Below are 228,287 nucleotides of genomic sequence, written 5' to 3' on the forward strand. Positions count from 1 at the left end.
GCCTCAAGAAGAGCTAGGATTATAGGCTTGTGCCACTGCACCTGGCTCTCTCAGTATTTTGGTAGTGGGAATTGAACCCAGGGACACTTTATCACTGTGCTCTGTCCCCAGTTCCCTGGTTTTTCACTGTACCAGGGATTGAACCCTGGGGTGCTTAATCATTGAGACATACCCCCATTCCCTCCTTATTTTTTTATTTTGAGGCAGAGTCTCACTAAGTTACTGAGGGTCTTGCTAAGTGGCTGAGGCTGGCCTTGAACTTGCAATCCTCCAGCCTCAGCCTCCCAAGTTGCTACAATTACAGGCATGCACCACAGTACCCAGCTATATTTGAGACTCCATCATACCATTTTCTGGTTCAGCTTCCTTCTGGGTTAGTGTCTTTCTCTACCAAGTTCTTTCAGTAGGATATAATTTCTGTCCTCAACCACACCTTGTCTTCCTGACTTCAAGATCAGAATAAAGAGGACTTCTCTTGCTTCAAAAACCTAAGCTTTGTGCTCACTGGCTCCACAGAGCCTAATTTTGGTGAATTACTTTTTTTTTTTTTTTTAATTAACTAGCCTCACACATGCTAGGCAAGCATTCTACCACTGAGCTGCAACTCCAGCCCCTAATGAATTACTCTTAAGCAAAAAATATGTTTGGGCCACTGGGCCTAGTTTTGGAGTCCGGCAGGAGGATCTCCCATTTGAACTACAGATTAAGCAAGGAAGAGAAATGGTTCTCCAAAGCACTGTGGCATTCATCTAAATTCATCTAATGAGATGAAGGAAGGCAGCAGCAGGGGGTAGCTTTCAAGGGGAGTTCTGGGTGTGATCAGGAGAGTGTCTGTGATCCTTAAGGATTGAGGAAGGCAATGGATGGAGAAGGGTGTTGTTAATGAAGATACTAAGATCTGTGAGGTCCACAGCACCTGTGACAGAAGACAGCAAGAGCAAGGGCTGAACCTCATTCTTAAACTAATGAGGGTGAGGGTGGGAAAAGCAGAAGGGGAAACAACTAGATGACAGGGGTATCTGTAAAGCAAGATGGTGATGGAAAAGGGAACTGTTAACCCTGGGATGGGAGAAATCAAGGACAATGGTAGGAGGCTGGAGGATGGCAGGGATGCAGGGAGGAGAGAGGATAGATGGCATCCTGCATCTTCTATGTTTTATGGTGGCTAAGGAGTAAGATGGACAAGGAGCAATGCTGGATGTGGCTCATCAGGTTGGGCTGAAAACCTCTTACCCACCTGCACCTGGGGGTAGGGTATGGTTGGGCCCAGAAAAACTACACTTTCTTGGGGGGGTAGTATGGGGGAATCCAATCCATGGGTGTTTAAGGGCTGAGTCACCTACCCAATCACCTTCCCGCCCCCCTTTTTTTGAGACAGGGTCTCACTAAGTTGCTTAGGTCTTGCTAAGTTGCTGAGGATGGCTTTAAACTTGGATTCTTCTGCCTCAGTCTCCTGAGTTGCTGGGATTACAGGCATATGCCACCGTGCTCAGCAAGTCTGCACTTCTAAGGGAATTCTGGTTTTCTTGATTTTTTTTTTTTTTTGCATTGCACTTTTACCCCTGAGTTGCTTCCCCAGCGGCCCCTCCCCTTTAATTTTGATACAGGCTCTTGCTAAGTTGCTGAGGTTGGCTTTGAATTTACCATCCTCCTGCGTCTCTGAGATTATAGGTGTGTACAACCTTGCCTGGCCTTTTCTTGACATTTCTAATCCAGCCCAGTGGACCTTATAAAAAAGTGCAAATTGGCCTGGCATAGTGGTGCAGGCCTGTAATCCCCACTCTTCTGGAGGCTAAAGCAGGAGGATAACAACTTCGAGGACAGCCTCAGCAACTTAGTGAAACCCTGTCTTGAAGTAAGATATAAAGTCCTGGAATGTAACTCAGTGGTAAAGTACTTACCTAGCATGTATGAGGCCTTGGGTTCAAACTAAAGAAAAAAATCCCAGGATGGATGGGATGCCAGTCAATAGGTATCATTGTAAGCATGACTGATTTTTTAAGGACTTGCTCCATGCCAGGTACTTGCATGTACAGCAATTTGAGGTTTAAATAACTACAAATTAGCCCTGGGTTCCTCGTGGAGGAGGTTGTGGTTTGAGCCAAGACCTGTGCTTAAAACTGTGATCTCCCTGTCCTTAAATGGGTTTGCATGCCTTATAGGAATGAGAGCTCCAGAAGTAAGTGAAGGAAGGAAGGAAGGAAGGAAGGGAGGGAGGGAGGGAGGAAGGACAACAAAAGTATTTTCTTCAGAAAAGTAACATGAAGTCCTCTCAAGAAAGACCTATGGGCTTGGAAGTCAAAAAACTAGAAACCATTCTTGTTCTGCCACTCGGTGGCGCTGTTAGTTTAGGCAAATCCCCTGGGACACCTCCAGTGTCAAAGAGGTGCTGTTGGTCTTTCTTCAAATATCATGTTAAAAACAATTTAGGTTGTTATTACCATTCATTCAGAGAATTTTATCTGAATACAAGACCCATTCAGGTTACCGAATTTTCTTTTAATCTGAACTCTATTTGAGTGAGCTGATCTCTGAAACCTATCAAATGAATTAAAAATGTCAGAGGCACTCATTATCTATTTTTGTGTGAAATAAATCAATAATTCCTGTAGAGACAAAACTTTTACAATTGCTGCCAAGAGGGAGGAGTCCTGGGTGCCTGAGGGAGTACTCTCATTTTTTCGCACATTTGACACTTCATATCATGTGAATATGAGAGTTCCTAAAAACTCCTTAAATAGTTGGATGCAGGGCTGGGGAGATAGCTCAGTTGGTAAAGTGCTTGCCTTACAAGTACAGGGCCCTGGGTTCCATCCCCAGCACCAAAAAAAAAAAAAAAGTTGGCCACCAGTGGTGTGTGCCTGTAATCCCAGCTATGTGGGGACAAGGCAAGACCCCGTCTGAGGAAATCAAAACCCCAAAACCCTAAGTAAAGTGCAAAAACAAAAAAAAAAAAGCAGGGGCTGGGGCTATAGCTCAGTTGGTAGGGTGCTTGTCTTGCATGCACAATGCCCTGGGTCCAGTCCCCAGCACCACAAAACAAACAAAACAAAACAAAAAACAGTAGGCACAGCAGGTATCAGGTATCAATTTGTATAATCGTGTTTTTACACCATATATATATATATATATATTTTTTTTTTTTTTTTTTTTCTTTCTTTCTTTCTTTTGCGGTACTGGGGATCGAACTCAGGGCCTTGATGCTTGCGAGGCAAGCACTCTACCAGCTGAGCTATCTCCCCAGCCCAACACCTTATATTCTTAATAAAACCTATGATTTTTGGGGATTCCTTTCGCACAAATATCTGTACCGATGCTTTATTTTAACAAGACAGGGAGGCGCAGTGTCCTTGGTCACAATGGGTGACTCAAACCCAGGACAAAAACTTGATTCTCCATCTTTAAATATGCTGCAATATACCTGAGCTTTTGCAAGAAAGATCAGATATTAAATCGTCTTTTTTCGTTCATTTCCCTAGGTCCCCGTCTTTTCACCTCCTTCAGAAAGTATTTTTTAAAAATATTTTTAGTTGCAGTTGGACACAATACCCCTATTTTTACGCGGTGCTGAGGATGGAACTCAGTGCCTCACACGTGCAAGCTGAGCGATCTACCACTAGTCGCAACCTCAGCCCCCTCAGCAACTATCTACCCCGAATCCTGGCAACGTCTGACCCGAAAAGCACCGCATTTGTCAACCTGCCTAGCAACTACGCCTGTTGAGCTCCACCGCACCCTGGACTTATGTTTACGTACATTCGGTTCTTCACAAGGCGCCTGTGAAGACCCAGGTAAACAACGCTAGGACGGTACGTGGTCACCAGTGCCTTTACTTGTAAGCCCACGCGCACCCTAGCTAAACGTCCCGAGTCAGCCCGCCTCTTCCAAGAACCGGAGTGGAGCCCTGGAGTGCGGTCTTTATCTGTGTGGGCCTGTTTCTCCAACTGCGAAAGGAGTGGGGAGCGCTGGAGGATCCCGACTCAACTAATCTCCGGTATTTGGCGGCTCCAGGCGGGGAAGACCAATGGGCTCTACACCGAGGAAGGTTTTTGGGACTAAAGAACTGGGGCGCTATGCAGCGCTGGTCCCCGGCTTGATTTACAAGTCTTCTCGTCTTCGCTTGTAGTGGAAGAAGAGTGTGGCCCCCCTCCACCGGAAGCCGAATCCGGCAGGACAGCATTCCCAGCGCAGAAGACAAACACGTGCCAGACTTTCAGGGTAGTTTCCGCCAACATACTCCTGGGGATCCACTTAGATGGAGGCCGCGCAGACCTACGAACTCTCAGAGGCTGTAAGGCCCGGTCCTTTCCGAGCATCAAGTGGCAACAACTGCACCAAAACCGCCATTGGGGGAAGAAAAAAAAAAAAGTCGATCTCGTCACGTGACGCTGGCCTAACCAATGCAGAAAAAAGAAGCCGCGAAAGGCCTTGTCACGTGGAAAAGACGGCTTTGCATTTGAGTGTCACGTGACAAAGCAAATACGTCGAGGGGAGGGACAAGGACTGGAGACACGTGACAGACCACACAGATATGCTCGTGTCACGTGACAAGAACACGCCTTCTCCTCTTTCCGCCCCTCCCTCATATTCCGGCTGGGCTTGCGTCGAGTGAAAACGCGAGGAAAGGGCGGGGCTTCGGTCGGTCACGTGCTCCCGCACCTCCCCGGCGCGCGCCCGCCCGCCCGCTCGCCCCCGGCCCCGGCTCCTCCTCCCTCCTCTTCTCGCCATTGCAGTTGGACTCAGCCGCCCGGCGCGTACCGCGTGGCTTTTGGGGGGAGACCCCGGTGGGCTGTGGCAGGAGGGCGGCGGCGGAGGCTCCGAAAGGGGAAGGGGACGCCGACAAGGTAAGCGTCAGTGTGGCGGCTGCCCGGCCCGCTCCCGCCTCTGCCCCTCCCCCCCGTCCGTTCTCCCTCTCAGCACGGTCCCAGTTGAGGGGTTGCGGTGACAATGCTGGTGGCGCCCGGTGCCTCTTGCTTGCACTTGACCCGCTGGTCCGGATGCCTGATTCCTTTCTCCCTCGCCGGCCTCGCTCCCGCGCTCGGCCGTTACTCTCCCCCATTGTGCCGAAGAAACAAAATGGCGGCGGCGGCGGCGAGGGCCCAGTGCGCGCGCATCCTCCCCCCCCCCCCCGTCGTGGCCCCTCGGCCCGCGTCGGCGCCTCTTGCGGGGGGTGCGCGCGCACCGGACCCTCGGCTGCCGCCTCTCCCGGGCAGGGCTTTGTCTGTTGCTGCACCCGGCGCACGCGCGCACGTGCTTAGAGCACACACCCCCTCCAGCCTGGAGCATCCTGGCAGGAGCGACTCTCCCCTCCACTCTCTCCTCTTTGTTCGGGTGTGTTCCTGGGTTCCTGGAGGGTCACAGGTTTCTAAGGCGGGAAACCTCCCCTCCTTTGTCCTCACGAGGCGAGGAGAGACGGATTCCCCCTTACTGTAAACCTTTTCTCCGGGTGTATTACAGTGGAAGCTTTTGTGGGTTCATCGGGTCCCCAAATCTCTGGTCCAGAGACCTCCCGGGGGTAGTGGCCAAACCTGGGAGGATTTAAGCTGGCTTGTTCTTTAGATCAGGTGGATTGCATTGGTGTTGAATGTTTTCCTGGGCATTTAGGAGTAGCATCCTACCCCCACACGAAGATGTAGTGCCATACTTGGGGAATGTAATCTGCAAAATTGGGACCCAAACGTGCTTAAGCCCTTTTCTACCTTTATTAAGTTGAACAGTTGAGATTCTTGAGGTTAACCATGAGGTTCTAACCCAATTAATCTCCCTGGCTGGATTATTTGTGCTGTATGATGACCTGCATGTACTTCCCCTGTTCATTGACTATTTGGGGAGAGTAAGCTTACTTCTCTCAATATTTCAAAAATTGCTTGCAAGTTGCTGCTTAGGGATATGATGGATCAGCAAGAAGGCAGCATTTTCGGTGATAAACCTCCCTTTTCTGGATTCTGAATCTTTCTGGTTGTTCAAGATTCTGCCGTCTGAACATAGGGTTTAAATTTAGACTTTACATTCTCTTTTCCTCAGGTATTTGTGGTTGAGAACCTCCATGGATTGCTCACAGAGTTGCGACTATGCTTTGTATGTGGTGCTTTGTGTGTGGTCTCTTGGGATGTGTTCACCAGCAGCCACTTAGACTGTGAATGAAGTGTGTAGACCAGAGCCTCATTTCCAGTTGGAAAGGGGAAGGGAAAAGGCCTAGGATGCTGACAGGTGTTACTGAACCTGCCCAGTAGTACTGGAGTCTTGCCTCTAAGCTGTATCTTGGATATTTGGGTAGCTCCTGTACCCTGAGATTTGTGAATGGAATCCGCAAGCTCTAGTGTTGTCTGCAGTATTCTATAGCTCAGATTGGAGGCTAGTGATTACTACCGAGGCTTGGCCTTGCCAACACTGAATGCTGATTTATCAGTCTCCCTATCTTCTAGGAGCATGGACATCACTTACTTTCTGCAGCTGAAAGGTGCGGGATTATTTACAGTTAGTTTCTCCTGATGGAAATTGTTTAGTACCTATAAGCAAGAATTCCTTTAGCTTGTTCTAGTGTTCTTAGAGTTTCGCAAGTTTATATTCCTGAGAGTGAAGAATCTAAATTTGTTACCTTGTTGTTTTTCTTCTTTTTTGTTTTTAATCCTGTCCTGGGGTTTGAACCCAGGGTCTTTTGAAGGGTAACTCTCCACTGAGGTTCTGATTTTTCTTAAATTCTTCCTGTCCAATTACACACTGACAAGAGCAGCTGCCAAGACTTTGATCTCACAGATGTACTCTTTTTTTAGGATCCCTGGATAAGGCCTTCAGGTAGGACCAGGTGGAGCCAGTGCTGGGGAGAGGGCCTTCTGTGTAAGTTAACCTCTTTCCTTTGGGTAAATCCTAGGCAGCATCTTTTCTGTCTTTGGGCTTTAGCAAGATGTGGGATTTAGAAATGCTTTTTCTGTAAAAGATGTTAGATGTTTTTGTTTAGTATGGGACAGCTCTCTCTCACTTCTTTCACCCTCATTTGCTGTGTCTTCCAGTCACCCTTCATGGCCCCATGGGAGTGATTTCTTTCCCCAAGAAACTTGAATTTGGTGTGCTGCTACATTTTGTCAACAAGTTAAATCCACCTTTTGCCATTGTGAAAGGTGGATAGTGTCACCATCTGGTGTTAGCATGAAAGACTCAGGAACATAGGCCCCTTTATTTCAATCTTGATTTGATTGAAACTTTGCAGCAATTAGAATTTTCTAGGTTTTTGGGTGCTTTTTATTTCAGTAAAGTCCTAGGAGAGAGAGATTTGGTTACCGTTAACAATGATTTGGAGTTGGAGCAAACACAGTGGATTAGTGAAATGTGGTTGGGTCTCTGCAAGGGTGATGTGGACTAGTTTTCTGCTGTAGCATTTGGCAGTTTTATCTGAAACAAGTAGGTTATATCTCTGCTTTATTATTTAGAATAAGTCAGTGCTGAAATGGTAGTGAAGGCAGGTGTGTGTGAGGGAACATTCTGTTTTTGAAAATTGTTTGTGGTAGTTATCTTTTTTCCTAAGACAACACACAGATGATCCCCTTATAAATAACAATTGGAAATTTAAACATTTTAAGTATCTGCTGTTTTTCAGATGTCTTGAGAAATACCAGTTGAAATTTTTTTTTCCTCCTTCTCATGTGTAACAAAGACTGAAAATGTAACTGTGTATGTTGATGGGGATGGAATCCTAAACCTTTTGAATCTGAGGCAAGTGCTCTGCCACTGAGCCACACTCAGAGGGCTCAAAAATGTAATTAGTTTTTTCGGTTTTTGGTCAGGGATTGAACCCAGGGTCTCTTAACCACTGAGCCACATCCCCAGCCCAGTAGAGACAGGGTCTCAGAGTTGTTTAGAGCCTTGCTGAGTTGCTGAGGCTGACTTTTGAGCTTGAGATCCTCCTGCCTCAGTCTCTTTAGCCTCTGGGATTGCAGGCGGGCCCCGCAAGATTTAACTAGGTTTTTTTTTTTTTTTTTTTTTTTTTTTTAATATTTTTAGTTGTGTATGGGCACAAACTTTATTCAGTTTATTTTATTTATTTATTTATTTATTTATTTTTTTGGGTGCTGGGGATCGAACCCAGGGCCTTGTGCTTGCAAGGCAAGCACTCTACCTACTGAGCTATCTCCCCAGCCCCTATTCAGTTTATTTTTATGTGGTGCTGAGGATTGAACCCAGTGCCTCACAGTTGCTAGGCAAGTGCTGTACCACAGAGCCACAACCCCAGGCACCATATAACTAGTTTTAAAATCAAAATGTGTTTACTACCTAAGGCCATTTATGATCACCAGGGATCATTAAGTTACAGAGTTGAATGTGTGTATCTTTTTTATTAAAGTGCATAAACTTGCTTCAGATTATAATTTTAGTGATTAGTGAGAAGTGGCTCTGCTGGCAATTTGACATCCGTAGTTTTTCTTGAACTTGCCAAACAACTCTCTTTCTTTTCTCTCTTGCTCCATTGGGAATTGAACCCACTACTCTTCTATCTCTGAGCCACATCCCCTGCTTTTTTTAATTATATTTTGATTCAGGTCTTGCTAATTGCTCATGGTTGTCTTGAACTCTTGGGCTAAAGTGATCATGCTGCCTCAGCTTCCCAAGTTCATAATTTATTTTAAAAAATCTAACCCATGAACTTCTGTAGTCCCAGCTACTTTGGATGCTGAGGCAGGAGGATCAGGAACCCAGGAGCTCAGGGCCAGCCTGGGTAATGTAGACTCAATATTAAAAAAAAAAAAAAAAAAAAGGGCTAAATGTCAACAACATGGAAATAAACAGCTCAGGTTCATAGAACTTAATAATCACTTGATCCATAGGTGCAGTGCAGTATCGCTACAGGAGGGAATAATCATTGACCAGTAAATGTGGAGGTTCTGTGAACTGCCTGGTCACTGCTCACCTGGTGGGTGGTGACTACAGTTTCACAAAGCAGATGTATAAACTGGCAGGAGGGGAGAGTGGAAATTAAATGAATTTGATGAAGTTACTTGAGTCTTTTTTTTTTTTTTTTTTTTTTAATACTGGGAATTGAACCCAGAGGGTGCTATACCACTGAGCCACATTCCCATCCCTTTTTATATTTTATTTTAAGACAGGTCTCACTAAATTGTTTAGGACCTCTCTGAGTTGCTGGGATTACAGGCGTCTTCCTCCACACGCTGCACTTTAGTCTTTTTTACCACCCAAAATTATTTTTTTTGCAGTGCTAGTGATAGAACCCAGAGCCACAAACTTGCTAATAAGCTACATCCTTAAGTCTCAGGTCTGTTTTTTAAAATCCAAGGTAGCAACTTGGAAAACAGTTTTAACAGTTTTTTATACAACTGAACTGGCAACTGGACTGAGAGAGTAACTCAGTGGTAGATAACTTGCTTAGCATGTGCGAGACTCTGGGTTGATCTCCAGCACCCCCAAAAACTAAACTGGTTACTCTCGTGTCCCAAAAAAGTGAAGGTTTATGTTCACCTGTAAACTTATACATGTTCATAGTGACTTTCCGTCTTTAAGAGATCTGGAAACAACCCAGGTGTCCTTCAGTCTATGAATAGTTAAACAGTAGCACATGCATCCTAATAATATTCAGCAACCAAAGAAAACTGCTGAGGGAAACAAGGAAATCATGAAAGGTTACATATTCTGCAATACCATTTCTATGACAGTCTCTGTGTGTGTGCTGAGGATTGAATCCAGGGCCTTGTGCATGGTAAGCACTTGCTTTACTACTGAGATAATATCCTCAGTTTTCTGACTTTTTTTTATTTTTATATTTTTGGTGCCTGGGATTGAACCCAAGGGTGCTTAACCACTGAGCCACATCCCAGCTCTTCTTTTTTTTTTTTTTTTTAATATTTTTATCTTTTATTTAAAAAAATATTTTGTTTTTAGTTATAGATGGGCACAGTACCTTTATGTTATTTTTATGTGATGTTGAGGATTGAACCCAGTGCCTCATACATGCTGGGCCGGCACTCTACCACTGAGCCACAACCCCAGTCCCCCAACTTTTATTTTTATTTTGATACAGTCTTACTAAGTTGCTGAGGGTTTTGCTAAATTGCTGAAGCTGATGGCTAATTTGCTGTCCTCCTGCCTCAGCCTCCTGAGTTGCTGGGATTATAGGTCTGCACAGCCATGCTCAGCTAAATGGTCGATTGGATTAGTGGTTGCTAGGGACTAGGGAGTAGAGAAGGTTGAAAAGTAGATTTAAGCATAAGAGCAGCAGAAGAATCTTTGTGTCAAGGGAGCATTCTATACTTTGTTTCAGTGTCCTTTGGTGGTTAAGATATCTTGCTGTGATATTTTTTGCAAGACATTACCACTGGAGGAAAAGAGTCCAGTGGATTTTTTTTTTTTTTTGGTTCTAGAGATTGGGGGCCTGGACCACTAAACTACATTCTTAGCCCTTTAAATTTTTGTTATTTATGGGCACCAGTGAGTAAACCAAGGGGTGCTTTAGAACTGAGCTATCTCTTCAGTCCTTTTTTATTTTTTATTTTGAGATGGGGTCTTACTAAGTTGCTGAGACTGACCTCTTGGTTCAGCTTCCCTGTCACTGGAATTATAGGTGCGTGCCACCACCTTGCCTGGCCCCAAATATTTTTGACACTAAAAATGAAGGAAAAAAAATAAACTCGAAGGTGATAGTCCTTTAAATAGAAAATATTAAAAGCAATGTATTCCTAACTTTTGACCTGTTGATGAGGGGAAACGTTGTTGCACACAGAACCAAGGACAATTGAACTAGACTTTTAGATTTGTGGTGGACTATTCAATTTCTCAGAGTAGCATAGAATTTAGATTGACATCATCTGGCTAGGTTGCTTTCCATATGTCCTTGAAGATATGAATCTATAAAAAGTTTAAGGAGTCACTAAGAGTAGCTCATTTGTATTGTTTTACTTCACAGCCCAGGATGGGCTAGCTTTTAGAGACATCCAGAAGCTGTCTTCAGTCCATGCAAATTTCAAAGCCTCATTCAGTCTTTTTAAGGTGGACATCCACTTCAAGACCATCCCCCAGAGTTGCTGGGAAGGCTTTTAAGATTTTGTGAAACACTGGCAAACAGGTGGGCCATACCTGTTTATTCATTCTCCAAACATTTATTGATAAGTGTACCAACTTGGGCATGCTCTTTTCCATCTGCAAGTTCCTTGAACTTCATATTATAGTCAGTGAGGTCAGGAAGAAGGCCATCGCACCACAGGCTTAAAGGTTTTGTGGTTTTACCTCTTACTCTGCATGTTGTGGGTGGGCTGGTTTCGAGAACAAAAGAAAGAAACCAATATGTGCATGTTAGACTATCCAAACCACACACAAAACATGTTTCAAGTCTTGGTGCTTTACTTACCACTTTTTCCTGCCTTGGGTTTCTTTCTTTCCCCATGAGGCTGGTCTTGCCAGTGCCAGGCTGAGTCATGACCATGGTTGCAGGAGCAACTTTTGTACAGGGAGATTGCAAGGGGGCAGTGAAGGCTTGTGTGTAGGTGGGTGCTGTGGGCTTGTCACCATTATTGTTCATTCCCTAAAAATCTCTTGGAAAGAGGTTGGTGCTCACCTTAAAGACTCTGTAGTCAGTTTATGAGATGGAATCCCTGGTGTTCAAGGCCAGGTCAGCTGTCTTGACAGATAGATCTGGACTGGAGGAGACATTTATTTGATGCTAGTTTTGTTGCCTTGCAAAGAAAGCATAGCTCGAGCTTGTTTTTTTTTTTTTTTTAATTTTAAATTTTAACTGCGTTTTGATTCATTGTACACAAGTAGGGTACAACTTTTCATTTCTATGGTTGTACACAATGTAGATTCACACCATTCATGTAATCATATATATGCATAGAGTAATACTGTTTTGATTCTACTATCTTTCTGTCCCCCATCCCTTCCCAACCTTTTCCTCTACACCATCGTAAGTTCCTTCATTCTCTTTCCCCTGCCACCCCCCTCATTATATATTGTCATGCACTTATCAGAGAAAGCATTCAGCCTTTGATTTTTTGGGTTTGACCTATTTCACTTAGCATATTTTCCAACTTCATCCATTTACCAGCAGATGCTATAATTTTATTCTTTTTTATGGCTGAGTAATATTCCATTGTGTATATATACCACAGTTTCTTTATCCATTTGTCAGTTGAAGTGCATCTAGGTTGGTTCCACAATCTACATAGCTTGAGTTTTTAAATGTGGAGTTTTAGTTCAGCTAATTAGCACTCTTACCTGCTTGCTTTGTCTGATTCAGGAGGCATTGCCACAGTGACCTGGTCTAAAGGAGGAGGGCCCAGGGATGAATGGGACTTTAGGCAAGCCAGTCAAATGGAACCCAGTGAGTCACTTCAAGGGTTGTGTGGTGGGCTTGCCTACTAGAGGAGAGGATGAAGTGAAGCAGCCCCCTGTAGCCAAGACTTACTTACATTTTTCTTCAACAGTGAACACAGCAGATAGAAAACCTATATATGCAGGCTTCTTTTTTTTTTTTTTTTTTTTTTTTTTTGCGATACTGGGGATCGAACTCAGGGCCTTGTGCTTGCAAGGTACCAGCTGAGCTATCTCCCCAACCCTGGGTTATTTTTTGAGACAGAGTCTCACTATACTTTTTCCAGGCTGGCTTCAAACTTGTGATCCTCCTGCCTCAGCCTCCTGAGTAACTGGAATTACAGGTGTGCATACCTTCCTGGCTAGGCCTCTTATGTGAAGATGTGTATTTGGGGGTGTGGGCTGTGCTTGAGGCATGTTAGTAGATGGTGGGGGCTCTTTTTTTTCTTTTTTGTTCTCTATTTGGAATTGAACCCTGGGGTGCTTTGCCACTGAGCTACATCTCCAGCTCTTTTTCATATTTTATTTTGAGACGAAGTCTTGCTGAGTTCCTTGCCCAGGCAGGCCTCAAACTTGTGATTTTCCTGCCTCAACCTCCCCAGTAGCTGGGTTTACAGATGAGTGGCATTGCACCTGGCTGTAGGGTGATATGTTGACTTGGTGAATATCATTTCTACTGTTGGAAGGGTGGTTTTCTATTCAGGATCCCTGCTACCTGTCAAATGGTGTTTTTCAGTTTTGCATCAGCTAAGGGTAATGTTTCCTCTTGCAGTTAACAATATTCAGAATACAATGTAGTATGTTTTTTAAAAAGTATAGATTAATGGATTTGTATAAATTTAATGTGTTGAAACATTTTAATCATATTCTTGTTACTATTATGAAATGTTTAAACACAAAGAGAAAGGTGACAAAAGTGAGCACCTATCTTTATACACAGCTTCGGCTGTGCCTTTGACGTTTGATTAAACCTGTGCTTCACACACTGTCCTTCAGTCACTTTACTTTTTATGGTGTATTTCAATCTAAGTATCAGCAGAAAGTTGAAATTTTCCCTCTGTTCGTTAACTGGAGTTATTTTTTTGTGGGGGCGACTGGAGATTGAAACCAGGGCTGCTTTACCACTGAGCTACAATCCCCATCTGTTAAATTTTCTATTGAGACACCACCAAGTTGCCCAGCTTTCAACTTGAGTCTCCTACCTCAGTCTCCCAAGTACCTGGGATTATGGGTATGCAGCATCATGCTGGCAGTGTCAGTAGTTTTTGTAGAGAATTATTGTTCTTTTTTTCCCCTTCCTTTCTTCCTTCTTCCATACCTCACCCCAATAATGGGGAATGAATTCAGGGGTGTGCTTTGCCACCAAGCCACATCCCTAGCACTTTCTTCTTCTTTTTTTTTTTTTTTTTTTTTTTTATGGGGAGTACTGGGGATTACATTCAGGGGCACTCAACTACTGAGCCACATCCCCAGACCTTTTTTGCGTTTGATTTAGATAACAGGGTCTCACTGAGTTGCTTAGCACCTTGCTAAATTACTGAGGCTGGCTTTAACTTGAGATCATCCTGCCTTAGCCTCCTGAATCACTGGGATTATAGGTGTGCGCCACTACACCAACTCTATTTTTTGTTCTGAGACAGGGTTTTCCTTACTTGCCTGGGGTGACCTCCAACTTGGCAATCTTCCTGAGTCATGGGGATTACAGGTATATGCCTCTATGGCTGTCTCCTCACCCCACCCCCTTTTTTAAAAGTCACATACAGATCTTGAATGTGCTATTTAGTGAGTTTTGACCAGTGCATCATCCTTTTGCCCCCTTAGGCCCCTTCCCAAAGTAATGGTCCCTGTCACCATCCCCAAGCATGACTCTGAATTTTTTTGCAGTGTTCATTAGTTTTGCCTGTTCTAAAACTACTTGAAGAGTTTGACCCCAAGGGTGTTTAGTCACTGAGCCACATCTCCAGCACTTTTTTGTACTTTATTTAGAGACAGGTTCTCACTGAATTGCTTAGGGCCTCACTGTGTTGCTGAGGCTGACTTTGAACTCATGATTCTCCTGCCTCAGCCTCCTGAGCTGTTAGGATTACAGGCGTGTGCCACCATGCCTGACCCCTAGAGCTTATTAGAGATGGAAATATTACTCATTTTGGTTCTCAGTTGTCCAAAACAGTTATTAGAATCCCTCACAAATCCGTTCCTACATCTTCTGGGAGCCTGTATTAGTTTCCAACACGTCTGTACCTTTTGACAGTGCAGTGTGACCCTGGTATATGTCCTGTTTCAGTCAACTACTTTTCCAAGGAGCTTGTTGTAAGCTATCAGTCCTATGAACCCATTAATAAAATGGTCTTATCCTTAACCTTGCTGTAAAATCTATTCAGTATTTGTAGTGGAGGCAGACTTTGAGATGAAGAGGTGGTACATGTGTCATGAACCTTTGGTGTGTGGCACCATGTTGCACCTGGAAGGAAGGAATGATTTTTCTCCTTTAGGATATGCAAGATGGTCAAGTCCCTAGGAATGGACCAGTTGGCCTTGCCCATCACTGTCCCAACATCCAGCCCAGGGTCTGACTCAAAAGAGATGCTAAATACTTTTTGAATAAATAAATATATAGTTTTAAAATATTTTTTAGTTGTTAGTGGACCTTTATTTTATTTATATGTGGTGCTGAGACTCAGATCTAGTGCCTCACACGTGCTAGGCAAGTGCTCTCTACCATTGAGCCATAACCCCAACCCAAATAAATACTGTTTTAAACTGTACTCTCCGTGATCATATTGATGAGATTTAGCATAAATAAGACCAAATTTGGTGACCATGTGACACAGGACTTGGGGTTTTGCCATGTAGCTCAGGTGTCTCCTTTGCCTGTCAGAAAACAGGCTGTGGTTATTTCAATTTTTAGTTTTTCTGTCATGTCCGTACCTTTGTAGAAGTTTTTTAAGTTTACTATGCATTAAAAATAAAACTGTCATGGAACTTTTCAAACACACATAATGAACCCCAGTATATCTGTCTCCCAACTTCAGCAGCTGTCAACGCTGATAACCGTTGAACCCAAGACACTTGACCATTGAGCTACAATATCCAGTCCTTGTATTTTTATTTGATTGGTACTGGGGATTGAACCCGGGGGGCACTTTACCACTGAGCCATATCCCTAGCCATTTTTTATTGTGAGACAGTCTCTCTAAATTGTTTAGGGCCTTGTGAAGTTGCTGAGGCTGACCTCGAATTTGTGATCCTCCTATCTCAGCCTCCTGAGCCATTGAGCACTGCACCCAGCTCAGACTTTTTATTGTTTTGGTACTAGGGATTAAACCCAAGGGTGCTTTAACATTGAGCTATATTTCCATTTATTTTAATTTCTTTCATTTTGAGACAGGATCTCACAAAGTTGTTGAGACTGGTCTCAAACTTAGGATTTTCCTTCCGCAGTCTTCTGAGTAGCTAGGACTATAGGCGTGTGCCTCCTTGCCTGATAGGGTCAGAATTTTTTTTTTTTTTTTTTTTTTTTTTAATAATCCCCCCACTGCCCCCAGCCCTTGATTCTTTCCTTCCTCTGTTGGGGATTGAATTCAGGGGCATTCTATCACTGAGCCACATCACCAACCCTTTTCATTCTGAGAATGACGGTCTTCCTCAGTTGCCCAGGCTGACCTGGTATTTCATCCTGCTCCCTACTTCTCCTTTTTGTAATATTTTATGGTAAATACCAGGCATGTAATTTCAGTCATTGATGTATCTGAAATACGTATCAAATAAGTAATGATGTTCTTTCTAAACATGACTACAGTTTCGTACGTTCCTAGTTGGAAGATAATTCTTCAATACAGGACACACTGGGTGTGCAACTTGCTTATCACTTAGCCCTCATCAGTCTGGTAATGTTGATCTTTCAGGAATACAAGTTGGTGCTATTTTTGAGGCTCCCTGGGATTTGTGCCATACACTTTCTGTAGGTTAACTCCTGCAATTTTCATAGCCCCCTGCATAGAGTAGAGGGACTGCCATGCCGCAGGTGTAAGGGGGACGCTGCCCTGAAACTGTCACATGACTGAGCACACAGGGTTTCAGGCCCAGGTCTGTGTGGAAACTCCCACTTGATGGAACATTGAGTGGCTCACTGGGGATCCAGGTGCAGGGGTCAGCTAAGCCTTGGACTTGGTCTCCCACTTTTCCTACCCCTTTCTCCCTCATGTTCCTTTATCCCTCTCCTCTCATGAAGACTTTAACCTTCCAAGACCCTGTTGCCTGGCTCCGTGAGAGTGAAACCCACGGTTCTTCCCTAGGTGTTAAGGTTTAACTTTGGAACCTTCAAGTTGCACTTCAAATTGCTAGGTGAGAAATTCTTGATTTGACCAATTATGTTAGAATTTATTCACAAAACTTGTACCTTTCCAGAGTTTGAGCATGCTAACTAAATTGAAGGGACTTGCTGTTTGTGTGTTTGAAAGGGAAGGTGGAGTCATCTGGTATGTGGATGACTTTTGTTGTTGTTTACTCCTTTGGAAGATTTCAGTATGGGCAGACTGTTTGCAAAGAGTGGGAATTGAGTAGGTTGTAATCGGCATGTTATTTAGAGACCAGAATTGTAATTATAGCCACTTTTATTGTGAAGACTTCCATTATCTGTTTTCGTTTCTCTCAACCTCTCTAGAGTTGAGCCCAAAGGGGTGCGAACTTGATATAGTTGTCATATGTTCCTGTTCATTTTTCAGGTTTTTGCCATTTCATAAAACAAGCCTTTTGGCGCACTCTCATGCCTTTCTTCCATCTCTTTAGCACATTTAAGTCCTAGAGTTCCTCCAAACTTTTTTTTCCTTCTCTAAGATTTTGATGAACATTTCTGCCCCCCCCCCCGCCCCCCCCGCTTGTTAGTATTTTTATGTTACGTATTTTTTGGTTTTTGGTCCTGTTGATAGAACTCAGGGCTTCATGCATACTAAGCATGTGCTCTACCACTGAGCTATACTCCCAACCTTATTTTGTATTTATAAAAATTGGCAGACTGGGGATGGGGGTGAGACGCAGGGATAGAACATTTTGCCTGGCATGTGCAAGGCACTGCAAGAAAGGCAAAAAGAATGCTTACTATATATGAAGAGATGATGAAGGAAGATAGAGACGAGAGTTAAAACTGTCTTGAGCGTGGGCTTGAAGTCAGACCTGGCTTCTAGAAAGTAGCTGTTTTCATTTTAAGGGAATGTATAGTTCAGTGCCTTGGCTTAGTGGTGGTTACTTGGAAACAAAGATGTATCCTCCTGTGTTAATAGACCTGTTTGTGAGGTAGCACCCATGTTCTTACTGCCAGATATCTGACTGCTAAAATGAATCTATGAAATATTTGCAACTAATAAGATTTTCTGGTCTTATAGATAGTTGAAGTATTGATAACACCAAGGAAATCTGTGACAGTTTGAAAAGATAAGCAAAAGTTTGATTTCCAGACACTACAGAAAAAGAAGTAAAAATGGTAAGAAAGTTGTATTTTTGTTTTTGGTCACAGATATGTCTTCATTTATGAGCAAAGATGTTCGTAGTATTTCCCTAAAGCATTTGACTGTTACATTTTGTATTAGACATTTTGATTTATAAAGTAATGAGTCATAATAATTCAAATACAGTAGTCCCCCCTTATCCGCGTTTTTGCTTGCCATGGTTTTAGTTACCTGTGGTCCACCGTGGTCTGAACATACTAAATTGAAAATTCCAGAAATAAACAATACATAGGTTTTAAATTGTGCACCGTCACAATGCCTGCGTCATTCACCTCACTTCATCTCATCACGTAGGCATTGTATCATCATCACTTCATCACAAGAAGAAGAAGGGTGAGTACAGTGCAATAAGATATTTTGAGAGAGTCCACAGTCACAGAACTTATTACATTTTTTGTTGTAATTGTTAAAATCTGTTACTTGCCTAATTTACCAGTTAAACTTTATTATACTTACGTATGTAGAGGAAAAACATAAGATTATATTGGGTTTGACACTTGACGGTTTTAGGCATCCACTGGGGGTCTTCCAAAGTATCCCCCGCGGATAAGGGGGGACTACTGTAGTATAGAGGTGTATGATGCCCCCTTCCTTCTGCCTGGCGAGAACAGCTTAATTTGGTTGTCCAAATTCCCAGTCCTTCAGTTGTATTCATACAGTCATCTTTTATGTGACTGTTTGGAAATGTGCAACTCAAATGAGAAGTGGTGGGTTGCCTGGTCTCTTTACATCATTTTTAGCTTAGTTTTCACATTTCCAGCGTCCTATGCGAATTTTTGTGAATGATGATCGCCACGTGATGGCCAAGCATTCTTCGGTTTATCCAACTCAAGAGGAACTGGAGGCAGTGCAGAACATGGTGTCCCATACTGAGCGGGCCCTCAAAGCTGTGTCCGATTGGATTGATGAGCAGGAGAAGGGCAGTGGCGAGCATGCTGAGTCTGACAACATGGATGTGCCCCCAGACGATGAAAGCAAAGAAGGGGCAGGGTAAGTTTGAGACTTCGTGTTGTGAAACCAGCCAGTGTAGAGGTCAGCATCTCTTTTTCCTAAGAAACTCCACTTCTCTGGTCCTGGCTAGACCCATTCCCCACTGAGCCAGACTTTGGTCTGTCCCTCAGGGAACAGAAGGCAGAACACATGACCAGGACTCTGCGGGGTGTGATGCGGGTTGGCCTTGTGGCAAAGGGCCTTCTCCTGAAGGGAGACTTGGATCTGGAGCTGGTGCTGCTATGTAAGGAGAAGCCCACAACTGCCCTCCTGGACAAAGTGGCTGACAACTTGGCCATCCAGCTCGCTGTGAGTGTTAATAACACCAGAGGCCTGGGGTGGGGGCAGGCAGGAGGGTGTTGTGGAGGATGTGAGGCAAAGGAAAAGGATCACACAGGCTCCCTCTTATACCTGCATGTGGACCCCTTCTCTGTAGGTAATAGGAAGAACACCACAGAGCAACTGAGGGTCTGTATGAAGTTACCTGCTGGTGATAATGGCATCTAGACATTGCCAGCTAGGACCTAGTGGTTGTTATATACTAGGCTGCACAAGACCAAGGCCATTGGGTTGGAAACATGGCCAGGCTCTGTTGGATGGGTGGATAGATGATATAAGAATTAATGTTTCCCCCCTGAGCCAGACCTGGTTACACACAGACATAGTTTTTTAAACATTTATTTGTTCCATTAAAAAAGCATTATAGCTGTTTGTGGGGTGCACACCTATAATCTCAGCAATTTGGGAGGCTAAAGGCAGGAGAATCACAAGTTCAGGTCCAATCTAGGCTATTTATTGAGACCCTGTCTCAAAAAATAAAAAAGATTTGGGGATGTAGCTCCAAGATAAAGAATGCCCCTGGGGTCAATCCCCAGTGCAAGAAAGAAAGGCAGGCAGGCACAAAGTTAATGTGGTGGCACTCCCCTATAATTCCCTGCTTCGTAGTAGGCCGAGGCAGGAAATTCTTAGAGTCCAGCCTGTACATCACTGCTACACGCTGCCTCTTCAGGATGATCTCTCTGGATTTAGCTACAAGGTAAGGAAAAAAAGAAATGAAAAATGAGCCTTAAATCTTGTTCCACTGAAAAAAATATTTTCACTTGTAACCATTTGTTCTTGCACATGGGGTTGCTGGTTTTCGGGGGACAGGGTCTTACTAAATGGCTGAAGCTGGCCTTGAACTTGCAGTCCTCCTGTGTCGGCCTCCAAAGTTGGGATTTTAGGTGTGGTGATACCTGCCTATAATTCCCCCACCACCACCAAACTCAGGAATCTGAGGCAAGAGGATCACAAGTTAAAGGCCAGCCTCAGCAACTTGGCAAGACCCTGCCTTAAAATAAAAAAATAAAAAGGATTGGGGATCTTGCTTTAGTGGTGAAGCACCTCTTTAAAAATAAATAAAAAAAATTGGTAGGAAACTGGTAGTATAGTTGAGTGACAGAGTTTATTTATCATATGCCAGGCCCTAAGTTCAATGCCCAGCTCAAAAAAGAGTGATCTTGATCATTTGAGTTTTATCCCCCTCCCCCCCCAGGATGATCCCTACTTCCAGGATATTTGGTTGTATCTGGAGACACAGGTGGAGTGGATACACTTCCCACACCTAGTAGTTAGAAGACAGGGATGTTGCTGAACATCCTATAATGCACAGAGCAGCTTCCCCCTCAACTGAGTTATACAGCCCAAACTGAACACAATGGCACATGCCTGTAATCCTAGCAATTTAAGAAGCTCAGACAGGATGATGTCAAGTTCGAGACCAGGCTTGGCAATTTAGCAAGGTCCTGTCTCAAAATACCAAGGTCTAGGGATGTAACTCATTGGATTTATTCCCAGTACCACCACCACCAAACAAAACAAAACAAAACAAAAACCAACCCAGAAGGTTGACTGTGCCTAGGTGGAGATTTTTTTTTTTTTTTCTTTTCTTTTCTTTTTTTGGTACTGGGTACCCTAGAGGCACTTTACCACTGAGCTACATCCCCATCCCTTTTTTTTTTTAATGTTTTTATTTTGAGGTAGGATCTCACCAAATTGATCAGGGTCTTGCTAAGATGCTGAGGCTTGTTGCCAACTTGTGAACTTCCTTTCCTCTGAATGACAGGGATTATAGGTTGACACCGAGAAAGAAATCTTAATTTAGATTTTCTGGTCCCTTTATCTTTTCCACAGCACATTTACTTTGTTTCTTTTAACAGTAAAAGCTGAGTTTTTGTCATGAAGGACTATAAACCGCAGTAAAGAAAGGAAAGGTCAGATTGTTGTAAACATTTCAATAGATTTGCATTTGTAGCAAGTACATTCTTATATACATGTAAATAGGATATACACTTTGGTGTGTGTGTGTGTGTGTGTGTGTGTGTGTATCAGGGATTGAACCCAGCGTTTCTTAACCAGAGAGCTACATCCTCAACCTTAGTTTTTTATTTTGAGAAATAGTCCAAGTTGCTGAGGCTGGCTTTGAACTTGAAATCCTCCTGCCTCAGCCTCCCAAGTGATTATAGGATTATAGGCATGTGCCACCATGTCCAGTTCAGAAACCTCAGTCTTAAGAAAATTGATTAATCGAAAGTTATCAATTACTAAGTAACAAAAGGAAGATTCACACTCTGTTATCCTTCAATAATTTTTCTTTTTTTAGATCTTTAGTGGAGCAGGGGATTCAAACCAGGGCTTAGTACATACTAGGCAAATGCTACATCCCCAACCCCACATTGTTCTCTACCTGATCTTAAGCTGTTACGTGTTGCATTTTTTGTTTCATGAGGGTCTCACTGACTTTGAACTCTGGGCCCATGTGATCCTCTTGCCTCAGCCTCCAGAGTAGTTGGGACTGCTGCCCACTGTTCTTGGCTCTCATTGCTTTTTCCTTTTTGGTACCGGCAGTTGAATCCCGGGTAGTTTACCACTGAGCTATATCCTCAGCCCTTTTTATTTTAAGACAGGGTTTCACTGAGTCCCCGAGGCTGACCTCCAACCGGGGATCTTCCTGTCTCATCTTCCCAAGTCACTGGGAGTACAGGTGTGTGCCACTGTGCCTGGCACCCATTGCATCATAAAGCTAGTGGAAATGATTTTTCTTGCCTATGAAATTAGTGACTCCTCCTCTGGAATGGCAAGGAAAAAACTCTAGGACAAGCCAGCCAAAGGGACAGGCTAGATGGAGGCTCCTGGTGGTAAATCACACTCTGAAAAGTTGGCCTCTGCCACAGGAACTGTTCAGGTCAACCAGAACTTTCAGTTGCCCTGGGGGGAGAGTTTTGAAAGTTGCATTTTCTATTTCAGGCTGTAACAGAAGACAAGTACGAAATACTTCAGTCTGTGGATGATGCTGCAATTGTGATAAAAAACACAAAAGAACCTCCATTGTCCCTGACCATCCACCTGACATCCCCTGTTGTCAGAGAAGAAATGGAAAAAGTATTAGCTGGAGGTAGGGAAGCTGAAGCAAGCTGGCAGGACATTGAAAACTTGGTGTTCCCTCACTGTTCAAATGTGCTATTCAGTTTTAGACTGCTTTGATTAGAGGGTATAGGTGTAGATTTGTCCACCTTTACTCTTGAGATCACATCTCCCATTGGGTTTGATCAGTGGGAGTTTGTCCAATTGGTGGCACTAAAAGTGAGTAGCACTTTTCATAGGGAATTGCACCATTGTTTTTCGTAATTCTTGAATATTCTTGAATATAAGCATTAAACTTGTCTCCCTGTCGAGCCATTCTCTGGCCTTGGAAAAATGGGTCCCCGGTAATCTTACAATTTTGCAGTTGTTAATGACAAACAGATGGTTTGTGCATGAATGTCACATTGGAGTTAGGTCAGTTTGTGTTGCAGCAGAACTGAGGGCTGCTTCCTTTGTCCTCTGCCATTGGTGCTTCTCTCGGGTCAAATGTCTGAGACACCAAGGGCCCATGCAGAGTGTCAGATAACATTTTTAAACTGTTGCAAGCTTTTCCAATTGAACATTTGCACATAGGACACTGATTCTGTGTCCACAATTCATTGTCCACCCCGAGCCCCTCCCATGACTGTCTCAGACTTTATCAAAGTCCCGGATAGATGGCAGAACAGATAACACACTCCAGCTCTGCTGCAGCATAGAGTGACATGGCACCCTTTTTGCAGTAATGTTGATTACCTTTGGCTCTCATATCTGATGCTGAAAGCAAAGCCCTTCTAGCTTATCCATTTAGGGACGCTGGACCTTTGACCAACAGGACTCTCTCTGTCAAGGGCTGGGGCTAGGGCAGTCCCGCCTAGTGGGCGGAGGTGGTCCCCTTTGCTGCAGATGGCCTTGGGATGGCTATTGTGGGAAGCCGAGAGGGAGTTTATTTCCCCTCCGCCACCTTTTTTGTAATTTTTTTTCTATTGAAAATTCTAGTCTAGCTAATTTATGGGGAGGAAGCAAGGGAATAGTCTCTTAGAAGATAGGATCCACCTATCTTTTCTCCCTTCCCCATGGATTATTCCTTTTAGAATAACTTCCTACTTTTAATTTTGTTTTTTGTTTTTGTGGGTTTTTTTGTTTTTTTTGTTGTTTTTTTGGTTTTTTTTTTTTCTTTTTTCTTTTTTCTTTTTCTTTTTCTTTTTCTTTTTCTTTTTTTTTTTTTTTTTTTTTTTTTTTTTTTTTTTTTTTTTTTTTTGGAGGGGGCCTCCGATTTTTCTGATTTCCTCTCAGGGCAGAGTTCATTGCACTCTAGCTTCTCCTTCCCTGGTCCAGGGTGGAGATGAATTCAGATTCTGGGAGACTCAGCTGCCCTTTAGGAAGCTGCCATATCCCCTTTCCACCTGACAGAAACCCCTTGGTCAAACTGTACCTTGTCTTCTTATTCCATCCATGAATAGAAACGCTATCAGTCAACGATCCCCCGGATGTTCTGGACAGGCAGAAATGCCTTGCTGCCTTGGCGTCCCTCCGACACGCCAAATGGTTCCAGGTTTGCATTTTGTTCTTCTCTTTGTCTTTTGGTAGAGAATTCCTAAGTTTTAACTTGGCTAACTTTACCATAAAGTTTCTGTAACATTGACGATAGCCGTGCTGATCTTAGCACCTGTGACCGTGCAGCTGCTAACAGAGAGCACGTAAACAAATTTGACACCCCTCAGGAGCCTTGTGACCAAGCAGGTGGGCTGCTGCTGCTTTGTGTTAAGAGTAACAGCAGTGTCATACACCCGGTGAAGTTACTGCTGACCGCACGCTTGGTGGTTGCGCACACTCACCGTTTACCCTTGGCAAAGCAGCACCGTGAAACTTGTGTTGTCCATGTTGGCCTTGTTTCTAGGGAAGTACTTTCATGTAAAGAGTCTGTCCTTTCTTCTTTAGGCCAGAGCCAACGGGCTGAAGTCATGTGTCATTGTCATCCGAGTACTGAGGGATCTATGTACCCGTGTACCCACCTGGGGCCCCCTCAGAGGATGGGTAAGGCACCTGTAGCCATGACCAGCAGGGTGGTATGTGCAGAGGCTGTCTCCTATCTCAGGAATACTGGGCGATAGGGCTTGTGTGGCCCTTCGAGGTGTGGCTATCATCTACCTTTGCTGATAATTGTCGGGCAGTTACTGTGGTCCATATTCTGGGTGGCCTAAGAGCTAGAAAAGGACCCTCCATGGGGGAACGTACAGACTTAGCCCAGGAAAGAAGGCAGGCGAGCCTGAACTGTGTGACTTGCTTCATAGGAAACATTTGCAGATGCTCTTGGATAGTCCGCAAACTAGAGCCTATCAACTATTCCTGGCCAGCTGCCTGTTTCCTTATAGCCCACAGTTAAGAATGGTGTGGGTATTTTATGTACCTATTTGTATCCTCAATATTGTGTCTTGGTACACACAGCCTAAAAGATTTCTTTTCTGGCACTTCTTAAAGTTGGGCAGGGCTATGGTGTGGCTCAGTGATAGAGTACTTGTTAGGCATGTGCAAGGGCCCTGGGTTCCATTCCCAGAATCTCTCCAAAAGAGAGAAAAGAGAGGCTGTGTCTTTGGAGGTACCCTGCATTCTCCCTTGAAAATATATTCCTTGGTTTATTTTAAAAGGTTCTTACTCTCATCTCAAGATGGCTCACATTCTTCCTTGAACATCTCTGCTTTCCTAAAGAAACTTTTATATCTGTGTGAAAAAAAAAAAAGAAAGAAAAATTGTTTACTGGCTCCTGCCCATGGCTCACCTTTGGCTTTGACATAGCAAGATGGCTATGATTCTCCCTATTCCTTACCCCATCCCACTCACCCAGTAATATTGCCTTGCTTTGGAGTTAGCTGGCCCCTTCCCAAAACCAGTGGCTCATTTTCACTCTTTTCTTTCAGCCCCTGGAGCTCCTGTGTGAGAAGTCCATTGGAACAGCCAATAGGCCGATGGGTGCCGGCGAGGCTCTGAGGAGAGTGCTGGAGTGCTTGGCGTCCGGCATCGTGATGCCAGGTTGGGGCCTTGTGCTTTGCAAGTTGCAGGGAAAGACAGGATCAAGGCCCTTTGGCCACCTCCTCGCTGGTCCACTGACTGGGTTAGGGCAGCAGCAACAGCAGCAGCAGCTCCGTGTCCCCCCCCTTAGGGCTGAAGCATGTGACTACCCTCTTGCACCATCATATCCAGCCCTGTGCCGGGTCCGCAGCTATGATTCAGAGGGCGGATCCGGGGGCAGTGGTGACCCACTCCCACGTGACTTTCTTGCTCTGAGACATATGTGGATTATTTCTGTCAAGGGCTGGATGCCGAGTGGGTCACCGAGCTCGGCATGTTTTCCAGAGCTGGGTGTGGATGGGGCGCGGGGGAGTAATGCACCTGGTCCCCTCAGCCAGCACAACTCTTCTGAGATGCTAAAAGATAATCCTCTGCATATCTTCCTTGTTTCCTGCCTTCAGATGGTTCTGGCATTTATGACCCTTGTGAAAAAGAAGCCACTGATGCTATTGGGCATCTAGACAGACAGCAACGGGAAGATATCACACAGAGTGCGCAGGTATAGTTGTCGCCATTGCCAACGTGAGCCCGTACCCAGTTTGCACTCACTGGCTTCCAGTTCCATTACTGGGTATTCACAGGGCAGCCCCTTGATCATAGGTTTAGGTCGGGGACTGAAGGCAAGGCATGGATTTTGATACAGGGTGCCCCAATCTGGGAATCTTCTTTCCCCCTGGTGCCATGCGTGGTTGTTGTCTGCCCTCAGTCTGCCTGAGTGCCCTGTTGGCACATTGAGTGCAGTGGGGAGATGTGTTTGCTAAAGACCGCTCCAGGGGTCCTTCCCTTGTGCAGGCCCACCACCTGGCTCCGTGTGGCAACCAGTCCCCAGGTTGGGGTCTCCTGTATTCTTCTTTAAGGGGGGTGGTCACTGGCTGGCCTTCCCCCACAGCAAGGCTGGGCTAAAGCAGTCAGGCAGGCCCTGCCCTGGCTGTCGGGGGACCCCTCGTTGATTTAGGGGAGATCATTAGCAGTTACCAGCTCCCGCTCCATCTCAGAAGGCATTAGTGAGCACACACACTGTAGTCTTGAGCACAGGCAGCCAGATCAGACTCTTCTTCCCCTTCTCCAGCATGCACTTCGACTTGCTGCATTTGGCCAGCTCCATAAAGTACTGGGAATGGACCCCCTGCCTTCCAAGATGCCCAAGAAACCAAAGAATGAGAACCCAGTGGATTATACCGGTAAGCATACAAAGACACTGGGTTACTAGGCCCTCCAGAATGGCCACCTATAGCCCTTCCACCCTGTTTTCCTCTTTCAGTACAAATCCCTCCCAGCACTACCTATGCCATTACGCCCATGAAACGCCCAATGGAAGAGGATGGAGAAGAGAAGTCTCCCAGCAAGAAGAAGAAGAAGATTCAAAAGAAAGGTATAGGCATATATTCATATTTTGTTAGGGGTATTGTTTATTTAGTCCTTTATGTGTTTCAATTAAGGTTGACCCTAATGGGGTGATCACAACACCTCTAATTTTGCTTGGGGCTTTTTTTTTTTTTTTTTTTTTTTGCTGGGGATTGAACCCAGGGGCACTTAACCACTGAGACACATCCCCAGGCCCTTTTTTTTTTTTTTTTTTTTTTTTTTTAAATTTTGATTCATTGTACACAAATGGGGTACAACTGTTGTTTCTCTGGTTGTACACAAAGTTGCACCATTTGTGTAATCATACATGTACATAGGGTAATGATGTTTGTCTCATTCTGTTATTTCCCCTCTGCCCCCACCAAGCCTTTTTTCTTTTGAGACAGGGTCTCCCTGAGTTGCTGAGGGCCAGCCTTGAACTTGCTGTCCTCCTGCCTCAGCCTCCCAACTTGCTGGGATTACAGGTGTGTACCACCACACCTGGCATCTTGATTTTTCTTTTTTTCCTTTTTCTTTCTTTAGTTTTGTTTTAGTATGGGGGATTGAACCCAGGGGCTCTCAACTACTGAACCACATCCCCAACCCTTTTTTATATTTTAATGACACAGGGTCTCACTAAATTAGTGAGTCCTTGGTAAGTTCCTGAGGCTGGCTTTGAACTGGCAATCCTCCTGCCTTGGCCTCCCGAGCAGCTGAGATTACAGTTATGCACCACTGTGCCAGCCTTTGTTTTTCTTGAATGTGGTTTTTAAATGCTTTTAAAAATTAGATTGGGGTTATATTTTAGTGGAGAGCCCTTGCCTAGCCATGTTTGAGGCTCTAGTTTGATACCTAACACTAAGTAATTAATAACTCAGGTGTCTGGAACAGGTTGCTGTGGAGAAAGCGCAGGCCAAAATGCCTGACACTGCTGCACACACAGCAGTCACTGAGAATTTAGTGTCACTTGGGCTTTCTGTGATGGAGGCATTTTGATGTCTCATTCCAGTCTGTCTTGGTGTTCTGTTCTCTTCTCAGAGGAGAAGGCTGAGCCTCCCCAAGCTATGAATGCTTTGATGAGGTTGAACCAGCTGAAGCCAGGGTTGCAGTATAAGCTGGTTTCCCAGACGGGCCCTGTTCATGCCCCTATCTTCACTATGTCTGTGGAGGTAGATGGAAGTTCATTTGAGGCCTCTGGGCCATCCAAAAAGACTGCCAAGCTGCACGTGGCCGTTAAGGTAAGAGTGGCTGATGTCTTCTGAATGGCAAAACCAGTTTCCTTCTGGGCTCCTGTAGAGCCTTCACTCCATGGGTGTATCATGCATCTTGGGAGGGCATGGAAACACTGAGGTGGTTAGATTTTCAAACATTTGCAGAGTACCACATGGCAAGAGTGCCTTTAGAGGGTCCTCAAAAGTAGCTGTAAGTTGTCAGGTAGACCATCTGATCCAGGATGCCCCAGGCAACTCTGAGGTGCAGGAAGGACCTGCAGGGATGGCTCCGTGCTGAGCCTCTCCTCACCAGGGATCTGAATCTGGCCTCCTTGCAGGTGTTACAGGACATGGGCCTGCCAACAGGCGCTGAAGGCAGGGACTCCAGCAAGGGGGAAGACTCTGCTGAGGAGACCGACGCAAAGCCTGCGGTGGTGGCCCCACCTCCCGTGGTGGAAGCTGTCTCAACGCCCAGTGCTGCTTTTCCCTCAGATGCAACTGCCGAGGTGAGCGTGTGGTGGATGCTGGGAGTGAAGTTGCCAGGTCAGAGCAGGCAGGCACTGTGATCCCTTTCCCTCCCCCTCCCCCTAGACTGTAGCCGTAGCATACAGGGGATGATTCAGTTCACCAGAGTGGGGACTAGTGCGGTTGGTTGTATTACTTGGTATTCATTTGTGAGTTGGCAGAGATACTCAGATGGGGATGGCAGCGAATGTGAAGCAGAGGGCCTCAGTTCTGATTGTTACATCCCCCACCCACCATGTGTTTGGATAGCCCGTAGCTGAGTTTGTTGGTTTTCTTTTGTGTTTTCCCTGAGAACGTAAAACAGCAGGGGCCGATCCTAACTAAACATGGCAAGAACCCAGTTATGGAGCTTAATGAGAAGAGGCGCGGCCTCAAGTATGAGCTCATCTCAGAGACTGGGGGCAGCCACGACAAGCGCTTTGTCATGGAGGTGAGTGACCAAGGGTCAGTCCCGAGCTTCCTGGATTGGGTTCTCTGGAGGCTGGGGTCTCTGCAGAAGGTCTCTGATTTGGGACTTCTCCCCTAGAGGAAAGCACTATGTCATCTCCATGCCCATCCATTCTCTTCAGGTCGAGGTGGATGGACAGAAGTTTCAAGGTGCTGGTTCAAACAAAAGGTGGCAAAGGCATATGCTGCCCTTGCTGCTCTGGAAAAGCTTTTCCCCGATGCGCCCCTTGCCCTTGAAGCCAACAAAAAAAAGAGAGCTCCAGTCCCTGTCAGAGGCGGACCTAAATTTGCTGCCAAGGTAGGCACATACCCTTGAACCCTTCAGCCTCAGCAGAAATTCTTTCATAATGTGATGGGGAGGTGACCCTCACTTGTCTGGTCTCTCTTACAGCCACACAATCCTGGCTTTGGCATGGGAGGTCCCATGCACAATGAAGTGCCTCCGCCTCCGAACCTCCGAGGTCGGGGAAGAGGAGGCAACATCCGTGGGCGAGGGAGAGGTAGAGGATTTGGTGGCGCCAATCATGGAGGCTACATGAATGCAGGTGAGGGCCCTTATCCTGTGCTGTCTCCATCTAGCCAATTTATATGTTCTGGGTGCGTCCATGTGTTTTCTGGGGTGCCGGCTCTTGGGTGGGGCTGAAATGCAGGGAGGTGGGTAGGGGAGGGCAGGACAGACACACGTCTACCTCATTACCCTGTCTGCTGTCTTCCAGGCGCTGGGTACGGGAGTTATGGTTACGGAGGCAACTCAGCGACAGCAGGCTACAGTAAGTGTCTTCTCTCTGTGTCCGCGTGGGAGGAAGCTGCAGCTTAGTCGTGGGCCTGAGTTAGCGCAGGGCGGCCCAGCCGCAGCCTTCCTGAGGCTGAAGAGCGACCCGCACTTTTTTGCGGGTATTAGGTCAGACAGCCCTCAGGTCTCCCCCACCCCACAAGTGTGTCCTTGACTCTTAAGTGTTAACACACCAACTTGTGTGACTTCCAGTCTCCTTAGAAGTCAGAATTTTAAATTTCTCTGCTTTAAGCCATGCGAAGCACCCATCTTGCAAATGCACCTTTCCTGCCAGTGCACCGCTCTTGTCTTGAGAAGGAGCCTTCATTGGGGGTCACAGGAGCAGAGAAATCTAAAACATGAATTTCATATGTGGCGCTCTGTGCCATTTTTCAAAAGAATTCTAATTTCTTCTCTCTGCTCTGTCTCCCCCTTTTGTAGGTGACTTTTTCACAGACTGCTACGGCTATCATGATTTTGGGTCTTCCTAGAGCGTCTAAAAGTATTGCACACAAAATCAACTTTTTACTCCAATTTTCTCCAACTCCAAAACCCAAAGTGTCCGTGCTGTGTCCCTGTGCTTCACTGGGTTTCTCAACCGTGGCTTTCCACCGCAGCTTGTCTGAAACTCTTAGCCTGCAGAATTTAAGACAATGGCAGTTTTTATCGTGATTTGCCTTTGAACTTGGTCATATTGAAGTTCACAATAAGTGGAAAACAATTTTCTCAGAGAATGTATTTTTGTGCAGACTTGCACAGAATTCTAGAGCCAGCGTTGTTCAGCATCAAGGCAAAAGCCCACCTTTGCTTTTTATGGAAAGCATTACTTTATTTAAAGAGACAGATACTGATGCATTTTAATCTACCTTTGTCTTAATTTACAGCAGGTTTTGTATGAATTTTTAACCTTTTAACAAATTCCCACATCTGGTTGATGCCTTTGACAGTGATGAAAATAATTTCACCACATCTGAATCCAGAGCAACTGAGATTTTTTTTTTTTTTATTCCTTAAACAAGCATGTAAAATGTTGGGAACATGGGGAATTGTACACTGTGCTAAGTTACCTCCTCCCGCCTTTGTAAATGCTCTGGTGGGTTCTTGTTTGGGGTGCGGTATTTTGTGGCTGGTTTAGCTAGAGAGTGAACTCTCAAAGGTATCAAAACTGTGCTTCCATTACCTGTGCAAGAAACAGACAGGCTTTAAGGGGTAGAAAACATGAAATTTTGCAAGTCTTGGTCACAGTTGCAAATGCATGGGATTCTGAATTTTTTTTTCTTTCTTATTTTGGATGGGGCTTGAAAAATACCTAGTAGAGCTAGGCGTGGTGGCACACATTTATAGTCTCAGCTACTCCGGAGACTGAGCCTGGAAGATCACAAGATTGAGGCCAGTCTGGGCAACTTACCAAGACACTGTCTTAGAAAAAAGTATAATAATAAAAAGGTTGGGGATGTGGTTCAGTGGTAAATTGCCCCTGGGGTCATTCCCCAGTACCATTAAAATAAAAATACACACTGAGACTCAGTGGTAGAGTGCATGCTCATAATGCGAAGCCCTGGGTTCAATCCCCAACACTGCAAAAATAAGAAAAAGAGCCTAGCACATTCCCGGATTTCTGCTGAGCACACAGCTGCAGCCTCCAGAGGCCTGGATATTTTCCTCTGTGCGCAAAGGCACATAGTCTCTTTTGGCTCTTCACTGAGACCCCCATTTTTTGGTGGGATCCATCCTTGAGTACTGGGGTTTGGGATCTGTTTGGCAGTTCTTTTTGCAGGAAAGCCTGCTTCTGTGCTGACTTGCAAGATTTTGCGTTTGTTCAGGCAAAAACTGGTCAAAACGGTTAATATGTGATTTGTTCCCCAAGGTTTGAAACATTCAGTGAAACTTTTTAAAACTTTGATTGCATGATGTATTATTATTTTTTTTTAGAAAGTTATTGTTTGGGAATAATGTCTTTTTATACCAGGAAATAGTTATCCTGAATGACGTTGAAAACTTCCCCTTCCCTTTATTTTTTTTTAATCAATACATGTTAAAGTAACGAGCCCTCGGTACTTGCGTCTTCATTCATTCCCGGCTTCAGGCGGGGCAAGGTGGGGTGCTCAGTGCAGGACACTGGGGAAGCTGGGATTTGGGGTGGTGGGGGCAATGCTCCAAGGGAGCATTCTGAAGCTCTCATCCTCCCAGTCTCCTCACTGAGCCTCCACGTGTTTGCTTTCTTGCTTTGTGGGACACATCCTCCTCCTCGGTGTTGTGGCTTTGTGATGGAGGGAGGGGAAAGGAGGCCTGCCTGAAGAAACAAACTCAAGTTTGCAGACCAGTTCTCTCTCCAAGTGCTTGTGCCAGTAGCCCATGGCACATCAACACGGGCTACACATCTGCTGAGGATGGAAGGCATGTGAGAACTCCAAATGTCCCCATCCAGAAGGCATGGAATTCTCATGCTTGATATAGGAAGAAAGGACAGGCTGTGTGGGAGCATCCCTTCCCATTCCCATCCACCCTGGGACCTAGCAGGGCAGACGCCTTTGATGTCAGTGGGCAAAGGTGTCTGCATGCTCAGTTCTACCTTCTCCAGGAGCCCGGGAACACTGCAGCCCCTGTTGAAGTGCTGGTGAACCCCTAACTGGGCTGGAGAGCTGCCTGCACAGCCTGGCCTCCCAAGCCTCTCATCTAGTATATTCTGGGACTTCCCACAGCCAAGCCTGAACCTTCTGATACAGGACTCCTTTGTAAAACTGGGGATGAAGTGTTCCTTAGCTCAGCCCCTGTTGTACCTCTTAGAGCTACAGTAATGTGTTGAAAACCTAGTGATCAGAAGCCAGGTCCTCACTAACATCCTGTTTCAGGACTGAGCATGTGGCAGCCACAGTGCAAATTTGTCATTTCTCCTGCTCTCTCTCACTTGTGCCCCAGCAGCTATATTGGGAATAAGGAAGGGACCTTGGGGAGGCCAGTGAGGCTATCATTTAAGGCTCTGCCTGACACCCCAATCCCATCCTCACCCTGAGCTGGTCTTCCCAAGAGGCTGGAAACTTGAATTGCTTCCTAGTCATGTTTTTCTACAAGTAGTAACCAAGAAGCCCACATCATTTGAGTCCCAATTTGCTTTTCTAAGAACTAACTCTATACCAGTTGGTCTTCCAGGGTGGTTTTTAGGGGCCTCATTACAGGACACTTCTGGGGTCCCCAGGCCTCTGCCTGCTGAACCTGTTCCCAGCACAGAGGGGAGGAGGTAGGGGTGGCTTGCTGCTTCTCTGGGGCTTTGCTTTTCCTGTCACCGTTGGGGGACATCTGGGTACCCGTCAGATAGTCCTGAATGTCATCTGCGCTGGGAGCCCATCTCATTGTAATGTTGACATCTGCTGCAAAAGCTGCTGTCGTGCCGCTGCTTGGCAAAGATCCTTTGTTGTCGTCAGCTGATGGGTGAGTGGAGCTGAAGGCTGGGCCGGTCCAAGCCAGGCGCCTTACCAGCAGAGCCAGGCCTCTCCTTCCTCCTTGATACCTCTGGGCAGCCCGCTTATGGGTCAGCCTTCAGGGCCCACGGCTGCCATCTCCCTCTCCCTCCCCGCCCCCGTGCCTTTCCTTTTTGTCCACCTGACCCACTGCCTCCCTGTTTAGGTCAATTCTACAGCAACGGAGGGCATTCTGGGAATGCTGGTGGTGGCGGCGGCGGGGGCGGTGGTGGCTCCTCCGGCTACGGCTCCTATTACCAAGGGGACAACTACAACTCACCAGTACCCCCAAAACATGCTGGGAAGAAACCACCACATGGGGGCCAGCAGAAGCCCTCCTACAGCTCGGGCTACCAGTCCCACCAAGGCCAGCAGCAGTCGTACAACCAGAGCCAGTACAGCAACTACGGTCCCCCTCAGGGCAAACAGAAAGGCTATAACCATGGACAAGGCAACTACTCCTCCTACTCCAACTCCTACAACTCTCCCGGAGGCGGGGGCGGGTCAGACTACAACTACGAGAGCAAATTCAGTGAGTTGGCTTCCAGCGTCTCTGGGTTGGCCTGGCAGAGTTCTGTGGAGTATCAGAAGCCTAAAAGTGCCCTGGCCTCTGGCTGAGGGACTAGGAGGAAAACACATGGTGTTGGCTCAAGGCAGAGTTAGGAAGGATTTCATGGCCCAGGCCTCTGCTCTTTCCTCTGCTTTTCCCCATGGACAGGTGTAGCTGAGGCCTCCCTCCTGAGGGTTGACTAGGCACAAGGGTACAGGCTGAGAGGCGGTCTCTCAGGATATATTAATATCCAACCCCCAAAACCAAATTCTTTGCCTATACCTCATGCACGGACCCAGCAGGCAGTGGCTGTATTGTTGGTCCAGTTGACAGGGTAGGTATGCAGTTATCCTTGATACAGAATAGTGGTCTCCAGTAAGGCTGGAGACTTGAAAGAGGGAGCACCATGTCCCTGAATTCCATTTGGAAAGCTTGGGAATGCTGGAAAGATCATGGCTTCAGAGCCTAGAGGCCACCTTAACCACAGGTGGAGTGACCTTGAAGGGCTTTGGTTGACCTTTTTACTTCTTTATTGGCTTGATGTGCCAAATTTAAGACGACAAACATCTGCCAAAGCCAGAGGTGAGGCTGTGTTTAGGGGAGCCTCACCAGGGCCCTGGCCCATGTCAACCATGTAGTCCTCAGGCCCCCTAATATCCTAATCACACTGTCTTCTCTCCCTTAGACTACAGTGGTAGCGGAGGCCGAAGCGGCGGGAACAGCTATGGCTCAGGCGGGTCATCCTACAACCCAGGGTCACACGGGGGCTACGGTGGAGGCTCTGGGGGCGGCGGCTCATATCAAGGCAAACAAGGTGGGCCTGGGGCAGCAGGTGGCACAGCAGGGTGGCCCTGGGCCTGGCAGGAACAGCACTGCGTGGGCAGGGCAGTGGTGGCAGCTGCACCACTGCTTCCTTGTGGGGCGTTTGGGGCCCTACAAAAGTTGGGGCTCTGGCCACACCGGCTGCTTGGGCTTTTTTGAAGCTGGAGACCAGGAGTTGCCCAACTCCTCAGTATTGGCACCTCTTGAAGAGATATTGACAACACTGAGGGCCATACTGAGTCATGGTCTTGGATGCCACCTTTGGTTCAGGGTGGTGAGTTCAGGCAAACCCCAGTTCTATAACCAGGAAAATTACCATTTGCCATCACCCTCCTAGAAACCAGGGTCACAGTGGTTCCACCTCTTAGTGTGCTGGGTCCTAATTAGAAGTGAAAAGGCACTTAGAGCACAGAAGGGTCCTGTGAGGCTCCCCACCTGGGGACACAACTCAGGTACAGCTGAGGTCCTGAGCCCTGAGGTGGCCAAGCAGGTCCTTGTCCCCCACCTCTAACCTACCCTCTCTCTTGTAGGAGGCTACTCGTCACAGTCGAACTACAACTCCCCAGGGTCTGGCCAGAACTACAGCGGCCCTCCCGGCTCCTACCAGTCCTCACAGGGTGGCTATGGCAGAAACGCAGACCACAGCATGAACTACCAGTACAGATAAAGGCCCTGGGGCTGCCCATTTGTACCTTCTGCATTTATACCGTTGGAAGATTCAGTTTTACGTATCACAGTTACCATGTCGGCCGGCCCTCCAGGCGCCCCCACCCGTCCACGTTGCTGTGTTGTGAGGTGCAGCGGTTCCTCATGGGACCTGTGCTGTGACCCATATTTAGCCGTGTTTGGGACTCCGTGTCTTCAATGGTTTGTTAGTTGCCATTACAACCTTGTCTGGGTAGAGTTTTGCGTTCTTGCCGTTCAGTATCCCTCTGTCTATTTACACTTGGTGTTAGTGTTGACTCAGTTTGTCTTTAAATAGTTACAGAAGGGATACGTCATCTGTTAATGCTTTTGTGAAGTGAGTTAAATGAGCTTTCTGTATTTTAATGCTTTAGTGTTTCAGTTTTATAAGTGAAGATTTTATTTTAAAAAACAATGGGAAAGAGTGGGGTTTTTGTATGTCTGGCTCATTCAGGCACTACATCTGAATACAGCTGACTGTAGACAATAAAGAAAAAGAAAACTGCGCCTGCCTCAGGCCTGGGTGTCTGACCCTCCAGCAGGGCAATGGGCAGGTTCCTCCACTCTGTTCCCGCTCTTGGGAAGCAGGCTGGGGATGATAGGACAGTGCCTGGTCAGCATAGAGGGTTCAACTCCAAGCCTCCAGACATTACTCACTGCTTGGCTAGGGTCACCAACCTGCTTACCTGAGACCTTGCCAACCCAGCGCACAGTGGGTTACAGAGCTCTAATTCCTGGCACTGTGCTGTGGGCCCTCAAGGTTGGATCAAAAAATGGAAGCACATTCTTTGCTGCTCCACAAATTCTGGTGGTCGTAAGTGCAATTTTAGATCATCATGGAATAAAATGTCCCTGTAGAGTTCACAGTTACAGTGGTACATGTACCCCCAGTTGGGAAAGGGCAGCTGTGACCCGGCTGATGTAACCCAGCCACAGGGAGACTCACATGGAGTGTTTGCTCTTTTTAGTTGTCCAGGCTTATTCCAGCAAACTTCTCTGGAGCAGTGATTTTCACACCCAAGGGAGATTGTGCAACATTTGAGGGACTTTTTTCATAGCTGGAGAGAGGCTCCTGCATCTCGTGGGTAGACACTAAGTATGCTTCCAAACATCCTGCACTGCATGGAACAGTGCCCACTGCAGAGAACTGTGTTTCAAAAGTGTCAGCAGTGGAAGTGGAGAAAACCCACCCTAAGGTTGCCCTGCCCATGGGAGGGGTGGGGGTGGGGGTGGTGGAGCAGCAGTCCAGGCTCCAGTTCAGCCTGTTTGGGAAGAAACTGCACACCTCTCAACAGAGTTCCTCAGCCTTTCAGCTGCGCGCCGCCTCTCTCATCTTCTGAGACCTGGTGCTGTTGACAGTCTGAACTCCAGGTGCCCCTTGACCTCCCCCATGTGTGTAATTGGCCACTGGGAGAAGCAAGAAATATTCTACACTGGAAATCCCTCAGCCGACACAGCAAATCAAGTACATTTTTGAAGGAGTGAAAGTTGGCTTTCTTGGATTGGTGAAAGAAAGGAATCCTGTATCAAAGGAGAAAATATTGGAGCAGTTCTTCTTTATGCTGATGTAGAGGATGCCCATATACAGTGTGAATCCAACCCAGGAAGAGGCAGGAAGGAGGACGTGACTACTCTACATGAAGCCAAGAGGTGATCCACAATTGGAGCTTTCAAGTTAAGTGTCCCAGGATCCCACCAAGGCACACAGTATTAGAGAGATGGACCCTACCATGACACTGATGGGATGTGTCCATAATCTGCTTCTCCCAGCCATGTCCAGGGGCTGGGACAAGAAGAAACTGATTGGCACTTTGAGAGAGAACATGGAGTGGAGGAAGCCGCATTGCTCAGAAATCCCTGGGAGAGACTGACCCCAGCCCTACCTGCCAGGCACCACTAAGCCAGTCAAGCATCTATAACCTCAACCCAAGGGTTTTCTTTCCCATTGATTTTAAGTCAGCAACAACCACCACGTTCAAGTTTCTGAATACAGACCCACCAAGAGGGAAGGAATCACCCACCCACACCCCAGGAATGTGGCAGTCTGTCCCAAAGACAGTTGGAGAGCACAATACCCTTGGTAGCCTACCTGGAGCTGATGAGCCTTCCAGCTGGTGACCCTGTGATTCCAGGAATCCAGTCTGGGGGATTTTTGTTGGGCCCAGCAAAAGATAGGCAAGAACTACCTTAAGATGGAGAGACTCCTTGTGCATCATGACTCAGGTGGATGGTGTCCAGCATTTTGAATCACCAGCAGTGGTTACCAAGAGATTGAGTAGGTTTACTACTGCTGTTCATGGATCTGATCAGGATGAGGTACTTGGTGTGAGCTGGTGTCAGGGATGGGGCATGAGGCACACCACCCTGATCGGCTCTGGATGCTGCTGGTGGTGGGGAAGGAAACGAAAAGGATCACACAAAGACAGAAGTGGTTGACAGTTGACATTTGGGAGAGGGGCAGGGCCTTAGGGAATTTGGACTTGTCCTTGAGTTCTGGAGGAATATTAGGAATTGATGACTAGGAAGGAAGGAAGATCAGCCACAATGAAGGACCCAGCATTTCTACTTCCTTGGTTAATCAGTGCCACCAGGCCCTGTTTTTTCTGTTCTGGGAGTTATCACCCCGCTGCCTGATCACCCTCTACTGTGGCAGGAAAGTGTACTCCTTGACTGCTTGCTGCACATTCTTGTGTAGTTCATAAAGGCTCATCCCTGAAGCTCTATGTGTACCTGGTTACTGCGACCTGGCTCTCTGCAGCTGGGGTGTTCATCTGCACATTCAGTCTTGGTGTTAGCTCCACACTGGCCATGCATTTTACATAACCTGAGACTTCTGGATAAAGTTTTGGGCAACAACCTTATCGGAGGCTCAGATACTCTAATCGGTCCCAGAATAAAGAGAGACTTCATGTGTTTGTTGCTTCTTTCACTTACCATGTGTCTGTTGGGTGGCATTTATACATTAGGTCCTGTGCTGGGAATAAAATAGCCTAGTCCCTGCCCATTGGAGCTTGGAGGAGCCAGGAGGGCCCTGTCCCCGCTGGGCAGGAAGTGTGAGGGGGTGGTAGAAGGGTATGCCACCAGAGGGAGCAGCATGCACAAAAACAGCAGGGAGTGAGGATTAACTTAAAGGAACTGCAGTGCAGTAGGTGAAGGATTTTGAATTCAAGAGGAAGGGAAAGTGAGAAGTGACAAGATCAGTGGAGGAGGGGGTGTTGGTGTTACCAGATGCAGGTGTTCTGACTGCTAGGCAGAGGATTCAAACCCTTATAGGATTTCTGAAGCACAAGGATTCTGAGCCTGGAAAAAAATGCTTTATTTTTGCTTCAGAACAATCCTTTGGGCTAGGCTTTGTGGCACACCTGTAATCTCAGCTGCTCAAGAGATGCAAGGGGGATGAGAAGCTTGAGGCCATCCTAGGCAACATTTCAAGACCCTGTCTCAAAAAGGAGTAGTGATGTAGCTCAGTGGTACAGTACCTGAATTCAATTCCCACTTCTGAGAAATGAACTCTACAGTCATCCAGTTACAGTGTAGGTGAGGTGAGAAAGGAGGTCAGGAGGCCAGCAGAAGCTTGGGTTCTAGCTCAAGTTCGAAGTGGGTTTTGTTTTATTTTGCTTTTTTGTGGTGGGGGGCAGTGCTGAGAATTAAACTGAAGGGTACCCTGCACTAGGTGAGGGTATTACTCAGACCCAATTATTTAAAAACTGCATGTCCAGCAGTACCCGGAAGGACATTTGGAGAGTGACCCAGGTGTCAGGACCCTTCCCTCTGCCATGAGAGACAAGCAGGATTGTCAACAGTGGTCACCATGATCACAAGTCCAAGCCCCAGGGTCTTCCCAAGGGCTGAGCCTGTGTGACACCTGGACTTTGTAGGCTAACTTTTTTGTTGACTGAACTTTGTGTAGTACACCTCAATCTAGATAAACCAGAGTAAATAAATGTTAGGTGTGTTCAAAACAACCAAATCCCCACCAGAAATTCCCCATTCTCCCACTATGCACAGAAATACAGCTCTTGCCTATCTTGGTTCCAGATTACGGCGCCAACGCTCCCTAATGCCAATTACCTAGTCCACAGATCGGGAGCTTTCCTTCGACATCCAAAAAATGTAAAGTTGGGCTGAGAGTCCCAAATATTTTCCCAGCTCACCAGGTGGTGATGCACAGGCCTCTTGGCAAATACGCAAAACCTCAGGTTCAAATGTGAACACTCCCATTCTAAACCTCCAGCGTGCCCCGAAGTCGCCCCACACTTATTGCCCTTTCCTTACCCAATCAATAAGCTCCGCTCCGAAAAGAATTTCGCAGACAACGCCCCCTGGGTTGTCAACCCAGTGAATTCAGCCAGTTTCGTAGAAGACCCATCAAATTATTTTACTGTAAATTTAAAACTCCGTCCTCATACGGTGGGCTCTGTACTTAAACCCTTTTCTAATAGGACACTTCTGAGGGTCCAGCCCAACAGGATGGGCTCCGTTCAGTTAGAGCGCCGCGTCTAATCAGGCATTTGAAGGCCCGACTCTGTGGAGTGCTCTGTGCACAAAGCACGCCACACGGAATAGGCCACTTGTGGAACCCCCTCCATAACGTGTGCCTGGTTCAGGGAGCTCGCTGGTTCCAGTAGGACGGTTTCATAGGCTCCGCCCCTGGGACGACCGCTTTCCGGGTCTCAGGGCCAAGAGCGCGGCGCTGTCCGTTGTGCTGAAGCCGCGTTCTCAGTGCCTCAAGGGAGCGCTCAAGGTGCCTCCAGCCCTCCCAGCAGAGCGGCGCCAATACCCTAAGGCAGGATGCCACTGAGCCTTCACTTGCCCTTCCTACTCTTTGTTTACCTCTTTGTGATAAGGCTCATTACCCTCCTTTATCCATTAAGAACGCTCCACCCTCCCATAAGCCCAAGTCCTTGCTCCAGAATAACCACCCGTGGTCACCTCTCTGCCTTCTCCCCTCAATCTTTCCAACCACAATGACTCCCGCCCCGCACTGCAAACAATCTTGGCACATTCTTATCTCTGGGGTTGACTGTTTTTCTGCTGCCTGCAAAGATTTCTCAGGTCTTGGAATAATAACTCCTGCCCCTTCCATTCAGGCATTAATTCAAATCCATAACTTCTCAATTATCTAGGCTCTGGCCAACTTATTTAAAATAGACCTCTCAAGCAGGGTGCAGTGGCATAACTCTGTAAGCCCAACTACTTGGGAGGTTGAGGTATAGGAATGTAGTTATATGTCTGTGTCCGAATTTATGGATATTTCATATTGGATTAGGTCCAACCCTAACAACTTTATTTCTTATTATCCTTCTCTTTCATTGTATTTTCATTATTTATTTATTTATTGTGTCTTAATGGTTCTGTGGATCAAACCCAGGGCTGAATGCATGCTAAGTAAGTGCTCCACCATTGAGTACCCCAGCCCCTTAACTTAATATTTCAGATGGAAAATAAATTGAAATTGGGCTTGTTCAAACATCAAAAAGTATAAAGATTAATTTTTGTATGATAATGCAAGGTGCTTCAGGGACCCACTCCATGAAACTAATGAAAAGCATTAAAAGATAACCATTTAGGGGCTAGGGTGTTTGCTCAGTGATGTGTGCTTAACATGCACTAGATCCTTGCTCTAATCCCCTGCATTGAAAAAGAAAAAAATTTTTTTAAATTAATCAATACTGGATGAACAAGTCTGAGTTGAGTTAAATTGTTTAGGAGATTTATGTTGTTTGGGATCATGGTAAAGGTATTGGCTAACTATTTGTTACATACCACTTCAAATTGATAGAGCATGAACAAAAATACAAAAATGAACAAAGTAAAAACAAGCACAGAGTGCAAAAGTTTCATGATACTGAAGGAAAACATGAATTAAGAACTGAGTGTGCTAGCACATACGCAACCCCAGAGGCTCAGGCAGGAGGATTGCCCAGCCTAGGCAACTTAGCAAAACCTTACATTTCCAATAATAATGATTATTATTATAATATAATGTGATATTATTATTATTATTACTATTAGAGTACAATAAGCACATAGTAAGTCCATGACTCAACATCCCTCACTCCCGAGCACCATGGAGGATGGCTATATACATACACGTATATGTATACATGTATAGATAGATGTGTGTGTGTGTGTGTGTGTGTGTGTGTGTCAAAAAATAAAGGGTTATGGATATACTTTTATGGTAGAGCACTCCTGGATTCTACCACCAGTACTGCCAAAATAAATAAATAAATAAAAATTGGGCATTGCTAATGTGTAGAGATCTTACAAAGCATATCAGTTATAAATGATGTGAAATACAGTGATGGAAGATGGACTGTTTATTTATTTACTTCTTTTTGGTACTGGAAATTGAACCGAGGGGCACTTTACCACTGAGCTACATCCCAGCCACCCTCCCTCCCTTTTTGAGGTACTGGGAATTGAATTCAGGGGCACTTGGCCACCGAGCCACATCCCCAGCACTATTTTGCATTTTATTTACAGACAGGGTCTCACTGAGGCGCTTACAGCCTTGCTCTAGCTGAGGCTTTTTTTTTTCACTTGTCAATGGACCTTTACTTTATTTGTTTATATATGGTACTGAGAATTGAACCCAGTGCCTGGCACATGCTAGGCAAGTGCTCTACCACTGAGCTACAATCCCAGGCCCTGAGGCTGGTTTTGAACTCTCAATTCTCCTGTCTCAGTCTCCCAAGCCACTGGGATTACAGGCATGCACCACTATGCCTGGCTGGAGTAGAGTGGTCTTGAGATTGTGTAGTGGTTTTAGAATTTTCCTAGGAAGAACAAACAGTGAAAAATACAAGCCATAGATACATGGGGAATTCAGAAGGAATGAACTGTCAAAGGCAACAGCTAGTGTAAAGGTCATGAACTGAACCACCTTGATGGGTATTCTTCAGGTGTGATCTCACTGATGTCTCTCCACTGCCTTGAGAACCTGGCATCACTAGGCTTTATTACAATATAAGAGGCCTGAGACTTCCAGAGAGGTAGTCTTGCCCAGAGCAGTCCAGTTTAGGACACTTGCCATCTCAGAGAAAGTGTTTTAGATCAATGGCGCTCCCTGCTGGCCACATAATATCACCTCCATTTCCAACAGTAAGGATTATTATATATTATGTAATATTATATTATTATTAATAGAGAACAACCAGTGCACAGTAAATCTGTGACTCAGCCCCCCTCACTCCTGAACTGCATGGAGGAAGAGGATATACATATATGCGTGTGTGTTTGCATGCATACATATATGTAAACGCGTGTATGCATTGAATGAATGAACCAATATATGTGGACAGTTTACTGGCCTTAGTAGACTCCCCTACCTTAAATCTAGGATTCTTCCGCTGGGAGCAGTGGCACACGCTAATAATCCCAGCGACTCGGGAGGCTGAGGCAGGAGATCCTGAGTTCAAAGGTAAGCTCAGCAACCCTAAGCAACTCAGCGAGACCCTGTCTCTAAATGAAATATAAAAAAGGGCTGGGGATGTGGCTCAGTGTAAGTGCCCCTGGGTTTAATCCCCAGTACCCCTGATCCCCTTAAAAACTCCAACAAACTAGGATTCTTCCTTCATTGAATGAACTAATGTTTACTGAGCACTTACTGTGTCTAGGCCTGGATCTAAGCTATTGGGACAAAGGAGTGAACGAGATAACACAAAAACTGGAGCCAGACACTGGGTAAAAAGAGTATAACTATCCTTCTCATTATATGTGTGTGTGTGCCCTCCCCCCACTGTTTTTTTTTTTTTTTTTTTCCCCACTGGGTTTTGAAGCGAAGGGCACTTTACCACTGAACTACATCTCCAGCATTTAAATATTTTACACAGCACACACACTTTTTTTTTTTTTTCTTTGCGGGGGGGGGTGTTATTGGGTATTGAAATCAGGGGTGCTTTCCCACTGAGAAATAACCCCATCCTATTTATTATTTATTTATTTACCTGCCTATTTTAAGATAGGGTCTTGCTATTGCTGAGGTTTCACCAAATTGCTGAGGGCCTAGCTGTTGTTTTACCCAGGGTTCGAACTCGTAACCCTCCTGCCTCATCCTCCGGAGTTGCTGGGATTAGAATTGTACATCACATGACCGAATTCTCAATCTGTATAACGTTCTTATGCCGAATTGGCTACATTTCATGCAGGTGAAAATTACGGCTCTTAGAGGCTTTGACTGTAGAGCTAAAAGTCTCCCGAGTGGAATTTGAAGCTAGAAAATTTTTGATTCTTTACATTAGAGCGCTGCGGGAGAGAATTTACAGGGCATCCAGCTAAGAGCACGCACGCGTCGGTTGCCATGGTCCCCAGACACTCCTGGCTTCTCCCGCTCTGAGCGTCACGTGATTGTAGAAAATATGGCGCCGCCCACCGAGGGGTTCTACGTCTCACGTGGTTCCGGCAGTCAAGATGGCGGGAGCAGCCAGCCCGGTTTCCCTGGAGTCAGCCCCGCGGATCATGCGTCTGGTGGCCGAGTGCAGTCGCTCCAGGGCTCGGGCGGGCGAACTGCGGCTGCCTCACGGACCGGTGGCCACTCCAGTGTTCATGCCAGTGGGCACTCAGGCCACCATGAAGGGTATCACAGCCGAGCAGCTGGACGCCCTGGGCTGCCGCATCTGCTTGGGCAACACCTATCATCTGGGTTTGAGACCGGTGGGTGTGCTCTGCTCTGGGAGGGCTGAGGGGAGCGTTGTGGGGCTCAAGCACCTTCCAGGTCCAGGCACGGCTCCAAAAGTCAATCGATAAATGTGTATTGAGTGCCTCTGGTTGCTCAGGCTTTGTGCTGGGCATGGGAGAGCTCCGGGGGTTCTAGCTGGCAGCTCTGTCCCCAATACGGGCCCCCAGAATTGCGCTCACCAGTAACCCGATACTTTCTTACCCTCAATACAGGGCCCTGAGCTGATCCAAAAAGCCGACGGTCTCCATGGCTTCATGAATTGGCCCCACAATTTGCTGACAGTGAGTGAAGTGGGGATGGGGTTGGGAGCCCACTAAATCCCTTAGCTTCTCTGGGATGAGGAGTCTGCTTTCTCCATACCGTGACAGCTCTGTGGTGGGGTGTCCTCCAGGACAGCGGTGGTTTCCAGATGGTGTCCCTAGTATCCCTGTCCGAGGTGACGGAGGAGGGCGTCCGCTTTCGCTCCCCCTATGACGGCGATGAGACCCTTTTGAGCCCAGAGAGGTCTGTGGAAATCCAGAATGCACTGGGTGAGTGGAACCTTCAGAATTGCCCATTAAAGTCTAGGGGATGAACATTAGGAGGGTCATTCCCCTTAGGCTTGCGTGGTTTTGGGGAAGTCACTCCCCTTCCCTGAGCTTCACTTAGTGCAACTCAAATGTGATAGCACATCCTCGGTCCTTAGGATCATTGACAAAAATAAATGAAGTAATGCCGGTAAACCTCTTAGCACAGTGCCTGATATGTAATAACTTTTATTATCATTATTGCTATTATTTCTCTTAACAAATTTTCCGGACAAAATCCTGGTGGCAACAAGAGGAGATAGGGAAGGCTTCTGGCCCCTTGATTCCATCAATATCCCCTATTCCTTCATAAGGACAATTAGTATTTGTCAATCTTTGTATTTTTCTGTTCTTCTTTTCTTTTTGTGGTGCTGGGGTGGAATCCAGGGCTTTGGACATGGTAGGCATGTGCTGTATCACAGAACTACACTCCCAACCCCAAATCATGTGTATTTTATGCTGGGTTTGATGATGAAGTGATAGTTATGAAGAAGTATTGTGACTGGAGAAGAGGGGTCTCTGAAGAAGGGACCCAGGAGTCCCTGAGAGAAGGGAGAACTGCATTCAGGACAGTGGGGTTCTTGGCTTACCTGATGGAGAAGAATTTCCACATATACCAGTCAGAGACATAGAGGTTTATTTAGGAAAGAAGATACACATTCAAGGGGGGAAGGCTGGCAATCTCAAGAGAGAGGCATTTGGGGTAAAGCAAGGAATACATATTCAAAGTAGAATGTGGGCCATCTTGAGAGTGAGAGATGTGTTTTGGGGGTTCCCAGTTCTTCTTTGAAGGTAAACTTGGTGAGGGGTGGGTATAGGAAGGTATGTAGGAATATCAATATGGTTACCTCAAGATGATTTATTATAGTGTGGTTAATCTCAGAAACCTCAGGCTGATGTGATCAGTAGATAACACTGAAAAGTCCCCTAAATGGTAGGTTCTCAAAATATCATCTCTCTTTACTTAATTATTTTATGGTGGGAGGTTAATTACCAATACACAGGTAGATTTACAGATTCCTAGGAATTTGGGAGTAATAGGCCTAAGAAAGAGAATGATTTAGGGCTACAGAAGTAGGCAGATTTTTTTTCTTTGCTTTGCTTTTGGTACTGAGGATTGAACCCACTGCCACTTAACCACCGAGCCTCATCTCAGTCCTTTTTATTGTTTATTTTGAGACAGGGTTTCACTGAGTTGCTTAGGGCTTCGCTAAGTTGCTGAGGCTGGCCTCAAACTTTGTTCCCACCCTACACACACTTTTTATTGGTACATTATAATTGTACTGGTCTCGAACTTTCAATCCTTGTGCCTCAGCTTCCTGAGTCACTGGGATTATAGTCATGCACTATAAATTCAAATTTTATCTCATTGTCCTTTATGTCTCCTTTCTACTTATTTCTTTTTCTCTCTTTTTATTTTTGTATTGAGGATTGAGCCTAGTGGCACTCTACTACTGAGCTCCATACCGTTTTCTTAATTTTTTATTTTGAGATAAGGTCTCACTAAGTTGCTCAGGCTGCCCTCCAACTTGGCAATCCTCCTGCCTCAGCCTTCTGGGTTGCTGGGACTACAACTGTACACCACTGTGCCTGGTTTCCTTTCTACATATTTCTTATTCCTTTTATTTTACCTCAGTATGATTGGACAAATGGTGTGTCATCTAATTATAATAAGCTGAGGTGAACTTGGCAAAACCTTTTGGATTCTTCTTGATCTTCAGAGGGAAGGACACGCCTTTCCTTCAGGTATAGGGCAGGCCCAGTGACTTGCCCTGTCTTATGTCAGGCTCAGATATCATCATGCAGCTGGACGATGTGGTCAGCAGCACTGTGACAGGTCCACGTGTGGAAGAAGCCATGTACAGGTGCGTGTGCATGTGTGTGTTGGAGGGGGCCTGGGTACTACAGCCCTGCCTTGCTACCCTTTTTCAGGCCCCTAGGGCTTGTGACCAGAGCCCTCTTACAGGTCAATCCGCTGGCTGGACCGGTGCATTGCAGCCCATCAGCAACCGGACAAGCAGAACCTGTTCGCCATCATCCAGGGTGGGCTGGATGCGGATCTGCGGGCCACCTGCCTTGAAGGTAGAACCACATGCCAGCAGGACCAGGGCTTGTCCATTGCTGAGGCCCTCCCACAGACCTGGCATACAGTGCTGTTCCTGTAGTGGTTGTTATTATGTTTCAGGTGGAAGGAGCAAGGCAAAGACCCTGAGGCAGCATGCAATAGAACGTATTTGAGAATGGGAGTAATTCCAGTAGCTAATGGTTTTTGGGTATTCACCAGGTACCATGCTAAATACTGGTCACAGATTGATGCTTTGAGTCTTTATAACCATCCTGTAAGGTAGAGACTGCCAGACTTCCAAGGTTACAGATGGGAAAACTGAGGCAGAGACCTATTAAGTATGTTACTTATCCCAGGCCTCACAGCTTGGATGTTTTAGAGCTGGAATTTAGACCCAGGCTTTGCGTACAGAACTTACAGCATTAACTGCTGTAGTGTGTTTTTGCTGCCTAGTATAGTAGGATACACGGGGTCAGGAGTGAGAGGCTGGGCTTGGGGTATTGCTCAATGGTGGAGACCCTGGGACACTGAGGTAGACCCAAGGGACATCACAGACAAGTTTATGGGGGGAACAGAAATTGGACACCCATTGGATGGCTGGAGTACTTGCTCACGGAAAAAATGACAAGGTTGTGGCCATGGAGTTAAGTTGCGGGCAGAGAGGAAGGCAGTCAAAGTCAGTGAGACATTCTGAGCAACTTGTGGGCATCAGGTCTGTCCATCTGAATCCCTTGATCTTTTGCTTTGTGGCTGTGTGTTCTTGGGCCAGCATCTTCACCTCTCTGAGCCTCTTTTCCTCTGTAAAATGGAAACTGACTCCCAATATCTTGGGGTGGAGGTGAGGATTAAATGGAAGAATCTGTTCAAATTGTCCTACCAGTTCCTGCCATTAGTAGGCACTGAAGAGGTCACTGTTGTCCTCAGACCTTCTCTTTCCCCATTTCTGGTCCAGTAAGTCTTTTGAACAGAGACCCACAGTCAGAGATTCAGTTAATGTCTTGGTTCATTGAGTATGGATGTTTATGAAAGTTGAAACCAAACCTTTGTGAAGCATTACTTTTATACATCTGACACTTTCTGATATTTTCTGTTCTCTTTCATTAAAAAACAAAAAACAAAAAACAGGGCTGATATCACTTGAGCAAATTCATTTCTTGGCCATCTGTAACTTGATAAGCACCAAAGTGCTCAAAATATGGCTCCAAGGTTTACCTGCAGCAGAACAGTCTACTGGGTCTTCTAGTAATATGCAGCCCTTTGGGCTCCTCTCCCATTCCTGGGTCAGAATCAGGACTGGGGAAGGCCTTGGTTCTTGCATTGAGCAGTCAGTTCTACTGCTTACCCTCACATCCAGCCAGGCACAGTGATACATGCCTGTAATCCCAGCAACTCAGGAGGCTGAGGCAGGAGGATAGCTAGTTTGAAGTTAACCTCAGCAATTTAGTGAGGACCTCAGTAACTTAGCAAGACCCTGTCTCAAAATATAAAAAAGATTGGGGATGTAGCTCAGTGGTAAAGTGCCCCTGGGTTCAAACCCCAGTACCAAAAAAAAAAAAAAAAAAAGAAACCTGGTAGGTTGGGGGTATAGAACACTTGCCTAGCACATATGAGGCACTGGGTTCCATCCTCAGCACTGCGTAAAAGAATAAATTGAATAAAGGTATTGTGTCCATCTACAACAACAAAAACAAGTTTTTTTAGTTAAAAAGAAAAGAAAAGAAAAGAAAGAAAGAAACATGCCCCCAGACAGCACCTGCTTTATCCACAATGTGGCCTCACTAGGTTGAACTGGGTAGTTGGGGTCTGAGACATGCGTGTGCTTAGAGGCCAGGCTGGAGTTCCAGTTCAGCTTCTGGCATATAAGGCCTGGGCTAATGGTTTAAGCTGTGAAGCCTTAGTGTCCTCATCTGTCCAGTGAGTTGAATGACAGTACATTTGCACCTCTTTTACCGTGAGTTCTACAACTGTAGACTCAACCGATCACAGACTGAAAATATGTGGGAAAAAAAGTGCTGAGTCAGATGCAGTAGTGCACACCTATAACCCCAGCAACACTTAGGAGGTGAGACAGGAAAATCACAAGCCTCAGCAATTTAGTGAGACCCTCAGGAACCTAGCAACTCTTTCTCAAAAAAAAAAAAAAGGAATAGAATAGAATAGAAAAACTGGGTACAAAGCTCCATGGGTTTTCCTGGGTTCAGTTCCCAGTACCCCAAGCCTCAAATAACAACAATGTACATGGCATTTATGTTGTATGGCATTATAAGTCATCCAGAGATGATTTAAATTCTATAAGAGGACTGGGCATGGTGGTGCATGCCTATAATCCCAGCAGCTTGGGAGACTGAGGTAGGAGGATCACTAGTTCAAAGGCAGCCTGAGGAACTTAGAGAGGTCTGAAGTAACTTAGTGAGACGCTGTCTCAAACAATAAAAAGGGCTGGGGATGTGGCTCAGTGGTTAAGCCTCTCTGGGTTTAATCCCTGACACCAAAATAAATAAAGTCTATAAAAGGATGTGTGTAGGGTTTGTACCATTTGGTAAAAGGGACTTAAGCATCCTTAGGTTTTGGTATTCACAGGGGTCCTGGAACCAATCCCTGTAGATTGGTTAGGGATAACTTTACAGGTCTCTAACCACCTTAGTCATTTTAGAGCTTCAAGACCCAATTCTAAAATCCAGCACACTTCGGAATTTGCCATTCATTTAGTGGCTTACCAGAATTCACATATTAAATTACAGAAATGTTACAAGATTTGATGCCAGGATTTTACTCAGCATATGCAATGTTTACATATTCTCAAATCTGGAAAATTCTGAACTCCTAAACTCATTTGACTCCAAAGGTTTCAGCAGTGGAAGTGTGGGTCACAGGCTTCTCCTGAGAATTAAGTAGAGGGTCTTACATGTAGCAGGCACTAAGCGAGAGTCAAAATCATCAGCAGCATCCACAGACAGACAGATTCTTCTCTCCTCTCTGTTTCTCTGTCCCCTTTCCTCTCTCTGTCCTGTGGATATCTGCTGGACAAGGTCTTTCTTGGGGACAAGGATATGAGGTACATTTCCTTTTTGTCTGGTCAACCCTCACCTTACGCTCTTCTTCAACTCAATGATGAGGTCATCCAGATAAACCCATCATAAGTTGAAAATATTGTAAGTTGAATTCATTTAATACATTTATTCTACTGAACATCCTAGCCTAGCTTAGGCAATCTTAAATGTGCTCAGGACATGTACATTAGCCTGTGGTTGGGCAAAATCATTTAACAGAAAGCCCGTCTCATAAGAAAATGCTGATGTTCTCATGTAATTTATTGAATATACTCCTGAATGTAAAATACAGAATGGTTGTATGGGTATGCTTTTGCATCTTCTTAAAGTTGAAAAATTAGAAATCATTGTAAGTTGAGGACCATCTGTACCCTCAGAGATGACCAAGAGGGATGTGCCAGGCTTCGCCATCGGAGGCCTGAGTGGGGGCGAAAGCAAGGCCCAGTTTTGGAAGATGGTGGCGCTGAGCACCTCCAGGCTACCTAAGGACAAGCCTCGCTACCTGATGGGGGTTGGGTATGTTGGGGTGCGGGGAAACAGAGCCCTGCCTATCAGGAGCACATTCCTGAGCACCCTTTACCTTGCTTGCAGAAGATACGGGGAAAAGGATATAGCCTTTCTGTGGGGGGACTGAGGAGGACATGGCTGCCCCCTGGGGATGGTTTTGAGACAATATGGCCCAGCCAGGGGTGAAATAGGGACCTGGGAAGCCCATGTAAAGGCTTCAGGCTCTCTCTTACTCCCTCCATGGCTGCCCCCTCACCCCTAGCTATGCTACCGATTTGGTGGTCTGCGTGGCTCTTGGATGTGACATGTTCGACTGTGTGTATCCCACAAGGACAGCGGTGAGGCCCTGGGCAGGGAGCTGATGGATGGGCAGGGTGCTGGCAGGGAGGGAGGATGGGGGAAGAGGGAATCAAGAGAGGGACTAGGAAGGATGTAGACCTCATGACCTGCCCTTCACTGCCATTCTTGATCCCTAGCGCTTTGGCTCTGCCCTGGTGCCCACAGGCAACCTGCAGTTGAAGAAGAAGCAGTATGAGAAGGACTTTGGCCCCATAGACCCTGAGTGCACCTGCCCCACTTGCAAGAAGTAGGTGATATAGTGGGGGGCTGGAGGTGGGGAGGGCCGGGCTCTGCTCAGCCACCCCCTGCTGACCTACAGGCACAGTCGGGCCTTCCTGCACGCTCTGCTCCACAGTGACAACACAGCCGCCCTGCACCACCTCACTGTCCACAACATCGCCTACCAGGTAGGCTTGTAACTCGGGGTGGGTGAGGGCAGGGGTAGGTCTCCTGGTGCCTCTGACCCATGCTGATGCCCCCTTCCTGCAGCTGCAGCTGATGAGTGCAATGCGCACTAGTATCGTGGAGAAGCGTTTCCCTGACTTCGTGAGGAACTTCATGGGCACCATGTATGGGGACCACACCCTTTGTCCCACCTGGGCCACTGAAGCCCTGGCTTCAGTGGGAATAACACTGGGCTGACCTGGCCCAGGGAAAGGGAGGTTGGGGCTGGAAGATACTGAAGGATTTTTTTAAGCTTTTAAAAATTCTAATGTAGTGTGTGTCTGTTTTCTTTTGGGGACATGCCTGTCCGCATTACCTTCTCACTGTAAGCATGTGTGACCCTCCCACTAAGAGTAAGACTTGACCCCATGGCTCAGTGGTAGCCAAAGTACTTAAGCATCTAGGAATCCTTGGGTTCCATCCCCAGCACTGCAGTGGAAGAACCATGGCAGCAGCTGGTAACTGGAAACCATTTGGCATAGCCCAGCATGTAGGATGTGGCCTCAGGGTAGGAGCTAAATCCTTTTTCTTGCGGCTCGGGCTCCCCAACCACTCTGGAGGTGAGCATTCTTATTCATTGACAGGTGAAGAAACAGGCCCGGGGAGAGGAAATAGCCTACCAAAGGTCACCATCAAGCAAGTGGCAGTTTGTCTCTGGTGCTCTTGCTTTCAGTCTTTTTTTATTTTGGGTACTGGGGATTGAATTCAGGGGTACTAGAACACTCAGCCACATCCCCAGACCTATTTTGTATTTTTATTTAGAGACAGGGGCTCACTGAGTTGCTTCATGCCTTGCTTTTGCTGAGACTGGCTTTGAACTCAAGATCTCCTGCCTCAGCCTCCTGAGCCTCTAGGATTACCGGTGGGCGCCACCAAGCCCAACTAGTCTTGACTCTTAATTGAATAGGGCCTCACCTATGTTAGGCAAGTGCTCCAATCCTAAGCTATGTCCCCACAAGTGCTGCTCTTTTAAATTTTATTTTGAGACAGGGTATCACTAAGTTGCCCAGACTACTTGGAACTTGTGGTTCTCCTGCCTCAGCCTTCCAAGTAGCTAGGATTACAGGCATGTGCCACCATGCCTGGCATTTAGTCTCAACTCTGTAGTCATGTGGCACAGTGTAGCTCTTGGTAAATGCAATGAATATACATATGATGTAACAGATTCTTAAACTATGGCACTGTTTTTTCTTTTCTGGGGATGGTCCTGGGGATGGAACCCAGAGCCTCTGGCAAGCTAGGCACACACTCTGCCACTGAGCTGCCCTGTCATTCCCTGTGCTTTAAAGGATTGTCATGTGTATTTAATTCTTGCAAAGTTATGATGCAAGATTAGGTATGTTCCCATTTTACAGATGAGGAAACAAGTTCAGAGCTATGAAGCTACTTGGGCACAATATCAGTGTCTGCCTGTTCAGGCTGTTATAACAAAATGCTATGAACTAGGTGGCTTAGGAACATCACTGTTTTGAAGGCTGCAAAGCCTAAGATCATGGTGCTAGCAGATTTGGTGTTTGGTGAGGATTTGCCTCCTGGTTCATAGATGGGTGTCTTTTCACTGTGTTCTCACATGGTATAAGGGACAAGGCAGCTTCCTTGGGTCTCTTATATGGCACTAATTACATTTAAAAGGTCTTTGCCCTTATGACCTAATCAGTTCCCTCCTCCAAATACCATCACATTGTGGGGTTAGATTTCAACATTCAAGTTTTGTGGAAATCAGAAACATTTAGGTCATAGGATCACACAGTAAACAAAATGGCCCATGATCTAACCCAGATTTGAGCTGTTACAGAGCTGGTGTTTTTAAATTAGGTTTTTGAAACTGAAAAAGTTGTGAGGAACCACAACTCAGTAGTGCAACTATTTGTATTAATTTATGTATTCCACAAAATTTCCATATATGTATATTTTTTCATGAATGTCAGCATCCTTACAATGCAGTTCTGAATTTTATTTCGCCTCCCCTTAGTATATCTCAAATTGTACACAGGCCAATACATAAAGAGCTTTTTAAACATTTTTTTTTTTTTTTTACAGTTTCTGCATATTATTATTCAACCAACTCCTTGAATGGACAGGGTGTCTCTAGGTTTCTGCAATTGAGATCAAGTCTGCAATATCAAACTTGTTTGTGCCCTCTCCCACAATTTTCAGTTTGGGAGAGTAAAAAGCTCTTTATTATCACAAAAGAAAAAAAGTTAGATTTTTTTTTCCAGTGTGTAAATAATTTATTTGCCCGTTTTTTGAGACCTGTCATGGAGCAACGCATATACCACTGGGCCACTCTGCTATCCTTCTTCCCACTGTTTCTGCGTAATCACCGTACCCAATCGTGTCAACCCCTTCCGCATTCTATGTTACTCCTACTAACTCACCGAGTTCCCTGTTCTCTGGCACATGTATGCCCAGGGGGTCAAAAGTTCGTTTCTAGAACACCCAACTTTTCTGAAAAATAACGCGTTTGCATTAGTGAAAGGATCCGTTTTCACTGGGTTCTTATATCCATGATGTGCTAAAATTAAAGAGGCTGGGAAACAACGTTGGAGCGTTTCCCACATTAAGACGGGACACCAGCAAATGGGGGCACCATATTTGCAAAGGCACCGTGACTTTATGACCTGTCCCTAGGAAGCAACAGTGTCGTCTGACTCACCTTCAAAGCGTGCAGGGACCCTGCTCCTGGCTTGCGGGCTGGGAGCCAAGATGCATTCTGGGACTCGTAGTTTTCTCGAGACCCCGGAAACAAGTGACAATCACCGACTACCACCACGAGGTGTCACCCATCGTCAAGTACGATGGATCCTACCCTTCACTTCAGAAGACTGTAACAGGAACATCACTAGTAAGAACGGAGTTACTTTAACTGGCAGATACAGTCTTCAATCGAAGTTAAGATTCGGACTTTAAAGCCCACCCTCTTTTCCTTATTGGCACGAAGTTACGAAGTGGTATTTATATAAGCCAATAGGAAATTTATAGGGAAGTAGGTAGCGTCAGGAGACAAATCAGTGTTTAGGATCGGTTCCTAACATCATTGGTCAGGTTTCCCGACTGGCGTGTCTGCCCTACCAATAACACGGTAGATTTCTCTACTGGGCAGATCCAACGTGTATTTTCCCGAGACACCGCCTTGCCCCTTTGACAACTCGGTTTCCGCTCCTATTGGCCTTTGAACACCAGCGACAGTTCATTCATCCAATGAACTTGCGGGATGTTCCCTAAGGGGCGGGTTTACTTAACCCTAGGTCCGTGCCTCACTTTCACTGGCTTCTGTTCAGGAGTGACAGCAGGTCCGGCCAATTGGCTGCGACACAAGTGATTTGGGAGCAGCCCACAGGCCGGGGCGGGAGGTCGCTCAGGTCGGATGTCGGCTGAGAACCGGATGAGGCGGCGACCGTGAGGCCGAGCCGGGAGCGGGCGTCGCGCCGAGGCCCGGGCGGGCGGGGAGCAACGGCCACAGACGCCGCGGGGCCGGGTCGTTAAGGGTCGGGGGCGGGCGGGGAGCGCCGGGCGCTCGGGCCGGGGCCGCCGGCGCCATGGGCAACCGCGGAATGGAAGAGCTGATTCCGCTGGTCAACAAGCTGCAGGACGCTTTCAGCTCCATCGGCCAGAGTTGCCACCTGGACCTGCCGCAGATCGCTGTGGTGGGCGGCCAGAGCGCCGGCAAGAGCTCAGTGCTCGAGAACTTCGTGGGTCGGTGAGCGAGCGCGGCTGGGACTGCGGGAGGGCGGCGGCCTAGGGCGCGGAGGGCGTACCGGGAATGGCGCTCCCTGCGCAGCCGGCGTAACTGCGGCGTTTGCGTGCCCGCGACTGGGACAGGGAGGCGGGCCCTCTGGGACGCCTGGGCAGAGGGTTCTCTGCATCGGCTGGGTCGCAGACCCGGGGGTGGTCGCAAGGGCTGGGTGGCATGCGGTAGATCCGGGGTGTATCTGGTCCCATTTTGCGTAGGTCACCTCTGCCACCTGGTTGCCTGTGTGTCAGGGATAGATCAGATCCTCCTGTTCTTTCTGCCCTTCTTCAGGGATGAAACCTGCCACCTAGATGTTTTTTGGGGGAGACCCCTGCAGTCTGACTGGCGGTTCATTTATCTGGGGCAGCCCCCGTTGTTTGGTTGGCTGTCTTTCGTTCTGGACATGCCTCCCTAATACCACCATATTCAGCTGTCCATCTGTCCAGACTCACCCAGCAGCACACCCCTCATTCTCCCTGCGTCCGCCCGCTGTCTGGCCTGCTATCCCGGGTGATCGCTGCCGTCCGTCTGCCCATCTGTGTCCTTTGCAGACTAATACTTATTTCCTCCGATTACCCTAGCTGTCTTACTGACTGAATTCTCCAGGGCCGACTTTTCAACTTTGTGTCTGCTGACTCCTCTCTTGCCATTTAATCCTGTTTGCCCTGGTGACCGCTCGTTACTGTCTTGACTCTCTGGCCTGACCCCTCTAGCCGGGGCTGACAGGAGGGTGAGACTTGAACCCCTTCCTCTTTCAAATGGAAACAGGACCTTGGAGGGGTATTTTTCTGGTCTACCTCAGGGCATTCTGGGGCCTACCCCTGCACACAGGGCTAGCCCCCAAGCTAAAGCTTGTAAATGGGGTCCCTCTGGGAATGGGCTACTTGCCTAGTCCGGCCAAAGAAGTAGTAACTGGGATGTAACTTTCCTTGGGCAGCCCTGAGAAGCCTGCTTTTCCCAGCAAATTTCACTCTTGGGATTTGGGAAGTGAATGAATGAGAAAAGTCCTTGCCGCCACCAAGGATGTTGATTTACCCCTTCCCCCTTTCTTCTTGTCCTTCTGCTTCCCACATGGGCGTCCTCTGCTGCATTCCAGGAAGTACTCCATTTGTGATGTTGTGCCTGCCAAGTGATAACATCCTCATCATGACTGTCATCGTCATCATAATTATTGTTATTATTGTTGTTATCAGTCTTAAGGGATAGCATTCATCCAGCAGGTCTCAGGCTAAGCTCCTTCTTGGTTCTGTGTTTTGAATCCCAACAGTGAGCAAGTGGCAAGGTTTTTTTTTTTTTTTTTTTTTTTTGGTCACCTCCACCTTAGAGATGAGCTGGGAGGTTCCGGAAGGATTTGCCACCCATACAAGGCCACCAGGCTGGTACACAGCAGAGCCTGACAGCTCTCAGGCCTGCCCTGCCTTCTCAGAGCCCTGGGATTTTTCTCATATTAGCTGGAATTTTCTCCTTTGCTGCTTTGTCTCTGGTACATCATCTGCTGTCTACTGTGGCAGAAAGGTGTGGAGTTGGGGGCAGTTGGGCCTGGTCTGAAACTAAGTCCAGGCTGTGGGTCCTTCTGAATAGATGTCTTCCTTCCTGCCCAGGCTTCCAATGGGCATCTACAGAACTCTTTTTCATTTGTCTTGTGACCTTGCACAAGTGTTTTGATTGAGCTCCGCGCCCCCCCCCCCAAAAAAAAATTGGACTGTGGTTCCTCAAAAAGAATGTGGCAAGGATATAGTGATATAGTCCTTTGAAAGTGCTTGCTTTAAGGGCTGGGGATATGGCCCCGTAGTAGAGTGCTTGCTCAGTGTGTATGAGACCCTGGGTTTGATCCATAGCACTGGCGGATTAAAAAGAACTTGTTTTAGCTGGCCGGTAGGTGTGCATCTGTAGTCCTGGCTAATTGGGAGACTGCAGCAGGAAGATGCCTTGAGCTTGGGAGCTCAGTCCAGGCTGGGCAACATAGTGAGACTCTATCTCCAAAAAAAAAAAAAAAAGTGTTTACTTAGTGCAATGCCTGGTACACAGTAGATCTCCTTGGATGGAGCTATTACTTTTCTAGCTGATTCCTTTTATATCAGTGGCAAAATTGAACCAGAATTAAAATGCTTTCAAGTTATGAATTAGACTTTTTTTTTTTTTTTCTTTAATTTTGAGACAGGGTCTTGCTAAGTTGCTTAGGCCTTGCTAAATTGCCAGGGCTGTTGTGTACAACCATAGAAATGAAAAGTTGTACCCCATTTGTGTACAATGAATCAAAATGCAGTGTGTAAAAATTTAAAAAAAATTAAAGTGCAAAAAAATTAAATAAATTGCTGAGGCTGACTTTGAACTTGAGATTCTCCTACTACTGGGATTACAGGTGTTCACCACTGTGCCTGACTGAACTTTATTTTATTTTATTTTATTTTTTTGCGGTGCTGGGGATCGAACCCAGGACCTTGTGCTTGCAAGGCAAGCACTCTACCGACTGAGCTATCTCCCCAGCCCTGAACTTTATTTTTTAAAATTAATTTTTAGATTGAACTTTATCTAAGTCTTATGAGGGTGGCACTGCAGTGGTCCCCATTTTACAGAGCAGGAAACTGAGACTTGGAGAGCTGAGCCAAACACTCTTGCTTGAGGCTGTTCAATGAGGAATTGGGATTTTGGATTGGGGACTCAAGTCTCTGACCCTTCCCCACCTCCATCAGTCCCTCTGCCCCTTGCCTTGCCTCCTCACACCCACCACTCCCTGTCCCTTCAACCTGGTGCCAGCCAGTGACTACTGAGGTGGCTCCGGAGCATGGCATTGTCTCCTAGAATCCTATAATGCAGACATCAGTAGTTAAGATCATTAATTCAGTGCCTGAAAATTGAAGTTGTAAAAAGATCTTAGGTACAGGGTACTCAAAGAGAGCTTAAATTCTTTTATTTCTGGAATGTGGGTAAGGCATCTCAGCTACAAAGCCCTGCTAGGGAGGGGACCACAGGTGGGCCTCACTCTGAATTACACTCCCCATTTCCTTCTGAATTTGGCCCAACTGATCTATAGCTGAGAACCTGTTTCTTCCTGGCGTGTGTTGGGCATATACAGTGGGCATCTGGTGGGCTTAAGTAGTGAGTGAAAGTGAGTCACTATGGCTGGGCAAGTGCCTAGGGGTCAGCACAGGTTACTTTGTTTCATTGCTTCCTCCTGGTGGATTTTCTAAGAATGGTAGTCCAAGTGGGAATGGCCTAGTTACTTCAGCCCTATACCAGGGGTTGTAGATCACTGGCCCTTGGAACTGAGAGGTGCCAACATTTAAAATGTAGATTTCACATTAAATCTAGATTCCTGTGGTGCTAGAAGAAAACCCACATCTTTAGAGGTGCTTAGACCTTGGGATCCACCATGTTTGTGTGACTTTGCCAAATGGATTTGTCTTTCTGGGCCTTAGGTTCCTTTGTTGTAAATTGGGGGTGATAGGGCTGAGGTGTAGCTGTGGTACAGTGTGTGCTTAGCCTGTGTAAGGTCCTGGATTCCCTCCCAGTATTCAAAAAAAAAAAAAAAAAAAAAAAGAAAAAAGAAAAAAAAGAAAAGAAAGAAAGAAAGAAAAGGAAAGAAAAAAAATAGGGACAATAACTGGATTCTCCCCCAGAACTGGATAAGTTAATGATTAATTCCTTTAGTTCTCTACCTATGACTGCAGTCATTCTCATTACTACCTCACTCTGCTGGGCCTGCATCTGGTGTAGCACTAGCTCTTTGAATTTCAGAACCAGCAGCTCCTGCTCCATCAGGCTAGGAGTGACCACTTCCCCACTGTACCCTAGCTCTCACCAGGCTCATTTCACATTTGCCAGGATCTTTCTGGCATTGGAGACATTGGAGTTTGAGACCCCTGGTTTTCTGCTCTGCGCTAGCAGATAGATCTGTACACCTAAGGGGAGGGGAAGGCCTTCTCCTTGTTTTTTTTTTTTTTTTTTTTTTTTTTTTTAATGCTGAGGATTAAACCCAGGGCCTTGCCAGGAATTGGCAAGTGGGAGGAGCTGGGGAATTTTTTTCTTTTTTTCTTTTTTCTCTTTTTGGTAGTGGGGATTGAACCCAGGGACTTTCTACCACTGAGCTACATCCCCAGCTCTTTCATTTTTTGAGACAGGGTCTCACCAAATTGCTGAGGCTGGCCTCAAACTTGGGAATCCTCCCTCTTTAGCCTCCTGAGTAGCTGGGATTACAGGTGTGCACCATCGTGCCCAACAGAATTTTTTTTTTCTAGTGAGGAGCAGGAGGAGACTGAGGAATCTAGTTTGGATGGCCTTGAGCTTGATATCATGAGTTTATTACCTCTCTGAGCCTCTGTTCACTCAGTGAGGAAATGGAACTGTTAATACACCAGGTGGGTCTGTTTCACCTCATAGGGTGGCACCTCTCACTGCATGCTTGTGAGTCCTTAGGCAAGGAACTTAACTCCTTTTTAAAATGGGAGTTATAATAAGACAAAAATTTTGGGGGTTGATGGGGATTAGATGAGACCATTTAGAGTGCTTGGAGTTAGCACAGAGAAAGAGCTTAAAACAAAAGGTATTCATTGAAAAATGTTTTTAACACAGCGATTTTGCTATGTGCCTGGGGACATGGCCCTGATATAGATACCAAAACTCCTGGCTTGGGGAGCTGACCTTCCAGCGAGGAGCAGATAAAGGAGAAACTGTGGTTCAAGGTGATAACACTTACAGAAAAAAGGATAAAGGAGAGATCATAATGTGTGGGGGGATTATATTTTAAATAGGGGAGTCAAGTGACATTTGAGTAGGGACTGGGAGGTGAGGAATCAAGCTTGTGGAGACTGAGGGAAGAGCATCCCAGGTTGTGGAAACAGCCAGTGCAAAGGCCCTGAGGTAAGATTAGGTACCTGGAGGCCAGTGTAGTGAGATACAAGGTCAAAGAGGAGTTGGGGTGGGATTGCTGGCCATCCTAGTCTTGGGAGCAGGGAGGGATCTGAACAGAGGAAAAGTGGCCCTTGACACTGTTCCTATCTCTCTGAACCTGGTCCCAAGCAAGCTTGAGGGTGCTCTCCTCTGATTTTCAGCTTTCCCTCGATTTTATTAGAGTAGATTCTTCTGTATGTAGTGGCCTTCTGCCCTTTTTCTTTTAACAAGAAGCTGCTGTCAATGGGACTCCACCGTCTCCAGCTACATTAACATTTGATCATGGTGATGTGTCCTTCCAGAGAGATGTAGATGTTGATGAGGGCTGCTGCCTCTGCCTCGATGAGTGCTGGACAGATGTATTCCAGATGGCCATTGGCTCTCAGTCCTGCCATACTGAAAGGCACATGACCCACCTCTTGGACTGGTTTGTACCTTAGTGGATCTTAGGTGTTCAAAGCCACTTAGAAATGATGGCTGTTTTTTCCATTAACCTTTCTTTTGGTGAAAACCATATTGCATCTTGAAAATGCCATACAGTCCCCTTGCTCAGGTGGTCTCTAGTACCTGGACCATCCTAAATGGGTAGAGTCCAGAGGTGTCTGGGAGTGTGACTCTTTTGGTGACCTCATTTGTCTGGGCTGCAGTTTCTTCATCTGAGAAATAGGATCATGATGCTTTCTGTCTTCTGTTGACTGAGAATCAAATGAGCTAATCCTTGAGAAACAGACCTTTTGCCATCTTGCTATTGAGTGCTATCTGCCTTTAGCCTGGATCAGGACTTTGATGATCAGTGTTCTTTTTCCTTAAAGAGAAGGAACTCATCGTTACTTTGTTAATATCAGTAACTCCTCATTGATAGCACATACTTGAATTGAGTGCCCATTAGTCCAAGTAGTGTCATAGCTCTTAGGGGTACAGCTGTGACCAGGACCTGTGAGATGCTCACACTCACAGAAGAATGCACATCCTGTTCCTCAGATCCTGAAAATGCCAGCTGGAGGCTGTTGCTGGTTTGTTTCTAAGTGGGCATCATGGCTGCAAACAAATATTTGGCTGCGAGTGTTATTTACACCCATTTTGTGTCTGGTGGTGGGAATTTGGGAGCAAAAACACCCAACAATAGAGGATTTGGCCAAATGTGTCCAGACAACTGACTATGAAATGCACTGAGAATGATCTAGAAGAAGAGTTAATGACCCAGAAAGCGTTAGAAGACTTGTTATATACCAGACTGAATGGCAGCATGGTCCCATCTTATTCATTTATGTATGTGTGTATATGCGCCTACATTTTAGCGGTACTAGAGATTGAACCTAGGGGTGCTGTGACACTGAGCTGCATCCCCAGCCCTTTTCATTTTTTATTTTGAGACAGAGTCTTGCTAAGTTGCTGAGGCTGGCTTTGGACTTGTGATCCTCCAGCCTCAGGCTCCCCGGTGGCTGGGATTACAGATATGTGCCATTGTGCCCAGCACCAGTCTTGTTTTAAAACAGTTGTGTTTTTTAAATTAAAAAGCCTGGAAAGTTGTACATCACCCTGACCTCCACCGTGGTTTACCTCCCATGATGGTTTGATTTGCTTTTGCTCATTTGGGGTTTATGTTTATAACTAGAAAGACAAATCTCTCTAAAGTTCAGCCCTGGGCTGTCCCAAGTGTAGGTGTTTTTCAGAGCTATTTGTCCAGAAATAGCCCTCCCTATGTACAGGATATAGAAATTCCCTGGTAACAAGCTGGATCATTTTGAGTGAGGGTAGAAGGTGGCCTTGTAGATAGTTCTAGACCTTTCAGAACTGGGAAAGAAGGAATTGGTCACCAAATGGAACCCCACATTTCTTTCTGCATTTGCATTTGTCTGAGAGCAGCAGCTGCCAACTTTTGCCCGATTTAAATGTGAATGCTGAAATTATAGGTTCCCCAACTACTGAAAAAAATGGGAGTGCCCGCTAAACCCTAATTTACTGGGGTAAAGCCAACTGCATGCTGTAATTAGACCCTTATTGTGTCAAAGCTTTGGAGAAATGCAAGCCAGTAATGAGATATTTATAGGGCATTAACTGTAATCTGAATGAAAGAAAAAAATTGCCAAGCCTCCACACGAGATGGCACAGGAGAGAAAAGACTCCTGCTTCCGGTTACATTTTAGGTTCCTGTTAGTATTTGGCAACTAGGGTCTCGTTGAGTGATGGGGAATTTCCCCTGTGGAGACATCCTCAGCTGGAACCAGGGACTGGTTGACCATTTTAGTTTCATCTACTGTTGAGTAGTTGTGACATGATAGCTGACATTTGTAGAGATGTCCTTCCTGGAGACTTATGTGTAAAATCTGATTATATGGTCCCAGCACCCCTGGCAAGACACTGCATTACAGGAAGGGAAATAGAAGCCAGAGCGAAAGGACTGGGCTGAAGTTCCACAAGGAGGAGCATAGAGGTTAGAGTGTGACCAAGTCTGTGTCCTCCTGGACCCTTATTGGGGGCAGTGGGGATGGGCAGGTGTGGGCCTGTCTTGGGAGTGGGACTGAGTGGTAGGCATGGCACTTGTGACTAAAGATGGGGCCAGGATCACATAATGGAGCAGTTTCTGGCTCTCAGGATCCTTCCCCCCCCAGCCCCCCCAACCCACCCCACTGAGCTATACTCCTTTTTATTTTTGAGACAACTTATTTTACTAAGTTGCCCAGGATGACCTTGAGTTTGTTTTCCTCCTGCCTCGGCCTCCTGAGTAACTGCAGTTATGGACATGTGCCACTGCACCCAGCTTCTCTGGATCTGTTAAGGTCATCCAGTGTGTATGCAACTGGCAGGCTTAAGTACCTACTCTGAGCCAGGTGCTGGGGACCCAAGAGGGACTAAGATGGATAGAAAAACAGGGGACAAGGTAAATGAAGAACAGTTTGAAGGATGAGAAGTGCAGTGAAATGGGTAATCAGAGTGAGAAAGGGGCTGCAGTGGCCGCTTCAGATGGGGCTCTTAGGTGGGTGTTCTGCAGTTGAATCAGCTCTTGAAAGACTTGGAAACAGCACCTCATGCAGAGGAAACAGCAGGCACTGAGGTCCCTGCACACTCTTGGCCTGCTGCTTGCCCACTGTGACTTGAAGGAACCAGTGGGCACATGAGAAAACTAACCATCAGATGCCTGCTTTGCCTAAATTTAATTATGCAAGGTGAGCATGAAGACAGCTTTCTTGTAAAATGCAAAACCATCACAGATGAGGAAGAGCACCTACCCTGTCCCTTCCTCTCAGCTTCATGTAGGAAAACCATTGTCAGTTCCGAGTCTATCCTGCCAGACCCCTCTGGTTGGTTGGTTGATCTATTTATCTATTTATTTTGGTACCAGGGTACATGCCGATAGGCATGTGCCACAGGGCCCAGTCCCTCTGGTCTATTTATGTATGTGCTGATACCAGTAGAAAATATGCAGGATTGTTAGGGATTGGGTCTGTTTTGGCTTGTTTTCTTGAACTGGGATCATCCTGCTTATATTATTCAGCAACTAGGTTTCCAAACAAAGGACACTCTGTAGAGATCTTTCTGTATTGGTATGTTTGCAACTGCAACTTGGAGCAATTCTGAGTACCCCAAGGGGTAAGGAATAGAGTCAGGGAGGGGACAGCATTGGGGATTCATCTTGTCTGTCCCACTGAGAGACATCAGCACCCTCAATGTACTGTGATCTACTCTGGGCCCTGCTACAAGGTGCCTTGCCCAGTTTGGGACTGGTGCTTGATCCCACAATTATCAATGAGGAAACTGAGTTTGTCCATGGATACTGTTGTTTTAGTGTACAGACTTGAACCCAGAGCCTTGGCCTTCATGGGTGGCCTTACCCCCTAACTTGGTTGCCTATAATTTATCCCTGGCTTCATTGGATTTTCCAGCCTTCCTTTTCCTCTGGTCTAGGTTCATGTCTTTGGCACACTTTCCATGTGCCAGACACTATTTTCGGTCACGTGGTCCCAGGATTTAGAATGCACTTGGACATGTAGGAGAGTGCTAGCTTTGTGACCCTCACCCTGGCTGTGGCAGCCTCACTGCTGGTATTAGATGAGTGGATCCCAACCAGTTAGAGAGTCCTCCACAGTGTCCCCATATCCTATGTCAGTGCCCACACTACATTCCTCCTCTGCTCAGAACCCTCCATGGCTCCCACCTCACTCAAAGCAAACCCAAGATCTCCCATAACCCACCGGGCCCTGTTGCCTCCCTGCCTTCAACTCTCCTCTCCTCTTGCTCACTCTCCACCCACATGTCCCGCCTGCCTTAGGACCCCCAGGCACACTCTGTTCCCATCATCTGCATTTCCTTTGTCTGTATTTCCCTGTGACTTGCTGTGCCCTCATCAGTCCCTAGCAGATCTCATGTCCCAGAGGCACCCCCTTTCCCTGGTCAGTGAAAAGCCCCTGCCATTCTCAGGTGGGCTGCCGGGTGGGTTTTCTTTAGAGAGTTTTGCAGTCCTGCAGCTATTTAGTGCAGGTTCGGTTGCTCTCCCAGATCTCCCAGAACATCAGCTTCTCAAGGACAGGGATTTTGGTCTGCTTGTTCCTTGCTACCCTGGCATGTTGTAGGAGCTTATATGTATACTGTTGAACAAATGTGCCTAGAAACTAGAATTGAATGAATAAATGCATATTTATTGAGCAGGGGAGCCAGACAACAGCCCTGAGACTTGCCTTTTGGGGCTCACAATCTGCCTGGGGTGTGGGTAGACCCTGAAGCAAGGACATCTTCCTTCCGGGAAGGACTAAGCCTTGCCCCTTTTGATACAAAGAATAAGAACAATAGTTGGGCTAAGGGAAAAATATGGCTCCGATCCTATTGGCTTCTCTGGCTATAAGATGGGGTGAGCAGGGTCCCATACAGCTACCAGTGGGCCATCCCCTCTGACTCCTGCTTCCTGTATGGGGGCCAGGTGGCCATGGAAGGTGTGGGCCCCCTGCTGTCTTTGTAACAGAGACCTCCTTCATGTCAACCTGAATGCACAGAGTGTGGACCCATGGGTGTGGACAAGAGCCCAGGAGTTGTTCAGGACCCTAGTGACACCCCCACGCCCAGATGATTGGGAGGCACCCTAAAGATCCAGACCTATGACACATTTTTCCAGTGATAAGAGTCTTTCAGGGCTGCAAGGCTGGCGGGTGAGCTGAGTAGGCAGCAGCAGTTCCTGCTGGGGTGACACCCACCCACTGGGTGATACACCCTGGCACAGTCCCAGAGGAAGCGCCCAAGTGGACTGGGGACACAGCCCCATCTGTGCTGACCCTGGGGCCCAGTCTTCTGTGCTGAGAGAGGGTAGCAGCTTCCTGACCTCAGAGGCCCCCAACTGACCCCGGGGCCACAAACCTGCACACTACTGAATGGTGCCTTTGGATTGTTCTTTTCTACCTGAGGGCAGTGGAGTACTAGGGACCCATAAATCAAAATCAGGGAACTGTGGCTGGACACCACGAGCTACCAGCTCAGCTTGAGGGAGTCTTCCTGTGGTTTGGGTTGGTACGTCTTTTGGTTTTGCAACACTGAGTTCCCTGTCGTCTGGGCGGAAGCCAGTCAGACAGAAGCCCAGCTTCTATAGCATCTGCCTTGGTGGCATCGCTTGGTGGCACTGACTGGCACAGGCTGCCAGGGAGCTCTGGACAGGCTTTCTTTTTTTTATTTTAATTTAATTAATTAATTTACTTTTATTATTCTTTATTTGTTTTAATTACTTAAGGCTTTCTTTATTTCTGTTTTTGTGGTAATAGAGATTAAATCCTAGAGAATGTTACCACTGAGTTCCATCCCTCACCCTTTTTATTTTTTGAAACAGGGTCTTGCTAAATTGCTGAGGCTGATCTAGAGCTGTGATCCTCTAACTTTAGCCTCCAGAGCAGCTGTACGTGTGCAACACTGCTTTTGTCTCTGAGTGATTTTGTTTGTTTTTGTGGTGGTGCTGGGGATGGAAACCTGAACCTCATGCATGCTCAGCAAGTATTCTATCGCTGAGCCACATCCCCAGCCCCTGAGTTAATTTTTGTATGAGTTATGAGGTGTTGGTTGAAATTTTATTTTGGTTTGGTTTTATTTTGCATAGGAATGTCCAATTCTTCTAGTACTATTTATTAAAAAAGACCATCCTTTCTCCATTGAACTGCCTCAGTCAGAAATCAGTTGGCCAGATTTATGTGGGTCCTTTCTGGGCATTCATCTCTAACATAGATCTGTGCCTTTGTCCATTTGTCAAAACCACGTTTCTTTATTACTATAGCTTTATGGTTAGTCCTGAAATCAGGCCGTGTGAATCTTCTGTTCTCTGAGTTGCTTTGGCTAGTCTAGTTCCTTTAAATACACATTTTAGCATTTATTTATTTATTTATTTGATACCAGGGATTGAACTCAGCAGCACTCAACCTCAAACATGTCAGGCTCCATCCCACTTCAGGGCCTTTGCATGTGCTCTTCCTCCACCTAGACTGCTCTTCTCCTCAGGTAGCCCTAGGCTCATTTTGTCAGCAGTAGGAGGCTTGTGCTTAAATGTCTCCTTTCCAAGAGGCCTTCCCTGGCCACTCTGCCCAAATGTCCTACCCTGTCACTCTGTCCCCTTGCCCTCTAAATTTTTTTTTTAAACACTTATCATATTTCTACTCTACCTGTTTGTTTGGTACATTGTTCCTCTCCACCCATGAGAAGGAGGTTGAGTGACTAATGGTGGGGCCTTCTTCCTGTCTGTGCCCTAGTCTCTCACTGTGCCCAACCTGTGATAGGTAATCAGGAAACCCATCTCTCTTTCTGTGTACTCTTATGATTGGTGTATGCATCAATCACTAAGTAAGACTTGCTCAGCAAAGGTGGCCTACTTAGCTAAACTCTGACCTGGGCCACCACCCAGCTGGGACCAAACTGACCCAATACCCACTTCATCCAGCTAGGCCAGGTGGGGGAGACACACATCACAAAGAAGTGGAAGCTCTAAGATAAGGGCCACAGAGGAGGGGAGGCTCTGGGAGTATAGAATGATGAGAGGTTATAATCAGGGCCTTCCTTGGAGTGTTTGTGTAGGTCAGCAGTGAGTTTTGATCTTAAAGAAGATTTTGCTGGCACATGGGGAGTCCCAATGCTTATTTTTGCCTTTTCTCTTATCATTCTTTTCTCCCCCCCCCATCCCCTCTTCTTTCTTTATTTCTCAAAGGTGCATTACAGGTATGTGCCACCGTGCATAGCTGTTACATGTTTTTATTGAAATATAAGTCACATACCATAAAATTCATCTTTTCACAGTATGCTCTTCTGTGGTTTTGAGTTTATTCACAGAATTGTGCTCCCACCACCACTATCTAGTTTCAGAACATTTCCATCTCCCCAGAATCCGATACCCATTAAGCAACCAGTCACTACTAGCCCTGGCTCCTGGCAACCTCTAATATGTTTTCTGCCTCTGAATTGGCCTATTCTGGTATTTCATGTAAGTGGAATCATATAACATGTGACTTTTAGTGTCTGGCTTCTTTCACGTAAAATGTTTTAAAGATTCTAACATGCTGTAGTAAGTATCAGAGCTTCATTACTTTCTTGGGTCCTAATAATATTCCATTGTATGGCTGTGACCCATTTTTTTATCCATTCATCCCTTGTAGACATTTGGATTGTTTCTACCTTTTGCCTATTAAGACTAATGCTATTATGAATATTTGTGTACAAATATTTTGTACATATTTCTCTTGGGCACAAACCTAGGAGCAGAATTGCTATATCATCTAGTAACTCATGTTCAACTTTTTAAGAAATGGCCATACTATTTTCCCATGTGGATGCATCAGTTTACATTCTCACCAGCAGTGTCACGGTTCCAGTTTCTCCATATCCCTGCCAGCGCTTGGGTTTGTCTTTGCATTTAGCCTCTTAGTAGGTGTGAAGTGGTATTCCTCTCATTCCTTAATGACTAATGATGAGTTTCTCATATGCTTTAGTTATTGTGTATCTTCTTTGGAGAAATATCTTTTCAAACTCTTTTAAAAATCTTTTTTTTTTTGCAGTACTTGGGATTGAACTCAGGGCCTTGTGCTTGTGAGGCAAGCACTCTACCAGCTGAACTATCTCCCCAGCCCTAAAAATCTATTTTTTAAAAAATATTTTTTTGATGTAGGTGGACACAATACCTTTATATTATTTATTTATTTATTTTATGTGGTGCTGAGGATTGAACCCAGGGCCTCACACGTGCTAGGCACGTGCTCTACCACTGAGCCACAACCCCAACCCTTAAAAATCCATTTTAAGGCATTTGTTAAAGCTCTTTATATAGCTTTTCTGTTCTTTTCTTTCTTTCTTTTTTTCTTTTTTAATGGTATAGGGGTGCTGTTACCACTGAGCTACACCCCTAAGGCTTTATTTTTTATTTTGAGATGGGGTTTTACTAAGTTGCATCGGGCTTCACTAAGTTGCTGAGATGGGTTGGGAACTTGGTGTTCTCCTGACTCTGCCTCTCAGTCACTGGGATTGCAGTCGTGTGCCACCAGATGCTCCTATAGTTTTGTTTTAAAATATATATATGTTTTTGTTTTTTTTTTTTGCTTGGTACCGGGGGTTGAACTTAGGGGCACTGGGCCACTGAGCCACAGCCCCAGTCCTCCTATTTTGTATTTTATTTAGAGACAGAGTCTCACTGAGTTGCCTCCTGCCCCAACCTCCTGAGCTGCTGGGATTACAGGCATGTGCCACCACGCCTGGCTCTGATCCATTTTGAAATACTTTGTGTATATAATGTGGGGTAAGAGAACAGCTTTTTCATTTTTTTGAATGGATATCCAATTATCCAATGCTGTTTGTTGAAAAGACTGTTCTTTCTTTATTGAATGATCCTAACACCTTTGGTTGAAAATCATTTGGCCATAAGTGCAAGAATGTATTTCCAAACTGACTGTCAATTCTGTTCCTTTGATCTGTGTATCTTTCCTTGTGCCAGTACCACACTGTCTTGATTACTGTAGATTTGTAGTAAGTTTTCAAATTAGAAAGTGTGAATTCTCTTACTTTGTCTTTTTCAAGACAGTTTTGGATGTTTTAGGTTACTTGCATTCCATATGAATCTTAGGATCAACTTATCCATTATTGTAGATGTCATTGGTATTTTGGTGGGGATTTCATTGATTCAATTTGGGGAGTATTACTACCTTAATAATGTGAAATCTCAAGATTTGGCTCAGTGGTAGAGCACTTGCCTAGCATGTGTGAGGCCCTCGGTTTGATTCCTAGCACCACATAGGCATCGTATGAAATTTTCCAGCCCATGAATGCAAGGGTTTTGTTTTGTTTTTTTCTATTTATTTAGGTGTTTAATTTCTGTTTTTTAATAAACAACAGAAATTTATTTTCTCATCATTATAAGTAGGTCTTTAATTTCTTTCAACATATTTTGGTTTTAGTTTTTCTCATAAAACTTTTGTGCTTCTTTTGTTAAATTTATTACTATTTGGTTTGGGGCTGTAGGTTAGTGGTGGACCACTTGCCTCGCATGTATGAGGCACTGGGTTTGATCTTTAGCACCTCACAAAAATAGACAAATAAAATAAAGGTATTGTGTTCAGCTACAACTAAAATATATTTTTTAAAAAGTGTGAAGTATTACTATTTTATTTTTTCTTTGTGTATGTTTGTTTCCTTTAAAAATTTTTTGTTCTCACTTTATTTTAGTGGATAAATTTTGAATAGGTATGAGTATGAGATTCAGTTACTATCTGAGCCAGATTTTCTTTTTTTTCCCCTTTAGGTTATACACATGCTAGACAAGTGCTGTACCACTGAGCTACACTCAGCCCTTTTTACTTTATTTTGAGACAGGTTTTTGCTAAGTTGCTCAGGCTGTCCTTGAACTTGTGTTTCCCCTGCCTCAGCCTCCTATGTAGCTGGGACTCAAGTATTTTATTCTTTGTGGAATTTTATTTATTTATTTATTTGTTTGTTTGTTTGTTTTTGGTGCCAGGATTGAACCCAGGGGTGCTTAACCACTGAGCCACATCCCCAGCCCTTTTTATTGTTTATTTTAAGAAAGATTCTCACTAAGTTGCTTGGGGCCTCACTGAGTTGCTCAGGCTGGCTTTGGACTTGTGATCCTCCTGCCTCAACCTTTTGAGTTGCTGGAATTACAGGCATGCACCACCACACCTGGCTTTTTATGGTGTTATTTTAAGTGAAATTATTTTCTTGGTTTCATTTCCAGATTATTCATTGCTAGTGTAAAAATAACAGCTGAGTTTTTGTTTATTGATCTTATATTTGGCAACCTTGCTGAACTCATTATTTCTAACAGTTGTTAATTTCTTTTTTTTGTCCCCCTATAATTCCTTAGGATTTTATGTAGACATAATAATTTTATCCATAAATTGTTTTCCTTCTCATTTCCAAACTGGCTGCTTGTTTTTTCTTTTTTTCAGGTAATTGCTCTGCCTAGAACCTCCAGTACAGTGTTGAATAGAAGTAACAGAATAATGCCAGGAGTGGTGGCACATGTCTATAACCCCAGTGATTTGGGATGCTGAGGCAGGAGGATTGCAAGTTCAAGGGCAGTCTTGGCAATTTAGGGAGACCCTGTCTAAAACTAAAAAAATAAAAAGCTGAGCATTTGCTGGAGACTATCTTGCTAGTGAAATAAGCCAGTCCCCAAAAAACAAAGGCCAGATATCCTCTTTGTTATGTGGATGCTAACACACAATGAGGTGGGGGAGTGAAGAATAGAAGCTCACTGGATTAGACAAAGGGGAATGAAGGGAGGGGAGGAGAGATGGGAATAGGAGAGAGTAGGATGAATGGGACATAACTTTCATGTGTTCATATATGAATACACGATCAGTGAAACTCCATATCGTGTACAATCACAAGACTGGGATCCTTATTAGAATAAGTTATACTCCATGTAGTAAAAAGAACAAATAAAATATAATTTAAAAAAAGAACTGAGATGTATCTCAGTGGTATAGCATCCCTGGGTTCAATCCCTGGTACTGCCAAAAAAAAAAAAAAAAAAAAAGTAACTAGAGTGGATAGAGGAAATCTTTCATGATTTCACCCTCAAGCATGACAGAGCTGTGGGCTTATGTTGAAGTTTGTATTGAAGAAGTTCACTTCTGTATCTAGTTCGTTGATTTTTTTTTTTTTTGCGGTGCTGGGGATTTGAACCCAGGGCCTTGTGCTTGTGAGGCAAACACTCTACCAACTGAGCTATATCCCCAGCCCTCGTTGATTGTTTTTAATCATGAAAGGATTTTGGATTTTGTCTACTGCTTTTTCTGCATCTATTGAGATGATCAGATAGCTTTTTTCATCGACTCTGTTAGTGTGGTATATTGTTCATTGATTAAAATATTTTGAACCACCATTTTATTCCTTGGACAAATCCTGCTTTGGCCATGATGTGTAATCCTTTTTATATGTTACTGAATTTGGTTAGTACTTTGTTAAGGTATTTTTTTGTGTGTAGTACATCCTTAAAAGATATTAGTCTGTCATTTTCTTGAAATGTTTTTGGCTGATCTTGGTATCAGGGTAATGCTGGCCTCACAGAATGAAGCAGGAAGCGCTTCCTCCCCTTCCTCTATTTGGAAGAGTTTGAGGAATCAGTGATAATTCTTTTTTAAATGTTTGTTAGAATTTACCAGTGAAGTTTGTTGGTCCTGGGCTGTTCTTCTTGGGAAGTTTTTTTGAACACTAGTTTAATTTCTTTGTTCCTTAGTAGTCTATTTCTATTTATTCTTTTTTTTTTTTTTTTTTTGTACTGGGGATTGAATCCAGGGGCACTTTATCATTGAGCTACATTTAGAGCCCATTTTATTTTTTATTTTGAGACAGGGTCTTACTGAGTTACTGAGGCTGACCTCCAACTTGGAATCCTGCTGCCTCAACCTCCCAAGTAGCTGTAATGACAGGCATGCATTGCTGCACCTGGCTTCCTTATTTCTGTTTTGATTAATTGTATATTTCAGCTTATTTGTTGAAATTTCTTTTTGTTATTGATTATGAATTTTATTCTGTTTTAAATAGAGAATATACTTTGATTTCAGTTCTTTCACATTTATTGAGTCTTACTCTGTGGCTTAGCCTAAAATACGGTTCATAGTGGAGAATGTTCCATGTATACTTGATAAGAATATGTGTTTTTCTGTTGTTGATTAGAGTGTACCATGACTATTAGGTCATGTTGGTTTGTGGTCTTATTCATATTTTCTATTTCCTTATTGATCTTTCATTTCGTTTTCTCTATCTGTTATTTATTATATTACTAAGAATTGAACCCAGGGTCTCACACATGCTAAGCAAGCACTCTACCACTGAGCTATTTCCCCAGCCCTTTTTATTTTATTTAGAGGCAGGGCCTTGCTAAGTTGCCCATGCTGACCTTGAACTTCTGATCCTTCTACCTCAGCCTTCCCAGTAGCTAGGATTATAGGTGTGTGCCTGACATCCCATTCTTTTTTTTTTTTCCTTATGTTGTATTTTTTTATACCATTTATTTATTTATTTATTTATTTATGTGGTGTTGAGGATCGAACGCAGTGCCTCACATAAGCTAGGCAAGCGCTGTACCACTGAGCCATAACCACCACCCCCCTTCTTTTTAATGGTTGGATAGTAGTCCTTTGTCCCAAGTAGTGTGCTAAATTCATTCACTTTCCTACAGGCCAAGGTCGCCTAACTGGCATGTGGGAGGGCTGATCATGGGACTCAGGCCATCTGCTGAATGTAGAGTAGTTAGGACACATCAAAGGGACCTCCAGGAAGCAGAGTTGAGAACCCAGGATTCCAAAATGCCAGCAGTTTACTTGTCACTTGCAAATACTGCCTGGTTAACAAGTTGCTTTGAGAATTCTCAGTCCAATGGGCAAGTTACAAGTTAAATATTTGCCTGTTATAAAAATTATAAAAAGTTATAAAAGAGTCATAAAAGACTGAAATTCAAGTCACAATGTAGACTATATGAAACAGATACTTTTATCATTCCCATTTCACAGATGACCTCCATCAAGCCTCCACAAGCAAGGAATATGGTTGTGCCCCAGAGCCCCCAGATGGCAGGATAGCTTCCGGCATATTGAAGCCAGTCTGCACTTCACACTTTGCTTTTAGCACTGCAGTCTGGATTGCTTCCCAGACTAGTTCCCAAGATTGATTTAGCCAGTTCCCTGCTGCTGGACATTTAGGTCGTGAATGGTTTTCCCTCTGAAAAGTACTGCCCCAGGCAGTTGGCCGACCTTGTAGTCCCAGGCAGACAGGCTCTCCGTGTGGGGCACCTGCTTTGCGCCAGCGTTGTCATGGGTGCTGGGCCTGGAGTAGGGGAGTACATCTCGCAACCCTTCCATCAAGGTGCTGACCGTTAGTTGGGGCCAGTCAATAAGTAGGTAAACCAGAAAAGTTCTGCCTCCTGAAGGGTGCCATGTAGAGAACTAAGCAGAGTTGGCTAGGTGTGGTGGTGCACACCCATAATCCCAAGCGACTCAGGAGGTTGAGGCGGGAGGACACCAAGTTTGAGACCAGTTTTGGCAACCTAGTGAGATCTTGTCTCCAAAACAAAAACAGGGTGACATGGGATAAGGGTCAGTAGGGTCAACCAGGCCTTTTTGGGGAGGTGACATCTTTGCTGAGCCCTGAATGACCAGAGGAAGTTGGGGTTGTCAAGTGTAGGGTTGTCCTTCCCGGTGATGCGAAGGTCATTCAGCATGTGCAGAGGCCCTGAGGCAGGAGTGTGTTTGACCTTCCTGCTGTTCTTTGACCACCAGTGTGCTGGAGGGAGTGGGCAGAGGGGAGGGTGGGGGAGGGCAGGGAGATGATGCTCTCAGACACCTTGAGGAAGCCCTCAGGTTGAGCAGAGAATCATGATCTTGCTTTGTATTGAGTTTTACTTTGATCTTAGAGACAATTGCTCTCTGTTGGGCACCATTGGTAAGAGCTTGGCAAGCTTCCAACATCCCTCTGAGGCAGGTGCCATCCCCATGTAACCAAAGAGGAAACCACATCTTTGAGGCCCATCCTGCCCAGATTATCCAAAGGACATGATAGTTCCTGGATTCTAGTGGTAGCTTGAAGAGTCACAGATCCATGGCCACAAATCACAGTGGACTTCTTCTTGCTTTTTGCTGCCAGCCTGGCTTGTCCTTCAAATGAGACCACAGCAGGTGACAATAAGGCCTGAGTGCCAAGGGTGGGGCTCTGGAAGCTGCAGGATTCCTGAGCAGGGAGGAGCTGCTGGGTTGGGAATGTGGTCCTGGAGCAGTGCCAGGAGTGAGCTCAGGGCCAAGTAGGCAGTGGGCTGTACCACTGTCTGAGCCTCAGTCCCCTTCTCTGTGAAATGGCAAATTCGATTCTTCATTCCACCAGCATTTTGCACCTGCTTAGTGCTTGCCTCAGGCCTGTGGGTGCTGGGGAGAGAGTTAAAATCCACCAGGCCACAGAATACCACACCCATGAGGCTGCTGCTGGAATGGGTGGTGGGATGGGGAGACAGGGCTGGACTAGGAATAGGGAGGTGACAGTTGAACTGTGAGTTGCCAGCCTGCTCTGTGAGTGCTGCAGGAAGAAGGTTCCAGTCCAGGAAAGCAACCTGGGCACAGACCCTGAGGTGGCATTGTGCCTAGTGTGTTTGGGGATCATGGAGGAAGCCTCATGGCCTAACAGAGCAAGCAAGCAGGAGAGGAGGAGGAGGGGTGTGCAGGGAGGGGACAGTGCAGGTTGTGCGGGACCTAGTGGCCACAGGGAGAATTTGGACTTTTCCCCGGAAAGAGATGGGAATCCTTGTTGTCGTCCAGGGAGAGATGACCCTGGGAGGTCTTAACGAAGAAGAGATAAATGTGCCCTGACTTCATTTTCACAGGTACCTCATGGCCCCTTGAGGGGTGACAGAATATGGAAGGGAAGGCCCAGGCAAGTGATAATGAGACCAAGCAACCAGTGGCCTTGATGTGGAAGGAACTGAGCATGTTCTGGCTTGATTTGGAGGTGATGCCAGCAGATGTGAGGCGTGAGGGGTGGGAAGAGCCCTGGTCTGACCTGTGTGGGACGCACACTATGGCACCTGCCTGAGAATGCTGAGTGGGCCTGACACCGTGACAGCTGTAGCATCCACATCAAGTGACAATTTGTCATTGTTAGGAGTTCAGAGGGGCCCATTGGGGGCTTGGGTTGTGACTCAGCGGTAGAGCGCTTGCCTAGCACATGTGAGGCACTGGGTTCGATCATCAGCACCACATGAAAATAAATAAAAAGTAAAGATAAAACAAAAAAGAGTAGCACCATGGGCTGGCAGTGGCACTCCACTCTTGCTCTAGTCAAGCCACAAGGAGGCTCCAGGGTGGCTAGAGTGGCCTCATTGATGTCTTACCCGCATTCCTGTCAGGGTTCTCTCCCCTCCTCTTTGTGTGTCCTGGGCAAGAACTAAAATGCTGAGCATCAGTCTGCCCATCTATAAAGTGGAGGTGTTGGTTCATTCCTTTGGGGTTGCCTGAAGATTTACTAAGATGGTGCCTAAGATGGGGTTGGAGCCAGCTCAACGGGCAGCAAATATGGCTCTTATCAGAGTCTTTAGGGGACCAGGTGTGACCAGGGCATTGGAGTGTGATGCACCTGCTGAGGGACTCCTTGTGGCCCTGTGCAGAGGTATGGCTATGGTATTTCTTCTCAGACTCTGAGAAGCGGTGAATCACCCCACAAGTGTATGACCGTGAGGAAGGGATACCAGCCCAGGGCCTTTGCTGAGCACCATGCCAGCACCAGCCTGCTCAGGTGACTCATCCTCTATTGACTTATCTATTTGTTTTCTGTACCCTGAGAAGACCTTGGTTTTCAGTCTCCATTGTTCCTGCACATAGCTGTCCCCACCCTCATGGGGGCTAGAAGTCAAAGGGCTCCTGGTGGGACCTTGTGCTCTGTTCAAGACTATAAATAAATAGTCTGACCTTCTAGTCTGACAGGGGTTCCTCCCTGTCCCTTGCCAAGCATCCTCATCGCCTTCCAGGGAGAGAGAGCCCAGTTGAGAGCTTTGAAACAAGCTTTGGTGGGGTGAAGTGATTTTTTTTTGCCAGGTCCTACAGGTAACTGGTGGAAGTCCTGCCTGCCAACAGGACTAGCTTCTATTGAAGGCTGTGTTAACAAGCATTTGGTGAGGGACAAGTGCAAGTCATACCCTCTGACCATGTCTAGGTTGGAGGGCCTAGGTAGGTTTCCTGGCATGGGAGCAGCCCCTGCAAAGACTTGGAGGCCAGAAATGCCAGAGAGATCCTAGAGGCCAGGAGTGGAGCGGGTGTGACTGGAGGACCTCTGCATTCCTGGAACTGGGCACTTGGCTTCTGCAGGAAAGAGTCTTGAAAGTCTTTGTTATAGAAAGATAATAGGAGCGGGAGGGAGGATGGGCTGGTAGATAAGAGGCCAGGTATAGAAATGATATAATAGAGAACGCTTTATTGAGTATCTGCTGTGTGGCAGCCCTGTCGTAGGCCTGGGGACACAGCATAGGAGATCCTGCCCTGGGGAACTGACATGGGGTGCATGAGCACCTTAAGAAGCAGCCGAATGACATTTAGAATGTTAGCCTATGGACAGAAATGAGGAAGGGAAGGAGAGGGGGGTTAGAGGTATGGATGAGGTGAGAGGAGGTTTCTGATGAGGTGTTCTTGGAGCCAGAGCCCTCAGAGTTTGGCCGAGTTACTCTCTTATATTCTAGGAAACCCAGACCAGAGAGGCAGGAAAGCTGGTGCAAGGTCACGCAGCACAGAGGTAACTAAGCTGGATCTGGAATACAGGGTAGCCTGGGTACACAGGAGCCATTGCAGCAGTAGTGAAGAGAGAGAAGAGGAGAAGGGTAGCTTTCAGTGACCAGGAGGGACTTGGTGACCTGTGGGACGTGGGTGGGATCAGGGAGGAGGAAGCTGATGAAGCTTGAAAGTGATTACCATTTCCAACTAAGTGTACAGTCAGTATTCTGGGTAGAGCTGCTTAGAAAGTGTTTCCAGAATGCCCTGAGAGTGCTCCTGCTACTGTGTCCAGGAAACATTTTGGACTGGGTCCCTTCTCATTGAACCCCTGGGAGATTTCGTGGGGGCTGTCCAGGCTAAGGGTGGGTTTTGCTGCCCTAGCACTCAGCAGTTTGGGAGCTTCCAGCAGCACTATTGGATGAGTTCCAGGACTTCTGGCGTTCCCAACCTATCATGTGATATGCCTGGCAGCCTCATCCTTAGCCTCTTCCTCCCTTGAGCTCTTCACTCGGGCTGTGCCCTCCCCTTGTCTTTCCTGCTGGCCACCAAGATCTCAGTCCCAGAAAGCTGCCTTTTCCTGTGAGGTCAAGAGCATCTCTTGGATATCACGCCCAACTCCTGTTCTTCTGAGGCTCTGATTGTCCCTTGTCTATGATGAATGCTGGTGGCTTCTGGGGTGTCACCATTGTCTTCATGGTACCTGGTGTCTCAGACATGCCCAAAGCACAGCCACAGGACAGGATACAAGCAGACACCAATGGTTTGAAGTCTTGTCCTAGCTAAGGAGTTGTGTGGCTTCTGCATCCTGTGTTCACATTGAGAGACTGCTGGCTGGTGGTCAGAGGGTTCCATGTACATTCCCACCATTCCTGCATGCTGTGTGACCTTGCCAGGCGCCCAACTCCTAGACTTAAGTTGCTTTTCAAGATGGAGCCAGCAGGATATGAGTGCGATCTGGCTGCCAGGTGTCCCTTTCCTCCTTGACCACTCCATGTGTATTGCTCCTGAAGCTACATGCTCAGACGAAGAGGACTACCTTCCTAGATAGAGGAGTCTGTTCTTTAGTCAAAGGTGTATCTACATAGTAGAGTATAGAGAGAGCAGCTGTGCTTCCCTGCTGGAACTGCCAGGCAAGCTCTCAAGATGGAGCCTGCAGACCCCGTCACTGTGTCTTGCCATAATCCAGTTGGCTAATCCATTGCAAAATTCTCGACTCCCTGCTTGGCGTACAGTGAGAACTCAACTGTTAGTTCCTCTTATTTTTTTTTTAGGTAATTTTTTTAGCTGTGTGCAGTGGCACATGCATTATAATCCCAGTGACTGGGGAGGCCGAAGCAGAAGGATCATAAGTTCAAGGCCATCTTAGCAACTTAGTAAGACCCTATCTCTAAATAAAAAAAAAAAAAAAAAAAAGAAAGGCTGAGGATGTAGCTCAGTGGTAAAGCACCTCTGGGTTCAATCCCTGGTACAAAAAAATTTTTAAATCTTTTTTTTTTTTTTTTTTTGCAGTGCTGGGAATTGAACCCAGGGCCTCATCTATGCTAGGCAAGCACTCTACCACTGAACCACATCCCCAGTTCTTAAAAATTTTAAAGTTGTTTTTGGAAGCAGTAATGCATGCGTATGATGTATAGTTCAAAGACATTTGAGAACACACAGTGCCTCTCCTGACAGCCCCTACTCCCGGGGCTCTATTGTGTTTTGTTTTGTTTTCTTTAGTCACAAAGCGCAGACATTCTTCCGCACCTTTTTACCCTACTCACTTGGTATATCCAGAAGGAAGTTCCATGTCAGAAGATAAAAGATTTTTTCTTTTTATGTGTGTGACTGCACAGTGACATGGATGGGCTGTCATTATTTAACTAGTGCTCCCTACCCCCACTGGGCTTTAGAGTTACTCAGATGCAAGCTTTTCTTCTAATTGTGAAACTAACAAGAGTACAAGGATGCGGCACATTTTCCTGCAGTGATGTCTCTCTGCTTTCATTCTTAAATCTTCTTAAGCTGTGCCCTCCTGCATTTTATATTTGTGACTTTTTTATGTTCTTTTTTGTTGTTATTGGTGCTAAGGATGGAACCCAGGGCCTTGAGTATGCAAGGGAAGAATCCTAACAATGAACCAACCCCCAGTCCCACCGTCTTCTTTATATGTATATGTATATGTATGTATATCTATCTATCTATCTATATGTATGTATGTATATGGGGTTTTTTTAGCTGTACATGGACACAATGCCTTTATTTTATTTACTTATTTTTATGTGGTGCTGAGAATCAAACCCAGGGCCTCACATGTGCTGGGCAAGAGCTCTACCACTGAGCTGCAGCCCCAGCCAGCCCTTCTTGTTTTTTGATGCTGGGAATGGAACCTTGGGCCTCCTCGGCTGAGCACATCTCCAGGCCAGTGTGCCCATTTTTTGAGATTTAACTTAGAGTAAACCACACAAATCTTAAGTGTACACCTTGATTATTTTTATAACTGCATGGAACCCTGGTGACCACTGAATAGATCAAGATTTAAAAGGTTTTTATCACACCAGCCAGTTCCCTTATGTCCCTTACATCCAGTCCCCCTAAAGGAAACCCTCCAGTGCTCTGATTCCTATCACCAAAGACTTGTTTTGCCTGTTTCAGTTCAAGTCCACCCTATGACTCAGCTGGAGAAACAAGGGCGTATGTCTTCAAAGATGTGTATAGGGATATCCAGAGCAGCTTTATCTGTTACAACCTCAAACTGTAAAGACCCCAGTCATCTCTGTCAGCTGATGAAAGGGTGACCAGACTGTGCTCCATCCATGTATCCATGTAACAGGATACAGTTTGGCAATAAGAAGGGACAGAGGCACTGCACCAGTGTTGGTGACTCCACTTACATGCTGCTCTGGTGTTGTCTAGCCATTGAGCCTTCCTCTTCTGTGATTAGAAAATAGTTATCAAAGAGTGTAGTGGAACAGGCGACTCTTGTGAAGATGGCACACTGTCATTGCTACTGCTGGTGACTCTGTTAGCACCCATGGTTTCTGAGATGCCTCCTACATATAAGATGCCTGTCATCTCTGTCTCTTAGGTCCCTGCATGTGAGTCAGTGTGGGGTCCCAGGAGGACCTGGATCAGGACTACCTGTAATATCCTAAAGGTTAAGGCTCAGCAGACCCACTATGTCCTTCAAAGAGCCTGCTATCACTGTGTCCGCCATGCAGGGGAGTCTGTGGGATGCCCCTTCTGGATGCAGTGATGAAGAGCCAGCATTGGGATCCGATGACCCACATGTGGTTTCCTTGCTCTTTCTCTCACGCTGCCCACTCCACCAGGGCTGCATGTGGCTCACACCGTTGTTCTTCCTTCTCAGAGTCCTCTTTGATCAGACTAGCCCCCAGCCCGTTTACCCCCACAGCCTATCTTCTTGACACCCACCCCACCAGAATTAGAGTCACCCTTGAGCAGGGGACCTTCCTGCCTCAGTCTCCTCATTGGCCAAATGAGAGACTAGTGGTGTAGAGGACTACTCGGTGTGTCAGCATGAAGTGGGGCATGGAGTGTGAAGTGGGCAGGGCAGCACAGGGCAGGCAGGGTCTTTGGGCTCTGTTATCCTCTGGAATGTGACACCAGAGCCCTTAGCACCCACAGTGTGTAAAGTTGACTTTGCTACCCTAAGGCTGCAGGAGACAAGGTATGGAGCTGGCACATTCCCTTGGGGTGTTTTCCTCTCCTTGCAACGGGTATTTTAAAAAGCTGACATTTGGCCTAGGTATGGTGGTGCCTTTCCAGTGACCTAGACAGCTGAGGCAGGAGAAACAAATTTGAGGGCAGCCTGAACAACTTGGTGAGACCCTGTCTTGAAATAAAACTAAAGGGGTTGGGGGTATAGCCCAGTGGCAGAGCACTTGCCTAGCATGTACGAGACTCTGGGTTTAATCCCTACTGCCACAAAACCAAAAAAAATCCCCCAAACATGAACATCTGTTATTATCGAAACCCCACCAGGTGACTTTGCTCTAAGAATGATGAGCAGCTTCTTCATTGTTACCCCCACCCTCTCCCTCAACATCACCCCTGCTGGGTCTGTCTACTGAAGGACTATTCTGGAACTTCAGTGCCTGACTCTACTGCTAGTTAGCAGTGTCCTCATGGGTGCTCTGATGCCTGTGGAGATCCCTATAAGGTTGCAGGTCACGTGGTCACTGCCATGTCCCTGCACCCAGGTAGAAGAGGTACGCATAGCATGGTGGGATGGCCCTCAGGCTGACGGATCCACACCTCATCATGCACCTTGCTTCCCTGGTGTGCCTCTCCACCTGCCTTCCTTACACTGGCTTAGGATTCTGACCCCTGTCCAGACTGAGAGCCAGCACTCTCCTTTGGGACCCTGCAGTACCCCAATTGAGTTCCCAATGTGGGGAGGGCACCCCCTGCTACAGAGGACGTTAGTGCTAGTGGCAATTGGTCTGCATATTGTTGAGAACTGGGATCTGCTGTCTGTCTTGCCATGTATGGAATATACATGCCCAGCACTGTTATCCTGTGTCCTGTGTGAATTTTGGACAATCCTAATAGTTATCTAGGTGCAACCCTTGTTTAAAATTCCCTGTACCTAGAACCTTTATCTCATTTAGAACAAGAGACCTTCACGCGGCTTTACTATCCTCTAAATATGTGAGTGCTTCCTAAGGGACCACCTGAGCATTCTCACTTTTCTTTCTTTTAATTTTACTTAATTTTATCTTGAGACAGGGTCTTGTTAAGTTACCCAGACTGGCCTCTAACTTGCAATCTCAGGTCTTTGGAGTTACAGACATACAGCACTGTGCTTGGCTTAGGTTTAATTTTTCTGGACATGAACCACATCATAATTTGCTGTCAGCTACTTTTATTTTGCCTTTATATCATATATGTGTCTCTATAGTAACTTCAAATAGGTAGGAAGTATATCGGTAGAGGTTGTCCAATTACTTTTTTAAAAGTTTTTCTTTTATAGATTGCATTTTGGTTCATCGTTCACAAATGGGGTACAACTTTTCATTTCTATGGTTGTACACAAAGTAGATTCATACCATTCATGTAATCATACATGTACATAAGGTAATAATGTCTAACTCAGTCTACTCTTTCTCCTTCCCCCATCCCCTCCTGCCCCATTTTCCTCTATACCATCCAAAGTTCCTCCATTCTTCTCTTGCCCCCACCTGCCATCACCCCCCTTGTTATGTGTCATCATCCACTTATCAGAGAAAACATTCAGCCTATGGGTTTTTGGGCTTGGCTTATTTCATTTAGCATGATATTTTCCTACTCCATCCATTTACCAGCAGATGCCATAATTTTATTCTTCTTTATGGCTGAGTAATATTCCATTGTGTATATATACCACAGTCTCTTTATCCATTCATCAATTAAAGGGCATCTGGATTGGTTCTACAGTCTAGCTATTGTGAATTGAGCAGCTGTGAACATTGATGTATCTATATCACTGTAGTATGCTAATCTTAAATTCTTTGGGTATAAACCAAGGAGTGGGATTACTGGGTCAAATGGTGGGTTCATTCCAAGTTTTCTGAGGAATCTCCATGCTGCTTTCCAGAGTGACTACACCAATTTGCAACTCCACCAGCAACATTTTTATTGTTGTACAATAAAAATAAGGGTTGCATCCACACCAACACTTATTATTGCTTGTGTTCTTGATAATAACCATTCTAATTGGAGTTAAGTGAAATCTTAGGTTGGTTTTATTTTGCCTTTCTCTAATTACTAGAGATGATGAGCAGTTTTTCATATATTTGTTGATCACCTGTATATCTTCTGTGAAGTGTCTGCCCCATTCCTTAGCCCATTTATTTATTTTTAATTTTTTTTTTTTTTTTTTTTGCGGTGCTGGGGATCGAACCCAGGGCCTTGTGCTTGCAAGGCAAGCACTCTACCGACTGAGCTATCTCCCCAGCCCCTTAGCCCATTTATTGATTGGGTTCTTTGTATTTGGTGTAAAATTTTTTAAGTTCTTTATAAATTTTGGAGATTAGTGCTCTGTCTGAAGTGTGTGTGGAAAAGATTTTCTCCCACTCCGTAGGCTCTCTTTTCACATTATTGTTTCCTTTGCTGAGAAAAAGCTTTTTAGTTTGAATCCATCCCATTTATTGATTCTTGCCTTTATTTCTTACACTATGGGGGTCTTGTTAAGGAAGTCTGGTCCTAAACTAATGTGATGGAGATTCAGGCCTACTTTTTTCTTCTATTTGGTGAAGGGTCTCAGGTCTAATTCCTAGATCCTTGATCCATTTTGAGTTGAGTTTTGGACAGCGGGAGAAATAGGGGTTTCATTTCATTTTCCTGCATATGGATGTCCAGTTTTGTTAGCACCATTTGTGGAAGAGGCTACCTTTTCTTTTTTTTTTTTTAATTTTTTTTAGTTGTCAGTGGACCTTTATTTTATGTATTTATTTTTATGCGGTTCTGAGAATCGAACCCAGCGCCTCACACGTTCTAGGCAAGTGCTCTGTCACTGAGCCACAACCCCAGCCCAAAGAGGCTGTCTTTTCTCATTGTATGTTTTTGACTCCTTTGTCTAGTATGAGGTAACTCTATTTATGTGGGTTTGTCTCTGTGTCTTCTATCCTGTGCCATTGGTCTACCTGTATGTTTTGGTGCCAATACCATGCCGTTTTTGTTACTATTGCTCTATAGTAGAGTTTAAGGTCTAGTCTTGTGATACCTCCTGCATCACTCTTCTGCCCAGGATTGCTTTGGCTATTCTGCGTCTTTTTTTCTTCCATATGAATTTCATGGTTGCTTTTTTTATTTCTATGAGGAATGTCTTTGGAATTTTAACTGGAATTGTGTTAAATTTGTATAGCGCCTTTGAAAGTGTGCCATTTTGATAATATTAATTCTGCCTACCCAAGAACACAGGAGATCTTTCCATCTTCTAAGGTTTTCTTTAATTTCTTTCTTTAGAGTTCCGTTGTCCAATTACTTTTTAAGGAGAGGATCCCCCTGAAAATGTCTGTTTTGGAACACAGCCTGCCAGAGGGAAAGAATCTGTCCCCATGACCTTTGGTCCTTCCTCAGCCCCTTGGGCCTTAGGACCCTTCAAGACGAGAGTGTTCTTTGCTAAGCTTTGCAGAAGCGAGTTGATCCACCATTTGTGGTCATGCTTCCTGCCCCTCCAGCCCAACATGTGAGTAATTTCTGTTCCTTTGTTCTCTCACAGAGACTTCCTTCCCCGTGGATCAGGAATCGTCACTCGGCGGCCTCTCATTCTGCAGCTCATCTTCTCCAAAACAGGTATGGTGTGGCTCCCACAGTTTCAGCAGGAAGTAAACTTGGACATGGTGCCCAGGAAGAGCTGGGGCTTAGGGTGGAATCCTGAGTTCTGGGCTATCATTTGGGTTTTAATTTACACATCCCACTTGTGTAAGGAAGTTGAAAAACAGCCCAGTGAATACCCACACCCCCAGAGTCCTCAACGGTAACCACGCCACCCGGTGCCATAGTTGCTTTCTAACATGTTTGTGCTGAATCCTTTCAAAATCAGTAACATACTTCAGCCGGAAATGCCTCAGCACACTTCTGTGCAATGAGGACACTTTCCTGTGTCGTCACAGAAGCTGGCCCAAGAAAAGCAATCATTGCTGCATGTTGTCTGAGGTGCAGTGCATACTCACATGTTGCCAGTGGGCCCCAGAGGTCTTCTGTAGTTGGTTTTTACCAACAGGGAGACTGAGACTTAGCCAGTTTACCTGCCTTTCTAGTGAGTGGCAGATCAGGGATTCTCACTTAGGCGTACCCAAATCCCCACCTGAGACCCAACTCTTGACTGACCTTCTCACTTTCATCCTTTGATTCTGCTCCGCCCCGTGTGGGGTGTGTTGCTCCGATGGGCAGTGGCAGTGGATTGGCCCAGCTCTTCCTCTTTGTGAGTCTCACCCTGTGATATAGGTCACAGGTGGGCCAGTGGACTACTGCCTCTGGATTAGGCATCCAGACAGCTATGCTAGTCCAGTGCAGTGGCAGAGCTGCTGGTTTCAGATGTCAGCAAGTCACTAGGAGGCTCGTCCTACGTTGGGTTTCTGTTTCCCATTCAACAAGTTGGGGTGCAGGTGTGAGCATTTTTCACGTGTTCCCAGGGTATGCTTCTGCTGCTGGCTCCTGGCGGCACTGTAAAGCCTGCACTGGTGGATGGGGACTGGGAGCCAAGACTTTCCAGGTTCCCTTCCTGGCTCCTGGGGTGAGACTCCTGTTCAGGGCCTTGTTTCCTGTCTCTACAATGAGGATAATGCCAAGGAGGTCATGGCATTCAGTACATATGCCTGGCACACACTAGGTGCTGCTTCCCTGATGACTGTGGTTTTGTGCTTGTCACCAGCATGTCTTGGGATAGCCTGAGAAAGCGGGTCAGCTTCCTGCATCGCAAGGTTACTCCTGGTCTTCATGGCAGGCTGAAGGGTGCTTCCTTATCACTTACAGAGTCCATCACCCAACAGTGGTTTATTGGGCACTTCTGGTGTGTCACAGGCTGGTCCAGGGACTAGGGCATACCACCATGTGCCACCTGCCATCCTGGTGCTCCCTTCAGTCCCTGGAGACAGGTAGGGGAGGCTCAAGAGGAAGATGCACATGCCTGGCCCTCACTGGATGGGAGTGTGGTCATGGTGGAGGAAGACTGCAACTCTGACTGGGAGGGCACAGCGTCCCAAGATTCTCTGAGGAAGTGACTTTGCAGCTGAGGCTGACAGGAACTGTGTGTGTCATGAATGAGGAGCTTTCTTTCCTAGCAGAACATGGTGCGTATGAAGACTCTGGGGCAGTAATAGGTTGTTGGAGAATTGAAATCCCTTCTGAGGGGTGAGAGGAGAGAAGCATACGAAGGGCCTCAGCTGACCAGAGCACCACAGACAGGAACGTGTGCCAAGTGCCTGATGGGAGCTTCCTTAATATATTCCCAACGGTCCCATGTTAGGGAGGAAGAAGCCAAGGCTTCCTGACCTCTTTCATGAAGGCACAGGGAGGGTTATCTTCAAAGTCTGACCTGAGACCTACTCTTGGGGAAGGTGGCCTTAGGCCAAGTTGTGGACTAACCATATCCCTATGGCTGCTGGTAGGAAGGGACCTGGGGTTGGGGGGTTCTGAGATGGGGCCACTGGGGGAGGGTGGCAGTCATGAAGATGTAGGTGTAATTGAATCCTATTGGGCTGCAGGGGTGGTTGGAATGAAAGGGAACCCCAGGGGTGCCTCACATGAGAGTGACCTAGCTTATCTCTCACCTTGAATACCCTCTGCCCCTGCCTGATCATGGAATTTCTAGTCTCATTACTCCAAATTGTGCCTTGATGGTACATTAGGGAGGTAGCCTGAGTTCTCCAACATGGTCCCCACCCCAGCCCCAGCCTGGTGGGGACAGCAGGCATGGAGTCATTATGTTCAGCCTGAGGGGACCATTCAGGGTGCTGTGGGAGAGTACCTTGGGATTTGGATCTACTTTGGGTCCAGGGATCCTGGGAGAACTTTCTAGGAGGGACAGCAGCATGTACAAAGCTGGGATGGGAGATTGTGAGGTGAAGGTGGGTCCAGGAGGCAGGCGGGACAGGACCAGGAAGGCATGGAGAGGGATTTAGGCAGCAGGAGCCGGAGTGGCAGTGGGATGGAAAGAGAATGGCTCTTTCCACTTGGGGAAGGACAGGTAAGGACAGTAGTGCAGTGGGGGGTGCCTGTCCATCTGGCCTTGGTTTCTCCTACTACAGAGGTAAAGGTAACAGCATGGCCCTGGGTAAGGGGTGACCCAGGAGTGCTTTAGTGGTGAGGGGCAGTCTAGAGGGCCCCCAGGCCAGGCATCAAGTGGCAGAGGAGTCTGGGCTGGGGGAGGCAGGGCACTAATAACAGGAAGGAGGCAGATGAGCACCCTATGGGACTCTGTGGGGTGCTGAGGGGGCTCCACAGGGCTGTGTTACTCCTAGAGATGCAAGTTCTGGGGACTGAACTCCAGAGCCAAGCTATTAACTACTTACTAGCCAGGGACTTCAGCAGGCAGTTTTCCTTTCTGTATCTTGGTTTCCTCAACTATAAGTGGGGGTGACAATGTGCCTCCATCATGTCCCTATTAGACTATGTCCTGGCTGTATCCTTCTGTGGGGTCTAAAATGCAAGGATATGGCCCCTAAAGTTGGCTCTGGGTCCTCCTGTGTGTCTCCTGAGACTCCCAGAGTTTCAGTCTTCTTGTTCAGACTGGTCTCGGTGAACCATTTCTTTTAACCAGGGTGGTTTAAAAATTACCTAAGACTGCATCCAGCAGGAACTTTAGTGACCCATGGGTGAACCTGCCTTCTCTGGGACTCACCCTTGGCCTTGTAAACTCTGTGCTAGGGACTTTTCTGTGTGGAATGTGGATAACATGGCCTGCTGAGCCCCCTACCCCCAACCTTGACTTTGACTTTGCTCAGTTCTCACAGAAGCCAGAGAAGAGATGTCAGGATTTGACTCCCAAGCTTCCCATTGGCCTCAGGATAAAATCCAGCCTCTTCCTCAAGGCTTTGTGGCCTTGGCCAGTCCCTGCTAGGTCTTACGGCCCCTCCTGGTATGTGGCTCCTCACTCTCAGACTCATTTGTTCCCTACCTCCAGGCCTTTGTGCTCACCGTGCTCTCTCCCTGGAATACCCTGCGTAGCTCTTCCCCTCTGCTAGATGACCCTCACCCCTCTGCCATTCTGTGCATCCTGTGGCACCGTCCTGTTCTTGTTTCTGCCTTGGTTTCTCCTACTACAGTGGCTGTGCCCCAAGTCATTCATACTGATGCACTTTGTGCCCTGCTCTTCCCTGGTGCCCAGCACAGGGCCCAGGCCAGGTACCAGGCATGGGCTTAGTGTCTGAGGGTACTACAAGGGCCTCTGTGTGCCCCTTCTCTTCTGTGGAAAGTGCTTTAAGCCAGGCATGGTTACACCTGTAGCCCCAGCTATTAGGTAGGCTGAGACAGGAAAATCTCTTGAGGCCAGGAGTTTAAGACCCTATCTTAAAAAAAAAAAAAAAAAGGGGGAGGGGGGGACTGGGATTATCAGCCACTCTTTATCCAGCACTTTCTTCCTGGACCATGCACTCCCCCAGTATCCCAGCATTTTTTTTTTTTTTTTTTTTTTCCACGTTCTTGTCCCCATAATACTTTTCCTGACCATGGTAACCTGCCTGTCCATCTGTCCTTCCATCCTTCCTTTTCTTCCTTCCATATTGGGGATCAAACCCAGGGGAGCTCTACCACTGAGCTACACCCTCAACCCTTTTTACTTTTTCTTTTGAGACAGGATCTTGCTAAGTTGCCAGGGTTAACCTCAAACTTGATCGATCCTTTTGCTTTGGCCTCCCAGTTTCTGGGATTACAGGTGTGTGCCACTATCCCTGGAACAGCAGTCTCTTTCTTTAAACCTGACAGTAGGGGTCAGGTTGAAGACTGGGTGCTGGCTGGGTCTTCAACAACAGACTAAGTATGCTGGTCTCTGGGTTGCTCTGTCTCTAAGAGGAAACTAACCCTGGAGGCTGGTTGGGATGCCAGCTTACATTTGTCACCTTCCCATTTACAGTGTGTCCTCAACTGGGAGATGTTGACCACTTAGATCAGATGGAGTTTGAGGACCACGTTGGAATGGAAATGCTGTGTGCTGTACACTGTCTGGGTGGCTGAAGGCTCTGGAAAGTCCTGCATGAATGGATCCTGTTTGTAGGGTAGTCAGGATCTCCTAAGTGTGTCTGAACCCTGAGTCACTCATGCGCAGGCAAGCCTGTCAAAATGCCAGGTCAAAGGAAGGCAGATCTCGTCTTTCTGCTGTCAGGAGTCAGCCTGGTGGTTTTGTTCTTTGCTGGGTTGGAGTTGGGGAGGACAGCAAGCTCCCCTCTCTGTGCAAAGTGCTCAGAACACGAAACAGACGGACACCTAAGCTGCCGGGGGCTCCCTGTGCACCCACATTGGGATTTGTTTGCATTCTCATGGCACTAGGTTGGGGTTCTGTGCTGGCCCTTTGCCTTCTGGGAAACTGAGGCACTGAATGAAGCCTGGGTTGGGTGCAGTTGCCCTGAGGAGCTTATATTGCCAAAGCACTTCCACCTCTCTCTTTTCTTTCTGTTACTTCCCCAGATCCTGAGTCAGCCTCCCCAAACCTGAGGACCCAGGCTAAATGCAGATTTCTCAGCAGAACTTTGACTTTGTTATGACTTATAGGAAATGCCGGTGGGCATGTGCCCAGGTGTGTCTTTGGGGTAGGGAGGCCATCTTCTGATCATATGTGGACTGCTTCTAGATCTCAGGAGGGCCCCAGTGGAAATCCTTGCAGGACCTTGATCTCAATCAAAGGGCTACTGCCTTATATCCCAGGTGGGGATGGACTGTTTCAAACAATGGGAACCTATTGGGGGTCACAGGGATGATATCCTCCTAGGCCAGAGCATCTAATGCTTTGTAATAAATAGATTGGTTCATGCATGTTTATTAAGCAGCTGTTATGTACCAGTTTCTGGGGAAAGCAGTTACCCAAACCAAGCCCCTGCTCTTGCAGTTCCAGCTTCTGTGGAAACAGATGAGCCTGGAAGGAGAGCAGAACCTCACTCTAGAAAAAATTCATGAGTGCATCCACCAAGCCCACCATCTGGCCACTGTTGGAAACCCCACAGTGGATGAGGATGGTTGGCTTGCTACAGTTGGCAGCCCAGCTGCTGAGCCAGGGCCTAGTTTCTTCCTTTATTCCTGCTGTGTGCTGTGGCTTAGAGCACAGGGGGCAGAGAGGAGAAGACACTGCTGCCAGGGATATGTATGTGTGTGTGTGTGTGTGTGTGTGTGTGTGTTGCTGTCAAAATGCCACACCATTGGCCCAGGGACCAGAGGAACCGGCTTTGTCACCTGGAAGTGATGGGACGAGGGAGTGAGGAGTGCAGCCCACCAGTAAGGACTAGGCTGGGCAGTGCTGGCAGTGGTAGGTGGCTTGACTTGGCAGCAGAGACGGGCCTCTGAGTTCTTTTTTCCTATCTACCTACCTATCTGTCTACCTATCCAGCCATCCCTCCATCCCTCCATCCATCCCACTCCTATCCAGGACTCCCACCCCAGGCCTCACACGTGCTAGACAAGTGCTTTACCACTGAGCTCCACCCCCGGCTCCTTTTTGTTTGTATTTATTTATTTATTTATTTATTTTTATTTTTATTTTTATTTTTTTGCGGTGCTAGGGATTGAACTCAGGGCCTTGTGCTTGCAAGGCAAGCACTCTACCAACTTGAGCTATATCCCAAGACCTTGTATTTTTATTTTTATTTTGAAACAGGGTCTTGCTAAATTGCCCAGGCTGGTCTAAAACTTGTAAGCAATCCTCTTTCCTCAGCCTCCCCAGTAGCTAGGACTGTAGGCATGCATCACCGCACCTAGCGCCTCTGACATAGTCTTTGAGTCAGTGGGTCAGTAACAAAATCATTGCCAGCATTTGACCACATACAGGAAGGGGGACATTTGTATCAGGACCTGCAGGAGCAGATGGAGTGCCGTTTGACTTGTGAGACTCACTTGCTCTTTTGATTCCCTTTGTTTAGGTTAGGGAAATGCAGAGCCCTCGGCCCCCATCACTGTTCTTGTCATATTATGTATGCCATGGGGTCCTTTGCCCACTCAGATGGCAGCAGTGCTGACTGCCTGTGTTCCTATGCAGACATTGATTCCTCAAGACTTCGTAGAAGTCCTGTGGTGATGCCCATTTTACAAACCAGAAGACTGAGACAGGGGTGGCCCTCCACTGCAGACTAAGCTAATAACTTAACAGTGCATACTGATCCCTGAGGTGCCGCAGCTGGTGGGCCTGGCCCCATAAACACAATGCAGATTGAACTCAGATAGGGAAGGAAGCCAAGGTGCAGACTGCAGGGAAGTCTGCCTGGAAGAAACAGGAAGACAGGCAGGTAGGCCCTGGAGGAGGAGGAAGTGAGGCCAGGCCCTCCAGACACCAGGGGAGAGGACTTGTGTCCTACTCCTCAACTTCTTTTGTGTCCCTCATCCTTTTGCACTCCTTGAAGGCGAGTGGCCTCTCTTGGGGGCCAAACCAGGGCCCAGAACTGGAAGAGAAGTGAGGTTCTGTGGGGGAGGGGCTATTCCATTTTTAGTGGCTGCTACAGGAAGAGTAGCGGAGTGTTTCCTCTTGTCCCTGTGTAGGGCCAGAGTGTGACTGTCCTTGGGAACTGGGTCAGCTGATAGCCTGGGTGGGGTGGGGGAAGGGATCCTGAATCCTCTAGCCTGTGTCCTTATTGCCCTGCTTCTGGGTGGCCTGTGCTTGTGCTGGACATGGCTCTGAGCCCACTGAGGCCCACTTACCCTGCAGCAGAAACTCAGAGAAGTGAAGATCCTTCCAGTGGCTTCATGGCCCTCTGGCTTAAGAGTCACTAACTCCACCAGTCTGTCTGGGTACCAAATCCTGTCCCCCACCCCCCGAGCTTTGTCCAAGACATTTCACCTCTCTGAGCCTTAGCTTTCCAATCTTTGAAATGGGGGTCATGGAGATACCTACCTGCTTAGGGACTCAGGGAGAGCATGGGACCACAGACAAGGCCTGGCTAAAGTGAAGGAGGGTTGAAGGTTGGCCGTAGTCCTTTAGGTTATGGTGATGGAAAGACACTCACTTCTTTTGGCCTCCTTGTTCCTCTGGATAGAGATACTCCACCAGCCCAGGCTTTCTGCATCTCTGGGCTCCCTCTTGGTCTTTTCTGTTGAGGCAGCTTCTTGATAGCTATGCTATTCATGCAACCAGGTCTCCTCCTGGTGGACATCTTGGACATTTCCAGTTTTTCACTCAGAAATGCCATGTCAGTGCGCATCTTTGCATCTCTGCCCTGGGCTGGTTCTCCAGCCTCTTGGCCAGCGTGACTTGCTTCCCTTGTCTTTTCAGCATCACTGCAGGAGCCGTGATCTCTAAACCTTGATGGTCCCTCCTTCCTAGCATTTTACTGTGAAGATTCAAAGATCTGGAGAAGTGCGGAAATTGCACAATAAACACCTTTGTGTTCAGCACCCACATTCCACCATGAATGTGTTTCATTATTATTATTATTTTATGTGGTACTGGGGGTTGAACCCAGGGGTGATCTACCACTGAGCCTCATCTCCAGCCCTTTTTATTTTTTATTTTTATCTTTATTATTTTGGCACTAGAGACTAAGCCCAAGGGCACTTTTACCACTCAGCTACATCCCCAGTCCATTTTTATTTTTTATTTGGAGGTAGGGTCTCCCTAAGTTGCCAGGGCTGAACTTGAACTTGGTATCCTCCTGCCTCAGCCTCCCAAGTTGCTGGGATTACAGATGTACGCCATTACAACTGATTGAACATTTTTTCTATTTGCTTATTCCATCTCTGTGCTTTAGGACTGGATTCCCTAGTTCAGGAGCCACACTGCCATGTTAGTCACTTATTTGTTCCCTTTGTTCTCATTCCCAATGTGGCTCTCAGACACCCCGAGCTCCTACATCTGCTTGAGGTCCTGCCAGGAAAGCAATTCTCTTAGTTGTTTATATCCAGGTGGGATTCCCATCAAATATATAGGAGGGGAAGGAGGAACATCAAGATGACTTTGGCAAGGCCAGCAGAGGTACTATGTTCTCAATTCCTTGGGGAAGGACAAAATACTTTGGGAGCTGGGTGGCGTACGCCTGTTATCTCAGTGACTTGAGAGACTTGAGACAGGAGGATCACAAATTCAAGACCAGCTTCAGCAACTTAGTGATACCCTAAGCAACTTAATGAGACTCTGTCTCAAAATAAAAAATAAAATGGGCTGGGGATGTGGCTTAGGGGTAAAAGCACCCCTGGTTTCAGTCCCCTGCCCCCCAAAACATGCTATGTGAGAATGTCTGTTACATACTAAGTCTGCCAATACAGTTTGAGCATCCCTGATTCAAAATCCAAAACTTTTTGAGTACCAACATGACACCCCAAATGTTAAATTTTACACTTGACTGCATGGATGGTTGCAGTCAGTACATAGGGATACTAAAAATATTGCATAAAATCACCGTTAGGCTGTGTGTCTTGGGTTTACAAGAAATAAATAAGTTTCATATTTAGACTTAGGTCCATCCCCAAGGTGTACGCACAAATATTCCAGAATCTGAAAAATACCCAAATCTGAAACACTTCCAGCCTTGGTATTTTGGAAAAGAGCTACTCTGCTTATCATTTCTTTTCGAATCTCCAGATCTGAAAAGGGGCTCTCTCTATAGGAGCCCCCCTCAGTACTAGTCACCAGAATGAATCTCTTGTTCCCAAAATCCTAGAGTGATTGTAGCTATTTCTGCTCTTCCCCTGCTTGACAAAGCACTTATTCCAGAAGTCTGTCTATTCTCCACACTTGACAAGACTACTTCCCTTTCTTATATTGAGCATCTCTCTTCCCTTTTCAGAATACGCGGAGTTTTTGCACTGCAAGTCCAAAAAGTTTACAGACTTTGATGAAGTCCGGCAGGAGATCGAAGCAGAGACTGACAGGGTCACGGGAACCAACAAAGGCATCTCCCCAGTGCCCATCAACCTGCGCGTCTACTCGCCACATGGTAGGCAGCTCAAAATGAGACCTGTCACACATGGGAGGCAGAGGAATGCTGACTGTCTCTGCCAGTCATGGGAAGATCTGCCTACTCACAAAGACTATTCTTCCTCTTTTCTTCACATACACAAAGCTCTGAGAAAAACCACATGCCAAGAAGGCTGCTGGGAGTGGTAGGGACTGGGACAAATTGCAGCTCTCTACTTATAATCAGGGCATCATCCTTGCTGCCTGTCCTGTTCCTCAAGGGAAACCAGAAACCAGACTTATTTGCAAATGTCCTCTTTTCTTTTTTTTTTTCTTTTTTTTTTTTTTTTTTTGCGGTGCTGGGGATTGAACCCAGGGCCTTGTGTTTGCAGGGCAAGCACTCTACCAACTGAGCTATCTCCCAGCCCTGCAAATGTCCTCATTTAAAAACTCTGAATTATAACATCAGCCTGCTGTCATATGTTGCTGATGGCTCAGAGGCCTGGATTGTGACATGAGATGGCATTTGGGGACCATCTCAACATATTTTTCTTTAGATGGGTTCTTAAAATATTTTTTAAATATAAAATATATTTATGTTTGAATCAATGATGGCTATGTATGACTCAGAATTTGAAAATTACCTGAGAGGCTAGGAATATTGCTCAGCAGTAGAGCACTTGCTTAGCGTACGTAAGGCCCTGGGTTCCATGCCCAGTACCCAAAAAAAAAAAAGTTATCCAACAGTATGTGGCAAAAACCTACCTTGCTTTGTCACCAGTGTTACAAATATATTTCATGTTTGTCAAATGACTTTGCACATGCAGTTATGAATATGTACATGTATATATCATGTATGTGCATATCACCAATTCTCCTGAAATCGTAGCATACCATAGAAATCATTTGTGCCTCTTTTTTGGTGCGAATCCATCTCAGAGTATGTTTCTTCTCAGAGTATTGTCTTTTTGTTTCTTATGATTCCTTGGTATTGGCTGAATGGGTGGACAGATGGGCTGGAATATATTTAGCTATTTATGAATTCCACTCTATAGCTACAGACATCCTGGTTTAAACATCTATATCTCTGAAATGAAGTAGGTAGAGGGTGGAGGGTGTCTGTTGAGTGGGATCCTAGGAAAGTTACTGGATCAAAGGTATAGTTAGGGTTGGAGGTGTGGCTCAGTGGTAGAGCTTGACTAGGATGCATGAAGCCCTGGGTTCCATCCCTGGCACCATATTTAAAAAGGAGGGTGTGGTCCAATTGCAGTGTCTAGGAGTCATCCTGAAATCAGACCCCCTCCAGGAAATTAGGGATGTCAGCTGAATCTGTGTATTAGGGCTGTGTATGCTTTGCCTTTCGCAGGTTCTGACCACTTTTACCTCTGATTTCCTTTCCAGTGTTGAACTTGACCCTCATTGACCTTCCAGGCATCACCAAGGTGCCTGTGGGGGACCAGCCCCCAGACATTGAGTACCAGATCAAAGACATGATCCTGCAGTTCATCAGTCGGGAGAGCAGCCTGATCCTTGCTGTCACACCTGCCAACATGGACTTGGCCAACTCAGATGCTCTTAAGCTGGCCAAGGAGGTTGACCCTCAAGGTAACCAGGCAGCAGCTGCTCATCTAGTCCCAGTATTGGACTTGCCCAGAACTCTTGATTCTAAGTTGTGGCATTCTCTTTGGCACATGGCCCTTTAGGAAAAGGCCTCTGTGACCCACATTCCCTGAGAGGACTTGCCATGGTGGTGGATGTCCCCTGGGAGCCCACTGTGGGGCAGTTGTGTGTCCCTCCTTGGATCTAAAGGTGCCCACTTTGCCAGTGCAGGAGGGTTGCCTAGGGAAGTAGGAATAGTACAACTATGTTGTCATCTTTCTGTTACTTTAGCAAATACTGGAGATAATCAGCTTATAAAGAGAAAATGTTTATTTTGGCTCACAGTCTGATCAGTTGGCCCCATTGCTTTGGGACCTGTGGAAAGGCAGCACGTGACAGCACATTCATGGAGTAAAACCACTTACCTCATAGTCAGGGAGTGGAAAAGAAAGGGACCAGAATCCCATAATTTCCTGCAAGGTCATACCCCACAAAACCTAAAGACCTCCTTAAAGTCTCACCTCTTTTAGATTCCACCACCTCCCATTGTTGCCACTATGGGGAACAATCCTTTAACATTGTCCTTTGGAGGGCCTTTAAAATTCAAACTATAGCACCTGCCCTCACAGGGCACAGACTCAATTCCAAATCCCACCTTTAGAAGGTACTTATGCTCCCAAGGTTTGGTTCCACTCTGTCAAAACTAGAACATCAATCTGAACCGGTAGAGTGACTTTAAGAACTGTAGATAATCTCCATGAACTGCTTCAGAGCCAGGAAGGTAAAGGAAAAGAGTAACAAGTTACTAAAGAAAGTTGGGGTAATAGAGAGTAGTCGAGACTGTGGTATTCCTGGCCAGAGGCTTACAAAACCAAACATTTCAAATGGACATATATCCACTGAGTGTTTGTTAAGCACCTGATACGTGTCAGGCTCAGGAATGCAGGCTTGGGAATGGAGCAGGGAACAAAATCAACAGGTGGGCTGGGGATATAGCTCAGTTGGTAGCATACTTGCCTTGCAGGCACAGGGTCCTGGGTTCAATCCCCAGTACCGCAAAAAAAAAAAAAAAATCAACAGATTCCTTAGATGCTGACGTTCCATTGAGAGTACAGAATAATAACCAGGGAACAAGCAAGTGAGGTCCTTGCAGGTAATGACAAGTGTTGGGGAGAACATAGCTGGGAGAATGGTCAGGGACCTCTGTGGAGGTAAGGTTTGAACAAGACCAGAATGATAAAAAGATGAAAAGAGAAAAAAAAAATCCAGAAAATTTCACAGTGGGTACTAATAAATGGGGTGGGGAAGGGAGCAATTTGAGACTGGGGTATTCAAGATATAGTGAGGAGACTTTGTGTGACTTAGGCAGAGTAAACTAAAAGGGTGAGGGGTGGGAGGGGACACACTATGGGGAACAATCCTTTAACATTGTCCTTTGCAAAGGACCTTGCGAGCTGCTGCAGGGAGCAGTGGTTTATTCTGAGAGTGTTGGGGGTTTTAGCCACGTACAACACAAATGGAAATGCACTTTGTGTGATGCCCTCTGACTTCCAGTGTTATTAGTAGTTTGGAGGAAGTTGGGTACCAGTAAGGAGCTGGGGGGAATTGTTGAGGCCAGGCAGTCTTATAGCTCATGCTTCCAAGTCAACAGTCAGACCCAGGGGTTGGTTAGTCTTGTATATGACTGAAAGCTCCTCAGAGTCCAGGGCTGGGGGTGTGGCTTGGTGGGAGAGCACTTGCCTATCATGCTGGAGGCCCTGGGTTCCACCCCAGCACTGCAAAATAAATAAAAACAAGTCCAGGGCTATTCACTGAGCACTTCAGTGCTGCTAATGAAGAGACTGTGCCTGCTCCTCCTGAGTCTTCCAGGGCACAGGTGCACACTTTCTTGGGAGAGGCTGCACCTGCCTCCCTGTCAACGCCAGTCTTGTCCTCTGCTGTCTTCACCTGAAATTGGGTATGGCTATGACAAAGGTTTAATCAGGTGGTGCAAAAATGGGCATCAGTACAGTTAAGTGCCATTTGTGAACCTGATGCTGGCCTTAACATTTTTTTCTGTCTTCGAAAGCATTCGTGATTATTACCCAAAAATAAAAGTCACCATGGAAAAATAGAGAACTCAGAAAGTGACAGCTCCCCTCCCCCTGCAGAGATACGGCTGGCTACATTTGGTAAATATCTTTCCAGAGTCGTTTTTACCCATAAACGTGCGTTTTTAAAAGTAGGACTGTCGGCCAGGTGCAGTGGTATGCGCCTGCAGTCCCAGCCACTTGGGAGGCAGAGGCAGGAGGCTTGTGAATTTGAGGCCAGCCTGGGCAACAGAGTGAGAACTTGTTTTGAAAGGAAGGAAGGAAGGAAGGAAGGAAGGAAGGAAGGAAGAAACGAACGAACGAACGAGGGGAAGAGGGAGGGAAGGAAACATGGCTTTCACCCCTTCCATGCCCAGTGATTCCCCTGGGCTTCTGTCTGTCTCCTGTGTGTCTTACACATGTGACACACATTAGCATGCACACCTAGTTAGCACAGAGCCCTGAACTCAGGCCCTGCAGGGGCATTTGATGTGCAGGTTTAAAGCTATGCTATGAGGATTTCCTTGATTTTGACTGAGTAGGGGAGAGGAGGAATTCAGTGGGGTGGGCCCCAGAGTGGCACTTTGCCATTCAGGTGAGAGAAAACAATGGAAACAGTTGCTGCAGGTACAAGTGTGGTGCTGGGACTTATATGCAACTCAGAGCACAGCTTGGAAACCGCATAGAAACTGACCGGGGATAACTGGAGTTTCCGTGAGGTTCCACTGGGCCCTGAAGCAGCAGGTGCTATTGCTAATACAAGTGATAAAAATGATGGTGGCCACTGTTTATTTATTGAGCATTTGAATGTGCCAGGCTTATCCTGTGGATTACCCTCTAAGATCCGAGCTTGTAACTGTCTTCATTTGATACTTGAGATACTGGGGTCCAGACAGTTAACATGTTTTGTCACCACATGACCTGACAGTGGCAGGGCGAATTGAACCTCCTGTGGCCCGGGGCCACCTGCCTGTATTCCTTCCTCATGGTGCCCTCTGACATCTGGGCTTTTTCAGGCCTGCGGACTATTGGTGTTATCACTAAACTCGACCTGATGGACGAAGGCACAGATGCCAGGGATGTCCTGGAGAACAAGCTGCTGCCCCTGAGAAGAGGTGGGGCTGGGGACAGGGGCTGGGGACTATAGGGTGGGGAGTATGGACTTGGGAAGTCATTGGGTGATGGCGGGGTAGGGAGAATGGGCTGGGTCAGGTTTGTGTCTTTTTCTTCTGACTTTTATACTTTGACTTTTTCAGTTACACAGTGAACACCTGCCCCTTTTTGGAACATTAGTAAACAAGTATACAGAAAGAGGAAACCAAACTCACCCACAGCCCTACTTCCCCCAGAGTGCCAGTAGTTAATACTTTGTGGCTAACCTTCCAAATTGTTCACCAAAGTTTGAAACTTTTTTTTTGGTGCTAGCAGGCAAGGGCTGTGTGTATACTAAGCCCAAATTCTACTAGTGAGCTATGCCCCTAGCTCTTTGTACTGTTACCAATTTATTTTACTTTTATTTTTTTATGTATTTGTTTGTTTATTCTTTTTTTTTTTTTTTTTTTTTTAATTTGCTGGGGATAGAAGCAGGACCCAGCATATGCTAGACAAGCATTCTACCACTGAGCTACATCCCCCCCTTTTATTAATTTTTTTAAAATTACTTTCTAATATAAACATTTCCAAATATCAGGAAGTAGGAAAGCTTGAACAGCCCCTGTGGGCCTGTTGCTCAGCTTCAGTGGGTATCATACACAGCTAATTTTGAATCTCCTGAATGTCCTTGTCAACTATTGTTATTTTTTTCTTAGGGGATTTTTTTAAGCAAATCCTAGGCATTATATCATTTTATACATAAATATGTACATTTCTTTTCCCTTTGCTTCTCATCCCTTTGCTTTTTCTCTACCATTTATTTGTGGAAAAAACTAGATCATATCCCACATTTGGAATTTGCCCAATTGTCATTCCCTGTCAACTGGTAATTAGATGCAGATGGAAGCCTGATTATCTTTAGGCTTCAAGTTCAGGGTCAGGTATTCTCATAGGAGTAGCCTCTCAGCATCTTTTTTTTTTTTTTTTTTTTTAATCTGTACTTGGAAATTTTACTCTTTTTTTTCCTTTTATTTATTTATTTGTTTTTTATTATTGTAAACAAATGGGATACATGTTGTTTCTCTATTTGTACATGGAGTCAAGGCATACCATTTGTGTAATCATAAATTTACATAGGGCAATGTTGTTTGATTCATTCTGTTATTTTTTTTCCTTTCCCCCCCACACCTCCCACCCCTCTTTTCCCTCTATACAGTCCTTCCTTCCTCTATTCTTATCACCCTCTTTATCCCTAACCCTAAACCTAACCCTAACCTTAACGCTAACCCTTCCCACCCCCCATTATATGTCCTCATCCGCTTATCAGCGAGATCATTCGTCCTTTAGTTTTTTGAGATTGGCTTATCTCACTTAGCATGATATTCTCCAATTTCATCCATTTGCCTGCAAATGCCATAATTCTCTCAGCATCTTAATATATTTTGTTTTTCAATTTTTAAGATTTAAAAAGTTTTTTGGTTGTAGATGGACACGATACCTTTATTTTGTTTGTTTATTTATTTTTATTTGGTGCTGAGAATGGAACCCAGTGCCTCACATGTGCTAGGCAAGAGCTCTACCACTGAGCTACAACCCCAGCCCCAAGATTCCTTTTTCTCGTGAGGTGGGGACTTGCTATGTGCCAGCCTTGAACTCCTGGACTCAAGGAATCCTCCTGCCTCAGCCTCCTAAGAAACTGAGATTATAGATGTGTACCACACCTAAGACTTTTTTTAAAGCAGCAGTGTTAGATTCACAGCCAAGCTGAGAGGGAAGTACAGAGATTTTCCCATAGTTTCCATGTGCCCCCACTATCAACATCCTGCCCCAGAGAGGTGCATTCAGTATAATTCATGAACTTCCATTGACACATCTTCATCACCTCAAATCCATAGTTTACAGTAAGGTTCACTCTTGGTATTATAAATATTTTTGTTTTCAAAACATGAGAATAGCAAACATTTATTGAGTATCTGTATGTACCAGACACTATTCTAAGCTCAATGTGTAAGAACTCATTTAATCCTGATAGCAGTTCAACCAGATGGTTCATTCTATTCTCATCCGCATTTTATAAAAGAAAAATCTGAGGGACTAGATCCCTTTTTCCAGCTCTTAGAACTAGGGAGTAGCAAAACTAGTTTTTTGAGCCCTAGCCCTTTGGCATCATGCTACTTGTGACCCTCTTTTACATTTCAAACGTTTCACCATGACAGGTAAATAGTCTTCTTTAATGTGACTCCAGGATGTCTCAGGGAATTCCTTACATGGGGCCCAGAGGCCATCATGTCATCCCCATTTGTTGGACACTGAGGCCGCTTCCTGATTTTCACCATGGCACAATGTTGGCTATCCATCTGGCTGTTTGATTTTTAAGACCATCCTTCTTTCTAGGATGTGCTCTCAGCTGTGGTCGTCGTCTGGTCTCCACCTGTGCTGGCATGATACACCTTTTCTTTTGCTCTTGAAGTTCCTGCCTTGATGACTAGGATGGACCTGGGAAAAACATTCAGGCTTTGGTTGTCACTTCAGTTGTCCCCCCACACTGCTGAGACACTGAGTAATGAGGTGGTCCCAAATCAGAAGGGAGCATGGTCAGAGGCCAAACCTAAAAACACTTGGTTGTAAGGATCAGGGTCTGAGAAGGGAATCAACTGCCAGCCAGCGTTGAGGGAGTACGTGCTAGGGCTGAATAGGAAACCATCCTCACACCCTTCACCAGCCACTCTACCCTGAGCTCCCTTGAATACTCTTGAACCTCCTGCTTAGGCTCCCAGGGGGCTCAGCATCTCTGGGCACTAGCGGAGCAGAGTCCGATGACATGGACCTCATCTACCTCCTTCCTCACTGATACCCACATCACCCCTTCCTCTATTGTTTGTCAAGGAAGACAGCTGTTGTGGGCCTGCTCCCATGTTGTCTTCTGACATCAGGCTCTCTCTTTCTCAGTTTTCCTCTCTCTCCATGTGGCTTCAGAACTCTTCGCACTGGGATCTGAAGGTGTTGCTCAGTGGTGTGCTTAGCATGCGGGAGACCCTGGATTCCATCCTTAGTACCACAAAATAAACAAAAGAATCCTTTCCATTGGATCCTTAGTCCTGGCTTACAAGATGTTTAGAACTCTAGCACCTTTATAGGAACCCAAATCCAAGCCAGATGACCTCTGTCTGCTCCACACTATCTCCCTCTGCACCCTGTTACATGTACATTAGTCAGTATAGCTTAACACAGTTCTAGTTTCAGAGTTTGGTTCACCTACTATGACCTCATCTTGTCATGCCTCAGTTTCCCCATCTGTAAAGTGGACATGACAGCTTATGAATGAGCCATCTTGTCTGCACAAGTCTTGGCAGTGTAAATGCCAGGCACTACTCCGCTTCCCAAGAGAGACTTGTGCAACCCCCACCACTGGTGGTGTTGTATACCACATGGAGTACAAGTACATGTGTTTGTCACTTTAGACCTTTTGCCACTACCTTCCCAGTTTATGTTGATAGCAACAGCCATATCTCCATATCTGTTTATCAAGTACCTACCCTGCGTCTGCTACTAGGGTTTTTGTTTTGGTGATACTGAGAATTGAGCCCAGGGGTGCTCACTTCCATTGAACTATATCCCCAACCTTTTTTTTTTTTTTTTTGCGGTGCTGGGGATTTAACCCAGGGCCTTGTGCTTGCAGACCAAGCCCTTTACCAACTGAGCTATCTCCCCAGCCTCTTTTAGCTTGCTTGCTTAATTATTTATTTATTTGTTTGTTTATTTATTTTTGCAATACTGGGGATTGAACCCAGGGCTTTGTGCTTGCAAGGCAAGCACTCTACCAGTTGATCTATATCCCCAGCCGTAGTTTTTTTTTTTTTTTTTTTTTTTTGCGGTACTGGGGATTGAACTCAGAGCCTTGTGCTTGCGAGACAAGCACTCTACCAGCTGAGCTATCTCCCCAGCCCTCGTAGTTTATTTTTGAGACAGGTCTTGCTAAGATGCTGAGGCTGCCTCAAACTTGTGATCTTCCTGCCTCAGCCTCCCGAGTAGCTAGGTAAAATTCTTTATTTCCCATGATTCTCATCTGTACACACTTATTGCTGAGTGCCTCATGCCTATATTCAGGGGTCCTGGCTCTTTTGGCTTTTTTTTTTTCCTTCCCTCTTTCTCTTTCTCTCTCTCCCTCTCCCCCCCACCCCCCTGTTTCTTTTTTTGTTGGGGGTGGAGGGTTATGCTGGGATTGAACCCAGGGCCTTCTGCATGCCAGACAAGTGCTCTACCACTGAGCTTTTTCCCCAGTCATTTTTTTTTTGTTTTTTATATATTCCTTTTTGCTTTATTATTATTATTATTTTCATCAGTTTGTTCATTCTTTCATTAAAAAGACAGGGTTCCCATACTAGACCCAATGTCCATACTGGGCTCAATCCATCCTCCCATGTTCTAAGTTTTTGTTTATTTGTTTGCAGTACTAGGGATTGAACCCAGGGCACTCTACCACTGAGCTACATCTCCGGCCCTTTTTATTTTTTATTTTGAAACAGGGTCTGGTTAAGTTGCCCAGGCTGGCCTTGAACTTGCCATCCTGCCTCAGACTCCCGAGTCGCTGGGATTACAGGTGTGTGCCCCTGCACCAGCCCATGTTCTTCCTTTTTGAATGCCATGCCTTGCCCTTCTTCTTTCTGGGTTTTTTTATTTTCAAATACTGTACATCTTTTCTCCAAACTATCATTTTTATTCTAAGTGTTTTTTCCCACTAGAAAAGTTAAAAATGATACCAAAAGCATCAAATTGAGGAGATTATCTCCTGATTCCCCTAAGTTACACTGAGCCACACCTCCAGCCCTCTTCTTTGATTACTTTTAACTGTTTCTTGTTAAACTGTTTCTTGTGTTTCATTCCAGAAAATTTTACCACAAATGCATTCATTTAAAAAAAATCATTCATATTTTCTGCAAGTTCTTTTCTGATTTTGTTTTCTGTTTAGATCTGTGATCCCTTAAGAATTTATTTTGGTAGGCACCCAATGTTGATTCTTTGCCAGCAGAACCCAGATTTTTTTCTTTACCAAATAACCCAGCGTTTATGCTGCCAATTTTGAAATCTCGACCTTCAGTTCCCACCTGCTTCTAGTGATGTTTTTGGACTTTTAATTTGGTGCCATTCAAATATCTGTGCTTAAGGTCCCCAGTATGTCAGCTATTGAAAATACAGTAGCTTTGTAGTGTTGTTATTGTTGCTTGTTTGTTTTTGTCTTTGTGTTTCTTTGCTTTGTTTTTCAGGGGGCCAGGGATGGAACCCAGGGCTTTTTGCATGCAATAATGATCTACCCCTGTGCCATATTATCCCAGCCCTGTAGTGGCTTTTAATGTCTGGCAAGATTTAGCTGCCTTCTGATTCCCTCCTTTCAAATATGTATTTTTTTTTTTTTACCTGTCTTGAAACTTTTTCTGGTGTCTGCCACACAGACTGGATATGAGTTATCTTTCCTCCAAACTTTTATGTTGCTTTTCCTAACTGCTTTCTGCTGGGTTTGCACCCTCAGTTGTTTCTTAGTGTTGTTTGTTGACCTGTATGTGCATATCTCTGCAGGTCCATCTCTACACCTAAACCTGGTCCTGCCCATTCCATGTCCATAGTAGATACCCAGGCATCTTAGTTCTCCTGACCAAGGTCTTATCCTTCCTCTGTCTTCCCACAGGCTACATCGGTGTGGTGAACCGCAGCCAAAAGGACATCGAGGGCAAAAAGGACATCCGTGCGGCACTGGCAGCAGAGAGGAAGTTCTTCCTCTCCCACCCGGCCTACCGGCACATGGCTGATCGCATGGGTACCCCACACCTGCAGAAGACCCTGAATCAGGTACAGTGGGGATTTGAGGTCTCTGTGTGTGGTGGGACAGGCTGTACACTGCACAACAGCTACTGTCCACACTTGCATCTTCTTCAGTTTAAACCAGCACTTGTTTTAGTAAAATGGGTTTAACCCACATTTATTACTTTTAATTTGGAACCTGATAAAGATTGGGTTAGTTCAATCAGTTGGTAATTTGACTTTTTAATATTGGTGTTATTTTTGTTCTTTTAATTACCATTGTAATTTAGTCAAAGGCTCAGAAGTTCACATATAGTTCTGGAGATGGTGACCTGGATTAAGGTTGCCTAGACTAAAGCAAGGCCAAGTGACCCTCAGCACCTGACTGACTAAGTAGGAAGACTGTGCAGTCTGAGCCTCAACAGTCCAAAACCAGCCCAGTCTCAGAGCGGGTGGTCCTGGCCCACCTTTTCCAAGGTTCCCTCCTCTTGGGTCCACTGATACAGAATCATCACTGTCCCTGCTTCCTAGGGCTGGTGTCCAGAATTAGCAAGGCCATGTGTGTTCAGTGTTCAGCACAGACACCACATGGAATGTAATGATACCTGGTAGCAGCCACACTGGTGCTTGACTGTTTTCCTGTCCCACTTTTTTAGGTAGTGTATCCTTAGGGTTCATAAACAAACATAGTATTGAAAGGTCCTTCCTTCTGTGGGCTCCACCATGGTTACTCTGTATGAATTTCTTTGTCCATAACAGCAGGAGAGCTTTGAAAAGTCCCCTTTTTCCCTTCCTTTCCTTGGATAATGATGTGCCAGGGGTCCCTGCTGCACTTTCTCTTTCTGCTACCCACTTACCATGGGGGAGCTCCATCCCTGTGGTTAGACCCTTCCTTACTACCAGAAGCTGGGCCCTGATCTGCTCAACAGGCTTTTCTTTTTTCTTTTTCTTTTTCTTTTTTCTTTTTTTTTTTTTTTTGCAAGCCCTTGGGATGGTTTCTAATCTTCCCAGTCAATGAACAGCTATAGTTTCTATCATTTTGTAGATGTGCACATTTCCTGGTGGGTAGACGCCCTGCTGTGGAGTTGTGTAGAAACAGGTAATAGGTTGTGCCTGACCTGGCCTTTGCTGTTTTCCTGGTTTACCCAGCCAGGGTTGCCCTCTCAGCTGTCCCTGTGGTTGAGCAGATCAGGGCCCAGCTGTTGGGAACTAAGCACTTACAGCAAAGAGTAAAGAAGAACCCTTTACTATAGGGATAGAACTCCCCGAGACAGTATGGGGCAGAAGACAACAAGCAAGCAGGAATCCCTGACTACAGTCATTGTTTATAAGAAAGGGAGAATGGGAACTTCTCAAAGTGCTTCCTTCTTTCTGGCAACTTTCAGGATGGCAATCTGAAAGTCATACCCTCATGCACAAACTGGAGAGCCAGTGGCATTGTGAGAACAGGATGCTGTCCATAGAGAGGGCTTTCTTTTTCCTTTTTTTTTTGTGTGCATGTGGTACTGGGGCTAAGGGAAGGCTTATTTTTAGTGGTGGGCCAGGAAGCAAGCATTTACCACCAGGTAAATGCATTGTCAAGTGTTAACTTGGGCTGGGGTGGGGGGCCAGAGGTAACAGGAACAGGCAGCTCAGGGGAGGGAAGAGAGAAGTAAGTCCCCCTTGGGAGGGGCCCTCCAGCACCGGAAGCAGGCAGGCCTGGGCAGAAGGGAGGAGGCAGAAAAAAGGAAGGAAAACTCCACTGCAGGTGGCTGAGGCCTCCCAAGGGCCAATGAGTGAGTGACCCAGAGGCCCCTTGGGAGTCAGGAAGGGCTTGGCCCCTTTCAAGTGGTTACCCCTGCTCCTGTGTTTCCCCAAATTAAATACTCTAAGGTGCTATCACAGACCAGAGCAAAGGTCTGCAGAGCCCCAGGCAATCACCCCCACCTTTTGAGATTCACAGCTCCCATAGGGAGGGACCTGTGAGCTGGACCATGGGGGCAGGGACCCCCAGTTACAGAGGACTCCCTGGTGGCCTGTCAGATCTACACCACAGATGAGAGACTCTTTTCTAGCTTGATGGATACTTAGTAAATTTTCCTCTATTAGAGGATAGATGACAGCAGAATTCTTCACTTTTGGGGTAGTAGCTAAGTTTATGGTTTTTGTTTTTTCATTTATGTTTTTCCTGTATTTTATATTAATGAGGGGAAAAACAGTCATCTATCCCCAAACTAGTGACTTTGGCTTCTTCCTGTCCTCCAGTGGATGTTTGTGCCTTCTCCAGAGGTAGCCTTTGTCATCACTTCCTGTTTCCTTCTAGGGCCTGGAGAGAGGGACTTGTCTGTGTACTGCAGAGCCCTCCTTCCCCTCGCCGTCTCCCCTTCTTCCTTCTCTTCTTCTCTTCCTCCCTCCCTTCCTTTTCTCTTTCTTCTTTTACTTTCTAGTTTTCTGCCTTTTTCCCTTCTCTCTCTTTTTTTCGGGGAGGAGGGGTACTGGGGATTGAGTCCAGCTCCCACTGAGCTACATCCCCCACTGCCGCCCCCTTTTGTTTGAGCTAGGATTTTGCTTAACTGCCCAGGCTGGCCTGGGAACTTGTGATCCTCTGGTCTTAGCCCACTGAGTAACAGGTGTGCCACTGCACCCCACCTTCCTTCTCTTCTCTTCCTTCCTTTCCTCTGTCCCTCTTTTCCTCCGTTCCTCCTCCTTTACCCCTCTCTTCCTTACTTTTTTCCCTGTAGGCAGGGAATGGAACCTAGGGCCTCGTGTGCTGGGCAGGCGCTCTGCAGCAGAGCTACATCACTAGCCCTTCCACACCTCTTTCGGCCTCCCCTACACAACAATAGCTTACACACGTTCCATATCTCGTTTTCTGCCAAACAGTACATCTTGTGGGTCATTCCCTTTTTTCTGCAGTGAACCTCCCTTTAAGAGAGGAACAGATTCATACAGTCCAAAAGCAGAATAAAGGGGCTGGGGGTATAGTTCAGTGGTAGATTGCTGGCGTGTTGGAGGTCCTGGGCCCCATCCTAAGCACTGCAAAAAATAAATTAAAGTAGAACAATAGAGCAAAAGGGAGCACTGAGAAGGTTATCCTTCCAGCTGCCCTCTGCTCCATTCTACTTTCTTCCATGGTAGTTTCTTCAGAATCTCTTCTGTTGAGGCAAATGCAGGTGCTCTTTTCCACAGCAGGGAGCCCATCATATGTGCGTTCTATGCTCAGGGTGTCTTTTCCACCTAAGTTTGCAGGATCATCACTGTGCCTGCACTTTACCCAAGCATTGCACGGTCCACATGGCCCGCCACCCAGTTGTCAGTCCTCCAGTCAGTGGGCTCTGCAGGACTGCCTGAACTTCTCACCGAGCAGTGTTGTGGCAGTGTTCTGGGTCAGCAGGCCTCCCTGCCTGATCCTTGCCAACATCTGTGTATCCTCCTTGGTGTAATCACCTCATTGATCATCCAGTGCCCTGGGGGAGGGGGTCCATTGGGCTCTCTGCTGTCTATTACTCCACTGTAGCCCCTCTTAGCCTGGTTGTGAGCATATACCCATTGCTGGATGTTTTTTTTTTATTGCTTTTGCTTGAGGCTGTGGGTTGTGCTGGTCTTAGGTGGCATCAGCCCTCCATGGGGAGAACAGGGCCTCCACTCACCAGGTTGCCAGCCCACAATGACCTCTCTCATGTCTGACCTTTCTCTTGTAGCAACTGACCAACCATATCCGGGAGTCATTGCCAGCCCTGCGCAGTAAGCTGCAAAGCCAACTGCTGTCCCTAGAGAAGGAGGTAGAGGAGTACAAGAACTTCCGTCCCGATGACCCCACACGGAAAACCAAAGCCCTGCTACAGTATGTGCCTCTCCTTCCACTCCTCCCTTCCCACGGCATCCCCATTCTGGGTGCCTATCAACCTTGTCTGTCTGTTTTTTTTTTGTTTGTTTGTTTGTTTGTTTTTTTGGCGGTGCTGGGGATTGAACCCAGGGCCTTGTGCTTGAGAGGCAGTCACTCTACCAACTGAGCCATATCCCCAGCCTGTCTGTCTGTTCTTTTAACAAGTATTTGTTGAGAACCACCTGTGTGCCAGGCCTTATCCTAAGCACTGTGGTGTGGGAGTGAACAGGGCAAATGCCCATCCCTCTCCCCAGGGTGTGCAGGAAGCAGGGATAGGGAAGGAAGGGAACAGAAAGTAAGTAAGAAAACATATGGTGGAAAATTGAGCATGGCAGTGCACACCTGTAATCCCAGCTCAAGAGGCTGAGGCAGGAGGGTGGCCAGTTTGAGATCAGTCTGGGTTACTTAGTACAACCATCTCAAAATTTAAAAAAAAAAAAAAAAAAAAAAAAATTGGCAATGGGAGTTTGAGATGAATTGCTATTAGTTGGCAACATCTTTCTTTTTTGTGGGTACCCAGAATAACTAAGTATTTTAGGGTCAGTGACTCCTTGAAGTTGATAAAATCTAAAAATGCCTTCAGTACTCAACAGTGACATTGTGAGGTAGATATTGTCCCTATGAACCCACTGTGCACATGAAGGAAGTGAGGTGCAGAGGACAGCTTTACCTGTCCAAGGCCTAAAAGCCAGTCAGTGTTACAGACCCCACCTGAACAGACTGGAAAGATGGTGCAAATCTGTGCAGCCACCTGAGTTGTTGGAGGGGCTACCCTTTTACCCCACCATCTGCCAAATCAAGTTGAGCCCCCCGGCAGAGGTTGAGTAGCTATGACGTCAGATCTTTATCTACAAACTAAGAGTAATAATTGACCAACTAAGATTCAGTGAGTGGATAGTTGTAAGAGGCTTTGCACGTGTTTGCCATCAGCAACTATTGCGTTGTGTTTGTTTATTTGTTTTAACATAAGCATATATTTTGCTGCTAAAAATGATAAGTAAGTACACCATGGCTCCACTGGAAACATGATTCCTGAGCCATGCAGACACCTGTGCTTTGACATTTGTGGTTTTTTTTCCTCATAGGATGGTCCAGCAATTTGGAGTGGACTTTGAGAAAAGAATCGAGGGCTCAGGAGACCAAGTGGACACGCTGGAGCTCTCAGGGGGCGCTCGAATCAATCGCATCTTCCATGAGCGCTTTCCCTTTGAGCTGGTGAAGGTAGCACCCCAGGGATGGGCCCCATCTCTAGCCAGGCACCCTCCCGCTTGGTCTTGACTCTGGCCTCCTTTCTGGTCATAATGTCTGTGAGCAGAGCATGGCCTGGAGGAGGCATCCCCGTGGGCTTTCTTCCCGCAATGGGCAGCCTAGGAGTTTGGGGCAAAACTATATTTAAGTTCCAGTTGTTTTCATTGAAAAAAACAATACATGTTCTTTGCAAAATTCCATCAGCCCTCCAAGTTCATGTGTTTCTCATTAATTGCAGATCAAAAATACTAGAAAAGAAAAAATGTATCTGTACTAAACACTACAGACTTTTTTCTTGTCATTATTCCCTTGCAATACAGTGTAGCTATAGCATTTACATTGCGTTAGGTATTATAAGTCATCTAGAAATGATTTAATGTCTATGGAAAGATGTGCATAGGTTCTATTCAAATACTGCCCCATGGCATAGTATATATAAAGGACTTGAGCATCTCTAGATTTGGTCTACTGGGGGAGTATCCTAGAGCCATCCACTGTGGATACCAAGGGACAAGAGAAGACAGAGGTAAACCCATAAAGAAAAATGTCCTCAGCATGTTGTTAAAGGTAGAACCACTTATGGAACCTGCAGGTACATTGTAGTGTTTAGATGACATAGTAACAGCCTTCTGTATGAAATTGTATCCGTATGTCTAGGAGTACGTCTGTGAGAAACGGATCTGCCAGGACGTTCTTGAAAATGTCAACTCTGGGCCTTGAGATTTGGGACTCTCCCTTCCTCTCTCCTTCCCTTCCTTTTTTGCTGATTTGCTTGACATTTTACATTTTTTATAATGAGCATATAACATTGTTACAAAAAAACAGTAAAATGCTTTTCAATAAAAAGAGAGAAACACCCATAATCTTAATAGCCACAGACAAGTCCTATTAACATCTGGCTAGGCATTTTTTCAGAATTATTTCTGTGCAGATGGGTAAGCCTGCCACAAATGCAGCATGTCCTTATCCATAATTTTGTATACGTATCTATTTTGTAATCAAAAATAAATTATGTCTCTTGGTGGGAGGGGTGGGGGGAAGGGAAAAAATAACAGAATCAAACAACATTACCCTATGTAAATTTAAGATTACACAAATGGTATGCCTTTACTCCATGTACAAACAGAGAAACAACATGTATCCCATTTGTTTACAATAAAAAAAAAAAAGAAAAAAAAGAACAGCTTACAGCTGGGGAAAAAAAAAATTATGTCTCTTTGTGACTTGCATTTTTCATGCAGTAAGCATCTTCCCAAACTAGTTATCAACATATAGCAAATCGTTAGTGGCAAAATAGTATGCTGTTTTATGGCCATACAATCATGCACTTAATCTGTCTCCCATTTTTGGATATTTAGGTTGTATTTACATTTTTGGCAGTTACGAATAGTTCTGTGCATGATGCTAAGTCTTTGTTAATTCCTTAATATAAATTCCTAGAGTATTGGAACTAGTGAGTGACACTAGGCATGTTTTGGGGGGATTATTGCTTTACACAGACCATGTGAGAGTTAGTTTTAGAGCATCTTTGCTGAAACTGGGTTATAATTTTTTTTCTTTTTATTCTTGAATTAAATATTCTGCCCTGTGAATACAACTGCACTTGGAGATCACCTTCCCCAAATACATACCTCTCATGGGGTCTCCCAGGAACCTCCCTGCATGCGTTTGGCTTATCTCTTCACAGATGGAGTTTGATGAGAAAGACTTAAGACGAGAGATCAGCTACGCCATTAAGAATATTCACGGAGTCAGGCAAGTTCCCTTCCCCTTCATAGTGATACCTCCAGCCATTTGGGATCCCCAAACCTCTGGGCACCCCAATTGTGAGGCTCTTGGGTGATTTGCAGGAGCTTTATGCCTGTCCTTGTGGGTCTCCAAAGGCGTTGAGGGTGGCCATGTTTCAGTCCTTCCTGAATCTGTTGCAGGCCACCAGGCTGTCCATGGCCCCAGGTTTAGACACAGCTGGTTGCATTGGCATAAGCTTTAGTCACTGGTAAACTAAGAAAGCTTACCACAAATTTGCCTGGGGCAGGGTAGCAGAGCTGATTCAGGTTCATAGAAATCTAGCAATCCTTATCAAAGGTCCCTCGTGATCCTCTTGGGTCCCCTTCTTTGCTATTTCCACAATCCCAGAATGCTGGGGACTCGAACTCGGGTCTTCAGCATGAGAGGCAGGCACTCTATGAGATGGGCTATATGGCCTGCACTGGGTCCCCTTCTTATTCCAACAAAGGTCTTTCCAATTGTCCAGCCTTTATTGCCATGGGGTCCTCAGGTCACCCTGGTTTTTCCCGCTGTGGACTCAGGCATCAGATCCCCAGATTTGATTACCCTTCTTCCTTCTCAGGGACCTGGCCAGTACTTAGGAAATTGCTGATCATGCTTTGTTTCTTTCTGACTTATCTCCCCTGCCCCCGGGTACGGATGGTTTTAGGACTGGGCTCTTCACCCCGGACTTGGCATTCGAGGCCATTGTGAAAAAGCAGGTCGTCAAGCTGAAAGAGCCCTGTCTGAAATGTGTCGACCTGGTTATCCAGGAGCTAATCAATACAGTTAGGCAGTGTACCAGTAAGGTATTGGATTCTTGGCAGGGTGACTCCTGGCCTTGTGGAAACCGGGATATGGGAGTTTGGTATCAGGCCCCCAGTGCTGGTCATCCCCCAAGTTACCTAAATTTCAAAGAACTTGACCTCTGTCCAGAGGAAGGGATGGGATCATGTCAGCTGGGGCCCAATGGGGGGTGTCAGGCCTCCTGAACTGGCCAGACATGTGAACAGGCCTCCCTGGGACCCTGATACCAAGCCTAGCATGTGTCTGGTGGCATTGGGGCTTCACTGGGCTGTTGCTTTGCTGCCTTCTGGGAAGCAGAGAGAGGGACCCCACGTCAGCTGCTGGAGGCCAAGCCCCTGAAATCTCCCCGTCACCCTTTCTTGACAAGTGTCCAGTGTCCTCTGGCTTTTCTGAAGCCAACCCCTTCTGTGTCCCCGTGGTACTGGGAAAGACCCAGATGCCAACCACATAACAAGCGTTTAGTGCCCAGCTTGACAAAGCCACCTGATCTCCCAAGTGCCCCATGCCAACTCCCCTGCACCCCATGCCACACACCCCTGCCCCCCATGCCACACACCCCTGCCCCTGACCCAGCCTGTCCTCAGTCCACCTGATCACAAGTGCATGTGTGCCACTTTTCACAGGTGACTGCCTCCACTCAGCAGGATGTGCTGGGCTCCCCAGAAGGGCCTGTTTCCCAGGGTAGCACGCTTTGGCCAAGCCACTCAAGTGCTTCCCAGTGGGCAGTCTGCTTGTGCGACCATGATGTCCTCAGCGCTCTGGGTTGGCAGGGAATTTCTGCTTGAGCCCTTTGTTCTTAGTCTGGATAAGTCCCCATTTGCTTCTTAAGCTCCTTCAACTGGTAGAGGGGGAAACAAACCTGCTTGGGTTGCGGATTGTCATCCTAGAACCCTTTGTCATGAATGTGACCATTCAAGGCCTCCGTACATCATAGCTGTACATAGATCATGGTGACCCATAGCACTTCCATAATTAATGCTAGACCAGCCCTCCCCTCCCCCTAGGCCTCTGTGATCTGAAGCAGCTTCCGGGGCAAATGTGGGCACAGGCCCTCCATGCACGTACTAACCAGCTGATTCTCGTTTCTTCTCTCTCTCTGTCTCCTGTCTTGTTTGTGGCCTGCACTATCCCTGGGTGTCTTTCTACTTCGTCCCACCCTCCGCATGACCCAGGACGGGGCTCTTCACCCCCGACATGGCCTTTGAAGCCATTGTGAAAAAACAGATTGTAAAACTCAAAGAGCCAAGTTTGAAGTGTGTTGATCTCGTGGTCTCAGAACTGGCCACAGTCATTAAAAAGTGTGCTGAGAAGGTAACAGGTTTTGTTCTTATCGTCTCCGCATTTGTCCCCCATCTTATCCCTTACATTTGTTTGTCTCAACCCGAGCATCTGGAAAATTCTTCCTTGGAGGAATCCCCTTCTGTGGACCAGTTGTCACCTATTGATATCTCACCTTTGCATGGGCAGTAACTGGGTCACACACATACATCCCACCTTTGCAGATTCGGGTACAGTGGCGACTGGAGGCCTTTGACATCATACAGATGCATTGCTTCTACAATGCCTATCCCTGCGACCCCTGGAAAAGGGTAGTTTCCCAGCTGTCAGCAGATCACTGAAATACATTTGTCAACTTGTAGGCCCATACGTTCTTAGGTTGCAGGGCATTTGAGAAGTTTTCAGGAGTAATTTGACCACTCATTCCATTTTCCCCAACTTGTGAATTTAGCCCAAACCATGAAAGATGTAACTCCCACAGGAGTGTGCTTTGGTTCAGTCACTGCTACAGACAAAGGTGAGGGGCACCGGGGTGTTCACCCAGTGGGTGCCAAAAAGTGCAATAATCAGGAATGGTTTCTGGCAAGGGGGTCCCTCCGAAGTGGATGGCCCAGATGCTGCCCACATCATCCTAGAGGAAGTGCTATATACTCACAAACTTGGAAAGCGCCCTCCACGGTCTCTGTCACCTAGCACTGAGCGGGAGGGGCCTGCTGGAACCTTGGGTGGCAAACACAGGCCATTTGCTTTCTCTGCCACCTTTCACCTACCAATCTCTGGCTCGCAAAGCAGCTCCTGGTGTGCATGCATGGGCACCCTCTCTCTTTCCACTCTGCCCCCTACCCACCATCCTGTTCTTGTCTCCCAGCTGGAGCTGCTGTGAGATGGGAGCAGGGTGGGGACTTGGCCCCTCCATATCACTCCCTTGCATTTTCCACTTGTGTGCTTCTCCCTGGACAGGCCACTACGACCCCACCAACTCGAGCCCTATGCTTGTTCCCCAGCTCAGCTCTTACCCGCGTTTGCGAGAGGAGACAGAACGAATTGTCACCACTTACATCCGGGAACGAGAGGGGAGAACCAAGGACCAGGTATTGGCCTTTTGTCTTATTTTTCAGGTATAATTTTTATGCCATCAATTTTGAGTGTAGGTTCTATAAGTTTTGAAAAATGCATAGAGCACTAATCAAGATTTAGTGTGGTGGGCTAAGGATGTGGCTCACTGGTAGAACGCTTGTCTAGTGTACTTTTGATCCCCAGCAACGTTAAAAAAAAAAATCCCCCAAATGTATCTTATGGTTCTGATACCTCCCTCCACATTCCCAGCCTTGTGCCCCTCTGTGGGAGACTCTTCCACCCCCAGGCCCCAGCTCCTGCCAGCTCCTCCCTGTTCCTGCAGGATCTTATATGAGCTCCTATGGTAGCTGTCCTGGTGTTTGGGCTTCCCTGGCCCAGCACCATGCACGTGGGGTTCATGGTGGTGCTTGCTGCACATGTTGGGAGCTCATGGCTGTTGATGCTGAGTGGCAGTCCCTGTGGATAGAGCACAGCACCTGTCATTCACGTGCCCCTCAGAGGGTGGCTGGGGTGCCATGGGGCAGAGTGGAGTATACCCCCATTAGCCACCGTCCTCTGTAGCAGTCTCATCTGTCACCTGCTGAGCCCTGGGCTGTCATTACAACTTCAGATGGCTCCACATGTGGATTGTGTCACTTTTCCGTCGTCCTTTGTGGTCTTATAGCAGCTGTTCAGTCCAGAACCAAATGAGCATATGTGTTGTATTTGCTTATATCTTGCTTTGTTTAGATCAGTCCCCCTGTTCTTGTCATCATTGGGGAAGAAACTGGCTCATTTGTCCTGCAGGGCCTCCCCTAGTTTCTACTGGACTACTCGTTTCCTCTGTGAGCCAGTCCACTGTCACCTCGTTGCTTCGTAGCTTCTGAAGCCTGGAAATTTTATCAGAAGTCTGGAAGATTCCAATTCATTTTGTCATTGTTGGCAGAAATGCTGCTGTCCCTTGCAAATGTAGACAGCCCCTGGTGCCCCACAGTTGACAATGCCAGGCTTGAACCAAGGGCTCTGGGATGATAATTCAGGCTTTACAAAACCAGCCCACAGGAGTTCCCTTGAACAGAGCACCCCTTTGCAGTCTCCAACAACCCCCAAAGTCCCATTTATCCTTGAGGTCTGTGAGGCACAGTGAGGGAAAGTGACTGGCCAGGGATCAGTGGGAGCCTGGTTGGGGGCACCAGAGCTCCTCCTCCCCAGCAGTCTGACCTGGTCTTAATGGGAATTGGGTCAAAGAACTGCCTGAACCTGTGCTTCCCATCAAGCACCTTCATGCTGGGCACACTCGGATAAGAAGCGTGTGGGGGAATTTTCATAGCATGGTGTGTTTGCAGGTGCCTCTTCTGTGTCTGAGTCTGCATCCTTCCTGATGTGTACATCAGGATGTGTATACGTGTGCACACATGTGTGGGTGCCTGTGTGTGTGTGTGTCTCATTTTAATGTTCTCACTTGGCTAGGTTATCTTTGCAGTTTTTGTTGTCATTCTTTTTGGTTTTAACATTTTATTTGGAATTAATTTCATTAGAGGAAAATTTCAAAAAATAGAACAAGAGCCTGTATACTATTTACTTAGAATTAGCTACTGTTACCTTTTTACCCATCTGCTTTTTCATTCATTTGGTGTTTTAGAATATATGCACACTTGCACACATCACACACGTGTGTGTGTGTGTGTGTGTGTAAGCTCTTCAATTTGAAAGTTGCGTTTATAATGTGTCAGGTGCTAAAGATTTGATGCACTGTAAACATGGCTGAGGCAAAGCTGAGTGGTCGAGTGCATGCTGAGCATGTGCCAGGCCAAGGGTTCTATCACTAGCACTGCAGAGGAAAAAGAAGATTGAACCCTGTGCAGTAGAGCCTCCTGTTAATCACAGTCCACAGCTTAGTAATAAAAGATGCGGGGTCACGAGGCTACTTAGAGTCGGAACTGAACCTCTAGCTCTTGTGGTCTACCTGTGCTGCCTGGCACTGTGCTCTTTTAGCTCAGTCTTTTTTTTTTTTTTTTTCCCCAGTACTATGGTTAGAACCCTGAGGACTTTACCACCAACTACAACCCCAGTTCTTTTTTTTTTTTTTTTTTTTTTTTTTTACTTTGAGGCGGGTTCTCACTAAGTTGCTGAGGCTGGCTTTGAGCTTGCAATCCTCCTGCCTCAGCCTCCCAAGTTGCTGGTATTATAGGCATGTCCCACTTGCCCAGTTTAGCCCAGTCTTGCTTGCCGGTGAGGTCCCTACTGTGGAATTACCCTGTCCCCTCTGAGTGCTTGTGAGCCCCCAACCCCACTCCTCCTGGCTCTTGCCTGGGAGGCTAAGTGTTTCTGGGTCCACTGCTGACAGGGTGCATAAAGTGCTCTGGCTGCTGCCCCTCCTGTCCTGGCCGGGCTTTATACCCACAGCAACCCCACTTTCCCCCAGATTCTTCTTCTGATAGACATCGAGCAGTCCTACATCAACACGAACCATGAAGACTTCATTGGATTTGCCAAGTATGTACTTTTGGGGACAGTATCTGGTGGGGTGGCCCCAGTTCCTACCCCCAGTGCCTAAGGGAGGAGTTCCCTCAGAGGGCAGGCGCCAGAGGGTCTCTGTCAGGGGTCCCTGATTGAGGCATAGAGCCATTAGAGAGTTTGTGGCCCCATCCCAGTGTCCCCACCCAACATGCTTTCTGTGGGCATCCCAGTAGTTTATAAAATAAAAAGACGGTCCTTGGTCAGACTCAGTTAGGGGTGGGGCTGGCCAACTGCAGTGTTCTTCTCATCTGGGACCTTTCAGTGTCTCTCATGAACCATTGTGTAGCTTTTTCTAAACTTGGTCCTTTCATAGCCAGAGCCTCCTACAGGCTCTGAGTTTCAGAGGGTCTCTGAGATGTGCTGTTTGGGGTGTGTCTGACTTCTGGGCATATGTTGGAGGTTTAAAACCAGAACCTTGTGGCACCCAGATGTGGGATGGGCTTTGTTTTAGGAAAGTTGTAGACAGAAATGGTAATGGTCTTGGGTGTCACCCACCTGATTCCATTAGCTCTGGGTTCCCTTGACAAGCTTGAGCATCACTTGGATTGTTTGATCCCACCAGGAGCCAGCTTCCTTGTTCTGCTGGTCTGCCTTCCGTGCCAGGCATGGTGATAGAGCAGCATGCAAGCCCCAGCCAGGTTCCCACCCTCAAGGAAGGCCCCTTGCAAGGCTCAGTCTTGCACCCTTGCAGTTAGCATACAGGATGCTCAGGGCCAGGTGGGGGCTGTGAGGGAGTCCCAAGGGTGTCCTTGAGGGCTGGTCTTGGAAGTCCTGGAGCTTCCTTAAAGAGGGCCTGCTGGTGCTAAGACTTGAGCAGCATAGGTCTTTGGGTAGAAAGTGTGCCAATACACTGGACAGTTGATGCAGGGTCTGTTCTATGCTGGGCAGGTGGTAGATGAGTGGAATAAATGAATGAATGAGGGCATGATCAAGGCTCCTCCCCAAGCTGAGGGGGGTGGGCTGGGGAGCCCTGTGGGCTATACTCAGGTGCGGTTCTTAGAGCCTGAGACAGACAGCTATTCAGCCCTGAGATAGCCCCTCCCACCCCTGTTCTCCCTGCCACCAGGTGTGCATGGGTGGAAAACGCTGGTCCCCCTCTTTGGTTTGCTGCTGTTTTCCTCACTTTGATGTCTCTGCTTCTCACACTTCATCCACAGTTCCTTCTCACAATCTCTCCTGTTTTTCCTTTGACCACTCCACTCTTTCCTCTGGATTCCGGGGCCTTCCCACTTACCCCAGCTGTTACTATACTGAGCAGCTGGTCACCGGGTGGGTATTGCCTGCTGTGTGCCTTTTCCCTGGTGTGTGAATGGGGACACCTTGGCTGGGTGGCCCTAAGGCCCGGGGGGACATCCCAGAGGTCCACTGAATAGCAATGGAGCACTGTCTCAGAGATGGGGCCAGTGCAGAGCCTTTGGATAATCAGGGAATGAGGCAATTATAACCCCTGCCCTTTTGGAACTCACAGGCTAGGGAGATGGAGTTATCGATCAAGTCATCACAGAAAGAATAGGCTAGAAATGGAGAATAGGCAAGGGGCTGCAGGAAAGGAGAGTAAGGCGTGAGGACTGGAGAGATGTTCCTGAGGGAGTCATGACAGCAGGTGAGAGGCAGGGAACTCCAGGGAATCAAGACAGAGAAGGAAGTCCAAGAAACAGGAGCAACCAAGGCAAGGTGGAGGTGACACCAGGAGGACCCAGTAGGCTGCAGGGAAGAATTTGGAATTTGGATGCCCTCCAGGTACCTGCAAATCTCTGATTGGGTCCAACAAGGGTGAGGGCCCACCACATGGGCTGCTGTTTGAGGGAGGTTGGAAGCCTTTAAGCAGTGGGATCTCCCTGTCCCCCAACCCTGCTGTGAGTGTGGCTGTGCTTGTTCTCACCTCCTTCAGATGCCATTGATGCCACACTTCTTCCTGTGCTTAGATGTCCTGCAAATGTTACAAACAACTCAGAGTAAATGGCCTATGGTAATCTCATTGAATATTAGGAAATTGTTCAATGACATTCTGTCTTCATTCTTAATATTCCAACCTTTACTGATTGAGAACTAGAAGCTTCCTATACACACACATTCATTCTGCCCTATCCATCGACCAACTGAAGCTGTAAGACAAAACCCCAGAGGCAATCAAAAAGCTGGTTTGCTTTTTGATATTATTTGAAAAGTTCCAGCTGAAGCAATGAGATAAGAAAATGTGATGAAGATGTAAGCTGTTTGCAGGTGGTGGTATGATTATTTCAATAACAAATATATTAGAACTAGTAAGGGGGTCTTCATTTGTACCTACACGAAGTAGCTAGGAAATAAGATGAACAGAGAAGAAAAGAAGCCGAGCATGGTGGCACACACCTATAATCCCAGCTGCTTTGGAGGCTGGGGCAAGAGGATTGCAAGTGGGAGGCCAGCCTGGGTTATTTAGGGAGACTGCCTCAAAGTAAAATAGGAATTGGGTGTGTGGCCCAGTGGTAGAGTCTGGGTTCAGTCCCTAGTACCATTAAAAAGAAGGAGTGTAGGAGGGAACAGGAGAGGGAGGAAAAGAGAAAGGAGATCAGAGACTGTAGACAGATTAGGAACCTTGTAGATGGTTCCCTGTTGAACTTAAATGTCTTCTGACTTGGGTCAGGAGCCATGGCAGACTAGTGCCATTTTCATAGACAGCAGCTATCCCACAGTCTGACCTGCAGGGCTGGATTTCCTCGTGGTTAGAGCTTACAGTCTGGTTGGTGTCAGGGATGGGAAGAGAAAGAACAGGAAGAAGCCTCAAGTGTCTGACCCCCAACCATCCTGGTGCTGTGGTACTCCTGGAGTCACCTCCTGCCTGCCTTCCAGCTACCTGGCACTCCAGCTTCTCCTGTCCCCTCTTTGAAGCTCCAATGTCTTGTGAAAATAACTAATATTTTTGGGGTGTCTGAGATTAGGGTCTGGAAGCCTTAGTTCAACCACATATGCTTTCTTGTTCAGTGGGCCCAAGCTGTTTTTCTTTGGCAGCTCTCTGCATGCAGAGAGCATCTCTCTTCCTCTGTCCATAGCTGGTTAATTGGCCCCCAGGGAAATAACCCCCACCTGGGCCACTGGGGCCTCTTGCTCCTTATCCCTCCTGGCATCTCATCCACATATGCCTTCTCTGTGCTTTGATTTCAGCGCCCAGCAGAGGAGCACACAGCTGAACAAGAAGAGAGCCATCCCCAACCAGGTAGCTTCACCAGGCTGCAGCCACCACTCCACCTGTGGGCGTGGGGGAGGGCGCAAGGGATGACCGAGACTCAGCAGTGGCACTTGGTACATGAACTGCCCTGCCAGGACCCCACCCCTAAACACCAGACTATCCACTCTATTAGCCTCTGAAGTCTACTTAGATATCAGTGTTTCCAGAAAACAATCTTGAGTGCTGATGCCTTGGTAGGGCCACAGGGGCAAATTTCACACGTAGAAGGTCCTGTTCTGTTGGACATCTAAGTCAGGATGGGGTGACACAACCATCACATCAGGGTGTCTGTAAGCAAATTGAATTTCCCATCTCCTACTGCAAGTATTAGGGACTGTAAGTGAGACCCATGGAGACTATATTGTCACTGGCAGCTCAGGGAAGTCTGGGGTGGTTTGAACCCCACACCTGGACAGATCCTGAGCCTTAATTACTTGTCCCAGCTAGAGGCCTTGCAAAATATGGCTTTATAAATGCCAATATTAGGTATGTCTTTTTTTTTTTTTTTTTTTAAGAAAACATTGTCTTTGTAAAGTTTCTGCCATTTGTCCCTGCCTTTCCCACATCAGGCTGGGGTGGGGGTGGGGGTGGGGGCTCTGCTGTTTATCTTGCACGATTATAGTCGGATGAAAAAAAGAATGTAACCTCTGCATGATTATTATTATTATTTTTTTTTTTGCTGCTTGCCATAGGTAATATGTACATTGTTGCTTTTTCATTTTGAGAAATGATAATGAATTAAATATTAACACCATGAATATAATTAATAGCATGTAATTTTTTTTCTTTTGCTGTTTTTTCCCTGCTCCTCTCTTCTCCCATTATTGTGCTTTTTCCTGCTTTTTCTCCGTCCCCCCATGTCCCTTTCGTCTCTTTTCCTCTGCCTGCTCTTCCTTGATTTACCCACAACCCTAACTTTGCATTCTCAAAGGGGGAGATCTTGGTAAGTACCTTCTTAGTGTGGTAGCAATCATAGAGAATCTAGTATGGGTGGAGACCCTGCCCAACCCATAACATTCCCTTCCCCAAAAAATAACCAAAAAAAAACCAAACAAACTAAAAATAGAGCTAACCTGGAAACCCCACATCAAGTTGTTATTGGACTGGGTGTCAGTTGCCCTCACACAAACACTAACCTGACCACCCCCTTTGTCAGAAGCCTGTCCCTCCAGCTGATGCCTGGCAGGTTCACCTGGTGTCTGGCAGGTTCACCTGGTGTCCTATAGATCAGGGATGGCAAATATTCAGCTTCTATACTGCCCCTGCCTCTGTCCCACTTCCCTGGCTATGGAAGATTCTCCTCAAGTCCTGCTGAAATTTGTTCTTGCTGCTGCCACTCCTCTTACTGCCTTCAGTGAAGACATTACTCACTGACCAGAGCATGTTTTTCCATGTGTAGAAATTTCCCCTCCTGTACCCATGGCAGGCATGGCTAATCAATCCAGCTCTTCCCCTTGTGCCTTTCCTTCATCATGTGCCCAGGTGGCAGACATTGTTCATCAATCCTGACATTCTCTTCTAACACATATGCCACCACTCCCCATTCTATGACTGATGTGACTAACTGATCAGGGTTTTAAAATTTCTTCATGTAATACTGCTTTTATATCCGTGACAGGCATGACTAATCATTCAGGATCCTATCCTGGATTGCTGCCACTAGCTTCCTGCCTCCATAGCAGATATGACCATTGATGAAACTGTTCTGTTCCACTTGCCCCTTTCCTTATCCTTTGCCTGGGACAGGCATCAATAATTGATCCTAGCACCTATTCCTGCCATTCTGAGAAGTCTCACCATAGTATTCTGGGCAGGGTGAATTGTATTTGCCATCCCTGCTGTAGGTAACACCTCCTCCCCTTGCTTAAGCCCTTGACTGGCCCAACCCAGCCCCGGAGTGGGAAGAGGCCCTTGCATCTGAGAGCTGAGTCCAGTTCAGGGCACTCACTGCGGGCACCTGGCCTAAGCCCCAGGTTGCACCTCAGAGAGCACTGCCTGATCTCCAGTCCTCAAGAGGTCCCCTTCTCCAGGACTTTCTCTGAGAACTGCCAATCTCTGAGAACTGGGCAGGCCCCACTTACCCCAGGGTCAGTAGCTGAGACAATGCTGTCTCAGGGCTTTGATGTGCCTGGGTTCCTGGAAGATGAAGATAGAGCCAAAGTGAAAGCCTGGACCCGTGGGGAGGGTGTAATGGTGAAGAGATTTGCCTTAGGCCTTTGGTTCCCACTCTCCACACATGACCCTCCTCCCCTCACCAAGTTCCTTTGAACTTGAAATGGTCCTCTCCAAACAGTTCAGGCACATGCCTGCTTCTCTCCTCCCCACACCCCAGGTATTTAGTCATTATTTTCCTCTCAGATTCCATAACCCTGGCCGTAAAAGCCTTGAGTATGGCTGTGGCCTCTGGGTGTCCCAGCCATGGTTTTCATCCCTGCCTGGGACCCTGACTCAGAGAAGGCTGGCCTAGCCTGCCCGCTGACCCCAGCTGCACTGCTGCTTGCCTGCTGCCCCTGGCTGGCCCTACTTCCCTCCCTGCACCTACCTGCCTGTCATTTGTTCACCCCGGACCTCAGGAGCCCTACCTGTCTCTCCTGTCTCCCCACCCTATACTACCCCCCAACCCTATCTTGTAAGCCAGGTCCCCTGGGGATGGACCCCTTGGGTCTCCCCTTTCTTTGGATCACAGTATGAATTTGCCCACCACTCACAGTTCACTAGTGGGGGATTTAGTCTCTGACCATTTCAAGCTCTCATGCAGGTAGTTCTCTAGGTGGCTTGAAGGGAGGGTGCCTCAGGGCTTTTGCCAGGTCTCACCAGCAGCCTGCGCTCCAGCCTCCTGCTCCAAGGCCTGGGTATGTCTTTCCAAGGATGTGCTCTGGGAAGGTCTCAGGCCTCCCCTAGCCTCGGGTAGAAGCAGGCGGACCAGGCCACAGAGGGATGGTTGGAGCACAACTCTCTCCTAGGAGAACAGAGATCACACCACGTGAGATTTCTTCTTTGGGGGAGCAGACAGCCTAGGTCCCTGTTTCATTCCATGACTGAACCTAGGCCTACTATGCTCTTAATCTGTGCCAGGCCCTGGGCTAAAACTGGGTGAGGCAACCCCTCTACCTGCCATGGGTGGATGAAGGAACAGAACAAGGCCATAGAAGGCCATCAGGTCTGGGCCATATTGTTAGAACCAGGGTGTCCTTTCTGGGTCCTGCACAAGTTGACCTTGGCCTTGGTCTGTCTAGAGACGAGCTTTGCTAACAACACAGCAACTATCCCAGTGTGTCTGGGATTGAGGGCATTCCAGGACACTGAGCTAGCTTTTAGTGCTTATATCAGGACATCCTGGAAAAATTAGGATGAGTTGGTCACCATCTTGTCAGGGAGAGTACCATGACCTTGTTTGGGCTGCTGCCCTCTGTTCCGGATGGCTCCAGTGGTCCTGAGATCTCTCTCATCATCCCAGTGAAGGATAAGTCTATGCCCTTGACCTTAACAAAGGGTGCCAGGTGGCAGCTTATGCTGTCCCCAGCATGGACAGGGACTTCAGCATGGCACAGGGTCCCTGGGGCTGTCAATGGCCATTCTGTCTTCCTGGCCTTCTGCAGCTTGAAGCCAACATACAATCACCATGGATAGGCAGGAACCATGGGCTGGTGACCCTGTTAAAATTTGATAGCCTAGGGGGAGATCTGATAGATACAGTGAAACCCATTCTGAGAGCTGCCTGCCAGGAAGGCATCGAGGCCCCAGACTCTCCCTAGAGACACCCTCTCAGGTTCTCCTGCCTAGTGCTGCCCTAGGAGGACCCAATACCAGCTCTTCCCGGCTGTTCATGGCCATGTGCAGCTCACCCTCTAGAGCTTGGCCTGTCTGTTGCTGTCTTGGCCCCAGGCAGCCCTGTCTGTGCCTCCATGTGCTTTCACTGCCCCGGGGTTCCCAGTTCAGTGGAGGGGGTCTCTGGTCCACATGTACCTACCTCCATGTCCCAGGGATCATGGGAGCATAAGAATGTGACCAGCCCCTGGGCTGCTCGCGTTTAGCCATCAGGTAAGTCTCTATGCAGGCCTGGGTTCTTCCCTGCACTTGGAAGACAGCTACAGCCAGACAACCCCCATCTATGGGGTTTCCCAGCCCAGAACCCCGAGGTGCCTTGCAGAGAAAACTGCAATTTATGGGCTTAAAGCCATGCCGGTGCATGATCCTCACCCATGATGGCCCTTTTAGGGTCCCTGAGGAGGTTCCTCTGTGCTCCAGCCTTTGTCCCCAGGCCTCTAGGTAGAAATGTTCCCCCAACTCTAATGACCTGGGCACAGATGAACCAATAGTGAGGGCAGCAGTCAGACTGTACATTTGGAGTGTTTGCTGGTTGGCCCCAAAAGGAAAGTGAGTAAGAGCCATTTCATGGTATGGGCAACTCCTTTAGTTCTCCAGCAGCAGCCACCTGCCAGAAGGTGTCGGGGGCAGCACTGAGGGGACCCTTGTTTACCTTATCTCACCCAAAGAACATGTCACCTTCCACATGCCCCTGCCCTGAACCCAAGCCCCAGACTTCCCTGGGCCTCTTTCCACCTGGTGGGCATGCATTATGCCTCCTATGTTAACCAGATTAACCCCACACACAGAGGGGCTCACAGGGTCCTGGTCCCATCAGCCTTGAGCCAGTGAGTTGCTGTTTGTCTATCTGTCTGCCCACCTGCCTGGGCACCCTGCCTGGTTTCCAACTGAGTGCTTGGGGTGAGATGGAGTTGGGTTCCTGGCTTAGGGCTAGAGGTGTCTCTGCCATGGTTCCCAGCTTCTTGCCTTGCTATGGGATGAGGGTGCTGGCTGCTGTGCTGGGGGGTAGTCAGGGTGGTGGAGCACTGTCCCCTGCTAAGCCATGTCCTCCCCCCCAGGTGATCCGCAGGGGCTGGCTGACCATCAACAACATCAGCCTGATGAAGGGTGGCTCCAAGGAGTACTGGTTTGTGCTGACAGCTGAGTCACTGTCCTGGTACAAAGATGAGGAGGTGAGTGGCTGGTGTCAAGGGCTGGGTGACAGTGAGAATGGGCAGGTGTGCCCCACACATCCCTCTAGGCGGCATCCATCCATCTGTCTGTGTTTGGGTGTATGTGCTCATTCACTTGGTCATTTGGAAAGGTTCTCTTGAGTGCCACTCTGTCGCAGGAGCTCAGCAACTAGGACTAGAGGACAGATTTGGTATGCTGGGCACTTCTAATCATAACCCAGCCCCTCTGTCCCCTGTGGGGTCAGGCCTGATGGTGTCAGTTCCCATAGGGGGAAAGGGGCATACAAGGTGAAGAGCTGCCAGCAGGTTGGAAATGAACCTTAGGCCACAGCACCATAATGAAGGGGGCCTCACTCTCAAGAGAGGGGTCCCAGCAAAGGGTTAGGAACCCCAGTGCACAGCCAGGCTGCTGGAATGTGGGTTTTGTCGCTCATGGACTTGGCCAGGCCCTCTGGGCCTCAGCTTCCTTACCTGTGAAGTGAGGTAGAATGGTCCCTGTCCCCTGTGCAGTGCATACCCACAATGAGTGTCTTTTAAACATCCACATTCGTGTGAGAAGGAGCCACAGAGGCCTCTGGGGACTATGGGGGCAATATTGGACGGAGTTCTAGCAAGGGGCTTATCCATTCAGCCTAAAACTGCCCCAGCACAGCCCCGGGCCAGTGGACACTCTCTGGGCAGTTCAACTGGGCACTGGCAACCCAGGCCACTTCTCCTCTGTGCTGGCCCACCTTCCCCTTCTGACAGACCCATTTCTTGATCCTGTCAGTATAATGACAACCACAGCTTCGCAACTTGGGAGTGAAGCCACTTCTTCTTCTTCTTTTTTTTAAATATATATTTTTAGTTGTAGGTGAACACAATACCTGTATTTTATTTTTATGTGGTGCTGAGGCTCAAACCGAGGGCCTCACGTGTGCTAGGTGGGCATGCTACCACTGAGCTGCAAGGCCAGACCATGAAGCCACTTCTTCACAGTGATGACCTACTGTCACTAGGGCCAACCACAGGGGTGCAATGTTCCTCTCCATAAACTCAGCCAAGATTACATTAAGTGGGTTATCAATTTGGGTCTGCAGCAGAAGTCCCCAGTGAAGGCATGTAGAAATTCAGAAATCTGTTTCTTGTTTATGTGTCTGTGAACTTGGTGTGTCCCTGCTGCCAGACTGTCCAGGGCTTGGGCTCTGTCTTCTCCATCACCACCTTAACACATGGCTCCTCCTTACTTTCCAAGATGGCTGCCCCCATGCCCATCACCACGTGGCTTCCAGTAGCCCCAAGAAGGGAAAGAAGAATTGGGTACAGGGTCTGGGGTTGTGGCTCAATGGTAGAGTGCTTGCCTGACGTGTATGAGGCACTGGGTTCAATCCTCAGCACCACATAAAAATAAATAAGTAAAATTAAAAAAAAAAAAAAAAAGAATTGGTACAGTGGTGCACACTTGTAATCTCAGGGGCTTAGGAGGCTGAGGCAGGAGGATTGCAAGCTCAAAGCAAGCCTCAGCAACTTAGTGAGGCCCTGAGCAACTTAGCAAGACTCCTGTCTCAAAAAATAAAAGCTTCGTGATGTGGCTCATAGTTAAGCACCCCTGGGTTTAATCCCACATACCAGAAAAAAAAAAAAAAAAAAGGAAAAGGGAAAGAAAGGGGCCAGATGAGGTGAATGCTGGCTCCATTTATGGGCCTCTGAGCAGCCATATGTTCACAGGGCCACTCTGTGTGGAAACTGGGCACCCAGCTAACAGTTCTACCATTCTGAGAAGAAAATGGGTGTCAGTGGTTTCTGAGTATGATGACTAGAGTTTGATGCCTAGGGTTTTGCCAGGATCATGGGCAGGTGTCCTCACCTTTATGTCTTGTCTCTCCATCTGTAAAGTCAAGACCATGGCCTGCTTTCTCTGGGGCTGTGGGAGTCAGGGATGTAGCTCAGTGGTAAAGTGACCCTGGGTTTGATCCCCAATACTGCCCCCCCCCAAAAAAAAAAAAAAAACAAATAGAAGAATAAGCAGCTGCAGCAGCCATGGGATCCATTACTCCTCAAAATGGCCGGGGTGAGGGAGTGGCGACAGCCCTTTCCCCTTCCGCCCCCCTCCTCTTTCTGCCACCAGTCTGAAACTCAGTCTGCTTTGTGGAATGTCTGCTGTCCAGGGTGTTTGGTCCCCTAGGGCAGAACCAGGCAGAAGCACCCAAGATGGCAAGGCATTGGATTCCCATCTCTGGCACTGCACAGCAGAAAAAAGAAAACTCAGGACTGGCCCCCTGCCTTTTGTTGTTTCAGGAGTGTGGGGATCTTCTGGGTTCTGTAGAAGGAAAGGCCAGGCCTTGGGCAGGGTGCTACAGAGCTTCTGCTGGACCGAAACCTGGACCCTGCAGGCCACTGTATGACAACCCTGCAAGTTCAATTTTAAGAGCGTCTCTTCTTTTCCTTGAGGAAGTGCCCTTTGATTTTCCCTCATTGGGGGGCATTTTAAGCAGGAGCCCCCTACCCTCTCTTGGGGCCCCAGGCTGGAGGCAGGAGCAGGGTTGGGAGGAGGGTCAGGCGCCGGTGGTAATGAGAACCAGCCAGACGCGTGAAAGGGGCCCTGTGTGTGCTCCAGACACAAAGCAGGCTAAGATCAGAAGGGGCAGGCACAAAATAACTGCCCCCTCCCCATGCAGCACTACCCAAGTTAGGATCCAAGCAGGGACCCTCAACGTCACACACCTAGCAGTCAGCCCCAAAGGCCAGGCCACCTTCGTAAAAAAGATTTGGTGAGAGGCAAGATGTCAGGATTTCTTTATTTCAGAAATTAGCAAGGAGACATTAACTGCGGATAGGGAGGGGGAAGAGTTCAGCTAGAGGCCCCAACCCCAGCGCTCCCTTGGCCTTTATCCGGCACCTCTTCTCCCACCCAAATCTTTCTTCTTTGCTCCAGAATCTTCAGTTAAGTCTCCAACCCAGTGGGCAGCAGGACTTTGGAAGATGACACTTACCTCCAGGTCTGCCTCACTCTGGGGGTGGCACCAAGTTTAGGGGTTTGGCGGGGGCCATCCTGAAGAGCTGCTTGCCCAAGCCCAGCCTAACCAATGTGCAGACTACTGTACACATTCAGAATCTCCTGAACAGGTAGTCTGAACACTGGGATGGCGGAGCCGGCTGTCCATCCCTTGGGCCCCCAGCGCGGCGATGGCAGGGCCACCATGCCAGGCCATGCCCCAGCTCCTCTGAACAGGCGAGAAAGCCACTGCTCCTCCCGCGACAGTCTGCTCTGTCGTGTCTTCTGACGTGGCAAAGCTGCAGCCGGCTCACATCTGGAGAAAGTTGTGGGTTTTCAGGAAATCCAAAGGGGGAGTGGGGGAGGAGGGTGGAGGGAGGGAGGGTTTGGGTCGGTGGCCTGTGCGCAGAAGGAGGTCTCCTGGGGTGGGGGAGGGGCTCAAGCGCTCCTCTGTGTCTGTGTGTCTGTGTTCTGTGTGCGTGTGTGTGTGTGTGTGTGTGTGTGTGTGTGTGTAAGCGCATGTGTTTGTGTGTGCGCATGTGCCGGCAGTTTCAGGAAGGCAGCCACCAAGTTCTGGGCGGAATCACCCTATAAACAGTTCCAGATGTGGTGTCTCGCTAGGAGCCGAGATGGCTTGTGACTCAGTTACTTGGCCTGGCTGGTAGACTGGAAGCTTCCTGCCTTATGACATGATAGGGTGGGGGCCACAGAGGCCCTTCTGCAAACTTCCAGACAGGGGACAGAAGCTTATGCTGAGGCCCCAACCCTGACCCCCCTTCTAAAGCCTCAAGAAGGTGGAGGGCACTGGGCCCTGCATTCCTGTTTTGTCTGTAGCAGCTGTGACAGCCTTTCTTGGATGCCCTCTTTCCCCTGGACTCCCAGGGTGCTCCTATTTCCATGGCCAGTGGGCCCTTCTGCCCGTGTGGTATCCTAACTTCTCCTTGCCCAGAACCCTAGGGGCTGGCCCTGGAGCTAGTCATAAGAGCAACAGTAGAAAACCTCTGGGGCCTCCGTGGGCACCACGCTGGGGCTTTGCCATGTCGTGGCAAGCCTCACTTTCCGTCAGGAGTGTGGAATGTATGTTCTCCATTGACAGATGGGGAAACCAAGACACCGGTGGGGGAAGTGACTTGTCCAAGGGCACACAGCCAGGAAGGGGCAGAGCTGGCACTTAGCCTCAGCTAGGCATCCATGTGTCCAGCCTCCCATAAGTTCTGCTGCCTGCTGGGGACCCCCTGGGCCCTTTCCTTCCATCACTGTGGCTGCTCTTAAATTCAGAGGTGGCAGCAGGGTTAAACATTTCCAACAGTGTGGTGGCAAGACATGTGACATCTGTGTGGTGAAGAAAGAATCACAGAGAGAACCTGGCTTTGCGTCAGGTGGACGTGGCCTATGAAGTCCCACAATGGCTCACACCACCTGCTGTGTGCCCCTGGACAGCCAGCTTTCCTCACTGAGCACAGTGTTGTCCTAAGCAGATTGAAGAAGTTTCCTTGAGCTGATGGATGAGCACATGGCCTTGGTCACTGGAACCTCTGCTGCTGCTGTGGATCACATATGTGTGGGAATTAGGGACTGACTGCTTTGATTCCCTGATATAGAAAATTGGTCATGGGCCAGGGAGCAGCTCAATGGTAGAATGTTTGCCCTACATGCACAAGGCCCTGGGTTCCAACTCCAATACAGCAAAAATAAATAAAAATAAAAGCAAGTTGGGGCTGGGGTTGTAGCTCAGGGGTAGAGAGCGCTTGCCTGGGCTCAATTCTCAGCACCACATATAAATAAATAAAATAAAAAAAGTTGATATTTAAAGAAAAAAAGCAAGTGACACCACTGAAGGGACTCAGCCCCATAATTGGGCACATAGTAACTGCTTAGTCATACTTGGTTAGCACAGGTCTTATGGTACCACCTTCAGCTGTGACTTGCAGGCCTATGCCCTGGGCCAAGGGCCACACCTCTGAGCTTCCTCCCCAGCCACTGATGGAACTGCATGTCCAACACTTGGTGAGCACTCCCTGAAGGGGCCACCCTTGCAAAGCCACTGACAGCGGGGCACGGAAGTGAATGCCTATAATCCCAGGCTCTTGTCAGGCCAAGGCAAGAGATCACAAGTTCGAAGCTAGCCTGGGCAACTTAGGGAGACCCTATCTCAAAATAAAAAGGGCTGGGAATATGGCTCAGAGGTACAGTATCCCTGGCTTCGACCCCATTCAAACAAAACAAAAAACAACAAAGTCACCGATAACTTACATGGCACTGGGGCCTGGTCATCAAATTTCCAGCTCTGGGATCATGTGAAGTGGTCAAGGTATAAAACCCAACTTGCCCCCACTTCTGCCTGCCCCTCTGTGCCTCAGTCTCTCTCCATATATATATAAAATGAGATTTTATATATATATATATATATATATAAAATGAGATCATCATGGTAGCTCACTCCTAGGCCCTTTGGGAAGCTTTAGCCCAGTGAGTGCCACTATTCACTCACTAGAGATAGGGAGGGTTGTGTTCTTATGCCCCCACTGAACAAGATAGATGGGTGTCTGTCCTCCAGGAACTATTGAGCCAGCCCAAGTGACAGGCTGTCACCTGGGTCACTAAAAGCAAGGTCCATCAGGGTGTGGGGTGAGGTCAGTCCATGAGGGTCCCTTCTGCATAAAGCCATGAGGTAGACAAAAGAAATTAATGTAGTTCAAGGCCGTTGGGGTAGGAGCATTCTATGCAAAGGTCCTGGGGTGGGAACCCACTTGGAATGTTCTGAGTGTCAGGAGGACAGAGTAAGGAAGAGAGCTGTGGCAAATGAGTTAATTCACATAAAGTCAGGAGCATGGGAAGTGCCACATGCTGGCAGTGGCCCTGGCCCAGCATTCTGGCTTGAGCTTCTTTGGGTTGCTGGACAGCCCAAAGCAACTCCTCTCCCCTCTGCCCTCAGGAGAAGGAAAAGAAGTACATGTTGCCCCTGGACAACCTCAAAATCCGTGATGTGGAAAAAGGTTTCATGTCCAACAAGCATGTCTTTGCCATCTTCAACACAGAGCAGAGGTAAGGGGTCCGTCCACAGGGCCTGGGAAGGCTTGGGGTGCAGACTAACAGCCTTGTTCCTGGCCCTTGAGCAGCATACACTGAGTGCTGCTCTCAGCAGTTCCTGCCTCATGTTCCAGAGAGGGAGTAGGGTGAGAAACAGAGGAAGGAAAAAAAAAACAAAAAAACACCTGAGGAGTCAGGGCAGAACTCTCTGGGCAGAGATGGGGATGAGGTGAGCCCCAGTGGGGAGGAGGCACAGAGGCTTCTGAGCCCAGGTAGCGCAGGGAACTGACTCTGGTCCTCATAGGCGCCCTCTGGTGGTTGTGGGGCAACACTCGGTGGGTGGGGAAGGAGAGGGCCTGGGGCTGCGCTGGGCCAGGTAGGAGATAATGGAGGCAAGGATACAGAAGAGGAAGGAATGGATTCCAGGTAGATCTAGACAGAGCTGAGGAAATCCTCTTGGACAGGTATGAGAGAGAGGCATTAATGGCAAGCCTGAGGACTTGGGACTGAGCTGCTGCAGAAGGCTGAATGGAGCAACAAGGCAGGGCAGGCTTGGAGTCTGTCAGAAGCTCAGCTGGGACCATGCTGAGGGGAGGAAGCCTGTGAGATACCCACAGAGTTAGTGGGAGGTGGGGGAGATGCAGAACCTGGTGTCCAGAGATGAAACCTAGGCAGAGATATGAACTGGGGAGTTGCTACTACATGGATGGAACTCATAGTCTTAAAATCAAGCAGAGGATGTAGCTCTGTGCCAGAGCGCTTGCCCAGTATGCCATCCTGGGAAAAAGGGAAAAGAGAGAAAGAAAACAGGACTGAAATCAAATGAGTCTCCCTTCAAGGGTAGATAGAAAACAGGGAGGACCCAGGAGCTCTTAGGACCTACCTGAGTCAGGGATCAACTATCAGCAAAGGCCCAGCAGTTCTGTGCGACCAGCCAGTGGGCCTTGGTGTCCTTCTTGCTAGCCTCAGCACCATCATCCCCACTGCTTATCCCACCCATTCCAGATGTCTACTGTTTTCTGTAAGAAAAATTCTGTCCTGGGCTAGCTGACCTGCAACTCTGAGACTCAGTTTGGCCACTAAACAGTTCCCAAAACCTTTCAGTTCTAGATTCAGCTCCCTCCCCCGGAAGCCTTCATGTGAACAGGAGAACCTGAGCTCTCCAGTGGGACATGAAGGCCCTCCTAGCTGCATGACACAAGGCAGCTGTCCCATCTCCAAGCCCTATGCATCCTTGAACAGGGGTGACAGTATTACCAGATATGTCTTTTTTTTGGGGGGGAGGGTACCTGGGATTGAACTCAGGGGTACTCGACCACTGAGCCACATCCCCAGACCTATTTGGCATTTTATTTAGAGATAGGACCTCACTGAGTTGCTTAGCACTTTGCTTTTGCTGAGGCTGGCTTTAAACTCTTGATCCTTCTGCCTCAGCCTCCCAAGCTGCTGGGATTACAGGCGTGCACCACTGAGCCCGGCATATCTTTTAATACTGGGATCAAGGCAATTGGAATAGTAATGGAAACTAGATAAACAATTCCTTGTGTAGTTACGGAAATTAAGTCTAAACTTTACCATCAGGGGAAGGGAGGCAGTTCTAGGTATTGGGGCCCAGACCCTGCTTCTTGTTTCTCAGACTTCCTGAACACATGGCTCCTACCTCTTTGCCCTTGAGGGCTGCCCAAATTCTAGCCATTGTGAAGCAAGGAACAGAAAGGAGAAGAGCAACAAAGGCCTGCCCTTTCCCTTTGACTTCCTCCAGAAGTATTTCAGGGCAACCACTCACTGAGGCTGGTTAGTCAAAGTTCTGTGATGGAGCCCTGCCTAACCTCCTAAGCAGTACTCACTTGAGAACTTTAGGCCAACTTGGCTGTCTTAGCCCCACCTGTGTATGGGATGGGCTGGCATGTGCGCCATTTGACACCACAGGGCCTGACCTGTAGAAACAAACCCCGTCCCTCCTGTCTTACTTCTCATTTCCTTGGTGCTCTGCTTCTACCAACCCACACTGGCACAGCACAGCACAAACCTTGCCAGGAGTCTTGGTCCTATCCTGGGGTTCCCATTCCACCCACTCCTGGGAATCAGCCACATGCTAGACCTCGATGTACTATAGCCACTGGCCACATGTAGTTATTTACATGCAAAGTAGTCAGATGAAGTGAAATTAAAAATGCATTCCTTTGGTTGCTCTGGCCCCATTCCTAGTGTTGAGAAGCCTTCTGTGGTGGGGCAGCAGGAGGGGGTGGAACTCAGTGACACAACACTTACCTAGCATAGGTGAGTTCCCGGATTCAGTCCCCAGCACTGCAAAAAATAAAAATTCAAAGCATTTTATAGAAGCTGCCTGTAGCTTGGGGCTGCCTCATTGAACAGTATGAGTAAGAACATTTCTACCAATGGGCATGGTGGTGTATACCTGTAATCCCAGCAGCTCTGGAGGCTGAGGCAGGAGGATTGCAAGCTCAAAGCCAGCCTCAGCAACTCAGTGCAACCCTGTCTTAAAAAATTAAAAGTGCTGGGGATATGGCTCACCCTGGGTTCAATTCCTAGTACCGAAAAATTAAAAAAGAACATTTCCACTGTCACAGAAAGTTCTGGTGGATGTTATCTCTGTAGGCTTCCTCAATGGGACCTTCCCAACCAAAGGAGGGTGTTATGAATCACATGCCCTCCTTGGGGCTTTCTGACAGCCCTTGTCCCCCTCAATAAGGGGTATAGGCAGTTTCCAGAAAAGAGTTGGCACAGCCAACTAAAACTAAAAGCTGTAGGTGCTACTGTACCAGGCACTCCCTGATCCTAACTCACAGTGACCCCTTAGCATGATGGCGGAAGGTGAAGCCATCCTGGAGTCAAGCTCAGGTTTGAGTCCCTGCTCAGGCAGAAAGAGCCCAGAGCCCACACCTCTTAGAGGTCAGTCAAGTCCACAGGCAGGGTCAAGCACATGCCCCTTCTCTCCTGCCTCAGGAACGTCTACAAGGATTTGCGGCAGATCGAGCTAGCCTGTGACTCCCAGGAGGATGTGGACAGCTGGAAGGCTTCCTTCCTACGAGCCGGGGTCTACCCTGAGAAGGATCAGGTGAGGAGCCGCCCCTCCACCCAGCACACCTGATGCTGAGCTGACCCATCTGGGAGGGAAAGGAGGCAGGTCATGTCTAAGCCTTATTTGCAAGGATTCTCTGAAGGCACGTAGCTGACACCCATGTAAGCGAGCAAAGCAGAAAAGGGATCAACTAGTCATCAGAATCCTAAAAGTTCTTCAACTGAAGCCACGAACAAGGATCTACACGGACTTGGGTCCCATCTGCTTGGTTCTCTCTTCTCCTCCCGTCCTTGAGGTGGAGTGAGCATGGATGCCCTTGGTCTCCAAATATGTTGTTACCACACCTAGGGGAAAGGATCTGGTGGGGGTGGAAGTTATCTACAAGGCTGTCAGAGGCCCTGACAACCAGAGGTGTTTAGTTATTGGTGGTACGGGGCAAGCAATACCCGAAGAAAGGGGACTCACCACAGTCGCCTCGGGCCACAGTCACCCCTCACCACCTCTACTCCCTCTTGCAGGCAGAGAATGAGGATGGGGCTCAGGAGAACACCTTCTCCATGGACCCGCAGCTGGAGCGGCAGGTGGAAACCATTCGCAACCTGGTAGACTCATATGTGGCCATCATCAACAAGTCCATCCGCGACCTCATGCCAAAGACCATCATGCACCTCATGATCAACAATGTGAGTGCAAAATTCAAATTAGAATGAATCACACCTTTTAAACATTGGAACCTGGATTGCAGGCCACACTCGCTCCTGGTTCCATTTAATCAGGTAATTTGAACTAACACTCTGATCTTACCTAAGTTTGTCCTATCCTGGGACAAGGATAAAATTAACAAGCAAAAACTGGTAATATTTAAAGAAAAGCAGTTAAAAAATGTAATGGGAGAAAAGATATCAATAAAGGAATAAGATGCTAGGAATAAGGGCTGGGGATGGAGCTCAGTGGTAGAGCCCTTGCCTAGCATGTCCTTAGTACCACATAAAAATGAACAAATAAAATAAAGGCATACTGTCCATCTGCAACTACAAAAAATTGAAATAAATTTTAAACAATTTTAAAAGACATAATGGGATAAAAGATATCAAGAGAGGGATAAGATACAAGGAATAAGGGCTTGGGGGATGGCTTAGTGGTAGAGCACTTGCCTAGCATGCATGAGGCCCTTGGTTTCATCCCCAGCACTACAAAAAGAAAAAGAAAAAAGATACTAGAAATCGTTTGAATGAGAATCTTGTGAGTGAGAAAAGCATTTTGAATACACCCTGAGGGACTCAGCAGACAGCTGGGTGGAAAGCTTACCAGATACACTTCCAGCTATGCACTCCAATGTAAAGGAAAAACCAGGTCAGGTACATGGCGCATGCCTGTAATCCCAACTGAGCACAGGTTCAAGGCCAGCCTGGACAATTTAGTGAGACCCAATTTAGTGAGATTTTTTTTTTTATCTCAAAATAAAAAGGGCTGGGGATATCGCTCAGTGGTAGAGTGTTTGCCTAGCTTATGTTGGTTTCAATTCCTAAGACTGCAAAAAGTAAAAGGGGATTAAAAAGGTAAAGCCAAAGAAATCTCTGCTTTGGGTAAAGGGTGGTTTTTCAGTCATGGTGGACCACTGAGTTCTTGGCCGGGGTGATTTTTGTCTCCAGACGAAGGCCTTCATCCACCACGAGCTACTGGCCTACCTATACTCGTCAGCAGACCAGAGCAGCCTTATGGAAGAGTCAGCCGACCAGGCCCAGCGGCGGGATGACATGCTGCGCATGTACCATGCACTCAAAGAGGCACTCAACATCATTGGGGACATCAGCACCAGCACTGTGTCCACCCCCGTGCCCCCACCTGTTGACGACACTTGGCTCCAGAGCACCAGCAGCCACAGGTCTGGGAGACTTTCCCTTGCATGCAGTGGAAGCTGCTGCCTGTGGGTGCCCAGCTCCCTCCAAATGTCCTTGAGGGTCCTGGCAGGAAATAGGGCACAACCAAAGGGTAGGCGGGATAAAGGGGCCCAACCCCAGATGGCACAGCACGAAGGGCTGAGCTCCTGTCCTGACTAAAGAAACAAAGGAAGAGGTGGGTTCAAGGTGCCAGTCAGGGCTGGAGGGGTAGAAGCTGCACATATATAACCCCTACTCCTTATTTTCCTACTTTCCTGCTTTCTGTGCTTCCCATTAGTTAAACCCTACTGAGAGCAAGAGGCCTGGGTGATGCTGGCCATAGGGGGTTAGCCTCCTGGAACAGAGAAGGAAAAATAGGGAGGCAAAAGGGGCGCCTAACCAGCATAACCCACCACCCAGAGCCATTAGGTAGAACCTATACCTATTTGCGTGGGATTTGGGAATACCAAGCAGGAACACTAACCAGCGACAAGAAAGGTGGTGGCTCTGCTGAGACCTCAGAGCACCACAGAGTGACCCAATGTCCAGGTCTAGGGAACAGTGGGTGCCCAGGCTCAGCAGGGAACCCATGTCGGGACTTGCTGGCTCTGCAGTGTCTGGAGGCAGTAGGACTGGATTCTGGAAGAGTCTTGGACTGTGAGGGTGAATCAGAGGTCATGGGAAAGTCCAAGTCGGGTCTGCTACGTGGTAAATGTCCCTCGGGGGTGCAGGCATGACATCAGAGAAGCTGGAGCGCTTGGTGGCGTAGGCAAGGCAGTGTCGGGACTTGGCTCCAGCTGTGGGTGGTAATAGTCACTGCTGAGCAGCAGGTCTGGGGAAGGGAAGAGAATCTCACTGCACCTTTGTTGCCTCTGTGGCCAGCAGCCCCCAAATCTGGGCCCCCAGTGCCACCCTGGGGCCAGTGCTAACACCCACCCACTTCACCTCACAGCCTCTCCCGCTTCCTCCACAGCCCCACTCCACAGCGCCGACCGGTGTCAAGCGTGCACCCACCAGGCCGGCCCCCTGCAGTGAGAGGTCCCACACCAGGGCCCCCCCTGATTCCCGTGCCTGTGGGGGTCGCAGGCTCCTTCTCGGCACCCCCCATTCCATCCCGACCTGGACCCCAGAGCGTGTTTGCCAACAATGATCCCTTCTCAGCCCCGCCTCAGATCCCATCTCGGCCAGCACGGATTCCCCCTGGAATACCCCCTGGAGTGCCCAGGTAAGGCTATACCCCCCTGGCTGCCTGTCATCTAGAGCCCCCAGCCTACACCCTGGGGTCTCCTCTTGAATCTGACTCCCTCCCTCCTAAAGATCTCCTACCATGGTCCAAGCAGGGAGTGGAGTTGTCACCTTCCTGGACAAATTGGGGCCCAAAGAGGCAAAGTCCTTTGCCCAAGGTCACAGAATAGTAGAATCAGGGTGACTCCAGAGTTTCTGGCTTGTCCTCTTAGACCTAACTTGTGGGCAGCCATGTAGCTTGGCACCTCTCACCCTGGCGCCGTGCATACCATTTACCTGTTTCCCCACTGAGGACAAACGCCTGTGCCAGCTGTTGCACTTTGCTTGTCCTGTGGGCCAGCTCTGTTCTTTCCACTTCTGTGAAGAACCTGAGATCCAGGGAGGGCAGGGGACTTGCCCAGGGTCATACAGCAAGCCAGTGACTATGACACTACCAGACAAAGCTAGATTTGTCAATTCCTTCCTGGCACCCAAGCAGCCTGTGGTGTACCCAGTACTGGGAACACCTTGGGGTGGGGTGGGCTGGGCTGGACTGGGTCTTGCCCTGCTTCCAGCCTCACTGCCCTCTCCCCCCCCCCATCTGTCTTTATTCTCTTTGCAGCAGAAGACCCCCTGCTGCGCCCAGCCGGCCCACCATTATCCGCCCAGCCGAGCCCTCCCTGCTCGACTAGGCCGCACAGGGGCGTTTCCTCGGGGGGCTTCACGTACCTGCAGTGCAGGAGCTTCGGTGGTCTGGGCCCCTCGGCTGCCCCTGGCCCTCCTGCCCATTCTGGGACCAGGCTCCCTGTGGGCAGCCCCTGCCCCTTCCTCCCTAACCTTGGCCCCAGTCAGGGGCTGGCCTGGCCCCCATTCCTGACTGGACACCAGAGTGAAGGGGCCCCTGGAGCCCCAGGCAGGGGTGGGGGGGTTCCAGGGCACTGCACTTTGCGGGATGGGGTCTCAGGGTGGCAGTGGGAATAACCACCTTGGATACCATCTTGAATGACGGATCCAGGCTGTGGTGGCAGGGACTCTGCCAGGAGCCCCTCCGGCCAGGGAAATTCATATAGGAACAGGCTTTCTGGAAGCTGGGGTGCCAAGGGCATCTGTATCCCCTAGCCCTTGTTGGACAAGGAGTATTTCCACCTCTCTCTGGGAGCTCCCCAGCAGCAAGCCAGGCCCGGTGGGCATAGGACTGCCCACCCCGCCCAAGTTGTACATATTCCTTCTTAGGCCATATTAACCACAGCCTGAGCCCAGCCCAGCCTTGGCTACCGGAGGTGCCTTCACCAGGCCTGGGACCGTCAGCCCGGGCCAGCCTCACTTTCCTCTCTGGGTGCCCTCCTTCTTCTGGGTCCCTCAGGGTGGCCTGGGCTCTGTGTGGGTTGCAGAGGCTTTGGGAGCCTCTCAGCTCCCATCAGGCCTCCTCCACCAGGCGGGCCCCGGGCACCTCTCTCTGAGCAGAACTTCTTGCTCACGCCTTGCTCGGTTTGACCACTGTAAGTGCCTGCACTCTGTATCCTATTAATAAACTAAAATAAAGGGAAGAACCTTCTGGTGGCTGCTGTGTGGGCCTTTTGTGTCAGTGTTCAGGCTGAGGTTGTGGCTGCCAGCCTCCCCCTGGGCTTCTCACCAGACCCCTTTCCCTTCCATGAAACGCCCCACCCCCACCCCCACCTCACTCAGCAAGGGCTCTGCTCTGCTCTGGGGCAGTCATGTTTTCTGAAGGAAGCCTGACTCTAGGGGAGAGCTTTCACCTTCCTCAGCACCCCAGGAATCTGGACAGATGGCTCCCTGCTCACCCCCAACCCCCACCCCCATGCCTGGCTGCTGCAAGTGACCCAGCACTGATGTGGAACAGGAATCCCAGCTGCCACCCAGACCCTGCATGGTCTGACTCCCTCCCCACCTCCAGGTCCCTCTTTTCCCTCTCTTGCTCTCCTGGGGGACCCAGGCCTTTTGGCCCAGCTGGGGACACAGTCAAACTTTGCTTTCTGATTTTTCTTTTGTGCCCAGGCGACCACCTCCATCGGCTCCCGCCCGACCTTTCTTCTGAGCTACTTCGTGGGAGATCCCTCCCGCCTGCCTGGCTGCCCTCTTAGGGGCAGGTCTGTCCCAGCTGGTGTCCCTGAGCCCCAATCACCAGGCTCTGTGATTTTCTGACCATAATTTATTGACTCCAGTATGCAGGCTGGACCACCCTTTGTTCCTTGGGGCTCCTGCACCGGCTTTGGCCAGACCACCCTCAGCCCTGTCAGAGCCCCATGCAGGGGGAGGGGAGGGTGGTCCTGCAGGCCATCTCCTGGAGTTCTGTTACCAGACCTCATACCCAGCAGGCCCCCCGCTGGGCCGAGGGGCCAGGGCCCCTTCCTGTCAAATAAAGTGACTATCCTGGCAAGAATTCTGCAGGCGTGTCTCCTTTTCAACCCCTGGCACGGGCAGGCCACCCCCAGCCTAAAAGAGAAACTAAGGCGTAGGGTCCCACAAGCAGCAGGCACCCTCCCACCATGAGCTGGCTTGGAGGGTCCAGGTGGGGACACAGGGGAAGTCCGCTTCCTGGTCCTGTCCTCCTCCAGGTGGTGCTGGTGCAGGCTAGAAGACTTGAGCTAAGGCACATTTACAGGGGGTGGGGCCAGGAAATCCAAGGGTTGCATTCAAATACTGCAACTCCCACCGTGCACAATTTCCAGGAAAGTAGAAGCAGACGCTGCGCTGCCCCTTTGGAGGGCCCAGGTTTGCAAGCCAGTGGTGCTCTCTGCACAACCCAGGAAAGGAGGAAACGCGTGGGGCCACACTTGTGGTTGTCACTGCATAGTCTCCCCTCCTACAGGAAGCTACATGGGGAGAAACCCCCAATTCACACCCGCACACACCCACTGCCCCTTTTTCCAGTTTTTCCTCCAGTGCAGGGGCTACGTGGGTACTGGGTGCTTGTCCTGGAAGAAGCGCTTGAGCGTGCAGACTTGCAGCACGGCCACCAGCAGCAGCACTGCTACATTGACAGCTGACCAGAAGTTGACCCGCTCCAGGTTGCCTTCCTGCAAGTTGCGGTCCCGAGCCTCGAAGGCCCGCAGCAGTGTGAGCATCTGGATGCTGCGTTCCAGCCGGGTCCTCATGGTCTCAATGGATTCCTGTAGGCAGAGTAAGGGGCAGGGGCAGGCCTCCAATAAAATGAGGAAACAGCAATGCCATGTTGGGCAGGAGAGAGAGAATTGAGAACACAAAATTCAGCCAGGATGCCTAAGTCTGAATCCTCTCTGCCACTCTGGCTTTGTAACTATAAACAAGTTAAATAACCTATTTAGGCCTCAGTTCACTCTCCCCACCACCCCCATATTTGGTACTGGAGACTGCGTCAAGGACACTCTATTTGGAGCTACATCCCCAGCCATTTTTTATTTTGAGGCAGTCTTGCAAAGTTGCTGAGGCTGGTCTCGAACTTGCATACCTACTGCCTCAGCCTCAAGTAGCTAGAATTACAAGCACATGCCGCCACATCCAGCTCTGTTTACTCTTCTGTTGACCTCAGCGTTGCTGTGAAAATTGAATTCCTAGGGTTGTGGATGTAGCTCAGTGGCAGAGTGCCTGCTTAGCATGCGTAAGGTCCTCAGTTGAATTTCCAACACCAAAAAAAGAAAAAGAAAACAGGTTAAATGTCTAGACATAAGTGTACAGAATATATTTACTAGCAATTAACAGAATAATTGGTTGTAGCCAGATACATTGGCACACTCCTGTTATCCCAGAAACTCAGGAGTTTGGGAGACTGAAGGAGGAGGACTGCAAGTTCACCTTGCCAGTCTTGGCAACACAGGGAGACCCTGTCTTAAAATAAAAAATAAAATGGGCTGGGAATGTGGTTCAGTGATAAAGCACCCCTGGGCTCAATCCCCAGTGCCTGGGGGGAAAAAAAAAAAAGATTGTTGAAGTCACACTGCCTGGGTTCAAATACCAGCCCTGATAGTTGGCTAGTTATGTGGCCTTAGTTACTTGACCATGTGCCTCAATTTTACCACCTACAAAATGGGGAGACAGCACAGCCCCTACTTCATGGGGTGCTTATGAAGACTTGTTATATGAGTTATTTATGGCATAACTATGTATTATTTAAGCCCTTAGAACAGCATTTACTCCTAGAAATGAGCTACTGTTTTAACTGACATACTACTATTAAGTTGGGGACAGCACTACGTAGGTGAGGCAGTCAGACCAAGAGGGAGATAGTCAACGAGGAAGAGTAGGATGCCCTGCTAACATGCTAGAAATCTGACAAGCGGCCCAGCTCAGCCTGGTCGCACCTTGATGTCCTCCATTTTGACATCCAGCATCTCCTCTGGCTCCACAGCCTCTGCCCAGCCCTCCACCTCCTCATCATCTTGCAAGCTGTCAAAGATGAGCTCGAAGAACACCAGTTTCTCGGAGATGGTGCTAAAGGAGTTGTCAAAGCACAGCTTGTAGTCCCCGGCCTCTGTAGGCTCCACGCTGGGCAGACAGACACACAGACGTGACCATTAGCGGCCAGCAAGACGGACTCTGGGGCAGGCAGAGGGGTAGTAACCCGAGGCCGCTGCAGAGGGGCAGGGCTGTAACTGAACCCAGGCAGGCAGCAAGACTTAACTCACGTGTGCACCCCGTCAGCCTTGCGGGACTCACTGACCAACAGCACACCCTGAGGGCTCTCCAACGTGAAATCCACGTCCAGACCAGCACCTCCGATCACCTGGGGGACAGGTAAGAATGGGTAGAGGTAGAAGGGCACCTACCACAGAAGTCCGAGCTGAACCAACCTGCCCAGATGCAAAGAGACCACCAAAGGGCTGAGCGCTGACACGTACGCCTACACCTACAACCGGGTCACGCCTCCCAACTGCCCCTCTAGTGGCACCCTTGGCCCTGCCTCCGTCCTCACTGATTTGACAGCCTCAGAGTGAGTTCTTTCATCAGGGCATACCCTGTCAGAAGTCCTTGATCGATGTTTACTTTGCCACGCCACTTTACTTGGCACTGCTCCAACTGAGATGCCAGGGCCTGCTTCCCTTTAAACCAACCTCGGAGAAACCCTCATGTTGACCACTCCCTTTCATTTTAGCCTACATATAAACATGGCCACGCCCACCCGCAAGGCTCCCGCCCTGTCTTTTATTTCCCATTGGCCCCCCCCCCCCCCCCCCCCCCCGACTCTCCACTCTAGCCCTGCCTACACTGCTCCCACCCCTTCCGCTCACACGCGCCGCGCCATCCGGCTAAGCTCTCCCTAGCTCCGCCCCCGCGTTCACTCAATGGCTCCTCCCGCTTCCCGCTTTAATGCACGCCTTGCCTCGGCTGCTTGGCCACGCCCCGCTTCCTCTGGCCCCCACTAGTTCCAGGGTCCAGGACCCTCTACCTGGTACTCGGCCTCGAGGCTTGCGTTGGCCGGCGCGGACTGGTAGAAGCACTGCTTCCTCCCCGCGGGCAACAAGAACGTGAACTCGCCGTCCTGGATCGGCGGAGGCCCTGCCCCTCCCACCCCCACTGGCAGCAGTAGCAGCCACAGGGCCAGGAATAGGGCCGAGCCGGCCGCCATCCTCCGGGTCACCCTCTGGTCTGCAAACTGGTTGCGGCTCCTTTAAGGGTTAGCCCTGCCCACTCTGCTACTCGGCGGAGCTCATTGGTAGCCACTTCTTCGCGTTTACCAGAAACGCTGAGGGAACCGTGAAGGACCCCCTGAGAGGGAAGCTGACCGAGTGAATGCCATATGCGTATGAAAAGACTCAACGGAGAATTTTTTTTTTTTTTTTTTTTAAGTCTCAAGCTTTAGTCTCAGTTTTTGAGGGTGGGGAATAAAAAAACTAAGCGCCATGATGGCACATCTTTTGCAGGCCTAAGTTAAGACAACTAAGGTAGAGGTGGCTGGGTCCTCCTAGAGCGCCTTGCGGAGGTTTTCCCAGAGTACACGGCGCCAGGACCGTTGGTAGATCTAGTCAGAACGGAGCGGACTAGTGATACCTGTTTGATATGGCCCTGCGCGCGACCCGTAGGGCTCGCCTATTAAAAACTCCCAGTTGAGGCCGGGTGGGGATGCTTCATTATGGAGGCTCTAGTGTTATTGTTGGTTACTGAGTGTCGGCCGCCTCCCTCGAGACTCGACGCCCGACCCTCCATTCTCTGCACCTTAAACCATCACTTTGTCAATTTTGTCTGTAAGTTGGGGGCTCTGGGCGCCCAACCCATAGGACGGCTGTGAGAATTCAGTGAGAGGACGTTGGAGGTTTGGTCCATAGTGAGTGCAGTGCTTTCCTTGCATCAAGTCTCCGTGGCCCCAACCTGCATCCCATAGGTCTTAACTAGAGGACCCGCATATAAACCTGAGGCCCTGGGTCAGGAAAATGACAAAAGAGGTGAAAGTGTGGGCCTGGGAGCCAAAGTGCTTAATTCAAACCCACTCCACCCTTTACTTAAGGCGATGGCCCTGCTGGGCCTCAGTTTTCTTGTATGCAAAATGGGGATGATGATAACCCCAACTGTGACTAGCAGCCTCCTTGGGTTGGACTTAGATAATGCTTGCCAAGTGCTTACTCTTGGCACGTTATAGGCTAGTGAGTAATTTTTACTTGGTTCCTGGTATATTGCCCTCTGTTGAGCAACCTGTCACTTAACCATTCCTTCAGCCTGGCTTTAGAAAATCTGGAGGCCACCAAAGAAGTAATTGGGCCAAATGGAATCTACGTCTAAATATAAGAAAAAAAAAAAAAATGTTAGCCAGGCATGGTAACTCACGTCTGTAATCCCAGGGGCTTGGGAGACTGAGGCAGGAAGATTACCAGTTCAAATCCAGCCTACGCAGTTTAGCAAGACCCTGAGCAGTTTAGCGAGATAAAATATTTTTAAATCCGGGCGTGGTGGCACACACCTGTAATCCCAGCGGGAGGATCGTGAGTTTGAAGCCAGCCTCATCAATTTAGGGAGGCCATAAGAAACTTAATGAGACCCCTTCTCAAAATGAAAAGGGTTGGGGATGTAGTTCAGTGGGAAAGTACCCCTGGGTTCAATCCCCAATTTAAGAAAGAAAAAAAAAAAAAAACAATGTTTAGACGGAAATCTTGATAGCCTTCCAGGATAGACTGAATGAGGTTGGTAACTGATAACAGTTACTCTTCAAATAAAGCTAGAGGTTGTCAGTTCTTTCCTGCATTTGGGGAACTTGAGGAAGTAGCATGGATTTGTAATATCAAAGATTATATACACAGTATTTCTTTTCAATGCCAAGATTTTTTTTTCATTTAGATACACTGCTTATACATTTTAAAGTTGCAGCAGAGAATAGGTAATTCCTGTCTTTATTTTATTCAGATTTTTTAAAGATGCAGTAAAATTCACATTATATAAGATTAGCCATTTTAAAGGGAACAGTCAATGGCATTTAATAGATTCACAGTATTGTGCAACCATCATGTAGGAGGCCAACCTCAGCAACTTGGTGAAACTATGTCTCAAAATCAAAACTGAACTGGGAATGTAGCTCAGTGGAAATCACCCCAGGGTCCAATCCCCAGTACCAAAAAATATGTGTATTCCGTCAGAAAGAATCCCATTAAGAGATAATTCCTCATTCCTCCTCATCCCACCTCTGGCAACCACCAATCCACTTTCTGTCTCTATGGATTTACCAACTCTAAGTATTCCATCGAAATTGAATCATATAATATGTGAACATTATGTATCTATCTTCTTTCAGATAGCATGTTTCTTTTATATGCCATTGTATGATTACACCATAATGTGTTTATCCATTCATCCATTAATGGACATTTGGGTTGTTTCCATCTTTTGGCTGTGGTGAACAGTTCTGTTGTGAACATGTGAGCAAGTATTTTTTATTACCTTCTTTCAGTTCTTTTATATATATACCTAGGAGTGGAATTGCTGGATCATATGTTGATTGTATGTTTAACTCTTTGAAGAACTGCCAAAATATCTCAGTAGCTACATTTTCCATTCCTTCCAACCATGCATGTGATTGGAACATGATTGTTTTGTTGAGATAGGGTCTAGCTATGTTGCCGAGGATGCCTTCAAACTCCTGGGCTCTAGTGATCCTCCTACCTTAGCCTCCCCAGTAGCTATCACTTGTCACTGCAGATGCACACCAACACAGCTGGCCTGAAATGTGGTTTGTCTGATTTTTGCAGTATTAAGATAGAACCCAGGGCCTTAAGCACGCTGGGCAAGTGCTCTACCACTGAGCTACATCCCCAGCCCCCTTTATATTTTTTATTTTGAGACAGAGTCTTGCTAAATTGCTGAGACTGGCTTCAAACTTGTGATCCTCCTGCTTCAGCCTCTCAAATTGCTGGGATTACAGGTGTTTGCCACAGTGCACAGTTTGGAACGTGAGTCTTAAAACTTCACAATCCACAATGTTCAGTGAAATAAAGCCATGCCATCCTGGGAATCTAAGGGTTCCAATTTCTCCGCATCCTCATCAATACTTGTTATTTTCTGTTTTTTTTCTTTTTGCAGTGCTGGGGCTTGAACTCAGGGCCTTGGATATGTGAGGCAGGCACTCTACTAACTGAGCTATATCCCCAACCCTGTATCATTTTTATTATATCACCCTTATGGGTGTCAGTGATCTAATTTTGGTTTTGATTTATATTTCCCCAATGAGTAAGGATGTTGAGCATCTGTTCATGTGTTTGTTAGTCATTTGTATATCTTCTTTGGAGAAATATTTATTCAAGTCTTGCCAATCTTATGTTGTTGAGTTGTGAGAGTTTTTTGTTTATTATACAGACAAAAGAAAGAACAAAGAAACTCTCAGTCCTTGTGAATCTGTACTGGGGTACCCTAATAGATTACAAGGGCATTTACAGCTCTACCTTAGCCTTCACCTCTTGCTTATAGTTGGCATAGAGATCAGCCAGAGGTGAACTCATAGGATCCTCTTGGGTTCATTTATTCTTTTCTTCTTTATTTCCTTTTTTTTTTGTTTTTTTTTTTTTTGTGTGTGTGTGCATGTGTGTAGTACCAGGGATTGAACCCAAGGGTGCTCTGCCACTTAAGCTATATCCCCAGACCTTTTAATTTTTTATTCTGAGACAGTGTCTTGCTATGTTGCCCAGGCTGGCCTGGAACTTGAGATTCTCCTGTCTTAGCTTCCTGAGTCTCTAGATTTAGCCTCTTAGGTCTTTTTCTGATCACATGCATGTTCATTGTTTTCCTGTGTGTGTGTGTATTGGGGACTGAACCCAGGGCCTGGCACATGCTAGGCAAGCACTCTACCACTGAGCTACTCTTTCAGTAGCCCCCAAACACTTTAGAACAAACAAACAAAACTTCAAGAATGGGGCTCCTTTCCCCAGTAGGCACCAGGGCCTCATACGGGGAACACAGGATTCTGTCTTCAAGATCTCTGCTACACTGGGGAAGGAAATGGGGTAAAGCTTTCCTGTCATATTCAAGTTGTCTTTTTCTTAATTGAATGTTCACTTGGCTTACCTAAACTTTTGTTTTTCAGAGATCAGACAAAGTTGATTCCAGCCATTTTTGTTGTCTTATTGTTTCTGTGACAGGATGGGCCCTTGGAGATACTCTGCCATTCTTGCTGACCTCTAGGGTCTAGATGGGTGATTCATGTCCCTCCATTAGACAGAAGCAAAGACTTTCCCCCTCCCCAATTAGTCAACCAATATTTGCTGAGCATCTGACACTGAATTAAACCAACACTGTCCATGTCCTCATGATGCTGATGTCTTAGTGCAGAGATGAAACAACAGACAAGCAAGTTCAGCATGAAAACAATTTCAGGTAGCCAAAGGCACCAAGAAGTAAAACTGGGTGGTAGATGATGATGGAGTAAGTAATTTAGCCTTAGTGGAATCAAGTAGGTCTTCCCTGAGGAAGTATCACTTAAGATGACATTTGAAGTGGAAGGGAGAGAACGGCACCCTGAGGTCAGAAGGCACTTGGGAAGTTCAGGGACATGAAGAAGACCAGAAGGCCTAGGGTGAGACAAGTAACCAGATAAGAGATGGAAACAGCTGGTAAGAGCCACGTCAAGGGTTCCTCTTCGCTTTGTAGTGTTGACCTAGGGTCTAGCCGACTGGGTTTCTTAGAACCTCGAATTTACAGACTGCCTTCCGGAGGTCACTGATCTCCTGAGATCACAACCCAAAGATTCTGTGAGTGTGCGGGCAGTTTCTGTTCTCCTTCTACCCTGGACTTCTCTGTACTCCAGGAGGCTGATAGCCACACATAAGGACAACTTGGCTGCCATGCACCCTCACCTGCAGTTGAGTTTGGCTTTGGTAGATTATCTGAGTGCTAGCAGAGAAGGAAGCCTATGTCTGCATTCCTTAGCTCCTGCCTAGTTGTTCTGCATCTCTTTACCAAAACCTGCAACTACAGCACTCTTAAAACAATTTCCACAATTCCTGTTCCACAGGTGGTAACAGCCCCCTGGCCTGAGGCTTCATCACCATCCGTTTTCCCTTCACCCTGCCATGATCCTCAGTGGCTTTCGAGGGCATCATCCAATACAGTATATATGGCTATTTTTCTGAGCAAGGGTCAAATGAATTCAAAATGCCAGGTTGCTGATCCCATGCCATATTAACTGCTCCCAGAATGAAGCCTTTACATGTATCCAGGTCCCTTCCTGCACAGTACTTACTCTACCTGGAATGCCCTTCCCGCCTCCCAGGAACCTCCTCCCAGAAGCCTTCCTTAAACCTCCTGAAGCTGTGGTAAAAGCCCCTCGCCATCACTACCATACCACTTCACCAGCTGAACTCTCCTCGCTTACTCGTCTGACGGACGGACCTCTGAGCTCCTCAAGCAGAAGTTATTTCACTTAACATCTCTGGCACCCTCACAATTCTGGGCTTTTGGTGACCCTTGACAAGTTGCTGGAGGAATAAATAAATGAGGAATCTCTCTTAACTCCATCTTCATACCTAGCATAGAGTCACACACAAAAAAATGGACTGAATGGGTGGTTTTGGAGTTTCAGGTCAGACAATGAAGAAAATTTATGGTTCACTGTGTGCCAAGCATTTGATAGGCTTTAGGGACACTGCAGGTGACATCACAGACTGCAACTCTGCACTCCTGGAGGAAGAAAGCTTTTTAGAGAAATCTGGATGAAGTCAACAAATTCAGAAGTGTTCCTGAATCACAGTGACCTAGTCTAATTGATAATTGCAGAAAATTATTCCAAATTGCTGAGTATATTTTCATTTCTATTATACATTCAAAGTGAATCAAGATAGGGTTGCTAGATCATTAAAAGTGTCAATAAATTTCAAAGGATTGAAATATATGGAGTATATTCTTTGATCACAGAGGAATTAGAAATCACTAACATTCAAGCTACCAAAAAAAGCCTAAATATTTGAAAAGTAAACTGCATACGCCCAAGTAATCTCTGGGTCATAGAAAATTTCACAAGGAAAATACGAATATAACAATGACACTAAAGCATACAGTATATGAAGATGTGTGAGGTGAAGTTAAAGCAGTGCTTTAGAGGGCAAGGTATAACTTTAAATGCTTTAGAACAAAAGTTTTATCTGGGTGCCGTCATGTACGCCTATAATCTCAGTGGCTCTGGAGGCAGAAGCAGGGAGATCACAAGGGGGATCAGAGGCAGCCTCAGCAGTTTAGTGAGACCCTGTCTCAAAAAATAAAAGGGTTAGGGATGTGGCTCAGTGGTTAAGGACCCTGGGGTTCAGTTCCTGGTACCAAAATAAAAAGTGTTAGAAGAAAAGTTTTAAGACAAATAACCTAAGCTTTCATATTAAGCAGCTAAAAAAAGAAGACCCAGTTAAACACAGGGTAACTAAAAGAAAAGAATGAAGACCAAAAAAAGTCATGGAATAGAAAGCAGAAAATAGAGGGAGAAAAAAGCCAAAAGCTAGTTCTTTGAAAAGATGAATAAAACTAACCCCTAGTGCTAGGCGTGGTGGCTCACATCTGTAATCCCAGCAGCTCGGGAGTCTGAGGATCATGAGTTCAAAGCCAACCTCAACAACTCAGTGAGCCCCTGTCTCTAGGTAAAATACAAAAAAAGGGGATGTGACTCAGTGGCTAAGTGCTCCTGAGTTCATCCCTGGTACCAGAAAAAAAAAACTATCCCCTAGCAAGACTAATCAAGAAAAGAGAAGCTGGGCATGGTGATGCACTCCTGTAAGCCAGAAGTTCACAAAGCTGTGAGGCAGGAAGATCACAAGTTCTAAGCCTGCTGCCTGCCTCAGCAATTTAGCAAGGCCCTAAGCAATTTAGTGAGACCCTGTCTCTAAATAAAATTTTAAAAAGTGCTGGGGATAAAATATAAAAAAGTGGGCTGGGGAGATAGCTCAGTCGGTAGAGTGCTTGCTTTGCAAGTACAAAGCTCTGGGTTCAATCCCTAGTACCAAAAAAAAAAAAAAAAAAAGGTTTGGGGTGTAACTCAGTAGTATAGCACCCCTGGTTTTAATCTCCAGTAACACAAACACACACAATGCTAATTGCAACAAAGAGCACAGGGAACTATCCAGCTGGAGGTGTTTGGCTTAGACACAAACAGCATAACCAAAGCAAATCTACTCATAAGACAGAGACTCAGAAGATTCTGGGCTATAAACAGGAGGCAATAAATCCTGCAAACTATACCATTTTCTCAAACTAGACAAGTGCTACATTTTTCCTGACTGGTGAAGCCCCAAGATTCTCCTCCGTGGATACCCATTGGGAGCACTCAGTACCCACTAGGCATTGCCTATTTTTTTTTTTTTTCTTTTGATACCAGGAATTGAACTCAGGGGCACTCGACCACTGAGCCACATCCCCAGTCTTATTTTCTATTTTATTTAGAGGCAGGGTCTCACTGAGTTGCTTAGTGCCTCACTTTTGCTAAGGCTGGCTTTGAACTCGAGATCCTCCTGCCTCAGCCTCCCGAGCCCCTGGGATTACAGGTGTGCGCCACCGCACCTGGCTAGCCATTGCCTTTTATGCCATTAATTTTTTGAATCTTATGTCCACTAATCTTAGCCCCATTCTATAGAGCAGCAAACTGAAGCTTCAGACAAGTCAGGTCTCACTTTCAGTCAGAGGCCAAACCCTAACCACCATGCCCTCCCGTGTTTGGCCCCCTTTGGCATTCCTTGGACCATGGTTTTTGTCTTGGGCATGAGTTTCCCAGACAGCCACTGCTGTCACCCTTCCTTGTGCACAGGAGTCCTCCTAGATGGAGGGAGGGAAAAAACAAACACCATCTCCTTCATTTCCCTCCTAATCTGCAAACTGCACAGGGGCCGGAGCCTCTGTACTGTGCATTTAGGGAAGGGGTGGGGAGAAGAGAGTCTCTTTCAGAGCCCAAGTGTGTGTGCAACTTCCTGCCACTGAGGAAACACTTAGTTCGAATCAGTCCTGGTTCTCCTTTCCCTGCTCTGGCCTCATAGGAGGAGTTGGCGGGGAGCCCTGGACCCTCTGGTCCCAGCCAGATTTCCCGGCCAAACGCAGGAGGAGAGATGCCTTGGACTGTCCTGCTTTTCGCAGCCGGTGAGTCTGACGGCCCCTCCAGCACCCCAGCCTGCTCCCCCGTCTCCTGCATAGGTTGCTGCTCTGAGGACAGCGTCCAGAGGCAGGCTGCTCATCTGAGGGGATGGAGGAGGCGGATCCTGGACTGATTTGCCCAAGAGCCTTAGAAACTTCCCAGCCTTTTCTTCCTAGGCTCCTCCTCACGCCCAAGTCAAGATTTTCAGAAATATCACCCCACTGTAGACAGCTGTGCCTACACCCCTTGCCTCAGCCCCACTTGACCTCCGCAGGCTCCTGCCTTTGAGGACAGGAGTTGGGGCAGTAGGGGCGTCTGCCTCTGGGGGGACTGGCCGCAGAGCCCATGGAAGCTGGATAAGGGAAGGCTTGTGCTGACCATACCTGCCGCTCACTTGAGAGCCTGTGGGCAGCTGGCGAGAAACTCTTCCCGGGAGGAGCGCCCTCTGCAGGAAGCCCCGGTCCAACTCCCCCAGCCACCCTGGCCTCCCCACCTCTCCTGGATTTCCCTCCTTCCTTCCTTTCTTTCACTAAGGATGGAACCCAGAGCCTTGCACATGGTAGGCAAGTGCTCTGCTGCTGGGCGCCGCCCCCAGCTTGACTCACCCCACGACCCATCCATCCTCTGGGCCTTTGCCCCTGCCATTGCCTCGAACTGAAAGGCTGTCACCCAGCTCACACCCAACTCACATTGACACCTCTTCCAGGAAGCCCTCCAGCCCATGCAGCTTTCCTTTTGCCCAGAACTCCTTGCCTCCTTGAGACACCATCAGCTGCCTGTCTCTTCATTTGTCTCCTTCATTACTTTATCCCCAACACCTAGAACAGGGCCTGGTGCACAGCGTTGCTGACTGAAATAGTGTACTTGTGTCACTATATAATAACCATGGCCATCATTCTAAAAGGCTCAACCACCGTGACCCCTAGATGTGCCAGGAACCCAATGCCCTGAATACTGCAGTGGGCAGTGGGGTGGAGATTGCCAGCCTCCTGGTGCACAGAAAAAAACAAAAAAACAAAAACAAACAAACAAAAAAAAAAAACAAGGCCCAGGTACTGGGGGTGTCACTCAGCGGTAGAGCCCCATGCTAAGCAGGCGCAAGGCTTGGGTTTGGTCCCCAGCACCAAAATCAAAATAAAAACAACAGGGTCCAGAGAGGTGATCTGCTTGCCGGGGTCACACGGTGCTCTCTAACCATGCACCCACACTGCCACCTCCCCTTATTCCGCATTGCAGGTTCCTTGGCCATCCCAGCGCCAGCCATCTTCCTGGTGCCCCCCTACCCGAGCAGCCAAGAGGACCCCATCCACATCTCATGCACAGCCCCCAAGGACTTCCTGGGGGTAAATTTCACGCTGTATCGAGAGGGGCAGGTAGTCCAGCTCCTGCAGGCCCCAGCAGACCAGCTCGGAGTCACCTTCAACCTGAGTGGTGGCGGCGAGGCTCCTGGGGGGAAATTCCACTGTCAGTACAGCGTGATAGGCGAGCACAGCCAGACCCAGCTGTCGGACCTCAGCCAGACCGTGCACGTCTCCTTCCCAGGTAAGCCCTCCCCTGGGCTCACCCCAGCTGTGGCACGTGCTGTGCCCTCTCCTGGGAGGTCATTGCAGGAAGGCCAGGCCTAACTGGCCAGAGGCCCCTTGCCTTTCCCTCCTGTCTCCTCAGCTGCCCTGCAAGATGGGCACAGTGATTCTGCTTTTTACAGATAAGAAACGGAAGCACAGATGTGCAAGGACTTGCCCAAGGCACACAGGTAGCAGAGCTGGGATGCCATGAGCCCCTCAAACTCCAGGTCTTGGGTCTCCACACTAGTAGCTCGGGGCAGAGCATCTGCCTTGCACATGTGAGCCCTGTACTCCATACTTAGCACTGAAGAAAAATCTCCACGGTCCACTACACCTTCCCATTTTGGTCACTTAACATTTTTGTACGTCAACTATGTATCAGATTCTGTCCTTATCACTGGAGGTCCAGCAGAGAACAAAATGGTGTTCCTGCCCTCCTGCAACCCATGTTCCCAGGGGGTGGGACAGACGATAAACACAGGGTCCAATAAATAGTGTGCCAGTAAAGTGCAAAGCTGATACACAGGGGAGAGTAGGGTGAACAAGGAAGAGCTCTCTGAAGAGGCCATGTTGGAGAAAAGATCTGAATAAAGTCAGGTGTGATAGGGCTTATCTCTAGTTCCAGCTACTTAGGAAGCTGAAGCAGGAGGATCACTTCAATTCAGGAGTTTGGGGACAACATAGGTGACATAGTGAGACCCCATCTTGGAAAAAAAGAGAAGAAAGATCTGAATGATGAGAAGGAGCTAACCATGTGGATTTCAAGAGCAAGAGTATAGCAAGCAGAGGAAACAGGCTATGCAAAGGCCCTGAGGTTGAAGCATGCTTTGTGTGTTTGAAGAACACTGAGGACCCCAGAATGGCTGAAGTACAGTGAACGAGGAAGAATGTGTGGGGAGACAAGGGAAGGGAGGCTGTGAGGAGGGTCATGCAGGGCCTAGTGGACTGCAGCAGGGACTTTAGCTTTTCATCTGAGTGAGAAGGGAGCCCTGGGAGGGCGGATGTCTTTCTCTGGTCTTTCCAGGAGAAGGGACTGGGCATGGGTTATGGATCAAGAAGCCAAGGGGTGGGGCTAAGGATGTAGCTCAGGGGTAGAGCATTTGCCTGGCATGCGCAAGCCCTAGGCTCAATTCCCAGCACCAGGGGTGTGGGGAGCCGTCACCAGGACTTTTCCACTGCAAAGAGGACCTTGCTACCCGCCAGTCTGCAAGCTGTGATGACAGAGGGGTTTCTGTGTCCTTCCTGGCCTCAAGCTCCTCTGTCAAAGGCTGCCTTCTCTCACCTTGGCCTTGTGGTCTTAGAGTAGGGAGGTCACAACAGCCCTCCTACCACAGGTTAATGAATGGATAAGGCCAGACACTGTGAGAATCTCCCCTGTACGTTTTTTCCTTCCCCTCCTGGCTCCTCAGCTCCTGACCTACAATGGGGTCAGGGGACCTCCCCTCAGGGGCCCTAAAGAGATCCCCTCTCTCTTCCAGGAGGGAAGCTGAGTCCTTTACTTCCATTTCCCTGTGACTGACCTCTGTGAATTCAGGGGTCACTGCGTGGCTTGGGATGGATGTCACTGACACCTTCATAGCCTGGACAAACAGGGCTCTTGAGGTGACAAGTAACTGAGAACCTGGCTCACACTGGCTTCAGAAACCAAGGAAGATTTTGTTGGTTCACTGAAGTCAGTCCATATTAGGACTTCAGGTGCAGCTGAATCCAGAAGCTTGAAGTTTTCAGGAATTATTTGCCACCTCTCAACTTGGCTTTGTTCTATGTCCACGCCCAGAAGCCCCAGATGAATATCCTATCAGGGATACAATACAAGCCAGAGGCCTAATCCTCTTCTCCCAGTGGTCCAGCCAAAGCCCCAGCATTACCTTTCATTGTCCGGGATTGAACCAATCACAGTGACAGTGGGAGGGAATATGCTAATTACAAGACATATGCTAATTGGCTAATTCCCAGGGTCCCACTGCACCCAAATCACAGGGTTCTTTTGGAAGAGGATTGGAGCCTCAAGGTAACCTGGAGACATGACAGAGGTCCCACCCTCCCCCACAGCTCCTTCACCTGCCCACTCGCTCTCTTCCTGTTTCCCTCTAGTGCCCACTTGGATCCTGGCCCTCTGGCTGAGCCTGGCTGGAGCCCTCCTCCTCCTCACTGGGCTGGCGGCTTTTGCTGTGGTGGTCAGGAGAGGTGAGAGAACGGAAAGAAGACAGGGCCATGCGCTACCGACTGGCCACTTCTGAATGTGCCGTGTGCTCACACGCTCACACGCTCACATGCTCACACCCGTGTTTCTAGAAGCACAGAGACAGGCAGTTTGGGGAGGGCTTATTCTACAACTTAGCAGTGAAGAAACCTTCCATAAGGGAGATGGTGGTGAGCAGGGCAAACTCACACATTCTCCAGACAGTTTCCAGGCCCCTCCATGGACACTGAAAACCATGGACCCTCAAGTCCCTTATGTAAAATGACCTTGTACAACTGGCCCTCCCTACCCACAGATTCAGTATCCATGGATTCCATATCTGCAGACTCAACTGATAATGGATTCAGAGATGCTGGGGACACATTTGTGTCTAGGGGCTGCCGTGTAGCCCAGTGGTAGATCACATGCTTCCCATGCACAGGGCCCTGGGTTCCACCCCCAGCACTGTGAAAGGGGAAAAAATTGGTGTCTTTGTGAACACGTGTAGACTTTTTTCTTGTCATTAATTCTCAGTATAACAACTCTTTATATTGTGTATAATTTTATTAGGTATTGTAAGTCATCTACAGCCAGGTGTGGTCATGCATGCCTATAATCCCAGCAACTTGGGAGGCCGAGGCAGGAGCATCACAAGTTCAAGACCAGCCTCAGCATTAGGGAGGCTCTAAGCAACTCAGCGAGACCCTGTCTCAAAATAAAAAAATATAAGGGGCTGGGATGTGTCTCAGTGGTTAAGTGCCCCTGGGTTCAATCCCCAGTACCAAAAAAAAAAAAAAAAAAAAAAAAAAAGCCATCTAGAGATGATTTTGATGATTTTGAAGTCTAGAGGAGAAACAGAAGAGAGACCAGTAGAGTGTGAGAAAGAAGATCGAGGGGGAGGGAGGAAAGGAGGGGAAGCGGAAGTAGAGAGGATGAAATGTACAAATTATGTTACATCTGTGTATGACTATACTACAGTGAATCCTGCTTATATGTATGTAATTCTAATGCACTTATTAAAATAATAATGGTGATAATAATAAAAAGGAGATCAGTATATTAGAGCAAGCAAATGGGGGAGGGAGGAAGAAAGGGAAAGGGAAGGATCTGGGAAGGAGACTGATCAAATAGTTATCTGCATGTACAAATATGGTACAATGACTGCCATCTAATTATAAGGTACCCAGAATAAATAAAAATGTAGAATAAGTCTACAGAGGAGGCAAATCACCAAGTCACATTTTATGTAAGGTACCCGAGCTTCCATGGATTTTGCTATACTTTGGGGGTTCCTGTAACCAATCCCCCACAGATACTGGAACAACTATACCTAGATAGCTAGCTAGATAGATAGATAGATAGAGTGGTACTGGGGATTGACCCCAGGGATGTTCCACTGCCCCAACCCCACTGAGAACTTTGTCTAGAGACAGGGCATCAATAAGTTGCCCAGGCTGGCCTCGAGCATGTGATCCTCCTGCCTCAACCTTCTAAGTTGTTGGGATCACAGGTGTGCACCCACTCGCATAGCCGTAATTCTTTGATTGTGGTAAAATATACATAGCAATTCAGTAGCTTCAGCACATCCACACTATTGTGCATCCATCGCCACCATCCATCTCCAGAACTTTTTCATCAGCTCAAACTGGGAAACCCTGTCCACATTAAGCAATAACTTCCCATTCCCTCCACCCTCAGCTTCAGCTCCTGGCAACAACTGCAACTCAAATATATTTATAGCAACTCAAATATATATATACACACACATATCAGTGACTCAGGAGGCTGAGGCACAAGGATCACAAGTTCAAGGTCAACCTCAGCAACTTAGCGAGGCTCTAAGCAACTCAGCGAGATCCCATTGCTAAATAAAATATAAAAAAGGCTGGGGATATGGGTTAGTGGTTAAACACTTCGGGGTTCAGTTCCCTGCTACCAAATGTGTGTGTGTATGTGTGTGTGTGTGTGTGTGTAAATTTGAGACAGGTTCTTGCTAAGTTGACCAGGCTGACCTCAAACTTGCAATCCTCCTGCCTCAGCCTCCCAAATCTGTGCAATTACAGGCGTGTACCACTACATCCTGTACAACTCATACTTTTTAAGAAAAACGGTGTCATATGTTGTGCCTTGCTTGAAGTTTTGTTTAACATATATTACTACTGTAAGTGAAAAAAAATTTTAAAAGAGAGAGAGAGAGACAGAGAGAGAGAGACAGAGAGAGAGAGACAGAGAGAGAGAGAAGTTCAGGTTTGGTGACACTAGACTGCAGTCCCAGCTACTTAGAAGCCTGAGGCAGGAGAATGGTGAGTTGGAGGTGATTATATGGACAACAGTGAGACTCCATCTGGAAAAAAGAAGAAATAAAAGCATTTGTTAGCAGTAGGTCTCACATTGAGTAGCAAATTTCCACCCAAAGAGGCAAGGTTGGGTTGCAAAGGTAAAAAGGGGGTTTTAGATTTTCTGGGTGTAGAAAAATTGTTTGGTGCAGTCAAAACCATGATCTAACAAATGCTTGTTTATTTCCTATTCCAGTGAAAGTAAAAAAATTACAGAAAAAAAGGTAAGACCATCCCTAGGGCCCTCATAGGGTAGTTTGGGATCAGAAGGGCACTCCTTTGGCTGGGGGGGCAGTCTTCAAACATCCACCTCTGGTGGGAGTGTTGAACAGAACAGGTGGCATTCCTTAAGCACCTACTGCCTTTTGGGCAATGTGCTAGCAGTGATCCCACCTCACAGCCCTGGAAGCAGGAACGATGAATAACCCCATTTTACAGATGAAAGGACAGAGGCTCAGTGCTCAGTCACACAAGGAGAAAGTGTCTTAATCTTTCTCACATCCCCTTACAGCCAGCTGCCAGAAAAGACCACTCTAGATGTCCTCCCTGAACTTTCGTGGATCCACTTGGTTTTAAGTAGAGCTCAAATGACCCTAGAAGTGGGCCTGGTTCCTGATAGCCAAGAACTGTTGCACAGTGTTATAGCTCTGGAAATCAGAGCATTAACTGCTTTTTCACTTTGTGGGGAGGATGTAAGGGTGGGTAGGGGTCAAAGACCCAGAATTGGACTTTCCAGAAGCCTTCTGTCTCATGGGGCAAACTTCTTCTGAATCTCTTTGCAGAGAGCAAGAATCCTGTTGGGCCCAGATAAACTTCACCACCACAGGTGTGTGCTCCCTGCTCCTGACCCCACCAGGGTGAGGTCACTGTCTCAAAATGCTATGGTCACTTGAACCTCTTCTGCAGCTGTTTGCTCCTGGTTAGGGTCAAAACACACCCTCACCCTCCTTTCTCTGGGTTCTCACTTTCCTCCTCCCAGGTTCCTGCCTTTCACTGGCTCTGCCCACTGCCTAGAATACGCTCCCTCTCTTGGGTCTCAGTCACCTTCTCTTGGTCACTTTCTCCAGGAAGCCTCTCCAGGCTCCTTAGACAGGTGGGAGCTTGCTACTCACGTGCCTCCACTGCTTTGTTGTCCTTATCCCTGGTAGGAACACAACGACATAATCTTTGGGATCTGTGTTTCAGTGCTAGAGAGCTTGCCTAGCCTGCGCGAGGCCCTAGGTTCCATTGCCAACACCAAAAAAAAAAAAAGTAATGTTTGGATGCTTGTGTATTTAATAACTCGCTTCCTTCCACCACTGAATGGCCAGCTCCACCTGGGAAGGACTACTTATGTGTGGGTCACGCGAATCGTCGATGAATGGCCTGCTTGCCTTCCGGAACGTGTCATTCTGCCTGCTTCCACTGGGGCGCGAGAGGCAGCTGGTTTGTGATAGGCGATGCTCTCTGAAAGGGACCCAAGCGCAGAAAACTTCATTCTCTATGCTCGATTAACTGCACGACCTGTTTATTGAGCGCCTACTATGTGCTGAGATCTAAGAGGGTCCCATGATGATCAAGATAGGTGTGGTCTCTGCCCACAAGTCCAGATTCCAGTGGGGAAAACAGCAGATGGAGGGTCTGCACCGGCTGGGACCAGGCAGGCAGTCCCTAGAGGAAGCAGTGTTTAAACAGAGACCTGCAAGAGGAGTGTGGTGTATGGGTGAATAGGGGGGCGATCTAGCAATAGGGTGGACTGGGGAGTGGGAGGGGTTGACAGGTGCTCCTTCTGGAAGGTGGGAGTTGACCAGACTGGGGAGGCCCCCTGGAGAGGGCTGTGCACAGGAGAGACTCTGGGTTCAAAGTGTAGTTCAGACTCACCGCTCACCTGCAGAATGGGTGGGAAGGGAGCAGGAGAGGATACTGGGAAATGGTCCCACCCCTTCCTCCAGGTAGACTTTGAACTGGGGGCTGTAAGCCAAGGTGGGAGGATTAGGGTGGAGCACAGGGAAGTGAAAACTGGCCCCCAATCCTGGCTTTCCTTTCTATTTCAGACATGTCCTTCGATAACTCCCTGTTTGCCATCTCCCCGGTGAGTGGCTCCTTTCTTTGGTTCCTGTTTCCTGTTTCCTTCATCCTAACTAGTCCGGTGGAGGTTACCACCAGCCTGGGTATACCCGCTGACTTTGAGCTCTGGGGGCAGGAAAAAACAGAACAGCCGAAGTGGGACTTGTCATTGAGCCCAGGGTGACTTTGATATTCCCAGGGGATTGAAGGGGACAATGTTATCATATGGGGGGTATATACTGTTGTGGTCAGTGCTGCCTGCGAATTTAGGAAAATGCCTCAGAATGGCTACAGTATTCAAGGTAACTTAGTGGTCTCTCTGGGGTCCTTGGTATTGCCTTAGAACAATCTGATGCATTATGTGGTTCGCTCCTGGCTTAGTCTTGTGTTTAATTTCAGGGACTTCACCATAAGTGGGACTGTCCCACTGTGGGTTTCTATGTAGGGGGAGGTCAGAATCCCCTATTTTTAAGACGTGTCGTTCCTTTTGTCATACAGTGCCAGTATTGGGATTTAAAACTGGGTCTATGGGACTCCTCTGCATGGCTGCATTTTGGGGTGGTCTTTGCATTTATATTTTATTATTATTAACTGAATTGAGATATCTGACACATGAACTCCACGGATCAAGGACATGTTCAGTCAGCTCCTCTCCACAGAGGGGGCTCCACGACAGGGGGCCTCAGGTCTCATTCCGACACACGGAATGTTATAGAACTTTGACTTTTCTCAGGTAAAATGGGAGCCCTGGACGGTTCTGAATAGAGGTGAGAGGTGACTGGATTCGGGTGCGCACAGGCGCCCTCTGGTGCTTCCTTTGGGAAAAGAGATTGTAGAAGGCCGAGAGAGGAGGAGGAAGCCTTGGGGAAGGGCAGGCTGAGGTTGGTGGTGCCCGTGAGCAGGTGGAGCCCGAGCCTGGAGGCCAGGAGAGAGGGCAATGCTGGAGATAAGGACTCGTGTCCCGGGGATACAGATGGTGAGAAGGAAGAGGGCTTGGCACTGGCTGAGGTCTCAGTTCCTAGAACAAATCCTGAGCCATTAAGACAAACCCAGCGGTCAGGCAGTCTCTAAAACTCCATGAGAATCTACACCAGGGCTGGGGATATAGCTCAGTTGGTAGAGTGCTTGCCTTGTAAGCACAAGGCCCTGGGTGCAATCCCCAGCACCGCAAAAAAAAAAAAAAAAAATTCTACACCGGCTTCCATACCTGGCTTCCCTCTTTTTTTTTTTTTTTCTTTTTTTTTTGGTACTGCGGATTGAACATGGGTTCACTAAACCACTGAGCCATATCCCTAGCCTTTTTTAAAAAATGTATTTATTTTGAGACAGGGTCTCACTAAATCCTTAGGGCTTTGCTAAGTTGTCTCAAACTTGCAATCCTCCTGCCTCATCTCCTGTGTTATGTGATGAGAGGCGTGTGCCACCCCGCCAAGGAAAAAAAGCCTTTTAAGTGCTGGGGCTGTAGCTTAGTGGCAGAGCTCTTGCCTAGCACGTGTGAAGCACGGGGGCCAATCCTTAGCACCACATACAAATAAACAAATGAAGGCATTCTGTCCATCTACAAGGACCAAAAAAAAAAAAAAAAAAAAAAAAAAAAAAAAAGCCTTTTTAAAAGGCTCCCATCCCCACCCCTGTACTGGGAATTGAACCAGGATTGCTCTACCATTAAGCTATATACACAGCCCTTTTTATTTTGAGACAGGGTCTCTCTAAGTTGCTCAGGCTGGCCTTCAAACTTGTGATCCTCCTGTCTCAAACTCCTGCGTAGCTGAGACTACAGGCTGCATCAGCACAGTCAGTTTTGGTTTCTTTCCTTTTTTTTTTCAAATTAAGACAGGTTTTATTTTTCAGACAAAAGAAATAGCATTAACATATATACAAATGCCAGAGAAAGAGTTTGCTGGGTTTTAGAAAAGAGAAAAGAGAAAATCACACACTGAAGCTTTGTAAAGCTGTGCTGTTGGTTGAAACGACTACGAAGTAGCTGACTCTAGTTTAGTTTTTACTGTTACCTTGCTGAGCGCCTGATATGCAACTTTATAACAGCCTGCTAAGTGGGGTTGACAATTTCTTTTTACAAATAAGTTCCCTGAGGTCAGATGTGGACCTTACTGTAGTCAGCTAGCAAGGGAGAGGCAAGCTTGGAACCCCAGACTACTCTCAACCACTTGGTTTCACTTCTAGTAAGTCCCTTTGTCCTTGACTAGTGTTTCAAGTATTCACGATAGAGAAGAGGGTAGATCTTGAAAGTTTTGAGGGACTCTGAATGGCAATGGATGTGTTCATTTAACAAAGCTTATGAGGTGCCAGCCACTGTTTACTTGTTTTGCTTCTTTAAGTCTCATAGCAACCCTAGAAGGTGGGTTCTAGCATTCTCCCCACTTTTCAAAAGGGGAAACTGAAGCACACGTGGTTAAATCACTCAACCAGCTCACACTGTCAGGAAAGGATAGAACTGGGGTTTGGACTCCTGCTCTCTGGTCCTCTACTAATCAGGCAAGAACCCTGGAGAACAGAAGGCAAGGAACGGAGGAGCAGGGCCCTGAAGCTTGGGGAGTTTGCTGAGGAGACCGGATGGTCTGAGGTAGTCTCAGATTCAGAACACTGGGAAATCTTAGATTCGGATGCCCCAAATCACCCAGTTCTTTCTGATTTTTTTCTTTCATGGACCAAGAAAATGACTTCAGAAGAAGACACAGCAGTAACTGTAGATGCTTGCCCTGGCAACTGTGGACCGCGAAAGAGGCCCACCTCCACGTCATCCTCACCGGAGCCCCCAGAATTCAGCACTTTCCGGGCATGCCAGTGAGGCTGAGGATTGGGAACCCCTTCTATTCAGCTCCACCTGCCTGGGCCTTTCTGGGCCTGAGGTTCCTTTCAGCTACTCCAGAGTCAGCAGGGGTTTATGTTCTGTGGCTGCTGCCTTCTCAGGGAGTTGAACAGAGATGAAGGGGCCCGCTGGCCTTGGGACCACACTCATAGGAGAGTGGGAGAGTGGGTGAAGGCAATTTGCATGGAGGCTGGGCCAAAAGCAGGAAGCCCCTCTGTGGATTCCTCACTTCTCATGACCACCAGGGAAGATGTCAGGATTACTTTTGGCCCCCAGCTGGACATAAGGGGTCCATGCTCTCCACACTCTGCCCCCAGTTCTTCCACTCCCAGGTACATCTGGTTCAGGCACCTGACTCTTCACAACTGGGTTTTTGAGCACAGGGTTGGGGGTGGTGTTCTGTGTGTTCTCCCTGCTGGCATGCCTAAGTTATTAATTATAACACATGTTGAGGTGTTCCTAAGGTCTTTATGGCGTGTAATCCTTCAAACCTGGGACCTCTGGCATCCAACTCTTGGATAGCTGAGGAGTGGGAAGCATGCCTGAATCCACAACCTTTAAGGTACCCCTGAACTGAGTCAAGGTAGTGTGGGAGACCTACGGAGGCGGGGGAATGAAGGGAGGGGGCAGCGGCACACAGGGTCTCTGCTAGGGTCCTTCAACTATGGAGAACAGGACGTAGAATGTTTTTTGTGTAGGGGCAAAGGGATGTTGGGGAAAATGAAGAGAAAATGAGGGTCAGAGAAGGGTGAACGGCAAACGGGGTAATCCCAGGTCCTCTAAAGCCGATGGGACCTGGAACAGTCGAGACAGGACACAGGCAGCCACCGGTGGAGTCACGAGCTACCCACCATTTGGAGGAGGGAGAGACCTTGAGGGAGGGGATGAGGAATGTTTTGTGTAGAAGGAGGGGGTGAAGGGCCAGGGCTGGGGACGGGACATTGGGAAGGGCACAGATAACTGGGAAGAAAGGAGCAGTTGAGAGACGGAGTTCAGGTCAAGGGTAGAGACCCAGGGGGCATCTCAAACTGCTTTTCCAATAGGGAGGCCGGCAAAGGGCCGGAGGATGGGGGCGTGTCCCTAGGCTGTGGCCACGCCCTTCGCTCCGCTCACGCAGAGCCAAAGCCTCACAAAGTCTCAGTGGGAGGGGAGAGGGACAGGTATGGGGGCGGGCCCTGGTGGCAGCTGGACCCCGCCTCCGCGAGACGCTTCACAAAGTCAGGCGGGACCAGGGCTGGAGCCGGGACCGGGAGCGCGCCCGAGCCGTCCGGGCGTCAAACCTGCCCCTGACATCCCCGAGGGAGGGGAGCCGCCTCACAAAGGACGGCGGTTTCTACGGGGCGGGGCCGGGGAGTGTCCGCGCGGCCAAGTGTCGTCCCCGCCCTCGCGGAGCATCAGCACCTCCTTACAAAGCGCGGCCGTTCGTGCGACGAGGGGCGGGGGCGGGGCCCAGGCCTCCTGGGGGCGTGTCCACGTGGCCCGGTGCCGCCCAGGGAAGCACGCTCCGCCCCCTACCCTAGTTACCGCACCGCCTTACAAAGCGCGGCCGTTCGCGCCACGCCGGCCTTGGGGCGGGATCCAGATCTCCTAGGGGCGTGTCCGCGCGGCCGTGCACCGCCTCCTGACGCACGCTCCGGTCCCCGCCGTCCTTGTGCGGCGGAGCCACCTCACAAAGCGGCGACCGTTCGCGCGGGGCGGGGCCGGCCCCGCCCCCGCGTGTATTCTGTCGTTCCCTGCGCCCAAGACCTCCAGCAGGGGGCGCTGTGCCACGGGGCCGGGCCGCGGCGGCGGCGGCGGCGAGGCGTGGCGTGGCCGGCAGGTGGCGCTGCCCGGCTCGGCCTCGGCCTCGGCCTGCGCGGCGGCGGCAGCGGCGGCGGCGGCGGCGGCCTGGGCCCGGGCGCGGCGGCGGTGGCGGCGGCGGCGGCGGCGGGGCCTGGAGCCGGATCTAAGATGGCAGCGGCGGCGGCGGCAGTGGGACCGGGCGCGGGCGGCGCAGGGGCGGCGGGCCCAGGCGGCGCGGGGCCCTGCGCGGCAGTGTCCGTGTTCCCCGGCGCCCGCCTCCTCACCATAGGAGACGCGAACGGCGAGATCCAGCGGCACGCGGAGCAGCAGGCGCTGCGCCTCGAGGTGCGCGCCGGCCCGGACGCGGCGGGCATCGCCCTCTACAGCCGTGAGTGGGGGCCCCGGGCTTGGGCCGAGGGCCGCGCAGCGCGCGGGGGTTGCGCACGAGGCTGGCGGCTCTGGGGGCCCCGGGGAGGCCCCGAGCCTGGGGGGCACCTGGCTGGGGGTCCCGGGGGTTGAGTCGGCGCGGGCAGTGAGGGGGTGTGGAGCGCCGGCGTCAAGGGACAGAGAAAAGAAGGCGTGCGTGGTGGCCAGAGGGGAGAGGTGCCCCGAATAAAGAGGGAAGCGCGAAACGGCGAGTTAGGGGCCTGAGATTTGGGAGGGGGCGGTGGGCAGGAAGTGGGGGGCAGACAGTGGCAGGGGTATTCGGAGGAAGCTGGGCGAGGGGGTGTCGGAAGCGGGTGTGGCCGCCCTGGCTGGGAGGAGGGTGGGGTGTGGGCGGCCTCTGGCCATCTCAGGGGACCCCCTGGACTACTGAGGACAGTTGGAAAGTAATTCCCAGTCCCGGGCGGCCGGGAGGACCGGGTGCCTCCCCTGTGGAGGGCTTGGCTTTCAGGACCTTCCGAGTGGGAAACTTCTAGAGCTGGGGAAAGGGCCCATGTGAGGGTGGTGCGAGCCACCAGAGGGGCTCCGGGTGGAAACGTGGAAGGGGAGGGCCGCTTTCTGATGGCCGGCTTAGAAGTAAGAGGTAACACAGCCACCTCCTTCACCACGCGCCTGCTGTCGCCTTTTTGGGGATGTGAGACTCTAGTTGCATTTTCAGAAGCTGCTTTCAAAACTGACATTTCAGTAGGGGGAAAATCGCAAACGTGCTTGCCAAGACGTCCCCCATCCCTAGTCTTTGTAATTCATCCTTTTTCTTTTTTCTTGTTACTCTTTCTTTTCTCCTCTCTTCTCTCAGATTCCTCGTTCACATTTTGCTATTCTGTTTCATTCGCCTTTGTCTCTCGGGATTTCTTGCTCTGATGCTCTGGAGAGCCACCGAGAAGGCCTTTACTAGCTGTGGCCCCGTGGGAATTTTGCCACTTTGGGAACTGGGTGTTCTCAAGGGAAGTGTGTGGAGCAGTGGGTTCTCCCTTAGTCTTGACTTTGAAAACAGATTAAAGGAGTGTGTCTGTCACCCAAGTGTGACACCTTTTGTCACACTGGAGAAGAACTAGGGTCTTCTTGGACCAGATGAGAGGGAAGAAGGATTGGGAACTCAGGACTGACATCTAAGCTCAGCAGGACCTCAGATCCTAAGCAAGCCCATTCATTTGGCAAGCATTAATAAGCAGTTTCTCAAGCTAGTGTCCCTGGCCTTACACTCAAAAGAGTTCCAGGAGGCTTGGTTTTCTCTCTTTTCTTTGTGTGTGTATTGGGGATTTAACCCTGGGGCACTGTGCCTCTCTGAGCTATACCCCTAACCTTTTTTTAAATTTTGAGACAGGGTCTAGCTAAGTTGTTGAGGCTGGCCTCCTACTTGGAATCTTCCTTCCTTAGCCTCCCGAGTTGCTGGGATTACAGGCATGTGCCACTGTGCCTGCTCAAATAAACTTTAAGCAGAAAATTTAGAACAGTATTAAATTTATAAAATTACTGGGAACAGTGCACACTATTCTCAAATACCTCACACCCAGTTTCCCCTGTTTTTAGTGTTTCATTTTAGAAGAGTTTTATTTTGTTTTGTTGTTGATAATCATGAAAGTGGGCTGGGGGCTCAGCATATGTGAGATCCTGCATTGGAACCCCAGCACCACAGGAAAGAGAGAGAGAGAAGGAACCAAAAAAGAAAAAGATAACCCTGACAGTGTTATAAGTTATATAGTGGCAATTCACAAATGACTTTCAAGAGGAGAAAGTCCACATTTCTCAAACGGAAATCCTCAATCCCAGATAATATTCTCAGGGGTCAGAGAGAATTTCTTCCCCTTTATGCTTTCATAACATTAGTAGAGAGTTAAAAACATGGGCTCTGGAGGCAACCAAAGCTGGGTGTATTAATTCCCCAGGGCTGCCCTAATAAATGAACACAAATTTGGTGGCTTAAAACAACAGAAATGTGTTCTCTCTTAGTTCATGGCCAGAAGTCTGAAATCAACGTGTCATCAGGCCCCGCCCCCTCTGGAGGTTCTAGGGGAGACTCCTTCCTCTACTCTTCCAGCTTCCAGTGACTCCAGGCATAGCTTGCTTATGACAGCAAAACTCCAGTCTCTGCCTCTGACTTCACATAGTTTTTCTCTGTGCTCTCATCTTATGACACTGGGCATTAGAGTAAATGTAGGACAGTGTCATTCTGAGATCCTTAATTATGTGGACACAGACCCCGTCTCCAAATTAAATCACTTTCCTAATTCTGGGGATTAGGACTTGGACTTCTCTTTCTTGGGTCACACTACATGGGCTAATCTTGTGCCCTGCCACTTTACTACTAGCTGTGAGACTTTGTGCCACAGTTTCCTCACGGTTCAGGCTGTTGAAGCCTAATGAATGAAAACCTCCTTTGCAGTGGTACCTTCTACCCATAGGGGCTGGCAATGGCCTTAGAGTTGGTTGGGTTGCTGCTTCAAGAACAAAAGCCTGCGTGGTGGGGATGGTAGGAGCATAGAGAGGACCTGCTCTGGAGCATTCTGTGAGTACAGCCCCCGGCTGGGGTGTGTGGCTGCCGGCACCCCATCCAGAGCAAGGCTTTCTAGACACTGCAGCCACCCTGGGGTATGGGAGGGGAATGTGGCAGTTGGGTGGGCCAAGGGGGAGCTTCCCCTATGCCTCAGGTTTGAAGCAGGCTGCTGGGAGCTTTGGGCCTTCTCTTGGGATGACCTCCCTTCCCTGGCTTCATTCTTTTTCCACCTGGACCCTTCCAGGGCCTAAGTGCTTTGGCCAGAGAGAAAGCATCAGGAGCACTGACGCCTGTCCTCACCTGTCCTCACAGATGCTGTGACCCACTTGTGCTTCCTGACTCCTAGAATTTGCATCTTTGTAGGTAGGGACATAGGAAGACTTGGCCAGGATATGGGCACAAATCTTCCATTTTCTGGAAGATGTGAGGTGGACCAGAGTCTTCTGTGAGTGCTAGGTAGGACCTCGAATGTGGAGTCTGACAGGTGCTGGTCAACTGTGTGGTTCCGAACTAGCTATTTGACCTCCCTGAGCCTGTTTTCTTACCTGTAGCAACACTTACCTGTGTGTGGCCTCTGTTTCCTCTGCAGTGGGAATCATGCCACTTGGGGCCCAGGAAAGTGGGCGAAGTTGATTGGGTGTGTGGAGCAGGGTGTCCAGCGTATAGCAAGCATTCAGTAAACAGTAAGTTTTTCATAGATGTTATTGAGAGCAATGGCATTGTTGTGGATAGGAAGACCTGACTGTTCTAGGATAGAGCCCATCATGCTGCAGGGCTGCACAACTGTCTTGTACCCCTGGTGATGGGACAGAGACTCGTGGGCCCTGTTTCTTGACACCTATACCTTGTCTGTGAGAAGGATGACAACTGCAGAAGGTCCTGTCATCTTCATCCTGCTTCAACCCTGAGGCAACCCTCACTACCCCTTCTAGCCATTTGGTCACCCTGGCTTTTATCCAGGCAGCTACTAAAGCTAGCTTTTGTCCCTGGGCAGAGGCGGAGGCCCTCTGGCGTGGTCCTTCTGAGCCTTGAGGAGTCTGGCACAGCCTTGGGAGTTCTCGGATGCAGCTCTGTTCTCCTGGAGAGGAGGCAGCTTCTTGGGGAAGGCTGAGTGAGGCAGCGGGACAAAAGCAGTCCAGACTCTCAGTTCCTCAGCTTCATGGCATCCTTTCATGAGATGACTGTGTCCTTTTTCTTTCTACATCAGCACAGGTCAGTCTGACCAGTGATCTGGGCTCTCCCTGGCCCTTGTTTAAGAAGAGGCAGGGGAGACAGGCTTTGAAAGGGGCAAAATTTCACTTTATGGAGGGCATGCCAGTATGTGGGAAGCCCAGAGAAAAACCTTTTGTCAAAAGAAGGTAAATAAAGGCTGACTGTCACAGAACCAGGAGCCCTGTGACTTGAGACTCCTCTGACAGCTGGGGTATTTTTTATGTGCCCAGCCTTTTAGACACTTTATTGTCAAACTGGGTTGACAGTTGATAAAGTTGGTAACACCAGAAGGGCATTCAAGTTTCAGTATATCTGTATGTTGCTAATGGCTGCCATCATTTATTGAGCACTTACTGTGTACCAGACTGTGTAAAAACTTGTGTAGACAGACTCAAGTGCTTGACCTTGGGGGCATCTATGCAAAGGACAGTATAAATCCAGGCCTGTGGGCCAAATGGAGCCTGAAGCCTATTTTTATACCGTCAGAGTGGGGAGAGTCTTTTATAGTTTTGAAGCATTGGATTAAAAAAAAAAAAAAGCCAACCCACAAAGAGGAATATTTAATCAAGACCACAGTGTCCTGTAAAACCTAAAATATTTACTTGTTGGGCCTTTTTGACAGAAAAAGCTTGCAAATCCTGAGGTAAAAAATGAGACTGGTAGGAGAAGGGGCCCGTGCGGAAGCCGGCCCCAGTCAACTCTAAGGATTTTGGTTTCAAAAATCCTTTCTTTCTTTTGATTGTGAAGTGTCCTGATGGCTCAACACAAATGGAGTACGCTTTCTGGATTGTGTGGGCCAGTTGGCCTGCGGGTTGTAGCCCTTGCTATATGTTACCACTGGTCCTTAAAAAGTCCAGCGTAGTCAGTGATTCTCATCCCATTTTACTGGTGAAAAAACAGGTGAAAGGGTTTGATGAGCTGAAATGACATGGCGGGCCGGCAGTGGAGTTGGCTTTGAAGTGCAGGGCTGCTAGATGCCACCTTACTGTGTGTGTATGTGGTTTAGAAAGGAAAAATAAGCAGCATTCAGTTTGTGCAGAAGAGAGACCAAAAGTAGCAGTCGCTTAAACAAGATAGTATTTAATTTTTTTGTGCTCTCATGCTTAAATCCAAAGGTTGGCAGGTGCCCAAGTCTCTAGGACTGGATGGTATAGAAATCCCCAGGCCCAGATCCTTCCAGCTGTCCACTTTCCACCACTTCTAAGATGAGGTCTTGTCCTAGTGCAGTCGTGCACACCTGTGATCCTAGTGGCTCAGGAGGCTGAGGTAGGAGGATTGCAAGTTCGAAGGCAGCCTCAGCAACTTAGCAAGACCCTGTCTCAAAAAAAAACAAAAAAACAAAAAACCGGGGCTGTGATTCAGTGGTTAAGTGCCCCTGGGTTCAATCCCTGTTACAAAAAAAAAAAAAAAAAAAAAAAAAGAAAGAAAGAAAGAGAAGAGAGAGAAAAGGAGAAAGAGAGAAAACAAGAAAGATGAGGTCTTGTTTTCATGGTTCACCATGGTTGCTGGCTGCTGGCTGCTGGAGTCCAGTCATCACACCCTGATTTCTGATAGCAGGGTAATAAAGGAAGGGATAAGTGAGGAAGGGTACAAAGAGCACAGACCAAATGTCTGTTAAGAAAGGTTCCTAAAAGATGGCTTAGGGCACTTCTGCTTCCATCCCATGGACTAGAATGTCAGTTTCACGCAAAGGAGACTGGGAAATGTAGCCTTTAGCCCAAGTAGCCATGTGCTAAGCTAGATTCAGGGCTGCTTTCTTCTGTGTGGGAAAGGGAGAACATAACTGGCACAGTTGCCCTGGCTGCAGAGGGAACATGTGGACCCCGCCAGGACATTTCTGTGTTACAGGGAGGTGCTTAAGTACATGGTGTGTAGGGACAGCTCGGAGCAAAGGGTCTCCTTTAAGAAATGGAGTAGCTAAAGGGGGGAAAGGGGTTGCATCAGAATTGCCTTATTTTTTGGTACTGGGGATTGAACCCAGGGGTGTTCTTCCACTTAGCTACATCCCTAGTCTTTTATTTTTTTATTTTGAGACAGTCTTACTCAGTTGTTTAGGCTGATCTTGAACTTTTGATCTTCCTGCATCAGCCTTCAGAGTGGCTGGGATTACAGGCATGCACCACTGCACCTGGCCAGAATTGCCTTTTACAAGCCTTTCACTGCGTGGTCAGGAGATGTACACCCTTCAGGAGATGTGATCAAAATGGTCTTTTCTGAAGATCTGGCAGCAAAACACCAGGTCTACTGGAGCAGGGGGAGAGAAGCTTGTGGGAGCTTCCTAGGCTAGAGAGTGGAACAGGAATGTTGGCGCAGAGTGGCTTCCCCTCAGCCTGCTTCTGAACAGGTCAGAGCTCAGAAACTGTGTTCCGGAACAAAAGGTGAATTCTACCCAGGGCCTCAAAGAGTAGATATTAAAGGTTTAGACCCCTGTTCAGAAGTTGCATGCAACCTGCCTGCAGGGTTCCTAGCAGTTAAAATCCAGGTAGAGGCCAGGCACAGTGCCGCAGGCCTGTAATCCCAGCGACTTGGGAGGCTAAGGCAGAAGGATTGTGAGTTCAAAGCCAGCCTCAGCAACAGCAAGGCACTAAACAACTCAGTGAGACCCTGTCTCTAAATAAAATACAAAATAGGGCTGGGGCCGTGGCTCAGTGGTCAAGTGCTCCTGAGTTCAATTCTTGGTACCAAAAAAAAAAAATCCAGGTAGACTCGTATCCCCGGCCACCCACCCTGCCCCTTTGTACTGGGGATTGAATGCAGGTGTGCTTAACCACTTAGCCCCCACCCCAGCCCTTCTTATTTTTTTAAATTTTGAGTTAGGGTCTCAATAAGTTGCATAGGGCCTCACTAAGTTGTTGAGACTGGGCTTGAACTTGTGATCCTCCTGTCTCAGCCTCCCCACTTGCTGAGATTACAGGCATGTACCACTGCGTCCCACTCACAGCCTTTCTTTTTATTTGGAGACAGGTTCTCACCAAGTTCCCCAGGCTGGTCTTGAATTTACAATCCTTCTGCCTCAGTCTCCTGAGTAGCTGTAATTACAGGCATGTGCCATTCTACCAGGCTAAGAAGCAGTTCTTTGAACCCATCCAGTGTGAATAAATGTTTCTCACCTCACATCTATAATCCCAGTGATTCAGGAGGCTGGGGAAAGCGAATGGCCAGCCTCAGCAACTTAGGGTGACCCTCAACAACTTAGTGAGACCTTGTCTCAAAATAAAAAAGTTCGGGATGTAGCTCAGTGGTAAAGTGCCCCTGTGTTCAATCCCTAGTGAAAAAAAAAAAAGAAAAGAAAAAAGTCTCTTACGTTTTTAGGTTCCCAGCCCCTCTCTCTAAATGTCAGAGTTGGAGTCTGTGCTGGCAGTTCCATTAGGGTGGACCTGGCTTCCTGCCCTGTTTGCAAAGTCCTGGCTTCCTGGCACCTCTCCTTCCACACCCTTATCTGCACAGGCCCACAGCCTGTACGTGGTCATCTTTCTAAACCAGAAAGGTTGTCATTTGAAATAAACTGGGCCCTTCCGGAAGGGAAGGACTGTGGGGTGTACAACCTGTGGGGATTTGGAGGTCCTTATATGAGTTGTGAGTGGAGAGTGGCCAGCACGTGCTGGGCTCCATGCCGGGGTCAGGATGAGGTGGGAAGGCAGGGCCTTCCAAATTCACCAATGACTAGGAGGTACCAGCTCAGACTAGCTCAGGAGACTGCATGACTCCTGTGACTTTTTCCAGGGAAGTCTGCTCTGCCTCTAGGATCTGCTCAAGACCCTGGAGAGGTGGTAAGTTTGCCAGGACATCAGGGAAAACACCACTGAGGAGAGGAGGGCTGTATGGAAGGACAGGCCCCGCTGTCCCAGGTGGGGGTTGTGACTCTGTATGCGCGCCTTTAAACTGGTTTTGGTGCTACTGTGGGTTCTTAGCACATTTTTCTGGGCAGAGCCTCCCTTGGTTTCCATCAGATTCTTAGAGGGATCTGTGACCGGAGAACGAAAGGGTGACATCCCTGTAAGGAGTGATTCAGCTGGCCCTGGTTGGTCAGCTGCAGGTGTGATGAGTGGACAGTGGGACCCTGCATGGGTCTGGGGCATCCTGGTGGAGGTGGGGAAAAGCCATGAAAGCAAGGGGAGGCCAGTGGTTCCAGGTGCTACAGAAGGTCAGAGTGAGCCAGAGCCAAGGGCAGAGCCTGGGTTTCCAATCAGGAGGGCACAGGCAACCTCAGATAGCAGTCCCCACCCCTCAGGACACCGGTGGGGGCTGGACCCAGCAAACTGGCCCCTCTGGGGAGGGACCTATGAAGCTACAGAGTGAGGTGCAAAGCTAACCTTCCCCAGCCCTGGGCCTGGAGACCCGCCCTTTCATTCATTCAGCCAGAAGTAGGCCTGGAGAGCGGCCTCACTGCCTCTAGTGCAGTGGGTACGACTCCTCCAGCTTCAGACAGTCAGCAGAAACTCACTGACAGCTGCTTTCTGCCAGTTGCTGTTTTAGAAGCTGGGGATATGGTGACACCAAGGTAAATACTTGGTCCCTTACTTGCAGTTCTGAGGACATGATGCCACAGGCGCTAAATCAGCTTTCACTCAAAGTTCCTTGTTCCCCAAAGGGTTAGTGACTTGGGGATTTTTGAGGATGCCGAGGGAGGGTCTCTACATAGAGTCTGAAGGGAGGGCTGGCCACAAGCCTCCCTGCTCAGGAGGGGGCATTAAGCTGCCCCAAGAACAAGTGAAGCAGGAGGCACAGTGGGGCTTGTGGCCAGCCGCCAAGTCCTGACTCCACTCGGCACCATCTACATGACCATTCTGCCTGTGCCTCAGGTTCTTTGGCTATAAAGTGGGGATCGGGACAACATCTCTCTTGGAGGGTTGTTGTGAGTGATGAGCTGACAGAAGTCAAGTGCTTAAAATAGCGTCTGGAACGCTGCACTTCCCTGGCATTGGGAAGACCTGCTCTGGGAGTGAACTCTTGGGCCTGGTGTAGCCAAGGGCAGTGGAGCGTGTAGTGGCCTTCATTCCCACAGTGATGGGGAGGGAGGTCCGGCTCAAGCCCAGCTCTGCCCTCCATCCTTTCTGAATGGGGGGTGGTCCTGGACAAGTGCCTCAGCCTCCCCAGGCCTCAGCTTCCTTGTTGCTGGGGAGATGCAGTGAGGGCTAGCCAGTGGGAGGTGGCTTTGGCCAGGGTGGACATCCATGGCTGGACATAGCCCCTCAAAAATCAGACACAGCACCCAGACACAGCACAGTCCAGACTTGGGGAGCAGAGAGAATGTGTAGGAGGACTCCCTCTCCTCCCTGCTGGAACTCAGGGAGCCCCCTATGGAGAATAGCATTGAAGGGCTAGGGGAGAGGCTGTCTGGCAGAGAGTTGACAGGAGGGAACTCCTGGGACAGGGCAGCTGCTGGCACATTAGGTGAGTGGCAGCAGGGCTCTCCAGTGTCTGTTTTCAGTCCCACTGCACTCCCGGGTTCCTGCTGTGGCAGGTCACTTTGGCTCTCCCTGGTTGGTTTGCCTTTACCTCCTCTTTTCTGGGCCAGAGGCTGCTGGTGCTTGAGAACACAGGCTGTGGATCCTACTGTAGGCTCTACCTGTGAAGCCACCCTGCTTCCTTGCCTTCCCGTTTCCTCCAGTATTCTGGAAGAGTGTCTTGAGGTTAGTGAAGAGCTCTGTAGGTAAGCCTACTGTGTGATCTGGAAGAGAAATGTGTGCGACAATCAGCTGTACGGGTGATCATTAAACCTCAAGACAGGGAGAGCTGAGCTGCAAGGGGTGCAGAGGGGCTTTGGAAATCCTCCTGGGAACTGCTTTTTGGGACCTGCCTGGAATGCTCCAGGGTCCAGAGCCCCAGGAACTGGCAGAGGCCTTTCAGCATCCTTCCAGTCCACCCACAGAAGCCCTGGTCCTGCCCTGCGCTTTTGACACTGTCCAGCTTGGACTTTGAGTTGAAGAATTTGGAGGCCCCGACTTCCACCCCTGCCTTTGTTCCCCCATAACCAGTTTTATGAAGGAAATTGAAACCAGACTTAGCCTAAAGGAGTTGGGGCTAGAGATTCCAAGGAGCTCCCAGGCTTCCTCTGGTGTCTCTTCTCTTTTATTACTTCTTTCATTGCTGTTGTGTCAATGCACACACATGCCTGGCCTCAGGTGTCCTGTTTGATGCACTTGACAATTGTGGTCACCTGTGTAACCCATGTACTGCCCATCAAAACCAGCTTGTCCCTCACCCCCTGGGTAATTTTTGTTCATTTGAGCAGTCCCTTCTACCCACGTCTGCTCTTTTCTCTGTGGGCCATTTGTCTTTTGCTGCCAGACTGGCCATTCTCAAAAACAGGTCCAGACTGGTTTGGGGGAACCCTGCCCCCGACCCTGCTTCTTGCACAGAGCCTGAAAGCCCCTTCCCCTTTTATTCCATCTTTTTGTCTGTCTCTTTAAAGCAATTCATTACGCACAGTTTTGGCAAGTGCAGTCTGGGCTGTTTTTCTTTAACATTGTTGGCAGGTCTTTTCTCCTGCTAATTGTGTTCCCGGAGGTGGGGTTCATTTTCGCTGGGTGCATCACACGTGTCAGAGTGTAATGGTTTTATGTGTGGAAACCTGCCTGACAACACAGGTGTGGTTGAGACTTGGGGCCTGCTCAGGGACCCTGGCTGATCAGTGCTCTAATGAAAAAGGGACGCCCGTGTCACATGCATAACTAATCAAAGACAGATTGAGGAGCTCGGGAGGCACATTCCAGAGAATTCAACACATTCTTCCTGAAGCTGTATGGGAAGGTGAAAGGTCCTCCTGACCCATTCTGGAGCTTCCAGATTTCTGACTTGTGTCCTCTGCTTCTGAGCCCTGAGGTGAGAGTGACAGGGCCCCTGGTTCCTACTCCCCCTTTCCCAGGCCTGTGTCCCTGCTTATCAGTGCTTCCAGGCCCTACCATGGCTAATGTTTACTGAGCATGACCAAAGTGCCAGGTGAGCCCTGTTCCAAGTGCTTTTCATTTATTGACTACTCCAACCATAACATGCTTGAAGGTTGGCAGGTCCTTCACTCCTTCATTTTTACAAGTGAGGAAACTGAGGCATTGAAGGTTTCGTGGCAGCGTTTAGGTCAAGGCCTTGTTCAGCCACCTGCCCTGCAACCCCTTATCATTTCTCTCCCAGCCTTTGATTGCTTTTCACTCCAGTGCCATGGAAGTCAAGTTAGCACCTAAAATGGAGGAGGCCTCAACTGAGGCTTGTTCCTTTTTCCCTTCTGGTCCTTATCCTGTGTCACTGGATTGGCCATGGCAGGGTCCTAAGAACTCACCAAACTCCTGGCTTTCCTGTGTGGTGATTCCATTGCTGTGGCAGGCAGCCTCGGCCTCCTCTTGCCTGTGCCACATCTGGAGTCACATCTGGTGAGGCAGCCTGCAGTCCTGGGAGGGACATGGCCCTCCTAACTCAAACATCCTGCTTCTGAGCTGAGGTGGGGCCAGATGGGTTCTGGGAATGCTCAGGGGCCTGGCAGAGGCCCTTCCTGCAACCAGGCAGCCCCAGGACATCATTTCTTCTCTGGGCCCATGGTCAAAATCTTTCTTCCAAGTTGGGCCCTGGACAGGGACTCTGAGGGGACCTCAGCCACTGGCAACTTCTCTCTGCTCATCTACAGTTTCCCCCTTCTTCCCTGCTAAAGCTGCTTCTGTCTGTCCTCTTACTTCTTCTAGTTTGGCCTCCTGGGAGCCAACCCTGGTCCTCAGCTGGAGGCCCCTGAGTGACCTTGAGTGCTGCTAATCTGAGAGCTGGTTTCCCTGTGCTCCCTGGGGTACTCCTGCTGCTCCCCAGTTAGCCTTATTCTATCCTGGCCTTCTGGGCCTCTAAAAATGTCCCCTTTGCTAGAGATCTCACAGAGCACTGCTACCTCAGCCTTGTGTTCCAGACTGTGGAGACTCTAGGAGGCAGACTCAATCACCTCTCTGCAGTGGGGAGGGCAGGGGACTGTGTTGTTGCCAATATCTTGAATATGCTGTCTGTGGCCTTCCCAGCCAGATTCTCCTTTGACTCCAGAGGCTGGGATGGGGTTTGACTGCTCTTGATAGTTACTGGTTCCCCAGGCCTTGCTGCTCTTGAAAATGGGGCTAAGGTGACACAGAGGGTGATTGGGTGCCTGCACTGAGGCTCTGCACAGCTCACGCTCCGCTGCCTGATGTTCCTTAAATCATAGCTTCAAAGTCTCAGTGGAGAAGAAAGGACAGGCCAGCCTGTGGAGTGAGGGAGCTGGGGAGACTGGTTTTGTTGGCTTGCCCCCCTTTTTCATAATTATCCACTAAGCTTCACATTTGCAGGGGCTGCAGAACACCCCCCCCCCCCCCCCCCCCCCGCACATCTGCCATCCCTTTTGTAGCCTACAAAGCAGGGGCCAGTCACAGCAACTGATTAGCATGGACAGGGAGACATTTGCATGTAATTGCCCCAAGTGTTCTTTTCAGAAAAGCCAAGTCCTTTCTTTGTCTTGTCCTATTCTTGGGGTTGCTCTTCGTACACCCTACAATTAGACTCCTGTTCAGGGCCTCACCACCAGACCTGGTGGGCTAGAAGCCTTTACCCCTGAAGGTAGGGCTGGCCTTACCTCCTTTGGACCAGCCCTTTACTGGGAGCCCCCTGCCCAGTGTCCCCTCCAAGACCTCTGACCTCCCAAAGCTGAATTGTGAGGTCTGGATATCCCTAGCACAGGAACCTGTCTCTATCCCGTGGTCACCCCAGAGGCAACTTGACCTTTCTCCACATGCCACCTGCAGCAGTCTCTTGAAATCAGACTTGGTGGTGATGGGGGTGAGGGTAGGTCATCCTGGGGCCATGGAGATGCTATCAGGAACCCTGGAGGAGGATGTCACCATCCCCAATTGGCCACCTCTTGGCCCTGCCCTGTCAGTGGTTTCAAGATTGTTGCAATCCTCCTGGACACCTGTGTTCTTGTGGACTTTCCTAACGTAGATTAAACTCTTTGAGTTGTCAGCCTGGCACTGGCGAGTGGGCTTTTTGGGCTATCAGATCATTTGACATGTTAAAGGCCAACGTGCCTAGGCCCTCTGTGCATCCCATCCCCACTTAAAAGAATTAAAACACACTATGCCTGGTGGTACACATCTGCAATCCCAGCAGCTCAGGAGGCTGAGGCAAGGATCACAAGTTTTAGGGCAGCCTCAGCAACTTAGCAAGGCCACAAGCAACTCAGTGAGACCCTATCTCAAAATAAAAAAGGGACAGGGTTGTGGCTCGGTGGTTAACTGCCCCTGGGTTCAATCCCCAGAACCAAAAATTTTTTAAAAAATAAATTAAAAATAAAGTTAAAACACTGAGTAGAGAATGAAGAATGAAGGAGCCTTTCCAACTCTTCCTCCTGGAGGTAACTTTACACCACTGCGTTAGGATGTTATTTTGTTAGGGGTCAGCATTAGGGTGTATTTTGAAATGGCCTAAAGACTCAAGTTGTTACCTGTGAAACTTAAAATGAAGAATAAAGGGCTGGGAGTATAGTTCACAGTAGAGCACTTGCTTAGTATGCCCAATGCCTCTGGCTTCCATTCCTAGCAACACACACACACAGATTTCAAATGGTGTGGTAAACCGAATTCTCTGTCAGCTACAGCCTCAGCCATGTGTTCAGATGGCCACTCCCTGGCTGTGAAGATTGATCCTTGAGGGGCTGCCAGGCAGCTGTGTCTAGGGGTGGCTACTTGGGGAACAGGGCCAGATGCCTGGTCTGGGCCTGCCATGACCTTGTATTCAGAATTCTCTCTCGGGTTCCTGTTCTGCCTCACCATAGAGCACCTTGGGGACATGGGGGCTGGGACCTGTGTTTTGTGCCAACACCACCCTTCTTTGTGCCTGTGGGCATAGGGTGTGTCCATCCTAACAACAACTTGAGCCATACCTCATTTTATTTTTCTGGACAATAAAGCCGAGGCTTAGTGAGGGGAAGGGCCCTTGTTTGCAGGTGACCAATCCCAGGTTCAGATCTGGGTCTAAGTCTAGAACCAGGCTCTGGTAACTGCACCTGGCCTTGGCCTTCCCAGCAGTAGAGGAGGGTTTTCCCAGGTGACAGCTGCCTGGAATGCAAGCCAGAGCTATGCTGCCCTGGAGCAACCTGATGAGGTCCAGCCTGCTGCCCCATCTCCATCACATTTCCTGGGTGGGGACAGTGGCATGGGTGTGGGGCTTACTCTGGAAGATATCGTGCAGATCCTTCCTCCTTCAGCTGGGGCATAGCAGAGGCCCACACCTGTTCCTACTGCTCTCGCTGCTGAGCAGTTCCCACTGAAAGGGTAGGTTGGAGCCCAGAGTCAGGCCTGCCTACTCTGGAGTAGACTGGAGTAGACCTCAGGCCTCCCCTGCTCTGGCAACTACCTTTTGTCTGGTTATCTTTCATGTATGAAGTAGGAATTCAGCTTACTGGGAGTGACGTGAAAGTCTGCCTGCTCTTCTCTGCATACTGCTGCCAGCTTCCCTTGGGTTTTTTAGGCACACGTGCGTAAATCTTTTTGCTTAAAGTTACACACATTTCAACAATAAGAGGGGAGGGTGCGGTTGGAAGAGTATTCCCTTCCCACAGCTGCTTAAGTCATTTTATTGTTTTTAGACCAGCTTTTCCCGCTCCCTCAGTCCCTGTCTCCTTGTGTTTGCTCATATGATACAAATGGTCACTTTAACATATCAGTGTCTACAGATTGAAACTTCCTTCTTCTAATTTAACATTCAGTGGAGGTTAAGTTTCCTGCTGCCTTGGACTTATTCATATCTAGGTATATCTTTCCTTATGTTTGCAAGTAGCACCTTATAGGATAAAGCACTGCAGATTAATTTTGGGGTCACTCGCCCTTGGAAGAGTTGCCCAGATTTGGTGCTACAGTGCATCAGGGCCAGTGCTGGACCAGGGCCCCCAGGTCTCCATGCCTAAGTGGAGGGGCTTGGATTCACCCAGAGGGTAGGGCCAGGCCAGAGGAGCCCAGGGTGACTTCATGGTCCTTAAATACTACTGGGAAGGGCAGAGTGTGGTAGCAGCTGCTCTGGATCTTCTCTGAGGACAGCGCTAGAGAATGGAGCTTAGGTTATGGCAGGTGAGTGAGGCCAGGCTGGGTTAGGATTCCTGTGGCTGGGATTTTCTGCTGAGACAGGCATTGACCTATGCAGCAGCGACTGATGCCATTTATTGAGCCCTTGCTACAATTACTACTACCTCCATTATCATGGAATCTTAAGCACAGGGAAGGATTTTCATCCTCATTTTATGCCCATTTTTCCAGTGGCACTTCTGAGGTTGGGTAAAGGCAGGCGCTGGGGTGAGGAGGCAGGAGAATCAGAGCCCCACACTGGCATAGTCCTCCAGGCTCTGCTGCCTATCATCTCTGACCTAGAGCAGTTCTAGGATAGTTTATTGGGCTGGCTGCCAGATCCTCCATGTGGGTTATGTCATTGCACCCTCAGGATATGTCAGAATGCCATTGGACAGATGAGGAAACTAAGGCCCAAGGTCACACAGCTAGAGAAAGGGTCCTTTTAGATTCCATAGGCTATGGCTTTAACTCCATCCCTGCTGGATGACCCCAGAGTGATCTCTCCCTCTGGCCACTGAGATGCTAAACCATGTGAGACAGGAAGCTTCTGAAGCCGACTGGTTTGGAATCAAGATTATCACTGCAGGGTTTGCTGGGGGTGGAAGGGGACTTCCAGTGTCTCTCCTCTTTTACTCTATAATGTGAATTGCACCCTGTCTGCATCAGCCTGTTTTCCTTCCTTCCAGCACTTATACCAGCTCCTGCTGTCCTGTTCTCTCACCCTCAGCTCTCAGGATGGGCCTGGCCTTCATGTTGACTACTGGGCCCCCTGTTCCCTTCTTAGCATGGAGCAGGCTGTGCCTCGGTGAGCTTAGGTAGGCACCTGATTTTTCCATGTTTGCAGTTTGGAAAGAGGTGGGAGTCTCTTTCTTTTTCTCACCTACTCTTTTACCCTGGAATGTTTTCCTACAGAAGATACACAGCCTGTTTTTTTGGCAGTAGGAGGCAATTTAATAAAAGACCTAACATTTGGACAAGGCTTTCCACATCTCCCTCCCCCCACAAGTCCGCCAAGATAAATACCCTTAATTATTATTCTGTTTGGTGGCAGTAATAGTTTTCCCCCTAGAGAGGCAAAGGCTTGAGATGTAGCCTTTTTGTTCACCCTGAGCTGGTAACTGCTTTCGGTCTCATCTTCAACCTTCTCTGTCTTGTGCAAGGTTGAAAGGTTCCAGAGGAGGAGAGAGCTTAATTTCAGGCATTGTTCCCTTTCTGCTAGGTCCCTCTGACCCAGGTCTGTCCAGTCTGAGGTGCTGACAACCTTCACTTTTTTACTGCTTTCTAGAAACAAGGAGGAAGGGAAGGGGCTGGGGTTGTGGCTCAGTGGTAGAGTGCTTGCCTGGCGTGCGTGAGGCCCTGGGTTCGATCCTCAGCACCACATAAAAATAAAATAAAGGTGTTGTGTCCACCTACAAATAAAACAAAATATTCTTTAAAAAAAAAAAAAAAAGAGGAAGGGAAGGAGGACAGAAATAGCAGGGAGCATTACTGTGTGCTGCCTGTACTCACCATCTCCTAGTATGGAGGGGCCCCCCACTGAGGCCATACTTATGGGCAGGGGCAGGCTAGCATTGGACTTGGGTCCCTGGGCTTCCACACCGTCTGCCTCCTGTGCTTAGGGAAGAGGCAGGACCTGTGGGGACAACATTCAGGTCAGCATCCTGTGAGTATACCTCCATGTGCCTACCAAGTGCTATACTGGCCATGTCCAGAGCCCTGAGTCCATACTTCACAGGTTGGTTAAGTGGATGAGCAAGGCAGGTGTCAAATGAGGAGTCACCATGCAGTTGGAACTTATCCAGAAAGTGCTCGAGGACCTCTTGGTGGAGGTGACAAGGAGAGGCAGGGAGGGGAGGGTGTTTCCGTCTAAGGAGCCACAGAGGCCAGAAATAACTTCTGCCAGTGGTCTGGAGGGATGAGGGAGTGACAAAACCCACTGTGACTCTGTAAGAGATTCAAGGCGCTACAGGGAGGCTCCAGATACTGGCAGGGAGATTGTGAACCCTGTGTGGAGTTGGAACTTGTTCTGGAATGTTCTGGGAAGCCATGGAGAACTGTTTTGAGTATATTTGTTTGCTTTTCATTTGTTTGTGTGTTTGTTTTGGTATCAAAGATTGAACCCAGGGTGCTCAACCACTGAACCATATTCCCAGTCCTTTTTTATTTTGAGACAGAATCTCGCTAAGTTGCTAAGACCAGATTTGATTGTTGAATTCCTCCTGCATCAGCCTCCCGAGTCATGGGAATTGTAGGCATGTGCCACCACACCCAGCTCATTTTTTATGTACGAGATTGGGTCTCACTGTGTTGCCCAGGCTGGTCTCCTGGGCTCACGTGATCCTCTTGCCTCTGCCTCCCAAGGAGCAGGGGCTATAGGCATGCACTAGTGGGAGGGGTGTTAAACAGAGGAGAGAGCCAAGCAAGATGGACTGTTAGACACTGTGTGACTTGTAGGGTGGCGCACAAGATGACTAGGGCTTGGCATGTCCCCTAGGACAATATGGTCTGAGTGCTCCAAGACAGGTCTCCTTGTTTGTTGAAGGCTTCCTGGGTATCAAGCCCTGGGGCAGGTCCAAGGTATGCCAATGAATGGCATAGGCAGGCCTCCTGTTAGCCACAACCAGTTTTCTCTCTCTCTTTCTGTGTGTGTGTGTGTGTGTGTGTGTATGCATATGCATTTAAAGTTCTTGAAGCCCTGGACCATGGAGCCCCCTGCATCTCAGGGTTCCCTACATTCTCCTGCCCTGAATCCCATGGTGCTGCCCTGGGGAGCCAACAAGGAGAGGGCATGCAGGATAGAGGGAGCAGCAGCCTGAGTCCCACAAGAGCCACCCTCTTGCCAGCCCTCGTCATCTGCTGCCTAGCTGCTTTAGCTTCTCCACCTCTAGCCCCAGCACCTTCCACATGTCTCTCACAGCATGTGGGCACTCCTGGCGCTGCTCATGGCTGTGGAAGCAATTAGGTTCTTGGCCAGAAGTCCTCCAGGACCTCCTGGGACCCTGCAGCAGCCTGCCCATACATCAGCCTGCCCTGCGTGGAAGCCCGTCAGCAGCCTCCCTGGCCAGCCGACTCCTTTTTCCTACCCTCTGTGTGCTCCTTCCTCTCACTGGAGGATTTGTACTCAGTCTGCTCCCCAGGCTGTGTCAGGTGTACCTCTAGGCTCTCATAGTGCCTATGAGCCCCTCACCTGTGGATACTAGTCTCTCTGCCACCTGACTTTCCTTAACTCCCCTGGGATGGGAAGCATGTCTATTGCCCAATGCCTGTTGAAAAAATGAGGAAGTAAACGAAGGAGGAGACTTAGCACCTAACTTCTGCCTCTGTACTTCCAGATAGGATGTCCTTGCATGGTTTTGTAGATAGTTTTACTGGCACATAGCCATGTTCCCTCATTTACTTATTTTCTGCTGCAAGCAGAATTGAGTCACTGTAGCAGAGATCACACTGCCCACAAAGCCAAGAATATTTACTGTCTGGTCCTTTACAGGGAACATTGGCCTAGCCCTGCACCAGGATGGGCAGAGAAGTCATAGGGCACATGGGTTAGGAGTAGGGACCCTTGAGCAATGGCCTCAGTCCCCTCTTGATGTGTGACCTTGAGTAAGAGCCTTAAACTTTCTAAGCACTCTGGTGAGGTGAGGGGGAAAAGGAGGCCCATTTGAAAAGCTAACCAGAGCCTGGCATCTACTAAGTATTGTCACTTGTTCATCAGCCCCAGATCCCAGTCTCAGCAGGGTGTGAAGGGGCTTGAGGCCTCAGGGTAGAAATTGAATGTTTATGACATGAGGCCAGGGGTCTTGCTTCCTGGGGAACAAGACAGGATGCCTCAAAGGCGGGGTGGTTTTTCTTACCCATTAGGGATCTGCTTGATCAGTACTTGCCCTGTGGAGCTGTCTCTTGCCATTTTGGCCCTGGAACGTCAATAGGATGGGCTGCTGTGTGGTAGATGAGCGAGTAGTACCAGGCTGGGCCAAGGAGCAGGACAGCATTCTCCGGGGTTGCAGCATTCTTCATCCTCAGTCTGGTTTGATTCCTCTCGATCCTCGTTCCATCCCTCCCTGGAGAGGCTGCCCAGACAGGGCCTGTTCAGAGCTGTGGCCCACCCCCTCCTTTTACTTATGAGAAGAGAAATTCTAGCTCTGACCCACTTGTGGTGACTGGAACCCAGCACAGCCAGCCACCTGAAAGACCCCGTTGAGTCACCCCTAAATGCTAAAGCCTCTTCTTGTCCCCTACCTCTGTGGCCCATGTGCATACAGTGCCCCCCCCCCAAAAAAAAAAAAAATCAATCCAGCCCACGCGCTGACTGTGGGACCTTCTGAATTGCTTTCTAGAGGCGGACACAGAAGACCTTTCCAAGTCGGGCCCTTGAGGCCCTGCTCCTCCCAGGGTTTACACTGTGTTGACTGAATAGAGAGCCAGTGTGAGGGCGGTTGACAGCCTTGCAGTGGACCAGGAGCTTCCTGACAGGGCCTAGGCTGTGGGGGATATCACAACTCCACTGCCAAATCCAGGCCCCTAAGTCTTCCAGGTCCCAAAGCCTGTGGGGAGAAGTGGGGTTCTTCCAGGATACCTTTGCCCTGGGATTCCACCCAGGAGGCAGGGGGTGCCTTCCCTGGGCACTGGTGTTCCTTGGCCATTGACTTGGCCACCCCTACTAAAATTTTAAAAAGCAGGGAGGGACACATTCTAGCATGTTGGTTTGTCATATATTTTCCTGGTGCCTCTTGTGTGTCAGGGACTGGCTTGAGATAGTTGTGGACTAGGAAATGCTGGCATGGACTTTGGCTGTTGCTACTATGAGGAGACAGGTCCTCTCTCCTTCAGTCCAGGCTTCCCTGGCCTGAGCCCAGCTCCTGTTGCTGGCACAGCCAAGCGTCCTTCAGCCACAGGTGCTGTGGTTGCCTGCCTGGCGCCAGGTTGCAGAGGGGTGCCTAGGATAACCGGTTGGGTTGCCAGGTTGCCTCATAAACAGAGGCCCTCCCTGGGTCTCCTTACTGTCAACTAGGCACAGCTGGAAGATCAGATTTATCTTCAGCCCCAGGAGAGGCGTGGACTCAGGTACCATACCAAGGTCCCTTCCTCGGACCCATTTAGAACTGGATTTGGAAACACCTTGTCTTGGGTCCACTGTAGCTTTAATGGGACTGGAACCGGCAGTGGCTGATCCATACCCTCCTCCCTTCTGCCTATGGGAGGGAATGTGGCAGGGCCCAGGGTGTGGGGAGCCCTCCTCCAGGTCCTGGTCCTTTCCATTGTTTAGGTTACATAGCAGCAACTTCGAGCAGGGTTCTGTGTGTACCTGTAGGCCCTTCACAGATCTAGACTCTTCAGCTGGGAACATTTCTCTTTTTCTATGGAAGTAGAACTCCCATAACCTAAAATAAACCAACTTCCCCTCCTTTCTTTTCTTGCTTGTTTTCTTTCATTCATTTATGTATTGGGGCTTGAACTCTGGGGTACTTTACCGCTGTGCCACATCCCTAGCCCTTCCCTAGCCCTTTTGTTTTTTATTTTGAGACAGTCTTACTAAGTTGCTAAGGATCTTGCTAGGTTGTCCAGGCTGTTTGATCTTGTGATCCTCCTGCCTCAGCCTCTGGAGTCTCGGGGATTACAGGCTTGTGTCACCACACCTGGCTAAAATAAACCATTTTAAAAGTGTACAATTCAGTGGCATTTAGTGTATTCACAGTATTCTGTAACTGTGACCTTTATCTAGCTTCCAAACATTTCATCCCTCCAAAAGGAAACCCCACATCCATTAAGCACTTGCTCCCTTTTCCTGCCTTCTTGTAGCGCCTGACAACTCCAATTTGCTTTCTGTCCTATGAATGTCCTTGTTATGACCTTTGTGTCCATCTTCTTTCACTGACCATAATATTTCTCTAAGATTCTTCCAGGTTGTGTATTATCAAGATTTTGTTCCTTTCTATGGTCAAGTTATAGTTTATTTTATTCTTTAAGTGATTGTGAATAATATGCTTGTTTGTTTTGTAGTGTTGGTGATCAAACCTAGGGCCTTTCACATGGTAGGCAAGGATTCTACCCCTGAACTACAGAACCCAAAAGTTTATAAATTTGATATAGTCCAATTTACGTCTTTTTCTTTCACTGCTTATGCTTTTGATTTATGTGTTAGGTTTTGTTTTGTGACTGTTATACCTGAGAAAAACAACATAAAGGAGGAAAGATTTATTTTGGTTTCTAGTTTCAGAGGTTTCAGTCCATGGTCATCTGGCTGCATAGCTTTGGGCCTGAGGCAAGGCAGAACATCATGGTGATGCAGCGTGATGGAGGAAAGCTGCTCACTTCATGGCAGCCAGGCAGCAAAGAGTATAAGGGGACAAGATATACCCTTCCTGGGCATACCCCCAGTGACCATCTTCCCCCATATAGGCCCGATCCTCTACAGTTTCTACCACCTCTGTAGGATACATTCAATTATGAACCCCTCAATAAACTAATCCATTGATTAGATCAGAGTCCTTGTGACCCAATCACTCCCCAAAAACTCCACCTCTAAATATTACTGCATTAGGGACCAAACCTTCAACACACAATAAGCCTTTGGGCTTCCAGGTCCAAACTAGAGCAGTTTTATACCCAGGAGTTCACTGCCAAATTGAAGGTCATGAAGATTTACCCCTGTGTTTTCTTCTAAGAGTGTTAATAGTTTTAGCTCTTATATTTAGGTTATTGATGCATTTTGAGGTTTGTTTTGTTTTCCTCCAGTGCCAGAAATCAAACTCAGGGCCTTGTACATGCTAGGTAAGTGCTCTGCTCTGATGTATACCCTGAGCCCATTCATTAGTTTTGGGTATGACATGAGGTGAGGATCCAGTTTTGTTCTTTTCCAATTGCATACCCAGTTGTCAGAGCACCCTTTGTTGAAGAAATGTCATTCTCCATTAGATGTTCTTGGCATGCTTATCTAAAATCAACTGGCCATAAGTGGAAGAGTTTAAGTCTATTCCACTGATCTATGTGTTCTTTTGCCAGTAGAACATTGTTTTGATTACTGTACTGTACCTTTGTAGTTTGTTTTGAAATTGGAAAGTGTGAATCCTGCAACTTTGTTGTTTTTCAAGATTGTTTTGGCTACTCAGGGTGATTAGAAACATTTTTTCCCTCAATACTGGGGATGAACCCAAGGCCTCACACGTGCTAGACAAGCACTTTAATTTTGGGCCATACTCCCAGCCCTTTTATTTTAGATAGGGTCTCACAGGGCTGGCTTTGAACTTGTGATCCGCCTGCCTCAGCCTCCCTAGTAGCTGGGATTATAGGTGTGTGCTGCAGCGCCCCATTTGGAAGCATTTTCTTTGACAACACTTGAACTCAAACTTCTCTCTACATATTTAGTTATTTGATGAGCCATTTGAAAGCAAGCTGCAAGATATCACACAAATTCACTCTAAACACTTCTGCATATATCTCCTAAGAATAAGGGCATTCCTCTGAAAACTACAGTGCTGTTGTCATATCCAGATAATCTCAAACTGTTGCACATACGGTCCATTATTGCATTTCCCTATTTGTCGTTTACAGTTTTTTTGGGGGGTAGGGAGGGGGTTGAACTCAGGGCACTGGATCACTGAGCCACAGTCCCAACCTATTTTGTATTTTATTTAGAGACAGGGTCTCACTGAGTTGCTTAGTGCCTGGCTTTTGCTGAGGCTGGCTTTGCTCCTGCCTCACCCTCCCAAGCCACTGGTGCGCCACCAGGCCCAGCTCATTTACAGCTTTTTAAAGACCTTTTTTCTGTCAGACCCCAGTTCAGGACCCATTTGGCATTTGCTGGCCTCCTCTCTTGTGTTGCCTTCACTCTGAAACAGCTCCCAGCAGTTTTTCTCTCTCTTGACATGGGGTTGTTTAGGGGAGACTAGGCTGGTTCTCTTGCAGACTGTCCCACAATCTGACGTTGTCTGTCGTCCTCCTGTGATGAGACTAAGATCAGCCTTTTTGCCAATAGTACTACACAGACACTGGCTGTCCTGCTACTACATGCAGGAGCAGAGTGTCACTGGATCGGTTAGTTCTGTTCCTAAAGACACTAAGTTTCATCCTTTGGCCAAGGTGGGCATATTGCTCATTTGTAGAATGGTATCAGTGGTGATGGGCACAGGATGTAGTGTTTCCTTTGTGCTGCACCCCCTGAGTACACATAATCACCCCACCCCCATCTGCCACATTTGATGGATGAGAAAATTGAGGCTTAGAGAAGCTGAGTGACCTGCCCATATCACTCTAAGAGGTGTGGGTGGGGCATAAACCCAGGAGGTCTGGCTCCACAATGATTCACAATGACTACACACAGCCTGAAAGGGCTCAGCAGGGCACGGTGGGCACAGGCATCTCCAGTCTGATGACTGTAAAGGTGCTGAAAGCCAGTTACCCCTTGTGATCCAGAAGAATTTGAATGAAAGCTCTTCTTATTCTTCTGGGTCCAGGGCACTTTGCCAGGTTTTGGTGACCCCATGACCCTGTCCTGGTTGTGCTTTACTATGTCTCCCCATGGATGAGCCCTACCCAAGTGACCCTGTCTACCTGTCTCAGCCCTCATGGGGCCAGGATGCTTCCCTAGGTGACCAGGCCCTTCCCCTGTGGACACCGCTTCCTCTCCCACTTGACACAGCTCCTGGAGAACACAGGCTGTATTCTGCTGCTGGATTGGGTCCCAGCTCATCCTAAGTGTGGGCTGGACACTCAGGGCACCTGGCAGCACTTCCAGGTTGGGAACACAGAGTGGGAAGGTGGCAGGGACACAGTATCAAACAAAGGCAGCCCACAGGGTGCTGTTGCTCATACCAGCTTCTCTCTCTCACAGATGAAGATGTGTGTGTGTTTAAGTGCTCAGTGTCCCGAGAGACAGAGTGCAGCCGTGTGGGCAAGCAGTCCTTCATCATCACCCTGGGCTGCAACAGTGTTCTCATACAGTTTGCCACACCAAGCGGTATGTGTCAGCCCCATGGTGGGTGGGGGGGCCTGGAGTCCAGGGAAACGGTGACCTGTCCATCCCAGCCAGTGCTCCACCACTGTTAAAAATCGTTCTAACTGGGTGTGGTGGCACACCTGTAGTCCTATCTACTTGGCACGCTGAAGCAGGAGGACCATTTGAGCCCAGGAGTTTGGGACCAGCCTGGGCAACATAGCAAGGTCCCATCTCAGTAAATAAACATGTTCTTGCTGCTTGGAACATATTCTCTGCCCAGACACAAACTCTCTCTCTTTCTTTTTTTTTTTTAGTACCAGGGATTAAACCAAGGGGTGCTTAACCACTGAACCACATCCCTAGTCCCTTTTTTTTCCTATTTTATTAGAGGCAGGGTTTTGTTGAGTTGCTAAGTGTCTCGCTAAATTGTTGAGTCTGGCTTTGGACTCATGATCCTCCTGTCTCAGCCTCCTGAGCTGATGGAATTACAGACGTGAGCCACTGCCTGGCATTTTAACTTTTTTTTTTTTTTTTTTTTTTTTGCGGTGGTGGGGATTGAACTCAGGGCCTTGTGCTTGCGAGGCGAGCACTCTACCAACTGAGCTATCTCCCCAGCCCGCATTTTAACTTTTTAAGAAATGATTTTGTAAACCAAGTATATTGGTGCATGCCTGTCATCCTAGAACTAGGATGGCTAGTTCAAGTGCAGCCTCTACTACTTAAAAAGACCTGTCTCAGAATAAAAAATGTTAGGGATGTGTATAGCTCAGTGGTAAAATGTCCCTGGGTTTAATCCCCAATACCTCCAAAAAAAGATATCTTATAAATATTGTTCTCTGTTCTTGTTGTTTTGTTTTGTTCAATAAAATTTAGTGTCATCCTTCTTCTAAATTAACAATTTTTGTTTGTAAATATATTTATTTATTTAGATGGTACTAGGGCTGGAACCCAGGGCCTCAGGAGCTCCTGGGTGGATGTGGGGTTGCTTGCTGGAGATCTGACATTTAGGTCAGTGGCCTGTTCCTTTGAAAGCTTCGCCAAGCTGCTCTCTTCGGAGGACGTGCCCAGGCCCATTCTCAGTGCAGGCAACCTTGCCATCTCCTCATGGTGGTCACCAAGTGGCATTTTCAGCTTTCTCCTTTTTCTTTTTTCATTGTGTGTGTGGTGCTGGGGATCAAGCCCAGGGCCTCACACATACTAGGCAAGCATTGTACCACTGAGCTCTATCCCCCAGCCATTTTTTTTTTTTTTTTTTTTTTTTTTTTTTTTTTTTGGTGGTGCTGGGGATTGAACCCAGGGTCCTGTGCATGCTAGGCAAGCACTTTACCAACTGAGTTATATCCCCAGTCCCAGCCATTTTTATTTGTTTATTTGTTATTTTGAGACAGGGTCTTCCTCACGCTGACCTTTTAACTTATGATCCTCCTGATTCAGCCTCCAGTAACAGATTTCAGGTGTGTGTGTCTGCACCTGACTCTTCTTTTAAATTTGTACATTATTTGGGGGGAAAAGAAATCACCAAGTCACACAGGTGCAGGTACAAAAGTCAGATGGTGGAGCCAGGTGGAGTGGTGCATGCCTGTGATCCCAGTAACGGGGGAGGCTGATACTGGGAGATTGTAACCAGCCTAGGCAACTTAAGCAAGACCCTGTCTCAGAATTAAAAAGGGTTGGGAAGGTGGCGCAGAGGTAGAACACCCCTGGGTTCAATTCCCAGTACAACAACAACAACAAAAATAGGTCATGCATCCTGACAGAAAGTTAGCCAGGGGCCCTTCCAGAACTCCCCAGATGGCTGAGCGTACTGGCCTTCTGGGATGGGTTGTCTGCGACCACCTGGTGACTTAGTTTCCCCATTCCAGATTTCTGTTCTTTCTACAACATCCTGAAAACCTGCCGGGGGCACACCCTGGAACGGTCAGTGTTCAGCGAGCGGACAGAGGAGTCCTCAGCTGTGCAGTACTTTCAGGTAGGTTGGTGCCTAATCTGGGCCAGGCCACCTCTGCTGAGTGATCTGCCCATCTTCCTGCACCATGGGAAGCAGTGCAGCACAGGGCAGGCCCATGCGGGTTCCCATACTGGCTCTGTCCCCTACTTGCCATGTAATCTTGGACAGGTATCCTGTTTGCTGGGCCTCAGTTTCCTCATCTGTGAAGCCTGAGAGGATTGCTGGAAGGATCTGAGTGTGGGTGAAGTCAAGGTTCCCAGGTGTTTTGAACAATAATAGAATGGTTGCAATGTCATAAACCCTCAGTGTGTGCAAGGCACAGTCTAAGTGTCTTTATATGCCCAGACGCACTCAGATCCTCCCAACAACTAGAGGAGGTAAGTGCTGTTATTGTCCCCATTTTACAGATGAGAAAACTGAGGCTCAAAGAGGTTAAGTGACTTGCTCCAAGTCACACAGCTCTTATGCAACAGAGCCAAGATGAGAAGCCAGGTCTGCCTGATGCCAAAGCCTGAGGCCTTGCCCAGGTACCACGCTGCCTTCCGATTGCCTCCTGGAGGAGGTTTATGCCTGAGAGGGCCTGTCGCTCTGTCATAGGGCTGGCCAGGGCCTTGACCATCTATCATGCTGTGTGCCCTGTGCCATTGGTATATCTCTGTTCCAGTTTTATGGCTACCTGTCCCAGCAGCAGAACATGATGCAGGACTACGTGCGGACAGGCACTTACCAGCGTGCAATCCTGCAAAACCACACTGACTTCAAGGACAAGGTGAGTGACTGCTGATATCTACTTCCTCTGGACTAGGCAGTATGTGAAGCAGAAGGGAAGCCTGTGGGTGCCTGGACACATGTGGGTGGCAGGGGTCTGTCTCCCTCCCCGTAATGTCCCTTTCCTTGGACCCTAGGCCCACCTCCCTATTTCTATTGCCTCTATTTTTTCTTTCTCTTTTTTCTTTTTTGTTCCTTGATTTTATCTTTAATTTTTTCTGATTATAAAAGTAAAATCTTCATGTACAATCATAGAAACAAAATGATGTACCCCATTTGTGTACAATGAATCAAAATGTAGTCTGTAAAAATAAAAAAATAAAAAAAGTAAAATCTAATGTATAAACTCAACACATTATGTACAGTATTGGCATGAAAGGCCTCTATCATCTACCTTCAAAACAATCATTACCAACAGTTTAGGGTCTCTTTTTCCAAGTTGGGCATGGTGGGGCACACCTGTAGTCCCAGTGACTTGGGAGGCTAAAGCAGGAGGATCCCAAGTTGGAGGCGTACCTGGGCAACTTAGACCCTGTCTCAAATTTAAAAAGAAGGGCTGGGATTGTGGCTCAGTGGTAGAGCGCTTGCCTAGCACATGTGAGACACTGGTTTGATCCTCAGCACCACATAAAAATAAATAAAATAAAGGTATTATGTCCATGTACAAAAATTTAAAAATTTTGAATAAAATTTTAAAATAAAAATTAAAAATAAATTTAAAAATTTAAAATAAAAGAAAAAAGAAAAGGGACGGGGGGTATAGCCCCATGGTAGAGTGGCCCCTGGGTTCAATCCCCAGGACCACACACAAAAAAGTTCTTCTAAAATATTCCCTATGCATGTATCAACATGTGTTTTAGAATTATTTCATATTTTTTCTTTTTAATTAAATCAAATCATATTCTGCCTACTCCTGGAAAACTTATACCCCTTAATGATATGGCTTAAGACATTCTTAAACCCCACCCCCACCAACTTTATTCAGATATGATTGACAAATAAGAACTGAATATACTGGGCTGGGGTGTGGCTCAGTGGTAGAGAACTTGCCTAGCATATGTGAGGCTCTGAGTTCATTCTCAGCACTAGGGGGGAAAAAGTCGTATACACTTAAAGTGATTTTTTAAGATACATATCATAGCTGGGTGTGGTGGCACATACCTTAATCCCATTGGCTCCGGAGGCTGAGGCAGGAGGATCTCAGGTTCAAAGCCAGCCTCAGCAATTCAGTGAGACCCTGTCTCTAAATAAAATATTTAAAAAAGACTGGGGATGTAGCTCAATGGTTAAGTGCCCCTGGGTTCAATCCCTGGTACAAAAAAAAGATACCTATCCATTACAAAATGATGACTATAGTTAAGCTAATTAACATTCACCACCTCACCTAGTTACTTTTTAAAAATAGTGATGTATAGGGTAAACAGTGTCCTTTTTTTTTTCTGCTCTCACACTAGTTAACATAAACAACTTCTAAAGCTGGGGATTTCTCCCACCAGCAAGCTACTGCAGCAGATACCAGCTGGGTATCCTCTATACCAGTTATTTGCTTCACTCTTACGTGCAGATAGCATTAGAGCCCATAGGTTGGGGGCTCAGTCCTTAGACCACCCCCCACCTGCACACACATTTAAATGCCAGTTACCAGCCCATGGTGGATTCTCCCATGTTTGTGAGGGACTGGCTCTAAATCAGGCTCCCACTTAATGTTCTGTTAATCTTCTTGAGCGGATCACAGACCTCAGGGAAACACATTTGCAGTATGTTATAAAGGATTACAGAAGATACGAATGAAGAGCTGCATGGTGCAAGGCGTGTAGGAATGAGCACAGAGTGTTTGTGATATCTCTGGGGCACCACCCTCCAGGAAGCTCATAGGTTCAACTGTCTGGAAGCTTGCTTTTTTTTTTTTTTTTTTTTTTTTTTTTTTTGATACTGGGATTGAACTCAGGGGCACTCAACCACGGAGCCACATCCCCAGCCCTGTTTTGTGTTTTTATTTAGAGACAGGGTCTACTGAGTTGCTTAGCACCTTGCCATTGCTGAGGCTGGCTTTGAACTCACTGTCCTCCTGTCTCACCCTCCCTAGCTTCTGGGATTACAGGCATGTGCCACTGTGTCCGGCTTAATTTCTTTTATTAAGACAGGGTCTTTCTAAGTTGCTTAGACTGGCCTTGAACTCGTGATTCTCTTGCTTCAGTCTCCTGGGTAGTTGGGATTACAGGCCTGTGCCTATATATAAAAATATACTTTTATAATTTAAAATTATATTTCAGCTGGGCTTTGTGGTACAAGACTGTAACCCCAGCAACTCAAGAAGCTGAGGCAGGGGAATCACAAGTTCAAAGCCAGCCTGAGCAACTTAGTAAGACCCTGTCTCAAAATAAAAAATAAAATAAGCAGAATGGGAATAGGAAAGACAGTAGAATTAATTGGACATAACTTTTCTATGTTCATTTATGGAGACATGCCCAGTGTAACTCCACATCATGAACACCACAAGAATGGGTAGGTATACTCCATGTGTGTATAATATGTCAAAATACACTCTACTGCCAGGTATAACTAAAAAGAACAAATAAATAAAATAAAAAGGCCTGGGGATGTAGCTCAGTGGTTGAGCGCCTCTGGGTTTAATCCCTGGTACCAAAAAAAATTTTTTTTTTAATTGACACATAGTGATTTCCTATTTGTTGGGTGCAATGTGGCATTCCAATTCATGGCTATAATGCGTGATGATTGGATCAGGGTGACTGGCATGTTCACCACCTCAGTCATGTATCATTTCCTCAGATCGTTCTTGATGTTGGTTGTGGCTCTGGGATCCTGTCATTTTTCGCCGCCCAAGCTGGAGCCAGGAAAATCTATGCAGTAGAGGCGAGCACCATGGCCCAGCATGCTGAGGTCAGTGTCCTGCTAGTGCCCTGGTTATACCCCATGGTTATCCTTCATCTCCGTCTGCTAGGAACCCCCAGGAGACCTGACCCCTAGGTCCAGAGGAGCCTGAGGATATCCCTTCTGTGCCTTTTCCCTAAAACCAAGTGGTTGTGGATGGGAGGGACTGGCTGGGTCTGAGGTAGTCTTTTCTCCATGACTAATCATTCATCCAAAGGCTGGTGTGGGGCCTGCAGAGGCCAGAAGGCCTTATGCTTCTGGGGCTGGGCCACGAAGTCACACAGACCCTGGCGGGATTTCCGAGACATATACCTGGGCCACTCTAGTTGAGCACCAACCTCCATCCACTGGAGGGAAAAATACCTCTACATTCTTGTGGAGCCGTGCTGTGCATATATATGCAAGTGAACATGTATTTCTACCTCTGCTGCCTATCTCTTGTGCAAATGGAGACACACAACTGCCTTGCTCCTTAGTTTACCTTTTACAGTAGATCTGGGATTGTCTTTGTCCTTATGGAAACACCTTCCTCACTCTTTGTATAGCTGCAGAGCATCACTGTGCCTGGCTGACTACTGTATAGGAACCCACATTTGGTCTCTTGTGTTATTGACTCTTCCCCATCTTTACATCATAAATATGGTCTCACTGAGCCCTTTTAAACACACATCACTTCTGTGTATGATTGTGTCCAGAGTACAAATTCCTGGTGCTGTAGTCGCTGGGTTGGGGGATGTCCAATTTCTGCTTTGATTTCTGTTGCAAAGTTGACTCATCCTCAGCTCTACACCCACCAGCAGCTGTGCTTGTAGGGTGTGGGGGAGGACCAGGGATGCTGCAGCCCTGATGGAAGTCTGGGCTGCAGTAAACTCTTAAGGGATCATTGCTGAGGTTAGGATGCCCACAGAGGAGGCAGAGAGGCATTGGGTGACAATGTGTGGACGGAGGCCCTCTCTTGAGAATGTGTCCAGTGAGGGCAGTAGGCAGGCAGCTGCAGGGAACCCCCTGTGACCCCCTCCTGCCTACCTGCCCACAGGTCTTGGTGAAGAGTAACAACCTGACCGACCGTATCATTGTCATACCTGGCAAGGTAGAGGAGGTCTCCCTCCCTGAACAGGTGGACATCATCATCTCGGAGCCCATGGGCTATATGCTCTTCAATGAGCGCATGCTGGAGAGCTACCTCCATGCCAAGAAGTACCTGAAGCCCAGCGGTGAGTGTCCCCTCCTACATGCAGGGAGAGCAAGGCTGGACCGGGTGCCTGCAGCTGCAACGGTGTGGGTAGCTGCCATGCAGGGGGAATTCTGGCCCAGAAACCAGGGTAGTGTCCACAGACCACATATTTTGCCCCCTGTCAAGCTCCCTGGCCACCATACAGTTTGCCCACAGGTGGCTCAGCTCCCTGCTTGCCTGTGTCAGTGGTCTGGGTCTTTGCCCTTCTTCCTACCCAAATCTTGCCCCTGCCGACCGAGGCTTTGGGAGTCCTGTGCCCCAAAGAAGGCCAGGCATCCACCTGTCCACCAACCCAGCTGGGCTCAGAGGGACTCTCCCCTTAGGCTCCCTGAGAGCCTCTGACATGTCTACCCCCTGTGTCTTGTACTGCAGAATCAGTTGTGTCTGGGAGCAAGGGTTGGGACAGGTGCACAGACTGTAACTTGATCCTGTCGTTGATGGTTCTCTGAGGGACTTCAGTACTAGGCCTGGAAACTGATCCCCTGGGCAGATGCCCTGACAAGCCCTGCTCTCCTCAGAGCTTGGGAAACGAACAGACGTGTGTGTACAAGTGAGGATGAGTGGGTACATGTGTACATGCATGATGGCATGTGGGCACCTGCCTGGGGTGAGTGGAGGAGGTGGCTCTCTGATGAGCCTGTCTGTCACCACCTGTGTTCCTGGGTTGGCCTGTCCATGCCTCTGGGTACAAGTGCCTCTGGGTCACTGGGCAGGTCTTTATGTCTACCTGACTGTATTGGGTTTTGTACACTGCCCTGAGTACCTGAAGTGTATGCCCATTTCTCTGCTGGCTTCTGGGTGTGTACCCATGTCTGAATATTTCCATATAGGCAGGGAGTTGTGCCTGAGTATTGGAACACAGGCAAGGGCCCAGGCAGGGCAGCAGCCATGGGTGCAGCATGGAAGGCAGTCACACTGCCTTGTGGGCAGGGCTTGGTGGGTTTGCAGGGGGAAGTTCCTACTTGGGTCCTCTTCCCTGGGGCCTGCCGTGGGCTCTCTAACATGCCCTACAGCTGTGTTCTCTGTCCTAGGTGTGAGTGTGGGACTCCAGGCTGTCCCAGTGACTATCCTGGTCCCACTTTCCTTCCATTCTGCCCTGCTGGTGGCCAAGCTTGCATTGGGTTGGGGGCAGGCCCCAGCAAAGGGAACTCCTCCCCTGCTCGGCATGAGACCAGGGGCCAGCCTATAGAAATGGACCTTCCATCGGGCTGGGGAGATAGCTCAGTTGGTAGAGTGCTTGCCTTGCAAGCACAAAGCCCTGGGTTCAAATCCCCAGCACCGCAAAAAAAAAAAAAAAAAAAAAAAAAAAAAAAAAAGAAATGGACCTTCCATCCACATCAGAAGCTCCTTTGAAGTTGTGTGGGTGCCGTGAGCACATCTGTAATCTCAACTACTTAGGAGGATGAGGCAGGACATTCTAAAGTTCAAGGCTAACCTTGGTAACTTAGTGAGACCCTGTCTGAAAATATAAAAATGGCTGGCGATGTAGCTCAGTGGTATAGCACCCTGGGCTCCAATCCCTTGTGCTGGGGTGAAGTGGGAGGGGAGGGAAACTCCTTTGAGCAATGGATGTGGCTCAGTGATAGCTTCCCTAGCATGGATTCCATCCCTACTGCTGCAACAATAATAACAAAATCTCTTTTGAGGATTATAGGCAACCCTCCCCCAGCCATATGCCTCCTGGCCTGCAGGAACCAGAGGTGCCTTCCGGCTAGGGCACCTTCCCATGATGCTTCAGTTCTCCAGAGCAGCCCATGGCCCCTGAGCTAGAGCTGAGTGCCTCTCTCCCCTGCTGAGCATTGCTAGCCTACCGGAGTCTATGAGGAAGCACCTCAGGGCCTCCCTCCTTCCCCCTGCATGGAAGGGTAAAATGAAGCCCCATCTGGAGGCCAGGTGCTTTCCCAGAGCAGGCACAGCCTCTGGAATCCTAGCTGTCCCTGCCGCTGGCCCTAACTCATCTGTTTGTTGACTCACAGATGAGGACCCTGCCCTACCTCCCCTTTTAGGCCAAGCTAGGATGGCTGAGTGGTTCACCCTGTCTGCCTGGTGTCTGCCAGATCCTGGGCAATCCTGGTAGTGGGGATGCAGCTGAACCCCCACCCAACTTGTGGCCTCACTGAGGCTTTTGGCAGCAGTGTGTAGCCTGGTCCACCCTCATTCTGGCCAGAGTGACCCTGCTTAGCTTTCCCTGTCAGCCGTGCACACTCGGCATGTGTGCATGTGACTGCCTGAGGACCACTGCTGTCTGCATCCCAGCCACTCCTGCTCATTGTGAGGCTCTGGCTGGTCCTTTCCTGTCCTCCAACCCAAGTGATGGAACATAAGGACAGTCCCACCTGCCTCCTGGGGTTCGTGAGGGCCAGTGGCTTTCCCCGCACTCAGCACGCAGCAAGAATTTCAGAAAAGTGAACTGTTAGATTAATTGATCCTTAGTGAGTTGATTTATTGATTTTACTTATTGTGATTTTTGAATTGATACATAGATCCATGGTTCAAAAATCAAGAGTATAAAGGAAAAGAACCTCCCACCCCTCAGTCTGGATGCAGTGAGATGGTACAGGTCAAGCACTCCTCCGTGGCCACTGACAGAGTGGGCACTCTACGCTGTGTGTCACATGAATGCATGAATGAGTGAACAAGAAGCTGGAAAGCCCAGGGTTGGGGTTCTTGGGGCCCTTTGGAAGCTCTGCTTGACCCTGCGGGATGTGCCACCCTGACACCAGCACCCCTCCCTGCCCCCCACTCCCAGGAAACATGTTCCCCACCATTGGTGACGTCCACCTCGCACCCTTCACGGATGAACAGCTCTACATGGAGCAGTTCACCAAGGCCAACTTCTGGTGAGTGCGCCCTGGGTGTCCCGCCCGGGCCCCACGGCCTGCCTGCTCGGGGATAGCCCCCAGCCCCCAGGTGGCCCCACCTCTCCTCTTTTTCTCCTAATCCTCAGTAGGTCCTGAAGAGCTTGGGCTGGACAAGGGCCCGCTGGGAGAGAAGGCAGTACTATGCCACCTGCCTCTCCTGCTGCTGGTGACCTTGCCGGTGGGGGTGGGGGCTTTCCGCAGGTACCAGCCATCATTCCATGGAGTAGACCTGTCGGCTCTGCGAGGCGCTGCTGTGGATGAGTATTTCCGCCAGCCTGTAGTGGTGAGTAGGGGACACAGGATGCTATGGCATTACTACTGGGCATGGCCCACCTCTGGAGTGACAGGAGTGGGGCCTGGGCTTCATCATTAGGCCCTGTCCGGGTTGTTACTACTGCCCCTCTTAGGCTTGCTTCTGCCCAGCACAGAACTATCACAGAGATGTTGAGGCTACAGAGACACACTCAGCACATAGCACACAGAGGACATGATGGCTGGTAAACTGATTCTTGGTGAGCTGATTTGTACTACTGGATTTTACTTGCTGAGATTTTTAAATTGATACATAGATCCATGGTTCAGAAATCGAGAGTAGAACAGAAAAAAGCCTCCCGATCTCTGTTCCCAGCTGCACAGTTCCCCTTCTTGTAGGCAGACTATTTCTTATTGTCCTTCCAAAGGCTAAACACCTAGATGTGCATATGCAAACACATTTTTAAAACATTTTTTCACTCATAAAATATAGCATAATCTGCCTTAATTTCTTTGTGGTCAGAGAACATACACTGTATGATTTCAGTCCTTTGAAATTTGTTGAGACTTGCCCTAAGTCCAGTATGTGATCTTTCATGGTTAATGTTCTGTGTGCACTTGAAAAAAATGTATGCTGATCACTTGCTGAGTAGTGTTATACTCATGCCAGTTAGGTCACATTCGTCAATCATGTTGATCAAATCTCTATGGTTACTTTTGTTAATTTTTTTTAAGTAGCCTTGAACTTGTGATCCTGCTGTCTTAACCTTTCCAGTAGATGGGATTACAGGTGTGCACCACCACACCCAGCTTGTTACTGATTTTTTAAAATCTGCTTTTCTTATCTATAACTGATTGTGAACTTATTTTCACATTTCATTATAGTAGTTTTTGCTTTATATATTTTGACATTGTGTTATCAGGTTCATACCTAATAGTATGAATTAGTGTGAATCCTAGTTTAGGATTATTATCTTCCTGTTGGACTGATCTTTTGTCATTATGAATTGTCTTTTTTATCTCTATTACTGATTCTTTTTTTTTTTTTTTTTTTTTTGCGGTGCTGGAATTGAACCCAGGACCTTGTGCTTGCAAGGCAAGCGCTCTACCAACTGAACTATATCCCCAACCCTCTATTACTGATTCTTAAAGTCTTTTTTTTTTTTTTTTTTTTTTCTGATAGTAGTTCAGATACACATGCTTTCTTTTGGTGATTTTTTTAAAAAATATTTTTAGTCGTAGTTGGACACAATGCCTTTATTTGATTCACTTATTTTTATGTGGTGCTGAGGATCAAACCCAGTGCCTCACACTGCTACTCAAGCACTCTACCACTGAGCCACAACCCCAGCCCCTTGTTTAATCTTTATACAATATATCTTTTTCTGTTCTACTTTAAAACTGTTTGTATCCTTATTACTTAACCTTTGTTTCTAGGAAGTAACATATAGTTGAATTTTTATTTTAAATTAATATGTTTAGACTATTTACATCTAATTTAATGCAAATCTGTGTAAGGTTTATTTTACTATTCTGTCCCCTCCCTTAATGTCTTTCATTTATTTGAGGGAGATTCTTAGACAGCATCTTTTTTTTGACACAGTCTCTGCCCCATTCTTTGTGTCTTTGGGACCCTGATCATATGTACTGTAGATCTCTCTGCCATGTCTCAGATGATTCTGTTATATTACTAAATATATATGCACACATACACATACATATACATATATGCTCATTTTGTGTGTGTGTGTGTGTGTGTGTGTGTGTGTGTGTGTTGTGTGCTACACATTGAACCTAGGGGTGCTCTGCTACTGAGCCCCATCCTCAGCCCTTTTTACTTTTTCAGACAGGATCTCCCTTAAGTTGCCCATGCTGGCCTCAAAATTCCAATCCTCCTGCCTTAGCCTCCTGAGTCTCTGGAATTTCAGGAGTACCCCATTGCACCCTGCTCATTTTTACATATTTAACTGACTTATCTTCCAGCTGCAGTCCTTTCTTCACTGTGGCTAGTCTGCTTTTCTAATTCTTAATTTCAGTTATTATAAATTCACATTCAGGACTAGAATGTGAATTTTTGTTTGTTTTTGTTTTTGCGTTTTCTTGAGATGGGCGTCTGGCTAATGTTGCCCAGGTGGGGCTAAAGTGACCTCCTGCCTGTTCTTCCAAGTAGCTGGGACTATAGGTGTGCACCAGTGCACCCAGTTTGGGATTGTTTTTTATTGTCATCTTAGTTCTCTGTGAAAAAAAATTTTTTTCCCACAGTGCTGGCATTAAATCAAGGGCCTGTACATACTAGACAAATGCTCTACCACTGAGCTGCTGTAATACTCCAACCCTTTTCAGTTTTTTTAAATGTTAGTCATGAGTCTATGATCACTTTCAGTATGTGGAAAGAGGTGTGTTTCTATGTTTATTCCCTTGGTTTTAGGTCCTGTTTCTTTGGTCCAGGGTTTTCGTATGCCTGATCGTTGAATGCCAGAAAGAAAAATAGGTGGCTTTAGATGATGTTTCTCCTTCCAAGTTTCTGTATTTCTCTGGGAAGATAGCTGTATGGGCAGATCACAGTCCTGTCATGAATCTTAGATATTTGAAAATTGCTTTGTAGACTATTTGGTCTCTTCTCTGGCTTCCCTGCCTCAGGACCCCTTAAAGCCATAAAAATTAAAGATCCTCAAGAGCTTTTGTTTGTATATTCTGCCTCAGTACAATAGATCAATGTCTATTAGTATTAAAAAGCAAACTTCAAATTTTAAAATATGTTAACCAATTGACTTAATAATGAACCCATTACATGTTAACATAAATAGTATTTTTATGAAAAAGAAACTTTTCAAAAAAATTTCAGTGAAAATAATGGCATCTTCATTTGCAAATCTATTATCTGACTTAATAGAAGACAGCTGGACTCTGCTTCTGCCTTCAGCCTGTTGTCATCACAGATGGGAAATATTGAGAAAGACAGAAAACATCTTAGCATGATTAGAAAGTAGTTTTGACCCAAAGCTAAAGAGTACCCTGGATGGGACCACACTTTGAGAACCACTGCATTAGGACTAGCCTTCAGTAACCATTTTTGGTTTTGGGGTTGGTTTTTGGTTTTGTGGTGCCAGGGATGGAACCCAGGATCTCACACATGCTAGGCAAGTGTATCTCCCTTTGCTTTATGCTTTCACTTTTTTTTTTTTTTTTGGTGGTGCTGGGGATTGAACCACCCCCAATCACCCCCAAGAACTCTATCAACTGAGCTATATCCCCAGCCTGCTTTATGCCTTCTTGAGTTCTAGCTGTCTTGATTACTCTGAGCTCCTATTTGCTTTCCCCACTCAGACACCTTGTGTTTTCTGCCCTCCCCAAGGGGAAAAAGCATGGGCCTAAATGGGCTCTCCTCAACACATTTCCTTTCTTTCTAGGACCGTGGCCCCAAAGATCTGCCTATCGGGGTTACCCACTGATGCTTTAAAGAACTGATTTTTTTTTCCCTTTGGATTTGATTTAGCTCATATGATTCTTGGTGGAGTATCAGTTTGATCTACATCAGAGCTAGGAGTGAATGTCAGCATCCAGTTCTCTAACATACTGTTTTTGTTCATTGCCTAATGGTTTATCTTGGAGATTTTTCCCATCCAGCCACAAAGACCCTCTTTGTTTATTCTTGTTAGTCATTTATGGATGATCTATTGTTGGTTTACATGGTTTTCAGTGTCACTACTACAAACAGTTACACATGTAACTTGCACATGGACATGTATACCAATAGGTTAAATTTCCAGAAATGCAACTGCCAAGTCTTTAATTTTTATCATTTTGAAAGCTGACACCTAATTGCCCTCCCTGTATTGTGCCAGTACATCTGACCCTAGTATCTCTAAGAAGGGCAGTCATGTTAGCCAAATGGCTTATAGGCTATGGCCAGACTGGGAGAAGCATCAGGGCTCTCCTTTCTCCTTGGTCTGCAATAGAAACCAGGTCATGCCTGTGGTCTCTCCCAGGACACATTTGACATCCGGATCCTGATGGCCAAGTCTGTCAAGTACACAGTGAACTTCTTAGAAGCCAAAGAAGGAGATTTGCACAGGTACCAGCAACCACACCCCATCCCCCTGGGCCTGGCTTATACTGAATGTCAGGGCCACCATTGGCCCTTGCTGACTTTCTGTTGTCCCAGGGCAGATGGGTGGGGGATACTGGCCTCTATACCTGTCTACCTCCTCTTTTTTCCCAGCAGCTCATTTTGACTTCCCAGCAAACCACTGCCCTTTGCCTTCCAGGATAGAAATCCCATTCAAATTCCACATGCTGCATTCAGGGCTGGTCCACGGCCTGGCTTTCTGGTTTGACGTTGCTTTCATCGGCTCTATGTGAGTGCAGCAGGGCAGACCATGCTCTCCCCACCCACTCCCTCGGGCTCCCTACAGCTGTGGCCACACCAGGCCTGGCTGTGCGACTGCACTGGGGGCTGGGAGGGTAAGACACAACTCCTCAGGTTCCTCTGTCCCATCCAAAAGGCTGTGAAAACATGTCTTTGAACAAAAGACCATTGTGGGAAGGGGGTGTGTATCTGCTGTGTTCTGAGTACATGTCCCTTGGGGACTCTTTTGTCTGTCTCACTGCATGTAGATAGCATGGTGAAAAGGCACCCCATGGCTGCAGATCCCTTGTGCACTTGTTTAAGCTCACATTTGCCTAGGCTGTTGGGGTTCCAGCCTGTCTTGGTTATGGGGCCCATGGGACCAATCAGAGGGGACAGGCACTTTTGGAGAGCCCAAGGTATACAGAGCAGTGACCCAGGTGATGGCACCAGCCCAGTCAAGTGAATGCCTGTTCCTGCTTGACAGAATGACCGTATGGCTGTCCACTGCCCCAACGGAACCCCTGACCCACTGGTACCAGGTCCGGTGCCTGTTCCAGTCACCATTGTTTGCCAAGGCGGGGGACACGCTATCAGGAACATGTCTGCTTATTGCCAACAAAAGGTATGACCTGCTGCCCAGGGCTGGGAGTGCAGGTGTCTGTCAGCTTGGCCACCTCACAACCGCCCTCCTCTACCTCTCTACAGACAGAGCTATGATATCAGTATTGTGGCCCAGGTCGACCAGACAGGCTCCAAATCCAGTAACCTCCTGGATCTGAAGAACCCTTTCTTCAGGTAGGAGGGCCTCTGCCCGTGTGGGAGGTACCTGGGGACCCACAGCCCCTCCACCTTGCCCACCAGTCCATTTCTGCCACAGATATACAGGAACAACTCCCTCACCCCCACCTGGCTCGCACTACACCTCTCCCTCTGAGAACATGTGGAACACGGGCAGCACCTACAACCTCAGCAGTGGGATGGCTGTGGCAGGTAAGTCCACCACACCTTTGACATAGCTGCTGACCTTCGGTGGCCTGCCTGGACTCCTTCTGCCCCAAGCCTGCCTCTGGCACTGGCATCCAGGACACTGCCGCCTAGCCCTGACATCTCCCTCTCTGGGCACAGGGATGCCAACTGCCTACGACCTGAGCAGTGTTATTGCCGGCGGCTCCAGTGTGGGCCACAACAACTTGATTCCTTTAGGTGAGTGTCCCCTGGGGTCCAGGGAGTGGCTGGGGGAGGGGGCAAACAGGACTGCCCTGTGGCAGGGAAGGGCTGGTGGCCAGTCTATTGATCATGCTTAGCCTTTTGGCACCACTGTCTCCATTCTTGTCTTTTCCTCCTCCTGGGGTCTCTCTCAGTCCTCTCTGCCTGGCTCTGTCACTGCTGCATCAGCCCTTCCCACGCCCGCTGTGAAAGCGTGAGTGGGCTGGGCAGGCTGGGGGTGGTGACGCTGTCTCCCTTCCTTCCTTCCTTCTTCCCTGTCGCTGCGCAGCCAACACAGGGATTGTCAATCACACCCACTCCCGGATGGGCTCCATAATGAGCACGGGGATTGTCCAAGGTAATGGCGGGTGGAGGGGTCTGGGGTCCTGTGGGCAGGGCTGCGTTAGCATGGGAGTGTGGCCCACCTGCTGCCTCACCTGCGCGCGTGCTCTCACTTCTGGGGGAGCTGGGTAGGCATGGGCGTTGCACTGGCCCCTCAGTGCCCACTGCCTGCCCCACAGGCTCCTCGGGTGCTCAGGGCGGCGGCAGCGGTGGCTCCAGTGCCCACTACGCAGTCAACAGCCAGTTCACCATGGGTGGTCCTGCCATCTCCATGGCCTCGCCCATGTCCATCCCGACCAACACCATGCACTACGGGAGCTAGGCACCTCTGCCCCAACGGACTGACAGCACCAGGAAACCAAATGAAGCCCCCGCCCAGCACCTTCGCCCGGGCGGCTGACCCCCTTGTACTGGAGAAGCCCAAACACCCGGTCACAGCCCTCTTTGCTATGGGAACTTGGACACTTTTTTTACACGATGTTGCCGCAGACCCTACCTGACCCCTGCCCACACCCTGGCCCTGAGCAAGTGTCGCTGCCATGTGTTACACAAGATCATGTCGGGGGGAGCCTTTGTCCCCCTCCAGCCCTCTCCATTCTGACCTGGCTTTGACATCTGCTGTAACAGGCGTGTTGGGGCCAACAGCTGCACCCTGGTTGGGCAGGAGGAGGGAAGCAGCTGCCACAATGGTCCAGGCTGCCCTGCCCCACCAGGCCCCTAGCCCCTGCCCCCATCACCTGTCTCCAGTGGGAAGGCAGCCCAACTGGACAGGACCTCTCCTTCAACTACCAGGCCACCATAGTCACCATGGGCGTGACATGCTGCTTTTTTTAATTTTATTTTTTTACGAAAAGAACCAGTGTCAATCCACAGACCCTCTGAGAAACCCGGCCGGCCGGGCCCAGCCAGCAGCCCCTCTCCCCAAGCTCAGAGGCTCAGTGGTGGGGGCAACCCTGGGCCAGGCCTCAGGCCCCTCCCACCAAAGGGTTCACCTCACACTTGAATGTACAACCCACCCCAGCTGTCTGAAGGCCCTCCGTCCTCTGCCCCTGCCTCTTGCTGCTGTTCTGTCCCTGAGCCCCTGCAGGTCCCCCCCCCCCTCCACCAAAAGCTGGAATTGGCAGCGTAGAGGGAAGGTCACTGTGGGTCGCTTGGACAGACAGAAACCTCAAGGATCTGTCAGAGAAGGCGTCCTTTTCTCTTGTAGCTAACATTAGGCCTGTGTATTTCCCCTCCAGTCCCTACCACCATGATGGCATTTTGGTCCTCCTCCATCCTGGGAAAGGACCTTAAAGGGACTTCTCCCTCCAAAAAAAAAAAAAAAAAACAGAAAAGAAAACAAAACAAAATAAACAAGGAAATGTATGTTTCAGCACAGGCAGTTTTCTTCTACTTCTGCTCCCCTTGTTCCTAGCACCCCCGACCTCAGAAGATGGAGCTCAGGCTAGGCCTCACATCCACTGTGTGCCCCCAGGGAAGGCTGGGACTCCCCATCAGCCAGGCTGCCCTCCTTCCTCCTGTCCTTGGCAGAGCTCTGTCAGGGAAAGCGTAAGGCCCCACGGGCAGGCTGGAGGGCTTGGGAGTCCTGTCCTATCCTGTGCTGTGTAGCCTGAGCCGCACTGGAAGCTCCCTGCTCAACTGCCCCTCCCCCACCTTTATATAAATTCTCTGGATCACCTTTGCATAGAAAATAAAAGTGTTTGCTTTGTAAGAAAAGTCTGGAAAGTAGCAGAGTGGTCTTGAGTGGTTGAGGGAGACTTCAGTCATCATCAGGAACAGGACAGGTATGTCCCCTTAGGTTTTGCCTGAAAAAGAGATACTTTTAGAAGTAGCCCCAGGGAGAAGGGAAGGTGCCCCCTCAGCCAAAGGAGAAATGGTTCTTTACCTATAGGTTGGCCTTCCTAGGAGGTTGCCATGGACCGGGACATTGTGGGTGTCAGCAGTATGTTTGGGGGCAGAGCTGTGGCTTTGGATGGAGGTACAACATGTTCTGGAGGCAGCGGCTGGAAGAAGTACAGCTGAACAGAAATTCCAGGGGTCAGTGGCAAAGGCAGGCAGGCAGGCAGGCCATCCCTACCCTCCAACCTAGCCTGGGGCCACCTGAACCCATACCTTACAGCCCATGGCCAGGAGGGCATGGAGCACCACCACAGCGGACAGTAGCACTGCAGCCACCAGTCTAGTGTCTTCACGGACGACAGGCCAGAGGGTGAACACCAGCCCAGCAGCTGACAGGGCCAAGGCCAATGCCCCAAAGAGCCACTGCAGCCATGGCACAGGGATGAGCCATAGGACCTAGGGTGACAGGGGCAGCTAGTGACTCTGCCAGAGGATCCCCCATGGCTCCAACCACCCACCCATCACCAGGCCATACTCACCACAGTAGGGATAAAGATGAAGAGGGAGTAGCCATAGATGCATACAGTCTCCAGGAAAGTGTAAGGTCCCATGCGCTCCCTGACACCCTTGCGCCACCGCAGGAAGCCCCATAGTGCCAGCGGCACCAGCCACGCATAGCAGTAGATGGTGATGCCTGCCACGGTCACTGGAGGGCAAGGCAGCAGTCACCCCTCATGTTCTGGGGCCCTGTGGCTTCCAGGAGCTGAGTCCACCCACTCTACTTACCCTTGTGAAATTGGGGGCTATAGTGGACAGAGGGATCCCTCCTCTGAGCCAGCACCAGGGTCAGGTTTCCAGTGACTGCCAGGACAAAGGCCAGGGTGGCACAGATCCAGAAGGGGCCTGCGAGGAGGTTACAGTCCAAATCCCGGGCCCAGTGCTCCCAGGGCAGGTGGATGTGTCTTGTCTCTGTTGCTGGGGAGGTGCAGAAGGGGGGACCCCAGCCACTCATCTGACTCTCACTGGTGACCTCCTGGTGGCTGGATTCGATGCTGCCTCTCAGCACATCCCTCTCTGCCTGGGAAGGCTCCATATGGCTTCCAGGATCCCATACTCTAGCTCTTGTCTCATGTCATTGGCAGCAGTTCCTCAACCTTTTCAACTCCCTGATAGAGCCCTGTATCAATGGAGAGCAGCTGGGCCCAGTCCTTGGCCCCATGCCATGTCCCTGTTCACCCCTGGCGTAGTCTTGTCCAGCCTCAGGGTTCCCTGCCATCTCTACACTGATGATTCCTTGATGGCGGAGTGTCCTGAACTGAACACTCATGCATGTTCACATTTCAAGGTGCATGTCTTGAGGTGTCTCTATCTGCACCCCACACTTGCTCCCCACCCCCATACCTGCCCAACTTTTCCCATCCACCTACGCAACTCCATCCTGGTGGTCCAGGTCAAAAGCCTTGGAGCTGCCCTTGGCTTCCTATACCACCCTGACTAGTCTGTCAGCAAATACTTTTGGTTCTCCCTTGATAACACATTCCAGAACCAACCACTCTGTCTACCCACAGCCTCTACTATGAGTTGTCTTCTGTCTGGTCTCCAAGGTTCCATCCTCACCCCCATGTGACCAGAGGGGACCCTAGGAACACTTTTTCATCACAGTATGGGAGCCTGTGCCACTTGTCCCATCACCTCAGTGACCTCCTAACAGCTCACTCCTTTCCAGTGACAGTACAACCTTCCAGTGCAGGGGTGTCTCTACCATGGGGCTTAGTCCCTTTCTGGGACCCTCCTCCCCTAGAGCTTTCTGCCCCTGACTAGTGCCAATAAGGATCATCTCTCTCCACAGAGGCCTTCCCTGACCCACACAAACAGCATCACCATTCACTCTCAACTGCTTCACTTCTCTTCCCAGCCCTGTAACCCGCTCCAGTCTGTTATGTCTCTGTCTCCCTAAGCAGAACACAAGTTTCACTCTGGGTGACTACTTTGTTCTCAGCTGTCCAGTAACACCTGCCACTCAGTCCACACATGCTGAATGAATAACCGATGAACCAAATGCACCACCTTACCGTACAGATCTGGACGGTTTCGCAGATGGTGCCGTACAAAGTTGTAGCCAGGGCGAGGTAAGAGTGAGCCTTTGATCCGGTCCAGGACCTGGAGGACAAGGCCACAGTCCATATGGAAGCCTGCCCAGGTTCCTCCTGCACTCTGGGAGGCTCTTTCTGCACTGACCTCCGCCTCTCCTCTCTCCATGCCCTACCTGAAAGAGCTCAGCTCCCCTCTAAGCCTTTTTGAATTATTTTTTAATTGAACCCTGGAACACTCTTCCATTGAGCTACATTCCCCAGCCAGTACTTTCTTTCTTTCTTTTTTTTTTAATTTTGAAACAGGATCTCACTAAGTTGCCAAGGATAGACTCAAAACTTTTTTTTAAATTTTTTTTTCAGTTGTAGATGCACATAATGCCTTTATTTTATTTATTCATTTTTATGTGGTGCTGAGGATTGACCCCAGTGCCTCACGCATGGCTGGTAAGCTTTCTATCACTGAGCCACAACCCCAGCCCTAGCCTCAAACTTTTAATCCTCCTAGTCAGTCTCCCAAACAGCTGGGATTATAAGCATGTACCATCATGCCCATATTCCCTCTAGGCTTTTGACAAGATGTTCCCATGGCCTAGAGCCTCTTCCCCCTGGCCAGTTCTCACTCAACTTCCCAACACTGAAGGCTGTCTTCCAGGCCTGCCACCTTCCTGTTTGCATCCTCTTAGGCATTCTGGCTGCCTAAACTGCCCTTGTCACTTCCCAGCCCCCAAAAGGACAGCCAATAGGTCCTGGGCAGTCTCCCTACTACATCTCTGTCTAGTAGGTCCCAGACTCTGTGGCCCTGGTATATTCTCATTAAGCCTAGCCTGGAGCTGGGCATGGTGGCACATGTCTGTAAGCCCAGTGACTCAAGAGGTTGAGACAGGAGGATCACAAGTTCAAGGCCAGTCTGGGAACTCAGAAAAGAGCCTCGAAAAATAAAAAGGGCTGGGGATGTAGCTCAGTGGTAGAGCACTCCTGGGTCTAATCCCCAGTAATCATTCCCCCAAAAAACAAAAAGCCTGGCCTAGAGCTTTGATCCATATGCACTTCTGCTCATCTCTCTCATTCCTCTCCTGCTCTGACCCTTCTGACTCCCCAACACCCTCAGAATGAAACCCAAATTCTAACTCCTTAACACAGCTCACAGCACACATGTAGTGCCAGCTACTCAGGAGGCTCAGTTAGGAGACTTGCTTGAGTTAAGAGATTTGATTTTGCCAGGGCCAACCTGGGCAACAAGTCTGCCTTGGTAACCCTCCTTTCTCCTTTAGGTCTCACCAAATTCCTCACTTCCTCCTGGAGGCCTTTCCCTATTCACCAGATCATGTGGGTCCCTGTGTTCCCACAGCCCATCACCAAAATCCTTGGAAAACACCACTATTCCTTTTATTAGCCTGGATAGGAGCTCTTGTTTTCCCATGTAGCTGTCTCAGCCTGGTGCTCAGTGGGTACTGGCTGAACCCCAACCATGATTCTGAGTCTCTCCCATCAGTTTCTCAGGCCTCACCTGTGAGGTGTCCACGTCAAAAAAACTCTGATAGTAGCTGAATGTCCAGAATCCAGGCTGTGGCTTCTCCTCCTGTAAAAGCTGCAGTGTGGAATTTCAGTGTTTGTCCCTTCAGCCTACTTCAGTCAGGGGGTGGACAGAGGCAAGGAATGGCACTTAGGTGACTCACCGCTGTCTTGTCCCCCTCCTCCTCCACCTCCTCCTCGACTCCATAGCTGCCACCAGAGCCCACAGCCACAACCACGTGCCCCTGTGGGGTCAGCTGATCACTTTTGCTGGTGGTGGCTGCATCTGGGGTCTCAGCCAGAAGATTAGTAGCTTCCTCAAATTCTATAGAGAAGGGAAAATGGGGCACAGGCGTGTTGTGAGGGTCGAAATAATTCTGCTTGGTCCACGGCCCACAGCAGGGGCTGAGGTTCCAACAGCAGCAACCCCAATACTCTCTGGAAACAGGACACAACTTCCTCAGTTCCAGGGCATGGGAAGTAAGACTGTTCCTTTAATCCTAACTTGGGAACGCAACTTAGGGTTGGTCCTGAAATAGGCTCAGGGCCTTGGGACATGAGGACTAAGATCAGGATGGGAGCGCTGTTTGAATGCGGATAGGGCTCATTCCTGAGTCAGGTTTCCAGCCTGGGGTCAGTGTTCACAGCCGCTTGGGATTCGGGTTAAATAAGTAAGAGATGGAAGCTGCACGGAGGTTCTGGCCAGGGGCGGGAGTAGAAGTTCCCGCCTCGTAGGGGCCGCACTCACCGTGGAAGGCCAACCCGTCAGCCGCTGCCATGGTTGTTCAGGGGCGTCACCGCATCCCGCTCTGAAGATAGAGGCCGATCAGGCCCGCGCCCCTCTCGGACCCTATCCCTCAGCCCCGAGCCCTGCCTGGTGGCTAGCAACACCCACCTGGGTTTAAGCTCGCCGTCCAAGTCACCAGGGGCACCCCGCCTTCCTCACCTAAAAGCTACCTTAGCCGGCGTGGCCGAGACTCTCTGCGCATGCGTGGGCCGCCTACCGGTCGGAATCAACACAACTTGGATCAGAAAGCAACATCCGGCGCTGGTCCTTTTTCTTTTCTCCTCCGGTGGAAAGCCACGTCCGGCAACTCGCACAAGAGGCCTCCCCCACTCCAACCCCGCCCCGCCCCGGGCCTTTTACTTCAGGTACCTGGCGTTTCTCTTCGGATGAAGGACCCCAGGCCGGAAGAGGATGATCACGGCTGCTCTGAAGAGATTTTGGTCCCGAGGCCGTGAAGAAGCGGGCGTTGAGGCTGGAAATGCGGCCGCGGCAGTGAAGCCAAGCGTGTGGGCGCGGCTGGGTGAGTAGGAGTGGAAGGCAGCGGGGTGGGTCCCCGCAGCGGCTGAACGACTCTGACGGCGTTTCTTTCCCCTCAGGCGACTGGGCCCGCGCGCTGCTCCGGGACTACGCAGAGGCTTGCCGGGACGCTGTGGCTGCGGCGCGGGCTCGGCCCGGGCGCGCGGCAGTGTACGTGGGGCTGCTGGGCGGGGCGGCAGCCTGCTGCGCCTTGGCGCCGAGCGAGGCGGCCTTCGAGGAGGCGCTGCTCGATGCGTCAGGGACTGTCCTACTGCTGGCGCCGGCCACGCGCAACCGCGACTCCGAAGGTTTCGTGCAGCGGCTCCTCTGGCTGCGGGGCCTTGGTCGCCTGCGCCATGTGAATCTGGGGCTCTGCTCGCTCGTGTACGAGGCGCCCTTCGACTCCCAGGCCAGCCTGTACCAGGCCCGCTGCCGCTACCTGCAGCCCCGCTGGGTCGACTTTCCCGGCCGAATCCTGGATGTGGGCTTTGTGGGCCACTGGTGGGTACTGGGCGCCCGAATGCGCGACTGCGACATCAACGATGACGAGTTTCTGCATCTGCCGGCACACTTGCGCGTCGTCGGACCCCACCAGCTGCACTCCGAGGCCAACGAGCGGCTCTTCGATGAGAAGTACAAGCCTGTAGTGCTCACCGACGATCAGGTGGACCAGGCGCTGTGGGAGGAGCAGGTGTTGCAAAAGGAGAAAAAGGACAGACTTGTCCTGAGCCAGGCCGACTCGCTGGTGCAGTCGCAGGTCGCAAGATGAAACCCAGTGAGGCGTGAGGCGTGAGGCCTGACTGGGGTCTGAGCCCTGGCCAGAATGTGCAGTTGATGAGAGTGAGACACAGACAAATTATATGCACTGTTTTCTCGATGCTGCTGTTGAAAACAAGTTTGGGGAGCTAGACTCCCTATCTCTTTGTTCCTTTTAGCGAAGCTAGTTCAGTCTTGTTGGTCTAGGAATTGGATAGAGCAGAGTTGCCTATGTAATGTTTATCACTGCCAGAACTAGTAATGAGCCTTTTACATACGCCTTTTTCTGTCTGGGAGTGCAGTAGTTCAGGCGGTAAAGCACTTACCCCCAGCATGCCTAAAGCCCTGGCTTGGATCCCCTCTATCACAAAAACAAAAGAAAAATACTTCATCCTTTCTCACCGTGAGACACAATCCCCTTGACAGAGGTACTACATTGGTCAGGTGACTCCCAAACTCTCTTCTAAGACCATTCATATTTTCTTTTTTTATTTCTGTGTGTTTCCCTCCTTTTGTTCTTTTTTATGAGTAACGTTTTGTTTTGATTTTTAAAATATTTTGAGTCAGGTGGTGGTACACACCTCTATATGAGCTACTCTGGAGACTAAGGCAGGAGAATTGCTGGTCTGAAACCAGCCTGGGCAGCTTAATGGCACCTCCCAAAATAAAAAGGGCTGGGAATGTTGCTCAGTGGTAGCGCACTGGCAGTGTGAGTGAGGCCCTGGCTTCAAATTCCACAACCACAAAATAAAGTAAAACACTATTTTGAAATAATTATAGCCTCACAGGATGCTGGTAAAATAATTTTGTATACTCTTCATCCAGTTTCCTTAAATGGTATTGTTTTATACAATACAGAACCCAGGATATTGATATTGGTGTAACTGTTTGGTTACGAAAGGGAAATGTTTTTGTAAAAACAACCTGGTTTTACTGTATGTCTGTTGACAGTGATTGGAAAAGACTTGGAAGGAAAAGTAGGTCCTGATCTCAGAATCTGTATCTAATTTTAATCCTTCAGGTACCCTGAAAACAGAATTCTTTGGAAAGGAATAAGTTCAAGTATGTAGTTGGTACTTAGCTAGGTTATGGTAGTCACACCTTTTAAACTAAAGTATTCGGGGAATGAGCTGCCTCCATCACCTTTGTGGCCTGTTGCTAGTTAATAAAACCAGGAGATAAAACAGTGATCTTTGTTGTTATGGGTTTTTTGGTTTTGTTTTGTTTTTGTGGTGCTGGGGATCCAACCACAAGCCTCACACATACTGAACACATACCCTACCACTGAGCTACACCCCCAACCCTTGTGATGTTTGCTTTTGTGTGTTTTGTCACTTTTAAGTTTTTGGCACTTGGACCTTCCATTCAAAATGTAGATACACTGAACACGTGATAGTTCTTAAATTCTTATTTTGGGGCCAGAGGAATATCTCCATCTCCATTTTACAGAGGAAAAGTCAAGATATACAAAGTTACTCTTTCCAAGTATATGATAGGTCCATCATCAGGCCAACTGCACAACTACCAATCCTGTGACTTAGCCTCAGATTTATGGTACAGTAGTATCTTTGATCCTAATAACATCTTGCCAGAATTTGTGTGTATGCTACTGGGGATCAAAAGAGTCTCATGGAGGCTGGGGAGATAGCTCAGTCGGTAAAGTGCTTACCTTGCAAGCACAAGGCCCTGAGTTCGATCCCCAGCACCCCAAAAAAAAAAAAAAAAAAAAAAGAGTCTCATGCATGCTAGGCAGGTACTTGACTACTAAGCTATACCCACAGCCCTCTTTGCCAGAAATTATTGAATTGTGCCATCACTTGCCATAAGTAAAACTTGAACACAGAAATAAATAAATAAGAAAGAAATGCAATGAAAACAAAAGACAAATGATTTGAAGTTCTAATCCTACACTGTTAATTTGCCAGACTCTAGACTCAAATACCTATATTCTTTATTAGATTAGCCAACTTCAAGAGAGGGTTTAAGACACACGGCACACTGATGCTGTGCACAGTGCATACCTGTCAATCCCAGCCACTCAGGATGCTGAGGCAGGAAGATCACAAGCTCAAGGCAACCAGTCAAAGTGAGATGTATTTCTATGATCAGAGATGTGTTTTCTGTGAAAGAGGCTTGTACCCTTTCATTGCTTGAATCAATGATCAAATGCCATTTCTGACTTCTAGGTGTGGGTGTTTCATGCAGGCCTCCAAAATCTGCAGTTTTGAAGGTGAGAGCAGTGGATGGCCACAAACTCAAGAACACTCAAATCTCTGGGTAGGAACTGTGGAGTTTGGTCAGCACAGTCCTTGTGACATGTTTTTGGCCAATGGGTTTGCCTTTGTCATAGGAGGGTCCTGCTGTATTTAGGTCCTTTCACGAGTCATATCAAGGGAGGAGCTGTTAGATGTGGCAGAGGACTAGGTGGACTTGGTGCTGTGCATCTTGGGCCACACGCTGGTCCCTGAGGGTAGATCTAGATCTGTTCAGTGTTGAACTCCTAGCATCCCCTAGTGCTCAACCTAGTGTGGGCCTCTCAAATGTTGAGAAAGTTAATAAAGTACTGCATGTGTTCATTGTCTATACAAGTAGGTATGGTCTCCATGGAGAAGGAAAGCAGATCGAGTGTGAATCTTCATTCTTTAGCTAGCCCAAGGAAAGAGACCCTCTACTCCCAAATCTGAAGTAACAAAATGGACATGCTGTCTGTGTTTCTGTAAGGGAGAAGTGGACTTTAAGGGAGGATTTGACTCATACTGGAGGGTTTGTAGTAAGTGATGTTCTGGAATAACTCAGTCCCAGGATGCTGTCAAGACCAAAGAAAGACGCAGACAAATCCAGGATGAGGGCAGAATAGATGCAGGCCAGCTCAGATACAGAGGCCATGGTGCAGGCTGCTGGGTGTGGTGCTAGTTGCCCGATGAAGTGAGGGCCTCAACCCAACAGTCCCTTTAGAGGGACTGACCACCTGGGTGGCAACTAAGGAAAGAAGTAAACTTGTTTTGGTGATGGGGATTGAACCCAGAGGCCCTTAGCCATGAGCTACATCTCCAACTCTTTTTTATTTATTTTTTTTTTTTGAGAAAGGGTCTCCCTAAGTTGCTTAAGGCCTCACTAAGTTGCTGAGGCTAGTCTCAAACTTGCAATCCTCCTGCCTCAGCCTCCCAGGTCCCTCAGATTACAGGCATGCGCCACTGCCAAATTTATTCATTTATTTATTTATTTTTTGCGGTACTAGGGATCGAACTCAGGGCCTTGTGCTTGTGAGGCAAGGACTCTACCAACTGAGCTATCTCCCCAGCCCCAAATTTATTCTTGATTAGCTTTGATCTTCTCAAGTTTCCAGGCTAGTCCTGGGGTTGTCCTCTAGCATCTTTAGTGTGGAAAATATCCTCCCTGTTGTGATTGGAAACACCAGCAGGGGGCACCAGAGACTCAATCAGAGAACTTGGCTGGCTCTTGCTGGTCTTACTGGTGGAACCTCCTTGCGAATGGCTAACCCCAAATTGCTTTTGTTCCTAAGAAACAGGGAGCAGATGTACTGTAATTGCTATGTGCATCCATTTGCAGCACTTTAAAATTGGTAGATGATTGTGAAGCAGCTACAGGGAGGAGCCACATCTATCTCTAGAACCTGTACCTTTAGTGATGAGCAAAAGAGGCAGGGAGAGGTTCTGTTGGGACAGGTAGTGACCTCCCCGTGAGGAGACACCCCACATAGACCTTTCTTGTCCCCAGATATCTGGGAGGGGCAGGCTCACCTTCTTGGCCCTAAAGCTTGTCCAGTTCCCTAGTTTCCTGAGAGTTGTGTTGAAGTGCCCAACACAATAGAACAGGGATTAGGGTGAAACCAGTCCAGTGTCTAGGGCACAGGATTGAAGGAGGCACTTCTCAGAGTTGTACAAGGACAATCGTGCCCTGGAGAAGGAGATCCTCCTTAGATTCCGTCCCTGAAGCACCTCCCTGGCCCTATCTCAGTGTCAGCCTTGCTTGCTTTGTACCCAGCCAGGTCACCTGAGCATGCATGGCAGGATCATCCAGACCTTCTCTTCACCCATAAACACTTTCTGAACAAGTATTTGAAACCCTCCAGTGATGACTAGATTTATAACTCTCAGCCAGTCATCCTCCAGGTTTGCTCTTATGACAGGTACACGCTGCCCTCTGTATCTGCAGATTGTGCATCTGTGGATTCAGCCAAACTTAGGTCAAAATTATTTGGAAAATTTGGGTCCAGTGGCACATTTCTGTAATTCTAGCTACTCAGGAGGCTGAGGCAGGATTGCAAGTGCAAAGCCAAACTGGGTAACTTGATGGGATCCTCCCTCAAAATAAAAAGGGCTGAGGTTGTAACTCAGTGGTAGAGTGCCCCTAGGCTCAGTCCCCAATATTGGAGGAAAAAAAAAGTCTACAGGAGGGTGTGCATAGATTTTATGCAAAAAATTACACTGTTTTCTATGAGGGACCCTGAGCATCCTCAGAATTTGGTGTCTGCCAGGGTCCTGGAACCAATCCTGTAGATACTGAGGAAGGACTACTTGGGAGCTACAAGAATGAAGAGGCAGGAGCGATAGGACTTTAAGGTTTGAGAGCAACTAACATCTACAACTTTTTGTGTGAAAGATTCCTAACATACAGTGTTTGATCCCCATATACTCATCATCCAATGCAACAGTTATAATTTTGTCACATTTGCTTGTGCTGTCCTTTTTAAAAATTTTTATTTTCTTGACTGGAGTGCTTTAAAGGAAATCTCAGAAATCACATCATTTCACCCCTATAATTTCTTTTTTTCTTTTTCTTGAGTTGGGGGTCCAACTCATGGCTTTACATATCCTGGGGAAGTACTCTGCCACTGAGCTACATCTCTAGCTCCTTAAGTCCCTTTTAATAATCTATAGAAGTTCCCTCACATGTATCTTTGATCTGTAACAGAAAATGGGTCTATCTGGCCTCAAACATGCAGTCCTCCTGTCTTAGCCTCCCAAATCACTGGGATTACATGGGTGCTGCACCATGCCTGATGCCTTTTATACTTTTTAGACAATGAGCAATAAAATTTGTGAATGACAGGACAAATGGATACCCGAACTATGTAGTACATTCTAGGGACATCACTGTGAATATGGGGGAATGAGAAGCAAGTGGAAGATAAAGTTTACTTTTTTTTTTTGGTTTGAGGGTTGAACCAGGAGCACTTAACCACTGAACCACATCCCCAGCCCTTTTCTATATTTTATTTAGAAACTCTCCCTGAGTCACTTAGGACCTCACTAAGTTTCTGAGGCTGCCCTTGAACTCATGATCCTCCTGCCTCAGTCTCCTGAGCCCCTGGGATTAAAGGCATGGGCCACTGGGCCAAGTGATAAGGGTTATACCAACAAGTTTATTCCTGTTCATTGCAACCCCAGTTACCGGTCTAACAGCCCTCCCAGTGGAATCTTTTTTCTTTGTTTTTTTTTTTTTTTTTTTTTAATATATTTTTTTTAGTTGTTGATGGGCCTTTATTTTCTTTATTTATTTATATGCAGTGCTGAGAATCGAACCCAGTGCCTCTCACATGATAGGCAAGCACCCTACCACTGAGCTACAACCCCAGCGCTGTGTTTGTGTGTGTGTGTGGTGCTGGAGATGGAACCCAAGGCCTCACACTTGCTAGGCAAGTGCTCCACCATGGAGCCATACCTTCAGTCCAAACATGTTTCTTAATTAATAGATTTTAGGTTTACAAAACACTGAGAAAACAATACTGAATCCTCATATACCCCCTTCCCTAGTTCCCACAATTTCTCCTATTTCCTTTCTTTCCTCCTCCCTCCCTTCTCCTCCTCCTTCTACTTCTCTCTCTCATTTTGGGTGGTGGTGGTGCTGGGGATTGAATACATGCTAAGCAAGTGAGCTCATGCTACCGCTGAACTATACCCAAACCTAGTTTCCCCAATTAACACCTGTGGAATATTTGTTAAAATTGATGTCAGTATTGATTGACACAGCATCACATCCAAAGTCCAGGGTTTATGTTAGAGTTCACTCTCGTGTTTTATATTATTTGGATTTTGCCAAATGTATAAGTATCCGTGACAGTAGCGTATAAAATAGTTTCACTGCCCTAAGATTCTCTGTGTACCACCTAGTAATACTTCCCTTTTTCCCCTCCAGAAACTACTGATCATTTTATTCTCCCTACAGTTTTGCATTTGCCAGAATGTCAGATAGTTGGAATTACACAGTGCAAAGATTTCAGATTGGCTGTATGCACTTAGCAAAATGGTATTTAAGGTCCTACCATGTCTTTTTGTGACTTTATTGATTATTTATTTTTGTTTTGGAATATATTTCATTGTCTGGATGTTACACAGTTTTGTTTACCCATTCACATGTAAAAGTCCATCTTGGCTACTTTGGAGCTGACTTGGTGGTGTTTGGAGATGGAGGTTAAAGGGCACAGCCAGCTGGGCCTATAGCATGTAGTGACCACCAGAGGGCGACAGAGTTCCCCATTCTCTCTACTCTGATAGATGTAATCCATTTCTTTTTTTTTGTGGTGAGGGGGCGGGGATGGTACCAGGGATTGAATTCATGGGTGCTCAACCACTGACTGAACCACATCCCTAGCCCTATTTTTTATTTTATTTAGAGACAGAGTGGCACTGAATTGCTTAGTGCCTCGCCATTGCTGAGACTGGCTTTAAACTCACGATCCTCTTGCCTCAGCCTCCTGAGCTGGGATTACAGGTGTGCACCACTGTGCCTGGCCACTGTAAGCCATTTCTTACTGAACTAGACTTGATCTGGTATTTGCCCTGAGCTAGCGTTGCCCTGAGCTAGACTTTTGTGGGAAAAAAGATAAGTTGAACTTTCTCTGATGTAAATACCAGGGTTTCATGACTAGATGTTTCCTTGAAATTGAGTACGGTTTTCTTATCATTTATGGGACTTGTCTAGAGTAGTATCTTGCTCCAAAGAAACTAACTGAAATGCCAGCTGGACTGTTTAGCTATAGGGATGAGAGTGGGTATAGCAAGGAGAAAAAGCTGCCCCAAGTCCTGATTTACTAGGAAGGTAAGGCAGCCCCTTGCTCAGGCATGATTGGACTGGTTGGATGAGAAACTAGGGGGCTCAGTACAAAGTGGAGTCACTTGGTGTATTAATTCATTTCCAATTACTGTGATGAAATACCTGAGGCTGAAGACTTTATAAAGAAAAGAGATTTAGCTGGGCATTGTGGTGCAAACCTGTAATACCAGCAACTTGGGAGGCTGGTAAAGGAGGAGCCCAAGTTTGAGGTCATCCTCAACAACTTAGTGTGGCCCTAAGTGACTCAGTGAGACCCTGTCTCAAAATAAAAACTAAAAAGGGCTGGGGATGTAACTCAGTGGTAGAGCACCCATGGGTTCAATCCCTGGTACCAGAAATTTTAAAAATAAATGTTTATTTAGATCACAGTTTTCGAGGCCAAGATCCAGGATTGGGTGACCCCATCAATTCAGCCTCTGGTTATGACCCCCTTGGCTGGATTGCATCGTGGTGGAAACATGTGCAAGAGAGAGATCATATGCCAAGACAGGAAGCCAGGGGATACTGGGATCCCACAATCCCTTCTGAGGTCAGCATCCTAAGGACCTAACAACCTTTCACTAGTCCCACCCACCCCAGCATCACCACACTGAAGACTAAGCTTCCAACATGTGAAACCTTGGGAGACACATGCAAACCATATCTGAACCATAGTACTTAGGAAACATGCTTTCTCACTTTAGTCTGAGGGACTCGCCTCAAGATGACGTATCCCTATCCAGTGATGTGTTGAGCAGTTGTCACCAGCTGAAGATGGAACTTCCTCCCAGTGTATAAGTAGGGCTCCCCAGGCAGCCTCAGAAACAAGTGTGCACAGCCTCCTGAACAGTGTTCTTTATTGCCTTCACCCTGTGTTGTGCACCAAGGCACTGCAGTGCAGATATTTACTCACAGATACTGACCAGGTTTTTGTTTTTGTTTTGTTTTGTTTGGGTACTGGAGATTGAACCCAGGGTTGCTTTACCACTGCACCACATCCCCAGTCCTTTTTGTTTACACACAGGGTCTCTCTATGTTATAGCACTGAGTTGCCAAGGCTTGCTTTGAACTTGCAATCTTCCTGCTTCAGCCTCCTGAGTCTCAGGGATTATGGGCATGCACCATAATGCCCAGCCAGAAAATATTCTTAAATTGAGTCTTCTTTTGAGACTACAGAGAAGTCTCCAGAGTCATGCAATAGGTAGTCACATGTTGTCTGCAAAGATGATGCTCACATTGCTGCTTATCCATCTGCATTCCTTGAGGCATGACTTCTTAAAAACAAAAAAAAACAAAGAACTCAAAGGGTGGGAGGAGGGGAGGGACAGGGTAGTGCAGGACAGCAGTATTGGTCAAATTTTGTTATATTGTGTGCATGTATAAATGTATAATCACAAATCCATTATGTACAGTTATAAAGCACCAATAAAAATGGGGGTGGGGGGACAGAAAAAGGGGCTGGGGATGTGGCACAGTGGTAAAGCAACCCTGGGTCTAGCATGCACAAGGTTCTGGGTTTCATCCCTAGCACCACAAAAACAAATAGAAACCCAAACACCAAATGAGAGACTTAAATGTACGTGCCACCCACCATGTGTGGTAGAACTAGCACTGGGCTTTGGACACAGATTGGTGCACCCAGATGCACAGGTGCAGCTATTTCGTGAGGGAAGATAGCAAGTGGAAGGCTACTTGCAATAAAGCTTTTTTATTTTTATTTTTTTGCGGTGGTGGTGGTACTGAGCATTGAACCCAAGGGTGCATTACCATTGATCTGCATCCCCAATCCTTCCCCGCCCCCACCCCCATACCAGGGATTGAACTCAGGGACACCCAACCACTGAGCCACATCCCCTTTATATTTTTAGAGACAGAGTCTCACTGAATTGCTTAGGGTCTGGCTAATTTGATGAGCCCCAATCCTTTTTTATTTTGGGACAGGGTTTTGCTAAGTTGCAGAGAGTCTCACCAAATTGCTCAGGCTGGCCTCCCAACTTGTGATCTTCCTCCCTCAGCCTCCTGAGTGGCTGGGATTACAGGCATGTACCACTGAACCCAGCATAGAGGCTCTGATTTTAGAAGCAAGAAATGCTGTTTTTGCAAAAATGATAATTATTATTATATATAGACATAATACATACATACATTTTTTTTTATCTTTCACTTCTGCTTTCCACTGTATTGGAAATTTTAAGTTGAAAGAAAAATCTAAATCCGGGTTCCTAAGAGAGTCTGACAGGCAGTTCTGTGATATTTGATTCCACCACAACAAAGGGACCAGCGGATGATCAAACAGAAAGCAGCCTTTGAACAGCTGAAAGAGCAGCTGTCCTGCCAAAGATGAACACGCATGTGCCCTGCCTTGACTGGTGCTGTCTTAACTCCGTTCTGTCATGTGGAACCCAGAACTGACCTCGAAGGGCTAACCGAGAGAATGTTCTGATGGGGATCTCCCTATCCCCTAGATTTTGAAACAGCCCATAAATACTGATGTCGTGATCTTGGACAGATGAAAACTCTCCCGAGAAGGGCACGGTGGTGCACGCCTGTGATCTCAGTGACTCGGAACTCAGCCAGGAGGATCTCAAGTTTGGAAGCAGCCTTAGCAATTTAAGGATGCCATGTTTCAAAAAAAAAAAAAAAAAGACTGAGGTGTGACTCACAGCACTCCTGGGTTCAATCTCCAGTACAAAAATAAATTAAAAACCAACACACGCACACTCACACACCAGTTTTCAAAATTTTCCAAGTCAACCAAATAAACAATTTTCTATTATCTTTGGTAGATTATGTCCATTTGGAGATTAGTCCCATTTCTCGGTATCTGGGGTTGGTGGTGAGGACCTAAGCAACACTCAGTGGAAATTAAAATGATCTGGATTGATTGCTATTGAAGACTTTTTTCTTTCTTTCTTTTTTTTTTTTTTTTTTTTTAAATTTCAAGACAGTGACTTTCTAAGTCGTCCAAGCTAGCCTCAAATTTGCTATCCTCCAGCCTCAGCCTCCCAAGTAATTGGAATTATAGGCATGTGCTACAGCACATGGCTTTTCTTTTTCTTTCCCTTTTTTCTTTTCTTGTAGTACTGGAGGCTGAATCCAGGGATGTTTAATCACCAGAGCCACATTCTTCAGCCCTTTTTATTTAATTTGAGATTGGGTTTCACTAAATTGCCCAGGCTGATCTCAGACTTCTGGTCCTCATGCCTCAGTCTCCTGAGGAGCTGCTCCACAGACACTGGCTTTGAACATCTGAAGGGATGTGAGGTGGAAGATATGCATGAGTTTTAGGAGGCTGCTTCTGCCTTCATAAAAATGTATCTCATGTCTGTAAAGTCAATAGAAAATTTGGTGATCAGGCCAAGGGGAAAGTAACAACCAAATGAACCCAGAACGTGATAACTTCCTCTGGGACCAACAGAACCACTGTGGCCCAGACTGTCTGTGTTCCCCCTTCTGAAGGGAGCAAATCTGGAGGTGATGTTTACAGAACCCCAGCTTGGCTAGAGACAATTTCTGGTTCATCCAGTTCAGGGTCGAAAAACCTGCTCTGCCACAATCTCACAGAAACCATCCACCAGGCTGCTTAGCTTGTGCTTCAGAGTGAGGTCAGAGGAAGAAAGGAAGGAGAATGTACAGGAGAGACAAAGGAGGAGGTGGAGAGAAAGGGTAGGACACATGCTGGGTTCTATCATGCCCAGGCCCTACTTCAGGATCTGTTGGCCACAAGTGTGTGGGTCCATTCAAAACCTTGGGCCGGTGATGAGTCAGTCTTGCTATGGCCTTCCCAGAAATGGGTAAAGTAGTAGAATGGTTAGAAAGTAACTTAAATCATAATTAAGTGACTTTACCCTCCTGGGGATTTCCGGTCATGTGTGGAGATATTTTTGACTGTCACAACCTGTACTAATCTACTTTCTGTTACTGTAATGAAACACTTGGTCCTTTATGAAGAAAAGAGGTTTATTTAGCTCACAGTTCTGGAGGTCCAAGGGCACAGTGTCAGTATCAGCTCAGCTCTGGTGAGGACCTCACAGTGAATGGATTCACAATAGTAGGAGCACATGGGAGAATGAGAGATCACATGGGCAAAGCAGGAAGCCAGAGCGTGACACCAAGGATTACCGGGGTGCCACAAATACTACATTAATGCCTTCCTAGGGCACAACAGCAATGACCTAAGGACCTCCCCCTAAGCCCCAGCTCTTATGGTTCTGCCACGCAGAAGACATCTTAATGTCACACTAAGGATCAAACACCCAACACATGAACCCTTTGGGTACACACTCAAACCATATTCAAACTACAGTATGACATTTTTTTGGAGGAGGGTGGGTGTTTCTGTCCTTTGAGGGGTTGAGGTCAATGTGGCTGCTTAACATCCTACAATGACCAGGAGAGCCTACAACAGCAAATTATCTATCCCCAGTTATCAATATTAGATATGGAAAATGACAAACCCCAAAAATAGTGAGACTTGGGAAAAAAGGAGTGCGAAAGAAAGCCATACACTAAGAGCATTGATCCTTTCCCAATACATTCTTTCCCAGGGATAAAACAAACTCCTGGGAGGAGGTGTCTATCAAACCTAGAAAGGCAGTCCCTGGGGAGAGGCCAAAGCATCGATCCTTCAAATCCTTTCCAGATACTGACCCCAGGCCCTCCATTCGGGTAATTTATATCTCAGAGACTGACCACTGACCCCAGACTCCCTCCCATTTCACTCAGTAAAACAGACCCCAAATTCTTGAGTGGCCAAGCTGACGCGCTCATTAAGTCACCTCTCAGTACCACCTACATAAGCCAGTCCTCTCCTGTTTTCAGTGGCTCATTTCCCACTTGGAAAGTGGGTCCAAAGGTGTCACTGTTCCTGCCCACCCCTTTCCTTTATGAAACCTCATTTCCTGAATAAAAGGCTTGGATGATCCATGAACTTTGTGTCTGGCCCCATTCTTTTGTGCTAATAGTAGTTCTGAGGTGTAGAACCCTGGCCTTACCAAATTATATTGTTATGTTGTATACATGTATAAATATGTAACAACAAATGCCATAATGTGCAACTATAAAGTACTAGTAAAAGATATTGGGGGTGGGGGAGGGAAGAACCCTGGCCTTAGATCCTGGCACACCCAACCCTTGGGAAAATGACTCAGGCAGTTTGGGTCAAATCTGATACATACCTCCTAAGTATTTCTCTACATAGAATAGGAGAAAAGCTACATTTATCAGTGTTTTCAGTTTATACTCTGCTACATTCTTTTCTTTTTTGTTTTGTTTTATTTGGGCTGGGAATTGAACCCACCATCTGGTTCATGCTAAGCACATGCTCTACACTGAGCTGCTCCCCAGCCTATTATATATTTCAAAACAGCTAGAAGAAAGGACTTTGAATGTTCCCAGCATGAAGAAATTACACACTTTTTGAGATGGTGGATATGCTAATTAACCTGATTTATTCACTATATGTTGTATACATATGTTGAAATATCACATTGTACCCCATGAATATGTACAATAATTATGTATCAATTGAAGAAAACCCATTCAATTTCCTTCCTTTTTAATGCTGAGTTTTATTCCCACTGGGCATTTATCCAGTCATTCAGTCATCCTTCAGTGGACACATGGGTGGCTTCCTTTTTTTTTTTTTTTTTTTGGTTCTGGGGATGGAACCAAGGGATACCTTACCACTAGCCTTTATTTATTTATTTATTTATTTTTTATTTTATCAATTTTTTTCCTTGTAGATGAACACAATACCTTTATTTTATTTGTTCTTTTGCGGTGATGAGGATCAAACCCAATGCCTCAACACATGATGGGCGGCCGCTGTACCACTGAGCTACAATCCCAGCCCCTTTAGCCATTTTTAATTTTTATTTAAGACGGGGTTCTGTTATGTTGCTCAGGCCTCAAACTTGTGATCCTCCTGCCTCAACCTCCTGAGTAGCTAGGATTATAGGTGTGTGCTTCTTCCATATCTTACCTAACATGTACAGTTATCTGTTTAAGCCAATAGTGGTGATCATTTGCAAAAATGATAGTATAATGTTAGAGTTAGAATACTGACAGTGATATAATTCACTGATCTTATTCAGATATTTTCATTACTTGTCCTTATTTGTGTGTATATGTACGTGTAAACTTCTATATAATCTAATCACCTGTGTAAGTTTGCATATCCACCATCCCAGTCAATATACCACAGTCCCAACCCCTCAAGAATCATTCTCCTGCCAGGCGTGGTGGCACATTCCTGTAATCCCAGCAACTCAGGAGGCTGAGACAGAAGGATCACAATTTCAAAGCCAGCCTCAGTAATTTAGTGAGGCCCCAAGCAACTTAGCAAAACCTGTTCTCAAAAAAGTAAAAAAAAGGACTGGAGATCAAGCTGTGGTAAAGCACCCCTGGTTTCAACTCCCAGTTTAAAAAAAAAAAAAAAACAGAAAATTTAAAAAGAATCACTTTCCTGCCTTCTCATGACTACATCCACTTCCCTCCTGATGATTCCTAGTCTGTTCTTGTTTTTTTTTTGGTGGTGTTGTTACAGGAGATTGAACACGGAATGCTTAACCACTGAGCCACATCCCCAGCCCTTTTTATTTTTTATTTATTTATTTTTTTTTTTATTTTTTTTTTTTTAATTTTTTTTTTTTTGCGGTACTGGGGATCGAACTCAGGGCCTTGTGCTTACGAAGTAAGCACTCTACCAGCTGAGCTATCTCCCCAGCCCCTTATTTTTTTAGTATTAGTATTTTTAAAACTTTTAGTTATACATGACAGTAGAATGTATTTTGGCAGAATGTACATACATAAACTACAACTTATTCTATTTAGGTCCTTTTTATTTTTTAATTTGAGACAGTGTCTAGCTAAGTTACTTAGGGTCTCACTAAGTTCCTGAGGCTGGCTTTGAACTTGGGATCCTCCTGCCTCAGCCTCCCAAATTGCTGGGATTATAGGCCTAGCCACCACACCTTGCTCTGTCCTTGTTTTGACAATGTTACCATTTCAAAATGTCATATATATGCAGTCACATAGTATGTAACCTTTTAGGGATTATTTGTTTTTCCTCCTCTGCAAAATTCCACACCAGTTTACCTGGGCTCAATATCCCCTTTTATTTTGGAATAGTAGTCCATGGAATGTATGGATCTTGATTTGTTGAACTATTCACCTGCTAATGGATACCTGGACTCATTCCAGGGTTGACTATTACAGATAAAGCTATTGCAGATATTCATATGTAGGTTTCTGTGTGAACATTAAGTTTTCTTTTTTCTTCCAGGTGTGGTGATGTCTACAACCTCAGCAATTGTGGAGGCTGAGGTAGGAGGATCACAAGTTCAAGACCAACCTCAGCAACCTAGCAAGGGCCTGTCTCAAAATTAAAAAGAGACCTAGAGATGTGGTTCTGTGATTAAGCACCTCTGGCTTCAGTCCCTGGTACCCAAAAAAACAAAACAAAACAAAAAAATCCTTTTTCTAGGATAAATGCTCAAGAGTGCAATTACTATACCCTGCTATAATTGTAGTTTAGCTTTTTTTTTTCCATAAAGTACTAGAGTATAGAGACTATAGGTATTTCCCAGAGTAGCTGTACCATTTTATAATCTCCCAATGTATTCCATTCTTGTTCCACTTTCTCCACATCCTCACCAGTATTTGGTATTGTTGTGTTTGTTTGTTGGTTTGGTTTGGTTTGGGGCCAGGGCCTCACTATGTTACCCAAGCTAGCCTTGAACTCCTGCATTCAAGTGATTCTTCTGCCTCTGCCTCTCAAGTTGCGAAAGATAGGTGTGCTGCCAAATCCACTTAATCTTTTGTTTTAGCCATTCTGATTGGTGTGTAGTGATACTCACTGTGTTTCATTTTGTTTTGGTTTGTTTTTTGCAGTACTGTGGCTCTAACCTAAGGCCTTTCATATGCAGGGCAAGTACTCAACTGCTGAGCTATACAGTCCCAGCCCATTTTATTTTTTATTGTGAGACAGAGTCTTCTTTTTCATTTTTAATGCTGTTTTTTTGTTTGAGATAGGGTCTTGCCAAGTTGCTGAGACTGACATTGAAATTTTAATCCTTCTGCCTCAGTCTCCAGAATAGCTAGGAGTACTGTGTGGACCACCTCTCTGGGCTCATTGTGTTTAATTTGCATTTCCCAATGACTGATGATGCTGAACATCATTTCATGTACTTATTTGCCATCTGTCTATCCTCTTTGGTGAAATGCCTAAAAATATAAAGCCTACCCAAAGTGTATGTTTGGTTACTATGTATATTTTTGTTTATAAAATATTTATATATAGAATACCTATTGTTTTATTTAAAAATTTTATTTATTTTTCAGGACTGGAGATGGAACCCAGGGTTGCTCTTTCATAGAGCTACAAACCCAGCCCTTTTTATTTGCTTTTTATTTTGAGACATGTTGTTGCATATTGCCCTGACTGGTCTCAAATTTGTGATTCTCCTGCCTCAGCCTCCCTAGTAGCTGAAATTACAGTTGTGTCTTCTTATACCCAGTTAAATTTTTTTTTTTTTTTTTTTCTGGACCTGGTGGTACACGCCTGTTATCCCTGCGTCTTGGGAGGTTGAGGCAGGAGAATCGTGAGCAACTTAGCGTGGCACTAAGTAACTCAGTGAGATTCTGTCTCTAAATAAAATACAAAAAAGGGCTGGAGACGTGGCTCAGTGGTTAAGCACCCCTGGTTCAATTCCTCGTAACCCCCCCCAAAAAAGGGAAGATTTGAAAATATTACTGAAAAATTATACATCTTAATAGAAGAGGATGCAGTTTATATTTTCAGGTACCGGACTTAGATGAGGTTTTTATTTTAAGCTCTCAATGTTGAGTCATCAAGAGGAATCCATTCTCCCCTGAGATGGTTCATTTTATGCACCAACTTGACTAGGTTATGGTACCCAGTAATTTGTTAAACACCAGTCTGGATGTTGCTGTGAAAATACTTTTAAAGATGTGATTGAGGTACTGAGTGTGGTGGCACATCCCCAAAATCCCAGTGACTTGAGAGACTAAGGCAGGAGGATCACAAGTTCAATGTCAATCTGGGCAATTTAGCCAGACCCTGTCTCAGAATTAAAAAATTAAAAGGGCTGGGGATGTAGCTCAGTGATAGAGCAACCTTGGATTCACTCCAGAACCACACACATACACACACACATATGATTGAGGGACACAGATGTAGCTTAGTGGTAGAGCCCTTGCCTAGCATGTGGAAAGTCCTAGGTTCTGTTTCCAGCCTTGCAAAATAAAACAGATGTGGTAACATTTTTTATTTTTTATATTTTATAGTACCGAAGATTGTACCCAGTGCCAAGTACCAGTACCAAGATGCAGCCCCTGTCCTTTTACCAAAATTTTTTTAAACTTTGAGCTGGAGTCTCACAAAATTGCTAAGGCTGGCCTCAAACTTGCAAACTTTCTGCCTCAGTCTCCAGAATTCTTGGTATTATAGGTGTGTGCCATCACGCTCAGCTCTTTTTATAACCTGCTTTTGTGGGAACTCACCAAGAGAACCATATTAATCCCTTCCCTTTTTTTTTTTTTTTCTCCCAGTACTGGGTGTTAAACCCAGGGGCATTCTACCATCGAGCTACACCTTCAGCCCTCCCTTTTTTTTTTTTTTTATTTTTGAGACAAAGTCTAACTAAATTGCTCCTGCTGGCCTCAAGCTTTCAATCCTTCTGCTTTTGCCTCTCATGTCACTGGGATTACATGCATGTGCCACCAAACCTGGCTGTTAATCCCTTATGAGGGCAGCACCCCAATGATCTAATTACCTTGCATTAGGCCCCACCTCACAGGGGACCAAGCTTCCAACACCTGAATCTGTGGGGTACACACTCAAACCACACCCAAATCACAGCAGAGGTCTACCCAACAACTCAGTCCCAGGAAGTCCCCATATTATGATCTCAATCCATCATGGCTTTTTCTTCATGCTGTGGTGCATTAGGGTTATCAGATGGAAGACAGTCATCTAGTCACATGGACTATCCTCTCTGGGGGCAGCAGCCCTGCCTCCTTGGTGCGTTATAATGGGCCTGTTACTAGCTCAGAGTTTACTGGCATGTTTTTGGTTTTGTTTTGTTTTTGATATTGGGGTATCCGGGGGCGCTTTACCACTGAACTCTATCCCGAGACCTTTTTTTTTTTTTTTAATTTTGAGACACTATCTCACTAAGTTGCTAAGAATGGCCTCAAACTTGTGATTTTTCTGCCTTAGCCTCCTGAGCTGCTGGGATTATAGGTATGTACCACCACATCCACCTTTCTAGCATGTGGAAGGAATTTAAGAAACAGTGAGTGAGGAAACCAAGGTGCAGACCCCACTTGCCCTCAATATTATCACCTCAGGTTCAGAGAGCTACCAGATGGCCTCTTTCACCAATTTCCTGTGCAAATGTACTATTATTGTTTCCATTTTACAGGTGGAAACAGTGAGGCATAGACTGGATCTCGTAAACTTGCTTGGCATCATCCAGCTGCTAACAATGGAATTCATGATGGAATTCCCTTTTTTTTTTTTTTAATAATTAGTTTTAGTTGTAGGTGGACACAATACCTTTATATTTATGTGGTGTTGAGGATGGAACCCAGGGCCTCACACATGTAAGGCCAGCACTCTACTACTAAGCCACAATCCCCGCCCTGGAAGGCCAGTTTTAAACCCATTCTGACACCTGCATAAGATCTGACTTTCTATGCTATAAACAATGGAAATGGAAATGGAACGGAAAGACCCAACTTGTTGATGCAGGTACAGTGCTTGGCATAAAAACACACATATCAAGCAGGCAATCTCTTGTTTTTTCAATAGTTTATCAATACTGGAGATTGAACTCAGGGGTGGTCCATCACTGACCTACACCCCTGCCTTTTTTTTTTTTTTTTTAAACAGGGTCTTGCTAAGTTGCAGAAGCTGGCCTTGGATTTGTGATCCTTCTGCCTTAGTTCCCAAGTTACTGGAATTACAGGCGGGCAACATCATCACCATCATAATTTTAAAAATTATCTAGTATGTGGCAGAGAGGGTAACTGTTAAATGCTGGGTATTCCCTAGAGACTAAAATCTGTAACGTATTTGCCACTTATACTGGGGGGTGAGGGAGACATACCTCTTTATTGAGGTTTTTTTTTTCCCCCCAAGATGGAGGCAGAGAAAAGAAGGTAGTGGTCAATCAGTTGGCAAGGCTGAGATGGTATCAGTTGAGACCTGAAAAAACCTAGGAAGAGTCAGGCATGTGGTGGCGCATGCCTGTAATCCCTGCACTTTGCGAGGGAAGGCAGAAGGATCCCAAGTTTGAGGCCAGCCTCAGCAACTTTGAGAGACCATGTCTCAAAACAAAAAGGGCTGGGGATGGTAAAGCACCCTGGGTTCCTTGGGTTCAATTCCCAGTACCAAAAAAACCCCACAAAAAGCAAAAACAAAAA

At 47.7% G+C, this 228,287-nt stretch overlaps 8 protein-coding genes across 33 annotated transcripts; 6 read left to right on the forward strand and 2 right to left on the reverse strand.

Annotated features, from left to right (window-relative positions):
• Positions 1 to 4,650: 4,650 nt before the first annotated feature.
• Ilf3 (interleukin enhancer binding factor 3) lies at positions 4,651 to 37,982 on the forward strand. The gene is given in 23 exon segments (XM_047530978.1): positions 4,651 to 4,844; positions 6,774 to 6,795; positions 17,694 to 17,791; positions 18,111 to 18,149; positions 18,577 to 18,806; positions 18,938 to 19,115; positions 22,092 to 22,239; positions 23,651 to 23,742; positions 24,129 to 24,224; positions 25,106 to 25,217; positions 25,658 to 25,755; positions 26,326 to 26,437; positions 26,518 to 26,628; positions 27,639 to 27,838; positions 28,150 to 28,317; positions 28,629 to 28,766; positions 28,906 to 28,945; positions 28,948 to 29,081; positions 29,175 to 29,328; positions 29,500 to 29,553; positions 33,180 to 33,545; positions 34,249 to 34,377; positions 34,916 to 37,982. Coding segments are annotated over 21 exon segments (2,739 nt in total). The 5' UTR covers positions 4,651 to 4,844; positions 6,774 to 6,795; positions 17,694 to 17,788; the 3' UTR covers positions 35,053 to 37,982.
• Positions 37,983 to 43,448: 5,466 nt separating this feature from the next.
• Positions 43,449 to 51,886, forward strand: Qtrt1 (queuine tRNA-ribosyltransferase catalytic subunit 1). 2 transcript variants are annotated; one of them, XM_047532305.1, is made up of 10 exons: positions 43,450 to 43,727; positions 43,965 to 44,033; positions 44,144 to 44,282; positions 46,105 to 46,183; positions 46,285 to 46,400; positions 49,811 to 49,949; positions 50,203 to 50,278; positions 50,417 to 50,526; positions 50,599 to 50,686; positions 50,769 to 51,883. In XM_047532305.1, exons 1-10 carry the CDS (start codon positions 43,485 to 43,487, stop codon positions 50,919 to 50,921), a joined length of 1,212 nt encoding a protein of 403 aa, XP_047388261.1. In that variant the 5' UTR covers positions 43,450 to 43,484; the 3' UTR covers positions 50,922 to 51,883. The 2 variants fall into 2 exon arrangements, with proteins under 2 accessions (XP_047388262.1, XP_047388261.1); XM_047532306.1 differs by lacking the exons at positions 46,105 to 46,183; positions 46,285 to 46,400 and having other exon boundaries at positions 43,449 to 43,727; positions 50,769 to 51,886.
• A 2,274-nt stretch (positions 51,887 to 54,160) lies between these two features.
• Dnm2 (dynamin 2) lies at positions 54,161 to 138,439 on the forward strand. Of its 15 annotated transcripts, none has more exons than XM_047532064.1 (22): positions 54,161 to 54,423; positions 83,263 to 83,336; positions 92,462 to 92,611; positions 93,973 to 94,176; positions 97,256 to 97,354; positions 103,015 to 103,175; positions 106,808 to 106,950; positions 108,078 to 108,213; positions 109,928 to 109,995; positions 111,987 to 112,125; positions 113,097 to 113,183; positions 115,574 to 115,644; positions 116,908 to 116,937; positions 118,813 to 118,864; positions 119,808 to 119,819; positions 123,763 to 123,876; positions 129,786 to 129,895; positions 132,848 to 132,959; positions 133,442 to 133,606; positions 134,576 to 134,808; positions 135,777 to 136,028; positions 136,650 to 137,582. In XM_047532064.1, exons 1-22 carry the CDS (start codon positions 54,263 to 54,265, stop codon positions 136,717 to 136,719), a joined length of 2,643 nt encoding a protein of 880 aa, XP_047388020.1. In that variant the 5' UTR covers positions 54,161 to 54,262; the 3' UTR covers positions 136,720 to 137,582. The 15 variants fall into 15 exon arrangements, with proteins under 15 accessions (XP_047388020.1, XP_047388027.1, XP_047388033.1 ...); XM_047532065.1 differs by lacking the exon at positions 111,987 to 112,125 and adding an exon at positions 110,678 to 110,816 and having other exon boundaries at positions 54,164 to 54,423; positions 136,653 to 137,582; XM_047532069.1 differs by lacking the exons at positions 111,987 to 112,125; positions 136,650 to 137,582 and adding exons at positions 110,678 to 110,816; positions 138,044 to 138,438 and having other exon boundaries at positions 54,165 to 54,423.
• On the reverse strand, positions 138,163 to 141,626 carry Tmed1 (transmembrane p24 trafficking protein 1). Its single transcript, XM_047532078.1, has 4 exons — positions 141,411 to 141,626; positions 140,650 to 140,747; positions 140,326 to 140,509; positions 138,163 to 139,158 (listed from the first exon to the last, which is right to left on the reverse strand). The coding sequence occupies exons 1-4, from the start codon at positions 141,588 to 141,590 to the stop codon at positions 138,940 to 138,942; spliced, it is 681 nt and encodes a 226-aa protein (XP_047388034.1). The 5' UTR covers positions 141,591 to 141,626; the 3' UTR covers positions 138,163 to 138,939.
• A 476-nt stretch (positions 141,627 to 142,102) lies between these two features.
• C17H19orf38 (chromosome 17 C19orf38 homolog) lies at positions 142,103 to 160,956 on the forward strand. 5 transcript variants are annotated; one of them, XM_047531642.1, is made up of 7 exons: positions 142,103 to 142,206; positions 149,446 to 149,545; positions 150,777 to 151,082; positions 153,200 to 153,292; positions 155,820 to 155,847; positions 156,406 to 156,449; positions 160,344 to 160,956. In XM_047531642.1, exons 2-7 carry the CDS (start codon positions 149,515 to 149,517, stop codon positions 160,616 to 160,618), a joined length of 777 nt encoding a protein of 258 aa, XP_047387598.1. In that variant the 5' UTR covers positions 142,103 to 142,206; positions 149,446 to 149,514; the 3' UTR covers positions 160,619 to 160,956. The 5 variants fall into 5 exon arrangements, with proteins under 5 accessions (XP_047387598.1, XP_047387600.1, XP_047387597.1 ...); XM_047531644.1 differs by lacking the exon at positions 142,103 to 142,206 and adding an exon at positions 157,657 to 157,694 and having other exon boundaries at positions 149,422 to 149,545; positions 160,344 to 160,622; XM_047531641.1 differs by lacking the exon at positions 142,103 to 142,206 and having other exon boundaries at positions 149,422 to 149,545.
• A 1,432-nt stretch (positions 160,957 to 162,388) lies between these two features.
• Positions 162,389 to 203,633, forward strand: Carm1 (coactivator associated arginine methyltransferase 1). 4 transcript variants are annotated; one of them, XM_047531126.1, is made up of 16 exons: positions 162,389 to 162,669; positions 186,319 to 186,444; positions 188,286 to 188,392; positions 189,036 to 189,140; positions 191,930 to 192,040; positions 193,068 to 193,245; positions 196,015 to 196,105; positions 196,328 to 196,409; positions 200,338 to 200,453; positions 200,647 to 200,736; positions 201,214 to 201,351; positions 201,435 to 201,524; positions 201,607 to 201,719; positions 201,855 to 201,932; positions 202,225 to 202,293; positions 202,457 to 203,633. In XM_047531126.1, exons 1-16 carry the CDS (start codon positions 162,450 to 162,452, stop codon positions 202,597 to 202,599), a joined length of 1,857 nt encoding a protein of 618 aa, XP_047387082.1. In that variant the 5' UTR covers positions 162,389 to 162,449; the 3' UTR covers positions 202,600 to 203,633. The 4 variants fall into 4 exon arrangements, with proteins under 4 accessions (XP_047387082.1, XP_047387084.1, XP_047387085.1 ...); XM_047531127.1 differs by having other exon boundaries at positions 162,391 to 162,669; positions 200,368 to 200,453; XM_047531128.1 differs by lacking the exon at positions 202,225 to 202,293.
• On the reverse strand, positions 203,097 to 209,906 carry Yipf2 (Yip1 domain family member 2). 4 transcript variants are annotated; one of them, XM_047531131.1, is made up of 11 exons: positions 208,878 to 209,906; positions 208,668 to 208,721; positions 208,470 to 208,530; positions 207,886 to 208,046; positions 207,717 to 207,797; positions 206,189 to 206,276; positions 204,903 to 205,091; positions 204,656 to 204,822; positions 204,390 to 204,572; positions 204,163 to 204,295; positions 203,097 to 204,082 (listed from the first exon to the last, which is right to left on the reverse strand). In XM_047531131.1, the coding sequence occupies exons 3-10, from the start codon at positions 208,498 to 208,500 to the stop codon at positions 204,179 to 204,181; spliced, it is 1,017 nt and encodes a 338-aa protein (XP_047387087.1). In that variant the 5' UTR covers positions 208,501 to 208,530; positions 208,668 to 208,721; positions 208,878 to 209,906; the 3' UTR covers positions 203,097 to 204,082; positions 204,163 to 204,178. The 4 variants fall into 4 exon arrangements, with proteins under 4 accessions (XP_047387087.1, XP_047387088.1, XP_047387086.1 ...); XM_047531132.1 differs by having other exon boundaries at positions 204,903 to 205,085; positions 208,617 to 208,721; positions 208,878 to 209,904; XM_047531130.1 differs by having other exon boundaries at positions 208,617 to 208,721; positions 208,878 to 209,904.
• Timm29 (translocase of inner mitochondrial membrane 29) lies at positions 208,785 to 210,376 on the forward strand. Its single transcript, XM_047531134.1, has 2 exons — positions 208,785 to 209,028; positions 209,105 to 210,376. Exons 1-2 carry the CDS (start codon positions 208,920 to 208,922, stop codon positions 209,791 to 209,793), a joined length of 798 nt encoding a protein of 265 aa, XP_047387090.1. The 5' UTR covers positions 208,785 to 208,919; the 3' UTR covers positions 209,794 to 210,376.
• The last annotated feature ends 17,911 nt before the right edge of the window (positions 210,377 to 228,287 follow it).

The sequence above is a fragment of the Sciurus carolinensis genome, chromosome 17 (assembly GCF_902686445.1).
Source record: "Sciurus carolinensis chromosome 17, mSciCar1.2, whole genome shotgun sequence".
Lineage (NCBI taxonomy): Eukaryota > Metazoa > Chordata > Mammalia > Rodentia > Sciuridae > Sciurus > Sciurus carolinensis.

Bases quoted from the DNA above. Each gene is read 5' to 3' on its own strand.
- Qtrt1 (XM_047532305.1), top strand. From the start codon at position 43,485: ATGGCGGGAGCAGCCAGCCCGGTTTCCCTGGAGTCAGCCCCGCGGATC. The intron at 43,728-43,964 runs GTGGGTGTGCTC...CCCTCAATACAG, and splicing joins ATCATCTGGGTTTGAGACCG to GGCCCTGAGCTGATCCAAAA. The intron at 50,279-50,416 runs GTGAGGCCCTGG...CTTGATCCCTAG, and splicing joins TGTATCCCACAAGGACAGCG to CGCTTTGGCTCTGCCCTGGT.
- Dnm2 (XM_047532064.1), top strand. From the start codon at position 54,263: ATGGGCAACCGCGGAATGGAAGAGCTGATTCCGCTGGTCAACAAGCTG. The intron at 92,612-93,972 runs GTAGGCAGCTCA...TTTCCTTTCCAG, and splicing joins GCGCGTCTACTCGCCACATG to TGTTGAACTTGACCCTCATT. The intron at 94,177-97,255 runs GTAACCAGGCAG...GGGCTTTTTCAG, and splicing joins CAAGGAGGTTGACCCTCAAG to GCCTGCGGACTATTGGTGTT.
- Tmed1 (XM_047532078.1), bottom strand. From the start codon at position 141,590: ATGGCGGCCGGCTCGGCCCTATTCCTGGCCCTGTGGCTGCTACTGCTG. The intron at 140,748-141,410 runs GTAGAGGGTCCT...CCTGTCCCCCAG, and splicing joins GCCTCGAGGCCGAGTACCAG to GTGATCGGAGGTGCTGGTCT. The intron at 139,159-140,325 runs GTGCGACCAGGC...CTCTGCCTACAG, and splicing joins TCAAAATGGAGGACATCAAG to GAATCCATTGAGACCATGAG.
- C17H19orf38 (XM_047531642.1), top strand. From the start codon at position 149,515: ATGCCTTGGACTGTCCTGCTTTTCGCAGCCG. The intron at 149,546-150,776 runs GTGAGTCTGACG...TCCGCATTGCAG, and splicing joins TGTCCTGCTTTTCGCAGCCG to GTTCCTTGGCCATCCCAGCG. The intron at 151,083-153,199 runs GTAAGCCCTCCC...GTTTCCCTCTAG, and splicing joins CGTGCACGTCTCCTTCCCAG to TGCCCACTTGGATCCTGGCC.
- Carm1 (XM_047531126.1), top strand. From the start codon at position 162,450: ATGGCAGCGGCGGCGGCGGCAGTGGGACCGGGCGCGGGCGGCGCAGGG. The intron at 200,454-200,646 runs GTACCAGCAACC...TTTGCCTTCCAG, and splicing joins AAAGAAGGAGATTTGCACAG to GATAGAAATCCCATTCAAAT. The intron at 202,294-202,456 runs GTAATGGCGGGT...CCTGCCCCACAG, and splicing joins GAGCACGGGGATTGTCCAAG to GCTCCTCGGGTGCTCAGGGC.
- Yipf2 (XM_047531131.1), bottom strand. From the start codon at position 208,500: ATGGCAGCGGCTGACGGGTTGGCCTTCCACG. The intron at 206,277-207,716 runs GTGAGGCCTGAG...CTTGTCCTCCAG, and splicing joins TTGACGTGGACACCTCACAG to GTCCTGGACCGGATCAAAGG. The intron at 204,296-204,389 runs GTATGGGTTCAG...ATTTCTGTTCAG, and splicing joins TCCTGGCCATGGGCTGTAAG to CTGTACTTCTTCCAGCCGCT.
- Timm29 (XM_047531134.1), top strand. From the start codon at position 208,920: ATGATCACGGCTGCTCTGAAGAGATTTTGGTCCCGAGGCCGTGAAGAA. The intron at 209,029-209,104 runs GTGAGTAGGAGT...CTTTCCCCTCAG, and splicing joins AAGCGTGTGGGCGCGGCTGG to GCGACTGGGCCCGCGCGCTG.